This window comes from Mus caroli, unplaced genomic scaffold, assembly GCF_978045245.1.
Source record: "Mus caroli unplaced genomic scaffold, Mus_caroli_1 scaffold_13, whole genome shotgun sequence".
Taxonomy (NCBI): Eukaryota; Metazoa; Chordata; class Mammalia; order Rodentia; family Muridae; genus Mus; species Mus caroli.
In genome coordinates this window covers 660,734-944,726 of record NW_028227268.1, presented here as the reverse complement: position 1 = coordinate 944,726, position 283,993 = coordinate 660,734, and the positions used below count along the sequence as shown (strand labels likewise).

General features: G+C 46.7%; 11 protein-coding genes and 1 pseudogene across 19 annotated transcripts in view; 5 read left to right on the top strand and 7 right to left on the bottom strand.

Moving 5' to 3' along the window:
* The window catches only part of LOC110306100 (secreted and transmembrane protein 1b), an 11,176-nt gene extending 5,248 nt beyond the window's left edge, over window positions 1-5,928 (bottom strand). Inside the window, exon 1 of the mRNA XM_021178286.3 lies at window positions 5,852-5,928. The gene's annotated coding sequence lies outside the window, so the exon portion shown is untranslated. The remainder of the gene's footprint in view (window positions 1-5,851) is intronic.
* A 1,083-nt stretch (window positions 5,929-7,011) lies between these two features.
* Window positions 7,012-23,051, bottom strand: LOC110305641 (secreted and transmembrane protein 1A). 2 transcript variants are annotated; one of them, XM_029483888.2, is made up of 6 exons: window positions 23,003-23,051; window positions 11,584-11,739; window positions 10,604-10,912; window positions 8,584-8,637; window positions 8,233-8,395; window positions 7,012-7,831 (listed from the first exon to the last, which is right to left on the bottom strand). In XM_029483888.2, the coding sequence occupies exons 2-5, from the start codon at window positions 11,672-11,674 to the stop codon at window positions 8,271-8,273; spliced, it is 579 nt and encodes a 192-aa protein (XP_029339748.1). In that variant the 5' UTR covers window positions 11,675-11,739; window positions 23,003-23,051; the 3' UTR covers window positions 7,012-7,831; window positions 8,233-8,270. The 2 variants fall into 2 exon arrangements, with proteins under 2 accessions (XP_029339748.1, XP_021033345.1); XM_021177686.3 differs by lacking the exon at window positions 23,003-23,051 and adding an exon at window positions 17,397-17,459.
* Window positions 23,052-50,989: 27,938 nt separating this feature from the next.
* LOC110305637 (testis-expressed protein 19.2) lies at window positions 50,990-53,052 on the bottom strand. Its single transcript, XM_021177682.2, has 3 exons — window positions 52,917-53,052; window positions 52,549-52,622; window positions 50,990-52,418 (listed from the first exon to the last, which is right to left on the bottom strand). The coding sequence occupies exon 3, from the start codon at window positions 52,340-52,342 to the stop codon at window positions 51,389-51,391; it is 954 nt and encodes a 317-aa protein (XP_021033341.1). The 5' UTR covers window positions 52,343-52,418; window positions 52,549-52,622; window positions 52,917-53,052; the 3' UTR covers window positions 50,990-51,388.
* A 30,995-nt stretch (window positions 53,053-84,047) lies between these two features.
* LOC110305723 (testis-expressed protein 19.1) lies at window positions 84,048-86,149 on the top strand. The gene is made up of 3 exons (XM_021177785.2): window positions 84,048-84,107; window positions 84,414-84,487; window positions 84,618-86,149. The coding sequence occupies exon 3, from the start codon at window positions 84,706-84,708 to the stop codon at window positions 85,720-85,722; it is 1,017 nt and encodes a 338-aa protein (XP_021033444.1). The 5' UTR covers window positions 84,048-84,107; window positions 84,414-84,487; window positions 84,618-84,705; the 3' UTR covers window positions 85,723-86,149.
* A 5,157-nt stretch (window positions 86,150-91,306) lies between these two features.
* Window positions 91,307-91,424, bottom strand: LOC115032736 (U2 spliceosomal RNA; annotated as a pseudogene).
* Window positions 91,425-99,632: 8,208 nt separating this feature from the next.
* Uts2r (urotensin 2 receptor) lies at window positions 99,633-100,790 on the top strand. Its single transcript, XM_021178453.2, has one exon. The coding sequence runs from the start codon at window positions 99,633-99,635 to the stop codon at window positions 100,788-100,790; it is 1,158 nt and encodes a 385-aa protein (XP_021034112.1).
* Window positions 100,791-117,012: 16,222 nt separating this feature from the next.
* On the bottom strand, window positions 117,013-146,667 carry Ogfod3 (2-oxoglutarate and iron dependent oxygenase domain containing 3). Its single transcript, XM_085829342.1, has 9 exons — window positions 146,439-146,667; window positions 144,654-144,871; window positions 142,684-142,759; window positions 141,508-141,550; window positions 138,955-139,019; window positions 138,277-138,333; window positions 135,876-136,029; window positions 124,023-124,146; window positions 117,013-117,339 (listed from the first exon to the last, which is right to left on the bottom strand). Exons 1-9 carry the CDS (start codon window positions 146,510-146,512, stop codon window positions 117,203-117,205), a joined length of 948 nt encoding a protein of 315 aa, XP_085685468.1. The 5' UTR covers window positions 146,513-146,667; the 3' UTR covers window positions 117,013-117,202.
* A 30-nt stretch (window positions 146,668-146,697) lies between these two features.
* Window positions 146,698-161,914, top strand: Hexd (hexosaminidase D). Of its 2 annotated transcripts, XM_021176441.2 has the most exons (13): window positions 146,698-146,804; window positions 147,722-147,858; window positions 151,193-151,302; window positions 154,207-154,294; window positions 154,677-154,841; window positions 156,435-156,618; window positions 157,435-157,506; window positions 157,890-158,085; window positions 159,212-159,294; window positions 160,411-160,489; window positions 160,567-160,668; window positions 160,833-160,922; window positions 161,532-161,914. In XM_021176441.2, the coding sequence occupies exons 2-13, from the start codon at window positions 147,775-147,777 to the stop codon at window positions 161,737-161,739; spliced, it is 1,461 nt and encodes a 486-aa protein (XP_021032100.1). In that variant the 5' UTR covers window positions 146,698-146,804; window positions 147,722-147,774; the 3' UTR covers window positions 161,740-161,914. The 2 variants fall into 2 exon arrangements, with proteins under 2 accessions (XP_021032100.1, XP_085685467.1); XM_085829341.1 differs by lacking the exon at window positions 160,833-160,922.
* Cybc1 (cytochrome b-245 chaperone 1) lies at window positions 161,907-168,795 on the bottom strand. 4 transcript variants are annotated; one of them, XM_021176445.2, is made up of 7 exons: window positions 168,714-168,795; window positions 167,833-167,975; window positions 166,795-166,836; window positions 166,309-166,382; window positions 165,106-165,202; window positions 163,859-164,003; window positions 161,907-163,554 (listed from the first exon to the last, which is right to left on the bottom strand). In XM_021176445.2, exons 2-7 carry the CDS (start codon window positions 167,915-167,917, stop codon window positions 163,434-163,436), a joined length of 564 nt encoding a protein of 187 aa, XP_021032104.1. In that variant the 5' UTR covers window positions 167,918-167,975; window positions 168,714-168,795; the 3' UTR covers window positions 161,907-163,433. The 4 variants fall into 4 exon arrangements, with proteins under 4 accessions (XP_021032104.1, XP_029339571.1, XP_021032103.1 ...); XM_029483711.2 differs by having other exon boundaries at window positions 168,542-168,794; XM_021176444.2 differs by having other exon boundaries at window positions 168,562-168,794.
* An 8,325-nt stretch (window positions 168,796-177,120) lies between these two features.
* Narf (nuclear prelamin A recognition factor) lies at window positions 177,121-194,572 on the top strand. The gene is made up of 11 exons (XM_021177725.3): window positions 177,121-177,261; window positions 178,344-178,424; window positions 182,323-182,466; window positions 184,644-184,776; window positions 184,986-185,120; window positions 185,385-185,503; window positions 186,976-187,105; window positions 189,025-189,088; window positions 190,191-190,328; window positions 190,669-190,826; window positions 192,688-194,572. The coding sequence occupies exons 1-11, from the start codon at window positions 177,235-177,237 to the stop codon at window positions 192,927-192,929; spliced, it is 1,371 nt and encodes a 456-aa protein (XP_021033384.1). The 5' UTR covers window positions 177,121-177,234; the 3' UTR covers window positions 192,930-194,572.
* A 3,734-nt stretch (window positions 194,573-198,306) lies between these two features.
* Foxk2 (forkhead box K2) lies at window positions 198,307-249,981 on the top strand. 4 transcript variants are annotated; one of them, XR_015044900.1, is made up of 11 exons: window positions 198,308-198,811; window positions 223,807-224,001; window positions 226,608-226,755; window positions 229,371-229,517; window positions 234,969-235,162; window positions 235,851-236,026; window positions 237,374-237,670; window positions 238,376-238,585; window positions 245,543-247,434; window positions 249,092-249,238; window positions 249,771-249,981. XR_015044900.1 is itself a non-coding variant. In XM_021177329.2 (9 exons), the coding sequence occupies exons 1-9, from the start codon at window positions 198,420-198,422 to the stop codon at window positions 245,737-245,739; spliced, it is 1,956 nt and encodes a 651-aa protein (XP_021032988.1). In that variant the 5' UTR covers window positions 198,308-198,419; the 3' UTR covers window positions 245,740-248,596. The 4 variants fall into 4 exon arrangements, 2 of the variants coding, with proteins under 2 accessions (XP_021032990.2, XP_021032988.1); XR_015044899.1 differs by lacking the exon at window positions 249,771-249,981 and having other exon boundaries at window positions 249,092-249,677; XM_021177329.2 differs by lacking the exons at window positions 249,092-249,238; window positions 249,771-249,981 and having other exon boundaries at window positions 245,543-248,596.
* A 6,926-nt stretch (window positions 249,982-256,907) lies between these two features.
* Window positions 256,908-283,613, bottom strand: Wdr45b (WD repeat domain 45B). Its single transcript, XM_021177760.3, has 10 exons — window positions 283,418-283,613; window positions 277,873-277,947; window positions 270,175-270,276; window positions 268,174-268,261; window positions 266,665-266,759; window positions 265,180-265,370; window positions 259,880-259,965; window positions 259,010-259,111; window positions 258,464-258,585; window positions 256,908-258,134 (listed from the first exon to the last, which is right to left on the bottom strand). The coding sequence occupies exons 1-10, from the start codon at window positions 283,482-283,484 to the stop codon at window positions 258,028-258,030; spliced, it is 1,035 nt and encodes a 344-aa protein (XP_021033419.1). The 5' UTR covers window positions 283,485-283,613; the 3' UTR covers window positions 256,908-258,027.
* Between the last annotated feature and the right edge of the window lie 380 nt (window positions 283,614-283,993).

The window sequence follows — 283,993 nt, the reverse complement described above, 5'->3', positions numbered from 1 at the left end:
CTTCCACCACCCTAAACACAAACACATTCGTGCTCATGCATGTGCACATACATGTGTGCATACACATGTACCTAAATATTATGTTGGAGGAGGGTAAGACAGTAGAAGTGAGCAACCATGACGATGTCATCAGCTCTGTGTTTCCCACAGGCCTGATGCATGCTATGCACACAGTAGGCACTCAGACAAGTGTGTCTGAACCCACTGAGATGTAGGAAGGGACCCTGTCTGCCTCTCTGAAGCCTCACAGACTTGAACATGGAGCACGACTCTGCTCTCTGGGACATTAGCCAGTAGCCCCTCAGGAAGGTGTGGTCATTGCCCTGTGGGAGCCTAGTCCATACTCCCATGCTGGAGCTAGGCCAGTCAAAGGTCAATCTTGGTCCTCATCTGGACTCATGTGACATGGAAAATTAGCAGCCTCCGCTGAAAGAGTGTTTACATAATGCCTACTGTTCCACTGCTGAAGTTAAGACGGGGACACCCATGGAAAGTGAAAGACAGTCTGGGCTGGGCCTTGAAGTGGGAGCAAGGTCCAGCAGTCCTGGGAGACTGGTGTTCTTTAGCCTTGGGGACTCAGCACTCTAGGGGAGACAGGAATCTTTCAGCTACCAACAAGTGTGACAGGACTTCCATTCCCTAAAAGTCTCCCTGTTGGCTCTTAGGAAGCCCCTGAAAGATTCTACCATACTTTATACCCCACATCCTAATTACCCCACGGCCGTTTCACCTCACTATTTGAACCTATCTTCCTGTTGTTTCCTCATTTTAGGAAACACATCTGTGCAGTCCCCTCCAGATGCCACAAAACATTCACATTCGAAGGCACCCCAAATCCTCCCGAAAAGCTGGAACTGACACTTTCATGGTGGCCTCCATAGGAAGCTGGAATTGTTTATCAAGAGAGCTGCCCAGGTTCCAGGATTCTCGATCGCCCAAAGCCAAGACCATCCTCCGACTTCAGACCCCAATCATCCACGGCTCATCTCATGCTCTCCATGAGGTCATCACAGTGAGAGCCCCAGATGGTTCGATGCTCATCTCTCTTACTCTCAGGTACCTCTGCTTGGAGTGGTGCTACGGCTTTGTTATGGTCACTATGGTTCTCTGGTCGGTCAGGCACCACAGTCAAGTGACTAAGTGAAAACCACAGTATGGTGAAACCGCACAGTAGACCAAGATTCCTTCCCAGAAGGACTGAAGGTATGGGGCCCAGCTTCTTGTTCCTGGCCTCATTAAAGCTGGGCAGGTTGCCCTGACTCTAAAGTGGCCTTTAGTTTACCCTGTGGTCACAAGTGCCGGGTGGACTGAGATTGGCTACCAGAGAAAATGGCAAGCCTTGAGCTGTCCCTCGGGACACTTCCCAGTTCTCAAAGCTGTTTCTGAAATTGGATGGTTAGCCTCTCTTTCTCTCCGGTAGCCTAACTTTGCCTCTCTTAGCGACCCAGTTAGAAACGGATTTGGGAGCAGCCCAGTCAAGGGGGTAGAAGAAACATCAATCCAGCAGTCTTTCCTTCTCTGAGCCCTGGGCCCCTTCATACAGAGGAGTTTTGTCTTCACCAGAACCCCAGGCAACATGATAGTCTATGCTTTTCTTCTTTGGGTGTTTTGGACCTTCTGTCTGAGAATCACAGGTAGATACTCTCTTTCTACCAGGTCAGATGGATCCTCTGGGCTCTAAGAGGCTTGTGTTTGAGTTCACCCTCCAGTGTGCATATTCTGCCGTTTGTCCCTTGTCAGTGACAAGATCAGCCCTGACCACCTGAGAGTCTAGCTCCAGCTCAGCCCAGAGAGCAGCACCCTGGGTCATGGCATACAGATGTCAGTGACCAGGCTCTCTGGATTCTGAGAGCCGGCACTCACAGCAGACCGGGCCAATCGCCTCAAGTCTGGCCTGTGGCTATGTCCACCTCCAGCACTGTGTACTTCCCTTTCTGAGAAAAACAGGGAAACAATGGGGACTTGGGAAAGAAAAGGAGGATTGAGAATTCCAGCACAGTTAACGTTTGTTTTTTTTTTTTTGAAAGATTACTTATACAGAGACAATATTCGTTTATATAAAATATTTCCAAGTAAAAAATGTTTTAAAATAATTAATTGGCTGTGGCAGTGGCACACAGTTTTAATCCCAATAGTTGGGACACAGAAGCTGGTAGACCTCTGTGAGTTCAAAGCCAGTTTGGTTTGCATAACAAGGTCTAAGCCAGCCAAGGCTACACAGGGAGACCCTACCTCCAAAGACAAAAAACAAGCAAACAAACACAAACAAAAACAAATCCCTCTCAACTGGATCTCAAAAAATCAAAAACCAAACCAAGCCAAACACTTAAACTAGCAATGAAAATGCTCAAGGCCTGAGCTAAGAATGTCCTTGGTGTGACTGCCTGATACTTTCTAGGACTTAAACCCACAAGACCATTGCCCTCCGTTTACAATAATGGTACCCTACCTTCTTGAACCTGTGGTGCAGGGTTTACCTGTCTAGTGTCCCTCAGAAGCATCACTTTTTTTTAAAGGTTTATTTATTATTATATCTAAGTACACTGTAGCTGTCTCCAGATGCACCAGAAGAGGGCGTTGGTTCATTATGGATGGTTGTAAGCCACCATGTGGTTGCTGGGATTTGAACTCAGGACCTTTGGAAGGGCAGTCGGTGTTCTTAACCACTGAGCCATCTCTCCAGCCCCAGAAACATCATTTCAATCTCATTTAAATTTGTTTGTTTTACAAGATAAGGATTCTCTGTGTAGCCCTGGCTATCCTGGAACTCACTCTGTAGACCCTGCTGTTGAACTCACAGATATCCTCCTGCCTCCGCCTCTCCAGTGCTAGGATTACACTCAGCATCACTTAGTTTAAAAAAAAAAAAAAAAGGAACTAGGGCTGGAGAGATGGCTCAGTGGGTAAGAACACTGACTGTTCTTCTAAAGGTCCTGAGTTCAAATCCCAGCAACCACATGGTGGCTCACAATCATCGGTAATGAGATCTTATGACCTCTTGTGGTGTGTCTGAAGACAGCTACAGTGTTCTTTTTTTTTTTTTTTAAGACTTGTTTATTTATTTTTTGGTATATGAGTGTTTTGCCTGCATGTATGTGCACCACACACATGCCTGGTGGCCTCAGATCTGGGTCAGAAAAGAAAGGAGGGGGGAGGGGAGGGGAGGGGAGGGGAGGGGAGGGGAGGGGAGGGGAAGGGAGGGGAAGGGAGGGGAGGGGAGGGGAGAGACAATCCCTTGGAACTGGAGTCATGGACAGCTGTGAGCAGTCATGTGTGTACTGAGAACTGAACCTGTATCCATAACGCCCTTAACCTGTGAGGTAGTGCTTTAGTCCCAGCATTTAAATTTTCTTCCTCTTCTTTTTCTCCGGAGCTGAGGACCAAACCCAGGGCCCACCACTGAGCTAAATTCCCAACCCCTTAAATTTCTTTTTTTTTTTTTTTTTTCTTCTTTTTTTTTTTTTTTTCTCGAGACAGGGTTTCTCTGTGTAGCCCTGGCTGTCCTGGCACTCACTTTGTAGACCAGGCTGGCCTCGAACTCAGAAATCTGCCTGCCTCTGCCTCCCGAGTGCTGGGATTAAAGGCGTGCGCCACCACGCCCGGCTGCCCTTAAATTTCTTAATAAGCCTTTGAAGGCAATACCTTCAAAACACACCAAAATCCTATACATGCCTATTTTAAATACAACAAAGTGTGATTTCCTTTGAGGGGAACAACACCAGCTTCTCCCCCTTGGCCTCTCACCCTAAGGGGATGGCACAAGACTCCTGGGTATGTCTTACTCTTTTCCTGAAATTCTTTCTTTCTATTAACTCCTGTCCTTGAATCAGTCTATATTTAAAATGTCTTTTAAGGTCTGGTGAGGTAAATCAAGGTAGTTGCCTCAAAATGATGAATGCCAGGGGTCCATCCCCAGAAACATTGTAAAGGCCTAAAGAGAAGACAGACTCCATAAAGTTGACCTCTGACCTCCACATTTGTGTACACATACAAGCACATGCGCACGCACACACACACATCCACACCCACACACATTCTCTCACATACACATTTTTAATGTCTTTTTCCGGGTGTAGTTGCACCTGGCTTTAATCCTAGCACTCTGGAGGAACAGGCACCAGAAAATAACAAAGAAGATAGGGCCATCTGCCAAGCTGCTGAAAGCACTTGCTGCCAAGTCTAACTGCTGGGTTTGATCCTTGGGACCTACGGAGCTGAAGGAGACAAACCTGAAGTTTGATTCTCCACAGTTAGTGTGGCTCTGGCTTTTCTCCAGAGTCCTAGCTGCTCCACGCCATGTCCTAACACGAGAGTTCTCAGCCTTCTTCCAGTGGACTTGGGTTATGTGCCACCCTTGTGAGGGTGAGATCCGCAAGAGGGAGAAGATGGCGTTATTTCTCTTTCAGGCCTCTATTTTGTCTGTGGACCCAGATCCCAACCACCTTGGCTCTCAGGCCCTGGGAACTTCTGGGGTTTTTCCCAGCTAAAGCAGGATTTCTTTACTTAAGTCAACAGAATGACCAGAAGTAGGCTGAATCTGTGTCCACCTTGCTTGCATCTGTGTTCTTTTGGCTCCAGCTCATGCTCAGCTCTGCATATAAGTATGGCAGTTACTCAAGGAGCCTTTGTCTAACGCCCATGAACTCCTCATGGCTGAGGAGACAAAGAACGGGAGTCTCTGAAGCATCTGTTGGCTTTCGTAGTGTCATGTTCCAGATCCCCCCCCCCCCGAAATGCATGAAAAGTCTCTAGTCATTGTTCTTAGTTTGCAGTGATCCAGGGTGTCAGAATAATATTCTCACAGATCCCTTAACACAGTCACCCCAGCAGGAGGAGTCACCTTTTGGGAACCCCATTATCCCTCAACCAGGACTTATTGGCAGCACCCTACTCAATCAGAACTGAGATAGTGATCAACCAGACTACGCTGTGACCAGGACTTCTTAACGATGTAGACCCTTCCCACTCCTCTATCTAAGCCCAAAGCTCATGTTAGTACCTTAAAGATGGGTTGACAGACTTTGTTGCCATTCTTGCCCAAGGACTATGTGGGTTAAGTCCCTTCCCTGTATTTTTATTTGATTCCTTAGGGGTGACTCTGTTTCAGGACTCAGCTGACACAGCCAACATGGTATGTCACCTTTCTGACACTCCCTTCCCAATGTCTTTGCTGGATCTCCTGATGGAATTGTCGCCATGACCTATGTCCACCAGTTATGAGTGCTGAGCCTCAAAGGAGTTAGAAGCAGATCTGACCCCATCTCATGCAACACAATGGCCTTCAGCTCAGCTGGGAGTTGCATGCATGGAGCCTCAAGGATTTTGCAGAAGAAAGTCACAAGAAGAACCTTCAACCCCACAGCCGGACGTTGGCTTCTACTTATGTTAAGATGAGACCCAAACAACAGGACCCACACAGGTCACTGACTGAGCATAACATAGAGTCTTGATTCTCTGAGTGACCAGCCTCAGAAATTCACCCGTGTCAACCACAGCTCACCTGCGTGCACCAAATCCCTCTCCCTGGCTTATGTACCCATGGTCAGATGACAAGAAAATGCTCTGTTCTCCCCATTCAGTACACACCAAAGAACCCCAGCTGCTGCACCTGCTCCTCCTGGAGCTTAGTGGGAGGCACCTGGAGAGACACAGATCCACTCTGCTCCTGATGTCCAGGGCGCCTGGACACTCCTCAGCCTCACCTTTACTCTGGACAAATCACTGAGACACAGGCATCCAATAAACAGAGGATCTCAGAGAGGCTGCAGCCAGGGACACCCTGCCTGAGGGTCTCACCCGACATACTTTAGAGCCCCAACACTCCGGGTGCCACCTCCCCTCGAGTTCTCACCTGCGTGTATGCTCCAGCTTCTTACCTGCTCCTCTGGCAATGAACTCTGGTGTAACCCTTGCTGAGCTCATCCTGACCTGAGGGCGTGTCTGGGAGGAGGCGGTCCAACTACCACCCATTCTCATACCCAAGGGACTGCATTAATCCAGGAAGAAAACAAACTCCGGGAAAGAGTGTCATTTGCAGGAACTACCCTGAGTCCACACAACAGTGATGAGTTTCTGAGTGACTCCTTCATTAAAACATTTTAATTGAAAGCGGCTTTTAGCTACTTGCCTTAGGAACACAGGAAGAAAGTCTAGGCTTTTCCTAGGCTAGTCATGGCTGCAGTCAGTGTTTGATTCAGGGCTCAGGGACTGCTCATTTAGGGGGACTTGTCTCCCTGCATGAGACATCACAGGCAAGATGACACAGGGAAAGGCAGGAACCTAGCGCCCACACTGGACACAGTGCATGGGCTCCACATTCACAGGGTTCCCAGATATCCCAAGTGCCAACACGTTAGAGAGAAGCTCACATAACCATGATCCCATCCCTCCAGCAAGGCTTAGGCTACCAGACCAGAGGTAGGGGTCCTTGGGAAGGTGGGGCAAGGATGTCCTGTGGTAAGGAATCTTGAAGGGCAGCTGAGGTTCTCCGTGTCTCACCCCAAACATCAAAACGCCTTTGTTGTCTCAGTGAAAACTCACCGTGAAAGTGAAACTAGATGATTTGTTTTGAAACCACAAGGCAGGGACAACAACACTACAAGTCTTTCCCAGTGACAGTCCCAACTCTGAGGTCAGTGTCTATAGGTGATGATGCAGCTTAGCCTTCTGGAGAGTCTGTGTGCAGACTCTCCCGGTGTGTACACAGTCCCAGTGTGTGCACCACAGTCCTGGTGTGTATACAGTCCCGCTGTGGTCTCACTGGCAGACATGGCTGCTTGTGTCCTGCTTAGCTCCACTAGGAGTCACCTTCTGCACATTCTCTGATCAGAAGTTGTGACATCTCCTGTCTCATCCACTGAGTTTTCAGAGATTTGTGCTCCAAGGTCACTCTCAATACACACTCATGCACAACAATGATAATAAAATGATAATAAATTAAAAATAAAATATGAAATTTCTACCAAAAAATCATTTTTTAATTGTAAGAAAAAATAACATTGTAACTAGGACAAAAGTTCAGAAAAGAACAGTGTGTAGTGGCTATGAATCAGGGAGTTGGGGCTCAGGAGTCTGCTGAAGAGAGGCCCCCAGGGAATCCCAAGATGCTCTGATCCTCAGGAGAGCAATGCCTGCCAACCAGCACTACACCCTTCCACAGACCCCTGTTCCTGACAGCACTCTGCCTTGCAGGGGTGGGAGTGGGGAGATGATTCATCTGAAAGTCTTAGCTCCCTATTTTGGCCCCTGGAACCTGACATCTGGGTTTCCCGAACTCGTTTCTGTTGTGAGTCAGAAATCAGGTACACCCCCAAGTTCTACCTGGAGCAAATCTTGGTGCAGCATCAGGCTTACACTGGAGCTCATTGGGTGGTAGTGAGACCCTGACCTCAGAGGTTTAGCAGAAATAATGAAGCCCATGCCAAGCGTCAAGAGCTATGCGGCTGGGGAATTCCCAATTTGGGGAAGAGTTGAGGAGCGGATCAGATGACTGAAGACCATAGTCAGGAGGCTGTACTCTTGTTCATGTGACCAAAAAGATGCCTAAATTGTTTTCCAGCTTCCAAGGTCCTTCTTCAGTGAGTCACTGTCCCCTGTTTTGTACAGAACCAAGGGTTCCATTGCCCTCAGGGAAAGGACTTTGTGCCCAGCAGACTGAACAAAGCCATGTGCTCTGCCAAGCGCATAATGATGACTTCCATGGTGTCTGCGGTCCCAGAGGTCTCCTAGGGCTTAGAACGTGATAAGCCCATGCTGGTGGCCTCACTCTGGACTCAACCCTGCAGGCAGCTCCCTTCAGCTTCCACTGGCCACAGACGTGGAACCACCTTACCTATACAGAGAGATAAGAGGAGAGGGAGAGAGAGGGTGAACTCCTGAACTGTGACCTGTGTACAGATAGGCACAGGCATGCACAGATGACCTACCATCTCATACACTGTGTATGTAAATGACCATGCCACCTAGCTAAGAACACTCAGCTCATTCTGACATGCCTCCTCCCAGCTGAGCCTGGGGCTAAGCCTTGGATGGACTGACTTCCAGGGCATCATTGGCCTGAAACACCCTGGATCAGAAACACAAGTTCCCAAGGTTTAAAAAAGTTCTTGGAGTAGACCCTGCTGTCTTGGTTCTGTGTGGGCTCTACAATCCCTCTGAGCCCCTTTTGTGGCAGAACTCAGGGTCACCCCAGAGCAGTTGCAGGGAAGGATGCCAGGAACACCTCACCCATACCTCAAGTCAGGCACTGAGGTACATTCCATCTGGGGCTTCTAGGAACGACGGTGCCTGTAGTAGATAAATGTAATGGATCCGGCGACTCCCAAGATGAGGATGACAGTGATGACTCCCACAAGGGTCCCAGGCTTGCCCTCTATCGGAGAGCTCTTTGCGTGATCTGAAGTGGGTCAGTAACAGTCAGGGGTGGGGTTTCCACCACTGTTTTTTTATCCCTCACTGGCTCACAGCCCTATTCTCCCCGCTAAGAAGGGCCAAGGGTGAAAGGTCCCAGGTAGGCAGCCCTCGGCTCCATGGCATCAGGAGCGGCTGGAATGCATAACCTGGAGACAGGGTTATGACACCTACCTGGGAAGGGTGTAAAGAGCCTTGTGTCTGTGACCTCGTCCTCGTTGGAAGGCTCTGCCAGAGACATACCATCAGGTTGAGTGTTGTGTGAATTTACCCACACCCACCCTCGCCACAATTCCAGCTGCAGGAGTCCTGCTGGTTGGGTTCGGGAGGAACAAATGTCACCTTTATGTCACCTTTATTATGACATAATCAATGGGCTCACCTTTAGGGGCCCATTGATTATGACTGAACTGGTGTGGGGAGGGTGGCAGTCAGATGGAGCCTGGGGGCAGGGCACTTTACAGGTACAGAAAGGGTGGACTGGATAGTGGGTTTCAGGCTGGGAGGGATCCATTTCTAGGTGCAGTAAGGATGGGTGTGGTCACAGCACATCAGGGGGTAGCTGGTCTCTAGAGGGATGTAGGGGTGGCACAGAGGGGTGGGTGTCAGAAGAACAGAAGTCTTCTGCATTTATTTGCACTTTGTGAATAAGTCGTGAAAGTAGCTAGGACAGTGTTCTAGATAGCCTTGGATGTCAACGTGACATAGCCTAGAACCACCTGAGAAGAAAGTCTTAGCTGAGGGACTGCCCAGATCAGATAGACCTTGGGCATGTCTGTGGGGATTGTCTTGATTGTTACCTGATGTTGGAGGATCCAGCCTAATATGGATGGCACCATTCCCTGAGCCATCTAGATAAGACTTAGATAAGAAAGCTAGCGAAGGTGGCATACACTTTGAATTCCAGCGTGCAGGGGTCAGGAGGCAGGAGGCAGGAGGCAGGAGGCAGGAGGCAGGAGGCAGGAGGCAGGAGGCAGGAGGCAGGAGGCAGGAGGCAGGAGGCAGGAGGCAGGAGGCAGGAGGCAGGAGGCAGGAGGCAGGAGGCAGGAGGCAGGAGGCAGGAGGCAGGAGGCAGGAGGCAGGAGGCAGGAGGCAGGAGGCAGGAGGCAGGAGGCAGGAGGCAGGAGGCAGGAGGCAGGAGGCAGGAGGGATTCCTGTGAATCCAGATCAGCCAGTGCTATACAGTGAGAGAGAGAGAGAGGAAGAAGGAGAGAGGAAGAGGGAGAGAGAAAGGGAGAAGGAGAGGAGAGACAGAGGAGAAGGGAAGGAAGGATGGAATGAGAAAAAGAAAAAGAGAGAAGAAGGACGAGGATGGAAGGGAGGGAGACGTGGGTTAGACAGCTAGCCAGTGAGCATCCTTCTCCATGGTTTCTGCTTCAGGGTTTTGCTTGAGTTTCTGCCCTGACTTCCCTCAATGACGAACATTGCTTACAAGCTGAAACCAACCCTTTTCTCTCCTAAGATGCTTTTGGTCATGGACTTTGTCACAGCAACAGAATCAAGCTGGAGCTGGTAGGATGTGAGGCTGGAGTAGTGAGGAGGGTTCTGGGAGATGGTCCAGGTACAGACAGGAGGGTTCTCACAGGGAAAGGTGGCAGCCTGGAAAGATGGGTCTTATTTTGAGATGAGGTCTGACCCTGAGCTCATGATTGTCCATCCTACGGCCTCCCAAGTGATGGAATCTTATCTCACGTGGCTAAAATTGCTTTTCTTAAAGTGCCCAAAGTCCGGGGCCACCCTCCATGGTGGGAATGTAGGGGGAGGGTGGCGGACTCGCGGCAGTGTGGGCATTGCTGGAACTGGGGCCACCCTCAGTTAAGATGGCCATTGCTACAGACCTCTGTATGACCTCAGTAGTAGGCATGGTGTGAGTGTTCTCCACCAGACGGTGACTGAGGTTTGCTGGAAACTTACAGGACATAGGGAATTGGGGTGCAGTTTCACCCACATAGCTGATGTGAGAGGCTGGAGGTGTCAGGGAGAGATAGCCTTATCTGTTTCTGGCCTACCCTAGATGGGCTTCTGCCCTGGACAGTGGAGACTCTTTCCACACTGCAAGTTCCTCTGAAAGATCAAAATCTTTGCCTTCCCCTCTGTGTCCCTTCCTTTCTTTGAGTCACCATATGTCTTTGCCACACTCCACACACTGGCCTTGATCCCCTCCCATCTCCTTGCTCCACAGCCCTTAACTCACCTAAGATATTCAGAGTGATGTTTCTGTAGTATCTCTGGCGTCCATGCAGCTGCCACAAGTATATCCCTGTGTGGTCGTTCTGGGTGTCTTTGATCACAAGCTGTGCCTGCCCTCCTTGAACTTGGAGCTCCCACCCACTCCAAGAGAAGTTTCCTTGGGGCTTTTTATCGAAGATGGTCTTGTCCTTTCCATTGGCAGACAGCTGGATGGTGACGTCGGTGAAGGTGTTAGAGATGTTACAGGTCATCACTGCAGGATTGCCTCGAGGCACAGACAGGATGCCCTCGGTGCAGATAGGTTTGTCCCAGCCTGTATGGAGAGGATGGTCACATACGGGCAAGGTGGAGCTGTATGTAGGACAGTTGCCGGATGTTCTTGCAGACCATGGGCAGAGGCAGGTGACAGGACTTCCAAAAGACAGAATGAGATATCTCACACTGATTGCACAGGATGAGATATTTCACACTGATGAAGCCAAAAATAAGCACACATTGTGTGGAAGGAACATAATGGTGCTGATGTCCCTGGGGGTTTTTGATTTGGAGAGCAGTGTTGGGGGAACTCCCTGGGACTTGTTTTTCTACACCCACTCTGACTGTCCTGAGTGTCTGATGGCCAAAGGGTCCAGGTGATGCCTTGGCTGATGGACAAGGCTGGATGTATCCAGAGGAGGTGATCAGGCCCTCAGTTATGTGGTGCCCTCATTGCTTAGCAAAGGCACCCTCTTTCCCTTGCTGTCTGGGTGTTTAGTTTTGGGCAGTCCCACTGGTGATCTAGCGTTAGCTCCAAGCATTGCTGGCCCTTTGTTGCCAGCCACCCTCAGAGGTACACAGTTCACACTTCTGTAGCCCAGGGGACACAAGTCCTCCTGCCCATCCTTGGTACTGAGTCTGTTAGGTGGCAGTAATTACCTGGACCTAACCTTAGTTCGTCCTTCCTAGACTGTGCATCCTCCCCTCTGACAGAAGACCCAGACCTACTTTTATTCTGAGCATTCAGAGAGACCACCAGGAGCAGAATGCGGAACAGCCAGAGGGTAGGGATGGCAGGCACCGAAGGGCAGGTCATCATGGCCAGCTGGTGGGACAGGAGGCCTTAGGAGACCGTTTTGCCCTCTAGCTGTCTGGAAACACTCCCTAAAAGGAAAGCACAGAGGTCAGAGGCCCGTGGGGGCTGCTGCAGAGCCTGGTGGGAGTGGTTCTAGCCTGACCTGGGGTGTGCAGTCCCTGCCTGAATAACTGAGCTTCTGTGGGACTCTGAGCCACCGGGGCCCACCCTCCTCCTGACCAGTACTTGGTGAGGTGTCAGTGGCTGTGGCAAAGCAAACGCTTGAAGTGAGGAGCAAGTAGCAAGAGCAATTGCACAATGCATGTTGTACAATTCTCCCGTAGAGCTTCCCACAGAACTAGCAACCACCCGGATAGCACTTATGGGAATGGAGTCATGGCAGAGAGAACATGTTAAGTCACTTGTTACTTTATCTATCTATCTATCTATCTATCTATCTATCTATCTATCTATCTATCTATCTATCTATCTTTCTAGACAGTATCTTGCTACGTAGCTTGAGGTGACCTTAATTTGTATTTCCTATCTGTTTGTCTTCCTTCCTTCCTTTCTTTCTTTCTTTCTTTCTTTCTTTCTTTCTTTCTTTCTTTCTTTCTTTCTTTCTTTCTTTCTTCCTTTCTTTCTGAGATGAAGCTCTGACTGGCTTGGAACTTGCTTTGTAGCCTATCCTGGCCTCAAAGCAGAGATATACTTACTTCTGCCTCTGGAATGCTGGGATAAAGGGCATGTTCCACCATTCCCAGCTCCTATACCTTACATCAGCTTGCACGCAATCAGTCACAGTAACAGACTTACAGGGCAAACCCTCAGTGCCCAGTATCCATAGTCCACACAGGGTTCCTTCTTAGTTTAGACAAACCCATCCAGAGGTGCAGCACACAATCTTAGGTTATGTGACTGGAAATCCAAAGTCTCAAATCCCTGCCCTACTCTCTTTTCAACCTACATCTCCACCCTCACTCACATTGCTGCTGCTTCAGCTGCAACCTGTCTCCAACCTCCTGAGAGCAGACTGGGCCAGGTAAGGGGGGGATTCCCCCTCCAGCAGCCATTTTCCAAGCTGTTCCAGGGTGACAGCTATCACCTTGAAGTTGGGTTTGGGTTATGTGCTTCCAGGACTGTAGAGTTTAGGACAATAGATATTATTTTTAATCTTATTTTAAAAGCTTTTTCCAGACAAGCAGGTAGAGGAATTTTAATCCACCAACATGGCTGCTCTGACAAAGGATCACATTCAAAGACCCTCTAGGTCTGTGTGATCTGGATGGAATACAGACATGCCTTTAATCCCAGGAGATAGGCAAGCAGATCTCTGAGTTCAAGGCCAGCCTGGTATAGAGCAAGTTTCCCGTAAAGAAAAGTTTAGGTCTAGGTGTTGTGGTAAATGCCTTTAATCCCAGCACCCAGGAGACAGATGCAGGCAGATCTCTGAGTTCGTCAGTCAGTTTGGTTGAGTTGGCAGAGAATCGGTGCATGGGACTTGAGATAATGCGGCTCAGTGCGTGGCATTCAGAGGCAGTTTTACAGACAGGTTGCAGACAGAACAAGCCAGAAAATTAGAAGGAGCCAGAAGATTAGAACAGATTCCTAGAGTTTGTTTGAGACCCGGAAGAGCAATTAAGTCAGAAGCTGAGGGAAGCCAGGTTCAGTCAGTCAGAGTGGAGAAGTTTGAGCCAGAACACCCGAGTTGAACCAGCCAGCCAGCGTTCAGAAACAGCTAAGAAAATGTATTCAGCACTAAGCCTTTGAGATCAGGTGAATAAAATTTACTTTTACACAGCATGCTGCTGCATGCCTGTAATCTTAGCCCTTGGGAGGTAAAAGGATAAAGATTGGAAGATCAAGGTCAGCCCCCATTGCATAACAAAGTCAAGGCTAATCTAGGCACATACATGAAACTCTGTCTCAAGAAACCAAAAGCAACAATAGCATTTTCTTTTTTAATTTAGGGTCTTTCTATACCTCCTGGGCTGACCTTGAACTTGAGGTTCTCCTGAATGTTGGTATCAGAGGTGTGTGCTTCTACTCTAGGACCTTTTTTATTTCTAATTTATTGTTGGTTTTGGTCTTGCCCTAGCCCCTCTTCAATCCACGCAGCCTCAGTCTAGTGACCACAAGAATCCAGACTTTACCCAACTGGTGTCATCACACACAAATGGCAGACACACAAAGAGGGTTTTAGAATCTCCTGCCCAGAGTGCCCTCCTTCCTGGAATCTGTCCATTCTACCCACCACTGCTCCCTCCACACCATGTTTGTGGACTCACGGGGAGCACGGAGAGCAAGAGGAGCAAGGGGGAGCACAGGGAGCCAGTGTGCTCCTCCCAGGACTTCTTGCTCCTGGAGGATTTCTTTTTTTTTTTTTTTTTTTTTAAGGTTTTTTTCGAGACAGGGTTTCTCTGTATAGCCCTGGCTGTCCTGGCACTCACTTTGTAGACCAGGCTGGCCTCGAACTCAGAAATCCGCCTGCCTCTGCCTCCCGAGTGCTGGGATTAAAGGCGTGCGCCACCACGCCCGGCCTCCTGGAGGATTTCTATTTTGCACATTGTCCTTGCTAAGCCTTGCCAGTTTCTCATGAGGTTATCTGACTTCCAACTGGTTTATGAAACATTTGTGTTTAGAGAAGAACAAGGCTAATTCCCTTTTTGGTTACTTCTCTCTCTCATCTCTTTTCCTCAGTAACAAGAATACAGATACTTTCCTTGTCTGTTTTTTCTTTCAAAGCTTCAAGTTTTAGTTTTAAAATGTCCCACCTTCTATTCTCTCCTTCCCTACAGGCCATAGATTTTTAAATTGACAGGTGAGACATTCATACAACACACAGATGTTCTCTCTCTACACCCATATAGGTAAGATTAAAATACTTTAATTAAAAAAAAAAAGGTCAGACATGGAGGCGCATACTCATAATCTTGCTACTGGGAAGTGGAAATAGGAAGTAGCCAGTTTAGCCTACTCGGTAAGCTCCATCAAGAAAGCATGTCTCAAAAATGCAATGTAGACTGTGTCGAGGAGCAATACCTTCCACAAGTGTGTACATGCATCCACCCGCATACATGCATCCTTACACACGCATATGTGCACATGCGTACACATGTGTGCACACACACAGGGCTCTTTTTGCCAAGTTCTCAACTCTGCCCTGAAGCTGTGTTGACAACTGCCAGTGTGAGAGTCCTCTATGTGCAGCCATTACACTGGGTAAGCAGGACTCCATGCCCACCACACCACAAGCCCTGACACCAGGCAGCTGTGGTCTTGCCTTGGGCATCCACCTTTACCTTACAGGTTTCAGCAAGCAACTTTGACTCAGCACCTGGCCAAACAATCTCCCCTCCTTGGTTTTTATCTCCCTATAGATCTGTTTCCCAGCCAGAACGACAACTCTTATATCCTTCCTCCGCACCTACAAACTCAGCTTTTTAGTGCTTCCCACCCCTGTCCATCACCAGGATTCATATAACCAGTTCTCCAGCATTCTGGGAACCTGAATGGGTGGAATCGTCTAGAAAGGTGTGGCAGCTCTCTTGAGGGGGCTTTCCATCTCTGACAAGATCCACATAACACTTTCCCTGAGACAATGTTATGAAACGCTTTCTCCAATTCTAACGTTTCTGCCAGGACATAACCTCATAAGTGATAGCTTTGCTGGGTCCCTGGGATTCCCTTCTGCTCTCAGAACTGCAGCTGCTGAAGAGAGGTCCCTTTCTGGGGTGCCGTCCCACCACAAATTGGGCTATGTACGGGGCTGGATCTCATCTTAACCTCCATCTGCTTCACCTCTCGGTCCAGAGGGAGACTCCGCCACTTCTGGGTCTTGTTTCCCACGTATCTCTTCAGTAGACAACACTGCTAGTGTTGGCAGTGGGGAAGGGACATCAGTGATGTCCTTTGGCTGTAGGTGGCTCACAGGACCATGATATATAAAATACATTGCTCAGGCTCAGCACCATTGTATAATCTGCCCTGGAGCCTTGGCAAGTCATCTAAAGCCACCCCCCACCAAGACTGGTCAAGGCCACTGTTTTGTCACAGATGTCTGTCCTGTGGTGATCTAAGCTTTTTTAGGTCCCTTCTGGAGACCACTGAAGAATTCCTGGCCTCAGAGACACCACCTTTGTTCTTGTCCATCAGTAGACTTCCGTCTCCTGGGCCACAGGCTCTTTCTTCACTGCCTGCAAATGTCCTTTCAGAGACAGGGCTGTACTTCAGCTCCCCGACCTAGTTCAGGCACAGCAGGCAGAGGGTAGACCAACATTTCTCCTGCCTGGAGGACATTGTGTAAGGACATAATGCCAAGGCCCAGCCATTGACTGGAGACCCTCCCACCCATGGCCACAGATCCTGTTCCAGTCCCTTGGGAGAAGTCAGAGCTTAGCCGTGTCACAGACCCAGTGGAGCATCTGCCTCTAGCTAGGACGTGGGGCCAGAAGCTGGAGGTCCTATCTGGCCATCTGCAGCCAGCACAGCACCCAGCTCAGTCAGATGAACAGTGGACCCTGGCTCAGAGGCTGCCTGAAGGATGGCAGCCAGCACGTCCTTCATGGTAGTGGCCTGTTGTGTGTGTCCCCTCCGTGCCTAGCCCCCATGACATTTATGTCCTAGCATGTGACTAGGAAGCGTAACTGACACAGAAAGCCTCCACCTTTGTTGGTAACAGATATTCTCCTCCCTGCAAAACTTGAGACCTTTTAGGGCCTTACTTTCCAGAGATATCATAACTGCCCAAGGGAATCAGCTCAGCCCTGGCTTCCTGGCTACAACTCTTATACCCAAGACAGATAACTTGTTTTTGAAAAACTGCAGATATCAACTTGAAGGTGGGAGCTCTCTTTTGAGAGAGAGAGAGAGGAAGAGAGAGAGAGAGAGATGTCGTCAAAGAAAAAAATAGAAGGGAGAATGGGAAGGAGTCACTGAGCACCCTGGTGTCTGGCTGGAAGCATGTGTATGTATGAATGTGTGTGTGTATGCATGTGTATGCGTGTATGTGTAAGTGTGTATGTATGTGTACATGTATATGCGTGTATGTGTGTGCATATGTATATGTGTATGTGTGCTTGTGTGTATATGTGTGCATGTGTATATGTGCTTGTGTGTGTGTGTGCATGTGTATGTGTGCATGTATATGTGTTCTCATGTGTGTGTGCACATGTGTATGTGTATGTGCATGTGTACGTGTGCATGTATATGTGTACTCGTGTGTGTGTGTGTGTGCGCTGTGGGTACTTGTGGGCATGTGTGAATGTCCAGGATGTGGGTGTGAGAGAGGGCAAAGGCTCAGGACCCTACATAAAAGTGTGCACACAGCTTTGGGTGATGAGACGCTGCAGGAACCCATGCTACGGGACAAGTACATTTTTTGTCATTCACAGGCCTGGAGCACTCTTGATCCTTCCTTCCTTCAAGTCCTCCACATTCATGTTTTGAGGGCAGAGAGGAGGACTCTGTGCTACCTGTCCTACTCCGTGAATGTGAAGAACTAGAGCTATGCTTGCCTCTACCGGTCCAGAGCTACACCTGAGGCACCTGAAACACACAGGCCCTGCTGCAGTCCACAGCCCTGCCTCTGTCTGCCTCCTGTGTTTCCTGAATCCCAGGCTGATGGCCTGGCTCTTCTTTGCTCATCCCTTATGTGAGGCAGCCATCCCCACTCCACAGAATCCTCAGCCCGCAGAGAACCTGGGTGCCCTCAAGTCCTCGATTCACGCACACCCCAGCCTCTCACCTGTCCCTTCTTCAGCAAGCTCTCCAATGTTACCGCCACTGCTGCCCTGGATGACTGAACTTGTCTAAGCCAACGGGAAACTGAAAGCCTGGAGGGAGGGGCCTGGGGGAGAGGCAGCCTGTCCTGTTCCTTGCCAGGCACTCTGTAGGAAGGCATTCAACTTCCAGGAACTTCTCTGAGTTAATGTAATAGCACCGTGAGTTTCTTAGTGATTCTCTCATGCATATGTTTTGTAGAAGTCTCGTATTAGCTTCATTAGCTGCGTCTCAGGAACCCTGGAGGAGGGTCCAGGCTTTTTCTAGGAAATCCCTGGCTGGAGCTGATGTTTGATTCAGGGTTTAGGGGCTGCTCTTTTGGGAGCTGTGTGGGTTTGCTTTCCTGCAGGGGTCAGGTCAGAATGTGCCTTAGGGTTGAGCTATGGAAGACAGCTTGGTCCATCTGGTTATCCTTGGGGTGTTTGACAGGGGTAAGATTGAATGGGCAGGAGTGACATCCTTTGTCAGCCCCACTGTAAAATGCCAGAACAGAGATCTTGCCAATCTACACTAGGGTCCTATGCCTTGTAGGACAACCCTGGAGGACACCCTGGCTCCACCTGAAATATGTGAGATTCAAGGAGATTGCAGGCATTTGACAACTGCTCCTTGCAAAGAGTTTTTGCAGCAAGGATTACATTTGAGAAGCCTCACTGTGAGAAGCAGAGACTGCTGTCCACCACTGCTATAGAAAGGAAGGGCTGCTGTAGACCCAATCTTAAGACAGCCCCATGCTCAGCTCCAGTATCCCTCATGGCTTAGCAGGGCTGTGGGGTCAGCTCAGTGCCCGCACTGTTAATTTTCTCGTGGACAGTGGAAGAAGGAGTCTATGGCCGTAGATGCAATGAGGGACCCTGAGATGAACTGCTTGTGGGGCAGGAGATAGATTGTGAGACCCTGAAGAGGGTTGGTTTACATCCCGAGTGACTTTGTGAGCTGTGATGAGACATTTATAAAGCCTATGCCCACATGAATACAGTGGACACTAGGGCAAGACTTTAGTCCCCACGGTGACTCTGTAAGGTATCTGTGGCCTTGTGTAGATCCAGTGGGAGAACACTAAGATGTCTGCTCTATGGGTGAAGATCCCTGGAGAGGCTGGGCAGTAGGCATCCTTTTGCACATCGAGCCTTAACTTGGCATGCTGGCACAGGGATGAATAGCAATCTCTAAACACTAAAAAAAAGTCCCTACAGTCTCCAGGCACATGACAACCAAGCTCAAAGAGAGTTACTGATGGACAGTTGGATGTGGTGCCTCTCTGCCCCACCCTCTGCCCAATTACAGAAAGAAAAAGGAAGAAAAAGAAGCTGACTGCAACTCTGGGAGCCTGCCGCTGTGGGGATGAGCAGGAGGGACCTGATACGAAGCCCAGCTGTCCCACAGGCGGAACATCTAGAATGTCACAGGTATTCAGGAAATGAGAAGGGCCAGGGACACACTGAGTCTAGGAGAATGGCCTGCAGCCCAGAGTACAGAGCTGACCACAGAGAACAATGTCCTCTGTGCTCTTTCAAAGCAGTAAGTTACTTCAAGTTGTCAGATAAAAACAAAAAGCTCACAGCCTCCCTCAGGAAAGACAAGACGTATGAGTGTGGAACCCAGCCGTTGCATAGGATCCTGAGGCTGGGCAGAACTCTCGAGGGTTCTGCAGAGACACCCCCTGCCATCTCATTTCACATGGGAGAGAAATCCCACGACTATGACCTCATGTCCTCTAGATCCTTGTCCCTGTCCCTGAGATTGCAGTCCAAGTTTCTGTTGCCCTTTTCCCTGCTCTGGCTGCATCTTGCAGGCAGGGCCATCAAGGTCTTTGTATGTCTGAAGGGGCCTCTGGCCTCTGGGGCAAGGCTTCCAGTGGTGAGGGGCTAAGTGATGGCTGAGGTACCAGTGTCTCATCCACAGAGATGCCCTTCACAGTTAAGTAAAGTTTGCTTCCTCCGAAACCGCCCACACAAGGTGAAAGTGAAACCAGTTTGTGTATTTTGAAAGTAATAAGGAAAAAGAGAAGAGCAAGCAGGCTAGAATAATCCCAGCTGTACAGTGACAGTCAGGCCAGCTTCCTTTTTATTCTCTTTCTCCATTTCTCTTTCAGTGGTAAGCATGCTCTCAACTCCAGCATCCCGGGTCTCTTTCAATATTCACAGCCCTGTTCCATCACATGGGTGGAGAAGGGCCACGAGTGTCCATTCAGCCTTGGCATGTCTCCTGACCAACATCTTCTCTGCCAGGGGACTCTGTCATCTTGTATCTCACCCCTGGGTTTTCAGGGCATTATGTTTTTTGAGAAGCTTTTACAATTTATTCAGTAGCATTTGAGAAGTGCCAAGTGTGTATCTCTGCTGTCTCCTGAGGCTTTATGCTAATGTGTGGCTTGGCTTGCTCTGTAAGTTCTTTCTGAAGCTTGCTGGTAGTTTTTGTGACTTCTTGCTCACATAGAGGATCGTTACCGGACATGTCCTATGTTCTTGACCTATGGTGTGTTCTATGTTTGGGAAGCAAAGCTCTATAGGTGTTCCCATATGCAGCTGGCCAATGGCATGGATTATTTAGTAGCTGATTTGGACTGAAGAGAACCCTTTCTGATGGAGAGAAGTGTGTTGTAGTCTGTTCCTCCTAACAATCTCCAAATGCACTAGGATTCTTTTGTTATTTTGTGTTGAGATAGGGTCTCATGTAGCCCAGGCTAGGCTGGGACTCATGAGTGAATAAGAAGTTCCCTGCCCCCATCTCCACAATGCTGGGATTGTAGGGCATAGGGATTGCCCTATGCCCAGAAATGCTAGATTTATTTATTTATTTATTTATTTATTTATTTATTTATTTATTTAGAGATCAGGTCTTACTACGTAGCCCTGGCTAGCCTAGGATTCAGCATGTAGACCAGGTTGGCATTGAACTCACAGAAATCTGCCTGCCTCTGCCTCCCAGATTCTAGGAATGTTGGGATTATTATACCACAGAATAGACTTTCAGGATTAGTCAATCCTACACAAAGTTAGAATTTATTTAAAGAAAGGATTTGGGGCTGGTGAGATGGCTCAGTGGGTAAGAGCACCCGACTGCTCTTCCGAAGGTCCAGAGTTCAAATCCCAGCAACCACATGGTGGCTCACAACCATCCGTAACGAGATCTGACTCCCTCTTCTGGAGTGTCTGAAGACAGCTACAGTGTACTTACACATAATAAATAAATATTTAAATAAATAAAAGAAAGGATTTGGCACCACGGCAGTGGCTTAGTCCGTGAGCATTTACTTCTGTGTAAGAGAATTGTCAGCACTCACAGTAAAAGCAAGCACAACAGCACAGACTTGTAATGCCAGCCTTGTGTAGACAGAGACAAGAGGACCTGTGGAGCTTGCTGGCCATAAGCCCCAGGTTCAGTGAGGGATCCAGTTTCAGAAAACTAAGGCGGAGGGGCTAACATGATGGCTCTGTGGGTAAGACACTTGCTGCATGAGCAAGAGGACCTACAATGAATCCCTAGCACCCGGTGAGAAGCTCCATGTGGCAGTGTGCCTCTGTGATCCTGGTGGGATGAGGAACAGAGACAGGGCAATCACGGGAGTGTGCTGGTTAGCCAGGCAGCCTAGCCAAAGAGCCAGCAAACTTCACGCTCTGAGAGAGATCCCATCTCAAGAGAATAAGGGAGTGACAGAGCTGGACGGCCAACACACACGAGTGTACCACACACGGAGACACATACTTAAGTTGAAGAAATGACTGGATGATTGAAAATGCCCAGTGTTGACCTTTGGCCTTCACAAGCTCACTTGTGTGTGCACATTCTCTCCTCCGAACACCCTCCCCCACCCCCACCCACCCACAGAGAGAGAGAGAGAGAGAGAGAGATTTAATATAGGTTTAACTGTGAGAGAGGGAGAGAAAGGGATTTTCTCTTTAAAACTTTTGATGTTTATCTTGGTGTGTGTGTGGGTATATGTGCCGTGTGTGTGTGTGTGTGTGTGTGTGTGTGTGTGTGTGTGTAAGTCAGAGGACAACCTCTAGGAGTGTCTTCTTCAATGATATGAAGGTGCGAGAGGTAGAATACAGGTGTCTGGCTTGCTGATAAGCAGCACCTTTATGCAAATGAGCGATCTTGAGAGAGTCTTAAGGGCAACAAGCACCCTAGAACAACATCACACACCTCTCAGGAGAATCCTAAGGATAGCTACATGCATGGATTTCGTGGTTTCTGCAGTCATGATGCTCAAAGGTTTTTAAGATTAAATATCAATGTTTCGGTATTCTTATGTTGATCTAAGGAGTTTGTTGAATGAGGTCACAGGGTAGTTTCTCTCCAGCGCACTGGGCAGTTATAGGTGGATAAGATAGAAACATAAGTCCGATAAATCATTGACATACTAAGTCATCAGGAACTCATCAGTGTGTTTCGACTGTGAACAGGGCTCATTATCTTGCTTTTGTGGTTAGAAAATTATGGGTCTGTGGACCAGAAAGGAATAAGGCTAAATTCAAAGGTTGTGTATGTTAGAATGTAAACATGATTCACTGATACTTTAAAATCCTGTTTGAGCCGGGCGTGGTGGCGCACGCCTTTAATCCCAGCACTCGGGAGGCAGAGGCAGGCGGATTTCTGAGTTCGAGGCCAGCCTGGGCTACAGAGTGAGTTCCAGGACAGCCACGACTACACAGAGAAACCCTGTCTCGAAAAACCAAAAAAAAAAAAAAAAAAAAAAATCCTGTTTGAATTATGTCTATAAAAAGATTTCTAGAGAGCATGGTGGCTTATGCCTGTAATTCTAGCATTTTGGAGGCTGGAGCAGGAAAATTTCTACAGATTTTAGGTCAACCTCGACTACAGAGTGGAAAAATAGCAGTGGATTCTGTAGGTAATCCTCAGAGTTGATTTTGTTAGGAAGAAATCTTAGTTCTGAGCTGGGTGAGGGGCTCATTTTTTTCTTCCCATATCCCTGAACTTTCCAGTCAGCCTCACTTTGCTGCTGTTGGCTTGTAAATGTAGGATGCCAAATGATTATAAAGGATTAAAGAAGGCACAGCACTCAAGGAAGTCCCCCAGAACTCAGAAAAAAAAAACACACACACCCCCGCAAAAACCGTCTGCAGCTGGCAAGATCAAGCCCTGCCAGAGCAGGAAGCAAATCCCAGTTAGCTGCTGTGGGCAATCTGCAGGAGCCCCACACCTTCTACCTGGGCTTAAAACGGAAACACAGCCTTATAATATTTCTGTGTTTTTAAAGAAACCCAAGTCCTCACTACAGATGCTTATCCCCAAGACTGACAACCTGATAACCCGAGTTAAACTCCTGCAGGCCATGTGGTGGACATCATAGACCCTGTACTGACACACACACACAAGTAATAAAGACAGCAGTGGTAAGATAATAAGGAAAGCCTTTGGAGGTCCAAAGCCATCAAGCCACAGAGGCTCAGCATGGTAACCCCAGCGCTCTGTAGCAAGTGACGAAGGCAGTCAGTGCCTTTACCAGTGGAACCATTTCACCAGCCTCAAGACATTTTAAATATAGATTTTAGTCATGAGGGTTAAGAGAAGGAAAGAGGCACTTGAGGAAAAGGCAAGACATACCTAGAGCACTGGCTACAAATAGCCGAGATTAGCGTCTGAGTGGCTTTTGAATGATTCTCTTCAGAGGTTGCTGATGAGGTCACCGTGTGGTTTCTGAGCCGCATGTGGCAGGATTGCTACAACAAAGTTAAAGTCCAGATATCACAGGATGGAGGAAGGTTGGACGTTGCTCCTGTACACAAAGCTAATTGTCATGCATTGTATCACTGCACAGGCAGAGGAGTAGCACCTGACCTGGGATTAGTTACATTGAGGTCTTCTGGCCGGTTCCTTAACTATTTTATTATTTGTCCTTTGTCATTTAGTATAAAATAACTAGAAACAGAAGGACTACTAACTGCCTGTCAACAACTTTCACAACAAATGTTAATTTTCCTTCTTCCTGGAGACAGGGTTTTGTTACTAAAGTTTTAAAGGTGAATGCTCCTGGCTGTTTTAGACACGAAATGAAAATGATTACTTTAATAGCTTCCTTACACAGATCACTGTCTTACTTTTTTCATTTGTTTTATTTTGTTGAAACAGTCTCTCTGCGTAGGTTAGGTTGGCCTTGAAATCATAAAGAGCTGCCTGACTCTGCTTCCCAAGTTCTGGGCCTGAAGGCTTGTGCCACTATGCCAGTCTTACTGTCTTGGTTTTGTTTCCCATTGGTGAGATAAAATACCCTGAAAAAAAATCATCTTAAAAGAGAAATGGTTTCTTTGGCTCACAATTCCAAGTCATATTCTGTCATTTTGGAGACTTCAGGGCAGCAGAAGTGAGGCAGTCACACATCACACTGATAGTCTGGAGCAGAGAGCAATGAGCTAACACATGTGTGCTAATACTGAATTCACTTTCTGCACTCTTACCCAGGACCCCTGCCCAGGGAACGCCCTCCCACATTAATTAACATAATTAAGATAATTACTGATCTCACTGGCCTTCTTCCAGGTGGTTCTAGGTTATATGAACTTGACAATGAAAACTGGCCATCACAGTCACCCTAGGTTTACAAAAGACTAGTCATTTTGAACCATCTAGGGGACACCAAGATAGTATCGATTTAATATTATTTCATAGTTAACACAAATTAAAATAAAAGTCTTCTCTATTCTCTACTTTTTCTGAGTTCTTTATTTCCGTTTTGGACTTGTTACCAAAGACTTAAGGTTCCCTGGATGTGGCAGAAACCTAAATAGTTCAACAGAACCCAGATTTTCCCAAAAGAAGCCCCAGAGTGGCCTATCACACACATACACCCCCATCTTGTTGACAAAGGCTAAAACATCAGACAAGTAGCAGACTGTAGGTGAAGGGCGTGACCACACTGATATTTTCAGTGAGCTCTGGCAGAACTGGGAGCTAGTTCAGTAGGCTGAGGACTGGGATTTGAACCCTAGAAGCCAAGCAAAGAACCTGGATCTAGTTCCCAGCTACCCATACGATGTCTCCCAGCCATTTGTCAATTCAAGACCATCAAGAGACCCTGTTTCAAAACAAGGTGAGCAGTTCTGGTCTACTACAGATGCAGAAACAGTCACTATAAATGGTTAGATATCAAGGCATCCACCCCAATGGTTCAACAGAACCCTCATGGCCCAGAAACCCCCTGAAAGATGAGGATCTTACACTTCCTGTTAAACAAATCGCAGAAATTAAAATTAACTCAGAATGAGCACAAAGAGCACCTCAGGGTCTCCAGACCAACCAGGAAAAGGATATAAAGTCCATAGAAGGTCACTGCCTCCTCAGCAGAAACACACAGGCAGTCTGGCCTAAAGCTGAGTTTCAAAGAAAAAGCAAGTCTCTGCCATATGGATCCCTCCAAGAGAATCTTAGGAAACAGAGAATCTGCCAAAGCATGGGACACTTCCACTCAGTGCCTCATAAAGATTGCTCTTCTTTCAAAACCTGGAAGATCGCCGGGCAGTGGTGGCGCATGCCTTTAATCCTAGCACTTGGGAGGCAGAGGCAGGTGGATTTCTGAGTTCGAGGGCAGCCTGGTCTACAGAGTGAGTTCCAGGACAGCCAGGGATACACAGAGAAACCCTGTCTCACAAAAACAAAAACCAAACCAAAACAAAAAACCCAAAAAACCAAAACCAAACAAACAAAACCAAACCAAAACAAAATAAAAACAAACCCGCTGGAGGATCAGTAAGATGGCCCAGAAGGGAAAGGTGTTTGCCACCAGGCCTGGCAACTTCAGTTTGATCCTGGGGACCCATATGGTGGAAGAAAGTACCACTTCCTGCAGGTTGTGTACACACGTATGCATGCCTGCACACACACACACACACACACACACACGTAAAAAACCAAACAAGTCAACAATTTTGGGGGGACACAGGGTCTCACTATATAGTCCTTGCTGATCTGGAACTTACTACATAGACCAGGCTAGCTTCAAATTCACAGAAATACACCAGTTTTTCCCTTCTAAGTGCTAGGTTTAAAGATAATACCACCCTGGCCTGCCTAATTTCTTTTTAAATTGGGAATGGCTCAGCAGTGTGGCACTCGCCTGTGGTTCCAGTACTTGGGGGAGGTAGAGGGAGGAATATCAGGAGTTCAAGGCCAGCCTGAGCTACATCATACTCTGTTTCCACAGCAGCACAAAACATTGAGAATGCTTTTTCTGTGAGAATGTACAGTCCCTACCCCGTTTCCCCAGGTCTGTATCCTCCACCGGCCTCCCAGTTTCTCTCAGTGAGGGCGGCAGTAGTATCTTCAGGTTAGATCAGCATTCGTGTGAGTCCAACCCAAGCTAATCTCACGCTTATCGCTCTTACGTCACTCATGCCACTGCTGATAATGGGCAGGTGCTGGCATCTTTCTAGGCACTTGGTCTCTAAATAGAGCCAAATGCTGCTTGTTAAAATGGAATCGTCTGGGGCAGGCACAGCCTGAAGCCACCACTCCACAGAACGTGGAGTCCTGTAGAGCAATCAAAGCTGGTTTCCCGAAGCAGTCAGCATCTTCAGCATTTAACTGTGGCTCCTATTTAGAATCCACTGTGCTAGCGTCAGGGGGTTGGCAAAAGAAGCTATGCCAGGCCGGGCGTGGTGGCGCACGCCTTTAATCCCAGCACTCGGGAGGCAGAGGCAGGCGGATTTCTGAGTTCGAGGCCAGCCTGGTCTACAAAGTGAGTGCCAGGACAGCCAGGGCTACACAGAGAAACCCTGTCTCGAAAAACCAAAAAAAAAAAAAAAAAAAAAAAAGAAGAAGCTATGCCAGGACAAGTGACAAAGGGGCAGCCACCGAGAGAGTAGCACCTCTTTGGAAAGAACAAAGCAGGGGTGGTGTGGGGTGGGTGGGTGGGTGGTTAGGGGTGTTTGGGGGGTGGGGGAGGGTGGCATGGGAAGAAGTCATGGGGCTTGCTAGCATCTGGACCATATGACAAAAATAAAAATAAAGCAGTATATTAGTACAAAGTGATCCTTTCTGTCTTAACCATGCTTTTTAAAAAATCTCGTGTGTGTGTGTGTGTGTGTGTGTGTGCACGTGTCTGTGTGTCTGTGTGTCTGTGTGTCTGTGTGTATATATTCAGTATCACACCCAGGATTTTGTGCATCTTAAGCAAGGACTCTGCTACTGAGCTACATCCCAGCCCTGTGCTGTCCCTCCCCAGCCCCTGCATACACAGCCCAGCCCCTGTGTCCTACCAGACCCTGTACACTCCCTAGCCCCTGTACACTCCCAGTCCCTGAGCGCTCCCCAGCCCCTGCACACACACCCCAGCCCCTGCACACCCTGCAGGCCCCCTGTGCACCTCCAGTCCCTTTGTGTCCCCCAGCCCCTGCACACACACATCATCCCCTGTACACCCCCAGCCCCTGTGCACCCCCAGTTCCTTTGAACCCCCAGTCCCTGTGTGCCCCAGCCCCTGCACAGCCCCCAGCCTCTGTGTGCCCCCCCTTTACTATTATTTTTCAGAAATGATCTTAGGTAGCTTAGCTTGCCTTGAATTGCTGAGTGGCTCTTGAACTTCTGATCCTCCTGCCTCTGACTCTCAAGTGCTGAAATTACAGATCTTTTCTTAGCAATGGGTGGATTTTCCCAAGGTGATAAGAGGAGGAGATAAGTATATGAGGAGATAAGTGTACCCCACATATTGTTGACAAAGGATAAAACATCAGACAGGTAGCAGACTGTAGGTGAAGGGCGTGACCACACTGATATTTAGTGAACTTTGGCAGGACTGGGAGCTAGTTCAGTAGGCTGAGTAGTAGATTGAGGACTGGGATTTGAACCCTAGAACCCAAGCAGAGGATCTGGATTCAATTCCCAGCCACCCATATGATGGCTCCCAGCCATTTGTCAACTCAAGGCCATCAAGAGACCCTGTCTCAAAACAAGGTGGGTAGTTCTGGTCTACATTCATGTGCACAGGCATGTATAGACAAACACAAACAGGAAAAAGTTGCCTCTCATATCAGCTGGGTATGATGGCACACATAATCCCAGTATTTGGGAGATGGAGGCAGGAAGTTCAAAGGTTCAAGGCCAGCCTCAGCTACTTGAAATCCTGCCTCAAAAATAAATAAATAAATAAATAAATAAATAAATAAAAATAAAACTGGCTCTTTGTGCCAGAATATCCTTGAGGGGTATTTTCCTACAGTCCCCAGGCCCCCTTAGCCACTGTGTTTTGCATAAGCAGAGTGATAGGCTCTTACTCCAAGACTCAGCCTTACACCCTCACTGCGCACCTGTTTGCTTAGCATTTGTCAGTTACTCTGCTCTTGTAGGTTTCTTAAGTTCTTTTGGGAGTACTTTCTTAAAACAAACAACAAAACGGCAGATATACAAATCTCCCCAACAAGATCAGACTTGCAGGCAGGTCTCAGCACCCGTCTTCTGTTGACATCCTAGACTTAGCATTGCTGTTACAGGAATCACGTTCAGTTCTGTAATTAGCAGAAGGAAACCCCGCAGTCTGAGTCATGGAGAGGGAGGGGAAAGTGAAAGCTTCCAGTTTCTTTTCATTGTTTCCTTTAGCAAGGTTAAGCTCTGTGGTGTCAGAGAGTAAAACAAAGTCAGGAGATCCAGGAAAGCTGAGGTAAGCAATCAGAGCTGAGCTAACCCTCTCCTGGTGAGTAGCTGACAAGCCCTTCCTTAGGCCACTCTCAGCCAGGGCGTGAGATGTCCTGCAGGAATTTAAATTCATCCTCTCCTCACCTCCTCCACCACTTCCTTCCTTCCTTCCTTCCTTCCTTCCTTCCTTCCTTCCTTCCTTCCTCTCTCTCTTTCTTTCTTTCACCAAAAACATCTTTAATTTTTAGTCTTTAAAAAAACAAGACAAAACAAAACTCTTCCCAAATTAACCATGACTAGCTTAGAAAAATGGATGTACATCTTCAAAGAGTTTCCCTTTAATGGAAACTTCATTTTATAGAATCTAAATGTTAAAGGTTTGAAAAAGCACTCAGGAGGCAGAGGCAGGTGGATTTCTGAGTTTGAGGCCAGCCTGGTAACAAAGTAGTGAGTTCCAGGATAGCCAGGGCTATACAGAGAAACCCTGTCTCCAAAAAAAAAAAAAAAAAAAAAAAAGGGGGGGGGTTGAAAAAAAAAAAAAAGCCCAAATCTAGCATAAGTCTAGGAAATCCAAATCCATTCATCCTTCAAGCCTTCTTCAAATTCTGTGACATCTTCCAACACCATATTGACAAAGTCATCAAATCCTAGAAATGTGCCAACAATTTCTTTATCACTCTTCATCACAATTTGAATTCTTGATCCTATACGCTTGTCCACAGCTCTGATCTGAAGACAGAAAAGTCCAAGCTGAGAACTGGGACTACTCCCCATGAATCTTATGGTCGAGCTCAAAAAGAAGGCCGAGCATGTCCTTCACTAAGTGGGACCGTCACCAACCACCGACAGGCAAAACCGTCTGTCAGTTTTCCCAGCAATGTCAATGGCGGGACAGCCAGGCCTGGAGGGGTGTCAGTCGGCCCAGCCTCAGCCTGCAACGTAAAACTGCAGCAACCCGCGCCCTCCCCAAACAAGACTTTTACCTGGTGGTCCTTCACTACTTTCTTCAGGAAGGTGTATCCCCAGGCTGGCCTCACTCTGTTCTACATAACCTAGGATGGCCTCGAACATTCGATCCCCCTGCCTCCAGCTTCCACGTGTGCTGGTATTATAGACAGTGTCTGGCTTATTGGATGCTGGGGCCAAACCCAGGGCTTTGTGCATGGTAGGCGAGTAGTTTATTAACTGTGCTGCACATCTTGCAGTGAAACTTGGGTTGTTTAGCGTCCCAGTTTTTTTTTTTTTTTTTTTTTTTTTTTTTTTTGGTTTTTCGAGACAGGGTTTCTCTGTATAGCCCTGGCTGTCCTGGAACTCACTTTGTAGACCAGGCTGGCCTCGAACTCAGAAATCCACCTGCCTCTGCCTCCCGAGTGCTGGGATTAAAGGCGTGCGCCACCACGCCCGGCTCCCAGTTTCGTTTTTACTGCTTCCTCGTGGGTAACCAGCTTCCTGAGAACTTGGTCACTGTCACTCCTTATGCAAGTAGGCAGCTTTATGACTCTTGGCACTCCTGGTTTTGAGCACACCTCCAAGTGGCAAGCCCTGAGATTTGTAGGCCTCAGGGTGTCTGACTCCTTAAGGTCCAGTGGTTTATAATGAGACACAATTCTAGGTTTTTGGGGAGGGTCAGGGTTAGGCAGACTTTCACTATACAGGCATGGCTAGACCTTGCTCTGTAGACCAGGCCGTCCTGAAAGAGTTCTTTCTGCCTGCCTCTGCCTCCCGAGTGCTGGGATTAAAGGCGTGCGCCACCACTGCCCAAGTGATGCTTTCTTATTTTTAAAATGTATCTCTATTAATCTTAATGTGTATTTATTATTTTATATTTATATGTATGTGTCTTTATATGTGAGTATCCAGGTAGCAAAGGAGTCCAGAAAAGGTCATCCTAGCTGGCACATCATCTCATTACCTAAGCTCTGTAAAACCCCCTTGCTTTAGCCTAGATGTGTGACTCCACCTGTGAGATTGGTGAACCCACTGGAGAGCTGCCTCCAAATAAACCTGCCTTTATCTACTTTTAATCTGGTCTAATTGGGCATCTATCTGCATCACCGAAGGAGATAAAATGCCAGTCACCAAACCCATCACTACTGAGCATATACCCAAAGTGTTCCATAGTCTACCACAGAGACTTACTCATCCATGTTTATAGCTTTTCTATTCACCCTAGCAAGGAACGAAGCCAGTGTAGACATTGATCGATAGAGGAATAGATAATGGAAATGTGGTACAGTCACAAAATGGAATATTATTCAGCTGTGAAGAAAAATTAATCTATGAAATTTTACATGAAAATGGATGACCCGAGAAGTATATATTGAAGCACCCCAAACTCAGATAAAACCCACATCTCCCTCATATGCAGCTCCTAGCCTATGGCATACACAGGCAAGCAGGTATAAGTGTGGGTATAGTCTAAAATTTAGACAGGGGATCAAGGAAGGGTAGTACTAGGTAATAAGCAAGAATAAATGACACCCAAATCATGAAAAAATGATGTGAAACTAAGAATTTCATCTAGTTTGGATGCAGGAGAAACTTGACGTAATAAAATTGATGCTATGAAAGATTTCTTAATAAATTTGCTCAGGAAATGCTAAGTTTCACATGTAGAATTTAGCTAAAGGCGGGGCAGAAGTGGTACACGCCTTTAATCCCAGCACTTGGGAGGCAGAGGCTGGTGGATTTCTGAGTTCAAGGCCAGCCTGGTCTACAGAGTGAGTTCCAGGACAGCCAGGGCTACACAGAGAAACCCTGTTTCAAAAAACAAAAACCAAAACAACAAACAAACAAACAAACAAGAATTTAGCTAAAGGACGGTGCCTGCTTTAAGGCTGGAAGACAAGCAGTGTACTGGCCAAGCTTGTTAGAAACGTTTTACTGTAACTGAAGTTTAAGGGTCGCTGGAAAAATCCCTGTTAGTGTTTGCTCGCCAAGGTTAACCCTGATTAGGTGGCATTCCTATGACAAAAGGAACCATGGTCTCCTAACAAAATCCTGACCTCAAACTGGCCACATCAAAGACCTTGCTGCTAACCCCAGCTTACAGGGCAGGACAGGGTGACCCTATTGCCGCTAACCCCAGCTTGCTTACTGGGCAGGACAGGGTGACACCTATTCTGATTCCTCTTCTGCCAATGCGTCTTGGTTCCAGGAAAGGAATACTTCTGCCAGGCAAGCAAGACAATCCTGTATAACAACTTTTTGAGAATAACTCCAGTGCACTTAGGAAGTAGTTCTGGCCATATCTTTGCTGGGTAAATCTCCTATCTGCCCAAGTGGCCAGATTGTCAGTCTCCTGTCTCTGTTTACATTATTCAAGACTTGAAAAAGATTTAAGGATGACAGGGTAGGCAGAATGTTTAAGCCTAAGACTTATAGAAACTGGTAACATTTCAAGGCTGGTTCTCTTTTATGTGTTAGCCAGTTAGTGTTGTTGTTATTATTAAAGTGTTATTATCATAGCGTCATTACTAAAGAGTGTTTCACTTTATTAATCTCTAACTGCAGAGTGACTTTTCACTGGGAAAACATTAATTCTATAACAATTTGACTCTCCCATTCTTCTTATTACTACTACTATTATTTTGTGTTAGATCTATGAATTCAATTTTTTGGAAATTGAAATAATAAGAACAATTTTTTTAATTCCAAAAGAATATAGCAAGTACTATTTCTTTCAGGCAAGGATTGTGAAAGTTGGGCTTAAAAAGAAATTCCATCGGCCATCTGTCACTAGTCCCCAGGGACATTTGTCACATTGACTCACAAAAAGTTATTTAAAAAATTGTTCTCGGGGGAGATTTTTGTTGTCGTTGTTGTTTTTCCTCTGTATAACAGTTCTGGCTGTCCTAGAACTTGCTTTTAGACCAAGGTGGTTTTGAACTCACAGAGATCTACCTGCCTCTGCCTTTGGAGGGCTGGGACTAAAGTCATGTGCCACTTTGCCTGGCTCAGGGGGAGGTTTTGTAGCCTAAAACTTCTTCCTTTTTTCTTCTGTTTATGTCAGATTATTCTATTAATATGTAGGTTGAATATGTAAAATAGAATTTGGTTTTTGATTAAAAAAAAGTCCAAAGTTCCAGTTTTACCTGAGTTGAAGTCCCTTGAAGGTTAAGGTGACTCCTCAGGCTGCTGTAGGTGATAGGGTGGTCTTGTCTCCGTGGCTCTGACATGAGAAGGCTGAAGGTTCCTGGGATTCCTGGTTCACCTCACCCATCCAGGGAAAACATTTCAGCCTTCTCGGTCTCCACACAGTGTCTTCCACCAGTGTAGCTTCAGATGTCACCCTTCTGAGTGGATCTAAGCCTCTGCTATGCTGGGTCCATTGATGCTCTGTTCACATGGGCCCACGTGCGGCGGGCCCACGCGTGCAGCATGGGCAGGCCTCTTCTCCTCTACATACCCTGAGTGAGTTATTGGTTTTGTGACATGCAGGAAAGCGTCAGTGATGTTTACAGTGCCATCCTCCCTCTTTCCTGCCACCAAGTATGTGAGGAGCAGCCCTGTTCTAGCTGTGGTCTCTCTCTGCCTTCGGGCGGGGCACGGGCCTATAGAACCTGGAGATGGGAGGCAAAGCTCTTGGATTGGGGTCTCCTTGCTCTCTGCAGACAGAGGAATGAAGTTCACTCACCTCCACACCCAGCCATCCACCAGACCTAGTTGCCTCTGGCCAGGGGTGATTTCCTCATTAGCATGGCTTAGGTCTCCAGAGAGCTAGCCCCTACTTTGTCCTTGGCCCTGGGAGCTCAGATGGAGTAAATCACACCCCCGACAGACCATTTTCCTGGAATCCTGATGACAACGCGTAAGAATCTTCATCACTCCTGAAGTGGTGACACTTAGGCTCTAGGGAGGGCTACAGGAGGCAGCTTTCTTGTCAGGAGCTGGAGCTCAAGATGGGACAAGGGGAGGCCAGTCCTTCAGCTCTGTGGGGTTTCTCAGGGCTTGGGGACAGTAGGAAGCTAAAACACAAGGCTCTGCTCCACTTAGGGGACCTGTCTTCAGGGCCCAGCTGTTCCAGCCCGGGAGGGAAGCCCTGAGGGGAGTACTTAGCCCTGAGGGAGCACTATGAGGACTAGTGTTGGTTCTCAGCAGCCATGCTGGCTCTGGTCATTAGAGTCAGATTGGCTCAGTTTACAGAAAGGCCAACTGAGTCCCACCCAGTTCTGTTGGCTGTCTGCTTCCTCTTCCCAGAAGTCCTTGAATCAGGATGTTGGTCCTTGGAGATAGGAGAGGACAGTGAGTTAACAGACAGCTAGGCTTCAGTCCCTAGAGACTCAGGCCATGTGTCATGGCCCCAGGATGCTGCTCTTCTCTGTGAGGAAGACAGGGTTCAAGCTTTATCTCAGAACCAGCCTTGTTCTCCTGCTGCTGGGGACAAGGTGCTGACAAGGGCCCAAGTGCTATGTCCCCCACTTCCTGCTCTTGATTCCAGTTGGGGTTTCATTAAGTACTGAAGGATAGGCAGGGACAGAGACTTGCTAGGCACCAGGTAGCCACTTCTAGGCTGGATTGTGGTTAATCGTCCATCACCAGACAGGATGAGATGTGAGAACAGGAGAACAAGGGACCAGAGATGTTCTAAGGGGTGCCTCCCCAGAGCAGCAAACCTGGATGGCACTCTCCAAGGGCCAGAGAGGGGGAAATCGCAGGAATCCAGATACCACAGCTAGGTCTTTTAGCTGCCACCAGTGTCCTGCAAGCCACCTTCCCCCAGGTGCCCTATTTGACTGCACTCAGCAGTCTGTGGCAGGAGGATTGCCGTGAGTTTGAGGCCAGTCCAGGACACATAGTAAGATCAAAATATTAATGATAATCAAGAATAAATAGTAAGGGGGACTGGTGAGATGGCTCAGTGGGTAAGAGCACCCGACTGCTCTTCCGAAGGTCCAGAGTTCAAATCCCAGCAACCACATGGTGGCTCACAACCATCCGTAACGAGATCTGGCGCCCTCTTCTGGAGTGTCTGAAGACAGCTACAGTGTACTTACATATAATAAATAAATAAATCTTTAAAAAAAAAAAGAATAAATAGTAAGGATAAAAGTAAGTGTCAATGGGATGACTCGGTGGTAAAGGCACTTGCCACCAATCCCAGGGACCCGCACTATGGACAGAAAGAACCAACTCTGGTCTCTACACACATGCTGTGGCACACGTGCCCACACACAGAAACACACATAATAAACAAACAAATGTAATCCATTTTATGTATCTAGTTTATTTGTATGTGTATGAGTGTATGTCACATGTATGCACATGCCCAAGGAGGCTAGAGGAAGACATTAGATTCCCCGGAGCTGGAGTGATAGGTGCTTGTGGGCCAACCAGCATGGCTGCTGGCAACCGAACTTGGGTCCTTTGGAAGAACAGCGAGTACCCTTAACGGCTGTGAGTCATTTCTCCAACTCCAACTATAATAACCTTTAATAAATCCCAGCACTTGGGAGGCAGAGGCAGGTGGATTTCTGAGTTCAAGGCCAGCCTGGTCTACAGAGTGAGTTCCAGGACTGCCAGGGCTACACAGAGAAACCCTGTCTCAAAAAAAAAAAAAAAAAACAAACCAAAAAAAAAACCTTTAATAAATAAATAAATAAATAAATAAATAAATAAATAAAACTTGTTTCAAACCTGTCTCCTTTAAGCATCGCACATCAGAGGCCAGCGGGTGAGAACAAAGGTATGTTTTCCAGACTGTTTGGAAACCTCTGCAAGACCATGATGTCCCAGTACTAACACGTACTTTCCTTCCAAACTCAGTCAGGAGACTCTTTACTCAAAATGAAGATGAAGACTTCCACTCCAGGCAGTGGTGGTGCATGCCTTTAATCCCAGCACTTGGGAGGCAGAGGCAGGCGGATTTTTGAGTTCGAGACCAGCCTGGTCTACACAGTGAGTTCCAGGACAGCCAGGGCTACACAGAGAAACCCTGTCTCGAAAAAACAAAAAATGAAAACAAAAACAAACAAACAAACAAAAAAGAAGACCTCCCTGAATCTCCCCACCCCCCATCTTTGCACAGTGCTTGACAACTGCTTAGATATCTCACCTTAATGTTATGCTGGATGGAGGGTCTGAAGTAAGAATGACCCAGTGCCTCTCACACTCCTCCTGAGTACTGAGTCTAGTGGACTGGGGCAGAGGTCATTCTGTTTGGAGGCCCATAGGATTGGAGATGGGCCATGGACAAAAGGTCCCTCAAGCAGTCCCACTGGAGAGAGAGCTCAGGCACGTAGGAAGAGCAAGGTGCCCACCAGGGTATGGGTGGTGACCAGACAAGTTCCCGTTCTTTCTTTTCAGGAACTGTTGTTAATAGCCTGCCATTTCCTTGCAGCTTCTGTGTAAGCCAAGCTCAGAGTTCTTTTCCTAGAAGGGCTGGGCCAATCCCATTACCAGATAGATTCCTCTACCTATGTCCCAAGGGTCCCATTCCACGACCTGCATTTGTCCCCCACTTTCAAAGAGCTGCTGAGCCTTTCTGGGAACCAGGGTTGGGCTGACGGATGTCCACAGCCCTCGCCCTTAAACATTGGGAGTGGAGAACATTGGGGTTGGCTCAAAAAACCTGATATACAGGCCACAGGAAGTCCAGGGTCATCTGGGGAGGGTACCATTTACCAGTTAGCTCCCTGTTGACAGGTCTGAGCCAGCCTGCTCAGGAGTTGGGCCAAGGAGCTGCCGGAGTTCCCCACAGGTCCGTGTGCAGGGCATCCCAGGCTGCTAGCATGCACTCTGCCTGGGGAGGTGTGGGCGGGGGTGGGGGCAATGTCTATAGAGAGCCACGTGTAGCCTGAAAGTGGTGGAGGCTGTTCGATGTGATCATTATCCCTGTGATAATCAAGGGTAGAGAGCTCCAGCTAGCAGTTCAGGAGGAATCCCAGTGTTAGGTTTCAAACCTGGGACAAAGGGCTGAGGTGCTGATTTAACTTATCAAAGTGGACACTGGCCACCAGGTTCTCCCTGCATCCCCACTCCTTACCTGTTACAGCGAATGGTTGGCACAACCTATCCACTACCCTGAACTCTCTAGCCTAGGGCACTGGGCTGCTTTCCCCTATATTCCAACCACTTTGGTTACCCGCTCTCTTTATACTTTTTGGGCCTCCTGGCAGCTGTCCCTGATCCCCTCTCTCCCCTGTCTCTCCTCTGCCCCTCCTCAGGTCACTCCCGTGTGAGGTCTAGGGTTTGGATACTTCTCAAATATCTGGGAAGCCCGTCTGTAATCACAATGTTTAAGAGGCAAAAATGGGATCCCTGAGGCAAACTGGCTAGCTAAGAGTCAAATTGGTGAGTTCTAGATATGTTAAAACACAAAACAAAACAAAACAAAACAACAACAAAAAATAGCCTCAGTAAATAATGTGGCCAGTGTTTGAGGCAAACACCAAACATTAACTTCACACACACACACACACACACACACACACACACACACAATTTAAACAACAACAATAAAAAGGCTGGTGGCTCCTGAGGAGTGGTACCCAAGCTTGCTTTTAGCCGCCTTTGTATTCGTGTGTTCCATGTGCATGTGAGCCAACAAACAACAATAAAAGTGGTTTTATAATTCTTTCTCATGAGATAGCACAGAGGCAGAGATCCAAAGACACTTTGGAACTTGCGTGGGTTGCATCTTTCATCTCACATTTGAGGTCAAGAAGTAAATTATCAGCCAGAGAGGAGAGCAGGCAGGAAGTAAAGGGCCAGTGGTTCTGGGGTTGGGGCACAGGGGTTGGGGGTGGGCAGTAACAGGGCACTCCAGGGCTTGTGCTATGTTCTAGTCACCAATGGAGGAGCCAGCTCTGCCTGGTAGGTCGGGGTTACTGTCCATTAGGGCTGTGTGTGCTAGAATTCCAGCCTTTCGGCTGAAGCTCTCTGACCAGAGCTATGAGGGAGGTGATTGTTTCTCATAAGCTCCTGGGCCTTTGTACATCTTGGTGTGTATGTATGCCAGTGTGCATTGTACAACCAAAGGGTATGGATTAGCATACGCAAGTCATTGTGTGTGCTCATGAAGTCATGTGGATTATCAGCAAGGGAATGTGTATTTGTGGAAGTGTTCCAGGGACACTGTGGCCATGCGGCAGGCTTTCTTCCTCTTATCGGGAAGAAAGGTCTGGAGATTGGTGTGATATCTAAAGCAATAAACTGGTTTTGGCAGCCCCTGGGATAAAACTGAACACATCTGTCTTCTCTAAAAATGATAAATCAGAGGGAATTCTGCACTGATCTATGTTAGTGCAGGCCCTGGAACTGGCCCTGGGTGAGGGCTGCCACTCAGAGTCACTGCCCAGAACTTCCTGCTAACAGTAGGTAAGCAGGACCAGATATAGCCTTAGGGAGGCCACCGAGGAGCTCAGGGGGAAGGACCAGGTCTGGTGCCCTTTGGCCGTACCCTGGACAGAACAGGCATTATTACCCAGCACACACATTCACACTGGGTCAGAAGCTTATCAGGACGATGGTTAATTGTCCAGGGATCATAGTGTAAACGAAACCAGGATAGTTCTAGCTTTGGGACTGGTCAAGAGAACATTTTGTGTTTTTCTCACACTGTAGCTCAGAACAGCCTGAAACTCTCTCTGTAGTCCAGGCTGGGCTTGAATACAGAGTAGTCGTCCGACCTCAGCTTCCTAAGTGATGGGATTCTTGGCATGTCGCTATGCTCAGCGGGTCTGTCTTTCCTCCTAACCTGTAAGCTTGCTAACTCTGCTGTATATTGGCTAGTCCTGAAATTCTTTTCTTCAGTGTAGGTCTAGAATTCTGGTATACTGCTGGGGATGTAGCTCACTGCTTACCTAGCATACATGAGGTCCTAGGTTCAATTCCCAGCAATCCCAACACTCCTCCAAGATGATTTTAGGTGTTGGATACCTTCACCTGAGCTGTTGATCAGAGATTTCCCAGAGTTTTCCCCAAACAATAGTCTACTGCCATTGCTCTTGGTTAAACAGGATGGTTTTGTTTGGTTGATTGGTTGTTTTGTTTTGTATTCTGAGACAAGGTTTCTCTGTGTGTAGTTCTGGCTGTCCTGGAACTCACTCTGTAGACCAGGCTGGCCTCAGACTCAGAGATAAGCCTGCCTCTGCCTCCCAAGTGCTGGATTTAAAGGTGTGCACCACTACCCAGCAACAGAACAAGATGTTAAAGACACAACATATTTTGTTTGTAGGACATAAAAAAAAATCCATCTGTTACCCATCTAGAAGCTTCTTTCACATTGGCTTTCACAGAGCTGGGTGTGCTACGCAGGCTGCTAGGGGAGAGAAATCAGCAGCAGTTTTATGTAATATACCTTTTGAGCTACAGCACCGCCTTGCCAGTTAAGCTATACCCAGTGATACAATAAGATACAATAATGGCATGGCTGTTGTGGCAGTCACCATTTACTTCCTGGTTGTATCTTGAGATACATTCCACAGGAGGGAATTCACATCTAGTACTATAAACCTGGTCAAAATTCCATGGTAAGGGAGGCCATAAATCCTGTGGAGGAAACTACTACTGTTGTCTTGTTACATAGACATGGTGTCTAACTGCCTTTAAAATACTGATGTTTACACCCATAGGTTTGTGTTGCTTTCAGCCGTGGTCAGAGCAGTTTCTCATTGCATTGGCAAGTTACTGCAGAGATCCACAACAGGCCAGAGTGCTGGGGATGAGTGACCTCTGTGTGCTCTGTCCTAAACCGGGCATCAGTCTGGCCTCCTCAGAGGCTCAGAGAACCGTTGTAGATGAGGGGGAAGAAAGAATGTAAGAGCCAGAGGAGGGGGAGGACTGCTGTCATGCCATCCTGTTTTGGGCATGACGACTGCTGTACCCATGAACTCAGCAGCTGTGATTCTCTATAAAAGTCCTACATAAAATGGGACCAACACCCCATTATAAATGGGGAGGGACTGAGCCATTGACAATTAGTGAGTAATAGGGAAGGCAATTTTCTTCAGTGCCATAGTCATTCGTAAGGTTTCCACGCTCCAGTAAAAATCCCTTCCCATGTTCATATAGGCAGCCATGATTAACAAACAAGAGACAGGGAAATAGGTGGGGGCTTGCTTGGAAGGAGAATTATTGTTAAGCAATAATTGAGGAGAAATAAAAGAGATATAATAACAAAATAACTAATAAACATAAATAATTTATATTAATATATCATATATATGAAATTGCCAAAAGTTCTGGCTCAAGGTTCAAGGATACAGTTCAGGATAATGAGAAAATCAAGGCGATGGGAGCTTGAAGTCACCACAGCTGTTGCTCAGCTCTTTCATTGTATACATTACTTATACAATGTAGGGTCCTTAGCAGGGAGTGGGGCTGATCTTCTCACTTCAATTATTTCAATCAAGATAGTCATGACTGGGGACTGGCTGAGGATGGGAGAGATGGCTTGCCTGCTAAGACTGCTTGTTCTTGCAGAGAACCTTGATCTTGTTCTCAGCAGCACATGTGACTCGAAACCATTATAATTCATAGTTCCTGGGGACCTGATGTCCTCTTCTGGCATCTGTGTGCACCAGGTACTCATTGGCTGGACATGCATACATGTAGGTGGAATATTCATATACATACAATTTTATAAAGCAATTTAAGAATTTTTTTTTAAAAAGTAGATCTCTCAGGTTTACATATTCTTTTTTCTTTTTTTTTTTTTGTTTTTTTTTTTTTGTTTTTTTTGGTTTTTCGAGACAGGGTTTCTCTGTGTAGCCCTGGCTGTCCTGGAACTCACTTTGTAGACCAGGCTGGCCTCGAACTCAGAAATCCTCCTGCCTCTGCCTCCCAAGTGCTGGGATTAAAGGGGTGCACCATCACTGCCTGGCAGGTTTACATATTCTTAATTTTTACTTTAGAGAAAAGGGATTGCTTAAATCCTGGAGATAAGAAGCAGTGATCCCTATACCTGAAACAACTACAAATATACATATATATTCATGTACACACACACACACACACACACACACACACACACACGTTCTCCTGGAATTCACTCTGTAGACCAGGCCGGCAGCCTGCCTCTGGCTCCCAGTGCTGGGTTTAAAGGTAAGAAAGTATATATTTTTATTAAGTCGGTTTGTGTTTTTACTTTCATTCTAAATTGTGTTAGATCCATAGTGAGTTGAAATCCACCTGTAATATGCTAGTAAGCATAAGCTTTATGGCGTCTTTAAACCATTGTGGTTAAGGAGTCATTGCAAATGAAGGTTTGTGAATATTGGCATTCTCCTCTTGGCCTCATGTGGAGGTTCTTAGCAGTTTTGAATGCTCTCATTCTTTTTCATGAACAAATAACACTTTTGAAAACATTTTTCTTAAAAATCCAAACACAGTGAGGTGCTACCCACATATTGAAACAGCCTACCCTGCTCTCGGAAGCAGACTTTTCTTTTTCCCTTCATAAATAAGCTGTGAAAGAAGTCATGTGTAGTGGCATCTACCAGCACTTGGGAGGCAGGGGCAGGTGACTCTCTGTGAGTTAGAGGCCAACCTGGTCTACATACACAGGTCCAGATCAGCCAGGGATACATAGTGAGACCTTGTTTAAAAATCAAACACCTGGGTGTGGTGGTGTTTAATTTAATCCCAGCACTTGGGAGGCAGAGGCAGGCGGATTTCTGAGTTCGAGGCCAGCCTGGTCTAAAAAGTGAGTTCCAGGACAGCCAGGGCTACAGAGAAACCCTGTCTCGAAAAACAAAACAAACAAAAAAATCAAACAAACAAACAAAAAACCCCACAACTCTCTGTGTGTGTGTATGTGTGTTGTACACGTGTGCGTGCGGGGAGGAACCTGTCACTTCTAAGAAGCAGCTCCTGAGGCTTGGTAGAAGGTAACCTTCAGGTTGTATCTGGCAGTACTGGGCTGTGTTTCCTATGGCTGGTGATGCCCTGTCTCCATGGCAGCTACTTTTTTTAGCATCCAGAAGTTTCCACCACCAGCTGTGCTATGCAAGGACTTCCATAGTCTGTTTCCCTTAATCCTGAAGTCAGCAGGCAGAGCTGGTGTTTGCCAGTCCATAGCATGTTTGAAAGCCTCTAAGGATCTCTGGCTCTTGTGTATTCTTCTCCAATGCTGGATCCTTGTGCTAAAACAGAGACCCAGCTCCAGGTCCACGTGCAGAGGCCAACACAACACAGCCTCAAGATATTTCTCCATTTCCTTCTCACCAAACTCAACCGCCTCCACCGCTGGTGTGAATTCCGGAATGTGTTTATTCTTTGTCAGCCACTGAACCTATGCCGCCCCCCCAGCACCACGCCGCCCCCCCCCAACCCCAACCACCATGCGCCCACACACACCTAAAGAACAGACAGTAAGGAGTGGAGTTGGCACTACAGTGAAACTCAGCTTGGAGCCTGTCTTAGTCAGGGTTTCTATTCCTGCACAAACATGACCAAGAAGCAAGTTGGGGAGGAAAGGGTTTATTCAGCTTACACTTCCACATTGGTGTTCGTCACCAAAGGAAGTCAGGACTAGAGCTCAAGCAGGTCAGGAAGCAGGAGCTGATGCAGAGGCCACGGAGGGATGTTCCTTACTGGCTTGCTTGCTCAGCTTGCTTTCTTATAGAATCCAGGACTACCAGCCCAGGGATGGCACCACCCACAATGGGCAGGGCCCTCCTACCTTTGGTCACTAATTGAGAAAATGCATTACAGCTGGATCTCATGGAGCCATTTCCTCAGGGGAGGCTCCTTTCTCTGTGATAACTGCAGCTTGTGTCAAGCTGACGCACAAAACCAGCCAGTACAGAACCTAAGCTGACAAGAAGCCAGCATCTGTGCAAGACAACGCTGTGAACCAATTTGGGCCCATTCCTCCATATTGATCCCCCATGGACCTCCCCTTTCCTACCAGAGACTCAGAAAGAAGCATGAACGTTGAACCGCAGGCGCATGGGAGCGCATAAAATGCCCACTCTGATCCAATTTTCAAACATTGGAATGATTTCGGGGTTGGGGATGCCACAGGTCCCACCGTGACTTCACCTTCATCTGTGTCCTTATCAGGCACTGAGCAGTGTCTCCTCTCTCTTGCTCACCCTTTCCCACTGCCACATCTTCTCTGAGAGGCTCACCTGCACAGGGGCGTGGGCTGATCCCCATCCTGCTCTGAAGCAGCAAGGCAGCTGGCAGAAGCTCCGAAGGGGTTGGTATCCCAAAGGAAAGCTCTTGATTGACTGATTCATACAGGCTTACTGTGTAGCCTTGGATTATCTCAAACTTGCTATGAAACTCAGGCTGGCCTTGAACTCAAGCTTCTACTGCCTCCGCTTTCTGAGTTGAGATTACACGGTCGGCTCTTAAGATTTTGTTTATTATGAGAAAGGCCAAGCATCAGTGCAGACGGAGAGCATAAACCAGCAACCAGGGTCACCCACAGCCCAGTTTCGAGAATTATCAACAGGGAGCCTCTTCCGTTTCCTCCCTTCAAGCTCTTGGAACTTAATCAGCAAGTGTGTGTGTTGCCTCTTCTCCCTGCAAATTCCTGGCCCTTACCCCATTTCCTGACACTTGGAGAGCATAGGCTTCTGCCTAGATTTGCTAGCAGCTCAGATGGGGAGGTGCCGTATGTCCTCTGAGCCCCTGAGAGAGGGGACACGTTAATTGCATGCACAACTGAGAGAAGTACTCTCCTTTTAGCCCAGATGTCCGGACAAGTACATTCTGGAACCTGGGCAGCCACTGGGAGCAGAGTCTATGGCTGTGCTGAGGTTATATGGGGGAATCTCCTGCTTGCTATACAGCCTCTGTGGGAGACCTGCCAGGCCCCAGGGACACTTTCCCACATTATGTCTTGTCTTTTAAAAGCTTGGGTGTTGCCCAGTTGGTGTTTTAAGTGGTGCCAGAAAGACTCTGGGGTCAACTATTTCAGCATAACACAGGCATCTTGTCTATGTTCTTGTGTTGCCTACAACACTGCCAGCATCCCGAGTCAATCTTGAGGACCCCACCACAGGGCACATCCAGTTTTCAGGACCAGACCAGTCTGCAAGCCTTTGGATATCTGGACACTGGGCCTGACTTGTGTTAATCCTGGCCCGGGGCTTGGGATAGGGTCAGTTAACATTGACCATCCTGGAACTATTTGTTACAGAAGTCAGATCCAAGTTAGTCCAAGCTAAACTTGATGGCCTCACTAGCCAGCCACTTGCCACCCCAGCAGGGTATTGGTGTGTGTGTGGGAGGGGGTTCACTGTGTCTGGGGAGGGGGTCACTAATGGCAGATAGGGGAGAATCTCCTTTGTTACAGAGGAAAAGCAGAAGGAAAGGTCAAGCCGTTCAGGAAGGAAAGGTGAGTGGAGTCTGCTGATGGCCCAGAGGTTGGAGCTCTATGTGCATCCTGGCCAGATGGCTCAACTCTACCCTTATTTCCTGAGCTGTCCTGTGTCATCCTCACAAAGCCCCTGCCTCCGCCACACTGTGGGACAGGCAAGAAGGGATGAGCAGGCCTTGGAAATCTTGGATGCCTCTCATGGCTCAGCCCAGCCGGATTGCAGATGAGGATCTGTATACCACGTGGGGAGCTTAGGGTTCTTTCATGTTACACAGAAATTCAAGTTAACTTAAAAACCCTTAGAAGTCACAGACGAACACAAAATAGGAACACTCTTGTGTCGTTTCTTGACAACAGCAGCACTGGCAGTTCTTCACTTGGTCCCCTCACCCTGAGCTCTCTCCTTTGGATCTGTTATTAGTGTTCAACATGGACATGCCTGGAGCAACAAACACACCAGGTACCTGCTTCTTATTGCCTGTGAGGATGGGCCTGTTAGCAGGGGTACAGGTGTTCATCTACTCAAACATGCACCCAATTACCACATGCCCACGTACACTTAAACATGCCTACTCCCTATACACACGCTCACAGTTGGCCTCCAAGTCTGAGCATGCGTTATTAGGGAAACTGGCTTAATTTTTTGTGAGTTCTCAGTGTTGTTAACTTAAAAAAGGAAAGAAAGAAAGAAAGAAAGAAAGAAAGAAAGAAAGAAAGAAAGAGGAAAAAAAACATTTAAAGACAGACCCAGGGAGGCTGGAGAGATGGCTCAACAGTCAAGAGAACTTGCTGGTCTGTCAGAGAACCTGTGTTTGATTCCCGGGACCCATGTGGTGGCTCACAAACATCTGCAGTCCCTATTCCAAGATTCTGATCTCCTAGGTCACCAAGCATGTATTTGGTGAGGCAAAACACTCACACACAGAAATTAAAAATAAATCTGTTTGTTTGAGACAAGGCTTTTCTGTGTAGCCCTGGCTGCCCTGGAACTCGTTCTGTAGACCAGGCCGGCCTCAAACTCTGTCTTGCAATTGCCAGGATTAAAGGCAAGTGCCACCATCGCCAGGTCAGTAGAAACAAATCTTAAAACAAACATAAAATGTTGTGTCCGGCCAGCAGATCACAGCCTGGGTTCTAGCCTGGAAAGGCATTTTGGAAACCTGGAAGAGAAGAGGGGCTAGGTGGCGAGAAAAGAATGAAGCTAAGACAAGATTCTGATCAAAGCTCAATTTTACTATTTCCAGACACTCAGTTATAAAGGAAGGGGGAGGGAACCCGATTTCCCGCCAAGTAACTCAGGGTCCAGTAGCAGGACAAACACGTGTGTGCCTCCTCCAAGCAGCAAAGGCAGGGTCCAGCAGTAGGTGTGGCAGGACGAATGAGCAGGTAGCTCCACCCTTGAGCAAGCAGGTTCAAGCAGATGGGGGAAAGGGAGACCACAATAAAACAAACCAAAAAAACCAAAAACCAGACTCAAAAGGAAGCTGGCAGACCATTTAATTTGTTTGAGAGAAAAACAAGAGATTAAGTGGGCAGCAGTGCTGGCAAACAGCCAGAAGGAGCTTCAGGCTGGAGAACAAATGAGCCTCTGAAGTGAGGTACAGAGGGTAGGGAGGCTGCAAGGAGCTTCCAAGTGGCAGGGGAAGTGTTAGGCATTTGATCGGTGTTGAAAAGAGGCAGCGATAAGGAAAGGGCTCAGTGCCAGACTGCTGGTTTCAGTTCAGAGGGAGCTCCATCCCAGGCTCTAGGGTCCCAGGACAAAGGACACGGTTAGAAATAAGCTAAAAATGGTGTTAGCAGAATACACCTTTAACCCCAGCACTCGGGAGGCAGAGGCAGGCAGATTTGAGTTCGAGGCCAGCCTAGTCTACAGAGTGAGTTCCAGGACAGCCAGGGCTACACAGAGAAACCCTGTCTCGAAAACAAACAAACAACAACAACAACAACAACAAACAACCCAAAGAGTTGCTGTGGCCGTGGTATCTCTTCACAGCAATAGAAACCCTAAGACAGACAAGACGTACATAGGTACTTACAGAAGGAAGGAAAGATCAAGCATTCCTGAGACAAGGGGTGAGCTACGGCACTGAGGAAGGAGCCCATAAACCCTGGGCAACATAGAACATAGTCCTTGGGCTGGGGAGATGGCTCAGTGGGTAAGAGCACTGGTTGCTCTTCCAAAGGTCCTGAGTTCAAATCTCAGCAACCACATGGTAGCTCACAACCACCCGTAATGAGATCTGATGCCCTCTTCTGGCACGTCTGAAGTCAGCTACAGTGTGCTTATGTATAATAATAAAAAATAAACCTTAAAAAAAAACAAACCACAGTACTTTATATAACACGTACGTGGCACCTGCCATTTTCACATTTGAATGCCCCAGGCTTTTCTTGTGCATGCTGTTTGTTTATTGATATAAACTGGCCTGAACACACTCAGTTTGTTGCATGAAGCCCTTGGGGAAATTTCCAGTCTTTCCCTGAAAACTGGCTTCTTTCATATGTTAATTTTGATATTTCAATCTCTAGTCCCAACTCCCTTGCTGAAGGTGGAGCAGGTTAGAGGGGCAGAATGACTCATGGTAGGCTGACTTGGATAAGGTCCCTTCTCCTAGGTCCAGCCCACCCATCAGAATCAGCCATAAAAGTACCAAGGACACAAGTCAATCATCTCAGATCCAGAATTAAGGGCAGAGGACTGGAGGTCATGGGAATTTTTAAGGGACAGGGCCTGGAAGACTTAGGGAATACAAGCAGACACACCAAAGCTCCACCAACCTGAAAGTGGCACCAGGCTGTGCCAGTGGCAAGCATAAAGTTTCAAGGAGGTCTACCCTGAAAGAGGCCCTACAGAGGGGGCTGGGGGAACGGCTTCTGGACACTGTCAAAGATTCCAGGATTCCAGATACCTGCTCCAAGTCCATGGGGGTAGCCAAGTGCTCCCAGGAGCAGTAAGCTTCCATAATCTTTTCTCTACCAGATGTGTGGGTTGGTTTCAGTCCTGACTTTGGGGGACTGTGTTCTCCAACAGTGCATGTTTAATCCAGACAGTCAGCACAGCAGGATTCAGGAATGGGTTTTTGGCTCTGTGCCTGGGCCAGGGTGTACATGGTTCTGTCTTCCCTGGAAAGGGAAAGACAGCTGGACAAGATCCCTGGAAATCTGATCACTCACCAGAGGCAGTGATTGAAGAAGGATACTTTGATAGCTTTGGGAACCTTTTGTGTGCCCCTAGAGATCTCTCATGGGTTCCCCAAGTGGGTTCCATACGGTCTGGGACAGTGGGGCCACACCTAGAGTCTTGAGCTCTTAGAACTGCCAGGATGCATTTCACCCTCTGTCTTCCCAAGGAGGAGGGACCTACCTCCGTCTACCCACAGCCTGTAGACAGGTAGGTACCTATGCAGCCCACAGTCCCAGCCACCCAGTTCATAACATTGTTTTTCTTAAAGCTCAAAATAAGGAAGTTAAATAGAAATAACTAATAAAGCTATTTTCAACCCAAACATGTTATTCATCGTGTGCAGTTCTGTCTGTCACTGGAATGATGGATGAGGGCACCCTCCCAAAAGGGCAGACTGCCAGTAACTTGAGGGCAAGGCGACTGGCCTGAGTCTTATTTGCCCAGCATAGTTAATTCTTGAGTGTTGTTTAGATTTTTTTTTTATCTTTTTAAGACAATGACTGCCATTTTGGAGGGTGATGAAGAAGCCAAAAGCAGCCCCAGAATCTAGCTGGGTACCTAGAAGTACCTCTGCTGTAGGGACCTGGGTGGAATAAGGTGGTGGCTTCACTCATTGTCTCTACCTGAGTCCAGGGCCAGCAGTACCTATTACTATAGGCTTGTGGCCAGATGACACAGAGGGGCCTGGATATGGCTGTTGGTTACCAAGACAGGGCTTACCTCATCTCTGGCTTCGTGGTCTGCTGTGTGGAGAAGGCAAAGTGTGAGGGAAAAAGCCTGTATTCTCCCAGTGGCTCAAAGGTCAAGAGCCCTGGGATGTGGGAGAATGTTTCAGGACTCTACACCCCAAAGTCATCAGACTTCCAGGAATCTCTACAACAGTGGTTCTCAACATGTCAGTCGAGACCCCTTTGGGGGTGAGATGGGTCGAACAACCCTTTCACAGGGATCATATATCAGATATCCTGTATATCAGATATTTACATCATGATTCATAACAGTTATTAAGTAGCAACAAAAATAATTTTATGGTTGGGGGCGTCACCCAACATATTAAAGTGTCACAGCATTAGGAAAGTTGAGAACCACTACTGCTGTAAAGAATAGCAAGTACCAGTGTGTGCTGGGGAGTACATATATGATACACAGCTCTGGATGGCTGTCAGACACTGTACAGATCAGGGGCTAGGTAAGGTGGGCCTGCGGACACCCTTCCCTATAGATAGAATCTCCTGTGAACTGCATGGAAGCATCTCCTGTCAATAAAAGAGCTTATGGCCAATAAGTTGAGGGAAGAAATAGGAGGTGGGAATTCTGGCAGGGATAGAGAGAGGCATTCTGGGAAAGAGTCAGGCACAAGATACTGGCCTGGAATGCTGAAAGAGACAGTTGCATAAAACTCAGAAGAGGTGACCAACAATATGGAAGACATAAAATAGAATATAAGTTACAAACTAGTCAGGGTACAAGACAAAGCTTATGGCCTAAGCATTTATTCATATAAAAACTAAAGAGGGAAAGAGGCTGGGGGATTAAGTTATGAGCTAATTGGGCAAGAAACCAAAGCTTATGGCATAAGCATTTATACCTAACTCCAGTGCCACCCCCAGATAGTCCATTCCATTCTGTGGGGCTGCTCAGAGATGCTCAAAGACCACCTTGTTGTAGTTAGATTCTGGTTCTTCCTCCCAGTCCCATGCTCCCAGAAATAAGACTCAGACTCAAAATATATTTACAAATACCTTGGCCATATAGCTAGGCTCTTCTCTGACTAGAATCATAACTTAGGATAACCCGTTTATTTTAACCTACATTCTGCCATGTGGCTGGTTACCTGTGCTCAGGTACCCTGTGGACAGCTCCTCACATCTTCCCCGAGCATATCTCCTGCCTGGCTCTATCCCAGAATTCTTTCTGCCTCGGGATGGTCCACCTTCTATTTTCTGCCTAAGCCATAGGCCATCAGATTTACTATTGACAGATGCCACATCCATACACACATAAGATATTCTTTCTATACCATTTCTTGCCAAATGTGGGATCACACAACTGAAATCCCACTTCGCACTTGGGAAGCTGAAGCAAAAGGATTGCTTGGAATTGAAGGCTAGCCAAGAGTACAAGAGTGAAACTCTGGAGCTGGAGAGATGGCGGCTCAGCAGCTTAGAGTGTGTATTGCTTTTGTAGAAGATGCAAGCTCAGGGCCCAGCACCCACATCAGGCAGCTCACAACTTCCTGTAACTCCATCTCTCATGCTTGCAAGCATCCCTAGCATGTTCGAAGCTCTGAGCTCCATCTTCCATAAAACAAGCACATGGCACTGCAGCTGTCGGCAGCTGCTGCTTGTGTGTGTGTGTGTGTTTTTAATTAATGTGCTAAAACACCATGAGCATAGAAATTTCCAGAAGGATTTATTTGGGCATATGGTTCCAGAAAGTAAGATTCCTTCATGGCAGAGAAGGCACAGCAGCAAGCAGCATGTTGGTTAGAACACAAACTCAGAGCTCATACCTTGATTTGCAAGCAGGAGGCAGAGACCTCAAAGTGGTACAAGTCTTTTCCTAAAAACCTGCCTCCGGTGACATGCTTTCCCCAACAATACCATGCCTCCTAAGCAGCCCACAACTGGTGCCAGCAACTGGGGGCCAAGTATTCAAATGCTGAAAACTATGTAGGATATCCTGTTCAAACCATTGCATTGTAGTTTCAGAGGACCAAGAATTTGGTTCTCAGCACCCAGGGCCGGTGGCTCACAACCGGCTGTTAACTCCAGTTGGGACACACAGACACACACACACACACAAATAAAACAAATGGAAATAAATGCGTCAAGGTGCATGGTTGATTAAGCCATGACCACTGAGGGGTGCTAATCAGCACTCATGAATGGCAAGAGATGAACAAATAACACAGGTGAGCCTTTGTGTAACGGCTGCCAGGACCCTTGGAGGGGCAGAAGCCACCAACAGGTCATAAAACTCAGTAGGTGGGGAAAGCAGAGCTTCTGCGGGGCTCCATACCATGTACCCCATCCCACAGCCCAGGGACCATTTATTTATTTATTTATTTATTTTTGGTTTTTCGAGACAGGGTTTCTCTGTGTAGCCCTGGCTGTCCTGGCACTCACTTTGTAGACCAGGCTGGCCTCGAACTCAGAAATCCGCCTGCCTCTGCCTCCCGAGTGCTGGGACTAAAGGCGTGCGCCACCACGCCCGGCATCCAGGGACCATTTATGTAGAACCCTAGATTAGATTCATGTATTCAGCTCCAGGACAACTAACATAGTGGCCTATGCATACGACCCAAGCATTTGAGAAGCTGAGGCAGAAAGATGGCTAAATGTTAAAGACTAGCTTGGGCTTCACAATGGAGAGATGGCTCAGCGGTTAAGAGCACTGACTACTCTTCCAGAGGTCTTGAGTTCAAATTGCCACATGGTGGCTGTCTTAGTCAGGGTTTCTATTCCTGGACAAAACATCATGACCAAGAAGCAAGTTGGGGAGGAAAGGGTTTATTCAGCTTACACTTCCATACTGCTGTTCATCACCAAGGAAGTCAGGACTGGAACTCAAGCAGGTCAGGAAGCAGGAGCTGATGCAGAGGCCATGGAGGGATATTCTTTACTGGCTTGCTCCATCTGCTCTCTTATAGAACCCAAGACTACCATACCAGCCCAGAGATGGTCCCACTCACAACCTTTCCCACTTGATCACTAATTGAGAAAATGCCTTACAGTTGGATCTCATGGAGGCATTTCCTTAACTGAAACTCCTTTCTCTGTGATAACTCCAGCTGTGTCAAGTTGACACAAAACTAGCCAGTAAAGTGGCTCACAACCATCTGTAATGAGAGAAGATGCCCTCTACTGGTATGTCTGAAAACAGCTACAGTGTACTTACATATATAATAAATAAATTTTTAAAATAAATTTAAAAAGAAAGAAAAAACCCAAAAAACCCAACAAACAAAAGGTTTTTAAAAAATGAGAAAAGAGAAGAAAGCACAAGGTATATGCTTCAGAAGCCCTGGCCGAGCATGGGTCAGGCAGTGGATGACTCTCATTATTAGGAAAAAAAAAAAAAAAAACAACACTTTTTTTGCTTTGTCTTTTTGAGAGTGGCTATCACTGGCCCTGACTGGTTTCAAACTCATTATGTAGATGAAGATGTAGAGAAGCTTCTAATGCTACTTCTGGGATTACAAGCCTGTGTGATCTCCTGTCAATCTATAAGACACTATTCATCAATATATGGAAAAACTACCTCTATTTTAGTCCTGTACACTCCAGTTATGAAGATGTGGCTGATACACTTGAGAAAAACTTAACATGTGACCTAGCAAACAGATGAGAACCCAATGTCCCCTTGCCAGCTCTGTGGGATCTTCAGCCAGTGAGTTAGTTACTCACCCAGGAGAGGAGGCCAACGACCTATGGGGACCCAATGAGGAGACTGCAAAAGACTTCTATGAAAACAGTAACTTTATTAACACAGAAGCATGCACGGGGCACGGACTGAACAGGTAGCACAAAACAGTTAACTCTGAACCCAGGACGCACAGCCCCTCAGAAAAAGCCAAGTGCAGAACACGGGGTCAACCAACGTGACTTGGTGTCATACTTCTAGTGTCCCCACCTACAACTAGGGCAGAACTGGGGAAGGACCAGTGACCCATCCCCCATAAGACTTGATACACAAGTTTTCGCCCTGCACATGAAGCTGAGTCTAACCTTCCGAACACTGAACTGTCAACTAAGGACAATGAACCCAGCTTCCCTGAGGCCCCAACCCTAGGCTGATCCACATCCTCCTGTCAAGATGATGGACATCCTTCAGGACCTGTGGCTGAGAGGCAACCTCTGGCTCTTCAGTCCTGGGGGGGCCTGGGGGTGGTACAAGCACCAGTCCCTCAATTGTGTGGATCAGGGGAGGGGGAACGGAAGCAGGGCAACTCCCTCAGAGATACAACTTCTACCACAAGGAGCCTCTCCCCTGGCTCCCTGCTCCAGGACTCTGGGGTGCTATTGTGCCAAGGCAAATACGAATGCACCTTGAAGCCTCCCTTTTGTAGGCTGCAGTCAGCAGGCACCAGCTCCATCCCCAGCTCTGAGGACTCCAGGACGCTTAGCTTCCAGCGGTGCAGGTCTTGCTGTTCAGGTGCATTCTGCAGCTGGGCCACTCTCACGTCACCAGGGTCCAGCAACACCTGCCAGCGCTGGACACGGGTTCTCACAGCCCAACAGGGAGTCATTGACAGCATGTAGCAAATGGTGTCAAAGCCACCCAGAAGGAAAACGAACTTCAGGCCTACCAACCAAGCTTCTGCTTCCAACGGGTCCATGGGCCAGATGGGGCTCAACTCCAACAATACAGGTTGCCCAGGAGATGGGCTTACATTGAAAATCTCCCACCAGGACAGAGGAGGGATGAGCCAGTGGGAGCAGGGTGAAAGCCCATCAAATCTCCAGGGAAGGGCCTGGGTCCACTCAGCATCCTCAGGACCCAGATCCAGGGGTACAGCTTCCTGAGGCCCCAGCTCAGTGGGCACAGGCTGGGGTCCCTGAGCCCCAGAGGTTGCAGAGACAGAGATACCATGTGGCAGATGACCTTGGCCCTCTCCCCCACTTAGCCCGGGCCATTCCTCGGGCTCAGACGCTGCCTCTGAGAGTTCCATGGGCTCAGCATCCCACACTCCTTCTTCCCAGTCTCCCATCTCCAGCATGTTCTTAACAACGAGGAAAGCTGCCTTGAAGCAAGCAAAGCAGATCTTCATCTGTTCCCCATGGACAAGATGGTACAGCCACGCCCCATAGAGGCAGGACATGCCCTTGGCCCCATGGCGAACGCTGACTGGGGGACACATGGCCAAGAAGTCTGTCTGCAGCTAAGTGGACACACAGAGGAAGACTTGCTCGATGGTCTCAGTAGGACCATAGAGGCTAGAAAAAGGTAGAAAAGGTGAGAATAAGAGAAATGGGAGAAAACCGGGCACAGTAGGAGGTCTAGGGGCGTTGGGGCTGCAGGATACGGGGCAGTGGTACCAGAACTGGGTGAGAATTCAATGAATACCTCTCTGGAGAAGTAGACAGGCTTGAGCTTCCAGAAACTTCTTCAGCTTCACACTTGCTCCAATGTCTGGGGAGCTAGAAAGGCAGAGGAAATGAGGTTTGCCTCGCTCCCCACCCCCCCGCCCCCGGGCTGCTGCAGGGCCTCCCTTGAGGAGAGGGTGTTGGGGCTCTGGTGCCTGGGGCCCCCTGCTCACTCTGGACAGGCTGGGGTGACATCAGAGGTGTCCTCAGGGCTCAAGGCCCCGACCTCACACTTGCGCCCGGCTACCAACCAAAGAGGCCAGGAAGCCTACGCCAGGACGATCTCCTCTCTGCCCACCGTGCTCCCACCCGGCCCAGCCCTCCGGCCCAGTCCCTTTCCATCCTTACCTCCCTGACTGAGGGCCCAGGTGCCAGCTAAGGGACTCCAAAGCCAGGTTCTCCTCGCTAAGCACTGAACACCGAGCGAGGACCAACAAGGCCTTATAAAGGGCCAACGGCCATGATGCTCCAGCTCATTTACATATCTCCCATGAGGCCCCAAAGCAGCAGGAAGCGAAGGCGCTGAGTCACTCTGGCCCCCAAGGTGCACACGCGGCCTGGCGCCCCCTACAGCACGCATGCGCTGCTCCCCTGCGTACACCTGAGCGCCCTGTGTGCTTCCTGTGTGCTCTAGCCATGCCCGATGTCCCCATCCCTGTGCCTTCGAGGGACTCGAAGGCCCGGGCTCGGAGCTGGGCCAGCGGCACATCTTGTTTTGGAAAAGTCGATTCCTTCTTCCCTGTCTCTTTAGTAAAAGTTCTTTAACACTTGGGAAACTGCTCGCTCAGTTCTCAACTGCAGGCTAAGCACAGTTGCCCCTCTCTGGGTCTTTTTGTTCTCAGACTCTTTAAAGAAATTCTTTGTAGAGTTTATCCTTAGAGGAGTCTGGGACTCAGAGGAAAAACCAAGCATAAGATACAAGGTTTCCAGCAGCGTCTGGAGCTCAACCTTGACCACACAGAGGTTTATTTGTTAAAATCTGCCGCAGTCCACTCTGGACACCCCACAGGGGTGGACACCGGTGTAGTGACGTTCCTCTGTCATCACAGGGCCAGTTTCATTTCAGTAATACTCCATTAAAAGAATATATCCCTTTATTCACTCACTTCCTGAAAATCTGGTTGCTTTCTGGGGTTTGGTAATTTGGTATTTTAAAAAGCTATTACCAGCTTTGCGTTGATTTTCTAAACTTAAGCTTTTGTCTCCTTTGAATACATCCAGAGAAGCACAAAAGCCACGTTGTGAGCTAGTTGTAGTATGTGAGAGCTGGCACAGTTTTCTAAAAGCTCTTCCTTCAGGACCAAGTGGAGTCTGAAGCCACATGAGCTTGCAAGTCCTGGAAAATGGCAGTTGTGACAAAAACAACGAGAAGTAAATGGCCATTCGCTCGAAAAACTGATCTATCACAGTCAGAGACTGAAAGGATACAAGCTTGAGTGAAGAGTTGCATAATGCTGGGCTACCCTCTCGCTTCAACCTCTTTTTTGTCTGAAAGGGAGCAGGGTTCCTGAGGAATCTTAATCCCAGCACTCGGGAGGCAGAGGCAGGCGGATTTCTGAGTTTGAGGCCAGCCTGGGCTACAGAGTGAGTTCCAGGACAGCCAGGACTACACAGAGAAACCCTGTCTCGAAAAACCAAAAAAAAAAAAAAAAAGATACTAGAGCGTGAGTTCCAAGACAGCCAGGGCCACACAGAGAAGCCCTGTCTTTAAAAAAAAAAAAATAAATAAATAAACAAACAAATAAATATTGCCAGATCACAGTTAGAAATGTACGTCCCATGACTAAGCAATCAAATATATGAGCCTATGGTGGCCATTCTTATTCAAAAATGTCTTGTACTGGAGAAACAACAGGCTTAAGTTTTAGCCCCAGGGGGTCGGATATCCTCTTCTAGCTACTTCACCTATACACATATGGCACACACACACACACACCCACACACACACACAAATACAAATAAAACTTAAAAAAAAAGAATTATTGGGATTTGTACTGGGTGGTTTTGTGTGTCAACTTGACACAGCTGGAGTTATCACAAAGAAAGGACCTTCAGTTGAGGAAATGCCTCCATGAGATCTAGCTGTAAGGCATTTTCTCAATTAGTAATTGAGGGGGAGGGCCCCTTGTGGGTGGGACCATCTCTGGGCTGGTAGTCTTGGGTTCTATAAGAGAGCAGGCTGAGCAAGCCAGGGGAAGCAAGCCAGTAAAGAACATCCCTCCATGGCCTCTGCATCATCTCCTGCTTCCTGACCTGCTTGAGTTCCAGTCCTGACTTCCTTGGTGATGAACAGCATTCAGTATGGAAGTGTAAGCTGAATAAACCCTTTCCTCCCCACCTTGCTTCTTGGTCATGATGTTTTGTCCAGGAATAGAAACCCTGACTAAGACAGGATTTGAGAGATGGTTCAGTGGTTAAGAGCACTGGCTGTTTTTCCAAGGGACCTGGGTTCAAGTCCCAGCAACCACATGGCAGCTCACAGCTAACCTTAGCTGCAGGATCTGACACTCTCACATAGACACACGCAAATAGACAAATAGGCAGACAAAACACTAGTGTGCTACGCCCCAGTCGAGTCAACTGGACAAGCCGAGAGGCTTAAAAGTCACTCATGAGGCAAAAGAGTTTCAAAGAAGCTCTCCTCCTGGAGTCTAGCGTTCCCTACCCATACAGTAATTTTTCATTCCCGAGTTCCATTCCCGCGTTAGTCTAGTGTATGGATCCACGTGCTCTCTTTCGGTATTTTCCTATTATAAGTGCTTTTTAAAATTGAATTCTGACATGGCTTAAGCCTTCCACCAGTGTTCCAACAGTCCTAGAAATGTCCTTGAGCAAGATCATGGGCTTAGAATTCAGCAAGATTGTAAAAGCTAAGTCACTCCCTTACACAGGAATTTACCATCACTAAGGAAGAAGGAAGTTTCAGACCAAAGGAGAAACCAGAATAGATACTATAGCAGAGTTACACGCATACACACGTATTTACAATGGCCTAAGGGGAAGGTGGACTATACAAGAGACTAAAATAGGAACTATGGCAAGGATGCGAAGCCCTTGACCCTGGCTTCTAAGATTAGTGGAGCTTCTAATCTTAGGTGGAACCCTTGTTGATCCCAGCTGTTATCAATGAATTTTATCCCAGGTGGTTCCCCGTGGTCTCCCTTCCCCCAGCCTGGAACCTGCTTGCTCAAGGGTGGAGTTTCCTGCTCATTTGTTCTGCCATGCCCACTGCTGGACCCTGTCCCTTTGCTGCTTGGAGCCACACACGTGTTCATCCTGCTACTGGACCCCTAGTTACTTGGCGGGAAATCAGGTTCCCTCCCCCTTCCTTCATAACTGAATGTCGAAACTAGTAAAGGGGGGCCTTGAACATGAAATCGTCTTGGCCTCATTCTTTCTCCCGCCCCGTCTAGCTTCCTCTCTTTTCAGCTCGAACTGCCATCCTCAGTTGAACCTTCACATTGTAGACTGCTGGTCGGGCCACAACAGTTCCCGTTAGACCTTTTGTGTTTGCATTCCTCTGTTTTATGTAAGATTCCTGTTACCTCAATTGTACCTTGTGAATATGTCACCCAACTTCCTTATTGTCCTCTGCATAAAAACTCTGATGCTCGAGTTGCAAAATTACATTCAGATTCTACACACGAACTCTCCTGTGTGTGTCTGTTTGTCACTCATTCATCCACACTTTTCCCACCCGCGTCGAGAGACCCTGTTCCACGCAGACACAGGGACCCAGAGGGTCTGCGGCACTAGTGCACATAAATAATAATAAAATAAATAAAAATTTAAAAATACAAAAGAACTGTCTTTGGGGCTTCACATTGGGCACTAAACTGTCAGTGTAAAAAACATAGCTCTCAAAAGAAACAAGAAGGGCTGGAAAGATGGCTCATCAGTTAAGAGCACTGACTGCTTCTCCAGAGGTCATGAGTTCAAATCCCAGAAACTACATAGTGGCTCACAACCATCTGAAATGAGATCTGATGCTCTCTTCTGGGGTGTCTGAAGACAGAAACAGTGTACTTATATGTAATAAAATAAATAGACTGGAGCAAGCGGGGCTGGAGTGAGCTGGAGGAGGAGATAAAAAGACAAGAGACAAGTTTATTCGGAGGCTATATAAGAGTGTCTATGGCCCTAAAACATATATACCCAGTATTCCATGGTCCAAAGTGGGGAAATCCCAGCTGTATGTCTCAGGTGCTAACTGCTGACATTCTAAACTCCAGAGAGTCAATGGACCTTGTAGAAGGATCAATGTAGGTCTGGGAACATTACACAAAACAAAATGCTTTCCAAGACACATTCTCTCTATGTAGCCCTGACTAGCCTGGAATTCTCTATGTAAAGCTAGGCTGGCCTCGAACTCACAGTGATCCTCCTGCCTCTGCCTCCACACTGATGTTTATTTTATTTTTATTGTTACTTTTTTTGGAGGGGGGAGACATGGTTTCTCTGTGTAGCCCTGGCTGTCTTGGAACTCACTATGTAGACCAGGCTAGCTTCCAACTCAGAGATCCTCCTGCCTCTGCCTCCCAAGTGCTGAGATTAAAGGTGAGTGCTACCACCGCTTGGCTCTGATGTTTGTGTGTGTTTGTTTGTTTACACTGTAGCTCTCTTTAGACACACCAGAAGAGGGCATCTGATCCCATTAGAGATGGTTGTGAGCTACCGTGTGGTTGGTGGGAGTTGAACTCAGGACCTCTGGAAGAGTAGCCAGTGTTCTTGACCCTGAAGCCATCTCTCCAGCCCTCTGATGTTTATTTTTAGTACAGGATATCTTAGTTTCATTTTCTGTTGCTATGTTCTACCCTGACATAAGTGACATAAGGAAAGAATGGCTTATTTTAGCTCACAATTTAAATGACAGTCCATCGGGGTGGAGAGGTCAAGGCAGCTGGAGCCTGAAGTATTTGGTCATATAACATCTGCAGTCAGAAAACAGCTATTAAACCATGCTGGTCTCAGCTTGCTTTCTCCACATCATTTTAGGTTTGTTTATTATTAAATTTAATTCATTATGTATGATAGAGTGTCCTTGTTGTAAAAAATAAAATTCTTAGGAAGTAATAACTGGCTGCTCAAACCACTATCAGCCTTTGTCGGTGGCGTAGACATTACGAGGAGAAACTTCAGGCTTGCATGGAGTCCCAGAATTTATATTTAACTTCTCATTCTCCAAAACTCCTATTAAAAAGTCCAAGTATCCCCTTCCCCTTTCACAGGCACCCCTTTCCTGCTGCAGAGTGTCAGCCCCTCACCGTCTGAAATAAACAGTCTCACCAGCTGGAGTCAGGCTGGCTTTTTTTTTTTTTTTTTTTTTTTTTCTGCCTCTGTCTTCTTAACGCTCCCTTCTTACGCTGGGCGTGTAAGAGATGTGCGGCATTCTTTGGGGTTCATGTGGAAATCAGAGGACAACCTCTGGGAGTCAGTTCTCTCCTTCCACCACATAGAATCCCAGAGTTGAACTCAAGTTGTCAGACTGAGCAACCATTTAGTCTACAGAGTCATCACTTGCTTTCTGACTCTCTCTCTCTCTCTCTCTCTCTCTCTCTCTATATATATATATATATATATATATATATATATATATATATATGTGTGTGTGTGTGTGTGTGTGTGTGTGTGTGTGTGTATTGCAGGATGTACCCTGAAAGGGAGTGATTCCACTCACAGTTATGGTGGATCTTCCCATACCTATCAATGCAGCAATAAAATCCCTCACAGCAGCCTAACTTTCAGATAAAGACTCTAAATTCCGACAAAATGACAATAGACAGTAACCACACAGAGTCTTATCGAATGCAGACTGGGCTAAAACAGTAGAGAGATGTGAATGTCCTTGGCGTCTGATCATCCTCCCTTCAGCTTCCACAATGCCAGGATTATAGGTCTGTGTCACCACACACCTAACCTTTTTGGTCTTTTGTTAGTTTGCTGTGTAGTCTACTCATTCCTAAATATTTTTGTTGGCTTGCTTCTTGTCTTAGTCTGCTTGGATGGTGTTAGCAAATAGCACAGCTGGGCTGATTAAATGACAGCAGTGGATTTTCTCATATCTCTTTAAGATGGAATTCCAAGGTCAGGGAGCTGTGAGACAGAGCAGAGGGACCCACTTTCCCTCTGGAGCAAGATTAAACACTACCAAATATTAGTAAATACTTAAGTGTTGTTAGCTGCTTTTAGACTTCTTCTCTGAAGAGCTTTTCTTAATTCTTCATAAACATTCTTCATTTTAAGTGCTTTCTGGGAGAACAGAGGAGGCATTTGATGCGGCCTTTCTTTGGCCTGTCAGGCTGGAGGAAGGACCTATCAGCCAGGCTATATCTTGTTTATTTTATTTTTTTCTGTTTGAAGAGGCCTTACTATTTTTCCCAGGCTGTCCTCAGACTTGAAGTGATCCTCCTGCCTCAGCCTCCCAAATGCTGAGACTGCAGACATGCGTCAGTACTGCTGGCGGGGCTTAACTGTCTTCCTGCAAGCCTAACTGCTCAGAACAGACCAGTGGCTTCAGAAGACCACTACACTGACAGCTAAAGACATACCCCAGTCTTGGCTACCCCAAACAGCCTATATCAGTCAAAGAAAGCTACATTACATCTAGACCAGCCTTGGTAACTGTACTGGCTAGTTTTGTGTCAACTTGACACAGTTGGAGTTATCACAGAGAAAGGAGCTTCAGTTGAGGAAATGCCGCCATGAGATCCAACTGTAAGGCATTTTCCCAATTAGTGATCAAGGGGGAAAGGCCCCTTGTGGGTGGGACCATCTCTGGGCTGGTAGTCTTAGTTCTATAAGAGAGCAGGCTGAGCAAGCCAGGGGAGGCAAGCCAGTAAGAAACATCCCTCCATGCCTCTGCATCAGCTCCTGCTTCCTGACCTGCTTGAGTTCCAGTCCTGACTTCCTTGGTGATGAACAGCATTCAGTATGAAATTGTAAGCCGAATAAACCCTTTCCTCCCCAACTTGCTTCTTGGTCATGATGTTTGTGCAGGAATAGAAATCCTGACTAAGACAGTAACCTCTCCATGATTATGTAGCCATTTTCAACCAGAAAAGGAGACATTTCTTCTTGTGGCCCCAGATAAGACCTGGGATTGGTTAAACCACAGTCCCTTATTTAACAACCCCCACCACACTTCTTCTGGCTGTAAAACCAGGTTGTCTGTTCACTTTTTCCGTCAGCCAAAAAAAAAAAAAGACATCTGTGCTGTGCCTGGTGTTCCAGCACAAGACCCAGGAAAACGTCTTCTCTTGGTCTAGAGAGACAGCTCAGTGGGTAAGAGTGCTTTCTGAACACGGATGAGGGCCTGTGTTTGGAACCCCATGCGCTGGCTAGTTTTGTGCCAGCTATGCAAGATATAGTTATCTAAGAGGAGGAAACCTGAATGGTGAAAATGTCTCCAAAAAAAAAAAAATTAGGCTGTAGGCAAGCCCATAGAGCATTTTCTTTTTTTTTTTTTTTTTTGGTTTTTCGAGACAGGGTTTCTCTGTATAGCCCTGGCTGTCCTGGAACTCACTTTGTAGACCAGGCTGGCCTCGAACTCAGAAATCCGCCTGCCTCTGCCTCTGCCTCCCGAGTGCTGGGATTAAAGGCGTGCGCCACCACGCCCGGCTCGAGCATTTTCTTAATAAGCAATTGTTGTAGGAGGGCCCACCCCATTATAGGTGGGGTCACTGACAAGGTGGTATTTGTCGGAGGAACTGCGGTGGTTGAGGGCTGTCCAGGGCTTGAGGGAAGGAATCAATTGAAGCCGAATCAGAAGTAAAAAGGTAGGTTTACTGAGAGGCAGCTTTCAGACGAGTTCACTGATCTCCGTCATGGAGCTGGCAGAGCTGAGAGTTCTACATCTTGATCAGAAGGAGGCCATCTTCCACAGGCAGCCAGGAAGAGGGTCTCTTTAGCACTAGGCAGAGCTTGAGTACTAGGAGACCTCAAAGCCCACCTACACAGTGACATACGTCCTCTAACAAAGCCACACCTCCTAAAAGTGCCACTTCCCATGGGCCATGCATATTCAGACCACCACAACCAATACATGTCTTCACAAAGACTGGCTATACTAATCAGGTAATTCAGCCCTCTTCTCCAAACTTTTATCCAGCCACACCTGAGAAGGCTGCTTTACTCCACCTGAGGATGCTCCCAAAGAGAAAGTCTCTGGCCTGTGGTCAGCGGCTGATGCAGGCTGAACAGACACAGCAGAAAGGAGACAACATTAGTCTCACACGTTCAACAGCAAATATCCTTGTAACTATTGACCCTGGATTCTTGCTGTACCTAAACCCTCCTTGGGAGCTTTTCTGCCTGGTGTTCCTACCTCAGCTCTGCTCCAGCTCTCCAGAGCATATCCTGAGACTCATCACTATCTCCCTCCAGTGGCCATAGGAATCCATCCATCATCCAGACAGGCTGTGCCTAAGGGTGGTCTTCATAAAGAGGAGAGAGGGTAACAAGTTCATATTTGATGGAGATGCCTGTGCTGAAGGCCAAGGGTGAAAGCAGGGCCCACAGCATCACCCAGTGGTCATTGTCAGGAACCATCCTGGGAAACAAACTTCACAGAGACACCCCCGCACCCCCACCAAGAAGGCCTGTGTGAAATCAGCCAAGGCCAGAGCTCAGGAAGAAGTTGCTGCTGTGGTGCAGGGGCTGCAGAATGAGGTGAGCTCACCTCGGTTTCAGTAACGCCCTGGCTTTTATTGGTGAAAACATGAGTCCAGACACTATGTGTGCCTCTTTGGACTACTGTTAGGACAAAATGACCTCATGTGTGATTTCCTTTGATGGTGATTTAGAAATGGAAAGTTGAAGGCATTACTTTGGCTCTGTCACCTGTCATTATAACCAACTGCTGCCACACACATAATGGCAGAGCTTACGGCTATCGCCATTTATTTGCCTATCGGCTGTTATCATTTATTTGTCTACAATTTATCTGGAGTAGATTTTTTTTTTTCAGGGAAAAATATGCTATATAGATTGTCTTTTAAAATCTGCATTTACGGGCTGGAGAAATGGCTCAGCAGTTAAAAGAACTGACTGATCTTCCAGAGATCCTGAATTCAATTCCCAGCAACCACATGGTGGCTCACCACCATATGTAATGAGATCTGATGCCTTCTTCTGGTGTGTCTAAAGACAGCTACAGTGTACTCACATAAATAAGATAAATAAATAAATCTTTAAAATAAAAAATAAAATAAAATCTGCATTTACATGTTGAAAAATTCTTTTTCCTTAGAACTTTGGAGAATCTCAATGCCCACATTATAACATGTGGTAAACACACCAGGGTGACTCAGTCAGCCACACCCTCTGGTTTGGGGTTCTACTTCTAATCAGTAGAAGCTAGGTAGTAGATATTAGTCCTTGATTTTGTATTTTCACGAGCACATACTTCATTGCATATTGGTAAAAGAGTTTTGTGTCTTTTATATATTTTATAAAGGTACTATTATGTATTTCTTTTTATTCATAGATCCACCTCACACACACACACACACACACTTTAAGCTGCCTGCCTCTTTCTCTTCCTTATCTCCAAAAAGGAGATAGCCAGACTGAGCCTGTGGGAGGGAGCTGGACAACTTCTAAAGTCTAGGCAAACATCAGTCAGTAGAAGCAAGCAGGAAAGCATTCTGCCAATGGGAATAGGGTCTGGCTAACCCATGGAGATTTGAGGCAGCAAGTGCGTGCTTTTTCAGGTGGCAACACTGAATCTATTCATATCAGGACTCTTCACAGGTTGCACATTAGTGATGTTAACCCAACTTCTAAGACTCTGTGCAGTCTAGGAACAGCTTCCAGGCCCCTGAGCAGGGCCCCACGGTTCTGCCTGACAGAGCTGTAGGCAACACAACTCAACAGGTCATACTGAGGAGTTTTTTCTTAGAGTTTTACTCAGGGGCAGCCAGGATCTTGACTTATACCACCTAAAAGAATTTCAGGGCAAATGAGTGTAAAGCAATGGATTTACTAAAAAATAGTAGTGCATACCCAAGGGTTAGGCATGGGCTTCTCAAGAAACAGTCATGCTAAGCATATTAGCAATGGGGCTTGAGAGAAGGCTCAGCAGTGAAGAGTACTTGCTGATCTTGCCAACAACCCAGCTGTTCCTAGCACCCACACCCTGTCCCGAGACTCTAATGCTCTCTAGTGGCCTCTTTGGGAGCTACACACATGGTACATGTACAGACAAGCCGGTACACAAAAACTCAAAACAACAAGCAGGCACACACATAGTATACATACATAAATTCAGGGAAAGTATAAAATACACAAAATAACAATTTTTAATAAATTGAGACAGGATCTCACCACGTAGCCCTGGTTGGCCTGGAACTCACTATATAGACCAGACTGTCCTAGAACTCACAGGGATTCATCTGCCTCTGCCTTCTCAGTGCTGGGATTATAGGCATCACCACTACGGTCAATATAAACTGATCTTTCCAAGGGACTAAGAAAAGCCTGGCTCTTGGGGCAGTCAGTCCCTCCTCTCTCTTTCACACATCTGTCATTCCAACAACTTCTAGCAAAGTTAACAGTCTCCTTTCAATAAGTATCAGAAATATGTGAAAAGCTCTGAACCAGTAGCATTCAAACTGGCAACTCTGTAAAGACCATTCACAGTTCTAAAGGGCCGGACAACCCTGAGCAGAAAGTGGTAGTCCACATCACAGCCGACCCTGAGCAGAAAGTGGTAACCCACATTGCAGCTCTTCATCCCAATCAGATTGTGAATGCGCATGAGCCCAGGAGAGAATGGAGAAAGCTGGTTTTCAGTGTCACCTGGCTTCCCCCATCCCTTCATTCCACCCTCAACACAGCACTGCTCTCTGGCTCCTCTTCCCTCACTCCCGCAGTGCCTTCTTCCAATGGGGACTGTAGCATAAACCCTTGCCTGGAAGTCCCACAGCCCAAGTTCTCAATGTAAGACACAAGTTGTAGTCTAAATTTAATAATCTAGTTGACCTCGCTCTGATAAAGTCACAAAACTTTGCACTCAAATCTGACCTTGGCAGGTGGACCCAGGTAGAAGGACTAGGTGCTTCAACTTCTCTTTGTCAAAGTCTTGCTTTAGTGACATAGGATTGCTGGATATTGGAATCCATTTAGACAATTCCCATCAATGTTCAGCCGCCAGCCAATTCATCCCTCCTTCTACCCTTCTACCTATTCATCCACCCATACATCTATACATCCAGTCAGCCAGCCACTCATATATCCACTTATCTGTAGATCCATCTAGCTATCTATCCACTTATTATTCATTATTCACTCATCCACCAATCCATCTATCCATCATCCACTTAAGCACTCATCCACCATTCACCCATCCACCCACCCAGTAATCCAGACATTCACCTACTGGACAGACATTCAACTATTCACTCACCCATTTACCTACCTAACAACCCTCCAATACATCCATCCACCCATCTATCCATCCATCCATCCATCCATGCATCCATCCATCCATCCATCCACCTACCCACCCATCTACCCAACCACCCCATCCACCAATTCATCCATCCATCCACCCATCCATCAATGCAGTCACACATCCAGTGATCCCGCCATCTACTCACCTATTTATTTCACCAATCCATCCATCCATTCTTCCACCCACTTGTCTATTCATTCATCCACCCAATCAACCATCCCCCCTCCATCATTTACTCACCCACTCACCATTTTGCTTTCATCCATTCATTTGATAGTGTGCTGAGTACCTGTGAAAGCTACATTTTACTAGAGAGAGGCTATGATGATTTCGCTAGTTAAGTCAACACCACAATTTCATGTGTTGTCAGCGAGTGCTAGGAAGGAAATCAAAGGACACAGTAATGAAGGATGTGGCTAACCATGGAACAGAGTCTCTACTGCAGACTTGATAACGAGGAACAATTTTCATGACCATCCTTCCCGGAAACCCCCTGAAGTTCTCTCTGGCCTTGTAGACAGATGTCCTTTGAGACCAAACCTTTATCTATGGCTGTTGAGAATGGAAAGGATGATGGGATGGTGACTGAAGGAGAGTGAAGGAGCTGGGTGTCAAAGTGACCAATAGCTATTTCATTCCTTTGTATAAAGGAGAAAGTGAAGAAATGATGGAGAAACTGAGGTAGATGACCCATGTGAGTTTTTAAATCTTAAATTGTAAAAATGTAACAAACTAGATGAAGACAATTGCACAGACAGCATACATGTAATTCAAAAATGAAGATCCAAGGTACTTCTATTTTGCAAATTTTCTATAACATTTGAATTTTAACTTCCCCATAGAAGTATGTATCTCTGGGACTTACAATGCAGCTTGGGAGACCGGCTTATGTGACCTTGGTCATGCCCCAGATGGGGAGGCAGAAACAGTGGCTATGTAAATTACTATACAGTAAACTTGTGACCTTTTTTTTTTTTTCGTTTAAGGCTTTCTGGAATATTATTAGTGCCATCTGGTTGGAGAATTATTGTGTGTCCTTGTCTTTGTGGCTGGCTTTTTATTCTTCTTGAAAAACATAACTCTAATTTTATTAGGCAAGTCAGTTAAAAAAAATAGAATCCATCATACAAAAAGTCAGAAAATAGGCAGCTTTTCAGAACACATCTGTTTGCCACATCCAAGGGTGTGCCCCATCTTGGCCACCAGCTTGTCTGTTTTCACACTGAAAAGCCTTCCTTGACACCCACAGGCAGCATCTCTCTAAGGAGTTCTCTGCTGTGAATTTATGCATAAAAGATATAAAACTGCCCATCTCCTTCTTTACTCTCCATGTCTTCACATGACATGAAAAAGCCAATAAAAATGCAATTGCATCCACTACTGAAATGCTTTGTGCAAATGCCAAGACTGCATCTGAGAGCCAAACTTGGCTGTGAACTATTCAGAGCAAACAAACATTTGTTCAGAATCAAAGTTGCAACATTCACTATCTTTCCCCTGGTTTCAATTATTGTAATAGATTTCAAGAAGGTTCTTTGTCTTTGATGAATCACCCAATGGTCTAACACACTTTTCTTTTTCCATTAGGGTTTGGTTCCAGTTGGACCATCAGCCTTCATGAGTCTTGAAGGCTTTGTGGTTTGGATAGTTTCTCTGGGTGCCACTAGTCATGCTTAGGTCAGCTTCCCGGATGAACCGGGAAAGGCACCAGTCTAGGGTGGCTCTGCGCCTCATCCCAGGAATACAGCAGGTCAGCTGCTGGGATGGCCTTGCTAGGAGACAGCTCAGAAGTGTATTTACTTGAGTCTGCTGCACCCAAAAACATCTTTGAAATTGAGGGTGAGACAAAGTAGGCACTCAAAAGGCTTCACATAAAACCTTTCTGATTATCTACTCCTGGTCTTTTTTTTTTTTTTGGTTTTTCGAGACAGGGTTTCTCTGTGTAGTCGTGGCTGTCCTGGAACTCACTCTGTAGCCCAGGCTGGCCTCGAACTCAGAAATCCACCTGCCTCTGCCTCCCAAGTGCTGGGATTAAAGGCGTGTGCCACCACGCCCGGCCCTACTCCTGGTCTTAACTAGCATTTGTTCTCCCTGGAGTAGCTGGAGTTCCTTGAAGGCCAGTACCCCTGTCTTAATCCTCTTCGGCTTGCCCAGACTTGTCCTCTCACATACGGTGCATGTTTTCTGCTTTCTCCTCTCTCCACTTCTCCAGGTTCCAACCCTGTGGAGGTAGAGTGCTGACAGATATGGAAAATGGACTATGTCTGGGTCCTACAGACTCCCAACCATGACCTTGATCCTACAGAAGCCATGTTGTACCCATGGGTGGTCTCTGCTGCTGGACAAATGTCTGGATTTTCTCTTAGAAATAAGGTCTTGGGTCTCCTGGTGACGGTCATGTTCTGACCACCTGGTGTCTCCCCACCTACCGAATCTCTGTTCAACCCCAAGACAAGCTGTTGAATCTTCTGTTCCCAGTTTCTCAGGAACAGCTAGTGAGGGGTGCTTATCCTAGAGCCTATGGTTGGGGTGTGTTTTAAGTAATAAATGGTACTATAAGTTCAGTGGATGGACGACCCTTCAGAGGAGGTTTAGCAGGAGGCAACAGGCAGTCATGATGGCAAGCTGAAAGGAAAGGACTTTTAGATCTGAAGAGATCAATGGGATTCCTTGCTCCTATAGGTTTGGGGGTATATTCCCATATCACATGAGCTAGCCTATGTGCAGGGACCATGGAGGAACATACTAGATAATATATCAGGAAAGTGGGAGCTGGAGACTAAAACATAAAAACTACATATAAAAAGAAGAGGTTAGAGAATTACCTCAACAGTTAAGAGCAACTGTGGCTCTTGCTGAGGACCACGGTTCAATTCCCAGAACCCACATGAAGCCTCAAAACCATCTGTAGCTTTAGTCCCCGGAGACTCGATGCTCTCTTCTGACCTCCCTGGGTACCAGGCATGCACACACTGCGCATACATACATGTCCATCCATACAAAACACATGCACGAAATAATAAAACAAGTCTAAACAAATTAAGAACACTTGTTCTTGAAGAAGACATGGCTTTAGTTCCTAACACACATGTGGCAACTAACAACTGTCATTAGGTCCAGTTCCAGGGGATCTAATGCCTCTTCTGACCTCTGCTAGCTCTTGTATGTAGAGAGAATCTCTTGTATACTGTCTGGGAGTACCACCTGTCAATAAAAAGATGATTGGCCAATGAGCTGAGGCAGGAAATGGGAAGAACTCTCTCAGGTGTGGGAGAAGATTTACCCTGAGCTCTGAGGAGATAGACATATGAAATTGAGAAGAAGTAGCCAGCCAAGCAGCACTCATAGATAGAGTAAATGGGTTAATTATGAACTAGTCTGGGAACAAGCCCAAGCTCATGGCCTACACATTTACTCACATATAATCAAGTCTCAGAGTCTCACTTGGCATGTGAATGGAAAAGCCCAATGTTTGTACTCTTTTTTTAAAAAAATATATTGGTTGATTGATTGTTTGATTTCATGTATGTGACTATACTGTCTCTACCTTCAGACACACACCAAAAGAGTGCAACAGATCCTATTACAGATGGTTGTGAGTCACCATGTGGTTGCTGGGAATTGAACTCAGGACCTCTGGAAGAGCAATCAGTGCTCTTAACCACGGAGCCATCACACCAGCCCATTGTATGTACTCTTAAAATCCAAGCCTGAGGAAAAAAACAGGATGAAAGCAGGAAACAAACACTTCCCAGAGAGAACAGTTTCCTAGCCAGGCAGGAGGCTAAATCCCTTTAAAAAGACAGTGAGAAGAAGCCTATGAGCACTAGAGAGCTAGACAGCCCAATTTGGGGACCTGTACGAAAAGCCTACAACCACCCAAAGAAAGGGACAGACCCTCAGGGGGCTGAACTTTAGTGAAGCAGCAACAGCAGCCTGCTAGACTGAGCTAAAGGTGCAGGAGTTGGCAACCATAGATTCGAGCTGGCCTGTGAAGCCTGTGGAGTTTCCAGGAGCTGCAGTAGGACTGAAATGCCCCAAACTTCTGAACTAGTAACATATTAAGTTTGAAAATAATAAAAGAGAAAAGAATCTAGGTATAAATAATCATAGAATAATTTAAACTTGGTAAAACGAAGTCCTTAGAGCGATCAATGAATTTAAAGAAATAAGGCACATAAAGATGAGAGGCACAATGACATAGTATCTTTTTGAAGAAAAGCTTTCCATCGCATGCCCCCCTTGGCCCCGCTTGCTCCAGCCATATTTTTATATGTGGGTACACTGTCACTGTCTTCAGACACAGCAGAAGACCGCATCAGATCTTATTACAGATGGTTGTGAGCCACCTTGTGATTGCTGGGAATTGAACTTAGGACCTCTGGAAGAGTAGTCGGTGCTCTTAACCACTGAGCCATCTCTGCAGCCCATAGAAAAACTTTAAAATAAAGAATTAGGAAAGTTTATAAGTAAGAATGAACAAAGAGACTTTTGAACTCTATACACTGCAAATCTAAATGGTTTAAAGGTAGAAACAAAAGAGAAAGAGATTAATGACCTGACTGGAACTGACACATTACCAACTATAATTACTGTCACACTGATAATTCCCATTTTAATCCTGATAGCCAAGATGACTTCTTAAGCCTTCTCAAAGATAATGGCATCTGAGAGACAAGAAAAAGAGAAAGAAGCCGGGCGTGGTGGCACACGCCTTTAATCCCAGCACTTGGGAGGCAGAGGCAGGCGGATTTCTGAGTTCGAGGCCAGCCTGGTCTACAAAGTGAGTTCCAGGACAGCCAGGGCTATACAGAGAAACCCTGTCTCGAAAAAACCAAAAAAAAAAAAAAAAAAAAAGAGAAAGATAAAAAAATGGAAATAAATCTTAGAGGAAAAATTAGTAAATTTTGTAAATAAAAATAAGGATGATACTAAGATGATAGAGATACAAGAAAGGGAGAAAAATGAAAAATGGAGACAAACCATAAAATAAAGAATTAGAAAAGTTTATAAATAAAAATGAGAAAGATACTAAAATGATAAAGATACAAGAAAAGGAAAAAAGATGTAAAGTGGAGACAATTCAAAGTGGAGACTGTAGAAGAAAATTATATGAATAAAATTGAAAAAGATTCTAAGAGGTAGAAGAGAGAAGGCCAGAACCTACAGCACCACCTTGTAACAAGACTGCAAAAGAACAGTAAATCTGTTAAAAATCCTAAAATGATTTTCCCAGCTCTAATAAGGGAATGAGAGGGTGCTTCGAGAAACCCAATGTTATCAAGAACTTGAGTGGCAACCTACAGAGACAGAAGAGTAAAAAAGATTTAAGGAATCAATTATGACCTATGGCTTACATTCACTGTGTATCAAAAAGGTACTTAATAATTGGGCCACACAAAATCATATGATTCCAAAGGATTGGAGAGAGTTGATGACAGCCTTCTTAGAGCCTGGCCTTCCGTTACAGAGGCTGGCATGGTGGAAAGATGAGGCTCTAATCATGGAGCAACGAAATAGGACTGCAGACATGGACATTATCAAGGATAAGTAAGGTACTAGGTGAAGTCTGAATTCTGAATTGAGAGTACAGATTACCCTTAAGGATGCTGTCCTAGAACAATGTCCCACAACAGTCTTAAATGCTTGGGACAACGCTGAACAACAGGAATGAGCTGAATTATTTACTAAAATAATCCAGAGTTCAAACAAATCTTTCCCTGACTTCTTACAAAGATTAACTACAATGTCGAATAGGACAATATCAGATCCAAATGCTAGAGAAATGTAAATTGAACCTTTAGCCTTTGAAAATACTACTGCTGGATGCAGAAAAGGCTCTTAGAACTTTGAGGGCCAGATCTGCACCCCTTTGTCAATAGATTAAAACTACTGTGGATATAGAATCTAATGCTCCCGATTCGGTTGTGGTTGGACAATTATAGGAGACATAAAAACACAAAATGCTCATTGCTGTGACTGGGAGAGACCAGGTCATTCCCTAAAGGACTGTAAATAGACAGTTCTAAGGAGAACTACCTCTATAATAAATAATTCAAGGAGAAAGTCTCCTGTGAAATGTAGAAGACATGGAAGGAATGGACATAAGACTCATGAATGTAGTTCATCCAAAGATATTCGAGGCGATTCCTTAATGTTAGAAAATTAAGTGGCTTCACTCAAGGCCCAACCCCCCCCCCCAAAAAAAAAAACCTCATTCATTTCCTGTTCCACAAGAAAGACTGTCCTGAATAAGAACTAGAAAATCAAAGCCTGATGGGACAAACAGAGCTGCTCAAACCTTAAATAAACCATTTAACAGAGATAGAACCACTCCTATAGATAAAGTTAAAAGTACAGATAGATGGAATTGATATGGAAGGATTAATGGACAAGCAGATGTAACTTTAATATCACAGGATTTCTGGAATCCAGCTTGGTCACTTCTAAGGGTATCTAGACAGCTCCTAGGAATTGGGACATTGTCTTAGGTAAGACGAAGTTTAAAATGGATTAAGTGCATAGGACCAGAAGGTCAAATAGGAAAGTTAAGGCCATGTGTGTCTAGTATAGCCATAAACCTATGAGGAAGAGATCCATTGTAACAGTGGGAAGCCCAAATTCGCATTCCTCCACTTTAGAAACAGGCTGTAAAAGAGATGTCCCTAATAAATTTTAAAAGGTTATTGAAGACAGTTACAGACTGCCCCAGTTGTTCATAAGCAGGATCCAACAGAAACTGACTCTTCAACTTTATATGGGAGAGCCACTGCTGATTGATCACCAGCTGCCCTACCACTAAAATGGCAAACTGACAAGCCTGTTTAGATAGAGCAATGGCCCGTGCCAAGAGGAAAGTTACAGACCCTAGAACAGCTAGTCTAAGAGCAGCTGGAGGCTCAGCATATAAAAGAGTCCACCGGCCCTTGGAAGTCTTTTGTCATTAAAAAGAAATCTGGCAAATGGAAGATGTTGACAGATCCGAGAGCAATTGATAAAATCATTCAGCCAATGGAATCTCTTTACAGCCTGGAATCCCTATTGCCCTCCTTGTTACCTAAGGCATGGCCTATTAAGTGATTGATTTTAAAGACTGTTTTTTCACAATCCTTTTACATGAGCATGATAGAGAAAGGTTTGTTTTCTCAGTACCTACTTTTAATTTTTTTTTAAGATTTATTTATTATTATATGTAAGTACACTGTAGTTGTCTTCAGACACACCAGAAGAGGGCATCAGATCTCATTATGGATGGTTGTGAGCCACCATGTGGTTGCTGGGATTTGAACTCAGGACCTCTGGAAGAGCAGTCAGTGCTCTTAACCGCAGAGCCATCTCTCCAGCCCCAGTACCTACTTTTAAAAGAAGCTGTCCAGTAAAGAGATTTCACTGGAGAGTCTTGCCATAAGGAAGGTTGAATAGTCCTACATTATACCAATATTTTGTACAGCCACTAGAAATAATTTGTAAGCAGTTTTCTCAATCCATAACTTACTATTATATGGATATCTTACTGGCTGATTCAGGTATAAACACCTTAGAAAATTTTACCTTTCTGGGGATTACAAATTGCTCCTGAAAAAAAATACAAAGAGGAGATTCTACTAATTATCTAGGATATAAGATAGCTCTACAAAAGACTGGACCACAAAAAATACAAATCAGGACAGACCAATTGAGAACTCTTAATGATTTTCAAAACCTGTTGGGAAACATTAATAGGCTAAGGCCCTCAATTGGATTAACTACTCAAGAGCTAAGTAATTTCAAATCTCACAAGGTGATTTAAAAAAACCTTAAATAGTCCAAAAAAATTACCAGTTGAGGCTGAAAAAGAACTGGCTCAGGTAGAAAATAAATTACAAGATGCATATATAGATCGTTTGGATTCAAAGGTGGCTTATATTTTAGTTATTTTGCCTTCTGCTCATTCTCCTACAGAAATTTTCATACAGAGAGAAGAAAATATCTTAGAATAGATATTTTAGCACAGAGTAAAAAAATTAAAGACCTATATTAAAAAGATGTCTGAATTGATGCTGAAATGAAAAAGGGACTTCCTGTCAATTAGTAGGAATAGATCCGACAGAAATTGTGGTGCTTCTTACTAATACAGAAATTGCCTCATTGTGGGCATAAAATGAACATTGGCAAAGGGCTTTTGGTAATTTTGGGGGGAGAAATTAACAAAAAATACCTCCAAAGCAAGCAACTTCAGTTTATAAAAGGAACTAATTGGATTCTCCCTCAGATAATTAAAGGGGCACCAATTTCTTGAGCCTCTACATTCTAATCTGATGCAAATAAGTCAGGAAAGACAGGTTATTGGGCAGAGGAAATAAATGAGGTGACTCAGAGCCCTTAAAATTCAGTTAAAAAAATCAGATCTGTATGCCATTCTTACGGTATCATTAGATTTTCCAGAATCTCTTAATATAGTTACTGACTCCCTCTCCCTCTCCCTCCCTCCCTCTCTTTTAGATTTATTTATTTATTATTATATGTAAATACAATGTGAGCTGTCCTCAGACACTCCAGAAGAGTGAATCAGATCTCATTACGGATGGTTGTGAGCCACCATGTGGTTGCTGGGAATTGTACTCAGAACCTCTGTGCTCTTAACCTCTTAGCCATTTCCCCAGCCCCTCTAGATCATGTCTTATCCTCTTTTTGATCAGAGTTATATTTTGGCATTACAGTTTCTTTTCTTTTCTTTCTTTTTTTTTCTTTCCGACAAGGAGTTTCTCTTCACAGTCCTGTAGTCCTGGATGTAACAGTTTCTATTTTATTTCTAGCTGGGTATTCTTTCTTTCTTTTTTTTTTAATATTTTTAATTAGGTATTTTCTTCATTTACATTTCAAATGCTATCCCAAAAGTCCCCTATACCCTGCTCCCCCACTCCCCTACCCACCCACTCCCACTTTTTGTCCCTGGCGTTCCCCTGTACTGAGGCATATAAAGTTTGCAAGACCAAGGGGCCTCTCCTCCCAGTGATGGCTGACTAGGCCATCTTCTGCTACATATGCAGCTAGAGACAAGAGCTCCGGGCGTACTGGTTAGTTCATATTGTTCTTCCTCCTATAGGGTTGCAGACCCCTTTAGCTCCTTGGGTACTTTCTCTTGCTCCTCCATTGGGAGCCCTATGTTCCATCCAATAGCTGACTGTGAGCCTCCACTTCTGTGTTTGCCAGGCACCAGCATAGCCTCACAAGAGACAGCTATATCAGGGTCCTTTCAGCAAAATCTTGCTGGCGTATGCAATGGTGTCAGCGTTTGGAGGCTGATTTTGGGATGGATCCCCAGGTGTGGAAGTCTCTAAATGGTCCATCCTTTCGTCTCAGCTCCAAACTTTGTCTCTGTAACTCCTTCAAGCTGGGTATTCTTAATAAAAATTCTTTGATCTAGGATATAGGAGAATGGAGAGGGATGACCTGAGCTCAGGTCCTCAGCTAAGCCAAGCCGTTCTTCTCTCCCCTCTTCGTTTATCTCATTTTCGGACACTGGCCAAGAGCCTGAGTATGCCTTCCCTGTCTCTCTGGGCTTTGTTACTCTTTTAATGGTCTACACAGCTGCCTGCCAACCTTCACTGCCCAGCATGCCAGCCTTCTTTTGACCCTAACTCAAAAGGGCATTCCTTTCCCTCAACTTCCCCTTCTTCATCTTCCTCTTTGTGGCAGCTGCTAGATTTACAGCTTGCCTGCCCTGTTGATTTTCTCTCAAGTGCTGAAAAAAATAGCTATTTGCTTCCTTTGAGTCTGTCTTTATATCCTTTTACTAAGAACCTAACAGGGGCATTGGACTCACTGATTACAGTCAGAGTAGAATTATAACGTTACCGTGGGAATGGGCATCAGAAACCAGGCTTGTTCATTGCTGGAGCAGGGGTAAAAGGCCACAGCAGATTTTGCTTATCAACTCTGTCTGGAGAGAGAGTGCAAGGGAATGTGACTTGATTTGAGAGAGAGCTAGAGAGTGAGAGAGCAAGAACACAGAGCACTCTAGAGGGCGTGTAAGCTGCTGTTAGAAGAGTTCTATGGCCCCAGGAAGCAGAGAATGAGCCTCCCGCCACTCTCTACCACTCTCTCTCGGGGCTCAGGCTTGTCCTTACTGCTTCCACTGAAGCCATGAACGTCCCTGATGCAACTTATCAAAGCCCAGCAAGTCTCTGATATTGTTGTTTATACCTGAAAGGGGGGGGGGGGTCATTTTCATCCACATTCCTTTGATTATTTTTAATCCAAAAGCAATAAAAGTGGACTAAAATGCACAGTTGTAATTTATAAACGCAACACCCAGCAGCCACACCAGTCCCCCTGCAGCCACCTCACGGCTCTCAAAGCTGATCTCTTTCGTAAACAGCCTTGTCAAATTCTACCAAAAGACCTGCCAGAACTTTGAGCAATGCTGCAGTGAGCCCACAGATCAAGTAGGCAATGAGCGTGTCTTTCCAACAGCTAGTCTTCCCAAAGAAGATGGAAGAACACCCTTCTATCGACTTAGCACCCTTCCGTTGTCTGTTGTCTTAATAATTCTCAAGTCAGCTCCCACAAAGGTCTTATACACCGTTTTTTTTCTATTTATTCCTCAAGACTTGCTATTTTCTGATATAATTGTGTCCTTTTGTTCTGAAGATCGAATCTAGGGCTTTGTTCCCGCTAGGCAAGTGCCCTGATGCTGAGTAATATCCTCTGCTCTTTTTTTACTTTTTATTTTGAGACAAGAGTCTCATTTTGGTGCCCAGGCTGGCTTTAAACCCACACAGACCTTGAACTTTTAATGACTCTTTTAATTATTATTTTTACTTTATGTCTCTGTGTCTGTGTAAGTATATGCCACTTTTATGCAAGTGTTTGCAGAGGTCAGAGGAAGGGGGGCGTGATGTCCTGGAACGGGAGTTGCAGGAAGTTGTAAAGCACCTAATGTGTGTGCTGGGAGTCAAACTTGGGTCCTCTGGAAGAGGAGCAAACACTCTTAACCACTGAGCCATCTTTCAAGCCTGGCCTTGAAATCTTAATTGGACTCTCAGCCTCCTGAGTGGCCTGGATTACAGGCTTTGGCCACCATGAGGCTTGGCTTTTAAAATTACTTATGTAGAGTAAAGGTATCACTATGTAGTCAAACCTGGCATCCGACCACTGGCTTTCTGGGATGACAAGCATGCATTGCCTACCCACTATCATGCTTTAGAGCACAGCTTCCTATTTATTGTTGGTACTTAGAAATGCAATGATCATTGTTGCGGTCAGTATGCTGTAAGCCTTCCTCAATGACTGAGTATGACCCCCCTCCTGGATTTTCTATGCACAACCAGTTTTTTCTGTGAATATTAGCTTCTCGTCTACATTTGCATTTCCTTTTATTCTCTGGCCAGGTGGACCAGGACCCTGATGCAATACTGGCTAGCATAGGGAATCAATACCTACTTCCTCCCCACACTGCGGCTCTCCTGCCTAGAATGACGTTTCCCCTCAGCTTTACTGTCCATGATCTGTGTGGAAGGGTAGTCTGGAAGGAAAACTCTGCTAATTAAGGTCCAAGTCCACCACGTCCGGATGGCCTCTGAGCACAAAATGAGAGACTCCCTTGTTAGCAGGTTTTCTCCTTCTCTGACCTTGTCAGGGAGATTCTATGCCACCCACACTTAATTCTACCTGAGGAAAGTCATTTAGTATAAAACCCGGAGTTCTCAGCTGGGCGTGGTGGCACAAGCTTTAATCCCAGAACTCAGGAGGCAGAGGCAGGCGGATTTCTGAGTTCGAGGAGAGCCTGGTCTACAAAGTGAGTTCCAGGACAGCCAGGGCTATACAGAGAAACCCTCGGAAAACAAACAAACAAACAAACAAACAAAAAAGAACCCGGAGTTTTCCATGTTAAGGATCTATCTAGATAGGCTCTGAGTGTTTAGCCAATTCCCTTCCTGGGCATTCCTTCTCGCAAAAGGTACTTAAACCCTAGTTCACCCTGAGTACAATGTATGCGTTTACATTCACCATCAGATAAAGCAATTTCGACAAGCAAAGATGTCTCTTTATCAAGGATCGTGGTAGGGGGAGGCCTTTGGCTTGAAGAGCGAGACTAAACCTCCCGGAGAAAGGCCTCTCTCTCTCAGCCCCTCTGAACTCTGGGACTCACTCGGAACCAAAGCGGTTCTGCCCCACGGACTGAGGGACCCCCGTTATGAACTGCCGGAGCTCCAGGCACCCGGGCGAGCAGACACATTTTCTGTGGGTAATGAGGAGTCCTAGGTAGTGAGAGAGCCTCCCACCTTCTTACCACCAGCACCCAAGATTTACAGCAGGCTCAGCTCAACAGGCTGCTGGCTTATCAGCCATGAAACTATAGGGATAGCTTAGAGGATCCAGCAAAGAGCAAGGCTGAGTCTGGGTTATTTTCATAACCCTGCTGGACTTGGGCTTGAGAGCTGAGACCTTGCTCAGCCTCAGACACAAGAGGTTGGATCATCATGGGCAAAGAGATTGTTCAGTCAGGTGGCAAAGCCAGAGGCTCCCCCTGGAGGTAGTGGGCATCAGCTCACTGTTCAACAAAGCGCTGCTGCTCTCTCAGCTCCCGACTGTCAGTTCGTTCCACACCCTCCCTGCCTAAGAATCCCTCCAAGATCTGATGACATTTCCAGGAACTGAGTATCAAGTGCTTAAGCTTGGCAAGGGCCAAGTGCCTCTGCTTGTCCCACCTCTTCTGAAGTGCACACTTCTCCAGCTGTCGCAGTCACATCTGCTCGAGGCCTCCCGCTTCCCACAGATGTGCATGCAGGAGGATTTTCCATGCAGAAGTTAACAGGGCCACACCCAAAAGAACCTTCTTGTTTACTGATATGGCTAGAAGGTTCACAAGAGGAGCTCTGCCTCCCCCTCCACCTTGACTGAAACGGTTCTGGTTCTGTCTCCTACTGTCTGCGGCATTCTGCCAGCTGCATTTTGCTTGTTTATGGTTTGGTCCAATTAGGTTTTTTTTTGGCGGGGCAGGGGCCAAATCTACTTTTTCTTCTAAATTCATGAGTATGTGCTTTACTGAATAACTCACCTTTCCACACAGGTTCCTCTTGGACTAGGACGTGGCAGCCAGAGTCAGAGGTAGTTAATCCAACCATGCTCCTGGTGTGGGTGAGCACTGGCCTCACCTACCCCTATGTACTGCCTCTGTGGATCTTGGTTGGTGTGAGAGGTCAGACATTTACTGCCTTACCTATCAGCTCTCATGATTTTAACAGCTGGTCTTTTATACTATACTACTCAGTAATTTAAAAAAAATACTTCTAGCCGGGCAGTGGTGGCGCACGCCTTTAATCCCAGCACTTGGGAGGCAGAGACAGGCGGATTTCTGAGTTTGAGGCCAGCCTGGTCTACAGAGTGAGTTCCAGGACAGCCAGGGCTATACAGAGAAACCCTGTCTTGAAAAAAAAAAATACTTCTAAGTACTGTGTTCTGTTTATTTGCTTGTCTATGCATTTCGAGACAGGATCTCATATAGTCCAAGCTGTTTTCAAACTTGCTAAGTGCTTAGGCTAGCTAGAAACGTTTTAAAATTTTGTGTATTTATTTGTTGTTTTTATGTATATGTGTGCACACAGAACCCTGAAAATTTGATCCTCTTGTATCTACCTCCCAATTTGCTGACTGTTTGATTTTAAAAAGCAGTCTTGCTAAAATTTCTTTTCCAACTGGGTTAAGGGAGTCTCTCCCTGACAGCTTGCATCCTGCCCCTGTGAAAACTTGAATCACTTTAAATGGAAGAAGAAACAGTAGAGATGGTTTGAAGCCCAGCTGAGGGTACAGAAAATATCTCTCATGTAAATATCTCAGTAAACTAAAAAGTGTAAGATGAGACACCTAGGGACCAAAGAAGAGAAACACAATCTCTCTGCGACAGACACAACCCAACCAGGTACCAGGTATCTGGGTTGTTGCACCAGAACTAGCTATGTACAGTTTCTACATCTGGCTCAGTGGCTGTCAACTGCAAACCCCAGTGAGCTGGCACTCAGAATCCCTAGTGGGAAAATGACTTGTATAGGATTCTCCATGAGAGACAGAATAGCCACAAGCACCTAAGTTTCCCAGCCTGCTGCAGGCAAATCTCTGCTAGCTCAGAAAGCCTGGACACTGACCTGAGTTGCTGGACATGAACGCAGTGTGCCTGGGTCTGACTGTGAGCTAGGGCATACTGAGAAGCAAAGGGTTAAAGCCTTAGAAAGGCAACTCCTCAGCTTCCCAGACTAGGAGGAAGCCCAAAAAGGCAGGTTCCTGTAAAGGCCTCCAGCTATTCAGGGTCAGCTAGTCAGAGGCTGCTGGGTAAATGCCTGAGTTCACTAAACACATTTCCTTGTTGGCTTCCTAGGCTCAGCTCTAGTCCTAGTGGGTATCACATTAAATTCTTCTCACAACTGCAGTTCTAAAGAGCAGGGAGGGGCTGGAGAGATGGCTCAGTGGTTAAGAGCACTGACTGCTCTTCCAGAGGTCCTAAGTTCAATTCTAGTAACCACGTGGTAGCTCACAACCACAGCAATGGGATCTGATGCCCTCTTCTGGTGTGTCTGAGTAAAGTGATGGTGTACTCACATACATAAAATAAAAAATCTTTTTAAAAATAAATAAATCATTTTTAAAATTAAAGAGATAATAGATAAAAATATTAATAGCAGCCGGGCGTGGTGGCGCACGTCTTTAATCCCAGCACTTGGGAGGCAGAGGCAGGCGGATTTCTGAGTTCAAGGCCAGCCTGGTCTACAAAGTGAGTTCCAGGACAGCCAGGGCTATACAGAGAAACCCTGTCTCGAAAAAAACAAAACAAAACAAAATATTAATAGCTGCATATGTCATCTAACCTGCAGATGTAAGAAGGCCATGTGCCAGAAAACACTTCAAATCAACATGACAGAAATATAGAGATAAACCCACCTGTGGTTGTTATTGAAAAAAGCCAAATGTAAGTTTCAGATAAGGTTAGACTGTAGCCTCCTCGTGTCTCAGCCAATGAGGAAAGTGGGGAAGAGACCTACATGCAGGGTTATAAAATCTGTGCTTTGCCTTTACTGCTGTCCCTACATTTTAATCTCTGTAGAGGCACCTGCCTTTGCAAGGTCATAAAATAAACTGCCTCAATTTCACTACTCGGTGTTTTCCTTGCTTTTTCCCCCACACCCGCTACGGATTGGATCACAGGGAAGAACAGGCCTGGCCAGGTGTGTGGCTGACCCTCAAGGCACGAACAGCACAAAGGGAGGAATCAGAGCCATGGGAGTGTAGGAAGAGGATTCAACACACCCCATTCCTACCAAGGATACATCTTAACACAGATTCCTGATGGGAGCCCGTTGTGGGACAAAATGTTTCCTGGGGAGACACTGCACACATATCTATGTACCCCAGATGGGGAGCCCACGACAGACCAGAGTATAGAAACCACTATTGTCTTACTTAGCCTTGAATTAGGTACAGGAGTATGCCCAAGGGAGGGATCTATCAAGTGCCGGCAGCTTTTAACAGTTTAAGCTGCTTATAGAAAGCATTTAATATCCAGTACCATAGCAAACACTTACAGAAAGTTCTGCACATAACAATTTTAATAGTGGTTAACAATACTTAATAGTATTGTCCAATGTTTGGTAATATTTAATCCTGCCCCAGTGCCCCAGGGGAGGCAGTTTCCTCTGGTCCGTCTCACAGCATCCTGACCTTGGACTTGTATCCAGCAGAGCTGTAAAAAAAAAAAAAATGCATCTCTGTCCTTTAGGCTGCACAGGGCATTGTCTAGTGTGCACAATGCCCTGAGTCCATCCCCAGCACTAGGTGACTGGCCGAGATGCTGTGTGTTTATAATACTTCAAGAGAGGCAGGCGAGGGAATCAGGAATGTAAGGTCTACATAGTGTATGGAAGCCAGCCTAGGATACATAAGAGTTTATCAAAAAAAAAAAAAAAATCTAGGAATGAATACAGTATAGAGAAAATTAACAGGCTGGAGAGATGGTTCAGAAAGCCGGGCGTGGTGGCGCACGCCTTTAATCCCAGCACTCGGGAGGCAGAGGCAGGTGGATTTCTGAGTTCGAGGCCAGCCTGGTCTACAGAGTGAGTTCCAGGACAGCCAGGGCTATACAGAGAAACCCTGTCTCGAAAAACCAAAAAAAAAAAAAAAAAAAAAAAAAAGAACACTGACTGCTCTTCCAAAGGTCCTGAGTTCAAATCCCAGCAACCACATGGTGGCTCTAAACCATCCATAATGAGATCTGATGCCCTCTTCTGGTGTGTCTGAAGACAGCCACAGTGTGCTTACATGTAATGAATAAATAAGTAAACGAAAGAAAGAAAAAAGAAAATGAACACTGTGAACTTGAACTTAGGGTGCCAACACGGATACTGGAGCTCAGTCTTTCCCTGAAGAAGTGGGCAGGGTGTTAGACAGTGTCAAACAAAAGCAAACAACAAAACCCTGACTGTCAGTGTTACTGACAGACTTGTCACATCCTTCACTGTTGGGTTGGAGGTGGAAACCAAGAAAACTTTAGAGACGGGAGCTTAAAAGTGAAAGCTTTAGTTTCTGAGCGCTCAAGAAGGTGGCCAGTTCCAGATCTGAGCTGAGTCATATCCAGGGCACCTGGCTTCAAGGTCCTTAATCATTCTCCTAGACTTTAGGTCGGGAGCTCAGAATGATAAGGGGGGAGGGACAAAGGAGCGGGTCAGCTGCACGTATTTAATTAGAATATTACAGGCAACTGTTTATATATTCTTACAACTTAGGCACCTTGGTTTAGATAACAGCAATTTCTATATATATATATATTTTTTTTTTACCAGTTAATACACAATTAAGAAAACATTTGGAGACGTGGGATAGGTCTTCCTTCCTCAGCCTGGGAACACGAACTTGTTTAACCCTGCCAGCAAGATGGAGAAGTTGTCCTAGAGACTGCTGTACTCAGACAACTGTTTACAACAGAACTGCTCAGCCGTAGGGACTCCAGAGCCTGGGACCTTGAGTTTGTTCTCCCTGTGATTAAATGGAGTCTGGAAACAGAATGGTAGTATGTAGAATAAGTTTCCTCTGCTTGTTCCAAACAATGTTCATTTTCCTGTAAATAAATGAATATGCTGGGGGCAGGGTGGGCAGTTTCACTCCCTAATTGGCAGCTACTGGATTCTGGCTGCTTTGAGCAAAAGGGCTGTCAGTCAACTAGATAGCCCAGCCACCCTTATGACAGAATAAATACCTTGAAAAGTCAATGTGATGAGTCATAGCTGGTAGCCTCACTCCCCAAGGTGCAGCTTTAGCAAGGACTTTCCAACCATTGCATAGGAGGTGTGCTGCGATTAGTAGACTCATAAACCTTTGTTAGCACGTGAGGAGAGCTGTTATCAGTCCAAACGCCCCTTCTCTAGCTAGACAAACAGGTTGCTCAAGCTTATGTAATGAGTTAGCTGGGGATACCCTGCTGTTTGCCTTTTTAAAATTGCAGTATTAGAATAATGGGATGAACAAAACCTCTGTCTCTCTTTTTCTCTCTCTCTCTTGCTCCTTTCTGAGATTGGGTCTTGCCATGTTGTCTTCGTTGACCTGAAACTAGCAATGTCGCAATGTAGATGAGACGGCTCAAAGTAACAGACCTGACTCCCAAGTTCTGGGACGAAAGGCATGAACAGCTACATGCAGCTACATCCAGCTCTCTCTGGTTTTTAAGCTTTATTTGTTGTATATGTGTGCTTTGTATGTTCAAGTGCTTGTGTGTGTGTTCACACTTACGTGATCTCGGGTGTCTTCATTATTCTCCATGTTGTGTTCTGAGACACAGTCTCTCTGTGAACATGGTTCTTGCTGATTCAGGCAGACACAAAGCCCAGAGATCCTCTGCCTCTGCCCCCCACCCCATCCCAGTGTTGGGATTACAAGCACTTGTCACCACACTTAGTTTTGGTTTTGTTTGTTTTTTTGCTGTTTGTCTGTTTTTTGTTTTGCATGGGTGCTTGGGACCGATGCCTGAAGAGCAAATGCTTTGCCGACTGAGCCCTCTCCCCAGCTTTTTCAAAGCCTCTTGAAAGTGATCCTTATTTTAAAAATCGACTTTCAGCAGTGTGGGCCAAGCTGGTAACAGAAAGAAAGCAGTGAAGAAGCTGTGGGAAGCCGGCAGTGGTAGATTAACTTATTGTTGCTGCTGTGAGAAAATATGACCAAAGTCACTTGCAGAAGAAAAATTCTCTTTTGGCTAATGGTTCCAGATGGATAGACCTTAATGGCAGAAGAGGCAACAGGGGGTCAGGACAGGAAGGTGAGAGATGACTTCTGTAACCACAAACATGGAGATGAGAGAAGATCGGAGGTAGGTGAGACTATGAACTCTGAAAAGCTACTCCCAGGGGCACATCTGTCAGCCAACCCCACCTAAAGGTCCCCAAAGCAGCCCCACTGACAGAGAAGCAAGTGTTAAAATACCCAGTCCTATGGGAATGGGGGACACATCTCAACACCACAGATGTTGACAATTGGACACTAAGGTCAAAAGGCAAGAGTCAGGAGAGACATCTGGCTAGTTACAGCTGAAGAGGAGACAGCTGGGCAGGTCAAGAGCACACAGAAACAAGGCTGAAGGTGAGGGTGGAGGGTAATGGGGATAAAGGATAGAAGACTACACAGGGCCAGTGAAGACTTCCGGGTAACTGCCAAGATCAAAACTCCACATAGCAGCTTTACTTATAAAAATCCCAGAGAGCAATGAGATACTCTTTATAAGGTGAGTGGATAAAGGGATATATTCTTTTAATGGAGTATTACTGAACTCTGAAGTGAAACTTGCTTCCTGCTGTCCCAGGAAACCATGGTAGTTTCTGGATGCTTGAGGCCAGACGTGACCTTCTGGACAGGGCAAAATGGTTGCAGAAGTCGAGTCCAGGTTCTGGGGAGAGGAGGGCCCTGAGGGCAGCCCGAGGGTCTGTAGAAAGAGTGAAACTGGCCCTGTGATGACAGAGGAACGTTGCTACACCAGTATATCCAACCCAGTGGGATGTGCAGAGTGGACTGCGATGCTGCTCACTGATTTTAACAAATATATCTGTATGCTCAAGGCTGAACTGGAGGGCGGGATACCTTCTATTTTCTGCTTGGTTTTTCTCTGAGTCCCAAACTCCTTTAAGGATAAACTCTTCAAAGAATTATTTTGGGTTTTGTTTTTTGTTGTTGTTTGTTTTCGTAATATTTGCCTCTGCCTCACAATTGCTGGGATTAAAGGCATGCGCCACTGCCCGGATAAGATTTATTTATTTATTTTAAGAGTACTCTGTTGCTCTCTTCAGAGACACCAGAATAGGGCATCAGATCCTATTACAGATGTTTGTGAGCTACCAGGTGGTTGCTGCGAATTGAACTCAGGACCTCTGGAAGTGCAGTCAGTGCTCTTAACCACTGAACCATCTCTCCAGCCCCTACAAAGAATTTTTTTTTTTTTTTTTTTGGTTTTTCGAGACAGGGTTTCTCTGTGTAGCCTTGGCTGTCCTGGCACTCACTTTGTAGACCAGGCTGGCCTCGAACTCAGAAATCCGCCTGCCTCTGCCTCCCAAGTGCTGGGATTAAAGGCGTGCGCCACCACGCCCGGCTGAATTTCTTTAAAGAGTCTGTTTAAGAACAAAAAGACCCAGAGAGGGGCAACTGTGCTTAGCTTGCAGCAGTTTCCCAAGTGTTAAAGAACTTTTACTAAAGAGACAGGGAAGAAGAAATCGACTTTTCCAAATAAGATGTGCCACCAGCCCAGCTCTGAGCCCGGGCCTTCGAGTCCCTCGAAGGCACAGGGATGGGGACATCGGGCACCTCTAGAGCACACAGGGCGCTCAGGTGTGCGCAGGGGAGCAGCGCATGCGCGCTGTAGGGGGCGCCAGGCCGCATGTGCGCCTTGGGGGCCAGAGTGACTCAGCACCTTCACTTCCTGCTGCTTTGGGACCTCATGGGAGATATGTAAATGAGCTGGAGCATCGCGGGAGTTGGCCCTTTATAAGGCCGCGCGTTCGTCCACACAGGTGTTCAGTGCTGAGGGAGTAGAGCCTGGCTTTGGAGTCCCGTAGCTGGCGCCTGGGCGCTCAATCAGGGAGGTAAGGATGGGAAGGGACTGGGCCGGGGACTGGGCCGAGCTGGGTGCGGTGGACCTGGGCCGGGTGGGAGCACGGTGGACAGAGAGGAGATCGTCCTGGCGTAGGCTTCCCGGCCTCTTTGGTTGGTAGCCGGGCCCATGTGTGAGGTCGGGGCCTTGAGCCCTGAGGACACTTCTGATGTCACTCCAGCCTGTCCAGAGTGAGCAGGGAGCCCCAGGGGGCCAGAGCCCCAACACCCTCTCCTCAGGGAGGCCCTGCAGCGGGCCCAGCAGGGTGACCCAAACCTCATTTCCTCTGTCTTTCTAGCTCCCCAGACATTGGAGCAAGTGTGAAGCTGAAGAAGTTTCTGGAAGCTCAAGCCTGTCTACTTCTCCAGAGAGGTATTCATTGAATTCTCACCCAGTTCTGGTACCACTGCCCCGAGTCCTGGAGCCCCAACGCCCCTAGACCTTGTACTGTGCCCTGTTTTCTCCCGTTTCTCTCATTCTCACCTTTCCCACCTATTTCTAGCCTCTGTGGTCCTGTTGACCTGACCTCCTCAGTCCATCGAGCAAGTCTGAATCTGTGTGTCTGCTTAGCTGCAGACAGATTCTTGACCATGTGTCCCCCAGTCAGCGTTCGCCATGGGGCCAAGGGCATGTCCTGCCTCTATGGGGCGTGGCTGTACCATCTTGTCCATGGGGAACAGACGAAGATCTGCTTTGCTTGCTTCAAGGCAGCTTTCCTATTGAATAAACTCTACCTGGAGATGGGAGACTGGCAAGAGGAAGAAGAGGAAGAGGAAGAGGAAGATGCTGAGCTCCTGGAATACTTCTCAGAGTCAGAGTCAGATTCTGAGCAGGAGCCAGGGCCTGAGCAGGATGCATGGCGGGGATTGGGGTCCCTTTATGTGCCACAGAGTGTCTCTGAAGGGTCTGAGGTCCTGCTGCCAACCCCTGCGTGGACACAGGGCATACTATTCTCCAATTTTGTGCCCACTGAGCTCTTTCCTCAGGAAGCTGTACCCCTGGATCTGGGTCCTGAGGATGCTGAGTGGACCCAGGCCCTTCCCTGGAGACTTGATGGGCTTTTTCCCTGCTCGCACCAGCTCATCCCTCCTCTGACTTGGTGGGATATTTTTGATGTGATGCCATCTCCTGGGCAACCTGTGTTGTTGGAGTTGAGATGCAACTGGCCCTTGGACCAGACAGTAGCACAATCCTGGTTGCAAGACCAGAAGTTTGTCCTTCTGTTGGATAGCGTCCACTCTACGTGCCACCTGCTGTCAATGCGTGTCCGATGGGTCGTAAGGACTCAGGTCCAGCACTGGCAGGTATTGCTGGACCCTGGTGAGATGTGGGTGGCCCATTTGCGGAAAGAAGTTGGGCAGCACAGCCTGTACCATCAGAACCTGTATCCCTGGAGGCTGAGCATCCTGACAGCTTCAGAATTAGGAATGGAGTTATTGCCTGCCACCTGCCACCTGTGGAATAAAGGCTTCTCGGTAGGTTCCTTCTTGCCCTGGCACATTAACATGCCAGAGACCTGGAGCTGGGAGCCAGGAGAGAGGCTGTTTGTCACAGATGCTACTATTTGTGGTACTGACTACCAAGTTGCTCAGTCTTTCCTTCCTTGATTCCCACCCCACCCCCTCCTGACCCTTACTCCCTGATGCACATTCCTGAGACACTAAAGCTCAGACATTCCCCAGGGCCCCGGGGACTGTGAAGAGTAAGAGGTTGCCTGTTCTAAGCAGCACAGGGGAACAGTTGGTCCAGGACTTGAGGGGGCATCTTGAACATCCTGGGAGCTTATGAACCTCAGAGGCAAGTCTGGCATGTTCGTGTCAGTGTTCAGTGTTTTGTAGGTGAGGCCTAGCTGTATGTTTAGCTGTATGGAGTGTTGTGTGGTGGGTGTTATGGGGGCTCCGGTCACAGATCTACATTTGTATGGACTCTGAGGCACTAGTTGACCTTACTGTCATAGGGGTCATATGCTTACTGTCTTAGGGTCAAGATACCTGATTTTAGGGTTCACTGTTTTGTTTTTACTTTGTTCGTTACTCGTGCTCCTTTTGAGGGCTTTTGTTGAATAAAGTTGGTGTTTTAAATTTTATTGTTTTATGTGTGTGGTTTTGCCTCTACAGTACCAGCTTCATACCTGATACTTGCAGCAGCCAGTAGAGGGCATCAGACCTCCTGAAGCCAAAGTTACTGACAGTTTTGAACCACCATATGGGTGCTGGAAATTGAGTGTGGCTCCTCTAGGAGAGTAACCAGTGCTTTTAGCTGCAGAGCCATCTTTGTAGCCTCAGTTTTCAGTGTTTATCGGAGGCCTTGTGCAGTTTTCCTGAGTGGGTCTTGGTGGAGTAACCTCCCCAACTTCTAGGCTCGGGCTCGTGGGATGGTATCCCACAGAGCTGGGAACATGGCACAATGGGTTTTGCCCTTTTCTGAGTCCTGTGGGGAGTTTGTAGTATGTCCTGTGACAGTCTTCATAACCAGCAAGTGCTCAAGGGTTTAAAATGAGAAAGAGCCCTGTGTAGAAATTGTATGTTGTCATCTAGTTGACGTAAGTATGTGCCCTAGAAGCTGGAAGGGGTCTGTGGACCAATCCATGTGTCAGATCTACTATTATGAGACAGAGTCACATCTCAGCACTTGCACCACCTGCACAGATGGTAGGAAACAAAGGCCCATGTGCCTCGTCAGTGGACACTGAGTGGCCCATCTAGAAATATCTCTGCCATTCTGTGGGTGTCCCTGGCTGGGATCACCTGGTGATTTAAGTTGTTCAGTTGATAAAGACCCACGGGTCCCAATCCTGGGGTCATCTTGCTGGTCAGTTAACCATATGATAGGATCTGATTATAGGTTTTCTTAGTTTTTTGTTTTGAAACAAGATCTTACTATGTATTCCAGGCTAGCCTCCTGCATCACAGTACTGAATACAGGGATTTCAGGTATTTGTCATACCCTCACCTCACTTACTTAACTTTGAGTGTCATTTTTTTTTCATATGTCTTCCAGAGGTGTCGTAGTCACTTAGGGTTCTGATGCTCATTCCTGGAGCGATGGCACCACAGTGCTGTTTAAGAACACAGGAAAGCGGCAGCTTTGGTGGTGTGTCTCCTTCAGGGGCCTGGAGCCTGTGCTTCAGTGGATAACCTAATCCTCCTAACAAAGTGGGCTTGTCCCTTCTGCGGTCCCTCCTCTCCCTCCTTCCTGGTTAAGCAGTCAATCCCAGCAAGCATTTTGTTGTTGTTTTGTTTTATTATTTTTTATTATTTTTTTTTTTTTTTGGTTTTTCGAGACAGGGTTTCTCTTTATAGCTCTGGCTGTCCTGGAGCTCACTTTGTAGACCAGGCTGGCCTCGAACTCAGAAATCCGCCTGCCTCTGCCTCCCGAGTGCTGGGATTAAAGGCGTGCGCCACCACACCCGGCATTTTATTATTTTTTAAAGATTTATTTTATTTTTATGTATATGAGTACACTGTAGCTGTACAGGTTGTGAGCTACCATGTGGTTGCTGGGAATTGAACTCAGGACCATCGGAAGAGCAGTCAGTGCTCTTACCCACTGAGCCATCTCGCCAGCCCTTGTTTTATTATTTAACTTTACTTTTATTACTGTTTGTGTTTGAGAGTGTGGGTGGTGCACACATGCCATTGTGTACAGGTGGAGGTCAGAGGACAATTCTCTTCTGGGCACTCCAGTCATGAGCAAGGGACTTTATCTATCAAGGCATCTCATTGGTTTTTTATTTTTTGGTTTTTTTTTTTTGGTTTTTCGAGACAGGGTTTCTCTGTGTAGTTGTGGCTGTCCTGGAACTCACTCTGTAGCCCAGGCTGGCCTCAAACTCAGAAATCCGCCTGCCTCTGCCTCCCGAGTGCTGGGATTAAAGGCGTGCGCCACCACGCCCGGCTCATCTCATTGGTTCTTAAACGCTTTTTTTTATACAGGCTTTTTTTTTTTTTTTTTTTTTGAGGGGAGGTTGAGACAAGGTTTCTCTCCTCGAACTCACAGAAATCTGCCTGCCTCTGCCTCCCCAGTGCTGGGATTAAAGTTGTGAAACACCAGGGCTTGGCTTGCTTGTTTTCCTGATGGACTTGGCGTCTCTGTCTATATTTGTGCACAAAGCCCAGAACAAGGTACCAGGTGTCCTTTTGCACTCCCTGCCTGTCCCCTAGGCAGGGTCTCTAGTACCTGGATCTTGTGTTTTTCTCAACTAAGCTGGAAGCCAAGACCCAGGCATTTGCCTGTATCCACCTATCTCCCTCAGAGCTGAGGTTGCTGGCATGAATTAGACACGTGCTTTGTTGTGTGGGTGCTAGGATCCAAACCAGTGCTTATGGTTGCCCAGTAAGCTGAACCATCTCTCCAGCCTTCAGGCTTTTAATGAGTTAATTACATTTAGTTATTGTGGGGGTTCGTGGAGGGATGGGTGTGGGTATGCCATGCCACAGCATGAAGCTGAGGTGACACTCGCACGATAATGGCACTTAACATGGAGGGCTATTCTGTCTTTACACCATGTGGGTTTTTGAGATTGACTTCAGACCATCAGTCTTGGGAGCAAATCTTTACCCACCGAGTCATCTCATCTCACTGGCTCTTCCAGACTTCTCTCTTAGATAATCTCACCGTAGTGTAATATTCTGGGGCTGGGGGGCCGGGGTGTCAGAGGCCATCCAGAAGGTCACCAGTTCTGTTCAGTGAGCTTGTAATGGCTCCTCAGTTCTTCTCATCTAAAAATAAAGAGAAAAACAAATCTGACCCAGAGGAAACTACAGAAGACTTATGCACAGGTCTGTTGATGCTCTCAGCAGCATTGCTCACAATAGTCAAAATTAGAAGCTAGATGCCCAACAAGCCGTGAGCAGATAAACTGTGGGGCTCCATGCACAGGAATATTAGTGACAAAAAGGCAGCAGGGCTCGTTCTTACAGCATGGTCAGACCCCCCCCCCCAATCATCATGTAAGTGAAAGGGGACTGTCAGCAGCACATGCTATAGGGCTGTGTTTATGTAAGACATTCAGAGCAAAGCAGTCCTTAGGGACAGCAGGTGGAGAGGTGACTGGGAGGGATGGCTGAATGGGTAAAGGCATTTTCTAGAGTGACAGGAATGTTCTAGATTCAAGTGCAGTGGGGGTTGGCTGTGCACACTGTGGACTCATTAAGTGACACATTGAATTTTTCATATCAAATCATTTTGTTGTATAAATGTCACCTCAACTTAATTGAGTATTGCAGTTCTAGGATGCTGGCCAGGTAAGGAATCACCACCCCCCTTTCCCCAGAGCACCTGTGTGGGACACCAGACCAGCCGCACATCTAAGAGCAGCCATACATCTACTTCCTGTGGAAATGCTGGCCTCTGTGCTTCCACAGTCCTAGGACGCCTGCAGGCAAAGCCCTGCCACTCTCAGCTTGCCAGGCTTGTAAGGTCTGTTGTTCCAAACATTAAAAAATTATTTGTGGTTGACTTGAAATTCAAATCTAATTGAGCTCTATATTTTATCAGACAGTGCTGCCTGGCTATGCATCCGTGGGGGACTGGGCCTCTGGAGCCAAACAGAAAGCAGGAAGTATAGACAGGTATTGGGGCACCAGAACAGTCTGTCCTCCTTACCAGAGTTTCAGGAGTCAGAGCCAGGGCCCTGGTGGCCCTGGTAGCTTTGGCTGGGCCACCTGTCTTCCACAGGCCAATTAAACAAGTGATAATGAAAAGCAGAAAAAGAGTTTGTAACTTTAATTTTTTTCGAATGCCATTTTTAATGATGGTTTTAAATGATTTAACCTTCCTTGTAACCCACCACCCACCAGAGGTAGTGAAAAGGAAAGGAGGGGGGTAGGGGAAGTAGGGGAAGGTTTTTTTTTTTTTTTTTTTTTTTAAAGATTTATTTATTATTATATGTAAGTACACTGTAGCTGTCTTCACACACTCCAGAAGAGGGAATCAGATCTTGTTACAGATGGTTGTGAGCCACCATGTGGTTGCTGGGATTTGAACTCTGGACCTTCAGAAGAGCAATCGGGTGCTCTTACCCACTGAGCCATCTCACCAGCCCGGTTTTTTTTTTTTAAAGCAACTCCCGTCTGTGTTATCTGGAAATTGACGGTTCAGTTCACAGGTCAGCAGGTAGTGGCGGCTCGATTCACTCACAAACACCGCACTGATACGCCAGCACTCCAGGTTGGTAGTATCCGGTTAGCAACAATGGTGACATGACCTAGCAGAGACAGGCAGGCCTCAGCCTCAGCCCGAGTCAGCAGGAGGGATCAATGGGGACACCAGGAGAAGTTCTCAGCTGTGCCTCTCTCAGGGAAGTGAAGATCAGTGAAGACTCAAGACCCACAAGTGTTGCACTGCTAGCTCTCCCAACAAGCCAAGCTCTGTCTCCATCACTCCGTGGAGTTCTATTTATACCTTCCAAACATGCCTTGCCTCATCACAGGTCTTGCCTCAATATGTGTCTTGTCTCAGCACATGCATCCAATTCAGCCCGAGTCCTTGGAAGAGGCAAGAAACTGCAGGACACTACCAGAAGTTTTTTGGTGTGTGTACTGGCTAGTTTTGTGTCAACTTGACACAGCTGGAGTTATCACAGAGAAAGGAGCTTCAGTTGAGGAAATGCCTCCATGAGATCCAACTGTAAGGCATTTTCTCAATTAGTGATCAAGGGGGAAAGGCCCCTTGTGGGTGGGACCATGTCTAGGCTGGTAGTCTTGGGTTCTATAAGAAAGCAGGCTGAGCAAGCCAGGGGAGGCAAGCCAGTAAAGAACATCCCTCCATGGTGTCTGCATCAGCTCCTGCTCCCTGACCTGCTTGAGTTCCAGTCCTGACTTCCTTTGGTGATTAACAGCAGCATGGAAGTGTAAGCTGAATAAACCCTTTCCTCCCCAACTTGCTTCTTGGTCATGATGTTTGTGCAGGAATAGAAACCCTGACTAAGACAGTGTGTTTCTTTCTATGGCGTCCCGACAAATGCAGCTCAACTATGCAATGTAAGGAGGACCAATACATGCATGTCATTAGCAAAGAATCTTTCATCACGTGTCCTTTCACGTGCTTGCTTTAGCAGAACATCCTCTCTCCAGTGTCTGCTTCAGCGAAATATTACTTCACGTGTCTGTCATAGCCTTTCACACCTGTGTCCATTTTCACAAAATGTTCCTCCCCAGCAAAACACCACCCAACTAACTTTCCAAAGAACCCTTAAGTTTCCACTTCAAGAGTTATTTAATGTGATCATATTAGATAAAGGATGATTCAGATGTTAAACTCATAAGAACAGACACTATATTTGATCTTAACCAAGAGGTCCAAAAGTAATTCAATGTAATCACATTAGGAAAAATTAAAAACAAAACCCCCCCAAAAAAAAACAGTGATCCTCAAGTTCATCGACCAGGTTCTAACACAACGGTTGGGTTTAAATAGAAGGCAGGATGATGCATAGCGAGCTAGTCCAACCCATTATCACTCTCTCAGCTCAGATCCCTCTGCCTGCAAGGTGATCTGTCGAGTTGTCAGAGCTGTGTGGAATCTCTTTGTGGGGCACATGTTCCCCTCTGGCTGGCAGCCTTTCCTTCCCAGGAGCATGAGATTCCTGGGGAAATACCACTTCTCTGAGTTCCATTGTTTCTACAATAAGGTAGTCAAAGGGGGAGAGAGAGTTACAAGTATCTCTATAATCCTAGTCTCCATTCCTGCCAGGATGCAGACATTGTGGCTCCCATTCCAGAAACATCTACTGAGAGTCTGCCATGTATGTCTAACCCAGAGCCTGACTGTGATGGACATGTGTTCCTGGGAACGGGGCAGAGGAGCCCTGGAAACCTGCGAAGGTGTGCAGGGGAGGGTTCAGAGCTGGTCAGAATGACAGGTGACCTCCTATCTGTCAACCGAGAGAAAAGAAAAGGTAGAAAATGGTAAGTGCATTATGGTGTCATTTGTGACAAAATGTAAACACATTACTGACTACATATGGAAAAGCCACAGGTAGTATAAGACCAAAAACAAAAACAAAAGCCAACAAAACTTGGGAGACAAGAGTTGTTCCACTTAAGCATCAATCTGAAATAACTATGAGAAACACCGTCATGGAGAAGGTGTCTTTTGCTCACTCCGTCAGTGAACAGCAATGGTGATAGTTATGATCATACTGATGACGATGGCGGTGATAGAGACCGTGTCAATAACGGTTGTGACGGCGGTGCTGAAGACAAAGGTGGTGACACATGGTGGTTATCGACGGCAATAATAGTAAGGACAGTGAAGAGAGCTCCTGAGAGGGAACCTGGAGAGACAAGGGTCCTGCCTGAGACTCTGGCTGTCACGGAGGCTCCTCTGTTGGTTTCAGCGTGAAGGCACTACCACTGCTGTTAGATATGGATGAGCCTGGCCTACTTGTCAACACTCAGCAGGAAAGAGGGAATGGCCATGCTGACAGAAGAGAGGTTTTGAAGTTGGACGGTCACAGGATCAGGGGTTTTCCTTGGGGCATTTTAAGGACATGTAGCTTTGGTATACTTCTGGTAAGAAGTGCACCCCACCTTGGCAACCTTTGCAGTACCCAGAAAGCCTCCCCACCCCTACCCACACTGCCATGGCTCTATGTGCAACCTGTCACCTAGGATGTCAGGTGTTTGTAGATCTTGAACTGCGACCTTTTTCCAAAGGTCACTCAGCCTTGTGGGACCAGAAGACTGAAACAAACTTTGGGGCTCTTATCAACTCTCTACAGCAGGAGGTCCCTGGGGCTGATTCTCAGGGAACCTAGGGTGTTAGATATTTCTTTTTGTTCCTCTGTTTCAGCTTTCAATGGCTTGCTCATTTTCAGACAGGAAAGTGTCTGCATTTGGCCCCCCTGCCAGCCTCAGAGCGTCCATCACTTGTGATTACTGAAATGTCTGAGGCTGCCCACTAATCACTCATCCTGATCCCCAGCTGCAGGCGGTTGCAGGTTTTAATTGATTTCATTGTGGCTATCACATCTCCAGCTGTGTCTGGGTGGGGGCCGGGTCTGCCTAGAATGAAGCCTAGGCTGTCCTGCTCTCAGCCTCCCTTACCTCTCCCAACATTTTCCATAACAAATCACTGCTCTTGTGGACTAGAACGATGAAGAGAGGGGCCCATGGTTTTTGAGCACCTGATGGTACACTTATACACCTCTGCTCCTCTTTAATATGTAAAAAAAAAAAAAGCACCCATATATGGGCTGGATGTACACCTGAGAAGAGACTCCCCCAAACCGGCTCCTAGTCGCAGAGCCTCATTTTTTTGAAGAGTGCGGTAATGCAATTGGAAATTAGTTCTTTCAGAATGAAACTATCATTCTCAAATGTAATGAAGCTACTACAGGCAGAACAAAGCTTTAAAAGTCACGTTTAGTGGAAGTGCAGGGCTGTGTGACCAGAGTGTATGATTTAATGGTCCATGAAGCGACCTCCAGACAGGTAATGTGCTTCTTCCCAGAGCACCACAGATGTGGGAAGCGTTGCCTTTGGACAGCCCAGCTCTCTATGAGCATCTGGGCTCCTGTGGACTCTCAGGTCCCCTTTACTAGGCCAAGTCTGAGGCTATTTGTGCAGCTAAGAAGGGTTCTCAGATGGCCTCTCGTTTCTAGCTCTGACGTTTCCCTTTGATCCCTTCCTGGACTCTGACCCCTGCTGACCTCCCTTGGGATGACCCAACAGCTCCACTGTCCAGGGTTTGCTCAGCATCTACAGTAGATCCTCATCAGTCTTAGGAAATGGCCCTGCAGGATCAAGAGATGAGGGCTGAGCTGGGACTTAGCTCAGTGGTGGAGTGTCTGCAGAGCTGTACTAGAAGGGGGTATGACATCCCAAGACAGGGGCTCGTAGCTGCTGCTAGAAGCACAGAGAACCAGGGAACAGCTGTAACTATCTTGGTCATCCATATACCTGGCCTGTGGCCCTTTGGGCTCAGTAACATGGACAGCTTTTGCTAGGTAGGTCCTTGGCTTCTAGAGGCCTCTCTCTGTAGTCTGGGCTCTCATCAGGTCAGAGCATTGGCAAAACTGAATGAAGATCTGGTTCTACTGTATGGAGAGTGCAGATGAGAAGGCCCACCAGCCCTGTTATTTAGGACCTTCCTAACCGTCAGGGGTTCCTCTCCACCTATGACACAGACAGGGGTGAAAGTGGGACCCAGTAGCCCAATACCCAGAAGGATGCCTACCAGAAGGCCTTGTACCTCCCCTGGCTGAGAATACTGAGCCTGAGGTGGGAACCAGGATTTTAAGGGTTAAAAATCAGACTGCTTTAAAGGCAAGGTGGCACAGAGAGGAATACAACCCAAGCAGAGGCGAAGAAGCAAGTCTGTGAAGTGGACCCCCACAGGGTAATCTCTCTGGACTCATTTCTCTGCATTGTTTTTTTGTGACGGTCTGGTTCTCAGAGCCCCAAGGGATCCGTTTTCATTCAGCATATGACCAACATGGACCGGTCCTTCTGAGGGCTACCCATTCAACATATCAGCTGGGATTAGCCACTTCACAGGGTGCTTTTATTGGGGTCTCTGCCACAGATAGGGGCAGAGTGAAGAGAGGTTCCCTATATCCCAAGTTTGCCTTTATGATCTCTCCTAGAGGGCTGAGCCACCTGAGAAGGTGAAAGCAGCCACATCGTTTGATGTCAGCAACGATAAGACATCAGGGCTGCTACTCAAACCCAGGCTCTTGTTAACTTCCAGAATCATGGCTCATGGTCCCAGGGTTCTTTCCCTCTTCACACTACCTGGGCCACCAGCACAGGCCTCGTTGCTCACCTTTACAGTAAGTCATAAATAAATCTTTAAGCCTCAGTCTGACCCTGGTGGTTACAAGAGGTATGGAGGGGATGGAACCCCCAGCATAAACAGAGTCCTTCCCGCTCCCAAGCCTGGCAAACCCCTCTGTGGCCGCTACCTTGGCCGGGATCTGGCGCCTATCTCAGCCGAGGAGACCTCGCCAGGGCCCGCGTGGCCGGTTATTAATACCCAGACCGGCGCATTCCCAGCTGGCAGTGGGACAGGTGGTGGCGGCAGCGCAGGAGCGGGCGCAGCGTGGGACTCTAGGGAGGCCGGCGATCCGCGACCACACCGTGTGCCCAGAGCCCAAATAGGCTCAGAACCTTGCTCTGCGCTGCCCTGGCTGGGGGAGCGCTCGGGGACGTTCCTGCAACACAGCTTTCCATACGCGACATTAGCCAACCTGTGCACGGTGATGGCCATTGGGTCTCGAGTATCTGAGTGACAGGACGCGGCGCGTCTCTTAAGCCCGGGCTGGAAGGCAGCGGATGACTTCGTGACAGAGGTGAGCGCACGTTCACGGGCTGCAAAACCTGGGACGCATGGCCCAGGGCGTGCGGAGCGGCCGGGGACCCGGAACCCAGCTCGCACCTCTTGATCTCGGAGGGCGCGGCCGGCCACAAGGGCTCCGGGAGTGCCGGGAGCGCCGCCTGGCCTGTGAGCGCGGTTTGGCCGGCTTCGCAGCAGCGCCTGGCACTGGAAACTTTCATCTTCTCTGAACTGGTGACTTCTCCTTTCGCCTTCCTAGTGGGGCAGGAGGACCTCAGTGTCTCTGGAGCTAACCTGTGAGGTGAGATAGCAGCGGGGCGAGGGCTTCGGAGCAGATGAAGCTAGGAGCTGCAAGTGCGGGGACCTGAGGATGTCTCCTCACCCTAGACCTGCCAGGATTCTTCAGCTTTGACTAAAGGGAAAGATGACTTCTAGAGGTATCATTCATTCCTAGGCCTGGATGTTGGAGAGGCCTGTGCAAAGAGGTCTTCTTTACTCCTTCTTAGAAAGTCTACCCTTTAGGGCCTCCAATCCAGTCAGCAGGAGTCATAAGTATACGAACTTTAGAGGGGTTTTTTGTTTGTTTGTTTGTTTGTTTGGTTGGTTGGTTGGTTGGTTTGGTAGAGACAGGGTTTCTCTGTGTAGCAGCCCTGACTGTCCTGGAGCTCAAACCCGAGATGTAGACTAGGCCAGCCTCAAACCCAGAGATCTGCTTGCCTCTGCCTCCTGATTGCTGGCATTAAAGATGTGTGCCACCACAGCCTGGCTGAAGCTTAGAGTTTGGGGGATTGGGTGGTAGGGGGTGAGGGAGTTGTTATTGTTTTGTTTTACATGTTCACCTGTGTGACCCTGCCTAGGGCAGGGAATGGGCATAACCTGCTCCAAGAGCTTTTCAGTGTTCCACATGGAGAGAACACACTCACACCATACACGTATATACATGAACACACACACCGCACAGTGCACACACCACACACACACACCACACACACATGAACACACACACACACCACACAGTGCACACACCACATACACACACACCACACAGTGCATACACCACACACACACACACACACCATACACACATGAACACACACACCACACAGTGCACACACCACATACACAAACACACCACACAGTGCACACACCACATACACACACACACACCACACACACATGAACACACACACCACACAGTGCACACACCACATACACAAACACACCACACACACATGAACACACACACCACAGGGTGCACATACCACACACACCACACAGTGCACACACCACATACACACACACACACACACACACCCCACACACATGAACACACACACCACACACACATACCACACACACATGAACACACATACCACACAGTGCACACACCACACACACCACACATAAACACACACACCACACAGTGCACACACCACACACACACACACACACACATGAACACACACACCACACAGTGCACACACCACATACACAAACACACCACACAGTGCACACACAACATACACACACATACCACACACACATGAACATACACCACACAGTGCACACACCACACACACACACCACACACACATGAACACACACACCACACAGTGCACACACCACACACACACCACACACACATCACACACATATGAACACACATACCGCGCAGTGCACACACCACACACACACCACACAGTGCACACACCACATATACACCACACAGTGCACACACCACATACACACACACACCACACACACATGAACACACACACCACACAGTGCACACACCATACACACACACACACACACACAGTGTGCCTATAATATCAATGCACCTACTGTTGAGTTATGGGAGAGAGGATGGGAAGGAACTAGAATTGTCAGTTACTGCCGTTGAGTATGTGAAATGCTACAGCAGCTTTGGAAAAGCTTGGCATTGCAATGAAACAAAACAGGCGTGTGCGGTTCCACCAGTGATCCCACTCACACCCCAAGGAATGGCAGCTTTACGTTTAATGAGTTTGAAGCGACCAGAGTGACCACAGATAGTAGCAGCAGCAGCAGCAGCAGGGATACAGTAATAGGGAGAATCGAGGAAGAGACTCACTGCTGTGGGCTGGGTTTGAAGGACAGAAGCAGGCAGGAGTTCAAGTGTGGCTCCCTCTGAGATGAGTTCACGAACTGATAAGGTCGCGGTTACAGGAGGCCAAAGCAGTGGTGTGTGTGCGTGCGCGTGTGCGTGTGCGTGTATGTGCTTGTTACAGTTTCTTTATGGTTTTGATTCGAATTTCTCTGATGGCAAAAAGCTGTGTAACATGGTTTCATTTCTGGCCTCTGGGGTGTTTTCTTTTAGACATACCTGTTTAGTGTGCCTTTCTCTCCTGCAAATAGCTAATCACTCTTTTCTTTATTGATTTACAGTTCTTATGTGTATATCACTCCCTAGTCCATTAACCTGATGTATCTTTTCTCATAATTTTTCATCTCACTTTTATTTATTTAGTGAAGTTCTTGTTTTTGAAGTTTGGGATTTTGTGGGTTTGTTTTTGTTTTAAAAACTAGCTGGGTGTGATGGTCCATGCCTTTAATCCCCATCATTTGGGAGGCAGAGGCAGGCAGATCTCTGTGAGTTCAAGGCCAGACTGGTCTACAAAGCAAATCCAGGACAGCCAGGACTATTACACAGAGAAACCCTATTTTTAAAAAAACACCTTAGTTTTATTTATGTGTATGAGTGTTTTTATATGAATGTATGTATTCCATATGTGTGCCTGGTGCCCAAGGTGTTCAGAGGAGAGTATCAATTCCCTGGAGCTGGAATTACAGTTGGCTTTTAGCTGCTATGTGGATGCTGGGAATTGAATCCAGTTCTCCTGCAAGAGCAGCAAGTGATCTCTCCAACACTAAGGAGTTTTGGTTTTTTTTTTTTTTTTTTTTTTTTAAGTAATCTTTACCTGGAGCTAGAGAGATCGATCAGTGATTAAGAGCACCTAAAGAGCACCTGCTGCTATTGCAGAAGACCTGGGTGTGGTTTCCCTGCAACCACCTGGTAGCTTTCAACCATCTGTAACTCCAATTACGAGATATCTGATATTCTCTTCTGGCCCCAGAGAGTACCAGGCATGTATGTGGTATACATACATTTGTGAGGTCAAGACACTCATACATATCTCTCTCTCACAGAGAGAGAGAGAGAGAGAGAGAGAGAGAGAGAGAGAGAGAGAGAGAGAGAGAACCTATACTTTCTCCAAAAAAAAAAAAAAAAAAAGCCAGGCATAGTGCACACTTAAGCAGAATCTTTTGGTCTACATGGAGAGTTCCCGGCCATCTAGGGCTACATAGTGAGACTTTGTGGGTTTGGTTTTTGGTTTTTATAGTCATTTGGGGGTAAGAGGACTGGTAAGGTGGCTCAGTGGGTGAGAGCACCTGCCTCCAGGACAGATGGCATGAGTTAGAACCTGGAGACCTGCATGGGAAAGAAGGAAAGAACCAATATCCAAAGGTTGCCCTCTGACCTCCACATGATCACTGTGGCATGCACACATGTACACAATCACTCACACACACACACCACACAACAATAACCATCTTCCTGGCATGGCACATACTGTTTTCTTCTACCTGCTTTTGATCGACTGCCCTCCACCACTGAGTACGGAACGTGAGGCAGGGGTGCAGGCCCATTTCCTTCAAAAAAACAAATGGAAATCCAAAGGCCTTTCTTTTACCTATTTTTCTATCTGAACCTTTAAGCCCAGTCTAGCTGTTGCTTTTGTGATTGGAAGAAATCATTTTTTTTAAGCATATGCGTAACATAAAATGGGAAATGGGGCTCTATCTGAGGTTGTGAAGCCAGACCTTAGTGTCCTTATCTTTGCCTACTCTGACCTACACCTCACTGTGGCCAACTTTTTAGAAGAAGCTTTTGGGTGTGACTTGCAGTTCTGCTGGAGGAGTGTCCTGGGGACAGCGGGTCCTAATGGCTCTAGGGTCCTCGCGGGGAGTTGACACAAAAGGGCTTCTTTGGAAGGTTCCAACAGGAGACAGGACTTGGTGAGCCTTTGTCTCTCTGCAGAGGGTCAGTGACTGTGTCCATCACAGAGGCTGTTAGGGCATGGAAGTAGGTTGCGGCTTTGAATCTCTGACACTGATCTTCTCCCACAGGACAAGTTTCCCAAGGGCTCTCCTCACCGAGCAGTGGTGCTTCCACCAGAAGCCCAGGGTGAGGACAGAGATGGCGCTGAGCCTGGAGTCTACAAGCTTCCCCATGCTGGCCGTGTCCGGAACCACTGTGTCTGAGCTTCCTGGTGGCTTTAATGTGTCCCTCAACAGTTCCTGGACTGGCCCAACAGATCCCAGCTCCCTGCGAGACCTTGTGGCCACGGGTGTCATTGGGGCAGTGCTCTCAGCCATGGGTGTGGTAGGTGTGGTGGGCAATGTGTACACTCTGGTGGTCATGTGCCGATTTCTGCGTGCCTCGGCCTCCATGTACGTCTATGTGGTCAACCTGGCCCTGGCTGACCTGCTGTATCTGCTGAGCATTCCCTTCATCGTAGCCACCTACGTCACTAAGGACTGGCACTTCGGGGATGTGGGCTGCCGAGTTCTCTTTAGCCTGGACTTCCTGACAATGCATGCCAGCATCTTCACCCTGACCGTAATGAGCAGTGAACGCTATGCAGCGGTACTGAGGCCCCTGGACACGGTCCAGCGCTCCAAGGGTTACCGTAAGCTGTTGGCGCTGGGCACCTGGTTGCTGGCACTGCTGCTGACCTTACCCATGATGCTTGCCATCCGGCTGGTCCGTAGGGGCTCTAAGAGCCTCTGCCTGCCGGCCTGGGGCCCTCGTGCCCACCGTACCTACCTGACGCTGCTCTTTGGGACCAGCATTGTGGGGCCTGGCCTGATCATTGGGCTGCTCTATATCCGTCTGGCCAGGGCCTACTGGCTATCCCAGCAAGCTTCCTTCAAGCAGACACGGCGGCTGCCCAACCCCAGGGTTCTCTACCTCATCCTTGGTATCGTTCTTCTCTTCTGGGCCTGCTTTCTGCCCTTCTGGCTATGGCAGCTGCTGGCCCAGTACCACCAGGCCATGCCACTGACGCCCGAGACTGCACGCATCATCAACTACCTGACTGCCTGCCTCACTTACGGCAACAGCTGCATCAATCCCTTCCTCTACACTCTGCTCACCAAGAACTACCGTGAGTACCTGCGTGGCCGCCAGCGGTCACTGGGTAGCAGTTGCCGTGGCCCAGGGAGTGCTGGCAGCTTCCTGTCCAGCCGTGTCCACCTCCAGCAGGACTCCGGCCGCTCGCTGTCCTCCAACAGCCAACAGGCCACAGAGACCCTCATGCTGTCTCCAGTTCCCCCTAATGGGGCCTTTGTGTGAGAGTGCTCTGTGTGACCCTGCGGGTAGGAAAGGACCCAAGCCTTTGGCAGGCCACTCAGGAACCCATTCCCAGAACCCCCTACTCAAACCTAACTCGCTTGTCTGTCTTCTTCTGGAAAGTTCCCTCTTCTCTGTTGTTCTCATCAGCTCTATCAGCACCTTTCCTGTGATGACAATACATTCCTGCTTCAAACCAGACTCAGAGGGGCTTCAGAAGCTGTGGCCCAGACCCTTTTCTGAAGACCCTGGTGTGCTGAGTCATGTAAGGCCTAATTACCCAGAGCAGCTAGTACCAGGCTGTAACCTGATCTTTGATGTAAGCCCTTCCAGCCTGAGGACCCTCCCCCATTGGTTGGTAAGGGACCTGCAGGCATCTCTACCCTCTCTCTCCCCATCCATCCCATGGTAGCTTCTTGCTCCCATATGCACATGGAACAATAAACCCTGTTCTCTGAAGTGTGTCCTGCCTCAGTGTTGGGGGTGGAAGTTGGGGTGGGATGGGGGGTCCTGGACTCAGGGATCCCCCAACATGAGGCACCTGAGTGCTTGGTGAGGTTTCCAAGCCTTTGCCTTCATGGAAGCCCTCCCCTGTGCTTAGAGTGGGAAGAAGGGTGGGTAGCTGAGAGATATGAGAGACTGGGATAGGGTGGGGTGACTGGGAGACGCCGCCCAGCTAGCACTGAAGCTCAAGTACGGGAAGGAGACCCCACAGGCTGCAGTTCTCATAGGAGGCAGCACAACCCGCATGTGGCTCATGTTGATAGCAATGAGGTCTGGGCTTCACTGCTCCTGGATAAACTGCTTCCTTCCTAAGTACCATCCTCTGAACACCTTTTGTCTGGCTCAGCATTTCTCCTACATGGGCAGAAGACAGCTGCGCACCCTTTTCAGGTTGACCATCAGAGGCTGGGACAGCACCTTGGTCTCTTGGTAGTACTCTTGTTGAACGTCAGGTATACTGTGGTGGCAGGACACGGAGGGCGGGTCTCTGCAGTGATAAAGTGTTTCAGAAGTAGATTCTAGGGTCTGACCACAGTGCTTTGTGAGTTTTTATTTTGCTATTTTAAAATGAGGGAAGGGGCTGGAGAGATGGCTCAGTGGTTAAGAGCACTGACTGCTCTTTCAGAGGTCCTGAGTTCAATTCCCAGCAACTACATGGTGGCTTACAACCATCTGTAATGGGATCTGATGCTCTTTTCTGGTGTGTCTGACAGCTACAGTGTGCTCATATACATATAATAAATAATTCTTTAAAAAATAATATTAAAAGTAAAAAATGAGGGATATACATGGGATACAAGAACACACACACATACACACACACACACACATTTGAAAGGACTCAGTCTGTGATCCCAGGAGTTCGGGAGGCTTGAGGTCAGCCTTTTCTATCTATCTAAGACTTTGCTTCTAAATTAAATTTAAAAAAAAAGTTTTTGATACAGGGTCTCACTATGAAGCCTTGGCTGACATATAGACAAGGCTGGCCTTGAACCCACAGAGATCTACCTGCTTCTATATTCAGAGTGCTGGGATTAAAGGCATGTACTACAATGCCCAACTCTAAATAAACAAAAATGTAAAGAGCTGGGAATACAGCTCAGTGTCAGAGCACTTGCTTAGCATGGATGTGAGAGCCCTAGGTTTTACCACTAGCTCTGCAAGACAAAACAAAACCAGCAAGAGACAAGTAAATTCACTGGAGGAGTATGTGGGTAGTGGTGCGGAATATCCTTTTTTTTTTTTTTTTTTGGACTCAAATACTGTGTGATCTTTATTCCATAACAATCTTAGACTCCAACACAAATTTCATCTTTACATAGGATGGTAATGTACAAAGTAAAGTGATTTTTGTAAACTCGGATTAAAACACTGATTTTTAACCCCAGCCCAGCCCCACTTGAATGAAGGAGACAAGTTTGAGGGCTGGGCAATCGAGGAGAGAAGTCCTCCACTGTCCTTGCTGGCTCCCCAACAGGATCCCACAGTCAGCTGGTATACTAAGACTTTCCAAGGGAACCTCCCATTGCCCGGGAACAGAAAACTACCAACAAGGAAGAACAGGTGGGACACTGTCCTTTCTGGGTGTGTTCACAGGGTACCAAATACAATTGATAGTTTAAGTCTAAAGACCTTTCGAGTTCAACAGGTCCTGAGTGTTCCTATCACACAGTAGACCCACATAGCCAGGGATGGGATTCAGGACAGCAAAAGCACTCTACAGGGCAAGTTGCCCTGTATGTATGCACGTGTGTTGACAGGGTAAGTGGGGGGGGGGGGAGGGAGGCACATAGCCAAGTTACTGTGGGAATATAGGCCACCATTTGGTCCAAGATAGCAAAATCTTCCCAGGAAGACAATGCCAACAGCTTTCCCAAGTGTCCTGTGAGAATCCTGGGCAAGAAGCCTCCCCTTCCCCCAATTCCAGCCAAGCAAAGTTCATTGGGAAAACGTCAGGCGCAGGCCAAAGGGCAGCTCAAAATAGTACGTTTGACAAAAGGAGCTATCTTGAAGCTAGACACATAGAGGACTTGGAATGGCCCAAGAACTCAGCAGCAGCAGCAGCATCTTGGGGGTCACTGGATGTTCTAGGGAGTCTGGGACCCAAAGGCCATATCAGATATGGGGCAGCAAGCAACCCTTGAATATGGAAACTCTGGAACCTGGGAACGAGCATAGCACCACCTCAGGGTCCTCCCAGAAGTGCATAAAGAAAAAAGGATAGGAGCTGGGCATGGTGGCGCATGCCTTTAATCCCAGCACTTGGGAGGCAGAGGCAGGCGGATTTCTGAGTTCGAGGCCAGCCTGGTCTACAGAGTGAGTTCCAGGACAGCCAGGGCTATACAGAGAAACCCTGTCTCCAAAAACCAAAAACCAAAAAAAAAAAAAAAAAAAAAAAACCAAACCACTAAAATGGGGCCTTTTATGTCAGGCAGTTTTCTGGTGGGATGTTAGATTTGTGATCAAAAAAAGGGCCAGGGCCAGTTTTTAGGGAAGAAAAACAACAAAACAAAACAAACCCCAACCAAACGAAAAAAACCCAGCCTACTTTGGTTTGTTCCTGGAAAGGTTTGGATGATATGGTCTATTCTGGCCTCAATAGCTGCTGTCATTATAGGAACCTAAGATGAGGCTGGCAGTGATGGCAACGGAACTTGGAGAGGCACTGTAGGCAGTTCACAAGTAGCCATTCCTTGCCCACTTCCCAGATCCTGACCCGGCTTGGCAGTGGGGCCTAAAGTGCCTGCATGTCCCTCCCCAGCAACCTGGAAGGGTGTTTTTCTTATGTGATGAGGAGAGAAGACCAAAGAACTTGAGGAAGTGTCCACTGGGCCACTTGTCCTTTTAGTACTCTATGGGGACAATAGAGACTGAAGGAGAATTCAGGGGGCTATGTGCCAGGTAAAGCTGGTCACAGCTTCCATCTGATCAAGCCAACCAGGGTGGCCCCACATGGGAGGTCACAATGTTCATCCTCAGAGTGAATTAGCTTTCCTGGGCTAAAGTCACTGCCAGGTCTGGAGTCTCAGAAAAAGATGAAAGGGACGAAAAGAGGAAAAACACTGTGATCAGGCTTTGCAAACAGAGCAGCTCCACATGTATGCATAGAGGAGGGTTATTATCACCCTCTAGGAGATGCCACCCACCCAGAGGACCCCAGAGGACCAGGGAGGCTGAGCAGGACAGCCAGGCAAGTCTTTGTACAGAGAGGCCCAGGCAGCAGGCCAGCCAGGCAGCCTTCCTGAAGGTGAGACAAGGTGTATGCTGCTGGACACGACTAATCCATCCCAGGGGATAGGCCCAGGGCTCTGAGCCATTCCATAACTTGGTGGAGTCCTGTCCCTTTCACAGAAGAAAATGGGACTTAAGCTATAGCTCACCGGGAAGGAATCTGGAACTGAAGACCGTTTTATTAAGAGTCTGTGTCCAGTGATTAGGCAGGACCTGTTTCAGAGTCTTCACTTGTCAGAAGAGCTAGATTCACTGGTGCTCTCCCACTCCGAGGACAAGCCTTCATCTTGGAAGAACCAGCAATCACATCAACTTTTTCAGCTTGGGGTTTCCTTTTCTTCCACAAACATGAGATGATAAATCGCTCCAACTCTCGTAGCGTAGATGGCTTCAGGGTCTCAAAGTCAATCTCAGTCTCATCGGGGTTGGAGGTTTTAAGTGATGGTTCCCTTGACTGAATTATGTGCACGGCACGGCCTAGCTTCCCACCAGGAAGTTCGTTGATATCTAGACTTAGCTGCCACTTCTCCTCATCAGACATGGGCTTATGCTTGTCCTCTTTTACTGGTTCCTATGTGGGAGGCGGCTTGTTGTTGGTGGATGCTGGCTCCTTCTTGCTCACATTCTGTTGCTGCTGTTCTTTGTCTTTTTGGGAGGTAGTTCCTTGGTTTGTTTGTTTTGTTTTTTTTTTCTCCACTTCTTCTTTCTTTTTGTGCTTTGGCTTGTTCTGCTGGGGGTGTGGAATATCCTAACCCAGGCTGGAGCCTCCTATCCTTGTGTTTTCCTCCTTTGCCCCGGGCCCCACTGCCTCTGATACTGGGCTTCAGCTTTAGAAAACTCCCTCCTTCTTGTCAAAGCCCAAGCCTGGTCTTGTCTCTAAGAACTCAGAGCCGGGCCTCTCATTAGGGGTCCAGGTTGGTACCACCCTTACTTAACATTCACGTTGTGGCCTCAGCCCTGGACAGGAGTGGCCCTCATTCCAGACCCCCATTTCTCTGGGAGGCTTCTTTATTCTCCACAGCTCAGGTGATCCCGAGAAGGGAGTTCATGCAACATTATATACCCATGTAGGAGATTTGACCCAGAGTCAGCACACAACTCAAGGGGAGGGGTTACCATCCCCAGAGAAGTCCACACCCTCCACCCCTCGAAACTCTCCTAGACTACCGGATGGGGTGGTCATGAACTGGAAAAGCTTGAGAGACGTGGAGTATAGCTTCATCTCCAGAACCAACATCAGGGAGGTAACCTAGTGAGGTCTTCACCCAGAGAGACCTCATATCCCAGCCTGGTAGGGGCAAGGTCCTAAAGCCACAACTTCTGATTCTAGGTGTGCATGGTTTCTATGAAGTACCACTGTCCTGGAAGAACCTGGGTGAATAGGCAGCAGCTCTGTAGCTCTGTGACAGTCACTGTCTTAGTCTTTGGCACCTGCTAATCTGTCCTCTTGGGACCTCAACACTGACAGAAGAGGCTGGTGTCAGAACAATGATACATGCATATGTACATGTGCACACACACACACACCCCAAACATGCCACATGTAACAAATGCAGTAAGTACATACCACACGCATGTATTCCACCAAACATTCTACACCACACCCACAATAAGTGCATAAAATATTTACCTCACACATTCACCCCTAATAAACATGCCATATCAAACATAATATCCATCAGATACAACACATGCATGTGTGCACAAACCACAGACACAGCATATAAGTATGCAAGACATACAACAGATGGAAACACAGTAGACACACTCTGCCATCATCCAGAGATGCTACCTATGACAAGCTGACAATGGAGGTGACATGTCAGCTTTCAACACAGGTAATCCCAAGCCTGGATTCCAAATCCCTATTTCTTTGGGAATCAAGAGAGGTGAGGCTAGTGGGGTTGGTCAAAGCCACCACCACAGAGTCCCTTGGCGCTCTCCTCCTTTGTCACACAGCTGCAGTGGCAGGCCTCTCCATGACCTGCCCACCCTCAAGTCTAGCTGGGAGCTGGAGCTGACCTCCACTGAGACCTTCCTGTCATCTCCAGCACAAACTGAAAGCTCTGCTCGAAAACTCCAGTAGGGTATGCAGGACTTTACTCTCTGTCAGCTTGTCCATCACTGACCTGGGCCTGCTCACCCACAAGGTTTGCAGGTCAATGCCCTCCTGGAGCCATGATTGTCAGCTAACATCATAATCTTCCCTATTCCGTCCTCAGGGAACTTTCCACTGCCTGCCCCATTTTAAATGAGGAAAGGATACGTGTTCAGAGAAAGTGCAGGCAGGAAGACTTGGACAGAAGTCCTGCTGATTGGTACCCAGGGCTTTCTAGGACATGGGCCTTCCCAGAAAAGCCTTCAAGCTATGATAGCAGAAAAGACAGGAAAGGTGGTCTGCTAAGGGCCCAAGCCTGGGCAAGGACAAGGCCATCATGTCTGGAACTTGGAATCCATGCAGGGAACATCACGATGGAGACAGCCCTGTGCTCCTCTGGCCAGCCAGGAGGGGAGGAGAGGATCAATGATCTCCGGGAGAGGAAGGGGTCAGGAGAAGTGGGAGGGAAACAGAGAGGTAGAGCAGCCATGCTCCTAGGGCTGGATCTGGCATCAGTAAGCTGATGGTCTCTGCATCAGAGTGCAGGTGTGGCCTCCCAGGCAGCGGTAGCCAGCGGCTGGGGAGGGATGACTGTTGACCTGTGTGACTGATGAGCCCACAGAGGCTGAGGGGCACAGGATGATAGATCAAGTTCTTTAGCTTTTAAATGCCATCCACCCAACATTTAAAGCGTAGCCAAGAAGAAAACAAGCTGAAATGTCTGTGTGGTGCAAACTGTGCATTGTGTCGAGATGAGAGTTAGACTAAGGTGAAGCTGGCCTTTGTGTATTACCCTGGCCTCTGAGCTGTTTCAGGATGAACTGGCTTCTTGGGACACCTAAGTTCCAGGACAGTGTTCCAGGCTCATGTACCCTTGCAATATCAGGTCCTGTCACCCTGGCTCTACCTGGAGTTTGGAAAGCTCCCTACTCTGGGTTTCTACCCATCCTCCTGCCCTGGGCTCTGGCTTTGTCATACATCCTACCTGGATAGGAGTGGCTGGGCAGTTCAGCCTGACTGTGGATGCCTGTGTTGGAGGCCATAGGATTTGGGTGGAGAGCCAGAAGCGCCTGCTTCTGATCCAGACAGTCTGTGCATGCCCAGGGGAGTGGAGGCTGAAAGGCCTTGGTGCCAATTTCCTCCAAGGTGCTAACCATCCCAACACAGTAGCCTTCCAGTGGGGCAGCCTGGCCCCGAACACTCTGGAGACAAGAGATTTGCCTTACCAGGCAGATGACTGTGTCCCTCAAGCACAGTAAAGCTCAGGTGGCATTTTAAACACTCAAGTCAAATATAAAATCATAAAAGAATAAAGGAGAAGGGTTAAGTGTTCATATTTCTAAAATGAGGAAAAGGAGGACTGACCCAGCAGGCAGGGGTGGTGCACACCTTTAGTCCTGGCACTTGGGAGGCAGGGGCAGCTGAATTTCTGAAAGTTTGAGGCCAGTCTGGTCTACATACCAAGTTCTAGGCAGGCAGGGCTACATAGTGAGACCCTGTCTAATTAAAAAAAGAAAAAGGCAGGGGGGTGGGGGTGGGGGAGCCTAACCCAGAACTCAGAGCTCTCCTGGAAGAGGCAAAGCTCTGGTTATTATATAAGCCATTTAGAATTTGATGCAGGAAAAAACAAAATACTGCAAGCTCAAATACAGATTCTGTAGTAACAAAACAAAACAACCCCAACACAAAAACAAACAAAAATTGACATGTCTTTTTTTGTTTTTGTTTTTGTTTTTGTTTTTGTTTTTGTTTTTCGAGACAGGGTTTCTCTGTATAGCCCTGGATGTCCTGGAACTCACTTTGTAGACCAGGCTGGCCTCGAACTCAGAAATCTGCCTGCCTCTGCCTCCCGAATGCTGGAATTAAAGGCATGAGCCACCATGCCTGGCAAATTGACATTTCTTATTAAGAGTCCTTTGGTTGGTAGAAACTTTACCTAAAAGGCATGAGGTACTGGGTTCCAGCACCACAAACAAATAGGTAGATAGTCAGATAGATATATAACGGATATGATCAAGACACATCGTTTACATGTGAACATGTCAAAGAAGAAGTGAAAGAATCTATTTTAAAATTCTAATAAATAAATAAATTGAACCACACAAATGTTTATAGCTCTTGCCTGAGCAATCAGGGTTTTATCCTGAAATCCAAATATCAGGCGTGGATAGGGATTCATGCGGGAAGGAGCCGATTTCAGCATCATTACGAAATGTCCCACAGCAGTTAACTAGGTTGTGGCATGGCATCTTCAAAGAAGAGCAGCATTCCGTGGGGTCAGAAAGGGATGAACCTCAGGCACTGTGGTCATGGTCAGAAAGCAGAGCATAAAGTTGTATAGCAAAAACAAAACAACAGAACAAAACAAAACAAAACAAAACAAACACCTTTACAGTAACACACTGAAGATCAACAGCTGCCTCATGGTGGGAAGACTTTAGGTTTTTAGGGTTTGGTTGGTTGGTTGGTTGGTTGGTTTTTGTTGTTGCTTTTTTTTTTTTTTTTTTTTTTTGGTGGTTTGGCTTTCTTGTTACTGTTGGGCTTTTTGTTTGTTTGTTTAATTTTTCAAGACAGGTTTCTCTGTTGTAGCCCCAGCTGTCCTAGAACTTGCTCTGCAGACCAGGCTCTTGAACTCAGAGATCTGCTTACCTCTGCCTTCAGGGTTGTGGAGTTCAAGGCATCCATCACTACTGCCCAGCTAGTTGGGTTTTGGTGGTAGTGATAGTGGTGGGGTTTTTTGTTTTGTTTTGTTTTTAAGATTTATTTATTATATTTAAGTACACTGTAGCTGTCTTCAGACACACTGGAAGAGTGCATCAGATTTCACTATAGATGGTTGTGAGCCACCATGTGGTTGCTGGGAATTGAACTCAGGACCTCTGGAAGAGCAGTCAGTGCTCTTAACTGCTGAGCCATCTCTCCTGCCCCTTGTTTTGTTTTTTATCTTATACTTTTTGAAATTTTTCCCAGAGGATGTATACGACTTTAAATTTGGGAATATTATTTAGGCATTCCAGTGCCAGAGACTGCCACTATCACCCCAAGCTTAGATGGATTAGAGCATTTCCAGAATGACAAGAATCCCATGCCTTCCCAGGTCCCCTAGATAAATACCCCTCTAGACTGGGCCATCGCCAGCCATGCCATGGAGAGGGAAATGGAGCCTAGGAGTGGGTGAGGACCAGAGTAAGCTGCCCACCCACCAGGAGGCCCCTCCGTTTGGAGGCCCTGCTTTGCCTAAGCCTTTCCTTTCTCCAGCATCCACCCATTATTAGGTCTGGTCAGCCCTGCTTCCAGCCCTGTGCACTGGGTCCTGGGCTCCTTTGCTTTGTGAATCTTCATGGTCAATGGCTTCTGTGATGTGTACACAGAGTGAGGGGCTGTGGGTAAGGAAAATAGTGGCTCCTACACACCAAGCAGCTATTGAAACCTGTCTACCCCAACCAGAAGATTTCAGCAAGAGGCTTTTCTGTTCCCAATAAGCAGCTGGTTTGGTCTGGAGAGATGGCCCAGCAGTTAAGAGCACTGATTGCTCTTCCAAAGGTCCTGAGTTCAATTCCCAGAAACCACATGGTGGCTCACAACCATCTGCAATGTGATCTGACACCTATTCTGATGTGTCTTAAGACAACTACAACGTACTCATATACATAAAATAAATAAATACATCTTTTAAAAAATAAGCAGCTGGTTCTAGACTGTTCATGCTCATATTGCCTACAAGACAGGACCTAGACATGTCATATGAGCGTCCCCAGCTACTTTGCCCCAAAGGTCCAGCCATGCCTAGTCTCCTAGAGATAACATCCCTGATGCTCTCATCAGGTTTTGCCAGGTAAGGGTTCTCAACCTTCCTAGTGCCCCAACTCTTTATTAAAGTTCCTCGTGTTGTGGTGACCCCAACCATAAAATTATGTCATTGCTGCTTCATAACTGTAAGTTTGCTAGCTATGAGTCGAAATGTAAATATGTGATATGTAGGGTACCTGATATATGACCCCTAAGAGCCCTTGACCCATAGGTTGAGAACCACTGTTCTAGAACTTCACAGTGGGATCTCACGCCTGTGGCCCTGTGTGTCTGCATCCTTTTGGTTTTCAGACAGGTGCACACTGCACAGTGACCATAGCTCCCTCTCTGTGGCTTTAAGTAATCTGCTGATGGATGAACCACAACCTACAGGTCAACATGTGGATTTATACAGTACAAGAATCAACAAGATTGCCAGGAGCATCGCGATATTTGAAACCCACAGTGGGGGCGCCACAGAGCCAGTGCTTGTCTAGAGTACATGCCAGGTTCTGTTCTAGTGGCTGAGCCATGAGCACTCACATAGAGGCTGGGGCTTTCCTGTTCTCAGCCTTCACCACTGATCCAAGGTGTTTCGGGTGTGTTTGAGAACAAATTCACTCTCAGAGAATGCTGGTGGATGTTTCACTGGAAGACTCTGACTAAATTGGGGTTGCATTTTGTAAAAAGCCCAGTTAAACGTTGAGGATCAGAAGACTTGCCAGATGTAGGACAAGAACCTCATGGCAAGACCTCAGTAAGCCCTGCAGCCAGATAGCCTGGCTGGACTGAGTGGCCATGAGCCTCAGGAGAGGGCCACGGGGATAACACATATCTGTCCATATCTGAACCCTAACTCAGCTGTCTCAGTCCAGATCAAAACCAGAGAGTGGTGATAGTATCTTGACAAGCTGTCAGCCCCACAAGCATAACCGGGGGGGGGGGGAGGGGAATCGGGCTGGCATGATCCCATTCCCCAGCCACAAGTCTGATCTGTCTTCAGATCATGGTACCTCAGCTCAGAGTTAATGACACATCTCCAGGCTAGATGTTTTTACAGCTCCAAGTTGGAGAAGGTAGGAGGTGCTCAGGGGCACCTACCTTCATGACTGCATGGGGTACATCAGTGAAAGTATCCGTGATGATATCACGGTTCAGATCTCTCCTACACCTGTGTGTGTCATTCATCAATGGAAAATTCCATGCACCAAGGTTTCCTGCATTCATAACCTTTCCAGGAATGAAGTCCTTTGGTAAGTGTCACCTACAAGCAATAGCCTCTGCTTTCCTCCTGTGGATACTATCTCAATTAAAGGAGCCCCATCTGGACTATGGGGATGTTACTGGCAGTGCTGAAACACGAGACAGTCCTGACCTGCAAGGACTTGAGCCAATGATTGTCAGGGTTTGTGAAGGCCAACATACTTCCTGCCCAGATCCTGCACCCAGCTGGGGCTGGGGTCAGGGGACGGTGATCTTGCTGAGCCACCAGAGGTGCCAGCAGGGCGAGGGTAGCTAGGTTCTCAATTACCCTTGGGAAGGTCCTCAGGAACTAGCCTCAGCCCGTCCTGGCATCTCCCCTCACCACATGCATGTTTTTCCATTAGAATTCCAGACAGATGACGGATGAATGAAAGCCAGGCTGCTGGAGCCAATGGCAGGCACTACCAGTCTCAGCCGTTTCTAGGCCAGTAAGAATGTTGTCCCATGTTGGGTCAGGAAGGCCAATTCCCTCAGGACTAATCTGGCTCCCAAGGATCCCTGTCCCTGTCCCCTAACCTACCAAGGGCAGGTACACAGGCTGACAGTGGCCTAGGGCTGAGCAGTGTATGCTGCAGCTCTGTCTTGCTGGAAGCACAGATGTTGAGGCTGAGTGGGTCAGTGGTAGGGAAGGACAGGAAAGCTGCACTGGGCACTCAGCAGCCAGGGACCTCTCTGCCCAGCCTCCCCTACCTCCACGATCTCTGTCCAGCCCACTAGTCACCTTCTGGGGATGTCCCTTCCTCCCCTACCCAGCTTTTTTCTCCTGCAGTGCTCTCAGACGACACAGACTGGCTGGCCATTTGTGTCTTTCAGGTATTACACTGACCTCGCTAGCTGTCCTGAGGTTAGGCCATTTTTCTATCATGTCCTCTTAGCTAAGGGACTAGGTGCTTGAGGGGCAATGAAGCTCTGCAGGAGAGGATATATGGTCAGATGCTAAGCACCGGTGCTTGATGCTTTCTCGCAGGGTTCCAGCAGAGACACTGCCCAGAAGCTGTGCTGGTGGGGCTTCCATCTGCCCAGGTGGCCATGAGCCGGGAACATAGCTACTCTGGCTGGCCAACAGGGACACACTGGTCCTTTCCCAGCTTCTGGCAACTCGCAGCATAATTGAAAGTCCAGATCCTGTGTCTCACTCCATAAATATGCATCAGTGCGAGATTCAAAGGCACCACAGCTGTCCAGGGTGCGCTCTGTGCATTGGTGCTCAGTGGTGGCTAGTGTGTGCCAAGAACTCTTATAGGGCTGGGACCCTGAACAGGGATGTGTGGGAACGAAAGGGGGCAGGGGAAGGAGGAGGGAGGGAGATGGTGGGCATTGGGCTATGCACAGACAGGGATGGGTCTGGGGCCTGATGGATGAATCAACATTCACCTAGAGCCTGAAATACAGGCACAGATCAGGTCTGTCTGAGCTGAAGGCTTCCAAGAGGGGCCCAGAAGCATGGGGGACAGACCCACCCTGTTTCTACCTTCATTGAGTGACAGAGAGAGGGCTCATTGGTCTGGACTTATGCATTGCCAAGGCCCCCCACTTTGACTTCTTCAGTCTCCCCTGTAGGGGAAAAATACTTTGCCACAGAGAGTGAAAGGCTAGGGCAGGCCTGAGCTGAGAACCTGGGCACACTGGGGAAGACAGGAGTTTGAGGCAAGATGTATGAGGTTCAAGAAACTACACAGGTGCACGGAGATCCTAGGATACCCGTCTCCTTATGTCTCTTGGGCCTTTTAAAGAGTCTATCAGCCAGAACTCTCTGTTCTTTTGTTTTGTTTTGTTTTTTTGTTTTTCGAGACAGGGTTTCTCTGTATAGCCCTGGCTGTCCTGGAACTCACTTTGTAGACCAGGCTGGCCTCGAACTCAGAAATCCGCCTGCCTCTGCCTCTTGAGTGCTGGGATTCAAGGCGTGTGCCACAACGCCCAGCTTAGAACTCTCTGTTCTTATCAAAAGTCATAGAAGGGGGCACTGGAGTGGCTGTGACCTCCCAACATGGCACAGCTAGAGAGAATTCTGTGAGCTCCTGACAGCCTTCTCAAGAATAAGGATACAGCCCTGAGTACCTCTTGTTCTGCCTAGTCTAGGCCTCAAGAAGGGATAGCAAACTAGAAAGCCAGATGGGGCTGAGTCAGAGCTGATGTCCTCTGTGAGGCTGGTGCACAGGCTGCAGACTCTTCCCTGAGAACAAAAGGTGCTCCTTAACTCTTAATGGCCCAGACCCGCTCCTTCCCTGGTGCTAACAGGAAGGAAATGAAAGCAGATTATTAAGACCCATAGAAAGCTGGGCATGGGTGGCGCAGGCCTTGAATCCCAGCACTCAGGAGGCAGAGGCAGGCCAACATCTCTGAATTAGAGATTAGAGTCTGGTTTACATACCCAGTTCCACACCAGTCAGAGCCACACAGTGAGACTGTGAGACAAGAGAGAGACAGAGAGAGAGAGACACAGAGAAAGAGAGAGAGACACACACACACACACAGACAGAGAGATCCACGGAGAGAGCTAAAGAAGGCCTGGTACAAAGCGACTCACAGGGATGAAAACAGACATCCAAGAAACGATGAAACCCTGCTATTTACAGTTTCGGGTGTCCCGGGAGAGACTGCTGGGCTGGGGCTGGGTTGCAATTTATTGGAGAGCCTCTGGGGAAGTATATCCAGGTCTCCCTTCTGCTTGCTTTCAATCCACAATTTCTAATGTGCTTGTCTTGCAGCTTTGAACTTTGGGTGTATGTTCCCCCAGGTTATCTTGAAAGTAATGTGTCAACTGAGCCAGTGAAACACAAATAAACCTTGGCTGCTGCTTTGCTTGCCTCCTGCCTCAGAGTCAAGAGCACCGAAGAGGTGGGACGTTCATGGAGTGGAGGCTTGACAGAGCTCCCAGAGATTAAAGCTGCACGGAAGCTGGATGTGTAGGGTGTGTGAGGGGACATTTCTCAGATCTCTCCAGGCTTCCTTTCCAAGTACTGGGTGTGGAAAGTCTGTGTGAGGGTCTGGGGTTAGAGTTGTGTGACTAGAGCTTTCCTGGGTACTCTGCCCATACCTGAGCTTGCAAGGTGGCCATCACCCCAGACTCACTGCCTCCCAGACCCAGCTTTCTTTCCAGAAGCCTTTTCAGTCCTTTGCAAGGAAGCACCCATGCAACTGCTGTCTTAGGTTTCATCTCCATTTCAGTGACAAGCAAAATGTCTTCATTTCTGTCCACATGAGCTAGACCCCCCAGGACAGGCCACAGTTCCAGAGTCTTGTGGCTCTGGGTACAGATCAGCTGAGGCTGATAGTGTTATCTAGGAATCATGTAGGATGGCCAGCTCTTGCCACATCCACAGAAGTGCCAACTCTTAACGACTCTCTCCAGGCATGGCAACAGGTTGATGCTGGCCCAGAAGCAGGGAACAAATGTCCTCCCTGGCTCCGTGTGATATGTCTTTGGCAGTGTCTCCATGACAACCACAGAGCTAAAAGTAAAGGGTTATGGGGCCTCCTTGGCATTGTCTAGAAGGGGCTCACACAGACTTGGCTATGGAGTCTGAGGGAGGAAACTATACTTGGATTGCGCTTGCTCTGAAGGAAATTGTCAGGTAGGCTGGACCCATGTCTGATGTGTCACCTCATAATGGCTGTTCAGGTGATGCTTGCTAAAAACCCTGTGGCTAGTCTCCCCAACTACTGGGACCTGCAGGATCACCCTTGTTCTAGTCCTGCCCTCTGCCTATTGCTGACACCTGACCCCAGCTTTGATCCGGCTGAGGAAGAGTGTTACTGGCCATGTGACCTTTCCAGAAACGTCTGGAGCTTCATTAAGACCCATGGCCTATTCCTATTCAAGTACTGCTTTTCATACTGTGTCTGACTGGCTTGGGACAAGATGGCCAGATCTCCTCACCAGGTAAGTAGTGCCTAGTATTCCAAAGGCCACAGAGGATATCAGGGTTATGGCTATGGAGGAAGTAGCAGATATGGCATGCCTGTCTTATCTACAACCAGAACTTCAAGGGCCAGAGACACAAGATGGCAACCGCAGTGAAGCCTGACCACTGCCCTGACTGGACAGGCCCAGGAAGCAGCAGCCCTGCAAAGTCAGCCTTATCCACCAGCCAGCAGAGCTTGGTTGTCCCTCCCAACCCCACCCCTGCCCTGTGAGCTACTATTGGATGACCAATAGGAGGCAGCAGAGGCCTCAGCGCTCACAGCAGTTTTGTCCCTGGTAAAACCTGCTAGAGCAGTCTGCATGTGGAGATGTGGCACCTGCCTTGAGACAGGCACCAGAGCAAGCACTACGGTGCAGACCAGGCTCCTATGTTTGTAGCTCTCCTCACACACCACAGCCACGCCACAGCCACTCCCAGGATCACGGAGCTCCTGGGGTGTTTGTTTAAATCAGGCTCCAGGGCAGCAATGGCCAGAGCTGCCTGAGCAGCCTTGGTCCACCACTGAGGGCATATAGGCTGTGGGGGTAATTTCAACATCAAGGCCACCTGCCTCGGGTGTGTGGCCCTGTACCATGTGCCATGCTGCCTGGGCAGAAAGGGGGTGATCCCGCAATCCTTCCCAGGCTGTAAGGCAAGATGGCTGGATGAGTCTGGTTTGGGGGGTGGGAGTAGCATTCTTGGGATTCCATTTTTGTGTGTGCATGGGGGAGGTCAGCCTGGGGATCTGGCTTCAGGGAGCAACTGTGGTCCATGCTTGACCTGGCAGAAACTGGGCTGCCCCAGCTGGGGCTGCCCCTGAGGCCCAGGCCTCCCTATGGCACTTTTGTCCTAGTTCCTCTTCCTGTTGCTGATGGGAAGAAGATGGTACCAGGATGAGAAGCAAGCACACAAGCACACTGAGCCTCACTGGGCAGGGAATCCCAAGGGCTGGGCTCAGGGACAGACGTGGATCCCGTACTTCTGGGGATATTGCTGGGGACAGGCAGGGCCAAGCACAGCGAGACTGAACCCAGGCTGGTTCTCGAGTGCAGAATGTCAGTTTCCCTCCTAAAATGCACAGAATTACCCTTCACCCATGAAACTTCTCAGGTTCTGAGAGACACCAACTACTGGTGCCTTTTCCAGAATGCCCCATTTCTCTTCCTATATCCCCTCCTTTCTGGGTAGTCTGTTCTGGAATGGACCATCTTCGGTGGGCTACGTGGGCTGGGGCAAGAAGTCTAGCTCCACAAACAGATGGGTGTTTCTTCCCCACAAGGGGATGCCTCCTGAGGAACGAGGCCTGCCAGCCACAATGAGCATCGCCCGGAGCACACACTCAGAACACGCACTCAGAGCACACACTCAGAGCACAAACTTGGAGCTATCAATGAGCCGCGCCCAGATCACACACTCGGTTAACAGGCTACTCGGGTAACAGGCTCCTTCCTTGATTTACTCTCAGACAAAAAGATTAAAACATCAGCAGGTGGAGACTCGGGATAATTCATAAGGCACTCTGAGCAGCAGCAATGGCCTGAAGTGGGAGAGGTGAACACACCCTCCACCCGGCCTAGGAGTGCCTTCTCTGACAGGACATGATACTCAGGACCTGACCTAGCTGGTCACGTGAGTACTGGGTCCTCGATGCCATGGTCCGGGTTGCAGGTGAAAGCGATGGTGATGGCATAGCGGGTGCCCCAGAGGACTTTCTCCACTCGGTGCAGGTTCTCAGAGCCTGAGGTAAAGAATGAGACTCGACCTGGAGAGAGAGAGAGAAGAGAGAGGTGATCTCTAGGTCACACTGGCAGGAGGGACACAGCAATAAACACAGCAGTGCTGGACAAGGTGGAGAAACCCTGACGAGGATTGAGAGAACCAAAGCAGCAGCTCTGGGTGCGTAATGGGGGGCACAGGGTACTCCCAGTCTTCCTGCCTTCAGGGGAGACTCTCTGTGGTGGGGAGGACAGAGGCTTGCTGATGGCCTTCTAGATCTGACAAGTGGGAAATAAAAAAAATAATCACAGGGGCCGGAGAAATGGTTCAGCAGTTCGGAGCGCTGGCTGCCCTTCCAGAGTCTCCTGGGTTTGATTGACAGCATCCCTGTGGCAGCTCACAGATGGCTCTAACTCCAGCCCTACTTCGGAATCTGACACCCTTTCTGACTTCTGTAGGCATGGTTTACAGACATACATGCTGACAAAACATCCATAAGCAGGAAACAGAAATAAAATGTAAAAGTAAAAGAGTCAATCATGGATGGATGATAACAATGTCCTAGCAATCCAAAGAAAGATGTCAAATTAGATGACCTGTGAAGACAGAGACAGCCCCTCCCTGCAGCTTCGGGGATGCTCCTGGTGAGATGCCCTGGTCTGCGGAGTCCAAGAGAATGTGTACTTGTTTGAACATCTAACTGGCCTGTACATACGTTTACTGTTTAAGTGCTTGCTGCTCAGCTTCATGAACTTCCTAGGAACACCGGAAGGGTCTAACTAACTAGCTAACATGCAGCTAACTAATATACAGCTAACTAACTAACATGCAGCTAACTAACTAACATCTAACTAACTAGCCTATGCCGCTAGTTCATAGGCTCACATGCCCTATGGCAGTGCTGTTCCCCTTCTGGTCACTACATTTCTTCCTCCTGGGACTTGCCTCTAACCCTTCAAACAGAGAGAAAAGTCCATCTGACCTGCGCCATATCCTGCTGAAAGGCTTACACAGCCCAGAGAAAGCAGAGCAGAGAAACCAAGTGTGAAGAGCCTTGGGCCCTTCCTTCCACAGTACCCAGGAAGTACTGTGTATGAAGGACCAGGCTTTCCAGGGTAAGTAGAGGCACCACTTTCTGAGCTAATGTGTTTCTAAGGGCATTTAGTCTCTCTTTGTCAATTAACCCTGAGATATAGAAACAAGCAACCTAACCCAGTGCACAGCAGGGCCCACGGAGGGGGCATCTGAGACCCTTAGCCCCAGTGCACAGTAGGGCCCATGGAGGGGGCATCTGAGACCCTAAGCCCCCTTGGCTGTCTGCCCTCCCTGCTCCTCTTTAATGACAGACACACTTCTATGTGGCAATGTTCAGTGAGAGTGGAGTCCTCACAGGTCCCAACATGCCTGCACATCTTACACACAGCCGAAGGACGGAGGACAACGGTGGATCTTGAGCTCGGCATGATAGGGACCCATATGCTAACTATCAGGTTCAGATGAGAGTCACATCGGGATTTTAAAAAAAAGACTGAACAAATCAATGATCAAACTTTGCCCTCATGGGATACAAAATTTTGGTTTTATATCCCAAACCATAGAAAACTCCAAGGCAAAAAAAAAATATATTATAAATTAATATTCCAAAAAAAAAAAGAAAAAAGAAAAGAAAAAAAAATCCCAGCACTCGGGAGGCAGAGGCAGGCGGATTTCTGAGTTCGAGGCCAGCCTGGTCTACAAAGTGAGTTCCAGGACAGCCAGGGCTATACAGAGAAACCCTGTCTCGAAAAACCAAAAAAAAAATAAAATAAATAAATAAATTAATTAATTAATTAATATTCCTACACACCACAGTCAAGCTGATAAAACAAGATTACTGAAAACCTTGAAAACAGTGGGATAGAACAACATAAACAAGACAGAGCAGCTGGATCGCCTCAGGAGCAGTAGGAACTGAGATAGAGAAGTGATAATTTGCTCATGTGTTCCACACCCTTAACCCTTTAATTTGGGCGGCAAAGACAGGTAGATCTCTGCATTCTAGGCCAGCCAGCACTACATCGTGAGACCTTAACTTTAAAAAAAGAAAAAAAAAAAAAAAAAAAGGACATTTTACCCCATTTGCTCCCAGCCTCTCTGTCTCTTCCATGCTTCTTGTGACACCATGATACACAAAGCACAACAGGCACTTGGGGGCTGGCTTTGCAAGAAGCTCCACTTGTTACATGGACCCGTGGGTAACTAAAGGTGGATGGACGCTGGGCAGCTCTGCCTCCATGTTGTGTCAGACTCCTGCTTGACTGTGTGGGCAGGTCAAGCACTGAGGGCTACCCTTGATACCTGACCATGCCATGCCCTTAGGCTAACAGCACAGAAGTATTGCTATCCTAAGCCTACAGTCGCCTCTTATTGCGCCAGTCTTGCAGGACTCCATCCCCCAAATGAGGACTCTCATCCCTACAGGTGAGAGTGCAATCTGTGGGTTAAAACAATTTCCTACCACCTTGGAGAACCAGCCTGGGGAATATGATTAATCAAACTTCACCTTGTCCAAGATGGCTTAATTATGCACACCTCTTACCTTCTGAGCAAGAAAGCTCATGTGAGTGCCTCAAAGAAGAACTTGAGGTCAATAATCTCATTATTTACTGGTGTTAAAACCCTTCTCCCTTGGTGCTGGCGAGATGGCTCAGTGGGTAAGAGCACTGACTGCTCCTCCGAAGGTCCTGAGTTCAAATCCCAGCAACCACATGGTGGCTTACAACCATCCGTAATGAGATCTGATGCCCTCTTCTAGTGCATCTGAAGACAGCTACAGTGTACTTACATATAAATAAATAAATAAATCTTAAAAAAAAAAACAAAAAAAAAAAACAACCCTTCTCCCTGCTTTAAAAAAACCAAAACCCAGACATTTCACTGGGATGTGGCTCAGGTGGTGGAGTGCCTGCCTAGCACTCAAGATGCCCTGGTTTGGTTTTGTCCACTCAATTAACGGGGCCTGGTGGTGCACGGCTGTAATCCTAACACTGGAGAAGGAAACAGAGACAGGAGAGTCAGTTCAAAGTCACCCTTGGCCACAAAGTGAGTGCAAGGCCAGCTGAGGGATTATGAGATGTTTGAGAGTCTATTTCAAAAAGAAGGTAGGGTGGTTCAGCAGTTAAGAACGCTTCCACTCCTGCAGAGGACCTGGGTACAATTTGCAGCACCCACACGGCAGGTCACAATCCTTTGTGCCTCCAGTGAATCTGGTGCCCTCTTCTGACATCTGTGGACACTGCATTCATACAGGGCACACACAACAGGAAGGCTAACACATAAAATAAAAAGAAATCGATTTTTTAAAAACATTGTAAGCACTGTGTCTAGTGGCTCATGTCTATAATCCTCTAACTTTGCGAATGAGGTGAAAGGATCACAAGTCCACGGCCAGCTTCAGCAATACAGTGTGACCTGTCTCAAAATAAATAAAAAATAATAAACTTTAAAAGGAAATGAGAGAGGGCAAGCACACAGGAAAACCCCTATCGACTCAGAATTTATTTTCTAGTGAAAACGAAATAAAATAATGAGGGGCAGCTGAGAGTATGGCGCTCATTTGTAAATCTCAGTAGTCAAGAGGCTAAGGCATAGGATCTCAAGTTCCCATCCAGCCTGGGCTACAGAGTAAAACCCTGTCGCAAGCAGAACAGAACGATCAATAAACAGTGACACCCAGAGCTGTGTGCGGCTCAGGTACAGTGCCTGACTTGGATCCTTGAGAACCTGGGCTCATCCCCAGCACCACTTGCACCTCACACTTGCATCCCACACTTGCACCTCACACTTGTACCTCACACTTGCACCTCACACTTGTACCTCACACTTGCACCTCACATTGGCACCTCACACTTGCACCCCACACTTGCACCCCACACTTGCACCTCACACTTGCATTTACAAGAGCTTCCATAGCTTTTGTGTCTCCAGTGAATCTGGTGGCATAAAAGGTAGAGTGAGGACACTGTCAGAAACATCACCACAGCCTCCTTGCCACAGGTTGAAGGGACAGGCTGTCAGCTGGAACCCTGCACAGAGAGAAGCAGTAAGCACTGGAGACACAAAAGCTATGGAAGCTCTTGTAAATGCAAGTGTGAGGTGCAAGTGTGGGGTGCAAGTGTGGGGTGCCAATGTGAGGTGCAAGTGTGAGGTACAAGTGTGAGGTGCAAGTGTGAGGTACAAGTGTGAGGTGCAAGTGTGAGGTACAAGTGTGAGGTGCAAGTGTGGGATGCAAGTGTGAGGTGCAAGTGTGGGATGCAAGTGTGAGGTGCAAGTGTGGGGTACAAGTGTGGGGTGCAAGTGTGAGGTGCAAGTGTGAGGTGGAAATGTGAGGTGCAAGTGTGAGGTGCAAGTGTGGGGTAAAAGTGTGAGGTACAAGTGTGAAGTGCAAGTGTGAGGTACAAGTGTGAGGTGCAAGTGTGAGGTGCAAGTGTGAGGTGCAAGTGTGAGGTGCAAGTGTGAGGTGGAAATGTGAGGTGCAAGTGTGGGGTACAAGTGTGAGGTGCAAGTGTGGGATGCAAGTGTGAGGTGCAAGTGTGAGGTGCAAGTGTGAGGTACAAGTGTGAGGTGCAAGTGTGAGGTACAAGTGTGAGGTGCAAGTGTGAGGTGCAAGTGTGAGGTGCAAGTGTGAGGTGGAAATGTGAGGTGCAAGTGTGGGATGCAAGTGTGAGGTGCAAGTGTGAGGTGCAAGTGTGAGGTGCAAGTGTGGGATGCAAGTGTGAGGTACAAGTGTGAGGTGGAAATGTGAGGTGCAAGTGTGAGGTACAAGTGTGAGGTGCAAGTGTGAGGTGCAAGTGTGAGGTGCAAGTGTGAGGTGCAAGTGTGAGGTGGAAATGTGAGGTGCAAGTGTGAGGTACAAGTGTGAGGTGCAAGTGTGAGGTGCAAGTGTGGGATGCAAGTGTGAGGTGCAAGTGTGAGGTACAAGTGTGAGGTGCAAGTGTGGGATGCAAGTGTGAGGTGCAAGTGTGGGGTACAAGTGTGAGGTACAAGTGTGAGGTGGAAATGTGAGGTGCAAGTGTGGTGTACAAGTGTGAGATGCAAGTGTGAGGTGGAAATGTAAGGTGCAAGTGTGAGGTGCAAGTGTGGGGTACAAGTGTGAGGTGGAAATGTGAGGTACAAGTGTGGGGTGCCAGTGTGGGGTGCCAGTGTGGGGTGCAAGTGTGAGGTGCAAGTGTGAGGAGGAAATGTGAGATGCAAGTGGGTCAGCCAAACACCTTGGTATTTTGCTTTAATTACTCCACAGATTCAATGCAACTCAAAACAAAATTTCTGCAGAAATTAACAAGTAGAGCCTAAAATTCATTTGGAAATGAAGCAAAAAATATTTTGGCAACAAAAACAACGTTTAGGGGCTGGTGAGATGGCTCAGTGGGTAAAAGCACCCGACTGCTCTTCCGAAGGTCCAGAGTTCAAGTCCCAGCAACCACATGGTGGCTCACAACCATCCGCAACGAGATCTGGCACCCTCTTCTGGAGTGTCTGAAGACAGCTACAGTGTACTTACATATAATAAATAAATAAATCTTTAAAAAAAAAAACAAAGAAAAACAACGTTTAAAGTGAGGAACAAGGACTGCCACCACCTGTCTTCCAGATCATAGGGCTATAGTGGTGGAGACACTGCAGCAGAGAAGCACCCAGAGCCTGAAGCGGATGGACAGGGTCCACGGATCTGTGACAAGAACTCCCCGGGTCACTTCGTGGGTAAAATGGCCTCTTCCAGAAATGATGGAGAAACATCTGGAAACCCATGCACAAGTGAGCACTGCCCTAACCTCACATCACACATCAATATTAGTTCAACATGGATCAGAAGCATGAATACAAAAGCCATAAAGTCTATATAAATAAACACAAGGAAAGTCCATATAATCTTAGGGTGGCAAATATTTCTTAGGCATTACCTAAAAGTATGAACACTAAAAGAAAAAGATCAGCAAGCTGCAGTGGTGGCGCATGCCTTTAATCCCAGCACTTGGGAGGCAGAGGCAGGCAGATTTCTGAGTTCGAGGCCAGCCTGGTCTACAGAGTGAGTGTCCAGGACAGCCAGGGCTACACAGAGAAACCCTGTCTCGAAAAAACAAAAACAAAACAAAACAAAACAAAAAAATCAGCAAGCTGGACTTCTTAAGAGCTTCAGCTTCAATTTCCTTCAAGAGGAAATAAAGGCAGGTGTGGCAGAGCACACCTGTCAAACCAGCTCTTGGTAGGTGCTTGGCAGAGGATCGGAAGTTCAAGGCCAGCCTCATGAGACTATCTCAAAACAAACAAACACAGAGAGATGGGTGGGAGGAAGAGGAGGACAGAGACAAGGAAGGATAGTGTAAGCCAGGGAGACAAAAAAGGTATTGATCAGGAGCCCTCAGCAGTCTGGAGAGACCCTGCACACCACTGTGATAACCCTAGGAGCCTGGCTCTGCCAGTCACCTGCAGTGACACTGAGCAACTGAATAACAAAGCTGGCCTCTGGGTGTAATGACCAGACTTAGGCCAACCCAGAACCAAGTCCAAAAGATGTAGAGTAAGTGTTCTCCAAATGTAGTATCGCTTGGAGTAAAGGCCACCTCACCCATAGCAGGGGTGCGTGCATGTGTGTGTGTGTGTGTGTGTGTGTGTGTGTGCGTACACGCTTGTGAACATGCTTAAATGGGCCTGTATCTCATACCCTAGGCAACCCACTAGCCTGTGTCTTACCAGCTCTGGGCTCCACTGTCTTGTTGGACCCTTCTTCCATGAACACAAAGCGCCCTCCACCGAAGTCCTCTAAGTAATCCGATAGGTAAAGCAGCGAAGTGTAGTCAAAAGAGCCGTAGGTCACCTGTGGGGTGGAGCATGAGCGAGCAGGTTAGACTTCTCAATTCTTAAGGGAATACGACCCTTAAAAAAAAAAACTGTATTATTACTTATGAGTATGTGTTTGTGTCCATGTAAGCCATGTGTGTTACGGTGCCCAAGGAGGCCAGAAGAAGGTATAGGATCCTTTGGAGCTTGCTTTATAGGTTGTTGTGAACCAGTCAATGTGGATCCCCTCTATAAGATCAGCAAGTGCCCTTAACCTTTGAACCATCCCCAGAAATGAGGCTTTGGATGCAGCTCTGCTCCATTAGCATGGACAAAGCTACATGGAAGGTGGTGAATAGAAGCTGGTACAAACTGGCTCCCACCTTTGGCCATATAGCAATGTGAACAGTGTACTGTCTCTAGAGAAGAGCATGCCGATTGTGGCCACCTGCAGAACCATCCCAAACTTTCTGTGAATTAAGATGGAGAGATGGCTCAGCGGTTAAGAGCATGGACTGCTCTTCCAAAGGTCCTGAGTTAAAATCCCAGCAACCACACGGTAACTCACAACCATCTGTAATGAGATCTGACGCCCTATTCTGGTGCATCTGAAGACAGCTTCAGTGTACTTAGACATAATAATAAATAAATCTTAAAAAATATATTGTATACACAGTATAATGTCTACTTTCAACCGTGTTTCCAGGCACTGTCGGCAGCACTGAGCACACACGCCCTGCTGGACAATGGTCCCTACCTTTGCTGGCCACTGCATCTTCCCTGACTGGATGATTGTCACAGTGACCTTTACTCCCACCCTGATCCCTGGCACCCACGATTCTATGTTCTCTTTGGGGATGTGGCATCTCTGGGACCCTCATGGAGGCTCAGACAGTTGTCAGTATGTGATGAGCATGTTCCAGTGGGTGCAGTGATAAACTTGCTCCACTGGGTGCAGGGGTGAGAGTGCTCCACTGGGTGCAGGGGTGAGCATGCTCCACTGGGTGCATTGGTGAGTGTACTCCACTGGGTGCAGTGGTGAGCGTGCTCCACTGGGTGAAGGGGTAAGCGTGCTCCACTGGGTGCTCCACTGGGTGCAGGGGTGAGTGTGCTTCACTGGGTGCAGTGATAAGCGTGCTTCACTGACTGCAGTGATGAGCATGCTCCACTGGGTGCAGGGGTGAGAGTGCTCCACTGAGTGCAGGGGGGAGCGTGCTCCACTGGGTGCTCCACTAGGTACAGGAGTGAGCATGCTCCACTGGGTGCAGGGGTGAGCATGCTCCCCTGGGTGCAGTGATGAACTTGCTCCACTGGGTGTAGGGGCGAACTCCCTTGTGCTCATCCATGCTTCAGACCCTCCCATTCCCGGAGCACCCACAGCACAGAAACTCACTCTGGGTTCCATGATATGTGTCTTGATGAGAAAGTAGCTGTGGAGGAGCACCGGGGCAGAGGGAAGCCTGCTCCCCCACTCTTTGGTTCATGTATGCTGAGTTAATGTTTCCTGAGGCCTTGGAGCCTTCTCCATAAAAGAAGGAACACTAACCCCAGAATATGGAGATTTGTACCCAGGATTCCCACAGAGCCAGTGCTGAGGGCACAGGATGCTTCCCTTCTGTCTCATACAGTCCCACAGCAGCCCTGGAGCTCCTGGGCTGACTCCGTATAACTGGTCTCTTCCTCTCATTCCTACTGCTCCCGCATACATCTCTACAAGAGCTCCCCACACCAGTTCTTACTCGGGCTTTGCTCTGGCGTGCCTAAACTAAGACAGATCTCAAGAGAACAAGCAATTGAATATAGGAAAAACTTCAGCAGAGAATCTCTTAGGCTATGTGGAAGCCTTGCCTATCCAATAAAAAAAAAAAAATGCTGTTGGTCTATTAGCTTAGACAGGAAATAGGAGGTGGGAGTTCTGGCAGGGAGAGAGGATTCTGGGATAGAGTCAGATGTGGGCGGGGGTTGATTCACCCCAACTCAGGAAGACGGGTATATGAAACTGAGGAGAGATATCCAACCATGTGGCGGGACTTAGAATAGAATAAATGGGATAAACGAGTTAGGAACCAGGGGAAATGAGCCAGAGCTTTTGGCCTAGGCAATTATTCATAATAACTCATAATATTATTCATAATAATCCAGTTTCAGAGCCGGGGAACAAAGAGGCTGGGCAGGAAAGTCCATGGTTACAAGCAGAAACAATACTCAATAATGTATCAGAAAATACATTTTACAGCAAAGTGGTATGAGTGTGGAAAAACCTATCACAGTGACTTGAAACACAGAATAGAGATATGTCTAACAAGAAGCACAGAGTAAGCTGAGCGAGGTGATTCGTGCCTGTAATCACAGCTCATGGAAAGCAGATGCAAACAGATCAAGAGTTCAATGCCATCCTCGGAGACACTGCCTCAAAGAAACAAACAAAACAATGCAAACAAAACCACACACACACACACACACACACACACACACACAGACACACACAGATGGGCTGGAGACATGGCTCAGCGGTTAAGAGCACTGACTGCTCTTCCAGAGGTTCTGAGTTCAAATCCCAGCAACCACATGGTGGCTCACAACCATCTGTAATGAGATCTGACTCTCTCTTCTGGTGCATCTGAAGACAGCTACAGTGTACTTATATACATAAAATAAATAAATCTTTAAAAAGAAAACAAACCACACACACAAATTGGTGTCTAGGGAGACGGTCTGGGTAGCAATAGGGGCTACGCCAGTGTGAGAATCTGAATCTGAGTCCCTAGCAATCACATAAAATATTGGGTGTGACTGCACGTATCTGAAACTGTAGCACTGTTAGGAGTAGGAATAAGAGGACTTCTCAGGTTAGCTGGCTGCCAGTCTTGCTCCAGGGTGAGTGAGAGACCTTTCTTTTCTTTTTTTTTTTTTTTCGAGACAGGGTTTCTCTGTGTAGCCCTGGCTGTCCTGGCACTCACTTCGTAGACCAGGCTGGCCTCGAACTCAGAAATCCTCCTGCCTCTGCCTCCCGAGTGCTGGGATTAAAGGTGTGCGCCACCACGCCCGGCGAGAGACCTTTTTTAAAGGAACAAGTAGAGAGCCATAGAACAGGACAGCCAACATCCTCCTTTGCCCTTCACACATGAGTGTACACTATACACACACACATAGAGCATACACATATTCACACCGGGTATGAAAGTATATGCTATCCTGAAAAGTCCCACAACAAATGCTCCATTCTGACTTTTAGGGGCAATCGTTAGAATACTCCTGCAAGGCCCACAAGATGCATTGACACAGCACTGGGAAAAAGGGAAGGCTTAGAAATCAGATAAAATTAGTTTGTTACGTGATTTGTTACTTACATAATTCACAGAGCCAGAACCATCAAGACTATTGGTTGTTGATGCAGTTGTAGCAAGCTGAGATGGGGGCTGACAAGATGGTTTGGTGGGAGAAGGCACTTGCTAGCAAGCCTGATACTGGAACCCACATGATACAAAGAGAGACCTGATTCCTTCAAGCTGTTGTCTGATCACCACACATACACACACACACACACACACACACACACACACACACACACACACACACGGCCCAAATAAATACAATGTAATCAGAAACAGAAAAGAAAACCAGGAGATGGATGGCTCAGTAGTTAAGAACACTACCTGATCTTCTAGAGAACCTGGGTTCAGTTCCCAGCATCTATATGGTGGCTCACAGCTATTTTAAGCTCCAGTGCACCATCTTCTGGCCCTTGTGGGCACACATGTGCTGCATGGACATATATGTAAGCAAAACACCCATCCACATGTAATAAAGTGCATTAATTTTTTAAAAAGAAAACATACTAGAACAGAAGAGAGAATTTAGAAACTCACATATGAATTTATGTGTAACTGGTAAATTGTGTGAGGGACACCCCAGATTAGGGGAAACCACAGGTGATTTTGAAAATGGTCTCTGGGCAATTGACTTTCACATGGGAAAGTGACAGATCTCTGTCATCATCAGACAGCACAACATTCATTTCTCCTAGTTACAAATGTGTGGACAGCTGGAATGTAAAAAGAAAAAAATTAGTAATATTAAAATTTTATAATCCCAGCACATAGGAGAAGGATCATTGTAAGTTCAAGGACAGGCTGGGCTACACAGTGTAGCCCAGACTAAAGAGTGAGAATCTGTCTGAGAAACAGAAAGGAAGGGAAGAAAGGCGGGGGGGGGGGGGGGGGGGGGGCTTCTAGGAGAATAGTGGGTGTGGCTGGTTGGGTTTTTGTTTTGTTTTGTGATTCTATTTTGGTTTGGGTTATGTTGATTTTTGGTTTTTTGAGACAGGGTTTCTCTGCATAGCTCTGGCTATCCTGGAATTCACTTTGTAAACCAGGATGCCCTCAAACTCATAGAGATCCATCTGCCTCTGCCTCTTGAGTGTTGGGACTAAAGGCATATGCCACTAGGAGCATGTTTTTTTAAACTTCCTTGGGTCAGCAGAATTTCTAATCTAGATTTCAGAGCAATCCCTTGTTCGTCGGGACATACATCTATACCCAAGAGACTAATCCCTACATAGATGGTCATATCATATGCCCATGTGCTCCACGGAGAGTGGACACAAAGGTCTGGTGTATGAGTGAAACGTGGCACAGTCATAAGTAGAATAGCCTCTACTGTTAACTAGAACATATTAAAAGCTGTGTATTAACCCAAGGTGACTGCAGCCAGTGAGGAGGGTGCTGGAAGGCGTACTAGGTAGAAGATGCTCTAGGGCCAGTGAGATGCCCCAGTGGGTAGAGGTGCTTACGTGCAAGCCTGGTGCTTGAGCTCAATTCCCTGAGCCCATGGAAAGGTGGAAGATGAGAATCAGTTTTACAGAGTTGTCTTCTGACCGCCACACATATGCCCATACACACATACCATATATACACACAAACGTGTGCGTGCACACACACACACACACACACACACACACACACACACACACACACATGCACTCACAGTAATGATACTAAATATTTTAAAAACATCATGTAAAGGATATTCAGTATCCAACTCTCTAGTTTCCTTTAGAAACAATGAAAAGGATAAGATGTTGCAACAGTCAAGTTTGAGTTCAGTCCCTGAAACTTATACAGAGACAGAAGGAAAGACCCAACTCTACAGAGTTATCGCACATTCACCACGGCACACACATTCCAGTAATAGTAAATTAGTTTAAAATTAGTTTTTTAAAAAGAGCACTACAGATGTAGACCTACAAATGGCAGGATTCTATGGATGAAACCACTGACTTCAAGATCAAATTTCCCTTAATAAGATTAGTTGTTTAACAGGAAAAGAAACAACTTCAAAAAATGTGATTTTCCACAAATAACAAAACATAGTATTTTATGCCTTTGTTTTTGCATAAAAGTAGTTGGAGGGACTGGAGAGATGGCTCAGTGGTTTACAGCACTGATTGCTCTTCCAGAGGTCCTGAGTTCAAATCCCAGCAACCACATGGTGGCTCACAACCATCTGTAATGGGATCTGATGCCCTCTGGTGTGTCTGAAGACAGCGACAGTGTTCTCACATAAAACAAACAAACAAACAAATAAATAAGCATTAAAAAAAAGTAGTTGGAGATCCCAGGAGGTGGTGGGGTACACCTTTGATCCCAGCACCTGGTAGGTGGATCTCTGAGTTCAAGGTTAGTCTGTTCTACAAAACAGGTTCTAGGACAGCCAGGGCTACATAGAGAAACCTTGTCTTGAAAAACCAGAAAAAAAAAAGTAGTTGGAGAAGAGACCCTAAAATCTGGCTATTGTGTTGATTTGGACAAGTGAGTGATTTCTGGGAGAGGGGGTTCCTGTCTTCTTACATTCTTCTTACTCCTGAACCTTGTAGGGTACATTACTATTCAACCAACCAAACATAAAATGAAGCACACTGGCTAGAAGTCATATGGCATGGAGCCCTGCGGGACAATGTGGCAGTCACCCAAATTTCCACCTAGTTCTGTTTCACTGAAGCAATTTATTTTTCCGAGACAGGGTTTCACTATGTAGCTCTGGCTGTCCTGGAACTGACTATGTAGATCAGGCTGGCCAAAGCAAACATCTAATCAGCAAAGACAAGTCTCATATGCTGTTTCGGTTCTCTGATAGACAGGTAGAATTTAGTCATGGACCACAGGGATCCTGGGAGTAATCATCGTTTGCCAGGTAGAGACAGAAACTTCACAGCTTGACAGAAACTGAAGGAAGACAGGCATGCTGGTACTAGCTTCTGATCCTAGCACTGCAGAGGCAGAGGCAGCACCACTGTATATATGAGTGTGTGTGGGTACCGACCATGGAAGACTGCAGGTGCCCTTGGAGACTGGAAGAGCAATTCAGTGTCAGTCTCGGCTGATCAGAAACTTTAAGGCTAGCCTGGACTACACAAAGACCCAATCTCAAAACAGACAGAGAGACAGACAGACAGAATTCTTCAATCTGAAAACCACACTGGATTGGATCCAGGACAAGAGAAGAAGGCTTAGAGGAATTGAGTAGACCTGAGGGACAAAGAACTTGCCAGTGGAGCCTTGGGAACATACCTAAAGCTCTATATTCTGTCACTGAGTCCCAGGGAAAAGAAGCGAACACGTATATAAAGAAATGATAGCCCCAAACTCTCCAAACACAGTAACCAAGCTCACACTCCACCACTGAGCAGTAAACAAGCACCAGGAAAATAACTTGGAAACTTTCAGGAAGCAGTTAAAGCTTCACATAGAGGGGCTTGCGAGATGGCTCAGTGGTTAGGATGCTTGCTGCTCTTATAGAAAACCTGAGTTTGGTTTCCAGCAGTATCCACATTGGGCAGCTTGAAACTGCAGGTAGCTATACCCCCAGAAGATGGGAAGTCCTCTTCCAGGCTCCAAGGGCACCTTCAATCTTTCATGTGTTTATACCTACACACACACACACACACACACACACACACACACACACACAATTAAGAATAACACTTAAAAAACTGGCCAGGTGGTGGTGGCACACACCTTTAGTCCCAGAACTCTGGAGTCCAAGTCAGTAGGATCTCTGAGTTTGAAGCTAGCCTGGTCTATAGAGCAAGTTCCAGGAAAGCCATGGCTACACAGAGAAACCCTGTTTCAAAAATACAAAACAATACACAAACAAATAAAGACCTGCACGTAGAGGATGGAGAAGTGGCTCAGCAGTTAAGAGTACTGACTACTTACTCTTCCAGAGGACCCCAATACGGTTCCCAGAACCCACATGGCAGCTAAGAGCCATCTGTAACCACACTTCCAAGGATTCTGATGTCTTCTTCTGACCTTCATTGGCACCAGACACACATGGGGTACATATTCACACATACAAGCAAAACACTCATATACACTTTAAAAAACTGAAAACAAAAATCAAACACTTGTACATAGAGAGGCATCACTGAGAGACTGGGACATAGCTCAGTGGAGTGGTGCATTCCTAACGTGCGTTAGATACTGGGTTCCATCCCAGGCACCGAAAGAGAAAAAAGAAAAAGAAAAAGAAACATTGGCCAGGCATGGTGATGCATGTCTGTCATACAAGCATTTGGGAGGCAGAGGCAGACAGATCTCTGTGAGTTCAAGGCTAGCCTGATCTACATAGTCAGTTTTAGGATTGATAGCCAGGGCTATATAGAGATCTTGTCTTAGAAATAAAACAAAACAAAACCACAACAACAACAACACCATACAGAGAGAAAGGCTGTTGCCAAGGCATGACTACAGGGGCGTGGGAATGGCTCAGCAGGTAAAGGTGTTTGCTAACAAGCCTAAAGACCTGAATTCAAGTCCTGGGACCCACATGGTGGAAGGCAAAACCAGACTCCAGCAGGTTGTCCTCCTGCCTCCACACAGGCACCATGGAATGTGCATGCACATACATATACACACTAAAAGATATTATTTAAAAAGTTTCACGAAAGACGAATTCTCCCTGTATTGTAGAGAAATCTTTTTTTTTCTTAATTTATTTATTATATGTAAGTACACTGTAGCTGTCTTCAGACAGACCAGAAGAGGGCGTCAGATCTCATTTCGGGTGGTTGTGAGCCACCATGTGGTTGCTGGGATTTGAACTCTGGACCTTTGGAAGAGCAGTCGGGTGCTCTTACCCACTGATCCATCTCACCAGCCCGAGAAATCTTTTTTAAAGATTTATTTTATTTTTATTTGTGGGTACGTGCGTGCGAAAGCAGTGCTTCTGCAGAGCATTCTTACTGCGTGACACTAAGCAACTGACTTGACTTCTCTGAGCCTTAGTTCCCTCTGAAAGCACAGAGTGATACACCAGGGCTTGGTGACACACACCTTTAATCCCAGCATTTGAGAGGCAGAGACAGGTGGATCTCTATGAGTTCGAGACTAACCTGGTCTTCATAGTGAGTTAGTTCTAGCCAAGGCTACACAGTGAGACCTTGTCCCAAAAAAAGGAGAAAAAAAGATTGTACATGTTTTTCTTAGGCTGGTTATGGTTAGTTCAGGACTTGGAGGAGCAAAGCAAGACACTGTGGGTGGGAAAGCTGGAACTCTCAAAGGAGGGTGTCACAGGTAGAGAAGGTATGATGGTTTGCATATGCTTGACCCAGGCAGTGGTGCTACTAGAAGGTGTGGCCCTGTTGGAGTAGGTGTGGCCTTGTTGGAATAGGTGTGTCACTGTGGGCATGGGCTTTAAAACCCTTATCCTGGGCTGGTGAGATGGCTCAGTGGGTAAGAGCACCCGACTGCTCTTCCAAAGGTCCAGAGTTCAAATCCCAGCAACCACATGGTGGCTCACAACCATCCGTAATGAGATCTGACTCCCTCTTCTGGAGTGTCTGAAGACAGCTACAGTGTACTTACATATAATAAATAAATCTTTAAAAAAAAAAAAAAAAAAACTTATCCTAGTTGTCTGGAAGTCAGTATTCTGCTAGCAGCCTTTAGATGAAGATGTGGAACTCTTAGCTCTCAGCTCTGCCTGCACCATGCCTGCCTGGATGCTGCCATGCTCCCCCCTTGATGACAATGGACTGAACCTCTGAACCTGTAAGCCAGCCCCAAATAAATGTTGTCCTTATAAGAGTTGCCTTGGTCATAGTGTCTGTTCACAGCAGTAAAACCCTCAGTTCATATTTCTTGAAATAAGAAGCAGGAGGTTTAAGCTCCTACAAGAAGCACACCAGGTGTGGCAGGCATTTCTGCTGAGCACCTACTTGCAGGATCCTCGGAACATACTGTAGATGGCAGGTGCTATAGCCGAGTTTCCAGTGCCCTGTATTGCAGGCAGAAAAGTGCATGCCTGCCACATGCAGAGCTGTTGCCAAGGGATGTCAGAGAGAGCACTCACAGATCAACATTTAGTTGATAAAGGTGACTAGTGAGGTATGCCACAAAGACAGTGAGTGCTGTGTGATGTGTACGGAATTTCAATCAAATTAGAACTCTTTCCAGCCTGATGAATCATTCAATTAGCAAGTCTGGGGTAAGAGATAAGAGTAAGGAGACTCCCAGGCCCAGCTGCAAACATTGAGCCACCGCCACCTCCTATGCCATCCCCACTGCCTGCATCCTGAGTTTAAAGACAGAATCAAGTGATTGATCAGCCCTGTTGGCACTGTGGGAACAGCACAAAGCCAATTCCTCCTGAGCAAGTCCAACCTTGCCTCCTTGCTCCTGTGCCTCCACCAACCACCACCACAGGCATCTCCTAACAAGGATGGACTGTCCAGAGCGAGCAGCAAGTCCTCTAAGGTAAGCAGGCCAGTGACGCCTGGAAGAATGTTCTTGAAACTCAACAGGACACCATGCAAGACTCTTGTGGGTGTCTCTGCTGGTTGACCTCATGAACTGAGTGCTCCCCAATCCGGCATCCATCCTAGGCTAATACCAAAGTAACCCGAACCCTGCACTCAGGCCAACAGGGCATGACTCTAATAGTTTCTGCAGTGAAACTCAAGTCAAAGAAAGCAAACATCAAGAGATTCTGACAGGGCAAGCAGTACCAGGAAAGCACGTGAGGATACAGGATCCGTGCCCTGTCCTGATGCTTAAAAACTTCAGCCCACCCTACCATACTGCAAAGGAGCCTCCTAGTCACACAGCTGCCAGTTACCAGGCTCGAAGGAAAAGGTGTGGGCAGACTATGGCCCAGAAGGGGCGACACGCTACTTTCTCATAGTATCTTGGCAGCGGCTACCTGGCATTATGTTTGGCAAACTGGGCGGTGGGTAAGAGCCCCCACCTGCTGTCCACAGTACAGGGGGAAGGGACCTTCACAGAGAAGGTTCATGCTGGTGACTGGGTATAACTGGCCTACGGAGCTGAGAAATCTCAGCAGGGATGAACTGACTAAGGCAAGATAACTATTTAGAAAACAGAGCAGACATGAGAGGCCAAAGGGCTCCTCACTCTCTTTGCCCTGATTTCCATTTCTCAGTAGCTGACACCCCAGGAATTTCATATTACTAATCAGGACACCTGCAAAATAACTGTACCCACTTTCCAAGAAACATCACAGATTGTGACTGTTAAAATGGGCTAATAACACATGCCTTTGTGGTACCTGCCTACATATGACTTACACACAAATAAGGAGTCATTTTAATAGAGTTGTTTGTCTTTTGTTGTTTTGAGACAGTATCGTGTAGTCCAGACTGGACCCAAACTCTAAATAGCTGAAGGTGATCTTGAACTCCTAGTCCTCTGCTTCTACCTCCCAAGCGCTGGGGTTACAAGTGTGAGACATCTTGCCTAGTCTGTGTGATGCTGGGGACTGAATCCAGGACCTCACACATTTTAGGCAAGTACTCTGTCAGCTCTATCTATGGGAAGACCACATGCCTAGCATAAATGTTTTATCTCTAATAGTACTTCCTTCTCCAGCAGCAAGACTGTACCTAAAATGGACTCTTCTTCAAGAACAAAAATTACAACTAAGAGAAAGTATGCCAGCAAAACCTCTCCCTAATGTCTAAACCTAGCTGCAGACTGAGTGGCTCCAAAGCTCCCAAGTCACATTCACGGTAAGTGCTGAGGCTCTGCCGTGTGCTCCTCTCCTAATAGCTTGTCTTCAATAAACTTTCTTTTTTTTTTTTTAAAGATTTATTTATTTATTATAAGTACACTGTAACTGTCTTCAGACACTCCAGAAGAGGGTGCCAGATCTCGTTACGGATGGTTGTGAGCCACCATGTGGTTGCTGGGATTTGAACTCTGGACCTTCGGAAGAGCAGTCGGGTGCTCTTACCCACTGAGCCATCTCACCAGCCCCCTTCAATAAACTTTCTAACTCTGCTTCCAATGCATCCTAACTTCCCTTCTGTGGAAGAGGTCAAGGACAAGAGTGGACCCTCGTGGCTATCCTGCTGCTGGTAACAAGGTCTTAGGGAGCAGATAAAGAAAAAACTAAAAACAAAAAACTGTGAGAGAGGACATCCTGTGGGGACACAGAGACCTGGGCTGGGGAAGCAATGAAAGGGACCCTCTGCTTGCACAGTCCAATCAGAAAGGTTGCACATGAATTTGGGAACAAATATGACAAAGGATACCACCAGGCTAATGCTGCTCCAGCAGCCACCACACCTTCTGTTCCAGCCCTCAACACCGTGACACAAATCTATCTCTTCAATTGTATCACCTAGCTGCGAGTGCACCTGAGGACCTTGGGAAGAAGAGCTCCAAAATAGCGAACAGAAATGGAGAGCAGGTGCCTGGAGTTCCGGTCACAGATGGGAGAAAGAACCACTCGCCAGATGCTTACCTTGTCCACGTGTGCGTGCCAGTACTCGTCGTGAGCTGTCTGGGCTTCTGTGCTATTTATTCGGGAGAAAAATGTGGGCTTCGTCAGGTACAGCAAGGATGCACTGATGCCGAAAGTTTCCGCGATGGTGAGCTGGACCTTCTGCCGAATGTCCCTGTGGAGGACGCCACGGGTCAGTCTGGCGGTAAGTTTTAATTATTTCAGATGTTTTAAACTTTTTTTTTTTTTTTTTTTTTTTTTTTTTTTTTTTGGCTTTTCGAGACAGGGTTTCTCTGTGTAGTCGTGGCTGTCCTGGAACTCACTCTGTAGCCCAGGCTGGCCTCGAACTCAGAAATCCGCCTGCCTCTCCCTCCCGAGTGCTGGGATTAAAGGCGTGCGCCACCACGCCCGGCCCAGATGTTTTATAGAACATTCTTTTTCAATTTTCCTCCTAGTTACCAATCTCCACTTCACTCTTAAACCTAACAGAACATAGCAGACCTTTGGATAAAAATCAGTATTTAGGGTTTTCCATCTCTATCTCTTGTATACCATCTGCAAGTGGCAACGTCTGTAAGGAACATTCCTGGGGCTGGCAATGGTCTTCATGCTGTCACCCAGAAACACAAGTTTCACATTTCCTCTGGGCTGGCTCCTAGGTCACAGTTGTTCAGGTTCTATCTGTGAAAGGAAGGCACTCTCTGCTCTGTGTAGTTCCAGGAGGTTTGTGTGTCCATGATGTCAAGAAAAATGTCCAGCTCAAGAAAAATGCCCAGCTCAAAAGGTAGGGGTGTGTGTGTATGTGTGTGTATCTTATAAATTTACAAATTGTAGAAGTTCAAATGCCAAACTATCACATCACAGAACAGTTTCTCTCTCTCTCTCTCTCTCTCTCTCCTTTCCTTCTTTCTCTCTTTTTTTTTTTTAAAGAATTATTTGTTTGTTTTACATCTGAGTACACTGTCACTGTCTTCAGACACACCAGAAGAGGGCATCAGATCTTCTCAATACAGTTGGTTGTGAGCCACCATGTGGTTGCTGGAATTTGAACTCAGGACCTCTGGAAGAGCAGTCAGTGCCAATAACCTCTGAGCCATCTCTCCAGCCCCTAGAACAGTTTCTCTTTAAGCCAGTGTGTGCACACTAGGAATAAACATCAAGAACAAAATAACCTAGTGAGCTTTAGGAGTACAAGCGGTCAGCTGGAGACAGTCATGGGCTGGGTCTAAGTCTTAAGACTATCACAGTAGAGCTGTATGTCAGGAGGCAGTCTTGAAAGTGGCTGCAAAGCTCCTGACAGCTCCATGTCACCTGCAACAGTGGACTTAAAGAATCCCACGTGTAGTGTGCTTTCAGTGACAACTCATGGCTGCCACTGCCAGGCACACAGCCTTAGTTGAGCCCTTCACCTGCTCTCTGGACGAGAGGCTCAGCTTTGTTTAGCAGCTCTTTCCCTGGGAACATAATGAAGGTGAAATGTCAGCTACGGGTTCAGGCAACGTGGCTGATCATCGTGATGGTGGGCATAGGGCGCAGAGGGCAGCAGGAACTCAGTGCTTTGATGGTGTTCAGTGTCTTGGCTGACACAACACAATCTAGTAGGTGATAAAAACCACAAAAAATTCAACACGCACACGCTCACACCTGGTTACAGGTAAAGCCTGGAATTCTGAATAAGATCAGAGTGCTGTACCAGTGCCCATTCTGGGAAATGATATCATACTGCAGCTAGGTAATATTAGTGACAGGACTAACTAGCTAGTGTGTAAAATCTCCCTGGACTTTAACACACAGCTTAGTGATATTTTTTATTTTTTATATTTTTAATTTTATGTTTTATGCATCTGAGTGCTCTGCTGCATGTATACCTGCAGGCCAGAAGAGGGCATCAGATCCCTCTATAGATGGTTATGAACCACTATGTGGGCGCTGGAAGAGCAGCCAATACTCTAAACTGCTGAGCCATCTCTCCAGCCTCTTAAAAATCTTTAGATAAACATTTTAATTTAATAAAATTCCCCAGATAGGCAAGCTGCTCTGGGTAAAAATTGTACAAGTCATGTGACAGGTGCCAGGCTGGACCAACAGCGGGACATGTCTGCTACAGGACCAAGAGGGCTTAGAAAGTAAGTACACTGTTGCTGTCTTCAGCCACAACAGAAGAGGGCATCTGATTCCATTACAGATGGTTGTGATGAGCATCCATCTGTAACCATGTGGTTGCTGGGATTTGAACTCAGGACCTCCAGAAGAGCAGTCAGTGCTTTTAACCTGAGCCATCTCTCCAGCCCTACACCCTCAGGTCTTGACTGACACAGGAGCTATTGCCCTGGCCTGATGTATCAGGACATCATAGAACTGACCTCAGTTCCCTTTGTGTATCTGGCCACACCCATCTCTTCTTACTCTCCATCTTCCTTACCTATATAACTGAAAGTCCTCCTCAGAGAAGATATTTTGTATTTTATCTCCAAAGTATCTGTGAAATAATAAATAACATTAGCAGGTGTTACTAATCTTTTCCTTGCTTTTTTGTTTGTTTGTTTGTTTTTAAACAGGGTCTCACTCTAGCTCAGGCTGATCTTCAACTTGGAGCTCAGACCACAGGTATAAACTACCACACCCAGCCTCCTTGTTTCAACAGGAGCTAACCAACAGGTCTCCAAAAGTAGATCTATCATATCATCTGAGAGTTATTCCATTTCTATAATAATAACTATGTTACAGAGAAGGAAAAGGGGACAGAAAGTAAGGAGGGAGCGGAAGGAAGATGGAGGAAGGAGGGAGGAAGGGAGAGAGGGAGGGAAAGAGAAGAAAAGAAAGAGAGAGGGAGAAAGAGGGGAAAGGGAGGGAAGGAGGGAGAGAGACAAGGAGAGAGAGAAGGAAGGGAGGGAGGGAAAGAGGGAGGGAAGGAGGGAGAAAGGAAAAGAAGGAGGTAGGGGAGGGAGTCAAATCAGCAGTTGACAGAATGAGGCAAGGAGGCTGAGAACTCTCTCAGGTCTCTCTCTAGCCCTAGAGGAACCTCGCAGCTCTCTGAAGCAAGCCCATGCATCTGCTGGATGCCCACCTGCACCCTACTCTCCTTCCTCCAGCCTCTCACCTATACAGGTTCACAAAGTGTTTCCCAACAGACAGGGCTCCAGAGTGCAGGTCCAGGATAGATGCCTGAAAAAGATGAATGTGCATAAAACATGGTCACTTTAGTAGCCAAAGTTGAACCCTAGTTGCCACAATCCATTGTATAAATGCTCTACCTCTGACTTTTGTTTTGTTTTGTTTTTTGTTTTTTCAAGACAGGGTTTTTCTGTGTAGCCCTGGCTGTCCTGGCACTCACTTTGTAGACCAGGCTGGCCTCGAACTCAGAAATCTGCCTGCCTCTGCCTCCCGAGTGCTGGGATTAAAGGCGTGCGCCACCACGCCCGGCCTACCTCTGACTTCTTAAGATCCTGCCTTGCGCAGTGTCTGCCTGGACAAATGTGGTTCTCTCTGCTGTCCAAAGAGAAAACCAAACGCTTTGGCCTAACATTTTGAGAAACAGTCTCCAGACACATCTGAGGATGATTATGGTGAGTCACAGCCCACGCTACTGACTCACTTTCTTTCCCTCCACTAGGTCTGTAAGGTAAGACCCAGGTGTGCAATGTGCAGTGTGACCAGTTCCTGCCTAAGTGCACACTTCTGCACACACACTAATTGCCACCCTTTCTGTCTTGTCTCTGTTCTCTGGTCCCATCTGCCATCCTGAGCATCTGAAGCTCCACTTTCTGTGAGAAGCTGCCTGTGTTCTACTGAGGTGGACAGACAGACAGACAGACCCTGTGATGGGCTTCTTTCTCTGGCATAACTCATGTTGTTTCTCGCAGCTAAGCACTGAGGCTATTCTCTGCATGGATATGTCTGTCAGAGCTACTGGCCTCTCCCTGCGATAGCCTTGGATTCTTCTGTGCATACTGGCCACAGGTGCATGTTCATGGGCCCCCACTTAAACATTTCATATAGAACTACACACCAGTAACCTTTAAGAAACTGCCGAGGGCTGGTGAGATGGCTCAGCGGGTAAGAGCACCCGACTGCTCTTCCGAAGGTCCAGAGTTCAAATCCCAGCAACCACATGGTGGCTCACAACCATCCGTAACGAGATCTGGCGCCCTCTTCTGGAGTGTCTGAAGACAGCTACAGTGTACTTACATATAATAAATAAATAAATCTTTAAAAAAAAAAAAAAAAAAAAAGAAAAAAAGAAACTGCCGAATGTTTTCTGACCTTAACTGTCCAACTCTGAGTCTTTCCCCATGTCTCAGGAAGAAAGCAGGCACCAACAGGGATCATCTTACCCCATGTATGGCCAGCAGTAACAGATATCAGGCCCCTTTTCTTATTTCTACAACTACTTAGCTAAGGCATAGATACAACATGGGCCTAAGGTCTACTGAACTTAAAGGTATGAAGTCTATTACACGGGGACTCTCAGGGTCGTGCTGGATAAGGAGGAGGAGACAAGCCATTTACTGACAGTCCTTTAGCAAATAGCTCCCCAAACTCAAATGGACAGCATAAAAGGAATTCCATTTTCAGGACTCTGAAGAGAGAGTTATGGATGAGGTTGCACAATCACTGAAATAGTTTGAAATTATAACAAAGTCTGAAAGCCAACCTTCTGCAGACTTGATCTGGGCCCAGCACAGACCACAGTGCAAAGCAGTTGCCAAAATATGCAGGGAGAGGAAACCCATCCTCAGACGTTCCCTCACACCAAGCAGAGACCAAGGTTCAGTGACCACTGCGCAACTGTCTGTTTACAGAGGAGGGGCGAGCCCAGCCTAGTCCTACGGTTGTGCAGAATGAGGGTTTCCAGCTGTAGACTTCATTCTCCTGCCTTGGAGGCCAGAAGTCCAGAACCAAGGAAGTCCAAGGAGTGCCACCTGCATCTCCTTGGTTTCTGGCCTAAGCTCTATAGCATGGTCCTTCCTTGTCCTCCAGTATCTGCACCCCAGGCTTTCTCTGGTTTGTGGCCATAGAACCCACTTTTCACCTCTGTCTACACACAGGCTTTCTTGTTTCTTCAGGCTTCCCTCTGGCTCTCTCTTACATACACACACCTGTCCTTGGATTTGAAGTCCCTGATAAGGACTCTCCCTCAATTACAACTACAAAGATCCCACTTCCAAATTATATCACAAGTTCCAGGTGGACCCACCATCCTACTCCTTGGATGATCTGCCCTTGTGCAAAGGATGACAGGCTCCTGCTGGCTGTTGCAGTGGGATCCATTTAAACATCTTAAGGGGCTTTGCCTCTTCCAGCTGTCACCTGGCCACCAGGCTCCTGAGTCCTTTGTCAGTTCCCTCCCTCTCTCCTCTTTTCACTCCTTCCCCATCCTTCCTATCTATAGCCAGTATTGTCTGCGGTGCCAGTGGGACCTGAAGCTGGGCAGCCTGAAGAGATGGCCATGTGTGACTTTATACATTCTCTTCCCAAAGAGGGATCTATTTTGTGCCCACTAGACATAGGGAATATCAGCCACTCTCTGAGAAACACCATGGACATACCAGCCCTTGCCTCTGGTGGGGAGCAGAGGGGACCCTGTGTGTCCTTCCCTTCCAAAGAGAGCAAACTTCAAATGTATAAAGAAAATGGAACCATTCCAACTCACCCCTCCATCCGATCCACCTAGGGAGAGCCCTTTCTCTGCTATTCTGTGGGGGGGGGGGGAGGGTAAAAAAAAAACTTTAAATCAAGTTTTAGTTAACAGCATTCTCCATAAAGCATCTAGGCAAACCACCCACCAGTATAATAGTACCTTATCTATAGGCCCTGCTTGTTCAACATTTATGAAGTAAACAAACAGGGAAACTTGAAACTGAAACCCTCAAAGCTGAGGACACATCAGCTTCCTCTCGCTCCTAACACATGGCCTACTTGGAAACCACTGGCCTGATCCCAAACTATAGCAAAGGAACCCCTTAGTTTGTCTGTGGTCTGGCAGCTCCCCAATCGATGGGGATGTTGGTAATTACAGTTCAGACTGTCAAAGAGCCATCCCATCCCAGAGAGGACCACCAAGGAACACTAACCCCTCAGGGAAGCATTAATAATCCTCAGGTATCATAGATGTATAGGATCAGGATGGGGGGCAGGATGCAGAGGACAGGCTGCCTGCTGGGCACTTTAGCAGGAATAGCATGAGGAGAGAGAAGAACAGGGCTCGTGGGTCAAATGAGGAGCCACATACTGAGTCTGAATGGCTGGCTGGTCAGAAAAGGAAATCTTTCCTGTTTGTTTGTTTGTTTGTTTGTTTGTTTGTTTGTTTCAAAACAGGGTTTCTCTGTATAGCCCTGGCTGTCCTGGAAATCACTTTGTAGATCAGGCTGGCCTCAGAAATCCGCCTGCCTCTGTTTCCTGAGTGCTGAGGTTAAAGGCGTGCGCCACCACACCCTGCGAAATCTTTCCATTTTAAGATCTTGGTTTTTTTAAACCACACACAGAAAACTTCAGTATCAGCTGCTTCTGAGCTGGTATTTATGAGCCACAGAGATACTGATTGTCAGGTAGGGCTGGAGGAGCCCTTGTCTCCACAGCAGGGGAAACTTCCTGGGGAGGAGGCTGGGCCTCTAGACTGCTCCATCAGCAGAAACATCGCTAAGGCCACAGCATTTCTTCAGAGGAAGCAGGAAGGAGGACGCCTGCCCTCTGACCCCCCAAACCCCTGAGGATGGTTCACAGAACTGTGGGGATTCTCTAGACTCTGTTGTTGCCCTGGCTCACCCCCCATTCACTGCTTAACCCAACTCCTGGATGCCCTAGACAAAGTGCAGAGGTGCATGGGTACCTGCGAATCTGCTCCGCCTCCTCCCTGGTGATGACGATGTCAGTGACACCTCTGCCACACTTCCTGGGGGTGCAGCCTAGAGGGTGACAGCCAAGGAGAAATGCTGACTTCTGCCCGAGGATCATGGCCAAGCTGACAAAGTCTTCCACCATGACCAGGAAGGGCCAGTTTGGTTAAAACACCTAGTTAAAAGCCAACTTCAGATAAAAAGTAACTTTTCACTGGAATTTCATCCTATGCAGAACCTCAGCTCACATCTCCTTCCTGCCAGGTGTCCTGGGTTTCCCACATAGGCTGATACTGTCACTGCCCCCAAGCCCCGGGGAACAAGGAAGTCCCCAGACTTTACTTTGACATTTTGGTTTTGCTCTGTCTTGTTCGTTAGAAACATGGTTTCTCTATGTAGTTCAGGATGCCTCAAATTTAGGAACTTCCTGCCTTAGCCTCCTGAGTACTGAGATTATAGGCCTGTGCTAACACACTAACTGTCTGGCAATGTCCTTAGCCTGCTTGCTTGCTTGCTAGAGTCCCTTTAGAAAGTTCTGACACAGCCCAAGCTGAGCCTGTCATTCTGGTCACCATCTGTCTCCAGGACCGCAGTACCTGCCTGTTATACTCATTTCTGCATCTTCTTCACCATGGAGTCATGCAGACAGACACCCAGAGGGCAGAAGTTAGAAGCAGCTCTGACGGGAGAGGTGAGTGTGATGATGTTTAGGGTTGTTGGAGAGATGCCAGGATGGAGTCGAGCATCTGCAGCAAGCTTGGCAAACAACCGGTCCCTGTATTCTGGCAGCTCCCCTTGCCCTGAGCGAGCTGTGTGCTCTTACGTGAGATGGGACTGTAAACTCTGGGGACCTTACTACAAGATATGCTGGCTGGTAAACTGCCATTTATAATTTGTGTGTGTGTGTGTGTGTGTGTTGTAAATTGGAATATTCCAAGTAGACTCCCAGGACAGAGCATCCAACACAACAGAAACATGTTTATTTTATCAACTGCAGAAGGAGAAGAGGATGTGCCCTTTGTCCTTGGCCACCTAGTCCACAAAATTCTTCCTCTGCCAGTTCACATGTGGCTGAAGGGCTGAGTTCTTGTGCATCACAACAGCGCCCCTTTGTGGAAGAACATGGAACCTTTTCTCCATTCACATCCAAAACATTACTTTGAATGTAAAAAATAAACCACCCTTATAGAGCTAGGCCCAGATTCTACATTTGAGGAACAGAATGCATCTGTGTGATATCGAATGTTCAGGAAAACAGCAGCCCAAGGAGGCCAACACCCCATCCCACCAATCCAGTCCAAAGGTGTGTGCTCTCTAGGCTGTCCTCACCTGGCCCTGTGACCCTGACATTGCAGCTTCCCTCTATTCCCCTGGGCCCAACCTCAGGACTCCGGCTTGTAACTAGTGTGTAGAGGTCAGAGAACTACAGACAGCAGTTGGTTCTCTCCTACTGTGTAGGTTCAGGATACTGAACTCAGGTCATCCAGTTTGTGTTATGTGTTTTAATGGCTAAGGCATCTGGCTGACCCTTTCTCGGCTCCCTAATCCTGTTACCTCTCTGCAGGCAGCCTCCGGGCACAGAAGCCTGCTAAGGTGCTGCCTGCATCGGTGTGGCACTGGCAGCCAACTCTGAAACATCTTTATTTTCCAACCAAGTGTGAGCTTGCCTATCTGGGAAGGGAGGGTTTGTCTCTGCCCACATATATTGTTTTAACTGTAGCAAAAGTCAATGCTGAGTTTCATTTCTGTGGCGTCCTGTGTGTCTGGGTATAACTATATGCACATAACCGCAGGTGCCTGCAGGAGAAGTTGGATCTCCTGAAGGTGAAGTTACAGGCAGCTGTGAGCTGCCAGTCAAGGGTGTTAGGAACTGATCTCTGGTCCTCTGGAAATTCAACAAATGTTCTTGAATGCTGAGCCATGTCTCCAGCCCCTACCAGTCACAGAAGCCGGTGGCACATACCTTCAAACCTTCGGTGACCATCGTAGTCCTCAGAGCAGGGAACCTCAATGAACCTGCCTTCTAGGACCTCACCACGACGGGCCACAACCTCAGCGACATCATCATCGATCCCCACACTACTCCAGAGCAGACATGTGACCAGAGCAAGGCCGACCCCAAAGGCCACAATCCTTAGCCATGTCCTCTGTGCCTCCCGAGGCAGCCGGTCCTTCTTGGTACTAAAGACAGAGAAGATAACCAACCACTGGATACAGCCATCATACTAAGCATGCCAATCAAACTCACAAGATGTCCACACTGGATGCCACCAGGCTTGGGCTGTGTCTACACTGATCTCTGATCAAGATGGATGCACCCCACCAATCCTGAGATATGGAAAGTACTCGTGAGCTAATTATGAGGCAGCTGGTGGGAAGTAGGACATCTACTTCCATCCACAACTCAAGCTTATCAGGATGCTCACCATCACCACCCCTCAGAAGAGCTTCCCAGGCAGTCTGTGGACCCGTCTTCTCTGACCAGACAGGGCTGAATATGTGCTTCAATGGGCAAAAAAAAAAAAATTGTGGGCTAACCATAGGTAATTTCTATCCAGCCCACAGAGCACCTATTTGGAGGATTGTCAGGGCATGTGAGTCTCTGATCACTCATGCATCCATATATGTCTACCTGTGTTTCTACACGAACACATGTGTACATAAACCAGCGTACATGAAGCATATCTACTTAACTCAAATCATAAACCTGGGGCCAGAAAGAGCACAGAAGAATGTCAGAAATGATATAAGTTTCCTCTACGACCCAGGTCTGTGTGGTCCAGTCCCTGATGAAGCTGTGTCTGTGTCTCTACACTTCTGTGTGTATAACTAGAGTGGCTGAGCTCTACTGTCCAGGAAAGGTCTCGAAATACATGCAGAATTGTCAGAGTTAGGTCCCTGTCCCTAAAGACTCCGTTTCTTTTTTTTTTTTTTTTAAGATTTATTTATTATATGTAAGTACACTGTAGCTGTCTTCAGACACTCCAGAAGAGGGCACCAGATCTCATTGCAGATGGTTGTGAGCCACCATGTGGTTGCTGGGATTTGAACTCTGGACCTTCGGAAGAGCAGTCGGGTGCTCTTACCCACTGAGCCATCTCACCAGCCCAAGACTCCGTTTCTTAGTTACCAATTCAGGTGTGAGTTTGACAGAGGCTCACAAGGCCAGTTTTGGGATAGGTGAGGTGTGAAAGGCTGGAATGTAGTAACCAGCAGAGATGTGAGGAGGTAGACCAAGTAGCGGGTGGGGAGTCCTAAAGGCTCAAAAAAGGTCCCTAGCGAGAGAAACCTGCTCACGTGACTGAATGCAGCTCGACTCCAAGGAGAGGTTTCCTGTGGGCAGGACCTCTGTGCAGAGCTTGGAGGTGGGCAGCCACGTGGACATTTTCACTATAGAAAGGATGCCGCAGGATACACCAACCAAGTCACGCCCCCAACACATCAATCACGCCCACACTACTTCCACATCCTAAGTCAGGCCTGCTCACGTCTCAGTAGGGCTGGTCCCACCTGTCACCTCTAACCAGGGACCAACCCAGACACGAGTCAGACCCCGCCTTGTCAGGAGCACGTCCCACCCCTGTTAGGTCCCACCCCTGGGATGGCCACGCCCCACTCTGCCACGGACAACGCAATCAAGACCACGCTCCGCCTCCCTCCGACCCCGCCCTCGGAGTAGCCACGCCCCCACCAGTCAGGCTCCGCCCGCTGTGGCGTGCGGCCTCCCGGTCCCTAAGGATCCCGCTACCTGGTCGCGCGCCGGCGCTCTGCAGCACTACTTCCCTCGGGAATTCTGGGTGGTCCCCTCCGCTGAGGTGCCATCGGGCCACCGCTGAGGTGCCAGCCGTCGCAGAGCCAGCTACGACACGAGAGCCACCAAACTCGGGGCAATAGCTGCGACAGCGAAAGCGAGGCGGGAACGGGGTCGGGACGCGGGAGCGACGCGCTCGGTCCGGCTCACGGCCAGACAAGAGCAATCGGAGGCCGAGCGGTGGCAGGGGTGGGGTGGGTTGGGGTGGGGGAAGGCGGAGCCTTCTCGGCCCTTGGCGCTGCAACCCTGAAGCACCTGCGGAATTCTGTCTTCTCCCGTAGCTGGGCTGCGGCGGCGACGCGGGTGAGTCAAGCCCACAACCACCGATTGTGCTGGACCCGGATGATCTATCTCCTACGGCCGCCGCCCTCTCCTTTCCCCCCGCATTGAGAAGCCTGTCAGGGACTTTGAGCTGCCTGAGAGTGGCGGATCCGGCAGGGTTGGGGATTGAGGGCGAGCGTGGGGGTGGGGGTGGGGGTGGGGGTGTGGTTCCTAAGGCTAGGACTTTTGAGTCCTTGCACAGAACGAGCAGGTGAAATCATGCAACTGGATGCACAACTCTGTAACTCTTTTTAATAATCGCTTGTGATTTTACAGAAGGTAGGAAAACTGTTTCTAATATCTTGACTGTTTCAGTGTCCTCCAGAAATTAACTGTAATGGAAAGTATAGTCAGTTCTGATATATGTAGAGTTTATCCCCTTTTCAGGCTATTGTTGTTATTATTTGCAGTAGCCAGGGTGGATCCCAGGGCTCCTGGCATAATGAGCAGCCAGCCAGTGCTGTATCACGGAGCTAGTCACCATCTCTCCAAATTACCACTGCCCTAATTGTTTTTCAGTACGAGAAATTGAACCTAAGGCCTTCTGCATGCTAGACAAGTGTTGTACCACTAAGCAATCTAGTCCTTATTTTACTTATTAGTCTGGAGACTGGGTCTTATTAAATTGCAAAGTCTAGCCTTGACCTTCCTTTATAGCCCAGGCAAGTCTTAAACTTTAATCCTCCTTCCTTAGGAGGGGGCGGGGTGGGAAAGGTGTTACAGGTGTATGCCACTGCCATGCTTGCTATAAATCATCATAATCTCACAAGGAAATACATGGTCATTAAGTGGTTAATAAATGCCTATCTCAGGGCAATTTACAAATATTGTATTCAAATGTGGAAATAAAGGAGAGGGCTGTGTCTGCTCCTCTTTGTAACTTAAGTTCTTTCCACCAGGAAGAAGTCCCAGACAGAGACTCTGTTATAGGAGTTTACAAAAAAATACCAGCATGTCATCACCCACGCCATTTAAGATGAGATTCGTTCATTTGGACCTTAAAGGAGCGCCGCCAAAGGTTTCATATCTCTCTGAGGTAAGGACTCCCTTCACCTTGAATGACCTTTCACTCTGTGGAAGCGAGCACTGGTGAGACAGCCTCGAGGCCTTCTGGATCCCGGTGGTGACAGAGCATGGGGTTTTCATCCTCCCAGTTCCCCTCAGAATCAGACAGGACTGCAGGGTGGCACAGAAGACAGAGGGATCTGTGGCCTCTTTGCTGTGCTTGAATTGCATCCACCAAAAAGATAAGTTCAGGTCTTAACACTTCGGTGCCTGTACATATAACCTTACCTGGAAATAGTCCTTGGAGAATTGACCGGGGGGCTGGAGAGATGGCTCAGCGTTTAACTGCACTGACTGCTCTTCCAGAGGTCCTGAGTTCAATTCCCAGCAACCATATGGTGGCTCACAACCATCCGTAATGGGATCTGATGCCCTCTTTTGGTGTGTCTGAAAAGAGCAATGGTGTACTCCTATGCAGAAAATAAATAAATAAATCTTTTAAAAAAAAAAAAGAAAAGAAAAAAGAGAATTGACCAGTTAAGATGAGGTCACTCTGGGTTTCTGTGGATTGATTATGTTTGAGGATCTGTGTTTGGAGGAGAGCACACTGTATGCTCTCCCATGTGTACATGTGAAGATCAGAGGTCAACAACTTTATTTATTTATTTAATTTATTTAGGAGACAGAATCTCTCACTGAACCTGGAACTCACCATTTCAGATAGACAGGGTGGCTCAGAATCTACCTGTCTTTTTTTCTTTTCTTTTTGACCCTGCCAGTGCCAGAGTTACAGGCACACACCACCATCCCTGGCTTTTATATGACTGTTAGGGATCCAAACTCTGGGAAAAGAGGAGATTTTAGACATAAAGTTGAGAAAACACATAAACAAGGACACCCTGAGACAACAGGAGCAAAGTGATACAATCACAAATTAATGAACCAGAAGCTAGAAGAGTCAGGAAGGACTCTCCTGTGAGACCTTGTGAGAAAGCATGCCCTACCAACTCCTCAGCTGGAACTCCTGGCCTCCAGGACAATGAAAGAAATCCTGTTATTTGAAGCCATGTCATTTGTAGTCATTTCTAACAACAGACCTAGAATCCCAATACATTCTTCAACATGAACAAAGTGTACTCATCTGTAATCCCAGTACTTGGGATATAGTGGCAGGCCGTTCAGAAGATCAAGGCTAGCATCAATCCCACAGCAAATTCAAAACCATCCTGAACTACATGAGACCTTGTCTCAAAATGAGAGGTGATAGTGGGATGCTGGAAAGATAGCTCAGTAGTAAAAGTGTTTGCCACCAGGCCTAATGACCTGAGTTCGAGTTCTAGGGACTTGTCTTATGGTGGGCAAGAAGCAGCTCCTGTAGATTGTCCTCTGACCTCCACGTGTGTTTAGGACACACATATATACACACAATTAATTAATTAGTTAATGAAAAAAAAGTAAGATTTAGGTGTCAGGTATCACCATAGATTCTAAAACCGGAATAAGTATAGTCATATCTCAATACCCTAAAGCCCGTGTGGGGAGAGCAACCTTAGCAGGAGGTGATAAAGCAAAGAGAAGGGAAATTGTAGCAATGCTGTGACCAAAGGAAGTAGAAAATACTCCCAAATAGATGTTACCCACGTCCAGAATTGGGAGAAGTTTTCAACTGGCTTGAATTTGACGATGAGTGTATAAAATGAGGCAAAAAAAAGTATGGGGGCTCTGGAGGACCATAATACTCAAAGAAACTAGAGACTTATCATAAGGACAAAATATTGGAGGAAAGTAAAGAGAATGTTCAGATAACCAGGAGGAAAGAGGCAGAAACCAACGGTGGCCTCAGCAGGGACCATACTGGGATGGAGTACCTAATGTTCATAACAACAGCAGAAGAGCCTGGTCAGAGGCCTGTCTCCATCCCAGCCACACGTGCCTGTTCTTTACAATGAGCAGGACTACTAGGTATAAGGTTTAGTAGAGTAGTGAGTGCCTGCCTAACATTTGGAAGCCGTAAGTTCAACCTTTAGTACCTCAGTGAATAATATGTAGGTTATGGTTAAACTCTGCGTGAACATAGAAGGAGACTGCAAAAAAAGATGATAGTGTCTTAATAGCACAGAAACAAGCATGTCACGGGACCATGAAACAGAGTAAAGTGAGATACTCAGATGAGATAAATGATGAAAGCTGGGAAAGAGGTTTAAAATCAGGCAGAAGACACTGAACTGGGAGGATTAGACAAAAGGATGCAAAATTGGTGCCTGCAGAACTCAAGCCTAAAGACAAAAGTTTAATCCCCAGAACCAGCATAGTGGAAGAAGAGACTTTACTCCCACAAGTGTCCTCTGCCTCCATACCCTACACTCTCTCGAGCGAGCGCACACACACACACCCCAAAGCATCTGATTTAAGTCATCTTAAAGAAGCAGAATCATTTCTGATATATAGTGGTCGAGTTGGCAGTATAACAGTAGTATCAATAAGTATGTCAAGGCTAAGTAGTGGAGCCAAGTCTAGGGTCAGTGACCCGAAAGGAGTACTAAATCTTTGGTGCAGGTCCTTAAAATGCAGTACAAATGCCAGGTGGTCATGCATGTTGCTTTAATTCCAGCACTCAGGAGGCAGAAGTAGGTGAAGAGAGCCCTATTTTGACATATACACACATCTCCTTTCCAAAAGGGTCGGGGAGAAGGAAGTAGGGAAGAAAAAAGGAAAGCTATCAGTAATTCTAATGAAATTCTGCCTGCTGTAACTCAGGGCTGTACAACCTTGTACAACCTGTACAATCAGCCTCTCAAATCCTGGGGTTACATCAAATCCTGGAATTACAGGATTTAAGAGGCTGGTACAGGAGAAGGCAAATGGGTTCCACTGGAGTGCAGTGTCAAACCCTGTCTCAAAAGAACAGTACACAGCTGGGAAGCAGAGGCAGGCAAATCTCTGAGTTCCAGGCCAGCCAGGTCTACAGAGTGAGACCCTGCCTCAGAATCAGCACAAGATACTGCTTTAAAAATCTGCTCAACAGCCGGGCAAAGGTGGTTAGTGGAGAAAGGTACCGCCAGCCTGATGATGTGAGTTTGTTCCTGATGCTACGGCACATGGGTTCTTGTGTGTTAGACCCCTCTGGCCTGGCCCAAGTCCTCCCTCCTCAGCTGAGCCACCAGCGTTGTTTATTGCTATCCGATGGCACATGCCACTCCTATGCAAGCATCAAGTTCACATTCTAGATTTAAAGTTTGCAGGAGAGAAATATGAATATCAGACCCCATCCCTCTCCAAAGCCTAGAAAGGAGAAGGCGCACACTTCCTCCGATTCTTGAGGTGTTCAGATTGCCACTTTTCCAACACCCTCTGTCTCTATCCAGGTTTTTCCCTTGTTCCATGCACTTGGTGCAAATGGCCTCCTCATTGAGTACGAAGACATGTTTCCCTATGAGGGCCACCTGAGGCTGCTGAGGGCCAAGCATGCATACAGGTATCAAAGCTAGCAGAGGGTGCCAAGTGGGGGTTTGGGGCGGGGGAGGGCCACCAACAAGGAAGGCATGGGCCTTACTATTGATGGGATAATTGGAAACTAACATTTTACAGTCCTTTTTGCCTTCCTAAGTGCATGTATATATGTATACATTTGTGTGTGTGTGTGTGTGTGTGTGTAAAATTTGGTTATCAAATTAAGACATGTAGCCACGTGTGGTGGCTCACACCTATGATCCCAGCATTTGGGAGGCTTTTAACAACAGGATGATTATTGAAAGTCAAAGGCCACCTTGGGCTGCAGATTGAAATCCTGTCTCAAAAACAGACAAGCCTGGCCTGGCCACGGTGGCTCATGTCTTTAATCCCAGGTGGATCTCTGATTCTGAGGTCAGCCTGGTCCACAGAATCAATTTCCAGGACACCTAGAGCTACACAGAGAAACCCTTTCTCAAAATCCAAACAAACAAACAAACCTAAAACACTTATAAAAATAAAACATGGGGGCTGGTAAGATGGCTCAGTGGGTAAGAGCACCCGACTGCTCTTCCGAAGGTCCAAAGTTCAAATCCCAGCAACCACATGGTGGCTCACAACCATCCGTAACGAGATCTGGCGCCCTCTTCTGGAGTGTCTGAAGACAGCTACAGTGTACTTATATATAATAAAAATAAATAAATCTTTAAAAAAATAAAATAAAATAAAATAAAATAAAACATGGTTGGAGAGCTGGCTCAGGTGATAAAAGCACTGACTGCTCTTCCAGAGGACCCAGGTTCCATTCCCAGATCCCACAAGGCAGTTCTCTTCTGACCTCACATGTTAAAAATGTGTATACAGACAAATGCAGGCAAAACACCCAAATAATTTTTAAATTTATTATTCCTCATATATTACACCTCATATATTATACCTCATATATTACACCTGCAGTTTCCCTCCCTTCTCTCCTCCTAACCCTACCCCCACCTCCTATCTCCCCTAGATCCACTCCTCTTCCGTTTCCCTTCAGAAAAGAACAGGCCTCTCAGGGATGTCAACCCTCCTGGCATAACAAGTTAGAATAAGACCAGGCACACACCCTTACATCAAGGCTGGACGAGGCAGCCAAGAGGGGAAGAGGTCCCAGAAGTAGGCAGAAGACTTAGAGACAGCCCTGCTCCCACTGTTAGGAGTCACACAGAACACCAAGCTTCACCACCATAACGTGAACGCAGAGGGCATAGCTCAGACCTATGCAGGCTCTGATTGTTGGTCCAGTGTCCCTATCAGCCCTAGATGGTTGATTCTGTGGGCTATGTTCTATGGTATCCTTGACCCTCACCCCACTCCCTGCTCCTGCAACCCTTCCTCCTGCTCTGCTCTGCTCTGACTGAAGCATGCAGAGGCTCGAGAGATTTCTTTGTGTTGTGGAGCACTTCTGCTTTTACAGAAGACCTGGGTTTGGTTCCCAGTACTCACATAGTGGCTCGCAACCACCTGCAACTCCAGGTCCAGGACAGCCAGGGCCCTTGGCTGACCTCCTCAGGTTCCTGCATACACGTGGTACACATACATACACATGGTACACATGCATACATATGGCACACACATACACGTGGTACACATACATACACTTGGTACACACACATATGTAGAACATATTTTTATTTTTTTAATTTTTAATTTTTTTGGCTTTTTCAAGACAGGGTTTCTCTGTATAGCCCTGGCTGTCCTGAAACTTACTCTGTAGACCAGGCTGGCCTTGAACTCAGAAATCCGCCTGCCTCTGCCTCCCAAGTGCTGGGATTAAAGGCGTGTGCTACCACCGCCCAGCAGAACATATTTTTAAATAAAACATGTACATTAAAGGTAATCAGGAAACATTTAAGAGAGAAAGTAAATATCTATTCTGACCCTACAAGGAAGAGTAAGTAGTCATGGGGCAGCTGGGACTGGGTTGCGGTTTGGTTTTTTTGGTTTGGTTTTTTTGGCGTGGGGGTCCTTGTGGGGTGTGTGTGTGTGTGTGTGTGTGTTCACATGTGTGTGGGTGTGCATGTGTATGTATGGGTGCACATGCTTATGAGTACATGTGGAAGCCTGCAGTTGACATCCAAGTCTTTATCACTCTCTACTTTATTTAACTGAATCAGCATCTTTGGTTGAATCCAGACCACAGCATTTAGGCTACTCTGGCAAGCCACCTTCCTCTGGTATCCCCCGTCTGTGCCTTCTGAGCACTGGAAATAGAGCTAGGCCACCAGGCCTGCCCAGCATTTACCTGGGATCTAGGAATCTGAACTCTAGCTCTCTTGCTTATGCAACAGGTATTTCAACCACTGAATAATCTCCCCAGCTCCTCATAGTTTGATTTTAACCTTGGGATGCATAAGCAAGTGGGAAGATACTAACCCTCTCATAGAAATCAAGATTAAGGGGACTGAAGAGGTGACTCAGCGGTTAAGAGCACTGACTGCTCTTGCAGAGGTCCTGAGTTTAATTCCCAGCAATCACATGGTGGCTCACAGCCATCTGTAATGAGATTTGATGCCTTCTTCTGGTGTGTCTAAAGACAGCTACAGTGTACTCATAAAAATAAATAAATCTTTTTTAAAAAAGAGAAATCGAGATTAAAACAACTATGCAGTATCATGTTAGCTGCTGAATCAATGAAGCTGGGGATATAGCTCAGTGATAGAGTGCTTACCTAACATACACAGGCAGGTCAGGGGAGTGTAGATATGGTCCTTGCTGGTTCTTTAGTTAGGCATGGTGGTAACTGCCTATAATACCAGCACATGGATGGCTCAGGCAGGAGCATGATCACCATGCTAAAAGGAGGCTTGGCTCTGGGCATCCCGGCCCTCCATCGCGCCTGCACATGCACCAGGCTGACACAAGCCTCTGTGTACTCTTATTACCTCAGCCCCTCCGAGGTTACAGAGATCCTGCACCTGGCCAGACTCAGTGAGCTGGAAGTTATCCCCTTGGTGCAGACATTCGGACACATGGAGGTGAGTAGGAGGAGTGACAGTTACTGGTATGAATGTGAGGTTCAGAGACTGGGCCTGGGCTCCAGTGCGGGGCAACAGGGCCTGACAGGGGTAGGCAGCAGCTCAATGCTGCCTGAACTCCTGTTCTCTGCAGCGTCAATCTGTAAGCAGCCAGAGAGCACAACTCTTGGTCAAAGCAGCTTCACTGGGAAGGAAGGAAACCTTCCATTTTTTGTTATGTCTTTTTACCAGTATCCAAAATTATTTCTCATATGTAAGACAGACAACCGAGAGGCAAACATGGTATTGATTTAATGGCTTGTAGGATGCAGCTTCATTCACTCCTCCAAAATAAAATGTAAAGGAAAAAAACCAAAGGACCAGCTTCTGTCTCTGTTCTTAGTTTGTGCTAAAGCATGCAGCCTTTGCACATCTCCGTGAAGTGGCTCTCTTCCCCAACACCCTGAACCCTCACGAGGCTGAGTCCCTGGCCTTGGTACAAGCTATGATCGATCAAATTCTGGAGCTACACAGGGATGTCCGGTGGCTCCACATTGGCTGTGACGAGGTGAGTGACAAGGTCTGAGGCTGCTTTTCTGCACAATCGCGTACCACATTATGGCTTCTTTCTTTTCTTTTTATATTTATTTATTTACTTATTTTATGTGTATGGGTATTTTGCCTGCATGTGTGCCTGTGTACAGTTGGTGTGGGATGACAAGTAACACCCTCAGGGGTCAGAAGAGGGGGTCATGATCATGTGGGACTGCAGTTACAGGTGGTTGTGAGCCACCTAGTAAGTGCTGAGAATCAAACCTGCATCCTCTGGAAGAACTTCTAGTGCTCTGAGCCACGGAGCAATCTCTCCAGCCCTGTTTGTTTTCTTTTGATTTGGTTTGGTTTAACTTAATTTAAAAATTTTTGCTCAGAAAATCACCCAAAAAAATAAAATAAAATTTGAGCTACATTGCCATTACATCCCCCAGGCTGGTTTGAACTCTTGGTCCTTCTGTCTCATCCTGCCAAACACTAGAACTATAGGCCTGTGTCACCATGGATTCTTTTAAAAAGGAAATAGTCCACATACTAAAGAACAAAGGCAGAGATTGCCGAGGAGCTGGGCCTATTTAGGGAGATGCCATCTCTGGAGAGGAGCGTTGAGTGGCAGAGGGCAGTCCTGCAGAGCCCAAGTAAGGTATCCTGTATACCTGATGATACTATCATCCAGGGGATAGACCTCTTTACCTCCTTCTCCTACGGAACAGAGCCAGCCCTAGCCATGAGCAAATGCACGCTCTTTCAGACAGTCGTAGCCAAAGGCGTGCAGTTTGAGGTGTTGACAGGAAAAAGTGCTGTTATGCTTGGATCTTGAAGCACTATTTGGGAGAAGTGTTCCTCTGGGGCATCTGGGCTATCATCCCTCTTACCAAGCCCACCCAATGGCTAGCCTCTATTTCTCTGCTTCTCTGGCTTGATTCCAGATATGTGGGCAGGGCTGGGCTAGGCTACGAGACAAAGGCTTCTTCTGCCTGGGTTTGTAGACATTCCACCTTGAGGTTTCCAGTTTTAAAAGTAAATCAGAGTTCGATATGGTGGCTGACCCCTGTAATTGTAGCACTTGGAGGATTGTGGAGAGAAGTGTCACAAACCTGAGACCAGCTGGGCTACTACATAATGAGTTAGTTCTAGGTCATCTTGGGCCCTGGTATCTCAAACTAAGGAAATCTGAAAGTAAGATGTGATTATACATACCTGTATCCCAGCAGACTTTATAGCATAGGGAATTACAATCCTGCCGAGGCTACATGAAATCCTGTCTCAAAGAGGGATGGGGGAGAGAGTGGCTGCTGGAGAGGTGGCTCAGCAGTTATGAGCATTGACTACTCTTCCAGAGGACCTGGGTTCAATTCCCAGCACCTACTCCTCAGTCAGTTAACAAGGTCGTCTGCCTCTTAGTCACCTCAGCAAAGCTGCTTTGAACCCAAAGAAGCCCTAAGTGAATCCAGTCTAAGAAAGGCAGTCTTCCCGTGGAAACCAAGGAAGCTAAGTTTCTTTCTAGTTTCCTCTGTTCTTGCAGCCACCCCAAGATTTAGGACAGGTGTGAACCCTGTAGTCCTAAGGATGGCACCAGATGCAATCCCATCCTGTTTCTTCCTCCTAGGTCTACTACTTGGGTGAGGGGGAAACCTCAAAACAGTGGCTACAGCAGGAACAGAACAGCCATGCGAAATTGTGCCTGAGCCACATGCAGGCAGTAGCCAGCCATGTGCTGACCCAGCACCCTGGCGTAACACCCTTGGTGTGGGATGACATGCTACGGGACATCCCTCAGGAACAGCTAAAAGGTTGGCAGGGCCTGTGTGGATGGGGGTTCTATGTGGCTGCCTAAGACCTCAAGTTCCAGAGGCCTTGGGTCTTAATGTATGCTCTAGTGAAAGTGCTGGGTTCTGTCCTTTAAATCACTGTACAGCCTTGCAGGAGTGTGAGCAGAAATTGGCGTGGCTACTGACAGGCCCAGAGGGGCCATTGGCATGTCCAGTGCTTCTGATAGCTTTAGTCCTATGTGTACTCTGTGGCCAGCCTTGAAGCTGCCACACTGGCCCAAAGCCTGGAGATGAAAGCTGAGAGTACCTTCCACAGCCTGGGAGATTGACACTTAGACGCATTGCCTAGCTCCACTGAACCCTGAGGTCCAGTGCAGAGATCCAGGGCCAGCTGTGCCTATGTTCTGTGAGGCCAGTATATGTTTTATGTTAATGAGTTAGAGATGTACTCCAGGGCCCCGAGGCAGCAAGGCAGGCAGCTTGGAGAAGAGTTTAGGAATCCCTCCTCACAAAAGCAGGCAGCTACAAACATCATTTGTAGCTCTGATGTTTCTGGCCCAAAACACAGAAACACAGCTGCAAGCTGTACTTAAAACCCACCAGACCTGAGGAGATGGTTCATGTTTAACATAACCTTAACATTAAAGGAATGTGCCAGGGAAGAGCATGATGGCACACGGTATAATCTCAGTACTTAGGAGGCTGAGATAGGAGGATTGGAGTTCAGGTCCAGCCTGGGCGACAAACTGAGACCCCTATATCAAAACAAATACGTTGAGAAGCAGGAGTGTGACCTGAGTGGGCCTTACCACACTCACAGCCTTGCTCTGTTGGCAGCATCTGGGGTGCCTCAACTGGTGGAGCCTGTCCTCTGGGACTATGGAGCTGACCTGGATGTCCACGGCAAAGGTCAGTACGGGTTGCTCACAATACATTCCTCATGGTACACGTACCTGCATGACTGTTTCCCAGTCTTCCATAACCCTGTAACCTGAACTATTTAGCCTGGATATGTGGGCACCACATTAGCCTAGCTTTTCCAGCATGGAACAGAAAGGCTATGCAAAGCCCCCTGTCCTGGCATGGAATCCCCTGCTGGCTGCAGATCATCCCAGGTCCTTTCCAGCTCTTCCTGAAGTGTTTATTCGTAATGAATGATAAACCACAAGCATTGTGGGAATGGTTGGTGTCTCCTCTCTGCTAGATGAGGCGTGGCTCTCAGCTGCTCTGGTTAGGCTGTGTAGGCAGGGACTCTCTGTGAGAGATGCTCATCTGCTTGCTTTCTTGCCTAGTTTTACTCGTAGGAAAGTACCGGGAGTGTGGCTTCCAGAGGCTGTGGGCTGCCAGTGCCTTCAAGGGGGCCACAGGAGCTAGTCAGGCTCTGCCCCCTGTTGAGCACCACATCAGAAACCATGAGTTGTGGCTGCAGGTGGCAGGCAGTGGACCAAGGGATGCTCTACAAGGAATCATCCTGACGGGCTGGCAGAGGTAAGCTCTCAGAGGCTGGGGTAGGAAGTGAGGAAGAGTTCCTGTCATCCAACATGGCAGCTCGTCTTCCCAAATCATGTTCTCCATGCCTCTGTGTTTGCCTCATTAACTCCACTGAGAAGACAATTTAGTGGTCGAGCCACAAGCATGCAGCCTCTGGGGTCTGCATGTTCCATGTGTGATACTGTGTGCTACACATATGTCTCATGTGTAGCAGGGCGTGAAGATTAGTCCCAGCTCTTTTAGGATGTCATATGCTTTGAAAAATAGGATGAACCCAGTCTGTGGTTCTGGCCAAGTCCACCAGGAAGAGCTGGAAAGATGTCCCCCTGGGGCCTTCACAGGTTCTAAAATGTGACTGCAGAGCAGGGTGCTCAGCCAACTGAGGCTGGCTAGTTGGTTATAGGAGTTGCTTGTGCTTTCAGTAGGAGTTGCTCATGCTTTCAGTGGTTGGCCTCAGAGATGATTCTAGGTGGCTCATTGAAGACTTACCAAGCATTTGCCATTCCGGTAGAATATATTGAGGTGTGAGTTAAACCAAGACTCTCACAGAGAGTGAAACCCTTTCTATGCATTGGATAGTGACTAGAGACTCACAGAGGGAAAAGAAAACTAATGACCAGTGGTGCTGGCCCATCTGTCAGCCTCCATCTACCTCAGGTGAGGAGCATCTCTCTAGCCCCATGGCTGAAGAAACAGGCCAGGCCAGGTAGAGGCTCTCTGCCCAGACCTGGAGAGATCTGATGCCCACTCTAACCTGGAGCCTTGTGGAAAAGCATGAAATGAATAGATGGGATACAGGCCACAGAAGAGGCCTCTCGGAGGCGGACTGTACAGGAAAAGGCTCTACAGGAGCTCCACATCAAGCATCCACTGTGGAGAGCGCCCAGGTGCTCAGAGCCCATTTCCCCTGTACAGGCTCCTCCCCAGGGCATTATTGCCAACCTAATGCAAAATCCCCATGACTTGAAACCCACTTTGGAAATCCTGATACACCAGTTTGCCCACAGTGGTTCCTAGTCTAGGAACCCCTCAAAACATAAGAGAGGGTACCCCAAATCAGGCATCCTCATCAGGCTGAAGCGGTTATGGGCTGTAGAGCTGAATAGTCTTCTCCTGGACATAGGTACGACCACTTCTCTGTGCTGTGTGAGCTGCTTCCGGTGGGGATCCCATCCCTGGCTGCCTGCCTACAGTCACTTGTACATGGTATGTCCCATCCGACAGTTCTAGCCAGCCCTCATGTTTCTAGTCTGCCCACTTGCTTAAATATCAGCTGGTCCAGGATTGCCTGTACCCAAATCCCCAGCCTGAGCCTCAGGTAGTTGGGGAAGTTAGAAGGACATACCCCACAGATTCAGAGAACGTACGTATATAAGAAGTTCATGCTTAGCTGGCAGTTGTGTGGTGCACACCTTTAATCCCAGCACCTGTCTCAAAAAACTAAAAAAAAAAAAAAAAAAAAAAAAAAAGAGAGAGAGAAAGAGAAAAAGAGAGACAGATAGACAGACAGACAGACAGAAAGAAAGACAGAAAGAAAGAAACAAACAAACTAACTCATGCTTTAGGTGCAGATGCAGATTCTTTTGCTGCTTAAGTGTTCTGAAGACTCTCCAGGACTGGGTGCCCCACTGCTGCAGGAGCCTTTATCCCAGTGCTCCTACACCCAGATAACCTGAGGAAACAACTGGTTGCAGAAAGTGGCACTGCTCAGAGTGGTAGCCCATGCAGCCTCACTCAAAGGATGTCCACATGTAAAGAAGGGTCCCCAAAGCAGTTAGCAGCTGTGGCCTGCAGGAGAGATGTGGAAGTGGTCTTACTTTATTTAGCTTTCTTCCCCCTGGAAGAAAAGTGTAAAGTGTCTAGAGTGTGTAGAAAAACAAGGGAACAATAAGCACAGCCAGCCCTCAGCACTGAAGAGGCACTGATGTTAATAGTGTTGGCTTTAGCTCTTCCTGTTTTTGAAGAGTGATTATGCTGGAACCCAGACCCCTCAGTGCAGAGCCAGGAACCCTCTGTCAGTGGCTTCCTGAGACAGCCTTTTGTGCTGACTGGGAGGTGTGTGTGTCCTGTCTCACATCCTGTTTCAGGTGCTCTAGACTACTCCGCCTCTGAGCCTGGACACTTGTGCATGGACTGTGTGGTGAGGCCAGGGGCTCCTGCAGATTGTGCTGCTACAACCATCTAGAACAGATACCTTTCATATGTTCACTGGAAAGCAGCCACCTGGCCTGCCTGGGGCTCCCCAAGATGCTGTGCCTTTTGCCCATAGCACTCAAAGGTGAGGGGTTCTCTCTGAGCACTTCTGCCTGTGGACGGTTTCAGGAGGCTTTGCTGAGGATGTTAGGCTGAGAGCGGAACGCTTCCTTGGGGTTTCAAGCCTGGAGATAGCGGATACTGTAAGGTAATCCCACGATCCCTGACATTCCTGCCCTCCCACGCCCCCTGGGGACCACTGTTCTCAGTGTGACTTTCTGGCAGTGAGGGAGCTGGCTCCTTCCCTGGAAGTGACATCCATGCCCTCGTCACACAAATTAGTCTCCACTTGCGCAGCTCTGTGGACACGCTTCTGGAAAGGAACAGGTAAGTGGCTCCCACATCTCCTGGCACTGTTCTTCACAAAGACTTTTCTAGAAAGACTTCTAAAAATTTCCACCAGATTCTTAAGCCAGCCACCCCCACCCCCCATACCCCCAGTTATCTCCAAACCACCCTGGCTCCACTGACACTGTCTGGATTTGCTCCAGGTATGTCACTGGCTGGTTCAGCCCCTACCATCGCAGGCGGAAGCTTGTTCACCCAGTTATGATCCAGCACATACAGCCGGAGGCACTCAGGTAGCCACCATCATATCTTCCCAGGTGTTCAGCCCCTGGAACACCTTGTCCCCTTTACGGACACACACAGTAGCAATGACCATGGTTATCAGTGTTAAGGCAAGACAGGTCCTGCAGCTGTAGATCTTGGATGAACGGATAGGCTACTGCTTAGTAACATGTCCCCTAATATTAGCAAGAATCTAAGTGGTTCCTGGCCTAAGACAGTATCAACCACATGCCCAGGCTGACCTCATCTTTGGAATCAGGCCACCTGGGGTCCATGCTGGCCCTGTCATTTCCTGGTACAACCTGGTAACATGTCCTGTGGCTGGAGTCCCAGGCTGCCTGCACTGTCCTCTCTTAGTTCAAGACTCTAAGCTAGGTAATAAGAGTACAATTGTACTGAGTGTAACATGCTGCCAATAGTGTGTCCCGTTCATGGTTGTGAGAAAAACTGCCAGGCAGTGGTGTGCTTTTGATTGTTGAAATGTGACCATTTATTTTTGTCCCAATGTTACACAGAGGCATGGAATAGTACCAGCTCCAGGGACTGAGGATATGGGTGTAGCTATGTAACCTTGAGTCTCAGCAGGCACACTCAAGTCAAATGGCTGCTGTCTCCCCCAGCCTTCTAAGCAGGTGGAACAACCTCGTGCAGCAGTTGGAGGCGGCCCTGCAGCCGGCCTTCTACCCGGACACCATAGAGGAGTGGCTGGAGGAGAATGTGCTCCCGAGTCTGCAGCGACTGCAGGATCTGCTGCAGGACCTGGGTGAGGCAGCTGCCCGACAGCCACCACCCACCAGCCCAGGCTGGGACACAGGGCAGAACCCCTGAGAGGCTGGGGCCCTGTATGTCAGCCTAGACACCACCAAGATTTCTGTCTCAGTAGCCCAGCCATGTGGAGCCTGTGCTCTTCCTGCTGAGCTCTGGACACCTGTGCAGACAGGCTCTCCAACTGTATGAACAGTAACTTTGGGCAAAGCAGAAAACAGAAAGGCACATTTGCAAGTTGCATGTAGAGCTTTATTACTTCTAAAATAAAAAGACAAGTAGAAGTGGAAGTCCCACCAGCAGAAACTCTAATCAGCTTTTTACCACCATAGAAAATTGAATGCTGTCACCCAGAAGTGAGTCTATGACAGCACCTAAGACACCTTCCTCTCTTGTCTAAAGTACCTTAAGAGCCTATAGGCAACAAGCCAAAACCCAACAAGCTATACTTCACGTTTCATCTGGGGAGAGAAATCTCTAACTTAACCACTTAAAAAGCTCACTTTGGCATGTTTAAGGGACCATATTCCCCAAGTCAGGACTAGTGGCTGTCACTTCAGAAGACCTGTTCATAGTTCTTGCCTAACTACCATGCTCAGCTTAGGTACAGTGGCCTCAAGGCCTTCGTCTATGTAACTCTTCAATTCCCTAGTTCTGCCTGATGAGGTATGGGTATGAGGCTTCGAGGAGCTGTGTTAGACCAGAGAGCCACAGCTTCTAGGCCTAGAGGCCAGGCTGGGAACTTAGTAAACAATGTACTTTTGAGCAACTTGAGTCCACTCAGAAGGAGACTAGAAGAGCAGAAAAGGACCATTAGTGGTTGGTACCAACTTTTCTTAGAAGAGGCCATGGCCCAGGCTGGCCTTGAACATTCTTCCCGCTGTAGTTCTCAACACTGGGATTTATTGGGCTGTGTCTCCACATGCCTGTTTTCTTCAGGTCTTTTCAAGGCTCGAAAGACTAAGACTGTTTCTGTAAGGGATCCCCCAGGTCTCAAAGGCTGCAGGATGCCAGAAGAGGTGACCTTTCCTCTGCTAGCACCTTCTTCCCAGGCTGGGTTGGGAGAGCCTTCCATTCCTGACAGCTGGGCTCCAACACTGCTGGGCTCTCAGACACAAGGTCTAAGAAGGAGCTGGGTAGTCAGCAGCACTCTGATTCCTCTGAGAGTCCTGTGGCCAGGTGTCCAGCATCCAGAGTTGCCTTCAGGGAAGCCCCTGACCACCGAGAGTGTCCATCTTGAGGGATGGTCAGAGAGAGCAAACATCACTGTGCATAGGAGTGGGTCCGCCCACGTGCATGTGGGTGTCTCGCTCACTAGGAATGGAGTCTTGCTTACAGTAGCCTAGAGTGGCAAGGCATCTCCAAGGCAGGCACTAGGCCTATGCTGAAGAGAGCTTGGCATTTTCTGCTTCAGATTGCCCTCATGTGAGCTCATCCAGACCAGGCTGTGCTGCCCAACCCAGAGCTACAGTGTAACTCTGGAGAAGGCACTCATTTCTGAGACCTTGCCCCCCCTAAGATGTAGCATCCACACCCTGCATCCTGATAGATACAACCTTTCTGGGTTGTGGCAGAGGTCTAGCCCAAGGTTCTGCAAAGTGTAGAAGCATAAACAAGCAAAAGGCAGGTGGCCTGTAGTAGAACTGCCCAAGGAGCCACAGGCAGGTGCCCAAGGTCTGTCTGTACCCTTACAATTGTCAAGTCGGTTGGAGATGCATCAGAAGTGGGTGGCATTTACCTGCAGCCAGTCCACACTGTCAACTCTGGCCACCAGGGCCATCAGGTTCACTGTCGCTGCTCTGTGACCGTTCTGAGGGGCTCTCCAGGCGGTGCAGCTCCAAGAAGCTAGTGATGAGTTTGGCAATGGCTTCCACATCACTAGGCCATCATCAAGAAAGCAGGTCACCTTGCAGTTCCACACCACACCACAAAAGACCCACACTGTCTCACCCCCTATGATACACCTACAAAACCCCCAGGGGTCCCAAATAGGCTCAGTATCTCTGGCCTTGGTCCTATTTTCACCAGACCCCCAACCCTGTTCTGATGCCTCCCCCCATAGAAGCTATGGCAAAGCTGCTCCTAAGCACAGCCCCATACCCTGTCTACAACATCTAACTTCTCTGCTGCCCTGGGAAACACTAAGGGACAGATATCCAGTCTTGCTCCATACCACTCCTACCTGCGTCGGCCCATGACTGCACTCTGAGTGAGAGGGTGGGAGAAGCCTGTTGCAAACCGGAGCACCACCATGTAGCCCTTCCCAAAGTAACGGACCTTTTCCTCCTCCACATTCACATCCTGGATGTCTTTCAACAGAACCACCACTGGGGACAGAAAGGTTTGCTGATGAGCAATCCACCCTATGCTGTGCGCAGGACAGCCCACTGAACAGTGGGAGGAGCATTGATGACAAAAGCATTGGCTCGTCCACATTCAGGACGATGGACCCAGTATAACTTGTGGATAAGGATGCTCAGGAGAACCCTACAGCTGTAGTTCCAGGCAGATGCTGGCTTTCCTGAGCATTCCTACAACAGGGATGGATCCCTAAGCCCAAGCTGCCATCTTCATGATATCTTCTTTGCCTGATTTTACCTAAGGCTAGAAAACCTGTCTGGCTCCAGTGGGGTAGCTCTGCCAGTTAGTTCTGTGCACAGAAAAACCATTGCTTAACTAATGCATGGCTGATACTGCATTCCCAAGAGCCACTGGGAAACCTATCTCATCTCACTGTCACAGTGACATGGGGGATGGCCATGGGGCTTGGAGCCTGTGGGGACTGGCTCTCAGATGTGCCAGGCTTCCAACAAGCTGCCTAAGGGGAAGTTCAACTCACACCCCACAAACCAGCTCTGGTCTTCATCTATGCCACTTTCAGCTATACACTGCCAGCACTCCACATAAGCTAGAGACCTGAACGCCTCGTAGCTTAACTCTTCATGTTAAAAGCCCACTGAGGGGCTTGTGCATGCACACAACACACAGTTTACTTCCATGTTTGAAATGCACAATAGCTGGGCTGGATACATAGGGAAGAGACCTATGAGAACCTGATACCTCACAAAAAGGCTACCTCCCAAACCCAGAGATCCAAGGGTTGCAGGGATCCTCTGACCATCTCACTGCAGGACTAGCAAAGCTGACAACCAGGTACAGGATAATCGAGAAAGGCCAAGTGGTTCCTGAAGACTAGGATGGCTCCCTGCTAGTCTACCTGGCACAGTAACATCTTGTTACCCTTACCCAACTAGGAGCTGCCAAGGAGTTTCCATTCTTCCTGACAGGCTAAGTCCTGAAGTATGCAAAATATCTGCCTGGATCTATCCCTGCAAGCCAGGATATGTCTGGGGACCCTCATTCCTTGAGCAGTTGGACTTGGACCCAAGCCATCCAGGCCTCACCAAGCTGTAGGTCCCCACATCTTACCTTGATCGTGGCCCGCTCTGAGAAGAGTCAGCAGCTTCTTGTAGAGGCTGAATGTTTTTAAGATGACCTTCCCAGTGTTCTTGTTGAAAATGGCCTCCTGCAAACCAATATATGCTAAGCACACAGAACTCCAGGGAGAGGGCCGAGCTTATGCTGAGGTATTAGCCCCACCCACACTGGTACAAATACGCAATTTGCCCAGGTGGAAACCCAAAGTCTCCAGGACTCTTCCAGAGCCACCTTCTGTGCCTGACCTCTTGTACTCCTGTGAGTAAGGGACACATGAGAGAAAGCAGATAGAACGGGTGCTCTTCTCTCTTCCTGAGAGCAAGACCAGGCTGGGGAATCTTGCCCAGCAGGTATGAGGCCCCAGGTTCAACCCTAAGTATTGGGTAAATAAAAGAACAAAAGGACAGGATGGTAATGAGGCCATTAAGCAAAAAGCAGAAGCCCAGGCCAGGCAGCTTCAAGAATTCTGAGAAGTCCAAGACTAAGGGAAGGGGGTGTCCCCAAAAGGTACCACCTGACTTTCCCCAGGCTCAGATTTCTGTCTGCCATTGTTAGGTGTACAGTGATGACCTGGGTGGTCAGAGGAAGCCCCCAACCCTTAAACTTCAAAGCCTGAGAGCTAATCTAACTGAATGAGCAGAATGTTCTCACAGGTCCCTGCCCTGTGGAGCCAGCCCAGCCAAGGGACATACAGACTTGTTGTAACAACCCGGGGGGGGGGGGGGGGGAGGCTACTGTGTGCCAAGTGGGGTGCTTTATGCCCATCAGAAGGTTGAGGCAATAGGCTTTCTTTTGAGTTTAAGGCAAGCCTGCAACAAAACAAAACACACTACATAGAACCTTAGTGAAAACTGTTGTGAGTAGCTTTTGTAGAAAAGTCCAGAGATGGGGCTGGTGAGATGGCTCAGTGGGTAAGAGCACCCGACTGCTCTTCCAAAGGTCCAGAGTTCAAATCCCAGCAACCACATGGTGGCTAACAACCATCCGTAACGAGATCTGGCGCCCTCTCCTGGAGTGTCTGAAGACAGCTACAGTGTACTTACATATAATAAATAAATAAATCTTTAAAAAAAAAAGAAAAGTCCAGAGATGTTTACAAGCAAAATCAAGGGAAGGGCTGAGTCCAGGTAACTGAATGCCTCTGAGCTGGGGCGGGTGCTTCTGAATGGGAAGGGTCCTACTGTTCCATCTTACCTCCCAGTCTTCCAAGTTCTGTACAGCCACAAATAGGCAGCCTGTGACATAGAAGAGCTTCCAGCCCAGACTATCTGCAAGCAGACAGTATATCAGCTCATTAGCTACAGGAGCCAAGGTGATGTCCATAGGTGGTCCTCCCCAGCCCAACCTTTCTTTTGGCTCAGATTAGAGGCTTAGGGAATGTGCTTCTGTCACCGGAGCTACGTACACCCCAAACTGTGCCTAATTCCACCTAGAGGATGGGTAGATTGATATAGCCTTGCCATGGAGATGGGACACATCCTCCCTGCAAGGTGACAGGCAAATGCTAAAGAGCTTTCCAAGAGGACTTTGTAACACAGGAAGAGATTTAAGATACAAGACATGGCCTGGGATCATCTCCCACACAAGGCAAGGCAGAGGCCACCCCAAAGCCACACACACCAAGACTGCTTTTTGTTCATTTCCAAGTGCAAGGAAGCTGAAGGGGAGAGCATACTTTACCTCCACTGTAATAGGCAGCAGCCAGGCCAGTGGATAATATTCCTGTAGAGAGAGGGAGAGAGTACCTTGTTAACTAGCCAAGAGAAGACCCATTTCTTCACAGTGCTATAGCTGTCTCGTGGTAGCACAGCTTGTTCAGGGACAACAGGTAGAGGCTACCTAGTACAGAGTTGGTGAGCCAGCTAAGAAGTTTGTTTCAAAACAGAGGACAAGGGGACTGGAAAAGAGGGCTTACTGATTAAGAGTATATACTACTTTTGCAGAGGACCCAGTTCAGTACTCAGCACCAGCACCCATGTCAGGCCATCGCAACCTCATGCAACTTCAGCTCCAAGAGAGCTAATGCTCTTCTGGATTCCACAGGCACCTCTATGTACCTGCATAGAACCCCCATATACATACACACATAATTTAAAAATAAAATGAAATAAAAAGCAAGATATCCCATCATGGCATTCACCAGACTTGTCTGCAAACAAATGACAAATGCACACATGACCCTGAGGTAGGTATTGCTTACATTCGATGAGTGATGAAGACTACTTACAGAATTATAACAACACCTGAGCATAACACGCAGAAGAGCATGTGTATATCATAAGGACAGACTGCAGAGATGCTGCTGAAGCCACAGCTAGTGCCTCACCTCAGACTGTACCGCCCAGCCAACACAAGTGCACCTGTCCCTGAGATACAAGAGCCTTCTGACAGGCAGCGATGGAGGAAGAGGCTAAGTGCTCTTATGAAGAGGTCTGAGCCAGGGAAGAGGAAAGATGGGAACCCATGATCACCTGTCACACAGAAGGAAAACTATAGTGACCTCATAAAAAGCAGATAGGCTGGGATGGCATCTCAGTGTTAGAGTGTGCCTAGCATGCAAGGGGGTCGGTCCTGCATGCCATCTGAAAGAAAAGGCACCCTGAGGGTTAATGAAACATGCTTTATCAAGGCCTTGTATTGAGAACCTCTAATAGAACACAAAGAAGCTGTTTATGTCGCTTTTTAGATTTGGGGGGGGCGGGGATTGGGAAGCCTTACCGACCAGCAGGGACCAAGACCGGATGCCTGGAGCCCTCTTCAGATGGAGGCGGGTGCTGGTGCGTGTCTCCACCTGCATATACATTCTTGGAACCTGGGCTCCACTGCACAGCCGACCAGGCTTGGAAAAACACAACTGAAGCCTGCAACCAGTGCACATAGGCAGCACCTCATTAGTCCAGTCAGGAGGCCAGGGGAAGGTCCACAGCAGACCCCGAACACCTTTCTCTAATGAGCCCACCTCAACTCACAATTATGTATGGGCATCAGGGCCACACAGCTCACAAATTTGGTGTTGGTCTGAACTCACTTCCAAGCCCCAGTCTTGTGAACCCTTTTCTTGACTGAACCCTCATCTTTAAGTTGTTCCATTAGTAAGCCCCCTCCCTTTCCCCCGCCCCGACACACACACACAACTCAGGCTTCCGGCACCTTACCCGAATCTTCCAGAAACAACTCTTCCCACCAAGAACGGGAAGTGAAAGTACCATCGTGTATGAGTCTCTACAGTCATAAGCTGTCAGATCCCTGTTATTGACGCCAGACTACCTAACAATGGCCCAAATGCACCGAATTAATGGGACACTGCGGCAGGACGTCTGGAGATTAACACCCAAGGCCCCAGTTCTGAGTGGCTCCTTGAATTCCCAGGGGCAATCAAGCTTCATACCCTACATCCTCAAGAATCCTAGTTAGGCACATAACTTGCCTCCCTCTGGCTTCAGTTACCAACAAGCTCCACTAGCGGCCCGTTCCGCTGGCTCCTCCTCCGGTGCACACGCCCGGCTTGCTCAATTTGCCTTGCGCCCGGTCCAGATCCGTAAGCGATGACCCGCACAGGGCACGGCGGGTCGGAACCGGAAAAGTTGCAGGACACGCACCTATGCGGACAACGAGGGTCGTTTAGGAGAATGAGTGGGAGAGAACAGCCCCTCGAACTTCCGGACTTCTGTTCCGCGGACTTCCGGGATAAGAGCTGGGTGGGAACCTCCCAGGGGTGGAGACTGAGTGATTACGCAGTCCGGGGTTGTGCCTTTGTGCTTCACACTCCTGGGAACCCGGACAGGTAGGGCACCTGAATTTAACCCCTTGGCCAACCAAGGAAGATGTCATTCAAGGAGGTTTCCTACTTAAGCAGCATATGGGCGTGGTTTAGAAGCCCGAGGAGTGTGTGGATCTGGATTGGGTTTTTTTTGTTTGTTTGGGGGGGTATTTGGGGGGTTTTCCAGACAAGGTTTCTCTGTGTAGCTCTGGCTGGCCTGGAATTCAGAGGGATCTGCATGCTTCTGCCTCCCGAATGCTGGGATTAAAGGCGTGTGCCACCGCCTCCTGGCTAGATCTGTAATTTTCAGGAAATGATGAGAGGTCATATTCACCAGATCCTGAGGTATAGCAAACATGGACTGACTACCCGAGGTCAATCTAACAAAAGATGCACAATAAACCGGGCGCTTTAATCCCAGCACTCGGGAGGTAGAGGCAGGCAGATTTCTGAGTTCGAGGCCAGCCTGGTCTACAGAGTGAGTTCCAGGACAGCCAGGGCTACACAGAAAAACCCTGTCTGGAAAAATCAAAAAAAAAAAGAAAAAAAGAAAAAAGAAAAGAAAAAGATGCACAATAAATGAAAGTGGGGACATGGCCACTCCTAGGTATTGTTGACGAGGTTCTTATTGTAAATGTGAGGGAAAGCGCAGTCAGGAGCATATGGAAGCGTCTGGTTGAACATGTCCAGCAGAATAGAGCCATGAGAGGAAAGAGAGGGGCAGAGTAAGAGATGAAGAGAAGAGAGAGGGAGACCAAAGACCAAGAGGGCAGACAGCACGTAGTCACGATGACAGATGTCAGCACGTAGTCACGATGTCTGGGTTTTATAGGCAAAGAGAAGTTGGAAGGAAGAGAAGAAGGGAAGGGGAGGGGAGGGAAGGGAAGGGAAGGGAAGGGAAGGGAAGGCAAGGCAGGGGCAGGGGCTTGAGCAGGGGCAGGGCTAGAGAGGTCTAGCGTAGTGGGCAAGAACTGAGGAGTCAGGACTCTGTTACTGGTACTTGCTGAGAGCTTGGCCATCATCTACTTTGATGGTCAATAGGTACCTCAGTTAGCCATTTGTCCCTGGTTTCTTTCAGACCTAACACACAATAACTAGTGACATAAAACCTGGATCACATGTTCCTATTTTGTAGTTGCCTCCAACACACCTACGGTGATCTGTGGGTGCTAGGACGGAATGCTGGAGCAGAGATTTCCATTACTTTACCGTTCTCTTTAGATCTACTTGTTATGGGTTTCCTAATTTTATAATGACTTTATAAAAGTACACAGCATAACCCTTGAAGTTTTGTCAATTTATAGTTACAGTATATACTGAGAAAACTGGATGAGGCGGTCTCTCTCTAATATTTACTTATTTATTTTATGTATAGGAATACACTGTAGCTGTCTTCAGACACACCAGAAGAGGGCATCAGATCCCATTGCAAATGGTTGTGAGCCACCATGTGGTTGCTGGGAATTGAACCTCAGGACCTCTGGGAAAGTAGCTAGTACTCTTAACTATTGAGCCAACTCTCCATCCCTGTTTTTGTTGTTTTTGCTTGTCTGTATGATGTGCGTGTGTGAGTGTGTGTGCGCGCGCATGTATTTCTGGTTGGCTTGGAACTCTGGTATCTGGCCCACTCTGCCTTGTGAGTGCTAGAATTAAAAGCACATGCTGCTATACTCAGTTTAAAGCTGGATTTATTCTCTTTTCTTTTTCTCTTTCTTTTTCTCTTTCTCTTTCTCTTTCTCTTTCTCTTCCCTCTCCTTTTTTTTTTTTCCCCAAAACAGGATTTCCCCACACATCCCCCTGGCTGTCCTGGAACTCACTCTGTAGACCAGGCTAGCTTCAAATACACAGAGATCTATCTGCCTCCGCCTCTTGAGTGCTGGGAACTGCCCAGTTTAAGAAGAGGCTTTTATTTATAAACTGGTACCAGGTCTACACCCAAGACTCGGAATTCCTGAATGCAGCCCCCAGTCACCTCAGTCAGGGGTTTATAAAGGCAAAAACCACAAGTTACATTCTGTGCCAGTACAAGCAGAAGGTCCTCTTATGCAAAACAAGCTTTATTTACAGAAGCAGAAACAGAAGTAAAAAAGTAACCTTTAACAGCCCTTAACATTTGTAAGTCTAATTCTGCTTTGCAGTTCTCAAAAAGCCCAGAAATTTTAAACTGTAAACATAACATTAGTGTTAGCCATGAACATAATGTTAGCCATGACTGTGCTGTGTGCCGAGATTACAGTTTGAATGGTACCTCCATCGTGAGTCAGTTGTGCTAAGGCCTGGGGCCCTTTTACACTAGAACTCACTATGTAGACCAGGCAGGCCTCCAACTCAGAGTCCTCCTGCCTCTGCCTCTTAGGTGCTGGGATTAAAGGTGTGTGTCACTATATCTAGCTGCTTTTAGTTAATTTTTAAAAACCACTTAACTTTGGAGATCACACAGTCTAGCAATAATTTATTTCCCCTAATAGATTGGTTGTAGGTGACACCTCTGCTTGTACCTGTAGGCCAAAAGATCCAAGCCTACTTCTGGGTTTGAAAAATCTACCAAACTCCACCAATTCCTGAGCACGAAAATCACTAATCCCTTAGCTAGAAATCCCACCAATCCCTGGTCTTGAACTGAAACCTCACCAATCCCCACTCTGGAAATCACCCTGGAAAACTCTGGCACAGCCACATCGACTGGAAACAGTGACAGTCATGAAGCCAGCACAGCTGCTTGACACAGTTCCTGCTGAGCTGAGCTGAGCTGAATGATCACTGCCATTCTGTCACCTTTGAGGCTTGGTCTCTGCGTGCTGCATTCTTGGGGACTTTCTGCATTGTGACTCACTTTGTGTCTTTTCCTGAGAAAAATTATGTTCGAGTCTCTCTTAGGAAGATTCTAAAATTAACCTTATCTGGCTGTATTCGTAAGCCTTCCTTATGTTCTGGAGATCATTAAAACACAGATAAACACATAATTAGATAAGACCATTACTGCAGGAAACTTCTTGGTGTATCACCCCCTAAGCTAACTCAAACAGTGTAATTGGTGCAGGGTAAACGGAGACAACTGACAAACTCTGACTGGCCAGGAGAATAGGTTACATTCAAGGCCTCCCTTTACAGTATGCTTAGAGCTTTCTGAAAATGAAGTTTAAAGATAGGGGGTCATACAGGATACACCCTTGGAGGAATAGAACTCAGTAAGTAACATAGGTTGACTAAAATAAACTTTCCCTACTTTATAGCATAGATGATGAAGTAATAAAAGAAGTTAGGTATTAGTATTTGTTATTAATAAAAGGACCAGTTCAGATATTTTGTTTGTCTGGAGTGCTTTAAAATTGCAAACATTGCCAGCCAAAAAGCAGGCTGTCATATAATACATGTGTTTGCTTTGGAGGAGACATTCTTTAGGTTCTTTAAATTGGAGTTATAGGGCTGATGATACAAATAAAATCTGTTCTATTTGTATTCTCTGATTGTGACTGAACTTGTAACTCTGGACATAAAATGAAAAATCAAATATAATCTGTACTTCCTAAATGATCATTGTTTTGTGAAATCGTCTTTTGTTCTGTGAAACCTGTAAAATAAAGAAGCACCTGGTTGCCGGTCAGTCACAGGTGCAAGACTGCCTGGCCACCTCCGCACTCACTCACCTTATCTCCTCCATGGCTGGACTGCCCTGTGGACAAGCTGCCTGGGCAGGCCCCTGGCAAAACTCCTCCCCGAAGAAGCCCTATAATAAGTCTGTCTCCTGCTCAGCTCCAATCTACCTCTCATCCAAACATAGGCAACCACTCTCTTTGTTCTGTCCCAGCAAATCTCTTTTTTTTTTTTTTTTTTTTTTGGTTTTTTCGAGACAGGGTTTCTCTGTATAGTCCTGGCTGTCCTGGAACTCACTTTGTAGACCAGGCTGGCCTCGAACTCAGAAATCCGCCTGCCTCTGCCTCCCGAGTGCTGGGATTAAAGGCGTGCGCCACCACGTCCGGCTCCCAGCAAATCTATCTCTTAATGAGGTTTGTTGTGTCGGGTTATTTTGTGTTAGTCCTTGGCTCCCAACTGCTAGAATGCTCTCCTTTCAGAGCTGTAACACTTCCACTGTAACGACAGTTTAACAACATTGGTGGTTTCCCTCAGAGCTATGGCACTATTGGGGAACACTTTCCCCCTCATAGCACAGCTGCACTGCTCTCATTGAGAAAGCCTTTCCTCTCGGAGATGTAACCTAGTACCTATGTAGTAAGCTAAAATCATTGAGCTAAGCGATAGAGCATTTGCCTGAGACTAAGCAACCCCAGTTGCTTTGAGTGTAGCTGAGAGTCTAGAGGGCAGATTGAAAGCAAGCTATATTGGTTCAGTGTAGGTAGTTTGTTTTTCCAGCACCTATGCTAATGAAACTGAACAATTTCTGTACCTCTCAGAAACTGATGTTGGTTATGCAAAACTTGTTTATAATTATCCACTTGCAGAGCTATAATGACAACACAAGGCAATATAAACATCTTAAAATTTATTATATATTCATTGGTGTTTGCCTGCATGCATTCTGTGTGAAGGTGTCAGAATTGCTGCAACTGGAGTACAGTTTTGAGCTGCCCATGTGAGGGCTTGGAATTGAACCCATGTCCTCTGGAAGAACAGCCAGTGCTCTAAACTGCTGAGCCATCTCCCCAGCCCCCAATATAAATATTTTATCAGGAAAGTACATGTAAGCAACAAAAGCTGAAAGTCTCTCTCAGACAGAAGGAAGATCACCTGCTAAGAAAACTCTCAGACCAGACCAGCTGCCTGCAAGAGGGTTAGACCAACTGGGACACTTAGAAAAGAGACACTCTCCAACCTCTTGAGCTACCTGTAACCTGTGGCATGTGCTCCAGGGTCCCAGATTTGTGAGCTGTCACCCAAGCTGTGGTTGGCTTTTGTGATGCATTTTGAATCACTTTGACTCTCATAACCCCTCACCCATATTCCTGCAAATAACCCAGTAGAACTCATTGGTTCCCCAAGTTGGACTCTGGTGGGATCCATACTGTGGTCTGTCATGGGCTCCTTCTCTGGGATGAGGATTATGTGTATGTTGTGACATAATGACAAATCAGGAAGTTCTGTCACACAACACTGAAAAATAATAAATAAGTACATGCCTGAAGAGTTCAGTATGACCTAAGAAAACATCTTGCAGGCTGGGTATGTGGCTCAATATAGAATACATATTTGATTTTTTTTTAATTTACTTGGTTATTTTTTAGATAGGGCCTCACTTTAGTTCTGGGTTGTCCGGAACTTGCTGTGTGAACCAGGCAAGCCTTAACCTCGTGGGGATCCGCCTGTTTCCAAAGTGCTTAGATAAAAGGAATGCAAAACCATAGCTGGCCTTTGATTTTATTTTGTGTGTGTGAATGTTTTTCCTGCGTGTAGTATGTATACCACATGCATGTCTGGTGCTCACAGAGGTCAAAAGAGTGCGTCGTTGCCAGCCAGTATTGGTGCACACCTTTAATCCCAGCACCTGGGAGGCAGAGCCAGGTGGATCCCAGATTTCAAGGCCAGGCTGGTCTACAGAGTGAGTTCCAGGACAGCCAGGGTTACACACAGAAACCCTGTCTCAAAACAAACAAACAAACAAACAAACAAACAAAAAATCCCCCCAAACCAAAAGAACAACAAAAACCAAGCAGGGTGTCACATACCCTGGGGACAGGAGTTAATGGAAATGTTGGGAACCAACACACAGAATCAGGAGTCAACCCAGGTCCTCTGCAATGGCAAATGCTCTAAACTGCTAAGCCATTCCTCCAGCCTCAAGAGACTCCATCTTAATAAAACTCCACAAGTTGGGTGTGGACGTGAATGTTTGGTTACTGCTTCTAAGCATTACAGGTATGGGTCATAGTGTCTGACTGGCTTCCAGCAGGATAACCAAATCAGACATAATATGTCATTGAACATTTGTAGACTCTTAGTGTAAGAGTAATCTTTACACAGCTCTCCTCAGTAGTGAAGGGTACTTGATATCAAGTCCTTTCTACCAGAATTTTGAGAATAAAAACATTTTTAGCTATATAAGTGTGCAAAACAAAAAGAATGTGTTGACAGTTCATATGAGTGTAGCTCAAAGGATATAGAAACAAAAGAAACTCCCCAACTAGACAACTAGACAGGTCTTATGATTCCTGTCTTCCCTTCCCTAGTCTTGCCTAACCTTGCAGTTAGTAACCAAGAGGATCAGCAAAATGACTAATCTCCTAGAGTTGGTTCTGAGTTTGATCCTTGGAACCAGGATGGTAGGAGAGAACCAACGTCCATACGTGTGCAAGTATATACACAAATGCACACACATACATACACATATACATATATATTTTTCCATATACATGGGGAAACTGCATGATACAGGAGAGAGGAAGAGAACCAAAAGATAGCCTGTGAGACAGAATAGGTTTTGGTTCTGGATGGGACCTGGAGCTCCTCGGGCAATTGCCCATACACCCGACATCACTGAGAATAATTTTAGTGAACTAAAAGTAAGGTAAACTCACAATGATGTTAACATTTTTATTTCTTTATGTTGTGTGTGCGCACAACCATAGTAGCAAATGGAGGAGAAGACACCTTGCAGGAGTTTACCTTGGTTTACCTATTAAACTGTTTCATGGGCCCTAAATTCATATTTCTTTTTGTTTTATGAGCATTTTGGCAGGATGTGTGCAAATGCATTCTGTGTCTGTTGCCTCCGGTGACTAGAACCCTCAAGTTGGAGCCCGGGAAGTTTCTAGCCAATCAGTCACAGGTGCTACGAACCAACTTTGATCCTCTGGAAGAAAGGCTGTGCTAAGGCCATCATCTCCCTAGCCCCCTTATATTCCTAATGATATGTTTAAACTCAGCTTTTAGAAGGTACTGCAAAACAAACTCCATTTAACAAGCTAATTCAGAGAATTTAGGGCTGGGGATGTGACAGCCAGCCGTAACCTGGGGGCACTGTTACTGCCCGTCCAGAAACAGGCTGCTCTCAGTTATTAGAGACACTTCCCTCCGTAAACCATTATCCTATAATCTCATTCTATTATTGACATTCCAGGTCAAAGGTCAATGGCCTTTAAGGAATGCCTGGTACTATAGTATGTTTCTTTAGCTGTCCCAGGGGAGTTATATGTAAATTATTACACTGGATGATTCTCTTGCCCAGCTGTGGATTCCATAGATAAGATCCATCTTTTGTATATTATGTAACTTGCGCTATTCTGTAGGTGGTGTGCATCTATGATATTCACTTTATAAAGCTTTCCTTTAGCCTTCTTCCAGCATGCTGGTTGGCTCTAAAGCCGCTGTCCTTCAGGTAGGAGTAAGAATGCACTTATTTAATTTAAATTTGAATTGAGTCTGTCTTTGGTTTTTCCCAGGGGATTGGAACACAACAAAAGAATAATGCATTTAATCTGCCTTGGAGACAGGTCTCACTGTGTAGCAGTATAGGGCAGTGTTGGCTTTAATTTTAGCATTTTCCTGCCTCAGCCTCCTGAGTGTTGGGTAATTGCCAATAGGCCTGCTTATCCTACTTGTCATTTTGTTTGTAGACAGGTACATGTGTAGCACTGGCTGTCCTGGAACTCAGAGATATGCCTTGCTCTGCCTCCTGGGTTCTGGGACTAAAGGCATGCGCTAACTCGCCAAGATTCAAGGTCAGCCTACTTTGAATCTACACGCCAGACTCAGCAGCATTGCCCATAAAGCAATGCAAGCTACTGCGCATGTGCACTTGTGCCGCACCGGCCTACGTGAGGCTTCGCTGGATGGTCATGGCGGCGATAGAGGGCGGCGCCAGCTCCGCCCTCCAGGAGACGCAGCCGAGCCGAACTTACGACGCTAACTTGATTGAGCGGGCCAGGCCGCGGCCACTGAGCAAGGCGCTCTGAGGTCGCCGCGGTTCGGCCTCGTCCGCTCGGTAAGCGCACTCTTCCTGATTCATACGCCTGCCTTTGCCAACTTTCCCCATCAGTCCTTAACCAGGCAAAAACTGACAGAAGGATGTGTCCGGGCCGGGCAGCTACTAGTAGGGGACAAGCTCCACCCCCGTTTTCTGATTGGCTCCTGGGAGGGACCTGCCACTTCCTCACACTCTTATTGGCTTAGGTGGCGGAGGAGGGGTGAGCGTGCCATACCATCCATGCACTCTTTTCATTGGCTCAGGGGTGTGGCTCATCTTGCTTAGGCTCTCTCATTGGTCTACTACAGTCTTTGGGGCGGGGCCTCCGTGCAAGAAGACAACAAAGGGTCGCAGGTCGCTAGCGGGCGGCAGGCGGCGGTGTTCCAGTCTTCCTTACTCCTCTCTGCTTAGGCGCGTCGGCCTCCCGCCAGTCCCACTCCAGATGAAGTGTGAGCACTGTACACGAAAGGTGGGTGCGTCGTCCGGCGGGGCTAGGGGCGAAAGCCAAGGCTGGAATCGGTGGTAAAGGGTCGGACTCGGCCGGGTGCACCTTGCTCTGTGTTTATGTCCGCCTCTGACAGCCATCACCTGTCTGCAGAGGACTGGGCGGCGAGCTGGCTGTTGTCCACTGTGGGCGAGTGCACCGCCGGGACTCTCCGTGGAAGCTACTGTTCTGGGGCCGGGGATTGATCTCAGTCCGGGCACCCTGTTGTGGAAGTGAACGATTAATGAAGTAATTAGAAATGATGCTTTGAGCGGCTCTTATACTTAAACAACAACAAACTTCAATAAAACGAAGTGGAGAAGGAATAAAGGTCAGGCAGGCCCTCCTGTCCTGCTCCACTAGGTGGCTGAAGTGACTGACAGCTGCCTCACTTGCCTTCACACGTGATGCATGTGCAGGAATCTCGTTTGTTTTTTTGTTTTTGTTTTTTTTTTTTTACAAGAATTGTATCATATCCAAATACTCCATACGTTGTTTTTTTTTTTTTTTTTCAGAGAATCGCCTGTAATTTTGTGTAATAGCCACATCTAAATGTTCTAATATACATTACGGTTAGATCACTTCCTGTTCTTAGTTACTACAAATACAAATGGAGGGTGTGTGTGTTTATGTGTACCCTTCTATAAGTATGGATGATTTTATTTTGTAGAAAGGGTTTCTAGAAGTAAGATCGACTGCTCAGGATATGTTTTGTTTTTTGGCATCACACTAAATTATTCTTGGCTGAGCTCGGTGGTACACACCAATGATCCCAGTGCTTGAGAGATTGAGGCAGGAGCTCAAAGTTAGACAGTGCAATTTATCAAGACCCTATCTCATTAAAAAAAAAAAAATTATGGTAGTACACATCTTAATCCGAGCACTCAGGAGGCAGAGGCAGACTCTGTGAATTTGAGGTCAGCCTGGTCTATATGGTGAGTTCCAGGACAGCCAGGACTATGTAGAAAGACTTGATCTAAAAAGGAAAAAAATAGATAAATAAAAATAGAGAAAAGAAAAATAATTTTCCTTTCTAACATCCCCTGTCCTTTTTTTTTTTTTTAAAGGAATGCAGTAAAAAATCAAGAACTGATGATCAGGAGAATGTGTCCAGCGATGGGGCCAGCCCGGCCAAGGAGAGTGAAGAGGCAAGTAGATGTTTCGGGTTTGTGTCAGCCTAACGTGAGCGTGAGTGGAGTGGCTACTGTTGTTTCTCCTGTCAGGTCTTATACTACCTTGCACTTCACTGCTCTAAGAAAGACTGAAGTAAAAGTGGGAAGAGCCATGTATAGGACAGTCTTGAGTCTTCTCAAACATACCAGGCCAGGAACTGCTTGAGAAATAGGATCATTGTGGTGCAGTGTTGAAACCTTATTCTACAAAATGGAAGGAACTCACATTCTGTAGTGCATGCAAAGACTTGAGGCTCAAGTTCCATGATTCTTTAAGCTTGCTGTTTAAGTTAACTAAGCTGCTTGTTTAGTTCAGTCCTTGTTTCAGCTAATAGTGATGCTTGTTTGTACATACTGTATCACATATTATATCACATTTGGAGCTGAGCTTCATACCTGTCTCACTTCATGCTCTGAAGAGGCTTCTGCATGTGTCATGCCACACTATGGATTCACAGAGAAGGTTACAGTCACTGTTGTCTTAGAAAATATTAGGACTAGTCAGGAATGCTGGTACACCTTTGGAGGTCCAGCTCAAGGTCAACCTAGGTTGTATAATGAGACCTTATCTCAAAACAATAACTGAGGGAGGGCTAAGGATTAGTCAACTGATAGAGTGCTTAGCTAGCTAGCCTGAAATTCTGAACTCAATCATTTCAAACAAACAAATTGATTTTAGAGCTTACTAGATAGCTCAGCTGGTAAAGACACTTGCCACTGAGTCTCAGGATGTCAGTTTGATCCCCAGAACCCATATATGACATCTAGAGACTTATGAACACAGGTGACAGGAAAAGACCAGTTTTTACAAGTCGTCTTTCTACCTTTACACCAACATATTGCACACACACACACACACAACATCAAACAAGAAAGCAATCAGTCAATGTAATATAAAACTTTTTTTTTATGTAAGTGTAGAATTAATGACATGGGGGAAGTAGATGGCAGGATTTTTTTTCCTTCGACCTAGTACTTCTGATGTACTGTTTAATCTGATGGGCATAGTTCTGGCCCTCCTGTGTGTGCCAGTGCTGTGCTTTGGGAGCAGCAGTGCACCAAGAGGCAATGGTCCCTGGAGTCCTGGGTCAGTTTGGGCCAATGCTTTAGACACCAGACCTGTACCCTAATGCCTACCCTGTCGTATAAAATCCCATTGACATGTTAGTGCATGCCTGAGAAGGGGAGGCCTGCCTAGACTGCACAGCAAAATTCCATCTCCAAAAATAAAACAACCCTTTTGAGGCCCTATTTCTTATCAGTGTTGTGAGGCGTTGAGTTTCTTCCATCCGAGGGTTCTGGTAAGGATGAGATAAGTTTGAACACAGTCTAACCAACATCTTGGCAGTTTAGTATGGACATAATTTTTAAAAGGCTAAGGGATGCTGGGTAAAAGTTGGTAGACTGGGCCCTGAAGGTAAGAATTGAAGGTAGGATGGACCATCTGATAGATGTCTGCACTACATAAATGCCTGGTGCCCGCTGAGATCAGAAGAGGATGTTTGATCTCCTGGAATTGGAGTTATAGATGGCTGTTAACCACTGTATGGATGCTGGGTATCTAACCTGGGTTCTCTACTGCTGAGCTATCTCCAGCTCCTATTTATCTATTTTACTTTTAAAAAAAAAAAGATTTATTTATTTATTATATGTAAGTACACTGTAGCTGTCCTCAGATACTCCAGAAGAGGGCATCAGATTTCGTTTCGGATGGTTGTGAACCACCATGTGGTTGCTGGGATTTGAACTTGGGACCTTCGGAAGAGCATTTGGCACTCTTAACCACTGAGCCATCTCGCCAGCCCCCTATTTTACTTTTGAGATGGTCACACTTGCTATTTAGACCCTGCTGGCCTTGAGTTCAATGATCGCTTCAGAAATCCTGAGATAAAGGCTTATGTCATTAAGCCTAGCATCTTTTTTTTTTTTTTTTTTTTTTTAATCTGTGTATATATGGCCTCCCCCATCCCCTCAGATGTATGCTTTAGGATAGGTTACAGAAGTGTCATATAGAAGCCAGGGAGCAGGAGGAGAATGGATGGAAGTCACTTAGAAGACAGCATCAGCTTCCAGTGCCTAGCTAGACAGCCCGAGGCATAGCGAGATACTGGACTGACCTGGGGACCCTGGTGACAGGAACTAGAAAGCTGCTTTGGAAATGGTAAGGACTATATCAAAAAAAGAGGGCCTCCGTAGAGTCTAGCAGTTTACAAGAACAAGGAAGGAAGATGACGGGGTGGCTAGGAAACTAACCTGGACCCCAAATGTTGTTTATTTGTTTGTTTACTTCTTTTGGAGACAGGATCTCACTATGTAGTTCTGCTTGGCCTGGAACTCACTATGTAGACTAGGCTGGTCTTGAACTCAAGAGATCCACTTGCTTCTGTCTCTGGAGTGGTGGGAGTAAAGGCATGTGTCATGGTGCTTAGCCGAGAACATTATTTTAAAGTCACACACACACACACACACACCCCAGAAATGAAAACAAGCATTTTGACACACACCTGCAATCCCATCACTCAGAGTTCTAAGATGAAACTGCTGTAAGTTCAAGGCCCTACTGTGCTACATAGTGAATGCCAGATCAGGTCTACAGGGCAAGATCCTATCCAAAAAATATCAACAAACTATGAAAAAAAAAACTGCATAGACTCCCTCCAGAGCTTCTGTGATTGACTGAAATGACTCTTGCTTACTTTAGCATCTTCCCATGTTAATTTACCAATACTAACTGGACACTTACTGTTTTTAATGTGTTTCATTTTTTACTAATACCTGATTTGAACTTGAGCCTTGCACTTGTTAGGAGAGCTATGACACTCACCTAATCTCTAGCACCTAAGCACCTTCTAGGTTCTCAGAGACGCTAGGGAGCATAAGGAACAAGAGGTGCTAACCCTGTTAGGTCATTAAGGGGGACAAGCAAGTTGACACTGTGTGGTAATGGGATCTGAAAATAAATTTCAGGATGCCAGCTCTGTTGGGGCCAGTAGATGGGTGAGAGCTCATTCGGAATATTTTATGGCAGGACTCAGAATAGTCAGAGCCCATAGGACTGAATGTGAGCCCCGAGGGGCAGGGTAGGGCAAGGAAGAGCAGGCAAAAGCTGTGCTGTGAGCCCCGCTCTGAGAGTGCAGTCAGGGGCTTCAGGCAATGGAATGGGAAGTGGGGGTTCAGAACGGGGTTAAAGGGACCAGGGTCCTAGTGCCCTAGCATCCAGGTGTTCAGTCCCCCTTTTAAAGGTGTGGGTGGGGCAGTGATGAGCAAGAGCAGTTCAGAGTTGGGCGCTGAGGCCTGAGTCTGTGTTACTCACAGGTGCAAGCCTCAAGCCAGTCCTGACTGTATGGAAAGTCTGCTCCTTGGTGTGGAGCTGGAGGAGCTAGGCAGGGGAGCCAGGAGCTGCCTCACAGGCACTGGAGAGGGAGGGTGAAAGAAGAGGAGGAAGAGATGGCCATCAGGCCACTTTGCAACGGGCACAGAGTATCATCTTCCCACATGACAGTGCTGGGCTAGTTCACCCTTGACTGCATCTGCATGGCTCCTTGGAGCCTGCAGTGGCCTTGGCCATGACATGTGCCTCACCTCCCTGAGTTGCTCGGAACCGAAATCGTTGCCCAGTAGCTCCTGACACCTCAGCCATGACTTTGTCTCCATGTTGAATGTCAATTATTTTCTTTATTGTGCTTATGCAGTTACCATCCCTAAAGAAGCAATGCTACCAGCCAGGCAGTGGTGGCATGTGCCTTTAATCCCAGCACTCGGCAGGCAAAGGCAGATGGATCTCTGGGAGTTCGGGGCCAACCAGGTCTTGAAATCCTGTTATAAAAGACCGAAAAAAGAAAAGAAACAATACTAACACCATTTTCTTTCATAGAAGGGAGAGTTCCATAAATTGGCTGATGCAAAAATATTTCTGAGTGACTGCCTGGCATGTGACAGCTGTGTGACTGTGGAGGAAGGTGTCCAGCTTTCTCAGCAGAGTGCCAAGGACTTCCTCCATGTCCTGAATCTTAATAAGGTATGGTGTCATCTGGGACTGATGGGGCAGGCCTGTAATTCCAGCTACTGGGAAACTAGGGCAGGACACATGCAAGCTCACATTCTGCCTAGGCTACAAAGCGAGTTCAAGACCACCTTGGGCAACTACAACAGTAGAACATCTGTCTAGTATGGAGGGATGGATGGATGGATGGCTGGGTGGGTGGGTGATAGAGTCCTAGTATTATTGTGATGAAACATAATCCCAGTGTTTATGACCAGTTTATGATCAAAAGCAAATTGGGCAGGAAAGGATTTACTTGGCTTACATGTCCACCCACATATTAGTATATCACTGAAGGGGAAGTCAGGTTAGGAACTGAAACAGGGTAGGAACCTGGAGGTGGGAGCGGTGCAGAGACCATGGGGGAGTGCTGCCACTGGCTAGTTCATCATGGCTTGCATAGCCTGCTTTCTTACAGAACCCAGGATCACCAGCATGGGGAGGGCACGATCCACAATAGGCATCTTATGGAAACATGTTCTGAATTGATGTTCCCTCCTTTCAGACAACTCTAGCTTGTGTAAGGTTGACATAAAATTATCCATCATGTATATACATACATATGTACTAATCATGTATGTGTGTGTGTATGTATGTACGAACATAAATGAGTAGATAAATACATACAGGGTTCTAGACACCCGTGTGCCTGAGGATCTGGCCCCATCAATGTGTGTCATTGCTCCTTGATTCTTTGTATCTGCAACTTGTTCTTGATGTGATAAGGTTTACTGATATTTTTGTGAAACACACTACATTTTATTTATTTATTTTTTTAAAGATTTATTTATTTATTATATGTAAGTACACTGTAGCTGTCTTCAGACACTCCAGAAGAGGGCGTCAGATCTCATTATGGATGGTTGTGAGCCACCATGTGGTTGCTGGGATTTGAACTTCAGACCTTCGGAAGAGCAGTCGGGTGCTCTTACCCACTGAGCCATCTCACCAGCCCCACACTACATTTTATTGTTACCTTCTATGATGTTGATTTTTGTAGGTGTATTAGAATTCTGTTGTCTAACATGTCTATTTTGTATGTGGTATTTTATTTTATTTTATTTTATTTTATTTGGTTTTTCCAGACAAGATTTCTTTGTGTAGCCCTGGCTGTCCTGGAACTCACTCTGTGCGGATCAGGCTGGCCTTGAACTCAAGAGAACTGCCAACCTCTGCCTCCTGAGTGCTGGGATTAAAGGCGTGCACCACCACCATCTGGCAGTATGTGGCATTTTATAAATTTAGTATTTGACTGGGTTGTCAAAGTATCTTAGTTTTATAGTTTTATTAAACTAAAAAAATCTATTTTGTATCATTACCTTTTTGTGTTGTGTGACATTGTCTGTGTATCTGAGACTGGTCTCAATCCTTCTGTTCTTCTTTCTCAGCCTGTATAGTGCTAGGATTATAGGCAGATGCAGCAAGCTGGGAGCTTTGTACCTCTTGTGTTTGGATTATATTGGCTAGAACTTTTAAAAGGGTACAGATTAACAACAGTGGTAAGTGGTGCTGGCTAAGACCTAAAAGCTTATAAATGACTTCTAAATTGGATCTTGTTGGAAATTTAGCTTTCCTTGTCATCCTGCAATTCACCTGCAGATAATGAGCCCCACCTTGGAGCCTCACAGACTGCAACACTAGAGCCAACACTGGAAGCCTAGGCATGGAGGAGATTGGTGCTAATTCTCCTGACTTCAGTCTCTGGGGTGATAAGAGGCAACCACTCACTGCCACACCAAAATCCTATGCTTTGTGTGTGTGTGTGTGTGTGTGTGTGTGTGTGTGTGTGTGTGTGTGTTCAAGCATAGTTTCTCTTCTCTTTGTAGCCCTGGCTGTCCCGGAAACCTACATCTTTTTCTTGTCTGTCTGTCTGTCTGTCTGTCTTTCTCTTAAAGTGTAATTTAAATTTTTTATGTTTTGCTGAGCTATGGTGAAGCATACCTTTAATCCCAGCACTGCAGGTGCACTTCTGAGTCTGAGCCCAGCCTACTCTATAGAACGAGTTCCAGTGCAGCCAGGGCTACACAGAGAAACCCTATCTAACACCAAAAAAAAAAAAAAAAACAAAACCAACCAACCAAACAAACAAAAAAACCTAAAAAACTATTTGCTATTTTCTATTAAACATGTGACATTATTATCTCTTCCTCTAGAGATGTGACACCTCAAAGCACAGAGTTCTGGTTGTGTCTGTGTGTCCTCAGTCTCTGCCTTATTTTGCTGCTAAATTCAACCTCAGTGTCACTGATGCATCTAGAAGGCTGTGTGGCTTCCTCAAAAGTCTTGGTGAGTAAATCACCTCTTTATAATAGCACCGATGGATACTTTCAGCTCATGAAGGGCCCTTTTCATTTTTCAAGTTCAACTTTCAAGGACACAGGAGCATAGTAAAATCTTGTCTTAATATAAAATGAAAGATAGAGCACAGAGAAGTCAGATGTGATCTGTGTCCATGCTTGGTCTAAGGGAAGAATCCGTATCCTTCTTCCCTGCAGGGGTGCACTATGTATTCGACACCACAATCGCTGCAGACTTCAGCATTCTGGAGAGTCAGAAGGAGTTTGTACGCCGGTATCACCAACACAGTGAGGAACAGCGTGAACTGCCCATGTTGACCTCTGCCTGTCCTGGTGAGCACAATGCTGGTACTATTTCACCAGAACTGTAGAAATAATGGGCCTAGCTTTGGCTGGAGGATGGCAGGCCTATCTCACCCAGCTTTGTAGAGCAGGACACCTTATGAATAGGAACAGTATAGAGGAGGAATGTTGACTTACCCTGGGGTGACAGGTGACAGTCTCAGGAATTCATGGTACCTAGTGCTAGACGGCAGGAGAAAACTATGGGAACTGACTTCATTCTCTCTCTCCCTCTCTTTCTTTCTCTCTCTCTAGGTTGGGTCAGATATGCTGAGCGGGTGCTGGGTCGCCCCATCATCCCATATCTCTGTACTGCCAAGTCCCCCCAGCAGGTCATGGGCTCCTTGGTGAAGGATTACTTTGCCAGGCAGCAGGTAAGCCAGTGTCTCCCGAGAGTAGCAGCAGAGGGGAGACTCAAGGTGAGCAAGGCCTGAGGGGCAGCAGAGCACACTGTGGATAGGGAGGCCCCGGGCCCCACCCATGGAGACACTGCCTGGTTGCTTCTGTTCTGGCTGCCTTAGGAAGCTAAGCTTCATCTTTAGCCTGGCTTTTTGTTTCAGGTCACAGATAGCATCCCTATCCTGCCTTTTTGGTTGGGTTTGGTTTGGTTTTTTGAGACAGGGACATTCTATATAATTCTGGTGTCCTAGAACTCACTATGTAGATTGCTTGGCCCCAGACTCACAGATATCTATCAGCCACTGCTGATAAAAAAAAGAAATGTGCTACTACACCAAGCCCCCCCCCCCCTTTTTTTTTTCATAATTTTACATCTTATTTTATGGGTATGGATGTTTTGCCTGTCTGTCTGTCTGTCTGTTTGTCTATGCACTATTTGCATGTCTTATGCCTACAGAGGCCAGCAGATACCATCAGATCCCCTGACATTGGCATTATATCTGTTTGTGAGCTGCTACATGGGTGCTTGGAATTGGACCCAGGTCCTCTGGAAGAGCAGCCAGTTTTCTTAAGCGCTGAGCCATCTCTGCAGCCCCCGGTCCCATGGTCTTCACACTGCCTGTCACATGGTAGATAAAGGGATCCTTTGTAACTGGGCCTCAGCCCATCCTCCTCTTTAGTTCCAAGGCATCAGACAGCCAAACATAGATTGCACCCTGCCTTTCTTCTTTCATGTGAATAACTGTTTGGGCCCCACGGTAACCAGAAACTATATCACGGGGAAGGACTTTTCAAACACTGCAGCAGCCCAAAGGCCACATCCACCTGACACAGAAAACATTTCTTCATTCATAAAGTCACCACAGTTAGCAAATTACCACTCCTACCATGCCTGTACCATATGTATATTAAGTTGGAGGGACAGAAAACCGGCTATAAAGTGAGTGGTCTACATCCTTGGCCTCTTATACTTGCTGCGAGAGCTCTGGTGATTCTTAGTCTCCTCAGGCTGCCAGCCCGGTGTTCTCTGAGTGGAGCCCAAGTTACACATCCTCTTGTAGCTCCTAGTAGGGACAGCTGGGCCTAGAGCTCTGGCCTCTGGCAACCTCTTGGCTTAAACCCCTAGAGGGTTAGGATCAAAATGTCTCCTCTTGAGCGCTACCCCTGCCCTGAGTAGGGCTTTTCTCCTCAGGCCTTCATGTAAAGTCACTGGGCAACTGTTGGCTCAGGGTTTGTCTCAGCAGAGGGGTGGTCTGGATGTTGTCACTTGAACAGTTTCAGAAAGTCTTCAGGTAGAGCAGGTGCAGCACAAACTATTCTTATCTGTGCAGAGCTCATGAGACAGCACCATCAATGGGCAGGATGGGAGCAGCAACTGGGACTACCCATGCTCTGCTGCAGCCATCACTGCCTCCCTGATCTCTGAGCTGAGTGCTCTCCTCCACAGAATCTGTCTCCAGAGAAAATCTTCCACGTTGTCGTGGCTCCTTGCTATGATAAGAAGCTGGAAGCTCTTCGAGAGGGACTTTCCACTACTTTAAATGGTGCTCGGGGCACTGACTGTGTGCTGACATCAGGTGAGGGGTCCGGCTGCTCTGACAGGCCAGTGTGGCACTGAGAGCCAAGGGTTCTTGGGGTCTCAGTGGCCTAAGTGAAGAAGGTTCTTCAGAGTCTATTTCCAGATGAGTCAGGTCTCTGGGAGAGCCACGTGGACAGTGTGGCTTTAGGTGACGTGCTCTTACACCACAGCCCACGGACACTCTTTCCTGTAGCAGGCAAAAGTGCCTGTGCACACAGATGAGCATAGAGAAGCCAGGAAGGTGAAACAGGTTAAAGACATGTTTAGCCTGTCTTCTTCATGGGATGCTGGAATGGATGTAGTTTCTAAATCAATAAGAACCCATCTTAGGGAGGAAGCCATATGTACTTTGTAAAGAGCTTCATTGTGAACATGTCTTAAGCTGTATTTTACACACAGGGCTGAATTAATTGCAAACAATCTTTTTTTCTGAAATTGTGCTGTGCTTTGCACAAAAAAAAAAAAAAAAAAAAAAAAAAAAAAAGAACTGGTGGTCAGACTCTCAAGTCTTGGCCCAGGCCTGGTACCTAAAATTGGGCTGAATCAAGTTTCATTTCCCTGCCTGCTGTTCTCACATGTGAGAACACCAATATACTATCGGACACAAAGAATGTTTTGGGTTTTTTTGTTTGTTTTTGGTTTTTTGTTTTTGTTTTTCGTTTTTTGAGACAGGGTTTCTCTGTATAGCCCTGGCTGTCCTGGAACTCACTCTGTAGACCAGGCTGGCCTCGAACTCAGAAATCTGCCTGCCTCTGCCTCCTGAGTGCTGGGATTAAAGGTGTGTGGCCACCACGCCCGGCACAAAGAATGTTTTTTACACTGAATAAAATGAAAAATTCAAATGTACTCTAATGATACTGCATTAAGTGGCCCTGTTGGTAACGCTTCTCAGATGCTATGCTTTAGAGCAGCAGTCTTCAACCTGTGGGTCATGTGTGACCCCCCCACAGGGGTCAAATATCAGATTTTTATATTATGCTTCACAAAAGTAGCAAAATTATGGTTATGAAGTAGCAAGGAAAGTAATGTTGTGGCGGGAGGTCACCACACCAGGAGGAACTGTGTTAAAGGGTCACAGCATCAGGAAAGGTGAGAACCACACTGACTCAGACACTGCGGTGGATTTGGTTGGGAATGGGAATTACCCACTAGTGTCCTGGAAGCTTTCAGACAGGGGCTTGTTAGGATCCAGGCTCAGCTACTGGAATTAGATTCTGAGAACTGATTCTTAGAGGTGTTGAGACCAGTTCACTTTGCCTGGTTATCTGTCAGGATGATCTTGAAGGTCAGGAACTCTTCCTTCGCTTTGACACTTGGAAAGATCCTTCCCCGAGGTGGCAGAGTGTTGCAGGGATGGCAAGTTGTCTAAAGGTGCTGCTCTGTACCTGCTGAGCAGGGGCCCAGTGTCTCCCTACTCACATGGGTGGAGTGAAAGGAAAGCCTTCAAGGGGACCATCTTAGAACCACATTGAGGACGTAAGCTATGCTGTGTGTTCTCGGTGTCTCAGGGTACCTGCTGTCTCACTGTTCTCTAGGGAACTCTGGCAGGGGCTTTTCTGGGGAGCCCTTATGTAGGAAGAAGGTAGGGTAGCAAGGGCTTCTGGTTAAGAGCAGCGGCTGATGCAGCACAGTGCCTGTGTGTCACAACAGAGCACTGCAGTGTGGACCATAGGCAGGCTTCCACTTCAAGGCCACGGGAAGCAAGTACAGAATGGCCTCACTTCAGGGTCCATCTTTGTAGTGTTTTTCTAATGTTAGCATTACTTTCTCCTGCTACGTGGAATGGATTATACAGCAAGGTGGGGTCCCAGGCTCCCGGTGCAGGATCTCAGGGGGAGATAAAGCTTGACCCCTTCGACCTTGGCCACCTCGCTTCCTGTCAGTGACTAAGCCTCATGCCTCATTTTTTTATTCCAGGTGAAATTGCTCAGATAATGGAGCAAAGTGACCTCTCAGTGAAAGACATTGCTGTGGATACTTTGTAAGTGGCATCTTTGTAAGTTGGGAGGGACCTTGGTGAGCCTTGCAGGCCCCAGGGCTGCCTTGATTAGATCGTGTGAGTACTGAGACAGGTTCCTGCAGCCCTACCAACCTGGCCTTTGTAATGGATTCAGGTAGAATCCTGGACTATTCTCTCGTACTGCCAAGGGGGCTTGGGGGCTTCCTTGAGTGATGGCCGTACTGTATCCTTCAGGGAGAGAGGCAAGCATAGAAGGTATGTGTTGCAGAGCTCCACACCTAACTAGGTGGCTCCCTCTGGTCTCTCTGCATCAAGAAGACAGCTGCTGAGTTTCTTTTTCCCATGATGACTCCAATTCCCAGTCAGGACTTGGCTCTTGCTGCATCCTGGGTCCCATTTAAAGTATATTGCAGCCGGGCGGTGGTGGCACATGCCTTTAATCCCAGCACTTGGGAGGCAGAGGCAGAGGCAGGTGGATTTCTGAGTTTGAGGCCAGCCTGGTCTACAAAGTGAGTTCCAGGACAGCCAGGGCTACACAGAGAAACCCTGTATGGAAAAACCAAAACAAAAAGTATATTGCAAAGATCAAGTGCCTAGCTGATGGCCTGGGTGCTACATTTGTGTCTCTTTTATGGGAGGTGAGACAGAAGTCTATAGACTTATAGCAGCTGGAATACCTGCTGCCAGAGACTACCTGACGACCCAGGGTGACCAAGGGTCCTCACTGTGACAACCTGGACATAGTCAAGCACATACTTACGTCATTCACCATAACGCCACCCTGCCCTGAGTGCGTATGTAGCTGCGCAAAGAAACAAGGGAGCCAACCCAGTGAAGTAGCTCCATTTGCAATCTAGGGCTGGATGCAAAAGGACATTTCATGTTGTTCATTAGAACTCATTAAGAATGTGAGTTTCAGGGCTGGAGAGATGACTCAGTGGTTAAGATTGCTTACTGCTCTTTCAGAGGAACCAGATTTGATTCTCAGCTCCCACATGGTTCCCCAGGTTTAAAAGTAACTTAGTCCTTTAAATGACTCCCTGGATTTTGTCCCTGTAAAAACTGGGTTAGCACTTGCTGCCTCTTCATCAATACAGTGGAGATTTTGTCTTCTCTGTTTGAGGTTTGGAGACGTGAAGGAGGTGGCAGTCCAGCGTCACGATGGAGTGAGTTCAGATGGGCATCTGGCTCACGTCTTCAGACACGCAGCCAAGGAGCTGTTTGGCGAGCACGTGGAGGAGATCACCTACCGCGCACTCAGGTTTGAGCCAGCATCTACAGCACCAGGAGTGTGCTGACGGATCAGGCAGGGGCAGGGTGTGAGGTCTGTGGCATACATGCAGTATGGGCGCTGTGCCTGGCGTCTATGGGATACTTAGCTGCTCTACCTATGGCTGTTCCATGGGAAGACCAGTGCTGGTTACAGTAGACGGGCCTTTTGTGTGTTTCCATTGACATTATCTTGGTGACATTCAAAACTTAGATTGAAAATGGGCAGATATGGTAAACCTAGCCTGGGCTACATAGTGAGACTGTACCTCAGACTAACAGAAGTGATCTTTAGGTCACTGGCCATTCAAATCAGCTTTATTGATTTATAGGAACAAAGACTTCCATGAGGTTACCCTTGAGAAGAATGGGGAGGTCCTACTGCGATTTGCTGCAGCGTACGGCTTTCGCAACATCCAGAACATGATCCAGAAGCTCAAGAAGGGCAAACTCCCATACCACTTTGTGGAGGTGCTCGCGTGTCCCAGAGGTAAGGGGTTCACAGGGCCCCCGACAGCCTGTCCAACAGGAACCGTGAAGGCAGGATGCTCCCCCACACCATGGCATGCCATCCTCAGCCATGCAGGTTCCCTTCCCTCAACCGTAGTGTGAGAAGTAGATAGTTGTATCCTTATACCTTCCCTTGTGGGTGCCACATGAAAACTTCACCTGATACCAGATGGGAAGCAGCTCCTGAGGTCACTCACATGGAGTCAGTACACAGGGACTCCTAGGAGTAGAAGCTGGCTCTGTGCACAGTGGCAGCAGGAAAAGGCAGGTGTTACTTGCTGTCTAAGAGTTCCCCAGGCTGCAGAGGAAAATTGAACCATGCAGGTGTAAAGTCCCAGGCCGGTGAGGAAAGTTCCCACTGGGATGGGGAGACATGAGAGAAGGCCAGAGTGAGGACAGGACCGAGTACCTGGATCTCTTGCTCATACAGTAGGGGTAAGTACTAGAGAATGAGGGAGCCGTCGGAAGTGGTATGTCTACGACCCTGGGTGTGAAGGAGCTGTCTCCAGATCGGGAATGTCTAGGTCATCCTGGGCTTGCGGTTCTCAAGTAGGACACGAGAATTCTCAGAAAGGCCCAGAGGGAGCCAGGCAGTTCCTGACGGTAGTCGGAAATGAAGAGCGGACCCATGAAGAGTCTCAGAGGAGAGCCTAGGTTTCCAGTCCATGTCCTCAGGGATCTTTGAGAGGAGGGACAAGGTTAGTAGCCAGCATTCAGAAGAGGGGATGAAAGCAGGGGCTGCCTGCTTTTCCTGAGGCTCAGGAAAGTAGATGCTGTGTTGGAGCTTGTGCTACAGTAGGTAGAGACAGGACGGAGCCTCTTGGAGGGCTCTTCTTGCTTTCTGGGGAAGACTGGAGAGGCCTGGAGAGGAGAGGAAGTGGGTTCATGCCCACTGAGAAGGTGCACATCAGAAGCCCAGCTGCCAGGTGGCTTGGGCCAGCGGAGGGTGAAGTTGAACCAGGTGGGAATTTGTTCCTGCTGCCACTGCTTTTTGGTTTTTGTCTGTTTTGTTTTGTTTTTTCCTGGTGCTGGAGTACGTGGTAGGTAGGTGCTCTCCCACTGAGCTCTAAGTTCCCAGCCTATCTCCTGGTTCTTTTACATGAAAGTCTTGGTGCTAGGATTGGAAACTAGAGCACACTAGATACACACTCTACCACCGAGCTGCTCCCACCCTATGCACTTAATGGCATTTTTGTCACATCAAGGTGTCATCTTCAGCTTTAAGAATGGGTTGTACTGCCGGGCGTGGTGGCGCACACCTTTAATCCCAGCACTCGGGAGGCAGAGGCAGGCGGATTTCTGAGTTCGAGGCCAGCCTGGTCTACAAAGTGAGTGCCAGGACAGCCAGGGCTACACAGAGAAACCCTGTCTCGAAAAACCAAAAAAAAAAAAAAAAAAAAAGAATGGGTTGTACTGACAGAAGGTGACACATACTCAAGACCATATGACTGGGAAGTGTGGACTTATGGAGAGCTCATATACCTCACTCAGCCCTAATCCAGCCTTGTTAGGCCTGCACACAGACAACAGAGTGTGCAAGCAGTTGTGCTCGTAGCCTGCTGGTTTGGGTAATTTTCAGAAGAAGCCAGGAATCCAGATAGCAGCCATTGCTGTCTACTTCTTAAGGCTTTTAGGTAAGACCAGTTTACGGGTAATGTATGTGGTAAGAACACCCAGGGCTCTCCTCCTGGGCAGGCTCCATGACAATACAGTGAGCCCCAGTACAATCTTAAGCCACTCAGTACTGCCTGCTTCATGCTTCTCGCTATGTGCCCTGAGGTAAAGCTCCCGTGACAGGCCACCCACAGGGAAGAAGAGGTCCACTTGTGTGTATCTTTCAGGTTGCTTAAATGGCAGAGGCCAAGCACAGACAGAGGACGGCCACACAGATCGTGCACTGCTGCAGCAAATGGAAGGGATCTACTCCGGCATCCCTGTGCGGCCCCCAGAGAGCAGTGCACATGTGCAGGAGTTGTACCAGGAGTGGCTGGAGGGTACTGAATCCCCCAAAGTCCAGGAGGTGCTGCACACCAGCTACCAGAGCTTGGAGCCCTGCACAGACGGCCTGGATATCAAGTGGTGACAAAGCTTGAAGGGCAGGAGGGGACAGCTCTGAATGGAGAGTGGTGGGTGCTTCAAGGAACAACGGGTCCCTGCAGCTTTGCCAGCGCTTCAGGACACAGTTTTCATGTGGTGCTATCTTTGTAGTGTGTGAGGGAGTGGAATGTTTGCACATGGGAGAAGTATTTTCCCTCTCTGCGTAGCCTTTCATCCCAAGATTGTGAGAAAGATCCCAAAGAGGCCAGGGACAGATCCCTGATTTGCAGGTTTAAAAAAAAAAAATCAAAATGTGTTTTTAGAGAACCAAGACCCTGGGGTTGTGATCCACGAGCCTAAGATTATTGCTGCAGAAATGGAGGCATCAGGAAGGCCAGGCTACTGTACAGTGGATAACTGTGGCCTTCAGAGAGGCCCAGTCTTCTGGCCCAATTTGGCTCTTTCACGTGTATAGATTTTTAAAAAATAATTTTCAATTCTAGGGCCAGCAAGGTGGCTTATTGGTACCACCATTAGTTTGATCCATCGGGCCCACATGGTGGAAGGAGAGACCAACGCCCACAAGCTATCCTCTGACTTTCACACAGGCACATGGCATGCATATATACCACCGAGACCATACCCCCAAAATAACCGTAAAGAAAATTACACTAGTTTTAAGTCATAGTAACAGTGAGCCATATTCTTCATAGTCCCCGAAGGCCAGCAGTCATTACAGCCCTGGCAAGCTGGACCACTGGTGTGCCTGAGTCATTCTTTTACTTGACCTGCCATCAGCGTTGAGCTGGACTCACCTCAGAAGAAAGGCTGCTGAGAATGGCATGCATCACACCCTGGATTTGATGCAATGCATATTTAAAAATAAACAAGTAGAGAATTAAGAGGGTGGCCCACCTAGGCTTTGGGGTTCTAAGGGTGGTGCAGCTCACAGTTACTGCTATGGGGCAGGAAGATAGAGCTGAGGCTCCATGGACCCTGGAATGGGTGAAACAGCTTTATAATGTCCAGCCTCCTCTAAACTCCTCCCCAGTGCCTTTTGATACAAATAGGCCTGGAGCACCTCCTCTCCTTCACAAAGCCCACTGGTCTGGGACAGCATCCCTTCATCCCTCACTATACTAGTGCGAGCATGCCTTAGGGGAAACAGTATGTCCACACACAGAAATAGCTGCTCGATGGTGAAATTCACAAAATCATGTGACACATACTAGATAGAGTCCATCCAGGAGATAAAGGGGTTTGATGAAGCCCTTGAAATGCTCAGTGTGTGACTGCCTTGACCCTTAGTACTGTCAGCTCTATCACAGTCCCACATGCCTCATGTCTTGGTCTTCCTGTGAGTCTGTCTAGGAGTGTAACTGGATATGTTATTGTAAACCAGTGGTTCTCAACCTGTGGGCTGTGGCCCCACAAAGGGGTCACATATCAGATATTTACATTATAATTCATAACAGTAGCAATACTACAGTTATGAAGTAGCAACAGAATAATTTTATAATTGTTGGGGGGTCAACATAACAGAAGAAACTATATTAAAGGGTCACAGCATAGGAAGGTTGAGAACCACTATTATAAATTATGATTTTTTTTTTGCTTTCAGTCTATACGCCTTGGGTATCCATCCCCAAAGTAACTGATTATGGAATAAACAATGCAATGGGGTCTTGAGTGTGGCATTGAAGGAGTCAGCTGTTCTCCTGTCCTATACTACACCCCGCAGTCCGCCTCCCTCACCAGGCCCCAGCCTGGGTGATGATACCTTTTTCCCAGTCCCTTCCTAATAGGTCAGGAGAAGGCTCAGAACACGGGGAGTCAGCGTGGGAAGGGACTGACTTCCTGCAAACTTCATGGCACCACCCATGATAGCAACATAGGCTAGGGGCTAAGATGTGAGATCTATGGCCTTCTGTTTCGCTGATGCTAGGCTGTGGCCCTGTGAGCTTTTCAAGACTACAGGTGCCTTTCTGTCCCAGCACTTGGAGCCAGAGGCAGGTGGATCTCTGTGAATTAGAGGCTAGTCTAGGTTACAGAGTGAGTTCCAGGACAGTCAGGAATACATAGAGAAACCCTGCCTTATCCCCCAACTTCACCCCCGCCAATAAAAACAAAACCCAAAGCAATGGAAGTGTGAAGTGAGCAAGTTCATGACAGACAGGACCCGGTCAAAGCATCATGACAGTCGGAGTGGACAACATCTGCTGGTGCAGGCATGAGGGGAAGCATAACCCAAACTCCTGTCTGCCCAGTGCTCTGCTGTACCATGCTTCTGCTCTGGTTGGGCAGAGGCCTAATCTTAGTGTGTTTCCTACCTGGCCCGAGCTGTATGGGTTTGTACTACTGTGGGTAACCGTGCTTCTACATGATGAGATTCTGTCTCAAAGACTAAATTTGGTTTCTGTTACAGGTAATTTAGAAATAGTTCTGTCAGGGCTTGTGCCATAGTTCAGGAGCAGGGTGTGTGCCTAGCATCCATGGGCACCACGTTCATTCTCAAGATCCATAGTAGCAGAAAGTGGCAGGGAGGATTGCTGCATTCTTCAGTACTTTGTTTGGACTGCTGTTAAGATCTGACTCAGTGTGTGCCTTACCCATTACTGGTCGACATGTGGGCTTCCCAGGTGCATCACAGGTGACCCAACCACAGGGTTGGGGTTACATTCTTCCGGACTCTGGAGTACCCGTATGCACGTGGCACACAAATAAAAAGATCTTAAACCTTAATATCAGCACTGCAGGCAGAGGCAGACAGATCTCTGAGTTCAAGACCAGCTTGTTCTACAGAGGGAGTTGTAGGATAGCCAGGGCTACACAGAGAAACCTACCCCTCCCTCGCAAAAGGCAAAACCTAGAGTATTTTTAAGAATTCAAGATGGAACGTACATTATTCGTCTGTGAAATTCACAAGAAGTCAGATATATTTTCCTTGCCTATCACGCACAAAGTCCTGGGTCTACCCTGAGCAGCACACGAGCAGGCATGGTAAGTGCCTTGTATCCCACCCTCTGCTGTTAGGATCCAGCACTCAAGGTCTTCCTCAGAACTCTCAGGGTTTGAGGTGAGCCTGAAAGCAAGGAAAGAAGGAGACAAACCATCTCTCATAGTGCCTCACCACTTTCTAGTCTCAGCTGCTTCATGTCATCGCCAGCTCTTTATAATGTCAGTCATATTAATAATTTTAGCCCTTCTAGTTGGTATCATGATTTTTGTTTACATTTATTTTGGAGAAAGGCTTGCCAACTATTGAAATGATCTTAAACATCCTTCTGCTATTTTGTAGCTGTGTGTTTATATAAACCAGTGTTCTTATTGATAATCATAAAATCAAAATTTGCTGGAGTACACATTAAATCAAAGTACTTGATGCATAGGAAAGTAACTCTTGAGTTCCAGGCCAGCCTGGTGGTCTACATGGTGAGTGCCAGGCCATTCAGGGATACATAGTGAGACCCTATCTCAAACAAACCAACAAATAAAACATATGGATCCACTCTGAAAAGTATCGGAGATGCTCTATATCCTGCAGGATCAAATATTCTGCTGGGCGGGAATGGGGCATATGTGGGAGTATGGGCAAATGGGTCCCGAGGGCTCATTAGGCAGTCGGCCTTGCCAAAACGGTGAAAGACCCTGTCTTTCATTGAAAGACCCTATCTTGGAAGAAATGCCATTGAGGAGGACATCCTGACATCAGTCCCTGGTGCTGCATGACCCACAGTGGGATACATACACTCTTCTATAATACATACACAGGAACAGACAAGCACATATATCCTATTAGAATACAGAGGCGTTCTCATCTGTAATAAATGATTAAGTTTACATGTACATTGAAGAAGTGCTTTAAAATAAATATCTTTATTGTAAGTGTTTGGTTTGGCCAGATATGGTGGCTCATTCCTTTAATCCCATCCCTTGGGAGGCAGAGGTGGGTGGCTCTCTATGAGTTCTAGGTGATCTTGGCCTATATAGTAAGCTCCAGACCAGCCAGGGTTATTATATATGCCTGATCATCTTTCCCTCCACACAGAAAACACCAAAACCAGCCACAAAAGCCGAACAAAGCAACATAAGTGTTGGATTTGTATGCTTACTTTACATACCTGGATAGCCAAGTGTAAAAAGTTAGATCTAGCCCTGTTACAGGTTGATGCTAGAGTCACATGGCAGAGCCTCAAACCTGCTCTAGGCTCCAACATGTATTAAAGCAACCGCGCAGGACAACACAACGGTGTCAACAGTAATGGGAGGGCATTTCTTGCTCTTGACACCCTTTGTCCTTTGACTGTGTTTGTCTAGATACTCACCTAGTTATCATTTCCATAGTTTTCTGTTCATCACCTACAATGCCTCAAATTAATATTTAATGAAATGGCTCTTTGCCATATTTATAGTACAAAGCATTTTGAACCCTTAGGAATTTATACTGTAATTACAGACACATATGTCAAATAAGATATATAAATGTTATAAAGACTGATTTCCATTAACTTTATTGCAAGTTTAGACATATAGAATGAATTAGAACACAAAATGTTCCCATGCCTCTAGTCTGGGGCCTCTGTTTAGAAGCTCTTGGCTAGAATGTCCATTTTATCCTATGCAGCTTAAGTACAGACTCTCTCAACCTTTCCACTCTCCCTGACCTGAACTCCTTTTGTGCATCAGTGAGAGAACACTGCGTCCCATCGCCTGCACCCAGGGCCACCATATTGATGTGACGTTCTTTATGACCACGTGCCTCTCTTACCAGAGCTAAAGCAGGTGCATCCACTGCCCTTCGGTCCTGGGGAAGACACTAGGGGGTCTCAGCTTCATCTCTATGTTGGCACCGGCTTCTGGAGCCCCTCACAGCCTGCTCGATCTGCATAGCTCTGCTCATCCCAGGGGCCCGCGTTGTGGTTTCTTTCTTAATGGGAGAGATGGGATCTCTCTATCACACACACACACAGATTGGAAAAAAGCTCAGATTTGCAGTCCTTGGTATGAATTACTGAGTGCAGAACTCTATGCATACTGGGTTAATTTCTGTCACATCCCTGCACTGTGACACACGGGTCGATGCGGCAGATTCCCGAGCAGCGCGCCTGGCTCTACGCAGCCTAGGGCGGAGTGTGAGAGGGGCCAGCGGCTCCCGGGGCGCACTCGCGCCCGTCGTGACCTTGGACCCCCGCTCAGCCCGCGAACGCGCGCGGCCCCACGCCAACTCCTCACTCCGCCCCGGGTTTTCCGCGCCGCCGCGGCCAACCTGCGTCGCGCGACGACGCCGGACGTGCGGGCGCTCGGCGGCGCGGCTCCCCATTGGCCGGCCTCGGTAGCCCCACTGCGTGCGCCGCGCCCATTGGCCGGCGTGCCCGTCCGTCGTAGGGCCGGCGCGCGGCCGTGCGAGCTCCCGCCCTCGCAGCTCTCCTCGCCGGCCGGCGGTCTCCGCGACCGTGCTCGGCTCGCGCGGCCCACGACCGCGCCCGGGCCTCGGCCCGCTAGGGCGCCCGCGCGGATCGGCCAGGCCTCGCAGGCGATGGCGGCCGCGGCGGCGCTCTCGGGCGCGGGCGCCCCTCCCGCGGGCGGCGGGGCCGGGGGCGGCGGATCCCCGCCGGGCGGCTGGGCCGTGGCGCGGCTCGAAGGCCGCGAGTTCGAGTACCTCATGAAGAAGCGGTCGGTGACCATCGGCCGCAACTCGTCGCAGGGCTCGGTAGATGTGAGCATGGGCCACTCGAGCTTCATCTCGCGGCGCCACCTGGAGATCTTCACGCCCCCGGGCGGCGGCCATAGCGCGGCCGCCCCGGAACCCGCGCAGCCCCGGCCGGACGCGGGCGGCGACTTCTACCTGCGCTGTCTCGGCAAGAACGGCGTGTTCGTGGACGGGGTGTTCCAGCGGCGGGGGGCGCCGCCGCTGCAGCTGCCGCGCGTGTGAGTGGCGGGAGGGGGGCAGTGTCCTGGACCTGACCCACGGTGGCTACCCACGAGCAGGGAGGGACCCTGACCCACAGCAGCCACCCCCGGGGAGGGGCGGGACCCGCACCCAGACCCACTGCCCATCATCAGGCAGGACGCAGAAGACCCATGTTAGCTACCCATGAGCAGGGTCAGACCCTGAACAAGACCTGGTCCCCATCAGGGAGGGATCCTGATCCGCTATCCGGGAGCAAGGAAGGCTAGACTCACCATCAGGACCCATTCACTGCCCATAACCAAGACCTGACTGATTCTGACCTATCCTAGTTTAATGCCCACGACCAGCACTGGGACCACAGCCCCCCCCAGCGCTCCACCCGGAGTATTTAACCTGCTGGCCCACTCCTATCTGCCCTCCTACTGCCAGGTCCCCTGCACCGGTATTCTAACCCACGGCCCTTTGTCCAGTCTGACATGGGACTCTCTGAACACACACCATCATTTCTGCCATCAACCCTCGGCCCTCCCTGCCATCATCACCATCGTTGGTGGGTGGAAGTTTTATGGGTGCTCTGTGCCTAACCATCAGGGAGGAGGCACCCAAGGGAGATGCTAAGATGTGTGTGGTGAACTATCTAAAATGAAGGGTAGATACCTGAGAACTATCTAAAATGAAGGGTAGATACCTGGTACCCTTTTTTTTTTGTTGTTTTTGTTATTCACATTTTAGTAGCAAGATATTTTGGAGGTAGCGTCTTAAGCCTAACAATTCTCTTTCCCCAGTGTTTTTGTAGCCTAAAAATTGAAAACTCCCAAGGATTAAAAGCCTGTCTGTCCAGAACCTTAGAAATCTGGGAAAACTGGATACTAATTTCAACCAAGTAATCTTTAAAAAGCATTTTTAGCCAGGTCGAGTGTATTCAACCTGTAATCCCAGCACCCTAGAGGCTGAGACAGTAGAGATTTGAGTTCCAGGGTAGGTTAGACTGTGGAGTAAACTCTAGAATAGTTTGCGTTGCATGCTGAGATGTCGTCTCATAAAACAACAACAACAAAACAGAACAAAGGGTGTTTGGTTTTTAAGGAATTATTACAAGATTGTGTAGAATAATTACAAAATTATTACAAGGAAGCCTCATAGGGAACTGTCAATCACAGCACAAAACAATTTCAATTTGGTTCTGTGGTTGGATAAACTTATTGTTTATTGTGCTTGAAAAACAAGTTTGCTCTCCAGGAAATGCTAAGTATTCCTCAGGGTCCCTCTCTAGATCAGTGCTAGTAGAGCTTTTGCCACAGACTGAAGGTTTTTTAATTGCTTTCAGTTTTTGGAGATAATAGCAAGAGCTGTGTTAACTTAGGTTTGATGTGTGTGTACTCCATATTTCTTAGCTTTGGGAGGGTGTCCCAGCATGCACCACTGTGCTTGGCTACAAAGTTCATTTATTTGTTTGTTTGTTTGTTTGTTTATTTAAAAATATTAACAGTCTCTGGTTAATAGCACTTGTTGCTCTTGCAGAGGACTTAGCGTCAGTTCTTAGCATCTACATTAACACTCAAAACTATTTGTAACTATAGCTCTAGGCATCAGATACCCTCTTCTGAATGCTGTGGTCACCAGTCAGGCACATAGTACACAAACATATGTGTGGGCAAATATTCATACACATGAAATAGAATAAATTTAAAATGACATTTATTGCCAGGTGTAGTGGTACACACCTTTAATTCCAGCACTTAAGAGGCAGAAGCAGGTGGATCTCTGAGTTCAAGGACAGCCTGCTCTACATAGAGAGTTCATTTGTTTATATCTGTGCCTTGCTTGCATTCGCTACAGCACAATGGAGGCCAGAGGACAACTTGCTGGAGTCAGTTCTTTCTTTCCGCTGTGTGGGTCCTGGGTGTCAGACTCAGATCATCAGATGTGGCAGCATGGGCACTTACCAGTAATCTGTCTTGCTGGCCTACAAGCTATTTTTTATTGTTATTTTTAAATTTCAAATTGAATTAAAAACTTAGATTAAAACTTGTGAGTATGTGTCTGTGTTGGCGTGTACACGTGAGGTAGGAGACGTCAGAGGATCCCTCGGTAGCTAAGTTAAAGGTTGTTACGAACCATCGGACATAGGTGCTGGGAGCCCCTCCCAGAATACGTCTGTGCACCACGTGTGCCTGGTGCCATCACAGGCCAGAAGAGGACTTGGCATTCCTTGGAGCTGGAGTTACGGTTTTGAGCCACTGTGTAGGTCCTGGGATTTGAACCTGGGTCCTTTGGAAGAACAGTCAATGCTCTTAACTGCAGAACCAACACTGACCACCCAAAATCTTAAGTTTAAACAAACAAATAGGTATCCGCACACTTAAAAGAGTGTATAATGGAAGAATTGTGCTGAGGCTGACAGTCTTAACTATGACAAGGTGACCTTGAACTGGAGACCTTACTACCTCCACCTAGGAACTGGTCTACCCTACAGCCGGTGTAAATACTCTTGTTATTTTGTTTTCAAATACATTGCTTCCTGGGTAGGTAAACTAGTCTAGATAAACTTGGCCTTGAACTCTGTCTTAGTGAGTCTTCCACCCCAGCTTTTTTTCCTCTGGAGACGGGGTTTCTCTGTGTAGCCCTGTTGTCTTGGAACTTGATCTGTAGACCAGGCTTGCCTCACTCAGATCTTCTGCCTCTGTCTCCAAGTGCTGGGATTAAAGATGTGCACCACCACTGCCCAGGATCCACTAACCCTGAGTGCTGGGATCCATGAGCTACCATTGACTGACTCACTCTGCTTGCAAATATTCTTAATGTTTCTGTCTATGGCTGGCCTTATATCTGTTTTGTTTTTGAAGTCAGGGTATCTCTGTAGCCCTTGGTGACCTGGAACTTGCCCTGGCTCTATAGATCAGGCTGGCCTGGAACTCAGATCTGCTTACTCTGCCTCTAGAGTGCTGGGATTAAGGGTGTGCACTGCCGCCCTACTGGTTGATCTTGTATTTAAACCACCACAATTTTATCCTAGTCCAGTTTTTATGTTTGTATTTTGTAACAATTCAGCGAGGTGCCAGCATCTTAGTGCAAGCCTTTAATCCCACCCAGCACTTGGGAAGAAGAGGTGGGAGGATTTCTCTTGAGTTCTAGGCTACCCAGGTCTACAAGTGCCACCCTGTCTAAGAAAACACAATTCAAAGGTAATTTGGAAGGATATGAAGTACAGTAGTTGTGGTTTAAAGTGTGATTAGTTCATTGAAATAGTATATACTGTATGGACTTGGCATACCTATTTGGATAGGACTATCCTAGCTCTGGTGGTAACTATGGTTGGAAAAGTATAGATGTCTTTGCATGGCTGGTGAGCCCAGTGCCCACTGTGGGTGAGTACTTGGGATTCGTTATGCATGACAACGACAGGTGCTTGTGTGCTTTCTTTCTTTTCTTTTTAGATTTATTTATTTTATGTATATGAGTACACTGTAGCTGTCATCAGCTACAGAAGAAGGCATCGGATCCCATTACAGATGGTTGTGAGCTACCATGTGATTGCTGGGAATTGTACTCAGGACCTCTGAAGAGCAGTCAGTGCTCCTAACCTCTGAGCCATTTCTCCAGCCTGGCATGTGTATTTTCAAAAACAAAAATCCACAAGACCCTTGTTTTTCAGCCAAGTATGCAAAGCCATGTATAAGGGAAATGTAACTTTTTTTTTTTTTTTGAGACGCTGTGACTTAGGAGAAGCCGTGACTTAGGAGAAGCCCTGGTGTTCTTAAGTTGGGATCTGGAGGGTCTCCTGAAGGTGGGTGGGTGGAGGGAACCTCCCAGCTTGGGAGAATCTATACTGTGGAGCAGATGGAATCCAGCTGGAAGGGTGTGCAGGCACAGGTGTGGGTTTGTCTGTGTGGACTTGGTGGAACATGGCTTTCACTTTAGTGAAATGTCCCCCATCAGCTCAGACAGTTGACGATTTGGTCCCCAGTTGGTGAGGTTTAGGAAGTGTGCCTTGCAGGAATATGTCATCAAGGGCAGGCTTTTCAAATAAAAAAGCCCCATCTAGTTTTGTTTTGTTTTGTGTTTTTTTCCACTGTGCTTTAAGCTCATGGTTCAAGATCTGATCTCTTAGCTTCTTGCTCCTGCTGCCTTCCACCACAGTGAGTTTTATCCCTCTAGATAAGGATATGCCAAAATAAACTCTTCTGTATGAGTTCTTCTAGATGGTATTTCATCAGAGCAACAGAAAGGTACTAATACAGTCATGGAGTATAGGGTTCCTCGCTGTCCAGTGGCTAAGTTTAGTCCTAAGACTGTTCTAAGAAACCAGTGTGTAGCCAGGCTGCAGTGGTACACACCTGTAAACCCAGCACAGAAGGCAGAGGCAGGCGGATCTCTTGAGTTCAAGGCCAGCCTGGTCTACAGAGTGAGCTCCAGGACAGCCAGGGCCACACAGAGAAATCCTTAACAGAAAAAAGAAAAGAAGTCAGTGGGACCAGGAAGTCTGGGTGTGTTCCTGTTGTTGTCATGGTAGCAGACTTAAATGTAACGTCAAAATTGGCAACATTGTTTTGAAAAATAAGCAACTTTTAAAAATCTTTTCTCTCTAAAATACATGTGTGTGAGTATGGCTCCTTCAGAGTGGAGTTACCAGTGGGTGTGAGCTGACATGGGTGTTGGGAACCAAACTTAGATCTTCTCCAACAGCAGTGCATTCTCTTAACCACTGAGTTAATTCCAGCCCCCATCCCCAACCCTCAAATATGCAGCTCATGTATGTATGTATGTGAGTGAGACAGTCTTTCTACATTGGCCTGGAACTCACTGACTGCCTCCCGAGTGCTGGGATTAAAGGCATGCACCACCATGCCCAGCTTCATGGTTGTTTTATACTTTGAAAATGTCAGGGGCTGGAGAGATGGCTCAGCTGACTGCTCTTCCAGAGGTCCTGAGTTCAATTCCCAGCAACCACATGGTGGCTCACAACCATCTGTAATGGGATCGGATGCCGTCTTCTGGTATGTGTCTAAAGACAGCTACAGTGTACTCATATACATAAAATAAATCTTGAAAAAAAAAGAAAATGTGAGTTATGTAATTTATTTTATCTATATGAGTGTTTTGCTCTCACATATCTGTGCACCACTGGCATGCCGGGTGCCTCCAGGGGCTGGAAGAGGGTGTACGGTCCTCTGGAACTAGGTTACAGGCTGTATGAGCTGCTGCTACTCAAGAACCAAACCCAGCTCCTCTGCACCCAGGACTTTTAGCTGCCAAGCTACCTCTTCAACCCAAGTCCATAGTTTAGTCAGAGTCTAGACTAGTAGCCATCATAAACAAAGCATTGATTTTATATTGCCTAAAAGTAATTGTTTATTGAGATGGTCTCACTGTATAGCTTAGGCCAGTGTCTGACTCCATGGTTTCCCTGCCTTCTAGTCTAGGGGTAGGATTACAGGTGTGTACCACCATGTTTTGCTGCATGATCCACTTAATATACAAAATAGATTACACTTATTAAGAAGGGTGACCCCAGCCGGGCGTGGTGGCGCACGCCTTTAATCCCAGCACTCGGGAGGCAGAGGCAGGCGGATTTCTGAGTTCGAGGCCAGCCTGGTCTACAAAGTGAGCTCCAGGACAGCCAGGGCTACACAGAGAAACCCTGTCTCGAAAAGCAAAAAAAAAAAAAAAAAAAGAAGGGTGACCCCTCTTCTCATGTCCGACTGATTTAACTGACTCCTTGCAGTGCGTCATGATGCAGCCATACTCCTCATATACGTTTGACTTGAAGACCGTATTTAGTAGGGTCATATTTACAGGCTTGTTTCGTAAGTCAGGGAAAACTGGAGAGAGACTGCAGGCGTTCAGTCGGTGGCTCCTGCAGCTCGTCAGATGAGTGGAGGGTTCTTAGTGACTTCCCCATCCCTAATGAGTTGGACAGCACCTTGGTTCTCAGAGAATACTAGTATCAGAAAGGGACAAGTCAGAAGGGGCAGGCGGGTGGGAGTGGCTGTGAAATGGGACCATAACCTTTACAGGGTGAGGACAGAGACAGGATAGAGGATGGAGAGTAAGGGGAAGAGGGTCACAAAAGGATGGAGAGGTAAGATTAGAGTTAGAGACCCTGCAGGGTTACAGCAGAGACCCTGCTGGTCTGAAGGCAGAATGACAAGTATGAGCTGGAGGATAAATATCCCTGCTGGAGAAGACCGGAGCAGAGCTGATCAGAACACCCCACCCTACTCCCACCCCGTACAAAGCCTGCTGTCTGTCCACCAAGGGTTGTAAGGGTTGCTTGAGATGACCTTGCTTAGCAACTCGGGGTTAGCTGAGCAGATAAAAGCCTGGACTGAGGACCAGGGTCTGATGAAGCTACTGTCTACACTGCTCTGCTGTGCCAGTGGTTGCCTTTCGTGACTTGCCCTCAGGCTCCACGTGCACATTCACTCAGCACATTGGTGCATTTATTACTGGTTGTGGACACTGGGGACAGTCACTCTAGACTTGTCTCTTCCCTATGTTGGGACCGCATTGCCATCTCGGGTTTGTTCGGCATTCGAGAGGTGAGACACAGTTCCCTGCCACAGGAGGGCACCTCTGTCCTTGTGGCTTCTGATGATGATGTATTTGTTTTTTTGAAACAGGGTCTCAATATGTAGCCCTGGCTGCCCTGGAAATTGCTGTGTAGATCATAGACCATGTTGGCCTGAAATTTACCGAAACCTGCCTGCCTCTGCGTCTCCTGAGTACTGGCCTTCAAGGTGTGTGCTATCAAGCTCCCCGTTTCTTTAAAGTCCATTTGTGTGTGTGTGTCCCTGTCCATGTGCCACAGTACACATGTGGAGGCCAGAGAACTGTGGCTGGAGTCATCTCTACTCTGTGGGTCCTGACTGACCAGCCCCCTGTTTGATAGTGTGGGCTGTCTTAGATTTAAGTAATACACATTTTTAACATTTTAAAAATTCCCTTGTGTGTAAGTATGTAAGTGTGTGTGTAAGTGTGGGCTCATGTATGGATGACATCACGTGTATATGGAAGTCAGAGCACAATGTCAGGAGTTGGTCTCCATTTCTCCGCCTTATTAAGGTAGAATTCTCTTGTGTCTACTTCTCTGTATACTTCAGTCTGGCCTGTGAACTTCTGAGTGATTGTTCTGCCTCCACCTCCCATCTCACCTTAGGGATGCTAAGATTTGATAGGAAATACTGTTTCAGCTTGCTGCTGTAAGTTGTTAAACTGCTAAGCCATCTCCTGGCCCCAGCTTTTAAATTTTTATCGTCTGCCCGTCTGTCCATCTATCTATCCATCTATCTATTTCAGGACTGTGTTCCTCTGTGTAGCCTTGTTCAGGAACTCTGTAGACCATGATGGCCCCAGACTTACAGAGATGCACTTGCCTCTGCCTCCAGAGGGCTGGGGATTAAAGATCTGCACCATCACCACCAGCCTTGCAGCAGTTTTTAAAAGAAAACATTTATTTATCTTTTGTGTGTGTGTGTGTGTGTGTGTGTGTGTGTGTGTGAGTGAGTCAGTGTTAGCAGGCTCTATGTCCTGCTGAACCGTCAGGTTTTAGCTCTGAGGCAGCTCTCTTTTGCTAGTCCTTTGCGTGCCTCTTGGCTGACAGCAAGGACTTGTTCCTGGATAGTGGTACCTACACTCCAGCACACTTAGCCCTTCTGGTTCTGGTCCCTTATGATTGGGATAAGTGTCTACATCACAGCACAGTTGTATTTGTGTCCCAATTGGGACACAAACCTGAGGCCATATTTGTTTTGGTCTTAGTGCTTGGAACCTGGTCCTGTGGGGCCGTGAGGCTTGAACACACAGAAGGCTCCACTGTTGTCTGTCCTTATCTTCCAGCTTAGCAGCACTGTGGATCCAGAGAGCAGGGAGGTAGAGGCCTGGCCTGTGTAGCGTCAGCTTTGAGGGCTACTTGTTCGTTAGCCTCACACTTTTAACATGTTTCTCTCTCCTTTCTGAGATCTTATTTGTTTTACATGTACAGGATGGTTTGCATATGCACAGATATGTATACCACATGACTGCCTTGCCCACAGTGGGTAAGGGACTTTGGATTCCCTGGGACTAGAGTTAGAGAAGTTTGTGAACTGCCATGTGGGAACTAGAATTGAACCTGGATCCTTTGGAAGAGCAAAGATCTTTCCAGCCCTATTTTCTTTTTTTGTTTGTTTGTTTTTTGTTTTTTTTGTTTTTTTGTTTTTTTTTCAAGACAGTTTCTCTGTATAGTCCTGGCTGTCCTGGAACTCACTCTGTAGACCAGGCTGGCCTCAAACTCAGAAATCCGCCTGCCTCTGCCTCCCAAGGGCTGGGATTAAAGTTCTGCACCACCATTGCCTGGCCAGCCCTGTTTTCTTTTTTAAGCTTGTTTTCATTAAGTTTCACAGTTCACTCTCCTGTTAGGGGAGAAAGGAGCTACTGGTTTTTAAATTGCACTGTTCTAGTCTTTAGAGAGAAAACAGCAGTTTCTGGGTGTCTTTTTGGTTGGTTGGTTGGTTTGGTTTGGTTTGGTTTGACTTGTGAGATAGAATCTCTCTCTGGGTAGCTCAGGCTGGCTTTGAATTTGTGGTGATCATTTTGCATCTATTTCTTGAATGCTGGGATTACAGACATGTGCCATCCTGCCTGGTTCTGATTATCTTTCTAGAGGATAGGAATGGTCATAAGGATTTGACCTCTGCTTACTGGAGGCTGGTTCTCCCAGGACAATGTCAGGAAGATGCGGATTTCTTGTGGAGGGACCCTGATGCCGACAATCTTCCAGGATGACCGTTGGTGAAGAAGCACACTACTGCTCCACAGGGTAAATGGAGAATCATAATTCTGGCATTGGTTTGCTGGAGGTGGAAGACCAGCAGGACTGCCACAGAGCCGTTATTGTCCTTGGGTCTCCTGTGAGGACAAAAAGAGCTGCGTTCTCTCCTTTGTCTCTCACTGGCCTTGGGGCTTCTGAAGTTCCCAGTTTTCTTTCCCTTCATCCAGTGCTTGGTGTTTCTCCAGCTTCAGTGTTAGGTGCTGCTGTCTCCCTTTTTACTTTGTGAGCCACTGTCTCATAGCAGGTGCAGAATCAGGACTTATTCTTTCCTAATGGGGGAGTCCCAGTAGACTCTGGAATCTGGTCGGATGGTGCTATGATTGTCCCTCTTGGCTTCTGTCAGTATCTAAATAAATTGTATTTTATTTGTATTTTTTAAATTCATGTTTATGTTTATACATACTTGAGACCCAGGAGGAGGAGGAGTGTGCATTTGAAACTGAGCTCTCTAATTAGGGAGCTTTGAAAGCCATCTATTGTTTTCCAGGTGGCACAGCAGCTCAGGGCACTGGAAGAGTGGTTGGTAACACACTGCTCTCAAGGACAACCTGGCAGCGGTGCCTTGCATTGCCCAGTTTGGAGAGCAAGAGGGCTTCCTTGCTATCCACAGAACATTGTGATCTGTTGTCATTAGCCTCTTGTTCTAATTCCTCTTCTCACACAGCTTTTTCCCCTCTAGTGTTGCAGAGTCGGCACCAAATCCCAGACAGACTTGCAGTCCCTAGAAGTGGCCCAGTGTAGTTGCCTGGTGTTAGTTGATTTGTCTCTTTACTGCTGGTTTAACATTACTCTTAGGCAAACACGTTCAGGTGCCGATAGACTAGGATGGGGTTCTAGCTGGATGTGGCTCCTTGCTCTCCCCATGTTCTGGAAGGTTCCTTTTGGATCCCCAGTTGCAGAAGCACTGCACTATTACTGTCTTTTGTAAACCTAACAGTTTGCACGCACACACTTTCTACTGCAAGTTTTGAATTCCGTTTTCCTTTTGTGTAGGTGGAGGCCAGAGGCCAACCTCGGGTGCTGTTTTGTACATGCTGCAGCCATGTTTTCTCTCACTGGTGCTTTGTCTTTGTCTCTCCAGAGCTGGAATTGAAACTGCTTGCCACTGCATCTGGCCTTCTGCATGCACTGGGTGGGGTGGCAGGCAGTGCTGCACTCGGGTCCACGTGCAGCTCGGGCAGCTGATCCTTTACTGAACTCTGGCACCTCAAATTTTTTTAAGTTTTTTTTTTTTTTTTTTTTAATTGCAGCTGCAATTTTTAGAAACCATATGTACTGGATAGTTTTATGTCAACTTGACACAAGTTAAAGTCATTTGAGAGGAGGAACTCTCAATTAAGAAAATGTTTCCGGGAGATTGTGCTATAGGCAAGACTAAAGGGCATTTTCTCAATTAGTGATTGATGGGAGGGAGCCAACCCATTGTCGGTGGGGCAATTGCTGGGCCAGTGGTCCTGGATTCTATGAAAAAGCAGGCTGAGCAAGCCATGAGGAGAAAGCCAGTAAGCATCACCCCTCCATGGCCTCTGCATCAGCTCCTCCAGGTTCCTGCCCTGCTTGAGTGTCCTGACTTTGATGATGAACTGTGATATGGAAGCGTAAGCCAAATAAACTCTTCCCTTCCCAAGTTGTTTTGGTCATGGTGTTTCATCACAGCAACAGTAACCCTGACCAGGACTTCATAAAACCTAATTATAACACCTAGCCATACTACCCATTATTCACTCATTTCTCCCCTTCTCCCTTCCTCCTCTTTCCCCTCCCCCTCTCTCCTCACCCTTCCTTCCCTCTTTTGAGGCAGGGTCTTACTGCACATAGCTTAGGTTGGCCTGTAACTCTATATAGCCGATGCTAGCCTCAGACACAGAGATCTGTCTTTAGGCCTCTACTGCCTAAGTGATGGGATTAAAGGCACGCACCACACATTGCCAATATCCTCTTAAGTGTAGTAAATTTTATCACACAGCCTAGGCTTCCTGTGACTCGTTGGTACTTCTTGGGTTAAATAAGAAAGTAAACATGTACTGAAGTTCAGATTCCAGATATTTCTCAAAATTCACAAGCATTAAACTAGCAAAAGATTGTTCATACCCAAAAGAGTACTAATTAATTAAATTATAAAAAAGGCTCAGAACTCTTTGTATGCATAAATTATCCCCAAATTATTGTGTCTTCTGCCCTAGCAGAGTAGCATGGTTCACCTGTGCTAACTAAACCAGCAGGAAAGAGTGGATTAAATTCAGTTGTAAACTGACTTTCATAACTCATCACTTTTATACGTATTCTCCAAATGACTCCGTTCACATAGTCACAACTGTAGGCACATTTGATGGTCACACTCCCCCACGGTGAACTCCCTTGATATCTTAGTTCCCTTTCAAACTGGGTTTGTATGTGGCTTACGGGAGAGAGATCTCAATTTTGCCCCCACAATAGCATCTGACTTCTGCCTGTAACAAAAACTGTCCTGGTTTCTTGCTTGATCCTCTCTTTTCTGTTTGATGCATGGGGTGGGCTTTCTGGTAGAGGAAGGAACTGGGTATTAGAGCTGAGAAGAGAGCCCTGAAGATCCTTTGTCAACAAGTCTAAGCAGACTGGATGAGAGCCTGGTGAATCTTTTGGGGGAATTTTCTTCATAGAAAATCTGAAAAGACTCCAAGGTCGAGGTTGAGTTAAATATTGTAGTAGTTATATTGAAGCCTCAAATGGTGGTTCCAAAGTAACTTGGAAAAAAATTATTACAGTTTTGAAATAACCTAAAATCCCAAACTCCAACAAGTGGTTGGGTTTCGTTGGTGAGTGTTTATTTAAATGGTACCTGACTAGAGTCCTGACAGCTTTCAGCAGAGCATGCCTTTTCTGAACCTGGAGAAGGAGCCTCGAAGTATCTAGGCCCTGTGTGGGACCACCAAACATTAAACTAGCAAAAGATTCTTCATATCCAAAAGAGTATAAACATTGAATTTAAAAAAAAAGCAGACTCCTTGGTGCAATGCCCTTATATGCTCTGAGTGACAGATGCTATGTCCCAGGGCTGAGGTAGCTTTTGTTCGTCCACTAGGTACTTGTACTTCTGTCCAGTTGACTTTAGCTTGACATGGTCTTGTAGACATACTTAATGTGGTTAATAAGGGTTGGGTCAACACTGGTTGGGGTTTTGTTTTGTTCTTTAACCAGAGTTCACCTTTTGCCTCCCTGGTTTACTGGAGTGGTTAGATATGCATTAGAGTCACCATAGCCATACTAAGTGATAGTTATCCAAGATACTGAGACTCACTCAGCTGCAGTACCAAAGCTTGGCTCCTGATTCTTTCTTAAATAGAATATGAACAGGTTTGCTAGCGACAGCTAGAGGAGTTGTAAAAATGCTATGTTTTGCCATTTCTAAACTGTTAGAGGAATCCTTTTCATGGCGGTCTGAGGTTAGTTAGTGCAGAAAAGTGTGGCTTAAAGGTTAGCTGTCCACCCTGGCTTTTATGAGTGTGTGTGCTGTTCTTCTCTTGCACTGGAGCATAGCCTAAGTACGCCTAAATAGCCATTCTGTTGCCTAGATGGCTCCTCTTCAGGGTCACAGAACTGTGACCTGTGACCTCCCCTAGCTCAAGGGACTTAATAGGGCTTAGGTATTTGCTAGTGAATTGTTCAATATAGACTTTTTATTTAAAAAAAAAAAAAGTCTGTATTCAGTGCATATGGTCAGAGGGGGCACATACATGTATAGGTCAAAAGACAACCCATGCAAGTTGGCTCTGTCTCCTATAGGAGTTGCAGAGAGAACTCAGGTTGGCAGTGTTGGCAGCCAGTGACGTCACCTGTTCACCATCTCACTGGTCCTTGATGGTAGGCTGTTTTGTTTTGCTTTTTGTTTTTTCGAGACAGGGTTTCTCTGTAGCCTCGGCTGTCCTGGAACTCACTTTGTAGACCATGCTGGCCCCTTCCTAAGATGTACTTGCCTCTGCCTCCTGAGTGCTAGAATTAAACGCTGTTTGATGTAGACTTTTAAAATTTGACTTGGGGAATGTAGAGATAGTCCAGCAGTTTAGAGTGCAGGCTGCTCTAAGAGGACTTAAATTCGTTCACAGCACCCCTGCACACATTGTACATATATACAGATACATACATAAAAATAAATCTTAGGGCTAGCCATTTTGGTGCACACCTTTAATCTAAGCACTTGGGAACAAGCAGACAGAGATCTCTGTGAATTAAAAGGCTGCCTGATCTACAGAGTTGCAGGCCAGCCAATGAGACCCCATCTCAAAAATAAATAAATAAATAAATAATAAATCTTAAAACAACAACAAAACTTGGGAGGTAATTAGAGAAAATGACTTAGCAGTTACAAACATTTGTTCCTCTTGCAGCAGACCCAGTACAGGTGTTCCAGCACCTACAACTGACTGTAATTTCAGTTCCAAGGTATGAGATACCCTTTTCTGTCTCTGGGCACCAGGCATGCACATGATTCACAGACACACCTACAAGCAAACCAAAACAGAAACACCAGAAAACCTTGGGGTTCGATACAGACATGTTCAAGGCAATTCATGCTGGACTATAATTATCTCCACTCTGGGGGGATCTGGAGAGTCAAGCCCATGCATGGCCTTACATATGTTGTATAAGTGTTCTACCATTAAGTGCCCATTAGACAGGGTCTCATCATGCAGACCAGGCTGACTCAAGAGATCTGCCTGCCTATGCCTCTCGTTTTGGGGTTCATAATGTGGGCTGCCCAGCCACCTATTCCTGTTTTGGTTGATGATAGACTATCCAAAGTGGCTTTTGTTTTCAAACTGTATGCTTTAAAGCAAAAGATGGCTGATCCTGTGGAAACCTGGGCAGATGTACATACGGTTTCTTTAAGTAAAAAATGTTTATCAGGGTATAGAACTCATGGTGGGACTTGAAAACCATTATTGGTCTGTTGGAGGAGCAAAGCCATCCTGCTGTTGACCCTATTTTGATGCTAGACAGAGGGACCTGGTCTTCCCTGTGTTGCTTGCTTTTGCTTCTCCTACAGATCATGTATGGTATGACTGTCTCCTGTCTAACCTGGATTCCATCTTCTTGTCTTGGGCTAGGAGTAGGGTGTAGTGGTCTTTGTTTATTGTCTTACTCATTCTGGGTGATTGTCCTTGAAGAGCCCTGGGGAGACGATCCTTAGGGTATCCAAACTGGAGCATCTTCCAAACCAGGCCTTTTCCAGCGCCGCACACTATCCTAACTGGACCAAGCTGAATTTAGTGACTTGATAGCTTAACAACTTCTACCTCCTTCCCTGTTTCTTATGTAATGCTGTCTAACTAGTTGAAATTAGCTTCTCAAAGATAAAAATACTCTTCTTTTTTGGTTTGTTTAGAAACAGTCCTAGTGTAGCCCCAGCTGATCTGGAACTTTGAAGCCCAGGCTGTCTACACACTTGCTGTGAGCCTCCTGCCTTTGCCTTTTCTGAGTGCTAGGATCGACAAGAGTGTCCTCTTCTCTTGTGGTTGTTGCTCAGGATGTATTCACCCACTCCTCTCCTTAATTAATTAATTACTTAATTAATTTGAGGCGGGGTCTCTCTATGTATGTATTCGCCCACTTCCCTCCTTTTCTATTTATTTATTCATTCATTTATTTATTCATTTATTTATGTATTTGAGACAGGGTCTCTCTGTGTAGTCCTGGGTGTTCTCATACTCTCTGTACTTCAAGGCTGGCATTAAGGAGTGAGTTACCACACTGGGGTTTCTTTTACTTGTCTGTGTGTCTGCATGTGCATGTGAGTGCCTGTTCCCAGGGAGGCCGGACACGTGCAGCTGGAGTTGGAGGTTGTGAACCTTGCACAGTTCTGTTGCTGGACCTAAATTGGATTCTGGTCCTTGTGGTTGTTACACTCCCTTAACCACTGAGCCAGTTCTCCAGCCCCCGGATTTTATTCTATTTGTTTTTGAGATAGGAACTCACTGTGTAGCCCAGGCTAGTCTTGACCTCTCAGTGGCCCTCCTACCTCAGCTTCCCAAGTCCTGGGACTGCAGAAATGATCCACTGTGTTTTGCTAAGAAAATTGTTTAAAGATTTTGTATAGTAAGTCCAGCATCTATTCTTCAGGACTGGATTCTTTTTGTTGTACTGTTCTTGTTTGTGTGTGTGTGTGTGTGTGTGTGTGTACGTTAGAGGTTGAACCCAGGGTCTAACATATGTTAAGCATATGGTCTAGCACCAAGCACTGTACATAAATCTTGTTTGCTCCTTTGGTGAGCCACTCCTGTTTCTTTATGTGACTTGGGATTTTTGTTGTCGTGTTGAAAGCTGGTAGCTTTGGAAATCACGTTCACCTTGTAGTTTGTTGGTGTCGTGCACCATGTGAACCTTTCATTTAGTAGCTGAGATATTTGTTCCTTAGCTAATGTAGCATGTGTCTGGATGGTCCCAGATAGAGTTCCTGAAAGCAAGGAGTCTTCTCAGTCTTGGAATGGGCTCTGCCTATCCCCCTCCCACCCCCCGTCTTGTACTTGGCCTGGGAAGCCAGGAGTTGCTCATTTTTGTTCTAGTGCACACTGGTCCTTTGGAGGCTGTTGACTCCCAGAGAGGCTCTCACAGTCCCTGCTTGCCTCAGGGCACGTTTTGTTTTGAACTGAATGTATTTGAGTAAAGCAGTGAGGGTTGTTGATTGGGATGGATGGTTTTTTAGTGTTGTTTGTTTGTTTGTTTGTTTGTTGATCTGAGTTCTGAGGGTTGGAGCACATGTACACAACAGGTTTTAGAGACAGCCTCCACCCACTGCAGGTAAACTGTCTTTGAAGTTAGTTTTTCCCATGATAAAAAAATATTTGTTTTTAAAAAATGTGGGTTCAAAGCCGGGCGTGGTGGCGCACGCCTTTAATCCCAGCACTCGGGAGGCAGAGGCAGGCGGATTTCTGAGTTCGAGGCCAGCCTGGTCTACAAAGTGAGTGCCAGGACAGCCAGGGCTACACAGAGAAACCCTGTCTCGAAAAACCAAAAAAAAAAAAAAAAAAAAAAATGTGGGTTCAGTGTTTGGTAGGATTATAAGGAATGAAACCAGTTTGGGCCAGTAATATGGCATATTGGATGGTGGTGGTTACCTGTGAACCTGAGGAGCTGCCTTCTGAGTTGGTCTTCTGAACCTGCATAGTAGAGGGGAGAACCAGCTCTCCTGCTCTGCGGTGGGCACTACCTTCTCCAAATAAATAAATAAAAATGTAAACAAAGTTAGCCTAATAACATTTCTAGAAAGAGCAAATTGATTACTATGAAGATTAAATTCTTTCTTTGTGTGGGCTAATACTATTCATCTGGATCTGAAGTTTGTAGACAATTTAAGACTATAGGGTACAAATTTGTTTCTTTGTTTGTGTGTGTGTGTTTTTAAGATTTATTTATTTATTTATTACATGTAAGTACACTGTAGCTGTCTTCAGACACAACAGAAGAGGGAGTCAGATCTTGTTAGGGATGGTTGTGAGCCACCATGTGGTTGCTGGGATTTGAACTAAGGACCTTTGGAAGAGCAGTTGGGTGCTCTTACCTGCTGAGCCATCTCACCAGCGTGTGTGTGTGTGTGTGTGTGTGTGTGTGTGTGTGTGTGTGTGTGTGTGTGTGTTTAATGAGAAATTTGCTACCCAGATCTGGCTCTAGTACCTCATTTTGACAGGGTTGGTAATTTTGTTTCTCTTGGATTTAAGGAGAATGGAAAATGTTTCTTACCTTGCAGTGGGAGCTGAGGGAGAGCCTGGCTTACTGCCCCATCTGCCATCATAAGATTATCTGTGCTAAGCAGACACCGGCTCCTTCTCTAGCTCCTTTCTTGGACCTGAATGCTGTTATGGGTCTGGATGATGAGGCACCTACTTGACTCTTAGGAGGTTGCTAGAAATCCTGCCTGCCGTATAACTAACCCTGGCCTTAGTGCCATCTCATAAAAGAGATGGTTGGGTGATACATAGGATGGGAGGATAGAAACCGTAGAATCCGTTCATGAGGCTAAAGTTGGCATATAGTAGGAACAGTTGAACCTTGGGAGATAGAATTTAAAAAATGAAATGTCATTTCCTGTTGTCAAATTAATATGTAAATGGTAGCTGATGAACTTCTTTTTAGATTGAAATTTTGTTTGTTCATATTGTGGAACTTGGGAAAGGAAGGGATCGAACCCAGGTCCTCATACTCCTCAGGAAAACAGTGCATTGTGCTGTTTTAGCCCTAGAATGGATTTTTAAAAATATACTTATTTTTATTTTATGTACATTGGAATTTTGCCTGCTTGTGTGAGGGAGTTGGATCCCCTGGAATAGGAGTTACAAATGGTTATGAGCTACCTACCATGTGTATGCTGAGAATTGAACCTGTGTCCTCTGAAAGAGCAGCCAAGTACTCTTAACTGCTGAGCCATCTCCCTAGCTCGAAAATGGGATTTTTAAGCAGCTTTGGGAATTGGAAATAAGAAATGATTACCTTAACTTCCCCATTGACCGGCACCATCCTCCTCTTCTTCTTCTTCCTCCTCTTCCTCCTCCTCCTCTCCTCTTTTTTCTTTTTGTTCTTGTTGTTCTGCATCTGGCCCACTGGAAGCATTTGTGTGGAGCCGCTCCTACCTCTAAGTTACCCACACAGTGGCCTGGGTGTCCTCCTCAGTGTTACTTACCCTGATGGCTTGGACCTGTGTTTCTCTGTGATTGTTATTCCATCTCTCTTCTGGACCTGCTCTGCTGTGGCCTGGTGCCCACTCTTGGGCCCGAGATGGCTGCCACCCCTCTTCCTCTGCGCGCCGTTTTCTCCATTACTTGTCCACACCCTGCTGCTGCTTCAGGGTTTCTGTTCGCGTCTGACCAGGCACCAGGGTTCTAGCCCAAGGCCTTCCCAGTTTTTCTCTTCATGCTGTTGAGGGAGGGGATCATCTTAGCAAACACATTTCGAGTTTGTATCTTTTTAGATAGTTTCATGTTCACTAACTCAACTGACAGCAGAGATCACCTCTAATGAGTGTTTGCAGATTCGTGAGCGCTGCACTTGGTTGTGTTGAGTGAGAAGAAACCCATCCATTGTTGTAAAGAGCAGCGGCCACCTTCTAGGCTCACAGAAGAACCCTGCTGGTGGGTGTACATGGCGTGGAAGGATCTGCATGGGGTCCCTTCTGAGGTGTGCTTGAGAGAGAGAGAGAGAGAGAGAGAGAGAGAGAGAGAGAGAGAGAGAGAGAGTCATAACACTCTAGAGTTTGTGTGAGCCTGAGTATGTTTCTTGTGCAGCACATGTTGTCTCTGGCTTTGTTTGCTTTGGGTCAAATGTGTGTGGCAGGTAAAGCTTTTTCTAGAGAGTGGGGTTAGGTAAGAATAAAGAGCTTGTTGAAGAAATTAAAGATATAAGTGATTCTAAGAGACAGCTTAGAATTAGTCTCAAGGATAATTTACACTTCTCAATTTATGAACTTGTATTTATTATAAATTAGTAGAGATGGGTGACAATCAGATGTCACCACTCAAAGAAAATGTAAATTTTAAATGTGTACGAAGTGTTTTGCTCACATGCCAGTATTGTGTGTATTGTCTGTTTACCTGGTGCGGTGGAAACCATAAACAGATGCTGGAGTGGAGGGTGGGGCGGGCCTCAGCAAGTACTTTTAGCTGCTGAGCCTTCATTTCAGCCATGTTTATTTTTTAAGGTAGAGTCCTATGCAGCCTAGGCTGGCCTTCAGCTCAAGTAGTTGAGGATGGCTTTGAACTCCTTTTCTTCCCTTCCTTCCCAGTGCTGTGATTATATAGAGTTATGCTTTGAGAGCAAGTGATTCTATTAATGGACTGTATTCTGAAAGCTCATGTTCCTCTCTGATCTGGATGTCAAGAACTGGGGTTGATGTGAGATCAGGAAAGGAAGCTGTAAGTGGAGGAGAGAGTTAGAATGGAGCCTGTTAGCCAGTGAAGGGCATGGTTGGCTGTCTTATTTCTTTTTTACTATTTGTTTGTTTGCTTTTGAAAACAGTTTGGCCTTGGCTGTTCTGGACTCACCCTGTAGACCAGACTGGCCTCGAACTCAGGGATCTGTCTGTCTCTGCCTCCACAGTGCTGGGGTTGTGTGCATCACCACCATCTAGCTTCTTTCTCTTTTCTCTTTTTAAAAATTTATTTTAGCCGGGCAGTGGTGGAGCACACCTTTAATCCCAGCACTTAGGAGGCAGAGGCAGGCGGATTTCTGAGTTCAAGGCCAGCCTGGTCTACAGAGTGAGTTCCAGGATAGCCTGGGCTATACAGAGAAACCCTGTTTCAAAAAAACTGCTCCCAAAAATGTATATTTTAGTATTTATTCATGTACATGTGTGTGTATATATGTACACATGTGAGTGCAAGCACCTGTAGAGGCCAGAACAGGAAGTTGAATCCCATGTAACAGTAGATACAGCTGTAAGCCATGATGTTTGTGGGTGCTGGAATTTAAACCCAGGTCTTCTGTGTAAGAGTAGCCAGTGTTCTTAATGCCGAGCCATCTTTCCATCCTCCATCATGTTTATCTGTCTGGTGTGCGCGCGCACCTGCGTGTCTGCTCATTGGTCTTTTCTGCTAGACCAGCTGGCCAGTGAGACCTTGGCCTTGTCTTCTCTCCACCTAATCCACTACTGTACTGGTATTAGGTGTGCATTGCCGTTATTTTGACATGAGTGCTAGGAATCTAAGCTCAGATCCTCATGCTCACACAGCCCTGTAATTGTCGTTGAGTGCAGGAGGAGGAGGAGGTGGTGGTGGTGTTTCCTTCTTTTACCCAGAAAGAAGTGACATCAGCTAAACTTTAGTTTTTGGAGACAGGACCTTATCTTGTAGCTCAGGCAGTCCGTTTGCCACACAGTTGTCAAGTGTGGGGACTACAGGCCTGTGCCACCATGCTCAGCTCTCTTTAAATGGATCATTACCATGTAGTGTGGTGTTGTGGTTGTGTGCAGTCATGTAGTCCTTAAGTGACTGCTGGTCTGACTTCAGTGTGTTCATAGTCGCCCCCAAGTGTCAACTTCCAGATGGATTCCCCTTGATACTTCCAAGTCTATTTCCAACTATCTGGAATTGTTAAATAAAGTTGAACATATTGTCAAAGCATTTGAAATGTCCTTTCTTGGGGCAAGAGGGGTTTTCGAGATGGGGTTCTCTGTGCAGCCTTGGCTGTCCTGGAGCTCACTCTTTAGACCAGGCTGCCCTTGAACACACAGATCCGCCTGCTTCTTCTTCCCAGGGCTGGATTAAAGTGTGCGCCACCACCATCTGCCCGCAATGTTATCTTTCTGATAGATGGGTTTTGCACGGTTACAGGTTCAGTGTGTTAAGTAAAGGGTAAAGACTTTTCCTTTAATGTCTCTGCCTGGTGACTAAGGGTCGTATAAACTATGAGTCAAGATTTTGCTTAACAAGATAAGCAGCAGCTGGGTACTTTTGTCTGGTGCCATGTGAAGCTCTGCTGCTGGCTACCTTGCTGGTGCTCAGACACCAGGGTGGGCAGGAGTTCACAGCTGTGATCACTGGCAGTGATTCTGGGGATACTTACCGTCTGTCAGTAACGATAGAAATACTTATTAGTGGTCTAAGACAGCAGCTTAGTGAACTTACTCCTTTCCACATAAACATCCGATTTTCCTCTTTAGCCAGTCAGGATGTTTTAGAGACACCCTGTGAGAAGTGGTACTGTGAGATCTGATGCTTGTGGGGTCCCACTGGAAGCCTCCAGGTCTGTCTGGTGGCCTCTGTATGCACAGGTTGAATGTGGTGCAGCACTCCCTGCACCTTGTGATCCAGACTGTTAGACTTCTGAGGCAAAAACACAAGGTTGTTCTCACTAAGTGGGGCAGTCGAAGGCTATAATTAACTCTTCTTTAGTGCAGGTCAGAATGGGCTGCCAGGGGATTTGAGATTAGATTTTTCAGAACCTTTGCTTTTAGAATTTAGAGAAGGGACTGTAGACCTCCAAAGCAAGTCGACAGGAAGAACAAAAGGCTTAGGGTGACACTCACTCTCGCAGCCCCACTCTTTCCCTCTTCAGGTTTCCTCCTTGGAGAGAGAGAGCCGGTGTCCTTCCACAGCCTGTGGAGTGAGTCATCCTCTTCCTAGCTAGCTACTTCTAAGTCCACAGAACTGCTCACCTGTGCCTTCTTTCTCACTTGAACATTTCTCCAATCCCCCTTGAATCACCAGGAGATAGTTACATGATTGTCACTGCCCTGCCTCTGCAGCTCCTGTGGCCTGTCACAGTTAGGGTGCAGATGATTAGATTAGCATCCATCTTCACTGTCATTCCCCCTACACTCACACACTGCGCCTTCTCAGCTCTGGAACAACTATTTTGAATTCTAAGCCACAGATTGGGCATCTTTCTTTTTGAATGCATATGGAATAAAGAATGGACCCTGAGGTGAAGAATTTGAATGGTATGCTTATGAAATCTATTTTTTTTTTTTAGACAAAATTGGGTCATTTCATTTCTGTAAAGTTCTTAAGAATGTGAATTTAGTAAAATTTACTCTACAGATGAACACATAAAATAGTTTTATTTGGAACTATTATTGCTGATATGAATATTCTCAACTGCGCTTGTTTAAGTTTGGGAGAAAAGATCTCAGGTAGCCCAGGCTGACCTAGAACCTTTGTATCTGAGGATGACTTTGAACTCCTGAGTCTCCTGCTTCATTCTCAGGACTGCCGTGATTAAAAGCACATACCACCGTACCTAGACTTTGGGATATAGATTTTTAAAATATGTTATCTCTGTACTCATCTATTTATAGAGAGAGGTTTTTACCACTCCTACCCAGACCTTTGTGGGTCTTTGTGACTTGAGGATCTTTTCGTGTGCTTATTAGCTATTCCAGTGACATTGTAAAGACAGTTCTCTTGAGTTGAGGAATGGTATGAAGTCTTGCAATATAAGGAACCAAGGTGGGCTTGTGCCATTTGTCACTGCAAGTGCCTAAGAGGCGGAGGGCAGCCTTGTTATCAGGCGTCCTGTTAATGAAATACTTTACCCAAAGTCAAATATGTAATTATCAGCTTTATTAGTGATTACGTAAAACAATCCTAGACATTATATTCATTTTGCTCAGACCCTGTATAGGTAAAACAAAAGTGATACTTTGTTCAGTGTGTCACTTCTGTGTTGATGTGTGTGCACCGTAAACTGCATAGAGTTATTTGTGTGCACCCTAAACTGTAGTCTGATCTTTGGACATTTTAGGGGGAAAGGACACTACTGTTTGTTTGGTTTTGATTTTTGTTTTTAAGTTAATTATTATCGTTATGTTGGTAGTATGCACACTTGCCACGTAATATGTGTTGGGTCAGGACAGCTCTCAGGAGTCTGTTCTTCCAGCCTTAGTTCCCAGGCGGTCAGACCCACACAGCACAGAGCTATCTGTCTCGCCAGCCTCTGATCATTTCCCTGACTTGGTTGCTATTTTAAGTGAGCTTTCTTTGAAATATACTTTATTTATAGAACAGAACCAACCTAAGTTGAAGGAGCCCTTTAAAGAGCTTGATTGATGCCCATGTATATCCTGGCAGGCTGTATCTCAGTGTGGAGAATAGAGCACTAGATTTACCCTCAGAATCGCTGGCGGCATCTTCCTGGGGGAGCCCAGGTCGGCACACTGTGATCTCCTAGGAAGGAGATGAGCTGTAGTTTTCAGGATTTCATTAAGTGCAGTCGGGTGGACCAAACTCAGAGCTTGGCTTTTATTTAATGGTGTTTGTGAGCTGCATCTGTGCTCTACAGTTGTTGAGTGGCACTCTGGTGCATGAGTGAACTTTTGTGCATCTGTGCTCCTGATGCTGGGTATCTGTATCACAGTGCAGCGATATCTGTTCTAGTAGTGTGGTGCTATCTGTTCCACCATTCTCCCATTGCCTTTCTGTGTCACAGTGCAGCCATATCCATTCTTATCTGCTCCACCATTCTTCCCATTGCCTTTCCTTTGTTTCTTTTCTTTCCTTCCTGGTTTGAAGCAAGAGCCCTGTACGTGCCAGACACACACTCCACCACTGAGCTGAGCCGATCCTTCCCTATCTTTGAACTCTTTATGTTGAGATAGGGTTTCACTCTATAGCCAGGCAAGCCTTGAGCTCGTGGTCCTCTCTTGTCTCTGCTTTCTGAGTCGCTGGTATTACAGACCTGTACCACTACTGAGCCAGCCTTTCCAACAGCAAATTGCCAGATAGAATAGTGGGTGGGCAGAGAGCTCTTTTCAGTCTTTGTTAATAGAATTAGGGGACAATTGGGACTAAAGTTGGGACAAAATTGCGTGTATCAAGAAACTCAAATGAGTCATTCAACCTGCTATCACAAGCCTCTGGGATCCTGCACCGGTCATGAGAGTCCAAAATCAAGGTTCCCTGGTAGGTGTGCACAGAAACAAATCTATCTGTGGAAATGTATTACCACTAATGTTTTCATTCATTCGTCCATTTGTTCATTCGTTTGTTCATTCGTTCATTCATTCATTTATTTTATGTGTGGGTATTCTGAGTAGCTGAGGGCCACTAATGTTACCAAGTTTCAATGTTTATTGACTGACTGACTGACACAGTTGGCAGTGAAAGGAAACGTGGGCTCTCTTTCTCTCACTCTTTCTCTCGTGCGTGCTTTTTTTCTCCCTGTAGCCTAGGAAATGAGGAATTTGTCTTCTTTAAAAACTTACCCCTGTTTTGTTTTTTTGAGACAGGGCTTATGCAGCTAAGGCTGACTTTGAACTGGTAATCCTGCCTCCACCTCTGAAGTACTGGGATTACAGGTGTTTATTATCACACCAGCTTCAGAATTGAAGTTAAGAAAATGTTTTAGGAGGCTACAGAGATGACTCAACAGTTAAAAGCTTTTGCAGGGGACCCAGATTGAATTCCCAGTAGCCTCGTGGTGTCCTGGGACTATCTGTAATTTCAGTTTCAGGAGATCTGGCCCCGCTTCTGACCTCCATGGGTACCAGGCACTCACCCGATACACAGACATATATGCAGCCAATACACCCATTCACGTATTAGAGAGGGAGAGTGATTTAATATAGATGCAATTATAGGGATTAGAACCAGGGAAGAAAGCCAGGAGTGGTTCCACACACCTTTAATCCCAGCATTCAGAGGTCAAGGCAGAGGCATGGGGATCTCTCTGAGTTCAAGTGCAGCCTGGTCCACATAGGATTCCAGAACAGTGGACTGCATAGTGAGACACTGTTTTGAAAGGGGAAAAAAGACAGGGAGAGAAGATTCCCAGCCAAAACGTTGTTATAGGGTTTGCAAGGAATCTGAACTCATAAGACCCAAAGATTACAGGTGTCAGTATGAAAGATATAAGAGAGAAGGAATTGGTCTCAAAACCTGGAATGCAGTGGAAAATAGAACCACTTGGGAGTCTTTGAGGAAACTCAAACAGGTGATGGTTTCTCAGAGGACAGAAAGCTGTTCATTTACTGTAGGGAAGAGGGATTGGTTGTGAGACATCTATTGGGAGTACTATTTTGAAAATTGATAAATCAGTTGAACTTGTTTTGTATAAAGAGACATCTCTAATTTTAAACTGCCTTTCTACTTAGAGACTGTTTAAACATGATCGATTTCCATGGGGCTGTATGTTAGTGTAAAGGTATGGTTTGTATGTAGACATAGATGTTGGTGGAGCCTTAGGTCTCTCAGCTCAATGCTCTAGCCTGGCCGGCTGTCAGAGGCAGCACAGGAGTAGGGTAGAGGCCACTGGAAGGATTCTGCAGTGGCTAAAGATGTCCAAGTGTAACTTTGCTCAAGCAGTGGAAGCTTAGTGCTTTCTTAGCCCTTGCTGGGGCCACACCTTGCCAGGTGGCAGACATTTGATTTTTTTTTTTCCTTTCTTTTTTGTCCTATAATTTTTATTTTTAATGGCTGCTCTAAGTACTGTTTCTGTATGTCCTTCTATCTCTGTCTCTCACATTCTCTGTCACTCTCTTCTGTCTTTTTGGGGTGAAGGTAGGGTGTCTCATGTGGCCCAGGTTGCCCTTGAACTTCTACTCCTACCTCCCAAGTGGTGGGTTCACAGACGCGTGCCGTTAGGCTAACATCGTATGAAATTCCTTATTTGTGGTTTTGCTTATTAGATGCCTTGGTATACATGGCTTGTGGTTTTTGAAGTGGAGAAAGCCTCTGTCCTGTGGAGAAAGAAGCTCAGGTGGTCGCAGACATGAACTGACTGTCGGGTTCTGTTTTCCAGGTGCACTTTCAGGTTTCCGAGCACAAATATCAAGATAACATTCACAGCCCTATCCAGCGAGAAAAGAGAGAAGCAGGAAGCACCTGAGTCGCCAGTGAAGCCTGTGCAGCCACACATCTCACCCCTGACCATCAACATTCCAGACACGATGGCCCACCTCATCAGCCCCCTTCCGTCCCCCACGGGAACTATCAGGTATAGCAGAGGCACAAGTTGGCACTCTACAGCTGGCTACCAAGAGTCTGCTCAGAGTTTCTGTACTGTAAATTGTAATTCTCCCACGGTGGTAGGTTATGGGATTCCTGTTTTGTCTGTGTCCCTTTGGGTTTGTTTGACCGGGACCATTCTGTGGCCTTAGAACTGGTGTTATCCTTTGGAGTCTGGTGGGTGCACCAGTCTCCTGAGCTGCTGTAATCCAGAGGTAAGGGTTAGGGTCACATAAGCCCTCCACCACCCAAGACTGATGATTGACAGGGCTTGACTTGTGCAGACCCGGACTGAGGCACTGTGCCTGCTCTGAGTCTGTGGTTACATTGTTGTGTCCTGTCTAGAGTTTGCGATTTCACTACCATTGTCTCTGATTTCCTGCTTGTCCCCTGAGCCTCAGAGGGGATAGATTGTCTAAATGCCTTATTTTTGACTGAACCCTCATCTATCAGTGTTCAAGAACTGTGGGCATGCATGAGTTTCTCATTTGCTGGTGGATAGAGCATTGAGGGAAGCTGTGGTGGGGTGGGGCTGGGCTGTGTGGGGTAGGGGTGGAGCTGGGCTGTGTGGTAGGGGTGCAGCTGGGCTGTGTGGGGTAGGGGTGCAGCTGGGCTCAGTCTGGGGCTGTTCTTTCCTTCTTCCTTTTCCCCCCACCTTTAAATAGTGTCTCACTGTGTCCATAATCTATGTCAATGGCTGAACTGGAACTTGCCATGGGGACTGGGCTAGCCTGGAACTCAGAGCTCTGCCTGCTTTTGTCTCTGCTTCAGGATCTAGCTCTTAAGTTTAGCTCTGTTTCCAGTTTTTAAGTATATTTTTTCATTGAAGAGATGGACAGATTATCTAATTATATTTCTTCCAAAACTCCTCCTCACAGACTGAGAGTGATTGAGTCTCTAGGCACTGCACTGAAAATTGAAATCTAAAATGTTAAGGGGTAGACAGATGGCTCATCCTTTCAGAGCACTTTCTGCTCTTGCAGAGAGACCCAGGCTCAGTTCCTAGTTCCATATGGCAGTTCATGAACATAATTCTAGGAGATCCAGCACCCTCTTCTGGCCTTCACCAGAAGTCACCAGGCTTGTGTATAGGGGACACACACACTCACACACACACACACACACACATACATACATACATATACACACACACACACACTTCAAAATGTAGCATAAATCTTTCAAAAAAAGATTTTTTAAAGTTTGGGGCTGGAGAAATGGCTCAGTGGTTAAAGAGCACTGGCTGCTTTTCCAGAGGTTCAAGCCCCAGCACCCACATTGGCAGCTTATAGCTGTCTGTAACTCCAGCTCCAGGGTCCTCATGCCCTCAGACAGGTGGCACACATGCATGCAGAACACCAATGCACATAGAATATTTTTTACAAAATGAAGTTCCTAGCCGGGCATGGTGGCACACGCCTTTAATCCCAGCACTTGGGAGGCAGAGGCAGGCGGATTTCTGAGTTCAAGGCCAGCCTGGTCTACAGAGTAAGTTCCAGGACAGCCAGGGCTACACAGAGAAACCTTGTCTCGAAAAACCAAAAAAAAAAAAAAAAGTTCCTATTGGATGTAATGGCTCACTCTCTCCAGCAGGACACACAGGACACTGTCTTCCCACAGTTTGTCTTGACAGTTGTATTTCCTTTCATGTAGGAAATATTGCTAGTCTCATTTTTTTTTCAGTTTAACTAGACATAGTAGCCCCCCAAAATCCCAGTACTTCAGAAAATGAGGCCAGAAAATTGCTGCACACTTAAGACCAGCCTACAGTATAGAATGAAGTATTGTCTCAAGAAAAATAAATGGGGCTAGAGAAGTGTAGTACAGAGGAGTGTAGTACAGAGAGGTGTATTATAGAGGTATATTATAGAGTGTATTATAGAGGGTATAGAGGCGTGGGGTATAGAGGGGTGGGGTATAGAGGAGTGGAGTATAGAGGCATGGGGTATAGAGGAGTGGGGTATAGAGGAGTGGGGTATAGAGGAGTGGGGTATAGAGGCGTGGGGTATAGAGGCATGGGGTATAGAGGGGTGGGGTATAGAGGAGTGGGGTATAGAGGCGTGGGGTATAGAGGAGTGGAGTATAGAGGCATGGGGTATAGAGGAGTGGGGTATAGAGGAGTGGGGTATAGAAGGGTGGGGTATAGAGGAGTGGGGTATAGAGGCGTGGGGTATAGAGGGGTGGGGTATAGAGGAGTGGGGTATAGAGGCGTGGGGTATAGAGGAGTGGAGTATAGAGGCATGGGGTATAGAGGAGTGGGGTATAGAGGAGTGGGGTATAGAAGGGTGGGGTATAGAGGCGTGGGGTATAGAGGAGTGGGGTATAGAGGGGTGGGGTATAGAGGCGTGGGGTATAGAGGAGTGGGGTATAGAGGAGTGGGATATAGAGGAGTGGGGTATAGAGGTGTGGGGGTAACTCCAGCTTTAAGAGATCCCACAGCCTATCCTGGACTCCTTTAGACATGCACTTAGCATACATGTGGGCAAAACACATAATAAATAAATCTTTAAGGAGAAATGTTTGTTTTTACTGACCCAGCTCGTTATGGAAGAACAATACCATGCTTCCTTTAAAGGGCTCTTCCCTCTTCCACAGTGCTGCCAACTCCTGCCCATCCAGCCCTCGCGGAGCAGGGTCTTCAGGGTACAAAGTGGGCCGTGTGATGCCATCGGACCTCAGTTTAATGGCTGACAACTCCCAGCCAGAAAATGAAAAGGAAGCTTCAGGTGGAGACAGCCCAAAGGTAAATGTTTTACAGTCGTGGATTTGGGGGGCATTACGCAGATACTGGTAACCAACCAGTCCTTTGGGAATAAATACCATGTTGTTTTTGCTAGGTTTCTCTTGCTGTGATAAAACACTAGTAAAAGCAGCTTGGGGAGGAAAGAGTTTGTTTGTCTTGCATTTCCATGTAATGGTTCACCATTGAGAAAAGTCAGGGCAAGAATCCGGAAGCAGAAACTATGGAGAGGAGTCCTGCTTGTTTGCTTGCTTATAGTCCAGAGCCACCTGCCCAGGAGTGGCACCGCATACAGAGGTTGGCCTCTTTCACACCAATAATTAATCAAGGAAAAAAAAAAGCCCCACAGATATGTCCAGAGGCTGCTCAGCTTGCATGGAGGCAAGCCCTTAGTTCAGGGCCCTCTTCCCTGTTGGCTCTAGTTTTTGTCAAGCGGACAAAAGTCGTCTGGCACACTGACTTGTGCATCTGTGTGGATTTGATTCTCATGTCATTCTGAGTGTGACATAGGCATCAGGATTTGTAGTGCATTTTTAAAAAATTATTCAACACATCTGTGAGGCTCCCAGGGCAACTGTAGACTACTTGCTAGTGACACAGAAGGGAGTTGCTGTGGGGTTAAGTGAGAAAAAGCATAATTGGTATATATTGCTACTTCCGCCGTGTCATTGTAAATGTGACATGCTCACAAAGAACACAAAAGAGCCATGGAGTGAGCAGAACATATCGATGTTCCTGCGCACACAGCGGCAGGCTTAGGTGCAGGGTTGAAGCCTTGCAGTAGAAATATGATGGCTATAATACCAGAACCGAGAGTGGTCTGTGAGCAGCTGTGCACACTCAGGGCCTGGCAGCAGCTGCAAAGTTTGCTTTACCCATACAGGGATATTCTGACCATTTTCTATGTTAAATTATTTAAGGAATAAAATGGTAGCATACACCTTTAATTTCAGCATTTAGGAGGGAGAGCCAGGAGGATCTCTGAGTTCAAGGCCATCTTGGTCTATATAACAAGTTTCAGTTTTTATTGGAGGCATATAGTGAGACATTGTTTCTAAAAGTGTGAGGACTTGGAGGATAAAGGCGGATGATCTAAAGTTTGATTCCTAGGGTCCACATAGCAGGAGAGGAAAATTGACTCCTAGAACAAATAACATCCTTAGAAACATGTAAGAAAAAAGTGCTAGGAAATACGTTGGCCTTCTGAGCAGGGATGGAGGCTTAAACCTCCAAGTCAGGCACATGGTGGGTGCAAGGAGAGCTGCTTAGCCACTGCTCAGACTTGGGGTCTCTTCCTAGAACTTGGTGTCTTCCTGTGAGTGCTGAGGCAGAGCCTTTGTGGCCTAAGGGATAGCAAAGTAAGTGCTAGGAAAATGTTAGCCATTTAAGGAGGGCCATGGGGGTCTTCTGGATGCTGGCTGTAGTGGGGTGTTAAGGTTTTCTATTGAGAATTGAAAAACATGTCTGCATCATCAGCTCCTGCTGTCTGAGCTGTCATCAGCGCTCTTCCTTTATGCCCTCTGATTTTTCCCTTATCCCTAAGTGCATCTCTACTGAGATGGGATTCAGTGTCTTACTCTGTAGGCTGACCTTAACTCAATGTGTAGCACTAATGGTTTCCTTTAAAACTGTAAATTCTAAAAATACAAGTCTGGGTTGGGGAAGAGTCTGGAGACATGGCTTAGCAGTTAAGAATACTAACTGCTGCTCTTCCAGAGGACCTGGGTTTAAATCTCAGCCCCCACATGGGACTAACACCTGTAACTCCAGTTCTAAGGGAGCTGCGCTCTCTTTTCTGTCCTATACGACATTACACGCGCATGCTGAATAGACGTCCATTCAGGTATCACACCTACACACTAAGTACATAAGTTACAGACTTTATGAGCAGTATACATCCTTACAGTGATGGTAATGAAGCCCAGGAGGCCTTATGCTGAGTGTGCTTTGAATAAGTGGCATTATTTGAATATCCTGACCTGTAGAGAGCTTCTTTTTGTTTACATTGTTTTGATATTTCCCAGTGCTGGTATGCATTTTCTAGAAGTTCATACAGAAACTAGGCTTCTACACAGACATGTCCTCACATGCAGAGGCTTGGCAGTAGATGGGCATTTGGACAGTTCTACCTCAAGTGCTCTTGTGACTTCTGATGTGTGGAAAGATCCCTGTTAGAACCACCATTGTGCTGTGCTTGCTCCCAATCATACTTGGCCATGCTCCTTCCCTTCCGTGCCACAGAGCCCTCCCTGCTCTGGGCTCCCTGAAGCCCAGTGGCTTTGCTTCTCTTTATTGTTTTGTTCTTATCATTTAAATTTTCTCCTTATGTGATTTGTTTGTTTGTTTGTTTGTTTGATGCAGTTTTTCTATGTAGCACTCCTGCTGTCCTGGAACTCTCCTTGTAGACCAGGCTGTCCTCAAAGTCAAAGAGATCTGCCTGCCTTTGCCTCTAGAGTGTTGGCCCCATATGTGATTTTTAATCTTTCTATATATTCTACAAATTTCCAACTAACTTTTCTCAACGTTTCCCATTATCTTACTTTTATAATAAAAACGCTGTTGGAAGAACATATAAAGAATCTTTGAATCTTAGGTGCTTTTTTTTTTTTCTAACACAGGATGACTCAAAGCCACCTTACTCCTATGCACAGTTGATAGTACAAGCAATTACAATGGCTCCTGATAAACAACTTACCCTAAATGGGATTTATACACACATCACTAAAAACTATCCATACTACAGGACTGCGGACAAGGGCTGGCAGGTAAGTCCGTTTCAGCTTGCTGTAGGTGCTGCCTTTTCTAACCGGGATGTATACTAGAGAGGTCATTAAGAAGGGAGTCTCCACCGAGAGCCGAGGCCTGACAGCGCCCTGCTCTTTCGTAGAGAAGGAGCAGCACTTCTGGAGAAAACTGAAACAGATGCTTTTACTATCTGGGAAATAAATGTTTCCCTGGGATACATAAAGCCTGGGGGACTTTCATTTCTGTTTGTTGAAAATGTTGGGGAATTTAAAACTAAAGTCTGTTCTTGCCTCTCACGTTCATCCACCTGTGCCTCTTGAAATATAGGAACTTTACATTTCACAGAGACTGTTTTTTTTTTTTTTTGGTTTTTCGAGACAGGGTTTCTCTGTGTAGCCCTGGCTGTCCTGGCACTCACTTTGTAGACCAGGCTGGCCTCGAACTCAGAAATCCGCCTGCCTCTGCCTCCCGAGTGCTGGGATTAAAGGCGTGCGCCACCACGCCCGGCTTGAGACTGGTTTTTAAGTTGTTTTACCATGGTAATCCTGACTTTGTTTTTAGAATATAGCATTTATACTTGGCAGAGACGGACAGGACCAATCTAAGTTGCAGTTTCCCCCGTGAAGAGCCTCCAGCCTCTTCACAATGCCAATGTTCTGCAGCCTGGGTTCCCTGGAAGGTTGCTGGTGCTGGTGCTGGTGCTGGTAGTCGTTTTGGGGTTTTATTTGTTTGTTTTGAGGTGGGTTTTTGTTTGTTTGTTTGTTTTTGAGGAAGGGTTTCCACTTTGTAGCTTTCTGGCATTCCTAAAACTCACTGTGTAGACCAGGCTAGCCTTGAACTCTTGAGAGGTCTGCTTGGCTTTGGCTCTCAGGTGCAGGGATTAAAGGTATGCACCACCACACCTGGGTATCTAGTATATATCACCATTTCCTAGACATGTAGAAAAGTTTGGGAATTGAGGTAACTTGGGAAAGGGAAAGTTTGCCATGACCAGTTTTTTTTGTTTTTTTTTTTGTTTTTTTTTGGTTTTTCGAGACAGGGTTTCTCTGTATAGCCCTGGCTGTCCTGGAACTCACTCTGTAGACCAGGCTGGCTTCGAACTCAGAAATCCTCCTGCCTCTGCCTCCCGAGTGCTGGGATTAAAGGCGTGTGCCACCACGCCCGGCTGCCATGACCAGTTTTAAACAGCAACAAAAACAAAGAAGGGAGCTGTAGTATGATTTTTTTTTTAATTCATAAAATAACCGATAACAGCAATGTCACTTTGAGGCTTTGATTTGATGAATAATCATTACCTTTTAAAATGTCCAGTGGAGATTATAATGTGGATATGTGGGGGTAATTTTTCTGCTTATTGAAAGGAAAAACATTTAACAGTTAATTTTTATATACCTTTTACACTTTTTAAACATCTTATACTTTTTATGAATTCTTCTGCTTGCTGGGCAGTGGTGGTGCACGCCTTTAATCCCAGTACTCGGGAGGCAGAGGCAGGCGGATCTCTGAGTTTCAGGCCAGTCTGGTCTACAGAGTAAGTTCCAGGACAACCAGAGCTGTTAAACAGAGAAACCCTGTCTAAAAAACAAAAACAAACCAAACAAAGTGTTATACTTTAGAACACTCTGTCCATCAGGCTGAGATCTGTCTGCTTCTCCTGAGTGCTGGGTTAAAGGTGTGTGCTGCCATGCCCCACTGAAGCCCTTTTTACCTGCACATGTAGAAATGTGTTAAACTGGATCTTTGCTATTAACCTTTAAAGAGTCTTTAGTCATAGAAGATGAAAAGTAAGACCATCACCTTTCCACCTTCCCTTCCTGGGATGCACAAACTGCTGGACAATCCCCAGGAAGTCACTGGATTTGGGGAACATTGCCACAGTCTGTTCTGTGTCAAGGGCCTTAACATAATGCATATTGAATTCCAGCTGTATTGACTATGTTTTAATCTGTGGAGATAGGCTGTGGGCCAGAGATGTTGCTCATCAGTAGAATGCCCAGCATATTGTAGGTTTGATCCTAGCACTTTCCTGTCCTCCACGGAATGAAGTTTGTGCTTAAAACACTCATGACTTTTAAAGGTCCCAGAGAGCACTGACTAATTTGTCCACTCTGTCCCATGGGATACCATGGAGCACAGTCAGTGTGCGCATGTGAGGACCCTTAAGGTCTAAGGGCTTGTTTTCATTTGTTAATGTTCAGAATGCTGATGATTTGAAATACCAGTTCCCAGGGGCTTTGAGATGAGGTACTTTGAAAGCTTGAGTAAGACTCAAGCTATGTGATTGTTTATGTCTGTGTGTTTCTGGTATATATTATACTTTTCTTGCTAAAGAATTCTGTTAACTCTTGTTTTTACTCAGACATGTTCTTCTCTGTGCAGATCAAGGTTCATAAAGATGACTTTCTCTCACCTGAGTGTGGAATGTTTATTCCTACTGGCTCCAGATAATTTAGTGTGAGAGAGACCAGCTGTCGGGAATCTGTTTTAATTCACAGACACGCACCCTTGCCTACCCACCCTACAGGGTCTCTCTGTAACAGCCCTAGCTGTCCTGGAACTTGCTCTGTAGACCAGGTTGGCTTTGAACTCAGATCCGCCTGCTCCTGCCTCCCAGGTGCTGGGATTAAAGGCGTGTGCCACCACTGCCTGGCTTGATGGGTTTGCATTTGTAAATTGCTCCTGTCCTCGGCTTTGGGATGCTGGCATTCGTTTGGTCTTATATTGCCATGAGAGCTCAGCTGCTTTTCTAAAAGCATCTCTTAAATCTACGTCAGACCGTATTTATTCTGACTATTCTCTGGGTCAGGAGGAAGGCTTCTTAACAGAAGAAAGTTGGATTTCCAGGGCTGAAGAAATAGAGCAGTTGGTTAAAAAAAAAAAAAAAAAAAAAGGAACAATGTTTGCAGGAGGACCTGAGTTCCATTTTCAGAATTAATGTAAACAGTCTAGGGTGCTGGGGAGGGCCTCTCCTTTGGATTTACTGGCCTATTTGGCAAGCTTTAGGCCCTGTTAGAGACCCTGTATCAAAATATCTCCGGTGTGTTTGGCTCCTAAGGAATGAAGCTCAAGGTGGTTTTCTGGCCTACACACACACTTAGGCACAAGTGCACAGAGGTGGGTTTCCACCTGAGTCCTGCTCTCTAGCAGTTTGTGTGGAGGATAGAAGTCTCCCTTCTCATCTCAAATGCCCTGCATCTATAAGACTGCCTCTTGGTCTAACTTTTAGGATATTACAGAGTCTCTGTGTTGAACAGCTATTTTGTAATTTGCAGAGGAAATTTTACCACAAAATGGGGCAATTAGATTGTATAGAAAGAACAGCACCCCTTTTTTGTTTTTGAAGAAAGACAAAGAATTATTTTTAAGATTATATTCATTTGTAAGAGCAGATTGAAGGTACATTTATCTTGACCATAGTATGTGGACCTAAAATAATAATGAAAAATGGGTGCTTTTCTCTTTGTATCTGAACTAAGAATCATGTTTCCCCCATTTGCAGAGTATTGGATAAGATATTACAGGTGCCCATTTATGGATTTGACTTCATACTGTGTGCAGATTCTCGGGAAGGGGGTGGTTAGTAAGGCACCCAGACTGGGTGGGGGCTGTTAATATTCAGACCTGTAAGGAGCAGTTCCTGACCTCAACCACTGCAACTGCATGAGTGTCCTCAGCACATGACGGGGAGGAGAGAAGCAGCCTTCACCTTCAGGGTTCCTGTTGGACAGAAAGCCCAGTTACTGCTTCCACATTCCCACTATGCTAATAACGTGCAAACTAAGTTGTTTCCTGAGCTAGTGTAGCTGAGCTCCCTGAATGTCTTTATCCTGTGGCTTTGTGCTCTGAGTGGGACTGGAGTCTTGAGTAGCGGGACCAGCTTAACCACAGGGGCTGCAGGAGTTCCCTTTTCAGGTGGTGGTTTCGAGTCCACTGACTTATCTCAATGATTCAGATTTTGGAATATTTGCCTGTCTATAACAAGATATCCTAGGGAAAGAACCAGTTTAAACATGATGTTCATTGATTTTTTTTCCCTGTATACAGTTTTGTCACATCTCTAGTGTGCCAGTGCCTAATGGCAGTGTGGCAGGCACATGGGGACAAGTGGGGACTTTCTGCTGGGAGCACCGTGTTTCCTCAAAGTTTTGGATTTGGGTTTTTTAATTAGGGATGCTGAGCCTATGTTATCTTTGTTTGGGTTGCTTCTCTTGACATACAGCCTTTGACTCTGCCTCTCCTCCAAACCTGAAAGGTCTGAATGCAGCTGGTGAAGGTTTGCCTTCTGTGTTTGATGGGCACCAAGAACAGCCCCCTTTGATTTTCTGGAATTGGAAGAAAGGTTGGTTGTCAGCAGTACCTGATAACAAAACATCGAAGCACTATATGTCGGTTTATTCAAGTATGCTGAATCTCAGCGAGTCAGACACAGCCAGGCCCCTTCACGCTGCCCATGACCTGACTCAGAGCCACAGTCAGAGGCCTTGTTTCCTACCCATGACTCACTGATTCTGGAGCAGTCTCTGGGAAAGACTGTAAAGGAATACTGGACATTTGTTAGATTTCTTAGCTGCCTCTGACAAGTTAGAACTTCAGGCCATGGCTAGTTATTATTACGTTAGAATATTAATGGGGAATAGAGAAAATGGAGGCTTTTTGTATATCCCCAGATTTTAAGTTATTACCATTTTGAAACTTTGATTTTTAAATGTACTCAAAGATGTAAGGATATGAGACAGTAGCTGTGAATTTATGACGTTTGTCCTGTGTTTACTTCAGTGCTGGGGCCACAAGTCAGGGGGTTAGAAGTCAGACACTGTCTGAGACCCTTGGAAATCCTGAAGCTAAACTTTTTGAAGAAGAATGATGGCTTAGGAGTTGGTTTTTCTCTCCTTCCCCAGTGGAATTATTGATGAAGGTCAAATAATCACATGGATGTACTTTGGAAATACAGAGCCAAGTACTGGACTGGAAGGTGGAGTCACTTATAACTCCTGGGCTTTGCTGACTTGCTAAATAAGTACTTTATACTATACTGATGTTCTTTAAATGGTATGACAGATTCTTTCATCGAAAATACAAAGTAACAAACATTTTAAAGGGGTGGCTTATGTCTGCTGTTTGTCTCCAAACAGAAAGAATTGACAGTATAGTCTTGACTCCCATCTGACCAAAGCCAAGGTGGTAGTGACAGGCCTGTTTCCTACCTTGAAAGGAAGAAATGGGAAATGGCAGAGCCTTAATCCTTCTCATGCCCAGGTTCCCCCTCCCCACACGAGATTCCCTGAGTTGTGGCCACACAGGCTCCAACCCACATCAGTCTCACTCAGCTCATCCCAGGGAGGCTGGGCGTTGAGGCCTCACTCTGTGTCTGCAGCTGAGCACCTAGGTTTCTGCTTTACAGGGCAGTAAGGCTTGGGCACATCTTCATTTCTCAACAAAGTGAATCCTACGTATTTTTTTATGTTTCATAGAATTCAATTCGCCACAATCTCTCTCTGAACCGTTATTTCATCAAAGTGCCACGTTCCCAGGAAGAACCAGGCAAAGGCTCCTTCTGGAGGATAGACCCTGCCTCCGAGAGCAAGCTGGTAGAGCAGGCTTTTAGGAAAAGACGGCCTAGGGGCGTGCCTTGCTTTAGAACCCCCCTGGGACCTCTCTCCTCTAGGTAAGGACACAGGAACCAGAGCCTGCACTCACTGTCAGTAATACCACTTCAGCATGTTGGCAGAGATTCCTTCCAAACAGAAGATCTGCGGATGCCTGTACTGGTGTTGGGGTGGGGAACTGGGAAAAGGTTGGTTATGTTTCTATTTCTTATCGCCTTGTTCACCTGTACTGCTTGCTGTTCCCTTGAACTTAATGCATATCTTAAAGTAATTAGACTCCAGGAGGCAAGGTCATGGAGCCATGTGGTAGTTTTCATTTCTTTTGGTATGTGAACAGTTCTTTAAAGTGACTTTCAGTTTTGTAAACTCAAGATTTCTCATTTGCCTGATTTTAGAACCGTATGTTTCACATTCATTAAGAATGTTTTTAACCTGAAAGAAATGAGGTTATTAGAAGCCTTAAGGCCCCACAGTCTGCTCACTGGTTCCTGCTGACTGGTTCCTTAGAAACACTGCTCTGAGAGGGTAGCAGCCTTCTCATGGAACTGAGCAACCTGTGTGGCATGCGTGGCCTAGCTCTGGTACTGTCCATTGAGCCTCACTGGGTCTCCACAGAGAAAGTCAGCCACACAGACCTGGGCTCAGTTGGCAGGAGACAGAGGCTTCCCTTTATAAAGATTAAATGAATGGACGCATCCTTTTTAGAGCATCACTGTAAAATACCCCTGTCTTCTTTTGGTGACCCAGGAGTGCCCCAGCTTCTCCCAACCATGCCGGAGTGCTGTCTGCTCACTCCAGTGGCGCCCAGACCCCCGAGAGCCTGTCGAGGGAGGGCTCCCCAGCCCCCTTGGAGCCTGAGCCTGGTGCCTCACAGCCCAAGCTTGCCGTCATCCAGGAGGCCAGGTTTGCCCAGAGTGCACCAGGTGAGAGAGACCCCAGGAGAAGGAAGAGGGAGGGGCAAAGGGGCTGGGAGTGGGGCCAGACAGAGATGCCTGAATTTGGCACTTAGTGTAAGTACCTGAGTGTTGTGTGGATGGAAGGTTTTGGAAAAACCGGTGGCACTGGGATTTTTTTCTTTCCTTTTTTAAATCGGCATGCAGGTGTGGTAGTGAGTGACTATACTATTACCCAAGAGGCTAAGGCAAGGATTGTTGTGAGTTTAAGTCCAGCCTGGCATATATAGTGGAACCCTGTTCCTAAAAACAAAACTAAAAAGAATCGGTATTTCTCAGTTGTTTTCTTAAAAAAAAAAAAAAAAAAGCCCTTTCCTCACCAAAAGAAGTTAGACAAACTAGGCACTGATTGGAACAAAAATGTATCCCATTTAGTGAGTAGATGAATATTTCCAGTTTAGTTGCAGAACCACAATATAGAATAAAATGTGTATCTTAGTAAAGCTAGAAGATGGGCATTCTGGCGGCTAGGCTCGATGGCCCAAAGAGACCCTGCCCTGCCACCTGTCTCCAGCTGCTGATGTCCACTTGCTGAGAACCAGAGGCTCTGACCACCTGTGGCTGTTTCTGAGTTTTGTGCCTCTGTCCTACCAGAATGAAAGTGTTGGTTCTGGGCGCAGATGGCATGCCTTTAGGCCCTCACAGAGAGCATATTCTTGAAGGAGGAAAGAGATATTGTCAGAAATCAGAATAAAACAGAGTTTGTAGTTTTTATTAATTAGATCTAGAAACTAAATGTCCCTGTGAAGACAGTACATCTGAGCAGAAGAGATAGATGCGCAGTGGTTGAGAGCATCTCCTGCTCTTGCCGTGGTCCTGGGTTCAGGTTCAGGTTCTAGTACGCACACTGTGTTTCAGTTCTGGTAGATTCAGAGCCTTCTTGAAACTTCTGTGGGTACCAGGCACACATATGGTGCACTGACACAAAAGCAAGCAAAACACTTAAGCAGATAAACAAAAATAAATCTTGAAAAAATTTAATAAAATGATGTATGTCTCTCCTTTGTGTGTGTGTGTGTTTTTTTTTTTTTTAAGATTTATTATTTATATGTAAGTACACTGAAACTGTCTTCAGACACACCAGTAGAGGGAGTCAGATGTCATTATAGATGGTTGTAAGCCACCATGTGGTTGCTGGGATTCAAACTCAGGACCTTCATAAGAATAATCAGTGCTTCCATCTCTCCAGCCCATGTCTCTCCTTTGTAATGTTCTGTATTTTAAAGTCTAGTGTTCATGTTAGGAAGAGCTTCGTGTGGAAACTGTAAGATCAAGGAGCCGTGCAAGCTCAATACTGCTCATGTTGTCTCCCAACAGGGTCACCTCTCTCTAGTCAGCCCGTCTTAATTACTGTCCAGCGGCAGCTACCCCCGGCCATTAAGCCTGTCACCTACACTGTTGCAACCCCAGTGACCACACCCACCTCTCAGCCACCTGTTGTGCAGACGGTCCATGTTGTTCATCAGATACCAGCAGTGTCAGTCACCAGTGTGGCTGGACTGGCCCCAGCAAACACATACACAGTTGCTGGACAAGCTGTGGTCACCCAGGCTGCGGTGCTGGCTCCTCCTAAGGCTGAACCACAAGAGAATGGCGACCACAGAGAAGTCAGAGGTGAGCAAGAAAAAAAAAAAATCTCCCATTAGTTTCTCGGATTCACCCAAGACCCTGGGATCATTTGTTCTGCCTTGGGGTTCCCTGGGGTTTGGTTCTTGTTTCTTTGTTGCCTTTTAGGGGTTAGCAGTGCTGGGAATTGAGCCTGGCTCCACATGCATCCTAGGGAAACCCTGTATTACCAGGCTACAACCCCAACCCAGTGGTATGAGTGTGTGAGTGGGTGTGTGGGTGTGCACGCACTCATGTGTGCATGCACACGCATGAGTCCAGGTGCCCTTGGAGGTTATAGGTAGTGGATCTGGAACTAGAGTTATTGACCAACGTGGTGCTGGGAATCAAGCCAGGTGTGCTGTGAAGAGGATGTATGTCCTCCTGAGCATTGAGGCATCTCTCTAGTCTATGACTGGGTTTTAAACATTTCTATTTTTATTTATTTATTTATTACAGTACTATGTATCAAACCCAGGGCTTTATAAATGCCAGGCCAGCGCCCTTCTACTCTACTGAGCTATGTCCATCCCCGTTCTTGTCCGTTGTCCCCCCCCTTCCCGTTTCAAGCCTTACTGTGATCTTGTCTTAAGCTTGGCAATAGCTGCAGTGGAGGTTGGGATTAGGCTTGTGCCATCCTCACTTGTTTTTAAAACTGCTAAATCTCAGCTTTGCAACAGTATATCATCTCTCTCCCTTTTCTTTTGATTTCAGTGAAAGTAGAACCTGTCCCTGCAATTAGCCCAGCCACACTAGGCGCTGCTAGCCGAATCATCCAGACATCACAGGGCACCCCTGTTCAGACAGTGACCATAGTGCAGCAGGCGCCTTTAGGTCAACACCAGCTTCCAATAAAAACTGTAACGCAAAACGGAGCTCATGTGGTACCCATGCCTACAGCAGTGCACAGCCAGGTGAACAATGGTAAGCAGCATTCATGCATTCCCGATGCCCCTCACTGGCACGCTGGGGCTGCGACTGGAAACGCAGGCTCTTAATTCATAGAAGGGACTTCCATGGTTGCATCTGTCCTGACTTGGCAGTTTTGAAGCCCTGGGCAGTGCAGCAGAGTGGGGGGAGTTGGCCACGGGGCTCCTACTAGAGGAGGGCCTAAAATTCTGCCACAGCCCCTAAACTTGTAGAAAGTTTTCTATTTTCATTCATTTATTTATGTTTATGTTTATGGGTATTCTGCCTATATGTATGTGTATACACTGCATGCATCTAGTGCCCATGGAGGCCAGAAGAGGGATCAGAGCCCCCTGCACTAGAGTTACAGGCAGCTACTTTGTGGGTGCTGGGGATTGAACGTGGTTCCTCTATAAGAGCAGCCAGTGTTCTTAACCATTGAAGTATTTTTCCAGTCTCTTCCACAGAAATTTTTAAAACATTCCAGATATAGAGGTATGCAAATAGGTACCTTCTTTGTCTCTGTGACAAAATACCTAACAGGAAGCAATCTCATGTAAGAAGGACTTGCTGTGGCTCAGGGTTTGCGGATGTAATGCACCATGGAGCTCGAGGTAGCTGGGCACAGTGTGCTCTGCTCTGCTCTGCTCTGCTCTGCTCTGGTGGCGGGCAGAGAGGGATGAGCTCTGCTGCACAGCTTTCTCCTCCTCGTTCCGCTCAGTAGGAATGAGAACTGTGAATGTGAAGGTCAGAGAACAGCTTTGTCAGCCCAGTCTCCATGTGGGTGCTCAGATCCAACTCAGGTTGTCACAGGTGGCGGCAAGCACCTCCCCCTGCTTAGTCATTTACATGAAGACTTAAGTCTTGCCTGACTATTTGATACTGTAGGACCTAGAACAGCATCACGATTTCAGAGTTGGTATGTTCTTTTTTAAAAAACTAGTGCTAAAGAGTGCAGAGTGCTTGCACTTCTTCGAGAGGTCATGAGTTCAGTTCCCAGCATTCACATTGAGTGGCTGCAAGGGATCCGACAGCATCTTCTGGCCTCTGCAGGCACCACGTACACTAGTTTTCACATGCACATACAGATTTATAAGCATGCACATAAATAAAAAATTTTTAAAAATCATAAAACTATGTGGTGCAGTACACATGTTAGTCAGTGCACACATGTGAGGGTCAGGACAGCTGTGTGGAATCTGCTCTCCTTTTCTCTCTCTCTCTCTCTCTCTTTTTTTTTTTTTTATTTTCGAGACTGGGTTTCTCTGTGTAACCCTGGCTGTCCTGGAACTCACTTTGAATACCAGGCTGGCCTTGAATTCAGAAATCTGCCTGTCTCTGCCTCCCAAATGCTGGGATTAAAGGCATGTGCCACCACCGCCCGGCTGTTCTCCTTTTCCACCTTTATGTAGGTTTCTGGAATTGAACTCGAGCAGCAGTTCAGCGGTACTCCAGCAGTGCCTTTACCTGCGCAGTCGTAACTTACCAGCCTTATAGTTAGAATTTATAGTAGCCGATGCTGAGGGGACACCGTTTCCCATGGTACAGAATGGCAGAAGAATATGTATGGCCCTTGGTTGTTGTCTGTTCTAATCCTAATACAAATTCTCCTGAGTGAATGTTTAAATGAAAACTGTTAGCAACTGAAACAGTATTTTAATATTTCAACAGTGCAATGCAAAGATAGACTGATTTGATATTGAAATGCTGGGGGATAATGGTAGAAAAATATTATTCCTTTTTCCCCCTACAATTAAAGGACACTGTTACTTTGGTAGTAGAAAATTTTGTGTATACATTAAACATTGCATTTCTTAATAAGGATTCATGAGTCTGAGCCAGGAAGTTTCCCAAAGCCTTTGTCGACATCACAGGGCATAGTGGCATAAGCAGTGCAGAGTGTTTGTGTGTTCAAATCCCAGGCTGCTAAATCTCAGATTCATTATGTGTTTGATATTTTTGGGGATGTGGGGAGTCATTGCCTATTCAGAAACCTTGTACTGTTGCCATTTTGTCAGGGTGACTTCCATGCTCAATGTTGTGAACCAAGGTGTAAGAAGATGTGTGTCAGAAGACACATGGCAGAAAGAAGCTCTATCCTCAACCTTTTGTAGATGGCCAGTGTAGCCCAGCAACAGCTTGAGCTTGGAGTACTGGAATGGCTGCTACTTAAGCACCCTCAAATTCTTCTAAGGCTTTGCTGTGTGCCTTGTGAGTTGTTAGAGATTGAGGAAACTGGAAGCAGAGAATGCTGCTCTCGGTACTTACTGCTTGAAATCTCTTGGGAGCTCCATCCATGGAAAAAATCTCAGGGAAAGAGAACTGGCTCGTGCACAAGATTAACAAGCAAATGGAAACTAGTGGAAGAGCCCAGGCGTCCTCATTAAACCTGCCGTAAGGAGCACTCTTTTGTAGTTATCCCTGAAACTGGAGTTAGGTATGGTTATGAGCTGATGTGAGTGATGGGAACCAGATGTGAGTCCTCTGGAAGTGAACCAGCACTCTGCAAGTGTTTGGTTTTTTTTTTTAAAAAAAGATTTATCTATTTATTTATTTATTATATGCAAGTACACTGTAGATGTCTTTAGATACCCCAGAAGATCTTATCGGATGGTTGTGAGCCACCATGTGGTTGCTGGAATTTGAACTCAGGACCTTCAGAAGAGAAGTCAGTGCTCTTAACCACTGAGCCATCTCTCCAGCCCAAGATTTTATTTATATGAGTACACTGTAGCTGTTTTCAGACACACCTGAAGAGGGCATTGGATCTCATTACAGATGGTCATGAGCCACCATGTGATTGCTGGGAATTGAACTCAGGACCTCTGGAAGAGCAGTCAGTGCTCTTAACTGCTGAGCCATCTCTGTAGCTCTGCATGTGCTCTTAAAGAGTGTGATCGTGGCTTGCCTATAACTCAACCAGAACTGGAGCTCACCGAGGCTGGTACTTCTTTAAAAGAGCATTTTACGGCTGACGTGGGGTTCTGTGACTGAATGCTTGCCTGGCATTTCCCAGGGATTTCATCTCAGCCTCCTGAGTAATCGTAACTAGAGTATGTAGCATCATGCCTAGCTATAGAAGCTCCAGGCCAAGTGAGCCACCTTTTCCCAAAGTTAAAGAAGAGAAGAGATAAGGAAAGACATCTAGTGATGGCCCCCACACATGTGCATGTGTATCTACTTACATTTGTGCCCCTGCCCACCCTAATTCAAGTTTTTTGTATTGAAAACCCCAGTGTGCTCTCCTGGTGTCAGAATCTCCCGCCCGCCCAAGGCCCAGCACTCCCCTCCTGAGGGTAGCTGTGTCAGTAGTGACACTCACAGGTGCCTGGTGTCTGCGTAGGAGGTAGATGAGGTCCTCAGCCTGCCTTCTCTTAGGGCTCGTGCTCAAGGTCAGTTGTGCACAGCCCGTGCATGGATGGGCCTACTCAGTACCTCAGGGCCCTTCGTCTCTGCTCAGTTCATGGCCTTCCTCCCTTTCTCCTCTTCTCTTCCCCTTTCTCCCTCTTCCTCTCTCTCAGTGTCTGTCTGTCTATATCTGTCATTCTTTTAGCAGTACTATGTGTTGGGTTCTTGGGGTGGTCCATCATATCAAGGTACTTGGCACCAAACCTGAGTACCTGGGTTCAATTTCTAGAATTTGTAGAAAGAGAAAACTCATTCCTATAAATTCTGACCTGTATACATTATGCCATGGTACATAAATGATTTATAATTATGTGATTATAAATATAATTAATATATAAACAGACAATAAACAGTAAATGTCTTTTAAAGAATTTTAAAGAATGCCAGGCATGGTGGCATGTACCTTAATCCCAGTATTTAGGAGCCAGAAGCAGATGCATCACAGAATCCTGAGCCATCCCTCCTAGTCTCAATAAAATATACTAAGGATTGAACTCAGGACTGGACACATAGCTGAGCATGCTAGCACTATGTACTGATGACCATCTTGTTTTTGTGTATAGGTGTTTGCCTGCATGTACATATGTGTGTCACTTACCTACCTGGTACTTACACAGGCCAGAGGTGTTGAAGTTGAGGAACTGGAATTACACATGGTTATGGGCAGCCATGTGGGCACTGGATCTGCAGCCAGTGCATTCTCACCAACTTTAGAAATTAAGCATGCGGTTGTTTGTTTTATGGTACTGGGGATTGAACCAGTAACCTTGCACATACATGCCAGGCAAGAACTGTATCACTGAGCTATATCTTCATCAAATTCTTTTTAAATTTTTGAGACAGGGTCTGTCTAGACCAGCTGAATTTGAACTCCTTCTGGTTCCTGAGTGCTGGGGTTAAAGATTATACCCTAAGCCCAGTGTTTATGAGCATTTTAAGATGAAGAACTAAAGTTCCCTGTGCTCTATGACTCTATGTGGACCCCATACTCCGTCCAACATGCTGCTTTCTTGTCCCTGAAGCAGAGGGATTATTTTCAGAAGGCAGTAGATGTTTCCGTGAGCGTCCCCCATAAAGGCTGGCCCAGATGGCTGACAGACACCTGACGTTTATGTGCACTAGAGCCCCGCTGTCTGAGTCTCTAGCTACCTGTGTCCAGCCTGTGCGCTCTGTGCCTCCTCCAGGCTGTACTTGCACACCCTAATTATAACTTAACCCTTGTGGGATAGAGAACTGACTGACTTCCCATCGGGCCCCTGTCTGAGTCCATTTGTATTAGTGTAACAGAATCTAACACTAGATAAGTCATAGTTAGTGAAAAGGTTACTGTCTCTTAAGGTTGTTGGCCTGGCCAATATCAAGGCACCATCTACTATTGAAGACCTTCCTTCTGTCATGAGGCAGAAGGCAGGGTTGCTGATTGTTTTATAGTGCATGCAGTCCCTCATAATGGCTCTCATCTACTGTGAGAACAGTCTTAACGCTGAGCCACAGCAGTGACATTATGTCCTGAGTTGGTGTTCTACCGACAATTCCCAGATACATGTATTTGAGGGTATATTAATCTATTTCTAGTTAAGTTTCTATAGCCTCCTGTCTGTCTACACACTTTGGCAGGGGTAGGAGTGCAGTCAGGATCAGCACAGCAGCTCTCTGCAGGCTCCCCACTTCATAGACTTGGCTCAGGTGGGCAGGGCAGGAACTGTGTGAGAGCCATTTGTAGCTGAAGTACACAAACAGGAGCTGAGGAAGAACACTCTGGCATGAGGCTGTGGAGCTAAGATTTGAGTTTCAAGACAGACTGGAGACAGCCTGGGCTTGAGGATGTCTAAGCCACTCGCCCAGGCCCTAGCACTGTCCTAGGCGGCTGGCCATGCTCAGTCAGCATCAGCCACACTGGGAAGAGCTGAGAAGGGTAGCTCGTGCCTCCCATAGCTGCTTGACGACATGACTGATGGCTTGATGACATCCACTGACGGCTGGACATGCCCTTCCCGACCCCATGGCAGCGCACGCCGCGTGAGAGTGGGGTAGGGATGTGACAGAGCTGGCCTAGCATGCCCTGGTCTATCCCTTGGGTTCTATCACCAGCCTTAAAAAAGTAATAAAAAGTAATAAAAAGTCAGGCTGAGTGTGGGACAAGAGCTGGGTCTTCTCCCTTCGTGTGTGTTCATGCTGCGATCATGTTTGATGGTGCCTGTGGTGCTATAGGGCTCTGCTTCAAAGAGTCTAGCAACTTGAAGGGGCTTTGTCTACTTGGGCTGGAGGGCAGGGTTCTTTCCCTTTGTAGGCAGTGAGCTGGTGTGAAGCAGCCAGTGTGTTCATCTTGCTTCTTGTTTCCCTGGTAACGTGATGACTTACATATCTCAGGAGTACCACCACCTGAGACAAGGATAGCTTAAGCTGGAAAGAACAGTAGCAACCTCCCACTGGCATCTGTATTTTGGAGCTATCTAGAGAAACAGCCAGCAGAGCTAAGCATACATAAGTATATGCAGTTAGGAGAAAAGAGACCTTGGAGGTTTGTGGTGGCACATGTTGGTAATATATACAGGAGGATGACAACTTGAGAAAAATAGACCTGAAGTAGTCTGCTCATTTAGGTGTGAGGCCAATAAAAAGACAGACCTTCTGGACAGAAGAGAGGATTGCTACAGTAGGAGGGCTAAGTGGAAACAGGACTCTTCTTCATTGAGAGTCCTCTGTCTTATTCCTCAGATAATGTGCTGAGGCCCATCTAGGTTGGCAGGTCATTTGCTTTGCTCAGTGTTTATCTTACGTTTTCTTTGACAGAAACCATCAGCATCATTGTGTTAATAGTTAGGTAATAGTGGTTCCCTCAGACAAGTTGACATGCAAGACTGCCCACTGCCTCAGCTGGAATTTAGCCTTTAGAATAGTCAGGGCTGCGTGTGCTATTGCACCTTTTCATTCTGGCACTCTGGAGGCACGGGAGGTGGTTCTCCATGAGTTCCAAAGCCACACAGTGAGACTCTACTAAAACAAAGAAAGGAGGTGGGTAAGATATGGGTATCTATCTCCTGGGTCTGCCCCCCCCAAAAAAAAAACCCATTTATTGCCTGGGGGGGCATGTACATAAAGGTCCCAGAGTAATTTGTGGGTCAGTTTTCTCCTTGCACCTGTATGTTCTGAGTATAGAACGCAAGTTCTTAGGCTTGGGGGACAGTTCTAAGCTGCCTTCCTAAAGTAAGCATGTCTTCTTTGTAGATAAAGCTTTAGATAATAATGTATTGAACAGTTGAGAAATGGCTATCTCTCAAACCAGAACAGCCTTATTTTCTATTTGGAGGGAACAGTTCTCCGTCCTCCAGGTGAACAGAAGCCTCCTTGCCTTGGCGGTTCTAGGCTTTCAAGTAGCTTGTGCTTTTTGTAGAAGCTACAGAGGTTTTTCTTACTGATGGGAATTGACCTTCCGAGACTTTGGCCATGTAGGGTTATCCCTGGGATTTTGTGTAAGACTCAGAGGGTTTGGCATGCCAGGGTGGACTCCATGGTCAGGGGTTTATGCAGTAGCGTGGGGTTCTGATTCACTGTGTCCTTCAGCAGCGGCAAGTCCTCTCCATATGTTGGCCACCCACGCATCAGCATCGGCATCCTTGCCCACAAAGCGCCAGAATGGTGACCAGGCAGAGCAGCCAGAGCTCAAGCGAGTTAAAGCAGAAGATGGCGAGAGCATTGTCATTGCCCTGAGCGTGGACGCACCACCAGCAGCTGTGAGAGAAAAGGCAATCCAGAACTAGCTGTGGGAGACCTTTTCTTCAGACATCAACTTTGTGGTGCCAAAAGGAGACGCTGCCTCTCATTGAAGCAGGGAGTGCTGCCTCTCTCTCACTGAAGCAGGGAGCGCATCCTCGGTGGGTAAAGGGCCCTGCGGTTGGACTTCACCTCTCAGCACTGAAAACATGAACCCAGGTGGCCTTAAAACTCCTTAATTTAAAGACATCTTACACTTGAACAGACCCACAACAGCAACCCTGGTTCCAGAGGTGGTGTCTCCGACAGAGCACTCGCTGGGCCGTTGTCTGTGGGCTCAGCTTTTACTACAAGCAAGAACTCCAGGTCCCAAAGGACTGAGTCTCCTGGGAGGATGCAGCACCTGCTACAAGTGGATCTCGCTGGCTTTCCTTTAGGGGACAGAGCCACAGCCACCTGCTGCCCTCATAGGACCTGCTGGCTGTGGCTGAGAGACAAGACAGTGTTTTGTTGTTCACATACGGAATTAGAATACTTGGCAGTGTCCTTTCTTTACTGAATAATGGGGTCTTTGACATTTCATATCACTCCATTTCTACTCTGGAAATTTGAGATTCATTTGGGGGAAAGAGCGTCCTTCTGTTTGTTTCTGTGGTTTGATTTTAGCCCGTGGGATGGTTTGCTCTAGTCTGTCCTGCCTGTGTTTGGGTGGCTCTCCCTTAGGACACCTACCTGCCCGTTTCCGTTTAGAGCAGTTACCTGATGAATTTGACCTACCTTGTGCCATTGTAGAGGGTGGGTGGGCTGAGGCTGCATGGACCCATGAGGCCAGGGGGCATTGGGACAAGAGACCCTGGGAGCCTTCCAGCCATCAGGCTGCACGCACGTACCTGCTCTAGCTTGCTGGGTTTGTTGTTTGTTTCTTTATGTAGACTTTGTCCTTGGCGTAATTTCCCACTCTAGTAAAACAAATCTAAATATTGTGTATGCTTAAAGCAACAGATCCCTCCCTCCTGGGAAACAGATCCAGGCCTCTGTCACGCCTTTTCAGACCAAGGTCATAAATCTCTCTCTCCCAGAACCTGGGGAATCATAGGGGTCAGCTCTGGCCTCTGACTGGCTATCTGTATGGCACACTCGCAGCAAGAGCTGGTGGAGAGATGTTGCCAGTTAACTTAAGGGTCTTGGGAGTGAGACCCTGCAGCCAAGTATCAAGCATTCAGGCCATTTTATGATTCTCAAGAGGTTTCTCTGGAATTTCAGAATGACGTCCCACACTAATCCTGACTTATGTCACATAGCAAGTAAACTAAGAGGGAAGGGTGAGGAGAGGTGGGGAGGCCAGCAGCCCAGCCCACACTCAGGTTCACCGCTCACCTTTCCAGAGCATTCTGGACTGAGCTGAGCAACAGGCAGAGGGCGTTAGGCTCATTGTGAGTTTTTTTTCCCTAATGTCATCATCATAACGTTATTTATTTAAATGTAGTTATTTTGGTATTTAATTTTTTTTAAGAGAGGGGGGGAAACCCTGTATTTTCCTGGTAGAATGAAATGGCTCAGAATGGTATATTTAGGCAATTTAAAACATTATTTACATAAAGACCAAATATGATAAGTCTGTTCTAAGTATTGCTTCACCCACAGTATGGAGCTGTCACAATGTTACTGCAGATGATGCGTGTTGACATGGAGTTACTGCACCCAAGCTGGATTTATATAACTCAGCCACTTAAACAATAAAGGTGAGACATGATGCGAGTGAGAACATGTGTGTGCCCACCGCAGTCTGCCTCCTCCATCGTTTTTGCAGGTAACCTCGGAATGTCTGTCTCATAAAGGTTTGCAGTTTGCAGAGTACTTTAATTTGGGTTATATTGTGCCCAGCATGTGCATCCAGACTGCGGGCCTCAGATAACATGGTACGCTGGCAGGCCGCCGCCCTAGTCAAGGGTGGGCTCAGGTACCACCAACTGGACATACTGTGTATCTGGAGATGTGTGTGTAGCATGCTTGCCCAGGACTTGTTCCCTATGAGTGAGATCTGCAAACTCGTTACCTCTGAGCCCCAAACAGACCTTATGGGTCTGTAGGAGTTTCTTTTGGGGATCATAGAAAACATTTAAAGATGGAAGGAGGTTTTTTTTTTCTTTAAGGCCACCTTCTCAGTCTCACGTTAGTGAAGTGTGCCAATAGGCACACAACCCATCTTTTCTCCTTGCTGCTGTATTGGCCTTGCTGCTGCTTTGGTCCATAGGAATGTAACGCTGCCAAGGAGAGGGCAGAAACTGGACCCTTAGGTTATTAACTGAGTACTAAACCCAGGGTTTCTTCCCAGTGTTGAAGGCACTACTTTAGTTTTATGTTCATCGGAGTTCCCAGAAGCCCCTCCTGACACAAGGAGCTCACAGCAGTCCCCAGTGCCTGTGGCACCACTGCTGAATGCTTATGGAGTCTCGCTTTGACCTTTACCAAACTTCTGAGCTCCCTCAGGGACGAGATAACTTCAGCAGCGTTGGCTTGAACCACACCGACCACAAAGGGAAGCTCACCTGTGTCCTGGGTACGGTGCATTCCAGAATGTGTGTGGCATAACATTGTATAGCTATTTCCCACACTGTAGAATGTGTTCACAGATAGCAGCTGGTCTCCGTAAATACCCCACCCCACTTCCTTGTCCTCTGCTGGGGAGCTGGTCACAGAGTAGCTGTAGTAGTTGAGGAGGGGTCGGGGAGCATCAGGACTTGGGTTTTCTATGCTGTGTGACACAAGGAGAGAAGTGACAATCGTGACGGCCAAGCAACTGCAGCTCAGAGGAAGCAGAGTGCTGATCTGTGTGCAAAGATTTGGAATTTTTAAAAAGTACCAAGTTCCTGAAATTCAATAAAATATTTTTATTAATTTTAATGAATACAGAGTATCATTGTCTTCTGATAAGCAGATACATCTATCTTACTTTTTAGCCTGTGCTGGGGAGACTGGACCAGGAACACAGATGGGCGGCAGCACAGGCTCCCTCAGAGGTGAGGGAAGGCACAGGGTCTTCATGATGCTACGGCTGTACAGTCACCTGTGTGGCATCTTACTGACATTCCGTTGTTAGAGTTATAAAGTGTTCTAAGTTGTGATTGTCTGTCCCCCACTCACCCTTTGAGGTTCCCAGGCGGTAACAGTCATCTTCCAGCTGCTGTCCCAGGCCACCCACATAACCAATAATAAATCTATGGTCATGGAGTCAGTCTGAGCTACATGAGACCTGCTTTTTTAAAAAAAACAGGGGTGGGGGGATGGGACACTGGGAGGCTGGTAGGTCTAATTGTTTCCTGTTGCCTTTTTCTGTTATGACCCCAGTTGAGCCACTTGTAGCGTACAGAGAGGCTAAAATGTGATCCTTTTTCACAGAGAATGCTGGCTGGGGAGACAGAGTTAGAATTCCCTGGAATTCTGTGCCCCACATTCATCTGGAGCCATCATGGCAAAACTGACCTGGAGGAAGTGTGAATTGTCTGAGCAATGCACGCAGGGTGTGGCCTGAGTAGCTCAGAAAAGGTGGGAGAACTCCACTCACAAAACATGGGTGTAGATACTTGCAGTCTGCACAGCAGTGGTGTTAGCTAAGGTAAAACTCACTGAGTGAATGGCCACAGGAAGCTCAGCCTGAGAACAGCTGTCAGCTCCAGTATGACCCAGATGTAAGTAAAAGGAAGCAGAAAGCTTCCTGAAGTTGAGCAAATGCTCTTTAGATACATCAACAAGTTACAGACCTTAGACATGAACTGTTCAGTGGACAGAGCCTTTAGGAATGGAAATGAGCTTCAGGGACACATGTCCCTTGGCTCCCTGCTAAAGGAGAAAGATGGAGGTAGCTTTTTAAAAACAAAACAAAACAAAATAAAGCCGGGTGGTGGTGGCACACGCCTTTAATCCCAGCACTCGGGAGGCAGAGGCAGGCGGATTTCTGAGTTGGAGGCCAGCCTGGTCTACATACAGAGTAAGTTCCAGGACAGCCAGGGCTACACAGAGAAACCCTGTCTCGAAAAAAAAACAAAATAAGTAACTGAGTGTTTTATGCTCATCGCAGAGCCACAGAAGACCACAGTTATCATAGTTTCATGGAGAGGACACTAAGCAAAACTGGAGAATTTAAGGGCCTAAAGAACAAGCGAAACAAGGTGTTCCTGGAAAGTGAAGGCGGGCTCTGTGGTGCTGCTTGTGCCTGCTGAGGAAGTCCTTGTTTTTCTGTCTGACGGATTAGAACACATAAAGACTGAGAATTTTAAGAAAAAGTAAACAAACCTATCTGAGCAAATAAACTAATTTTCTGTTTTAAAAATGTCGCCTTCTAATATGCCTCCTTATTAAAGTCATTCAAAGCAAAATTTGCAATTTGACATTCAGAATTATTGTTAAATTGGAACATTAATGTTTATTAATGTTCTGCGAAGGAAGCAGAGCTCTGAAGTGAAAAATTCGTACTGGAAAGTTAGCTTTTTATACTCTACTATGTAATTGTTAATAGTACTTAATAAGAATAGCTGAAAGTTCACAGGTGAATTTTGATTTTTCCTTTAAACAATTCAGGAAAATGCAGAAAAAAGTAGGGAGGGGAGCAAACACCATATACAGTAGAAATGCCAGTGATTAGCACAAACGGTCTAAATTACCAGGTCCAGTGGTAGGGCTGTCAGTGGAGCTCATTGGTTATTTTTCGAGTACATGCAAAGCCCCAGCTTCAATTCCCTGAGAATGAAAAAGAAAAGAGAAGAAAAAGTGGGAAGGGGGCTGGCCTGTGGGTAGGGGGTTGGGGAGAGGGTTTTGTAGAGAAAAGGGTGAGCAGAGGGAGAGGCATAAGACTGGGACTTCTGGGAGTCCTGAAGACATGGCTGGGCTCAGCTGCTGGGTAGGGAGAGCAGGAAGGAGGGGGAGAGGGAACCAGGTCCTGCAGCCAGGAGGCCAAAGACATAAAAGGGAAAAAACCAGAATGTCTGGGTTAAATGGGGAAAAGCCTGTGGGGGTGGGGGTTGGGGGGGGGGGAGAGCAGGCCAGCTCTAGCCTCTGGGCTGGAGAGTTTAGGTTAGAGGGTGAGGTATGCCAGCCACACCTTATAACAGGTAGGGACTGAGGGATGTTGGGAGAACCTGGCAGCCAGGTTTGAAACTTAACACCTAGCCCTACAGAAACTAAAAAAAATCTTTTCAGTTCAGTGACAGAGTGCCTGCCTAGAATGCAAAAGGCCCTGGGTTAAATTCCCAGCACAAACATTTCAAAAACTGCAGAGAACATGGTAGCACATATTTGGTTGTGTTGAGTGGCTTGCCATCCTTGTGCAGGAAACCAGTGAGTGATGGATGCCAGCTGAGCCATAGGGCTGGGCCGGCTCAAAAAATAAAAGCTGAGTTGGCAAGATGGCCCAGCAAGTAAAGGGAGGATTGCTGCCCAAACCCTAAGAGTTATCAAGGCCACATGGTGGAGAACAGATTCCTGCAAGCTGTCCTTTAACCACATGTGCCCAACATGGTCTGACTTGATTTAAAAAATAAGAAACAAAAATAAAAAAAACCCTAACCTGGGGCCTGGAGAGATGGCTCTGCGGTTAAGAACACTGACTGCTCTTCCAGAGGTCCTGAGTTCAATTCCCAGCATCCACATGGTTCAGAACCATCTGTAATGGGATCTGATGCCCTCTTCTGGTGTGTCTGAAGACAGCTACAGTGAAGAAAAAAAAAAAAACCCTAACCTGTTTGTGGATTAAATGAGAATGGCCCATCGGCTCATATATTTGAGTGTTTGGTCTACAGATGTTGAACTGCGTGGCAAAGAGTAGGAGATGCATAACTGGGTGCGGGGCCCCGAGGAGTCATCCCTCCAGCTTCTTGTCCCTCCCGCATATGGATGTGAGCCCTCAGCTGCTGCTCCAGTGCCATGCCTGCTGCCACACTCCCCATGACAGTCATGAGCTCAAACCCTCTATAAACATTTTGTAAGTTTGCTCTTCCAGACGTTCAATTCCTGGCACTCTCATGGTGGCTAACAGCCATCCGTAACTCCAATGCCAGGAGAGATGCCTTCTTCTGGACTCTGCAGGCACTGTACACAAATGCATATACACAAAACACATTAAATCTTTTAAAAAGAAAATAGATGTTATCATTTCTTTTATTTTAATTTGATATTTACATTCCAAATGCTATCCCCTTTCCCGGTTTCCCCTCCAACCTTCCCCATCACATCCCCCCTCCCTGATGTAATCATTTCTATAAGCACAAAAAAAAAATTGGAGAAAGTTCAGTATTCCCGGTGGCATGCATGTGCCCTTGAGACCTCCAAATCTTCAGTGTGCCTCAGTTTCCTCCCATGCTACCTGATCCTACCACAACCATAGTGTGAGTTCAAACAGTGACTGCTAATTCAGTGGGCCATCTGCAGTGTTCACAAGCCAACAGAGACTACAGCTTTAATACATACACTATACACTCGCCCAAAATAAAAAGAAACACTTGAGTAAATTATACTTGCCTCAGGGAGTGGCACTACTTGGAAGAAGTGTGTCACTGTGGGCACAGGCTTTAAGATCTTCCTCCTAACCACATGGAAGCCATTCTTCCTGCTAGCTGCCTTCAGAACAAGTAGAACTCTCAGCTCTTCCAGCCCCTCATCTGCCTGGATGCTGCCATGCTCCTGGCTTGATAATGGACTGAACCTCTGAACCTGTAAGCCAGCCCCAGTTAAATACCATTCTTATAAGAGTTGCCTTGGTCATGGTATCTGTTCACAGCAGTAAAACCCTAAGATAGTCAAGAACCAGAGACTGATGAACCTACCTGAAGTTAAAATATATGACACAAGTCAGAAATCCTTGTAGTCCCCAGCATTTGGAAAACTGCAGAGAAGGCTAGCCTGGACTGTACAGTGAGTTTTGAGGGCACCCAAACCAACCATAGAAGCAAAAGTCTATCAAAATGCACACACACACACACACACACACACATACGAGAGAGAGAGAGAGAGAGAGAGAGAGAGAGAGAGAGAGAGAGAGAGAGAGAGAGAGACAGGAAAGAAAAAAACTGAGAGAAGAAAATAGTGCAGCCATGTGCTTAGACAGAATGAACCACACTAGTGACAGTATTGAGACAATGACTGATAAATATATGTATTTTGAAAGAAACAGGAAAAGCATTTTAACATATGGCCTATTACAATAAACAGGAAAATAAAGAAAGTGTTATTTTATGAATTTCATGTCCTAAAAAACAACTGGCAGAAAAATAAATGACTTTTCAGACTTGATGAAATCAAATTAGATTCCCAATCAGGAAACTCCGTATCACAAATACAAAAATGGCCCATCGGTGGTGGTGCACACCTTTAGCCCAGAACTTTAGAGGTAGAGGCAAGTTGATCTCTGAGTTGGAAGCCAGCCTGGCCTACAGATCAAGTTCCAGGACAGCCATGTGACCTTGTCTGGAAAAAAATTCGAGAAAAAGAAATAATACAAAGATCTTGCCTTGTTACCGTTGTAAAATACAGTTTGAAAGAAAGGCACCTTGGAAGCACAGAAACACGTGGCTTCATTGCACACAGGCTACTGAGCTCTGTGTTTAAATGCTCCTGCCATACATAATACACCCAACCAGGGCAGAGCCCCTTACCAATGCTGCCGCTTTACCCTGCCCTGCCTACCCACAAAGCACTGGAGAGCCAGTGAAGGCCCATCATTTTAATCTTTTAGTGTAGATTAAAATTCATTCAGATGAACATAGTTTATGAACGCGTAATGTCAGCAGAGTCATGTGCACTGGCATTTTAGCTGCATGTAAGTCTATGATTGCAAGATCCCCCAGAAGTGGAGTTATATACAGTGATCTGTCATGTGGGTTCTGGGGATCGAACCTGGGTCCTCTGTTAGAGCAGCCAGTGCTCTTACCTGTGGGCCCAGCCTGAGTCAGTTGTTTTCTATGCAGCAGTGTTCTGGGTTAACAGGATAACAGTGAGGGTGTCTTATTCAGGACCAGTGTTTGAGGGGGTTGTTGTTGTTTTGGTTTCATTTATTTTTGTTTTTTGTTTGTGGCAGGGTCTCATAGCCTAGGCAGTTTTTTAAAAAATTTTTTATTTTATTTATTTATTTATTTTTTTGGTTTTCCGAGACAGGGTTTCTCTGTGTAGCCCTGGCTGTCCTGGAACTCACTCTGTAGACCAGGCTGGCCTCCAATTCAGAAATCCGCCTGCCTCTGCCTCCCGAATGCTGGGATTAAAGGCGTGTGCCACCACTGCCTAGCTTAGGCCGTTCTTTTACTTCCCCAAGATTATAGTTGTCCACAGTGCCTGTAACTCAGGGTACCACCAAATAATCTGTACAACACTAGGACTTGAACTCAGTGCCTCCTGTGGGATGTGCTAGCCATTCAACCAACTCAGCTACATCTCTAGCCCCACAGCAGAACTTTTAAGAGTGAGAAAGCGAGGGCAGCAGTAGTACACTCTTGTGATCTCAGTATCCTGGAAAGTGAGGCAGACTGCTGAAAGCACAAGGTCAGTTTAAGCCAGAGATCAAGAGCCTGACTCAGAAGACTGAGTGGCTACGGAAGGAAGGTGGGTATGGTGGTGCACATCTGTAACTCCAACACTGAGGAGGACTTGGAGGGTCAACCTCTGCTATGTAACAGCCTGGGCTACAGGAGACAAACAATAAAGCCAGAACTGTAAAAATTAAAAGCTATACAGTTAAGAAACAAACACCCAAATCTATTTAACGCAAGTCTTATAAAACAGGCACAAAAAGCATTATGCACTTAAAATTACAGATGACTAGCATACATGTTCAGACAATTCAACCAACTTACACATAAAGATCTTATTCTTCAAAGACTGGAAGTGGGCTGGGCTAAGAGCAGAGCCTGTGATTCCAGGAAAGGCAAGAGGGAATATTGGTTTTGAGGCTGGACTACATAGGAATAAAATTTTAAAAAATATGTCTGTCTACAGTCTGGTCCTACTGTTGAGGTTTAAAGAAACAGGTGAACGAGCATCAAATCTAAAGCCCTCCCTGGAGCCCGCTGTGGTGCACAAACCCTTAATCCTATTAATTCCAGCACTCCAGAGGCAGAGGCCGAAGGTTCTGAGATGGAGATCAGCTTAGTCTACACAGCAAGTTCCAGACAGCTTGCCATAAATAATAAAAACAAATGTGTAAATGTATAGATGAGCATTGAGAACCTTCAGAACGAGCAATTACAGATCCCTGATTACAAAAACAAAACCAAGTCTGTAAGTCTTTGTGCACAAGTATTTCCATTTTAACATTGGTCATGCTAGCAAAAAGTGCAAATATCTTTGCGCACTCACAGTATTTCTAATGACCTTGTTTTCTTTATTTAAGCAGCATTTGGAATGTGAAGGCTCAAGGAATTCATGGCCATCTTTAGTCACATAATAGTTTAAGCCCAATCTGGGCTACACAAGACCATGTTCTCAAAAAAACCAACTAGGCAAACACATCTAAAAAAAAACTAAAAAAATCAGCACCTAATTAAAATTCTTATATTAAGGTCTAGGGTGTTTTCTGGTGGTGGAAGGATGGGGCAATTTTACAACATTGTATTTGTTTGTTCCTCTCTAGTTTGAAAGACTTCATGTAGCCAGGTATGGTGGTGCGCACCTTTAATCAAAGGAGGCTGAGTAGGGTGGATCTCTTGAGTTTGAAGCTAGCCTAGTCTACATAGTAAGTTCCAGGACAGCAAGGATTACACAGAAAATATGTTTTTTAAAAAACAGCAAAAACCGCAGGCAGATTTCTGGTCTACAGCCTGGTCTACAGAGTGAGTTCCAGGACAACCAGGGCTACACAGAGAAACCCTGTCTCAAAAAACCAAACCAAACCAAACCACAGCAAAAACCTACATACTTTATTTTTTTATAATAAGTACTTTCCAATCCATCTTGAAGAGAAAAACTCTGGCAGAATACCAGTTCCAAAATGTGAGCGTTAATCAAATGTCTCTTACAGGCAGCTGCTTGGACTGTATTATGGACCATGACTATAACCACCAGGCTATAAACCAAGCTTCCACTTAGAGGCAGCCTTTGCCCTGCAGGAAGAAAACATTAAACAAGAACCTTTGGTCCACACAGTGATGTTGGCCAAAAGGGCAGGAGGAATGACCCAAGATACCCCTGGGGCCAGTGCCATTATGGGGAGGTTTACTCAAGCACAGGAGCCTGTGGTTTCTGAGAAAGGTGAATGAAGGGGGAACCTCTTGGCAGTCGCAGGGAAAAGGTGATATTTCAGCTTGCTACCAGGGCTATCCATGTCCTGGAGGGTCTCAGGAAAATAGCCACTGGGAGCTCCTGGAAGGGCATTCACACTTTTGTCCCTTCTCGGGTCAAGGCCCACACAACAGTGGGTGTTTGAAAACAGTCTGCAGATCCCTGAAAACCTACAGCCCACCATTTTTTGTCTTTACCCAGAGACAAGCTCAAATCTGGGGAGCAGGTAATTCTAAGATCCCCTTTCAACACTTGCTCTGCCATCTACAGGGAGCAATGTGCACTCGCGGTCCCTACAAAAGGAGGAGGAGCCTGGAAGATCCCTTTCAAGCTATGTCAAAGCTGATACCAACTTCAGATGTTGATGGAGTCCCAAATGTGGGACGACCACGTGCTTGCTTCCCCACCCCACACCCCAGGTCTGAAGCACCAAGTCATACTGTGGGAAGACCCATTCTTCTGTATGGATTCTCTTAGCGTACCTTCAGGAACACAAGCTAGAAAAACACCGCCTGCCCCCCAATGTTGCAAAAATATTACGCAAACCAGTAACACCAGCCAACGTCCACAGATGACGGTCTATTAGTGTCTTCTACCAGGGCAGCATGATGACTTCTATGAAACCAGGGCACATAGCACTGGCACGGCACAGGGCAGAGGGCACACGGCACTGGCAGAGCACAGGGCAGAGATGCCCAAAACAACAACAAAACTAAACATTCATGATTTATTTCATCTGTACCTGCTCCCTGGCTGACCCTAAACCTTACAAACTCAGCTTCTCTGTTCAGTGGCTGTGCTGGTAAGGTACCCACATAACAGGGCACCCTACTATCAGGTCAACAGCCTACAGGTCTGTCCTGCAGCAGGTACGGGAACACCAATACCATTACATAAACAGGAGGAAGAGAATCTGTGGGTTCATTATACATGGCTCTGCTCTTTACAGATAGAGTACGACAAAATTAGTCACTTTTATTTCAAAGAAAACAGTACAAACAAGTGTGCAAAAATTAAGTTTCATGATTAAATACACATAAGGTAACATGCATACTTGACATCAAATCCACAGTTAGCCGATTACAGGAGCATAAAGGAACTGGCAGAACTGAGAACCTGTTGCTGTGCACAATTTAAATGTTTGCAACCTGAAATCAAAACCGCAAAACTGAGCTTCTTAGAAGATATGTAAAAAAACTAAACATATACCTCAAGTGGTACAGAAACACAGACTCTCCAGTCTGTGCCAGTACCAGGATGTGCCTGCCATCCCAATGTTAGTGTGTTCCTATGGATGCTGGGAGAGATGAGACAGGACAAACACCACAGGCCAAGGCAGTACCCTCCACACCAACGGGAGCTAGAGGCACATGGACACTGCACTGAGAAGGCCCCTAAGTAAAGCAATGCTCTCTTCTGGGACTGATTTTTAAAGTTATGCGTTACTCTGTTCCCTAACGATAATGGGAAAGTTCTGATTTAACCCAAACAAAACCAGAAGACCCTGCACCCTGCAGCCTGAGGGCTGTGCCTCAAATGGGTGCCACAAGCATTCTGCTCTCTGGTAGGTCTGGGATGTGACTCATTCTAATGGCCAAAGTCAGAACTCCCCAGTGTGTGCTCTGAACAGTGCTCCTCATGTGAGGCAGGGGGTGCTCTACCAGACAAGCTGATAGTGTTATCTCATTGGAACTGTCTAGTATTTGAGCCCCGACACACTCATCCTACGAGCTTCCGCTGATTCGTGCTTGGATAGTTCCCAGGGACTGCAGGGAGCCTACTGGCATGAATATGGTGGTGCCACTAATGCTAGCATCACAGGTGAATTGAAGGGTAGTGGCCAGCAGGGGCACAAGCCGCCCGGAGCCACGGAGTGTCTGCAGAACCATGATGATGATCCTTTAATATGGGATGAGAAGCCTTGCTCAGGAAGGCAGACAACCACGTATGGCTTCGAGACCAAGGTCCTCCAGGGGGGCCTTGAGCCCCTCACCCACAAGCCTGGGGCACTGGCACCAGCCCCAGGAGTCCACAGGGCGGCTGGGTGGTGGCATCACCTGCGCTCACAGGTACAGTCACAGCTTGTCATCGGTCATCTCCAGGAACTGTGCACACACGTCCCGGACACACTCGCCCTTCGGACTGAACAGGAACTTGTAGTAGCTGCCATCTGCACAGATAGCTGGGAGAGGAGACCAGATTGATTCATGGTTACCTCCCAGAATCAAAGCAAACAAGACTCAACCTGAGCACAGCTAGCCACACCAAACCAAGGCTCATGTTTGTCCAATGAGGGTTGACTTTGCAAAATAGTCTTTGGGTCATCTTCACAATGCCCACATCTGCTCTCAAAGCATTCCTGGGAACCTGGCAGGCAGGTACTAATAGTGCCCTGAAAACTTGGAGGCTGTGAGTAGGACCCAGCCCAGTTACAGAAGGAAGAAAAGGAATATGGGAAGTTGGTGCAGCCTGGACCACATGCTGAGGCCTCCCACAAGATGGAGCACTTACCAATGACTGCATTGGGCTCTGTTCCAAAGGCACAGATGCATGGCGAGCCTGAAGGAACCTGAAACTTGGAAAAACTCCACTTGGAGCTGAAGTATTTTGGAAGGAAACTGGCTGATGCCAAACTATAAGAACAAGAAGAAAAGAAAGGGTTTACACTCACAAAGATAATAACACAGAAGTCAATGGCTTCATTCCAGAGTGCTGGTGAAAATTCTAAAGAGTCTTTACACTTTAGGACCATTTTTTTCCCAACTAATTTACTTTATGTGTATGGGTGTTGTGTCTGCACATATATCTGTGCAACACATGAATGCCTAGTGCCCAGAGAGGCCAGAAGAGGGTAAGCGATCCCTGACAGTAGAATTACACTTGTGAGCTATAATATGGGTGCTGAGATCAATTTAAATTCAGTTTCAAACCCCACAAACATCAAATTACTGAGATATAATAGACTTCAATCTTAACTGACATTAGATTTGTCTGTGTAAGAAGCCCAGGTAACCCTGATTTGGGGCTGTCCCCTGCTACAGCTCTTCTAAAACCCACCTAGACTGTTTATTCCTTTTTGGATCTTCAGCTGCAAAAATGTGCACAGTGCCATGATCACTGGACACACAGATGAGAGACGCGTCCTGATTGAAGTTGATGCTGCAGAGAAACCAGACAGGGCTTGGGTCAGATACAGAGGACCAGACATCTAACTCTCTTGCCCTCAACATACACAATGCACTAGCCTTCATCCCTGGTCTCACGACTTTAAGCATGTGTTCTGGAGCCAGGATCCAAGCCCGAAGTCCAGGCAACCAGGACCCCATAGGCACAATGGCTGATGCCTATATGCCAGTGAAAGGTGTGGGGGTTTCCTGAGATGACGTCCATGCCAGTTTCAGGAGGTTCAGGTGAGAAAGGCATACACTGTCAAAAACATACACCGAGGAAGTGGCTATCAAGTGTGTTACATACACACAAGGGCCGGGGCACACAGGCTAGTCTCCCAAATTTGGCTCAATACCCACAGGCCTGGGATGGCCAGAGTGGTGTCAGGCTCTTGCTGTAGACATGGTATGAAATCTTGCCTGGTTGGGCTGTAGCACTACAGACATTGTGAGACCTCACAGACGAAGCATTCACTCTTGAAACAAACAGTCTACAATAATTACAGATAAATTAGCAAGGCCTCTACCATAAAATACCACAGAAAGCAAACAGGAACAGGGGTGAGATGGACAGAATGTGGCAAACATATCCATGCTGCAACAGGAAAGGGAGAGCCCACGGTGTTCCGTCTTTGTGTACACTTCCCAAAACAAAGTAAAGTGACCATTAAAGAGATAAGACCCAAAGCCCAACAGCCCCACTGCATCCTCTTGCCCCGCCATCTCCCTGGGGTTACTCATCCCAGAGTGGAGTCCTTACCAGTAGATATTGGCTGCTTGAGATCCTCTTCGTAGCTCCTGGATTAAATGCCCTGATGAAGTATCAAATATTCTTATAAGGGTCCCCTTTGAAAAACAGTGAAGTGTTTCATTATCAACGATTTATAACTCTTTCATTAGTCTGAAATGATTTATATTACGACCCACTGGCCCCAACAGCCCTTTTTCTTTTTGTTTTGTTTTGTTTCGAGACAGGGTTTCTCTGTGTAGCCCTGGCTGTCCTGGAACTCACTCTGTAGACCAGGCTGGCCTCAAACTCAGAAATCCGCCTGCCTCTGCCTCCCAAGTGCTGGGATTAAAGGTGTGCGCCACCACATCACCTAAAATTCATTAAGCTTCTTGTCTGCTACCTCAGGTACAGCAGAGGCACACAGAGAGAGGAGTTATAAGACATCTCCTTGTAGGCAGGTCTTGACCCATCCCTGCTCCAGTTCCTTAACTCAAAGACCTGTTGTTATTTGCTGGAGCAATGTCATCTCAGACAAGAATAAAGTATTCCTCCTCTCAGGAAATTAGGCAGCACAGAATAAATGGCCAGAATATCAACGCATTAAGCTCCCCAAGAAAAGTTATACTCAACTCAAAACTTTTTAAAAAAGTTTCATTAAAAGTGAAGACTCCTTAGTCAATTCTGGTATTGGGATAAACATAAGTGGTCACATTTCTTGTGGGAAATGACCTGGCAACCCTATATGACAATAAGCCCATCTCCAGCCCCGCTCCTGGAGATGCAGCAGTTTCCCTGTGCAGAGCCAGAAGGGAACTCCCCTGCTTTCAAGCTGACTAAACTGCCAGAGAGTGTCCTAAAGAAGCCATAACCCTGAAATTCACTTGATGCACCCGGCCACCACACTGCTCAGCCTTGACACCGACAAGGCTATAAGGACCAAGTGAACACGATGAGGCTGACGTAAACTCTGGGGAAGAAAACATTATTTCAGAAGTCAATGTTAAAACAGTATTTGTCTAAAATAAACTTATTTTTAAAAAAAAGCCAGGTGTGCTACAGCGTGTTTTTATTTTTTGGAAAGCAGAGGCTGGTAGATTTCTAAGTTTAAGGACAGCCTAGTTTATATAGTAAGCTCCTGTCTCAAACAAAAATAATAGCAAAACCCCCAGACAACAACAATTTCCACTCCAGAGAAATCATAATAACAACACCACCCTTGTAGTTACTAGTTTGTTTTATCTTCTACTTTCTAAATTTCTTTAAAAATGTTTTTTTAATTGTTTCACACTGGAGCTAAGGCTGGTCCCAGCTGGCCCTGAGGCAATGAATGTTCCTGCTTTGACTTTCCCGCCTCAGCTTCCAGGGGCTACCATTACAAATGTACGTATTAATTACAGATGTACATACAGAGGTACATAATTAATTAATATACATATTAGATTAACTGAGTGACAAGGTAGAATATAAAAGGGTTTGTAACTGACAAAATGAAACACCCTGACATTGGTAAAATGCTTTTACACAGAGCATATTTTATAACAAATAGGTGACTATCTCCTGTATTCACTGACTATCTGTATCCATGAAAAGGTTGGAGCTAGGCACAACAGTACAGAAGACAAGCTCATGGCATGCCAGGGTTAGGGTTAGTAAGACTCTCAAAACCAAACACGCTCCCCCACACTACTGACACAGCAGAGACACAGTGAGCTCCAGGAAGGCCTGAGGTACACACTGATCCCTTGTTTCTTAATAAAAAGACATTCAAGTGTGGGACATGTTCAGTGAGGCTTGCTGCTGCCTAATCATCTATCATTACGATTAGGAAAAGACCAAAATATAAGTCAAGTTTGTAATGAACATGTTGTTTTATCATCACTATAAAATTGGAAAGGAATTACAAGTTACATCATCCTAAGCTGGCACAGGGAGTTCAGCTCAATGATGGAGTGCTTGCCTAGTCTGCATAAGGCCTAAGTTCTATCTGTATCACTGAGAAAGAAAATATTTAAGTTACACTGGGAAATCTCCAGAGCACTGCTGAGTTGAAAAACACTGAGAAAAAGAACACATATATCCCATATTTCTAGTGAGATTCTGACTTGTTTCCCTCTTGTGGTCGTGCTGAGTAGCTGGCTGTCCACACCCGTGTGTACAGTTGGAGGCCCGAGGTCAATGCTAGGTACCTTTCTCTACTATCCTCAACCTTAGTATTTTTATTTCATGTTACTGTGTTTTGCTTGCATGTCTGTCTGTACCAGGGTGTCGGATCTCTGGAACAGAAGCTACAGACAGTGCTCTTAACCACTAAGCCATCTCTCCAGCCCCTTCAACCCCATTTTTAAAAAAAAATTTATTTATTATATATAAGTACACTGCAGCTGTTTTCAGATGCCCCAGAAGAGGGCATCAGATCTTATTACAGATGGTTGTGAGCCACCATGCGGTTGCTGGGATTTGAACTCATGACCTTTGGAAGAGCAGTCATTGATCCTAACCACTGAGCCATCTCTCCAGCCCCCAAGCCAACTCTTATAAAGAAAAAAACATTTAATTGGGGCTGGCTTACAGTTTCAAAGTTCAGCCCATTATCACCATGGCAGAAACCATGGCAACACGTAGGCAGACAGGGGGCTGGAGAAGGAGCTGAGAGTTGTACATCTTGATCTGCAGGCAGCAGAAGGGGGACTATCTTCCATAGGCAAATAGAAAGCTCTGATTCCACACTGAGGGGAGCTTGACCATAGGAGACCTCAAAGCTTGCCTAGACAGTGACACCCTTCCTCCAACAAGGCCACACCTACTCCAAGAAGACCACACCTAATAGTACCACTCTATGGCCAAGCACAGAAACCATGAATCTGTGGGGGCCATACCTATTCAATCACAACAAGGTGACCTCAAGAACATCTAAATTCATCTGTAGCCTCCACACATGCATGTGCACAGGGCCACCTATATATGCACAAACAGTTGAAAATGGAGAATCTAAGGAAAAAAAGGAAATGAAAAAAATTCTTTGCCTGATGAACCATCCCATCAATATCAGTTTTGTTTACTCCTTAAAAAAAAAAAAAGACAGGGTCTTCTACACATCAGACTGGTCAAGAATTGATTATTTCCATCTCCTAAGAACTGAATTACAGGTATGCATCATTATGTCCCACTTTTTTTGTTTGTTTATTTTTTATTATTATTATTTTTTTTTGCTTGTTTTTTTTTTTTTTTTTTTTTTTTTTTTTGGTTTTTCGAGACAGGGTTTCTCTGTATAGCCCTGGCTGTCCTGGAACTCATTTTGTAGACCAGGCTGGCCTTGAACTCAGAAATCCACCTGCCCCTGCCTCCCGAGTGCTGGGATTAAAGGCGTGCACCACCACGCCCAGCTTTTTTTTTTTTTGCTTGTTTTGAGAAAGGGTGTTACTATGTAGCTCTGCCTGGCCAGTTTAGAACTCACTAGTATACCAAACTAACCTCAAACTCATTCACCAAATGCTGAGATTAAAGTGTGTGCCACCACACTAGCATTTAAAAAAAAAAAAAATCTTATGTATAGCTCAGGCTAGCCTAGAACTTTTTATAATCTTACTGCCTCAACCTTGTTCAACTGAGTGATGAGAAATAATGGGGTTTATAAACCTACAAACTTGGCATTTTTCTTCTCTCTCCTTTGCTATTTATTTCTTTTGTTATGTTTTGGAGACAGGGTCTCACTATGTCCTGAGACTTGCTATATAGAGAGCAGGCTGACCCTGAACTTCAGATCTATCTGCCTCTGCCCCTAGGTGGTGGGACTAAAGGTGTGCACGTGCTACCATAGTTAATACTGTTCTGGAGAGCACAGTCAGGGACCTGTATATGTCAGACAAGCATTCCATCAGCTGTGCTATATCCCCAGCTTGAAAAATCCTATTTCTAAATTTAGATAAAATTGTACCTTGTCACCAGGTGGGTGGTTGTGGTGCACACCTCTAATCCCAGTACTTGCAAAGCAGAGGCAGGCAGATGTCTGTGAGTTTGAGGCCAGCCTGTTCTACAGAGTTAGCTCCAGGACAGTCAAGCCTACACAGAGAAAAGAGAAACTCTGTCTCAAAAACAAAATAAAACAAAACCCCAAACTGTCCTTGTGTGGTCAGTGTGTGCTTCCAGGAGGCTGAAGCAGCAGAACTTCAGAGTCTGGGCCACCATAGGCTCTCCAGCTCCTGAGCTGCACTTGCAGCAGCAATGTTCACAGAGGCCTACCCAGGCCTCTTGGTAACCAGGACAAGAAGCAGGGCTGGCTTTTTCTCTCCTCTTGACCACTGCTGTCTATGACAGCTCAGGAAACAACTAGACAGGGCAGACCACAACTGTGACCTGTTCTCCCAGCAGGCTGAATCCACTAATAGATATATTCCAATTAATAGTTTCAGACAAAGTGATACTGGACGTATTGTCAAATGGAAACCACAGTATAAAGATGCAATTTTCAGAGACGTGTGCAATCGTCAGCAGGTAAAGGTACTTGCATCACAAACCTGGCAACTAGAGTTTATTTCCTGGAAACCACACAAATGTACAAAGAGACCAACTTCACAAAGTTATCCCTGAGCTGCCCCCAACCCCTACCACAGAATCTAAAAACAGGTATAATGATCAGTTTTCACTTTAGACAAAAGGAGGATAACATAGTTATAGGGGCTTAGATAAGCAATGTTTCCCCACAGGCTTGAGTATGTGGGAACACTTGGCCCCCAGCTGCTGTTACTATGTGGGGAGATTATGGAACCTTGAGGAGACAGAATCTTGCCTGAGGAAGTACTACTGGGGGTAGCCCTGAAACTTCCGCTGGCTTGGGGGTAGCCCTGAAACTCTGCTGGCTAGTCTCATTTACCCTTTGTTCTCTCTGCTTTCTGGTCTAGCCGTCTGCTGCCATGCTCCCCCAGTTATTAAGGATTCCCCCCTGGAAGTATAAGTAAAAAGAAGCACTTCCAGGGTTGCTTTTGCTTATGGTGTTTTATTACAGCAACAAAAAGTGACTAATGGTCAATACTTCAAATTTTAAGATTGTGTTAATTCAATGAGGAAATATTCTTTGGCAGGTGTGAAAGATACTTCTGAAGTGTCATCAGACAACCAAGACTAAGGTACTAAGTGGTCTTGAACTTAATATCCTTTCTGTCTCAGTCTCCCAGGGGCTGGTATTATAGACCTGTGTCACTATACCTAGGTTAGCGTTCGTTCTATCTTTATCATGCTTTAACAACAAACTGGTTTGTAAAGAACAGGAGATAAAGCAGACGATGTCTAGTTCCCGTCCCGTAATTAGACTCACATAGATGGCCTGCACTTACTTTTTCAGATGCAGTTGCAATTCTTGTTCCCTGCAGGTTGAGAGCAATACAGCTCAGGACACCCTCATGTGCGGGAATGTCCACTGGTGGCTTTTCAGTGCTGGCCAGGTCCACAAGCTGTACGTGGCCAGTGTGAGTTCCAGGGAAGGCAAGAAGGGAGTTGTTACTGTTGGGACACAGGACACAGAGGCCTATGCAGAGACAAAGAAAACTGGTTGGGAGATGACAATGGTCAAAGCCTGATTCCCACAACCCAAATGTCCTTCCTGCCCTCAATCCTCAGTCACAACTTAACCACTCGTGGAGCGCATTTACCGTGGAATTGCTGTCACTGGAAAGAATATCAGGGCTGACACAGCTGCTGCCCATGAGACCTGTTTTTAACTGGGAACATTTGCTGAACAATTTACTACCCAACTTATTTATCAAGTGCATGTCTTTCTTAATATTAGCTACTGAGAGTACAACAACAACAACAACAACAAAATTACAATGTTTAAAAACTATTCCACTAGCAATAGCAAAAACCCTTAAATACTTAGAATCAATCTAGAAACAGATGTACCACAAGATGCAGAGAGCCAGACACACCTCTCAAGGCCATGGCTAGAAGAGCCTTCTTTGTCTATATCCACCTCATCCACAGTCTTCAAAGGCACAGCTCAAACCTCAACACACAGGCTGATAGAGCAATTCATGAAGAATAAAAGTACTACAAGATCAAACTTTTTGTAAATACTGGAAGGCTGACAATGAGATAATTTCAAGATCACTTTAAACCTTTCAGCAGAAAGGTACTGGCATAGGGATCACTGGAAAATAATGGAAAGGCCAAACAAAAGAGACTTTTGATTCTCACTGAACAAAACAAAAGGAAGAAATGTAACACAAAACAAAAACAACACAGTACCAAAAACAATGGTTCTCAGCAGGGTAGAGCCCAGCATTTGTAACAATCCCACCACTGAGAAGGCAGAGGCAGGAGGAATGTAAGTTGAGCTGTGAGACCCTGTCTCAAGAAACAAAAGTATCCAGAGAGTTGAATGTATGCTTTCTGACTAGTGTGCCAGCTACTCTGGAGTAGCTACTTTGAATCCCAAAGTTCAAAACTGGCATGAGCAGCCTAGTAAGACTTCATTCAAAAGGAAAAAAAAGGAGGGGTGGAGTGGTGAGAGGAAGAGACAAGAGAAAAAGGGAAAAATACAGGGAACAACCAGTGCGGTGAGCAATGTCATTTTTAACACAACACAGCTGAGAGAGAAAAACACTCACAATTTTTAAAACAGTATGCGGATGACAACTGAATACACAACTCAAGTATAGACTATTCCAAAGAAAGGAAGAAAAGGCCAAAGCTCAGGCAGGCAGGGAAGCAAACGTTAGCACTGTATAAGTGTGTGCAGGACAGAGGACACGCTGGGGACAGGTCTCCATGCACACGGACCCACCTCCCCATGACGGTTGCTCATCCTCTCTGGACCTCACCTTTAGGGTTGTAGCAGGTTTCAAAGACGTGCAACTGGTGGGGATTGTGTGTGAACGTGAACACCTTAATCATGGAGTCCAGAACCACCACAATTCTGCAAAGGAAATGTAATCAGAGCTCCTCAAAGTAAAATAAGCAAATAAGCGCACCTGTGAGTTCTGTTCCCACACCAAAACCCAGGAAAAACCAAACACAGGAAGTACTTCATATAACAAGAGCTCAGCTTTTTATTGTTTTGGGTTTTTTTGGTCAGGGTCTAACTTTGTAGCTCAGCTAGCTTCAGCCTCAAACTTGCAATGGTCCTCTTGCCTCTGATTCCTAAGCACTGGGATTATAAGTATATTATTGTTATATGCTAACCCATCTGCTTTACTTTTTGAGATAGGGTCTCACATAGCTCAAACTGGCCAAGTGCAAAACAAGCAGTTGAGGCTGGCCTTGAACTCCTTATCATTTTGCCCTTATTTCCCAAGTGTTGGAATTATAGATGTGTTATCATCACTCCTGTTAGAAACGAATTCTAAATATGGCCATGAAGAACAAAGCGTGAGCGTTGTGCATAGCCAAGGGCATAGCAATCACCTCAGAACTACCCTCGCTCACATACTCTTAAAACACGTCTACAGTTAAGAAAACTGTGCTGGGGACTGGTGAGATGGCTCAGTGGATAAGAGCACCCGACTGCTCTTCCGAAGGTCTGGAGTTCAAATCCCAGCAAACACATGGTGGCTCACAACCATCCGTAACAAGATCTGACTCCCTTTTCTGGAGTGTCTGAAGACAGCTACAGTGTACTTACATATAATAAATAAATAAATTAATTAATAAAAAAAAACCCAAACAGTGCCAGGAGTCAAAATGGCATATGCCTGAATTCCTCCTGACACTTGGGAGGCTGAGGCAGAACAGTGAGGCCAGCTTGGGCTACCTAGTAAAACCCTGATTCAACAAAATAAACAAAGAACAAAATACCACCCACAAAGTTTTCAAATATAAGAACATTAGTCTGGGTCAATTAGTTTGGGCCTGTAAGCACCACCCTAATGAACCTACTCTACAGCTGATAGAAATCTAAAGAATATGATGCATAAATCACATCAAATTAAAACCCAAGTAATGAACCTCTGCTTTCTCTTGGTCAACAAGCAAACAGGGCAAGCTCTATACCACACTGCTGTATACAATGCTGTATACTTTCACCAGGTAAGAATCAATAATAAGATCAGTTTCCAAGTTCTCCTCTCCTTTCAGCATGGGAACACCCAGCATTTGACAAGGCCTGCCTGACACCTGAGGTGGAGGCTTCCTAAGCAGACCTGTGGACATCCCCTGCCTACCTAGACTGTCCCTCTGAGGAGTCCAGAAGCCAACCTGACTTCCAGCCTCCCCAGGACAGAAGAGAAAAATCTTTTTCCCTGCTCTGGGTCACAAGCTACAGTTACTGACATTTTAATACACTCTATTTTTAGAGAAATAAAACTGCATTTAGAAAGTAACACCAAACCCACCTATCTCTCCGCAACTTGACAGCCTTGACCTCTGTGGAGAATTCTATCTCGATGACTGTCTTCTTCTTCAGATCATCCCAGATCATCACTGAAACACCAGAAGAGTGCACGTGGTGTCACAAGTGGCCCACAGACTGAGCTGTAGAGAGCACTAGCACCTGATTGATGAGGCCAAGCAAACCCAGATGTACCCGGCAATGGTGGGTACCACTGGCTAGGTGGGGCTTACCCCGAGAACCCTCTCCTACTTAAGTCTCACTCCTAATGCAACAGGCACAAGCATAACCAAGATCTTAGGAAACCAACCTGTCTTACACACTCAAGCACAGCTTCACCTGATTGAGCTAAAAGCAAACCTGACTATAGTTACTAAGTGTTTAAATGCCAGAGAGAAACCTGTGTCAAAATATGAAAAGAGGGACTGAAGAGATGGTTTATTGTTAAGAATCTTTCTGCTCTTCCAGAGGACTCAAGTTCAGTTCTGAGCACTCATGTCTGGCAGCTCATAATCACTTATAACTCCAGTTCCAGGAACTCCAAATGCTCTGTTCTGGCCTTCTCTGATGCCCACAAACATGGGCATCAAACACATATATATAAATAGATTTTGAAAAACTGGCTGGGAATATATATTGCTGAGTATTGTCTAGCATGCTTCTTGAGGCCCTAGGTTCACTGCTCAGCACCATAAAGAAAGGGGAAGTGTTGGGGAGAAAATGAAAACGGGAGAAAAGGAATAGGCAAGTGGAAAGGCTAGGCTTGGCCAGTAACTGCCACTAAGTCTGATAACCTGAGTTCAATACCTGGAACCCACATGGTGAAAAGGGAACCAACCAGTCCCCAAACTTCTCTCTTCCCACTCCATGCATAACTAATAATTTTTAAAGCCTTTAAAATAATGATAGGTAGTTGAGAATAAAGGAGGTTCAATTTCCAGTACTACAAAGAAAAGGGAACAGGCAAGATCTCCAACTCATAGCCACTCATAGCTACTTTTCTGTTTCATTTCTCTGCTCCTGATTCTAAAGGCAGAACTGCAGGGTCAACCTCACTAGAGTGCTGACATTTCCATATTCACAGAGCTCCACCAAGAATGGTTAGCACCAGACCCAGAGTCACCTCTGTCTTGGTTCGTAGTCCACTTTCTTTTCTTTTTGGGTGCTTGGTAATAGGACCAGAGCTTCAAGAATGCCAGGCTTGCATGACTCCTGTGAGCTACCCTGACAGACTCACAATCCTCTTCATTGTTTTTACATCAGGCCTGAGCTATTCCACTTCTCTACCAGACACTAGCTTACCCTCCCCGAACCCCCTCAATTGACAATGAAGTCTCTACCATGCCCATGGTCTGTTCCACTTCCTTCTCAAGCAACCTTCCACCTTCCCTGTGCTTCCCCCTCCTCCTAGACCCCTTTCCCCTCAAGCTTTCTTCCTTTAAAAGAGACCAGTTATGTCCACTTCCTCCTTCAAACAAAAGTTAGAGTAAACCCAACTAAGGGCATGATGCCTGTAGGGGAGGGGAAGGGAAAGGAAGGGGAGGGGAGTGGAGGGGAGGGGAGAAAAGACACCACTCAAGCATACTCCCCTCCCCCTCCCCCATAGACAATGACAGACCCACACCAACACCGAAATCCATGCACAGCCGACAGCCGACGCTGCTCCTTCTTCTATGTGAACCCTGAGTTAATCTCAGAGTTAATAGCTTCCAGCAGGGGGAACACCATTCCTAAACCTTGCTTTATCCTCAATCTTGACTCCCTGCCTACAGGTGAAGCACAACCACACACGCGTTCAATAACAGCTGACATCCTGTCTTCCCATGCATGCATGCATCCATCCATCCATCCACACACTTTCTGGAAGCTTCTTTCCCAGTGGTTAGCCCTCAATACCTCAAAGGACTAGTAGAGAGGCTCTGCATGACTGCAGACATGAGATGTCCTACAAAGTTCAGCACACCACTACATACATGATGAGGTTTTGAAAGACGAACTACTGTACCTTTGTTGGGAGGGTATTTCGGTTTTTTTCCACCACCAACTAAAGCTAAATAGTTACAGCGAAATAACATTTCCACATGGCCAACTCCTCCTTCTAAAAATTCTGAAATGACAGTTTTAAAAAAGATAATTGAACAAGTTAAAATGTTATCAAATAGAAAAAAATAAATACAATATTCAGCATTTCATTATCTTATCTTATTATTTACTTATTTTCAAGACAGAGTCTCACTATAGTAGCTCTGGCTGGCTGGAATTCACCAAGTAAATCAGGCTTGCTTAGAACTTAGTGATCTGGCTGTCTCTGCCTTCTGAGTGCTAAGATTAAATATATGTATCACCACACCTGACCTAGCAAGTATTTCATTCTTAAATTATTTTATGTGTCTAGGTGCTTTGCCTGCATGAGTATCTGAGTACCATGTGTGTACCCACTGCCCACAAAGGCTAGAAGAAGACATAAGAAACCCTGGAACTGGAGTCAGACTGTTGTGTGCTGCCATGTAGTGCCAAGAACTGATCCTGAGTCCTCTGGAAGGGTAGCAAATGTTCTTGACTGCTTAGCTATTCCTCTAGACCCATTTTAGTCTTTCCTGGATTTTCAGTAAAGGGTTCTCTGTGTAACACCACTGGCTATCCTTGAACTCAGAGACCAGCCTAACTCTGCACCTTGAGTGTTAGAAGTAAAGGCATGCGTCACCACACCTGGCATGATTTACTCTTTTTTTTTTTTTTTTTTTTTTTTTTTTGAGACAGGGTTTCTCTGTGTAGCCCTGGCTGTCCTGGAATGGAACTCACTTTGCAGACCAGGCTGGCCTCAAACTCAGAAATCCGCCTGCCTCTGCCTCCCAAGTGCTGGGATTAAAGGCGTGTGCCACCATGCCTGGCACAATTTATTCTTAATCACCAACTTGTAACCAAATATCATCTGGTGTAGAAATGGTGACTACAGTAGAAAACAAAGTAGGCTGTGAAGTAGCTTTTCTGACTTCTCTCAGCTTTTGTCATTGTGACCATTAGTCTCTTGAGAGTTAAGCAGAAACTCTCTGAGAAACTAAATCTGTAAAAGTTGAGCGTGTGTGTGTATGTCTCAAAAAAAAAAAAAAGAACAGGGTGTCATCCCACAGTCCCAGCTATCCCGACCCTCACTTTGTAGACCAGACTGGCCTTAGAACTCAGCGATCCATCTGCCTCTACCTCCTGAGTGCTGGGATTAAAAGCACATATCACCATACCCAACTCCCAAATTCATATTTTAAGATGCAGCAAGATCTATAAATGAAGAAGCAAGCCCACTGGGCAGTGGTGGCGCATGCCTTTAATCCCAGTACTTGGGAGGCAGAGGCAGGTGGATTTCTGAGTTCTAGGTCAGCCTAGTCTACAGAGTGAGTTTCAGGACAGCCAGGGCTATACAGAGAAACCCTGTCTCGAAAAACCAAAAAAAAAAAAAAAGGAGGGGAAAAAGCCCATAGTCCCTTTATCTTGGCAACACAAGAGGATATCACTCATTTCCTTAAGCCTACTCATCAAGATACTGCCTTAAACAAACAAGCAAGCAAGAAAAACACGAATCCATCAATCCTGCTTTGTAGTATACAGCCAAAAGAACTGAAACAAAAAAGCATTTGAATACCCATGTTCACAAATACAGCAACACTGTTCACAAAAGCCAAATATTAACTCAAACATCCACTAATGGACACACCCACAATGGGATTGTGTTTTGACATAGCTACAGCACAAGTGGATTCTGAGGGCATTTTACTAAGTGATAAATCAGGCACAAGGCTAGTACTCCAACTGCAGGAGTCAGGAGCACCTACAGGAAGCCTCTATGGAAATCAAGTTAGAGACTTGTTAGTTACCAGGAAGGAGGAAGTAAGAATTCTGCTTTTTCTAGATGAAAATGTTAAATGGATCTCTAGAACACTGATATGCACACTTAAAAAAGACTAATTTAGTAAATTTTAGAATCTTTACCCATGATACAAACATAAAATGTTTTACTTCAAGACTTTGTCAGCCGGGCAGTGGTGGGGCACGCCTTTAATCCCAGAGCTTGGGAGGCAGAGGCAGGCAGATTTCTGAGTTTGAGGCCAGCCTAGTCTACAGAGTGAGTTCCAGGACAGCCAGGGCTACACAGAGAAACCCTGACTCAAATAAAAAAACCAAAAAACAACAACACCTCACTTCTTCGTCCCAGGGCATCAGAGTGACTCTCTCCTCAATGCTAGTTCAACTAGTTTTAGAAACGAAGCAAGTATCAGCAATCTGAGAATTATATCAAGATATAGCCAGTGTATTCTTCAGTCTCTGTTCCAATGGAAGAGAAGTTTAATGTTGTGTGACCTTAAACTCACTAGTAACCTTACTACTGCACTTCTCAGCATAAATCTGTTCAAGTGCTAACAATACCAAGGAATCTGATAAGGCATGACTCCATCTAATAATGAAATGCAGAACTGCTGGTGGGTGCAGAACTTAAGAGCAGTGACTCAGAGCCAGCTCCCCAGACTGCAGCCTCAAATGCACAAAAGCTGAGTGCTTACAGAAAGTGTGGAAGATCTTCACACTTGAAGAGCTTGGAAGGAGTTCTTTTTAAAACACTGTAAACGTATCTTTTATTTGCCTGTATTAATTGTCATCTCTGAGGCTTATTGCCTCCTTCTGCTAACGGAAGCCTAGTACTGGAAGCTTCTAGCCTCCGTACAATCCTATCTGGGTCTAGAGTGTTTTCAGCCTCAGACTTACTGATGAATAAGCTCACTCTTTCCAGCTCTTTCTGAGCTCTGGCTAGCTGGGCAGCTCAAGCTGCTCTGTCTCAAACTCCTCTCCAAGCTGACTCATCTCTCAGCTTCTCCTGAATTGCTCTGCTTGGCCTCAAACTACAACCTGCTCTAATCTTCTGGCTCCTTCTCCTTCTCTGGCTTCATCTGTGTCTAGCTTGTTCTCTCTCTGCAGCCTATACAACTCTATACAACTGTCTCAGTCAAACTGTCTCCCTTCTCTGTGCTGCTTGCTGTTAAGTAGCCTTTTTTCTTCTCTTCTTGTGAGAGTTGGGCATATCCTATTCTTTCAAATCTTTCTCCGATTTGTCACTTTGTCTGCCCCTCAATTAGAAATCATTTTCAAATTAGATGCTTCCCTCTACAAACTAACTTTACCTTCATTGTTTGGGACTAAAGATATGTGCTAAGAGCTAAGCCACACCACAACTACAAACAGTTTTTTTTTTAAACAAACAGCACAATCTTGAGGTTCACAGTGTGATCAAATGTCCTGCAACAAGACACATTTTTATTTATCTGCAGGTGCTCATACTGTAGCCCAGGCTGGCCTGGAATTTACTATGTACTGCACGCTATCTCAAACCATCACAAGCAATGTAAAAGTATTTTTACTTCTTGTAGATTAATCTTGACATTTTTACTGCAGGCACACACAACTGTAAGGTGGGCCAAACCAAGGTAATTAACGTTTTAATGAAGGTCATTCAGCACCTACCTACCTATCTTAGATTTGTTTCACAGCCCATTTTACCATCACCACTGCGCTGTGAACCGCCTCATATCATTCCCAGCTAAGCACTCAGCCTTTGCCTCCAGACTTCCAACTTCTCTACTACCTTCCTTAAAACACTGGTGATCTTAAGGTATGAAGACATTACGGCCCAAGGTGAGGGCAAGTGCACTGGGTACTATGGTCAGCACAAGGTCTGGTAACAGGTGAGTGAGTCGGGCCTTTTCTGCCTCTCTTCCATGTATGTCCAGCCCCTAGCATCCAAAGACCAACAGGTACCTGACAACAGAATTGGTAGTCCTCCCCTGTATAAACAGAGACAGTGACAGCAGCATGCCTCTGACTGCTTTAGTTAGGCGAGGCATGTGTCACCCCAATTCCCTTCAACTTTGTACGGTGCTAGACAAAGAACTGTCCTTGCTTGCTTCCTTTCTTCCTTCATTTACTTGGTTTTTCAAGATAGGAGTTCTATGTGGCAGTCCAGACTATTTTGGAACTCACTTTGTAGACTAGGTTTGGCCAGAGATCTGCCTGCCTCTGCCTCTAACCCTGAGTGCTAAGATTAAAGGCATATGCCACCACACCTGGCAAGAATTGTTTCTGAACAAACAATTTTTGTTTTTGTTTTTGGAGACAGGGTTTCTCTGTGTAGTCCTGGAACTCACTCTGTAGACCAGGCTGGCCTCGAACTCAGAAATCTGCCTGCCTCTACCTCCCAAGCTCTGGGATTAAAGGTGTGCGCCACCACGGCCGGCATAAAGACCTTTTTTGCACTGTTTATAGTTCTACAGCTAATGAACACAGTACTTCACTCACATGTATCGTCCTTAGGTGTCTTTCTTGAAGGTCTTCAGTGCCAATGTGATCCTACAGTGTTACAGTGGGACCAGCACAGGATCTGTTAATTAACCCACGTAGCCCTTCCTGAATCAGCCATCTTGCTCAGATGGCTGAGCGAGCAGCACTGAATAAAGCCTGGGAGTAACATGGAAAGCATTGTCCCCAATGGAAGAGTTGGGTTTTTCAAAAGGGGCTTCTCTTGTCCCTGGCCTTCCATGTGTGCAGTGGGTCCCTTCATCTGACAGCCCATTTCACAGGCTCCTTACTAGGAAAGAGTTGCACTTTGAGACAAGACGGGGCTCAGATAGAGGATGGTACTGTACCAGTGCACAACTCCCACATCACTATTCAGGAGAGTGAGCCACTCACTGAAATAAAGCAGTTACAAGAATTAAAGGCAGATGAGCCCCCAAGGCACTGTAGGAGCTGAAGAGATGGCACAGCAGACAAGAGCACTGGCTGCTCTTTCAGAGAACCCACATTTGATCCCTAACAGGCATGTGGCAGCTTACAACTATCTATAACTCCAGTTGCAGGGTCTCCAACACCCTCCTCTGGCCCTTGCAAGCACCAAACACACATATGGTACATACACACATATAAAAAGAAAACAGCAGTGTGTGAATGCACGAATATGATGCACACCACATGACAGTAGCATTACTGTTGGATCAAACTGATCTTATTTTTAGTTCTGGTGTCCATGTCGCTAGTTTTATGTCAACTCGACAGAAGCTAGATCACCTAAGAGGACACCCCAGTAGAGAAAATAACTCCATAAGATAGGGCTGTAGGTCATTTTCTTAATTAGTGATTGGTGAGAGGGGGAGAGGGGTCCAGGTCCAGCCCGTGGGTGGTGCAACTCCTGGGCTCTATAAGAAAGCAGGCTGATCGCTTCTAGGCCTTTTGGCTAAGATCAAGTGTAAGAAAGCAGGCTGAGCAAGCCATGGAGAGCAAAGCAGTAAGCAGCACATAGCCTTTGCATCAGCTCCTGCCTGCAGCTTCCTGCCCTACGTGACGCTCTGCCTTGGCTTCACTCAATGGGCTGTGCCCGGGGTATGTAAGCCTTTCCTCCCCAAGTGCTCTGGTTATGGTGTTCATCACAGAAAGGAAGACAGTGGGTGTTTAAAAAATTATTTATTTAATGTATATGAGTATACATTGTATAATGTATACTGCAGCTGTCTTCAGATACACCAGAAGATCCCATTACAGATGGTAGTGAGCCACCATGTGGTTGCTGGGATTTGAACTCAGGACCTCTGGAAGAGCAGTCAGTGCTCTTAGCCACTGAGCCATCTCTCCAGCCCAACAGTGGGGGTTTTCTTTATTTGTGTATTTTTGAGACAGGGTCTTCTAACTAACTTTTTCAGAGGTAGTGGAAAGGAAAGGATATGGGGAAGTGGACTTGTTTAGACAGGGCTCTTTGGAGCAAATCCTATCTGTGTTGTCAGGAATCAACAATCCAGTTCACAGGAGTTGGCAACTGCACGGCTCAGTTTGGTAGTTGGGATAGCAAACACCAATCAGCAGCTGTGGCACTGCCTAGCAGAGACAGCCAGGCCTCAGCCTTGGCACAAGTGAGCACGAGGGACCAAAGCCAACAGGAACACCAAGAAAAGTTCTCAGCTGTGCCTCTCTCAGTGAAGCAAAGATCAGTGACGACCTGAGACCAAGCATTGTGTAGCTAGCTCTATAAGCAAGCCTAGCTCAGCTTCCTTCACTGTCCATGGAATCCTATTTATATCCCTCCAAACATCATACGTCCTCCACAGGTCTTGCCTCAGCATGTGTGTCTATCTCAGCTGGTATCATTGACAATCAACCTGAGTCCTCAGAGATGGCAAGAAACTGCAGCACACCATCACAAATTTTTTGGGTGCGTTTCTCTAGAGTCCTGACAAACGGAACACAATTAGACAATGTAAGGCAGACCAAAACATTCATGTTGTTAGAGAACCCTTCATCACATGTCCTTTCACATGTCTGCCTTAGCAGAACAGCCTTTCCTTCCTGTCTGCTTTAGTGAAACGTTCCTTCACGAGTCTGCCTTAGCCTTTCACCTGTGTCAACTTCAGGAAAATATTCCTTAATGTGTTTGCCCCAGCAAAACAGCATCCAACACAACTGACTTTACAAAGAACCCTTAAGTTTCCACTTTAGGGTTTCACTACATATCCTTGCCTGGCCTGGAATTCACTATGTAACAGGCTGGCCTCAAACTCTTCAAGAGAACTGCCTGCTTCTGCCTTCAGGATGCTGGGATTACAGATATGTCCAACCTCAGCTTTTACAGAGTTAAAATAGTTTTGGAATTAGAAATTTAAAAACCCAACTGTGGGGAGAAAGGGATTGTTTCTGTTCACTTTCAACGGCTTATCTGAAAATCATTCACTTATTATGAGTGTTTTACTATCCCAACAGGGGAGAACCAGAAACTGCCAAGTGTTAAAGGAAAGTAAGTGGAACTACACCAAAAAACTGTACTTGTAAATACTAATCATAAAATTGAAAAGCACAATTATTTTACTTACACAATTTTTGATCCCAGTTTCAAATTTTTTATTTTATGAAAACACAGGTTAAGGGGGTTACACAGGTTAACTGAAGATGGCTTATCAGTTAAGAGCACTGGCTGCTCTTCCTAAAGACCCAGGGTTAATCCCTAGCATACACATGGCTCACAACTGTCTATGATTCCAGTTCCAGGGGAACTAACACCCTCCTGGCCTCTTGGGCACCAGGCAAGCATGAAATACACAGACATATACATGCAGGCAAAACACCTTTTTTGTTTCCTTTTTGAGAGAGGTTTTCTCTGTATAGAGAAATTTTCTTTTTTTAGACTGTTTTGTTATGAAACCCTGTTTGGCCTTGAACTCAAAATCCTATCTCAGCTTCCTGTGTGCTAAGATCAGAATGCCATGGTTACAGATATGTGCCATTATATCCAGCTATTAATGCTTCGTAAGTACTACACATTTTAAATGGAGCTTAGGAGTCTCAGACACTGCAATGAAGCCCATGATCTGATTTTTCTATAGTTTTACATTCAGCAAGAGAAGCATGAAAGAAAGTACCCGGCATTAAAGACATCACATTCTTCCACGCAGAGGTGGCAGGGGCTGAAGATGTAAGAAGAAAAACATGAAAATGTACTGAAGAATACAGGCTGGCCACCCTTGTCTCCTAATACAGCCAGCAAGCAAAACTCCTATAAAGCCCCACAGTTCTGCCCCAGTTTACAAAGTGCCAAACCTTCCTTCCTCCTCAGTTAAGGCCCTCTCTCTAGACTGAGGGCTAATACAGAGAACCCAGGAGATGACCACCATTCCCTTACCTTGTTTCTCCTTTTCTTTGAGTGGATCGGTATTATAGACTCGGAATCCATTTTCCATTCCACATGCAAAACACCCTAAAGCAAGAAATATGAAAGAACATGTCAATCCCCACACTGCTGCCAGCAAAGGGGTCCAGGGAAGCTCCTATCACAGGTTCTGCTTAAACACTGCACATACTCCTACTTCACACTAATGACAGATTCTCAACAGACTCCCCTTTTCGGCTTGAGAATTGTGTCAAGTATAACAGGTCCTGAAGAGGTAGTGACAAAGTTCATGTATGGAGGTTCACAATAAACGCACAGTCCTGGTCAGTGTGGACACAGCTTAGTTAGGGACATGCAGTATTCTGGGAGACAGCACAGGGGTCATGGACTCTAAACTGTGGAAGAAGACACAGGCTGCTCTTCCCCACCTCCAGAGTGATCTCCTGGAAGGCAGTCATGAAGTCCCTCCCGTGACTTCACTCTGGGTTAAAGGATGGAAAGTTCGTCCATCTGAGGCACCCCTTCTGCCGGCTCTGCTCCACATCTATGCCCAGATTGTATACATTCTCACTCTCCCAAACGGGAAAAACACATCCAACTCATCCCACAAATTGCTCAGATTCCTCAAACTTCTGTCCTGGTCACAAGCAGTGACTGACTTAGACATCCCAGTCACTGTCCCCAATCACATACTCAGACTGTCAAGGTCCAAAGAAAAGGCATTGCTAGGAACTGAAAAATCACCCAGCTTTCAAGATGATATGGTGGTTCTTATAATCATAGCGACATAAACCTACATTAATTACTTCAAATACAATGCCCAACTTCTGTTCATAACAAGCTTTGGCTAAGAGTAGAAAAACCAAATCCTGCATTTTTCGTTTTGTTTCAGTTCAATGTTTACAAAGCTTGGTTCCTTACAGCAGCTGTATAACGGGTTTAAAGGAACACAAAGGCTCTGCTCCATCTCAACTCTTCAGCCAGATTTTTGTATTTCCAGTCACTTATAAAACAACAGATAGAGATCCAAAGACTTTGACAGTTAGTTGTGAACTGGAGACTAATTTTTTTTTAAAGATTTATTTATTTATTTATTATTTATTTATTTATTTATTATATGTAAGTACACTGTAGCTGTCTTCAGACACTCCAGAAGGAGTAGTCAGATCTCATTACAGATGGTTGTGAGCCACCATGTGGTTGCTGGGATTTGAACTCTGGACCTTCGGAAGAGCAGTCGGGTGCTCTTACCCACTGAGCCATCTCACCAGCCCTGGAGACTAATTTTTACATCAACTCTTGTGCTCTAAAATGTAATTTATCTGGCCCAGAATCTGAAACTCTCAAGTGCTAGGTAATCAAACTGTGCTAGCTTATAATATCCTCTTTATGTTACTGGGTCATATAACCCAGGAAGATGAAAAAAGGAAATAGAAGAAAGGAGGAGAAAGTGAGAACAGAAGAGAATGTGGACATCTAGATGTCCAGTAGTTTACAGAACCAAGAAAACAGACACACACAACAGCACAGTAAGTCCCACTGCACAGCAGTCAAAATCATAGAAACATAAAGTGCACCGGGGTGTGGACCTGAGAACTCCTCAGTGGGAGGCAAAAAGGAAGGAGTACAACAAGCACCTCAGAAACTGAACACACGCTCACCAAACACATGGTCTAGTAAGTGCTGCAGGGACACCACTATAGTCATGGGGGGAGAGGGGAACCCCACAAATGGTAAAACAGCTAATTGTGACATATCCTGACAAAGAAACACTATACATTGGTGAAAACGATTCACCACCAAACTAACCAATCCAAAAAAACAAACCTAAACAAAAATCCTCATTGAAAATACTAAAACAAAATCCAAAAATGAGTCTGGAGAGATACCTCAAAGGTAAAGTAATTTCAACAATTTAAAATTACATAGGCAAAAAAAAAATGTTTTAATGTGTCTGTCTGTCTGTACATCATGTGCATGCAGTGCCTGGAGCAGCTGGACGAGGGCATCAGATCCCCTGGAAACGGAGTTTCAGAGGGTTGTAAACTACCTGACACAGGTGCTGGGAACCAAAACCCCATTCTCTGAAAGAGCAGCAAGTGCTCTGAACAACTAAGTCCTCTCTCCAGTCCTTGCAAAGGAATTTAACAGTGATTTCTGAGGCTAGAGAGGTATCAATAGTAAGAGTGCTTCTGGGAAGGCTTGAGAAACTCAGCTCATATCCCCTGCACTGACATTAAAACCAATACAGTCCCATGTACCTAAAACCCCATCATTGAGGGCAGAGATAAGGGCATCCCAGAAGCCTCAGAAACTCACTAGCCAGATTGATTAACTGAAAGGGCAAGTTTCAGGTACAGTGAGAGACCCTGTCTCAAGAGGTCAAGTGGTACAGGAAGACACCCACTGCCCACCTCTGGCCTTAACATGATTGTGCTTGCATATGTACTTATACATACATTATCATATATAAGGACACGTACACACACACACAAAGTGATTTCTAAACTCAATTTTTTATTTTTAATTTTTAAAATTTTTTTTTGGTTTTTCGAGACAGAATTTCTCTGTGTAGCCCTGGCTGTCCTGGTCTACTCACTCTGTAGACCAGGCTGGCCTCGAACTCAGAAATCCGCCTGCCTCTGCCTCCCGAGTGTTGGGATTAAAGGCGTGCGCCACCACGCCCGGCGCCATCGGTGTTTTAAACACCTGTTAAAAAATTGAGTTTATGCCGGGCGTGGTGGCACACGCCTTTAATCCCAGCACTCGGGAGGCAGAGGCAGGCGGATTTCTGAGTTCAAGGCCAGCCTGGTCTACAAAGTGAGTTCCAGGACAGCCAGGGCTACAGAGAAACCGTCTCGGAAAAAAAAAAAACCAAAAAACCAACAAAACAAAACAACAACAAAAAAAAAACACCAATGGCAGCCAGTCAGTGGTAACACATGCCTTTAATCCTAGCACTTGGAAGGCAGAGGCAGAAGGATCCTTGTGAGTTTGAGGCGATCCTGTCTACAGATTGAGTTCTAGGACAGCCAGAGCTACAGAGAAACCCTGTCTCAAAAAACAAAAACAATCAAATCTAGAAATCAGTATATACAAAACCAAATTGTGACTGACTCAACTGTTTGATGTGAGTTCATACTATAAGGCTTAACTGCAGCCAGAAACTGTGTTAAAGTCTTGTTGAAACAGGGCTTCCAGTAGTCCACGATGACCTTGAACTCTGGATCCTCTTGCCTCAACTTCCCCAAGGCTGAGATTACAGAACTATTATCACCACTCCAGTAAAGGGAAGTACTGGAGCCTAAACCTATATGACCTCATGAAAGCTCCATAAACTGGGCTACATTCCTGTGAATGCCTGAGTTAGAATGGCCCCAATCAGCTCATGGTTTTGAATACCTGTTGCCTAGTTGATGAAACTATTTGGAAAAGATTTAGAGATAAGGTCTTGTTAGAAAAGGTTTGTCACTTGGAGCATGCTTTGAGGCTCCAAAAAGTTCACACCATTCCCAGTCTCAGTCTCTATTTCTTGCTTGTGGAACAGGTGTAAGCTCTCGGCCACTGCTGCAGTGACATGCCTGCTTCCCCGCTGACATCACGGTCATGGACCCTAACCCTCTGAAACTCTAAGTTCACAATGAACTCCTGTATAAGTTGACTTGGTTATGGTGTCTCATCACAACAGAAAAGTAACTTAGACAATTTGCTAGTTTCTTTTTCTCTGTCTGTCTGTCTGTCTGTCTCTGTCTCTCTCTCTCTTTGGAAACAGGATTTCTCTGTGTAGCTCTGGCTGTCTTGGAACTTATTCTGTAGACATGGCTAGCTTCAAACTCAAAAGAGATCTGCCTGCTTCTGCCTCCCCACATGCTAGGACTAAAGGTGTGTGCCACCACACCTGGATAAAAGCTAATCTCTCAATCTCTCTCTCTCTCTCTCTCTCTCTGGTTACGAGACAGGGTTTCTCTGTGTACCCCTGGCTGTCCTGGAACTCAGATGATGTCCATGAGCCTCTCAGCCCCCACGTGCTGATGCTACACGTGCTTGCTCCTTCACAGTCCTACAACGGGACCAATCCTAACACTGCAACCACCAGGCCTGGAATCCCGTACTGCTCAAGGCCACCACACTTGGTTTTCCACACTTGTAATGGGCTATGCACATTCTCTCCCTCTTACCTTGGTTTACCTTGGAAATCTTATAGCTATCCTACAGGTTCTGATTATAGTGAATGCATCCCTCAAACTTCTTCAAATGCCTAGCACGTGGACTCCAAGAGAATATATGCAGATGGGATGCACAATAGCACTACCGACTTAAGGCCAACTGTAATAGTAAGACCCCCACCTCAAAAATCAAAACAGCCGGGTGGTGAACATTTTTAAGGAGGTTTAGGGAGTTCCAGGACAGCCAGAGATACACAGTGCCAATTGTCTCAAAAATAAAAATAAACATAAAAATCAAAACAACTCATCTTCTTAGCCAGAGGCAATAGAGTGAGCATGCAATCCCACTTGCTCCAGGCACTGTGAAGGGAAGATTCCTGGAGCACAGCTCAAGATAAGCTTGAACAGGAGAGCAAGATCCAGTCCCAACAATAACAAAAATCAAGTTAAGTTCACTTTCCAAGACAGTAAGTCATAAATTTGCTACAGCACCTCGAAATTTTACATATGGAAAGCTAAGATGTTATAACTCTTAGAAGCCCAGAGTATCAGCCTTTACCCTTTTCCCTTGAGGAGATTTAGAAAAGGGAAGTTAGCTGGCATAGTGGCACACTCCTTTAATCTCAGCAGCCCTGGAGGCAGAGACAGGGTCAACAGAACGAGTTCCAGGACAGAAAAACCGTCTCGGAAAAAGCAATACAATAAAGTAAAATAAAATAGAAGGCGGGAATTTGACATCTGAGGCAGGGGATACAATCCCCATTACGAGGGGTTCCCGCCCATTATCTTGGAAATAAGAATACCTTCTCCAAGACCCCAAACTCAGGAGGCAAGAGGCAGTCACGGGAACGCAAATCATGTAAGTCCTTTCATTCTACAGAACAGAAGAAAATACCAGAGGGGAGGGCGAGGTGTACAGCTAAGACACGCATCAAGGCGAAGAACCTACACTCCACGAAGGTGCCAGCCGCAAGAACCACGACAAACTAGCGCCCCGCGACGGGTACGCCACCCGCTGGCAACGTAAGCGCTGGAGACCCTGACGCCCAGCAGTAAGCCTACGGGTTCTAGGTACCCGGTAAAAAAGTGGCACTGCCTGCCGACCCGGGCGGCCGCAGCGCGCGGAGGGGTGGGTGGGGTGGGTGGTCCTCCCCGCTATGGGTTCCCGGGCTGGAAAGTATGTGGGGGCGGGGGGGAGTCTCCCTACAGAGCGGTTCGGAGATTTCCTGAAAGAGCCGCCAGAGTCTGAGCTCTCAGGGCGCGACCGTGTCTCCGGTTAGGGTCCGGGGGACGCTGGCGACAACTCCGGGGCCCTGAGGTCGCGGCAGCGTCGGGTCGGGGTCTCCCGGAAGGGATGGGGTGTTGCCACGGAGCTGGGCCCGGGGTCTCACCGTGGTCCTGGTTGAAGCCGGCGTACAGCAGCCCGTTGCCGTGGGGGTTACACGGCAGGAGGTTCATGGCGCCGTCGTAGGGTCTGTGGCTCCTCAGCACCGCATACCGCTCGCAACCAGGCGATCTCTCCGGTCGCGCGGCGCTAGGGCCGCCGCGGCCGGAAGCCAGGGTCCTGGGGACTTGCGTCGTGCGTGTGTCGTCAGTGCTGCGTCATCACTGCGCGCGGACCCGTGGGCGCGCGTGCGCGCAACCAGCAAGCGCCGAGCGACAGACGCGTCCACTGCAGGGAAGTAGGTGGCGGGAAGTAGGTGGCGAGGGCTAGCCGGGCGCGTCCATAAGGGGCGGGGCAGGACGCAGCCGAGGGGAAGCTGCAGAGAGAGCTGGGTGCCCCGCACTCACACCAGCAGGGCAGGACTGATGGGACCAAGGACAGGGCAGAGAAGAGACTGCGCCAACGCTCCTGCCCACAACACAGTCTCCTGAAACCCTTACCGCGTTCCCACGATACACATCGAGTTCGACCAGAAGCAGCCTCTGTGTAATGGTACCTGCATTTTCCCCAAGAGACAAACACA

Excerpts from the sequence above, each read along its gene's own strand:
- LOC110305641 (XM_029483888.2), bottom strand. The coding sequence starts at position 11,674 with ATGATGACCTGCCCTTCGGTGCCTGCCATCCCTACCCTCTGGCTGTTC. Across the intron at positions 8,638-10,603 it reads CATCACTCTGAATATCTTAG|AGCCTTCCAACGAGGACGAG; the intron begins GTGAGTTAAGGG and ends TGTCTCTGGCAG. Across the intron at positions 8,396-8,583 it reads GCTCTTTACACCCTTCCCAG|ATCACGCAAAGAGCTCTCCG; the intron begins GTAGGTGTCATA and ends GACCCACTTCAG.
- LOC110305637 (XM_021177682.2), bottom strand. The coding sequence starts at position 52,342 with ATGTGTCCCCCAGTCAGCGTTCGCCATGGGGCCAAGGGCATGTCCTGC.
- LOC110305723 (XM_021177785.2), top strand. The coding sequence starts at position 84,706 with ATGTGTCCCCCAGTCAGCGTTCGCCATGGGGCCAAGGGCATGTCCTGC.
- Uts2r (XM_021178453.2), top strand. The coding sequence starts at position 99,633 with ATGGCGCTGAGCCTGGAGTCTACAAGCTTCCCCATGCTGGCCGTGTCC.
- Ogfod3 (XM_085829342.1), bottom strand. The coding sequence starts at position 146,512 with ATGGCACCTCAGCGGAGGGGACCACCCAGAATTCCCGAGGGAAGTAGT. Across the intron at positions 141,551-142,683 it reads GAGGCGGAGCAGATTCGCAG|AATAGCAGAGAAAGGGCTCT; the intron begins GTACCCATGCAC and ends CCCCCCCCACAG. Across the intron at positions 124,147-135,875 it reads GGCACGCACACGTGGACAAG|GTGACCTACGGCTCTTTTGA; the intron begins GTAAGCATCTGG and ends TCCACCCCACAG.
- Hexd (XM_021176441.2), top strand. The coding sequence starts at position 147,775 with ATGTCATCACCCACGCCATTTAAGATGAGATTCGTTCATTTGGACCTT. Across the intron at positions 156,619-157,434 it reads CCCTCAGGAACAGCTAAAAG|CATCTGGGGTGCCTCAACTG; the intron begins GTTGGCAGGGCC and ends CTCTGTTGGCAG. Across the intron at positions 160,490-160,566 it reads GAGATAGCGGATACTGTAAG|TGAGGGAGCTGGCTCCTTCC; the intron begins GTAATCCCACGA and ends ACTTTCTGGCAG.
- Cybc1 (XM_085829343.1), bottom strand. The coding sequence starts at position 168,346 with ATGACTGTAGAGACTCATACACGATGGTACTTTCACTTCCCGTTCTTG. Across the intron at positions 167,976-168,269 it reads GTTGTTTCTGGAAGATTCGG|GCTTCAGTTGTGTTTTTCCA; the intron begins GTAAGGTGCCGG and ends CACTGGTTGCAG. Across the intron at positions 165,203-166,308 it reads AGAACTTGGAAGACTGGGAG|GAGGCCATTTTCAACAAGAA; the intron begins GTAAGATGGAAC and ends ATTGGTTTGCAG.
- Narf (XM_021177725.3), top strand. The coding sequence starts at position 177,235 with ATGAAGTGTGAGCACTGTACACGAAAG. Across the intron at positions 185,121-185,384 it reads GTTGACCTCTGCCTGTCCTG|GTTGGGTCAGATATGCTGAG; the intron begins GTGAGCACAATG and ends CTCTCTCTCTAG. Across the intron at positions 187,106-189,024 it reads TGACTGTGTGCTGACATCAG|GTGAAATTGCTCAGATAATG; the intron begins GTGAGGGGTCCG and ends TTTTTATTCCAG.
- Foxk2 (XM_021177329.2), top strand. The coding sequence starts at position 198,420 with ATGGCGGCCGCGGCGGCGCTCTCGGGCGCGGGCGCCCCTCCCGCGGGC. Across the intron at positions 226,756-229,370 it reads CAGGTGGAGACAGCCCAAAG|GATGACTCAAAGCCACCTTA; the intron begins GTAAATGTTTTA and ends TTTCTAACACAG. Across the intron at positions 229,518-234,968 it reads CTGCGGACAAGGGCTGGCAG|AATTCAATTCGCCACAATCT; the intron begins GTAAGTCCGTTT and ends TATGTTTCATAG.
- Wdr45b (XM_021177760.3), bottom strand. The coding sequence starts at position 283,484 with ATGAACCTCCTGCCGTGTAACCCCCACGGCAACGGGCTGCTGTACGCC. Across the intron at positions 277,948-283,417 it reads CGGCTTCAACCAGGACCACG|GGTGTTTTGCATGTGGAATG; the intron begins GTGAGACCCCGG and ends TTCTTGCTTTAG. Across the intron at positions 265,371-266,664 it reads AACCTGCTACAACCCTAAAG|GCCTCTGTGTCCTGTGTCCC; the intron begins GTGAGGTCCAGA and ends GTCTCTGCATAG.